Below are 242121 nucleotides of genomic sequence, written 5' to 3' on the forward strand. Positions count from 1 at the left end.
TCTCTACTCGTGAACAAACTAGCCCTGCTCACTGTCTCTCAACTAAATGTTCATTAACTGCCAGTCCCTACTGCTCCACACTCATTTTACCATTACTAGTAATATTTAATAGAATATTAATTCTATCACTCAGTTTTGGGTATCCAGATGCTCCAAAGAGTTTTCTGATGATGTCTTCTGAGGAACTGATTCTTCTTAGGTTATACTAGGCCACATTTTAATGAGAACTGGTTTGAACAAAATAAGAAAAGCAAATGATAATTATTGTGGTGATATTCCTCATAGAAAAAAAATTAATAAATGCCAGCAAAGAGAGCTTTACTCTTTGTTGCTAAAGAAACTAATTTTATCTTGTCATTAAAAGTAGCAAATTATATAAAGGAAGAGTGACCAGAGGTGTGGTATCATTTGCTATGATTCTAACTTCATTGTGACTTTCGTACTTTTTTTCTGTAGACGGAATGACAGGTAGTTTGCAAATCTTCAGTGAGTGGATTCTGAGAGGGTTAAGGTGAAATAGTCATTGATTACCAACATAAGGTCTCTGGAGCCTTAGTGGTGTCTGATCATATGTTGTAAACATATCATGCATACATCACAGAAATTCACACTAGAAGAAAGCCAATAGCCTCCAGCTGGGACTCATAGGCTGCTCTGTGCATCTCTACTGTTTCTGATTACTCAAGGTCTTCAGAGGCTTTGTGGGTAGGAGCTATAATGCTGGTTTCTATTTGATTTTATAAGCTTCATAGCCAAAGAATACTTTTTGTAACATCCATAGATCTACCAAAAGATTCCCAGACTCTGGCCCAATTTTCTTGTTTCCTAGACCGTTATTTCCCAAACAGTGATTGGACGAATACTTCTGTTCTGCTGGACTAATGAAGTACCACTCCACATCCACCAGAATGGCTACAACTTAAAAAGGCTTATCATACTGTTTGTGAGAATCTAGAGCTACAGAAGCTGTCACAGACTTCAGGTAGGAATGTAAACTAGTATAACCACTTAGAAAAATGGTTTGGCATTACCAACTGAACATGAGTCTACTCTGTGAGCCAGCAAGTGCCACTCTTAGGCATATACCTGACAGAAATGTGTGTGTGTACAAGAATGCCTGTGGAAGCATTATTGAAAACAGGTCAAACAAGAAAGAACAGAAATGTCTTGAACAGGAGAATGGATATAAGAATTGTGGTGTATTCTGAATCTGTAGTATATTAACACGAAAACGAAAAACTGCAGCTGCCCACAGAAATATATTGGATTTCACAAATCTGAGGCTGAGGACAAAGAAGGTATGTAAGCAAAACATTATTAAATTTAAAAGCAGGACTGAGCATGGTGGCTCAAACCTATAATCTCAACATTTTTGAAGGCTGAAGCGGGAGGATCACTTGAGCCTCCAGGAGTTCAAGACCAGCCTGGGAAAAATGGCAAGACCCTGTCTCTACAAAAAAAAAATGAAAAAAAAAATTAGTTTGGTGTGGTGGTGTGCACCTGTCCAGCTACCAAGGAGGCAGAGATGGGAGAATCACTTGAGCCAGGGAGTTCCAGGCCACAGTGAGCTATGATCATGCCAGTTCACTGCAGCCTGGACAACAAAGCCAGACTCTTGAAAGAGAAAAATAAAAACAGGTTAAATAAACTCTAATATTGGAAGTAAGAGCACTGGTTTCTCTTGAGATAAGATAGAGCGTTTGGCAAGATTGGTTGAGATAAGGGCTATTCTGGGTACTAGTAAGATCCTATTTCTTAACCTGGGTAGTAGTTATATAGGAATTCACTTCCTATATAGGAATTCACATTTATGCACTTTTTTGCATGTGGATTGTCTTTCAAATTTGAAAATAACAGGAGAGTTTTTTTTGACAGTTGTCACCTCTGAGGAAGGAAAAAGTAATGAAAGGTGAAATAAGTGGAATTTCCAGGATTTGATCTTTATATATCTGTTCTGTTTGAATTTTGTATGCTTATTAGTGTAATAAGAAGTGCATTATTAGTGTAATTTTCAAAAAATAAATTTAAGGCATTCAAAGTACAGTAAAGATGTACCTTCATACTATTTGTACTTATTTACCTCTAAGTTATTCTCTTTTTAAGTTGAGTCTAGGATGGCATTCATCATTATTTTAAATTGAGTCTGTCCTGGAATTCCTCTTATGCCAGAAGGCCTATTCAAGCTGATACTCAGCTTCTATGCTTCTGTCTTCAGTCATCTTAGTAACAAAGTTAACTACCACTGTGTTTGCATGTATGTTAAATAAACAAAATTTACATGTCATCTACAATTTCACACCTCTATAGTCTAGTTTAGATTTGTATCTCCTGATTGTACATACTAAGACTAACTCACTTTTGCCCACTGCCTAATATATTATGCCATAAATTACACAATGAAATAAATGACCTGATAAAAGATAATAAAACACTTTTACCTTCATTACATCTTCTTCCTTTAAAACATCTATACAAGTTGAGAAGGGTAGATAATTTGCACATTTTTCAGGTGAGAAAAATTGGTACAGAAATGTGAAAATTACATGATGGTTAAAAATTGGCCAAATAAAACAGGATAATTGCCAGTTTAAAATATATACATTAGACAATATGATTTTATATCAAGGGCTCATTTCAGATATAATAACTGTCAAATATTATTTAGAAGGTGTGCTTGATTCAGCAATATTAAAAAATTTTAACCTGTATTATAAAAGAACAATAGAGTAAAACATACTTTCCAAATGGCTTCCAGTATAGATTACCTTCTGTGCTGTAGTTGCACAGCTATGTAATAGCAATTTTTCAAAGGTGTTGGGTCACTATGCCTTTTTAGTTGCCATTCCTTTGGTTTGAAATTACTTAGCTTTATTGCCATTCTCACCCCCATTTCCCTCCAACATCTGGAAAACTACTATTTATTCTTGAAAATGCAATTAGGGTAATATACTTGATAGCTTGTCCTGATCTTTCTGAGTGTAAGGTATCAACTTAACTGTACTCCCTGTCATACTGCTATACACGTCATTAATGGAGGAGGTGAAAATGATTCATCCATTAAAATGACTGAATATTCTTAGGTGCTTGTAAACACCCATTATTTACCATGGGGTTTCATCAGAAAAGACAGGTGTGAAGCAGATAAGGGCAGGTACTGGGAGATACACGTCTCTCTGCTTCTCTCAGGAATGATGGCTGGATAATCTGTTTACCCATATGCACACACACTGTCTACCCTAGGGCTTTGTGACTAAGCAACAGGCTTTTTTTCCTATACACACTTTGTTAGTATGACACTGTCAGATCATCTATGCTAAAGGGAAAAATGTGTTTTTTTTCATGAGTTCCTAACACCTTTTGCTAATTATAAGCAAGCACGCAGGCATTTCCCTTATATAATTTCTCATTTTATCTTCTAAAATTTGGTACATGTGAGTAGCCAACTATGTCCAAATCTTTATATGATTAGGTCAATACGAAAAGAATTAAAATTTTAATTTAATATGCTCTCTTTTATTTTGGAAAATATTTACTTGCATCATATTTCCAGCTTACATTATATTTTTACTGGTTGTTTAGCATTCTTTAATACTAAAACAATAAAATAGGAAATCATGCTTAGACCACGTCTTCTAAATCTAGAAATGTAATATATTGAAAAGCTTTATTTGATGTATAATACATTTTTATTTAGTTAATCAATTTTAAGAGATAATTTCAACTAAAAAAATCCCTCACAGTTTATAAGTTCACTTTATTAGTGGAGAAAATCAAGGGTTTTAAAACATCAGAGTAATGGTGATGGAAATTATTGTATGTTCATATTTCAGAAAATAACCACTCTTTTTTTAAGTTTACAAAGGTAAATTGACAAATGCAAGTTTCCCATAAGCTCTGAACAAAAAGAGGGGCTGTTAAGATGAGTATGAACATGGGGGAATCAGGGAAACTGGGAGGTGCTAATGAAGGAAAAGCTAGAAAAGAAGCAAAGAACTACATTATTTAAAAACTTCATCTATTAGGAAGTGGCTAAGAAGAAAAATATGGAGAAAGATGGAATGTTACTGTCATAAACCTGGGAGAAAATGATCTTATGCAAAAGTTAATGTAAGCAGAAATGGATACAAGTGTATGGATTTAGAAGATATTATAGTTTATGTTGTAAATATGAATTTTAATCTATATCTATGTGTGTGAAAAATAATAGATCAACAGTAACTTCAACTTCAGTAATTACTATAGGGCACCTCCACTCAATGTATCAACGTTCCAGAGTCTTGTGTAGGACCCAGGTATAAAGGTAGAGGTGAGGGGCTCAATCTTTTGTCATATATTTGCATAGGTTACAAGGATTCATTTATTTGACAAATATTATTGAGCATCTACTCTTTGCCAGCAACTCTTCTTGGTGCTTGTAATATATCAGTGAACAAAACAAAGATCCCTGCCTTCATGAAGCACATGCTTTGGGAGTGGCACAAATGTGGACAATAAACAATAATATTAATGAAGTAGTAAGTGATATTAAATGTCAGAACATGATTAGTGCTAAGTAAACAAGTAAAAATTAAAATCTGGTTGAAGAGATTAGAATGTTTGATGGAGTGGTGGATTGAGATTTAAGTTAGTTGATCATACGGAAGGCCTTATTAATATGATAACACTTTAAGCCTATGACCAGTGTAGTAAGCCTAGTTCAGAGTCCACAACCTAGGCATATAGGAGATGCTACATTTCCTTATATTCTACAAATATATTTTATTTAGATTTTGGTGCCCCATTAGAATGAAGTGGCAAGAAATCCAAATTATTAATTTTAGAACTTATGACCCCTCTCCCATCACCAGTGATTAAGTTTCCCAAGTCTTACCTAATGACATTAGTCTTCTGTCCAAACAATTTACTTTTCAGGTTTTCATTGATGTGTTTACCTCTCTCAGACATCCGTATAAGATATACCGTGATTCCCCATGAAGTTGGAAACTGGTGGCTAAATCCCTTCTACTTACGCACATCAGGAAGCCGTCCTTTGGTGAGATAGTATTATCTCTCCAGAGATCTTCCAGGAAACAGGCTCTCTGCTACTCAGAGTCCTACAGGCCTATTTCTTTTTTCATTATTTGGAAGATTTTTCTGAACTGGAGCATCCCATCCTGCCTCCAACTACTTCTTCAAGACACACAGCTTCTACCCCCAAAATCCATTTTTTAAAATAGACTTTGAGAGTTCATTAAATCGTTAATTTAAATCTATGGCAACTAAAAAACTATATCCCTTTCATCATTGGCGTGGGTATCTGTATCTTCAAACCCTTACAAGAGCTTGGGGAAATTATTTATCTTCTATTCTCCAAGTATACCAAAGAATAGAACATAATAGTTGTTTTCATACTAAGTATATTTTCATAGTAAAAGAGTGAAAATTCAAATTCCATCACAATATTGAGGAGGTAACATTAAACCTGATTTTGAAACTGGATAGAACAGTGAGAGAGAAGGAGAAATAATGGTGACCCTCAGGCTTTTGACTTGAAGAAAATAGTATCTCTGTATGCTACTCATGAAGATAAGTAAACATTAGCTAGACCAGGTTTGTGTCTTTGAAGATGAGTCACTTAGTTCAGGGATTTCTGTGTTTAAACTACTTGTGGGACATCCAAATAGAAATGATCAGTGACATTTAGACCAATTTGTAGTTTATAAAAGAGATCCCAGGTGAAGAGCTTGCATCAGAGAAGAAGAAATCATTTTTCCATTTCTGTCCTCTCTACCATTGCTCCAGATTCTATTTCCTTCAATTTCTGCTCAAAACTTGTTCTTGCTCTTATTTTATATTATTGTATCTCCTTCCAACCTTCAATCATTATTTCAATCTTCAATTGCGGCATAATGCCTCTGACTATGAGGCGTTATTAAAAAGAAAACAAAATAAGGGAAGGAAGGAGGGTAGGAAGAAAGGAAGGAGGCAGGAAGAGAGGAAGGGCAGGGGAGAGGAAAGGAAGCTCTTCACTAACGTTGACAATTTGCTTCAGCAGCACTCTGTTTAGTTTTGTGCCTTCAGGGATGACTTTTAATATATGATTCCTCAATATTTTTCCAGCCTTAATTTTAATCTTCTGATTGTCAGTAATGGGTCTTCAAATAATAAGCATCTGTCTGGCTGCCATGCCACCACCACCAACTCAACATAATCTTAAGCTGAACTGGTCATCATGCTTGACAAATAATAAATACATGCTTGACACATAATAAAAACACAACCCTGTCTTATTCTTAAGTATTAAATGCATTCCATTGCTCAGGCATGGTTTTATTCACGACTCCCACCAGCCACTTTGGATCATCCATGGTCCATTGCTCATTTCTGCCTCTGTGCCTTTACACCATTGACTTTGCCCAGCCTGAAATCTATCTTTTTGCAAGGTGCAGATCAAGTTTGACATCCTCTCTTACCTTCATTACCTAGAACTAAGAACTTCTGATCGATAACATGTCTGAGAGCCAATGGATTTTTTTCACCATGAACTTAACATAAACTACTTTTATTGATTTATCTGCCCTTTTATACTTTGGGTGTTACCTTAAGAAGGACATTGGAAATTATTCCTATCTAGTGTGATCTTGTTGTATGTCTTTTTTATGTTCACAGTGCCTGAGAGAAATTTTTCTTTCACTAAAGGCTTGATGCTATGAAATGGAGTAACTCACCATTTTTTCTCCAATCCATCAAATTCCTTTCTCTAAGTATGAAACTCGGTAACCACTGACATTCCTATTCCAACTTCACCAGCTATGTGATTTTGGTCAAGTTACTTGACCACTTGAAACCTTAATTTCTGCATCTTTAAAATAAAGACAACACCAATTCTTATAGACTTCTAAGCATTAAATGAAAAAAAAATCCATGTGAAGCATTTAACAGTGACAGTCACAGTGTCCAACAAATATTTAGTCGTAATATTCATATGGTTATATATTTCTAATTTAACTACAGCACTCTAATTATACAACAATGGAAAACTGAGAGATGTCTTCATTTCCTCCTGCTTTCTCATGCTTCTTATCTGATCAATTGGTGATCAAACGAAGTCTCTAATCAGCACCATAGTACTGCTACCACCAGAATGAAGTCTTTATGACCTCTCACTAGAGATACTGCAATCATTTTCTGACCTAGGTGATTCCCCACTGATGTGAAGCCTGCTTCCCAGAGCATCATTTTCAACATCCCATTCTCCTAAACAAAATCTTTAAGAAGCGCCAGTCTCCTGCTGTAGTCAATAAAATCAATATTGAACTCCTGAACCTAATATTCGTGACTTTCCACAAAATATCCACTATCCAATTCTAACAAACCAACTGTAAAAAGGCATTTTTTAGGTAAGAGAGGAATTTTGAATATGGACTAGTTGTTAAATAAAAACAAGGAATTATATTTACTTTGCTATGAGTAATAATGGCATTGTGTTATGTTAAAAATGAGGGTATATTTTGGAAGTGTATCCTGTATAACATAAGGATACAGTGTTATAAAAATCTGTTTTTTGTTTTAAAATAATTCAGAAAGAGAAAAACAAATAGATGAATCAAGTTTGGTAAAATTTTGGTAATGGGTGCATATGGGGATAAGTCCATTATACTGTTCTTTCTGCTTTTGAATATACTTGTTTTTCACAATACAATAAGTAATAAAATATTATAAATTATATAATCCATTGAATATGCTACCTGTTTCCCATACTTCTAAGAGCTGTTTTTCCCTACTCTAAATCCAACCACATTCTTTTATTGCTCTCTTTTGTCATTTATTATCTGTAGATGTGTATTATAATTGTTAAATATTTTAGATCATCTAGTAGATTATAAACTTTATGAAAGCTTTAATATATTACTTGTCCTTGTATCTCGAAATTTTCTAATGTATTTTCTGGTACACAATAGCTTACATAGTAAATAATTGTGTAAACAAATGGGCAAGACCGTAAAATAAATTACAAACATCTCTGAAAGAAAGGATTATTTCTTTGATAACAAAACTGATGCATTTTCTAATGCTGTAGCATTTCTAGCCTGAGACCTAATTAAGCAACTGAAAAAAACGTGGTAAAATTAAGAGCCACTGTCAGCAGGAGTACTCATACCATAAATTTTTAATTGCTGAGTTTTGAGACAAATAGTGACTTTTAAAAAGAGTAGGCAGAGTTTATGAATAATGATTCTCAAAATCTACCCAAATAAAAGGGTAGCAATAACACCATTGTTAAGGGGACAGAAATCCCGTAGGGAAATGTTAATTGCGTTATCATGTTTTAAGCCTGGAGAACAGAAAGACTTAGAAGTAACTTTAAACATACAAAGTTTGTTTCTGTGGAGAAAAACCATAACCTATTATAGACATGCTCAACTGTATGGACAGATTCAAACAATTCTTTTCTCTCCCCTTATAAATAACACTAAGTATTTTGTAACATCTTTTGGAGGGCAACTGTACATTTATTTTTCTTGCAATAGATAAGCAATACAAGTTTTGGGTTTTTTTTTTAATCTCTCTCTGAACAACAACAACAAAAAAATAGCACCTTTACTTTCCTTATAAAATGTTTCTCTAGCTGGAGATATAATTTGCCCCAAATTGGCAACGTGTAGTCTTCCAGAAATATCTTTCCTTCTATCAGCCAGCAAGACAGGTGGCCCTGGCTTTGATCCCCATTGCTCTGTGTCACTGCACACCTGGACCTAATTGTTCAGTCTCAAGTGGAGCAGGTGAGATGAGGGTGGGCTGTTGTGCAGGAAATAAATGGACTTAACACAGTGGTTTGCTTCAGCACCAGGCAGTCTCATTGAGTGGGTGGGTGGGCTTGGGCTATGGGAGGCTTGGGAGGGAGCCAGATAGTAGGACAGATAATGCAAACACAGACTTTAGATTCCAAAATAATTCCTGGCATTAAGGAGGGCCTGGCAGCCTGCTTACATAGTAGTTAAATGCTGGTTAACACCAAGGCAGGTGCTCTGCATGGGCTGGACATTTGCAAGCACTTGGATAAATATTAGTTGTTGATTTATTCTCACTGGTTTAAGAGTGTCGGTTTCCCAGCCTTCAGGTAGATTCTACTAATTTATTCCATCTATCCCCCTATTTAATAATTTATTCAGTTTTAAGAACACAGCAGAGGAAGCAGCCATTGTTAAAGGAAGGTTTCAGGTCACTTGACCTGGGTAGATTTGTAAACATAAATAAATGTGTATTGCCTGTTTAGCTCTATTTCTTAGGAGCGGAAGCGTCCAGGTAAGAATTTGTCATTCACCTATGCTAATTAATTATTATGAAAGATCAAAGAGACATGCTGGATGTGTTTTTTTGTGAAAAAAAATCACATAAAATCAATGTAAGCAGGGGAATTGAGACGGAGCCTCGTCTTTAAACTTCAAGGAAAAATTTGAGGCTATAACTCTGATGTGTAAAAATTATTAAAGCTCAGGTTATTCACTTAGTTAACAAGTATTTACTGAAAGCTTAGGGTGTTCCATGCATTCTTTAGGATGATGGGACATAAGTGAGAATAAAATACAGTCCCTGATCGCAACAAGCTCACAGTCTATAGAAGGGGACTGACAACACAAACAACATGGCAGTTTTAACATGGCTGCTTATCTGAAGCCTGAGGTATGCACAGGTGCTATAGGATACCTGACTGCAATGGCTCTTCAAAGAAAAATTATTTCTTCTCTTGATGTGAAATAGATAAAGCTTCAAAAATGGGACAGAAGGCTTTAAGACATGTAGATGTTCTGAAGTCAGTGACTTTACACAGAATGATATATGTGAAGTGCATTAATCGTTAACTGCTAGAAAGCTAATTTAAAGAAAATCATATGGCTATGTTGACACGATGTGAATTTTAGAGCTCTTTAGATTATAAGTGACAGAACTTCAGTTCAAAAGGATTCAAGACAAGGGGGAAATAAAAGTTTCATGGAGCTAAAAATTGTAGGAGCTAGAGGTACTTTGGGCACGTCTGGGCCCAAGTCTTCAAATGATGGCATCTGGAATCTGTTCCTCTCACTTTTGGCCCAGTTTTCTTCTATGCTTCCTTCCTTGTTGGAGAGGTTATCGGCACATGATATACTCCTGCAAGTCCTGGCTGACATTCAGCAAGATTCAAGAACAGTGAGAATGAATATATTTTATTACCAAATGCTTCATCAGAAATCCCAGAAAAACCTCTAACAGCTTCTGATTGGGTTTGGTGTCCAACCTTGGCTAATCCCAGGGGCCAGGACAATGTGAGCCTCTAAATAACCAAACCTGGGTCACATTACCATCTTTAGAGAACGGAATCAAGTCAGCCCACCCAAATCAGGTTGACTGAGAGCAGAAGAGAGGTAGTTACCTGTAGGAAATTGGAGAGCTCTTACAAAAAGTGAGCATGGTTGCTGGGCTTTTTAATTATATATTTTTTTTTATTTTAAGATAATTGTAGACTTGTGGGTTTTTACTGTTCAACATTTTTCTTAGATATTTAAAAATTAAAATCTATTCACTCAAAATTACTAAGCTATTCTCTCAAAGCCTGTTGTTTTATTTTTTTACATGGGATACATGTGCTGAATGTGCAGGTTTGTTACATAGATATACATGTGCATTGGTGGTTTGTTGCACCTATCAACTCATCATCTAGGTTTTAAGCCCTGCCTGCATTTGTCCTAATGCTCTCCCTCCACTTTCCCCACACTCCCTGACAGGCCCCGGTTTGTGATGTTCCCCTCCCTGTGTCCATGTGTTCTCATTGTTCAACTTCCACTTATGAGTGAGGACATGTGGTGTTTGGTTTTCTGTTTCTGTGTTACTTTGCTGAGGATGATGGTTTCCAGCTTCATCCATGTCCTAGCAAAGGACACAACTCATTCTTTTTTGTGACTGTGTAGTATTCCATGGTGTATATGTGTCACATTTTCTTTATCCAGTCTATCATTGATGGGCATTTGGGTTGGTCCCAAGTCTTTGCTATCGTAAAAAGTTCTGCAATAAACATACGTGTGCATGTGTCTTTAGAGTAGAATGATGTATAATCCTTTGAGTATATACTCAGTAAAGGGATGGCTGGGTCAAATGGTATTTCTGGTTCTAGATCCTTGAGGAATCACCACACTGTCTACCACGATGGTTGAACTGATTTACACTCCCACTAACAGTGTAAAAGCATTCCTATTTCTCCACATCCTCTCCAGCAACTGTTGTTTCAAGACTTTTTAATGATCACCATTCTAACTGGCATGAGATGGTATCTCATTGTGGTTTTAATTTGAATTTCTCTAATGACCAGTGATGATGAGCTTTTTTTCAGATGTTTGTTGGCCGCATAAATGACTTCTTTTGAGAAGTGTCTGTTCATATCCTTTGCCCACTTTTTGATGGGGTTGTGTTTCTTTTTTGTAAATTTGTTTAAGTTCCTTGTAGATTCTAGATATTAGACCTTTGTCATATGGATAGCTTGCAAAAATTTTCTCCCATTCTGTAGGTTGCCTGTACATTCTGATGATAGTTTCTTTTGCTGAACAGAAGTTATTTAGTTTAATTAAGTCCCATTTGTCAATTTTGGCTTTTGTTGCAATTGATTTTGGCATTTTAGTCACGAAGTCTTTGCCCATGCCTATGTCCTGAATGGTATTGCCTAGGTTTTCTTCTAGGTTTTTATGGTTTTAGGTTTTACATTTAAGTCTTTAATCCATCTTGAGGTTATTTTTGTATAAGGTGTTAGAAAGGGGTCCAGTTTCTGTTTTCTGATACTAAAAAGCTATGTGATATTAGGCAAATCACTTGTGTTCTCATCTTTAAATGTAATTTTTCTGGTTCTATTTTATAGGATTGTTCACAAGATTAATACAATGACAATATCTTTTTAAAATGGAAATTACTACTAAAATATTGTATTGTAGCATTTCTTTACAAGCATATATTTTTAAACATGTATTTTTACCCACATTAGTATAAAGTTTTCTTTCTGTTATATTATCTCTACCTCTTATGCACACAGAGAAACACTTGGGTTTAACATCTAATATGATAATTTAGTCTCTTACACTTTCAAGAAAATTAAGATTTGGATTTTCCGCACTCCTTCATTGGTTCTTCATTGCTTATTTGTAGATTAATTAAGCAAGCATTATTTATATTGTTACTGAGAGGCAGCATGATATAAGTGATGATAACTGTCAATCATGCAGCTTACTGGGTTTTTTTTTGTTTTTTTTTTTTGAGTGAGTGGCATGAACATTTCTCTTCACTAATTAGAAATTTATTCTATACAACTCTTCCTTAGGGTTGACCAGTCCTGCCTTTCACTAAGAGACTTCTCACAATGAAAGGGCTGCCTGGGGGGCACTGGAAAGCTTAGTCAGCAGAGGAATGACCTTCTTCCTGAAGGCTGACTGAAGAAGGGAATGTGGCAACGAGCAAGAGGCTTCTTCACAAATGACAACTAGTCATTTGTGCTGGGGGTAGAGTCTTCTTGCCTGCATTATAAGATTGTGGGGATGACAGGAGGTGGGTCTGCATCATCAGCTCAGCACACTGGCATGTAACCAGGAATGGACTGGGAGGCAAGACTTTTGCTTAATGTCTGAGTTTCCTTAAATCTTTTTAGAACAAAGCAGGACAAAAATTTTAGAATAAACTAGTATATGACCTTGAATACATTAAACAAAACTATTCTACAATTTTTCAAGCTTAGAACACTCTTTCAGCCATCATTTTAAGAAACAAATTAAGATTAAGGAAGCAGTTTATATTTCTTAAATTAGTTTATTAATTGTTTTTTCCTGAGTAGTAAAGTCTTAAGCAACAAGTAGACAATTTGGTGAGCAAGTAACAGCTATAATCATAAACCAGAGTTCTCACCTCCTAAGAACCACTGCCAGCCCTCCAGAGTCTGACATAAGCAAACCACACAATCAAGCAAATTTTTGATCACCCCAGTGATCTAGATAGAAAAGCTCCAGTAGAAAGGAAAGTCTATTCTGATTATGATGGATTGGTGACATGGAGAAGGATTAATGATTCAGACTGTAGACAATTTTGACTATATATTTAATAAATATATACACAAAAATATGTATATTTATATATTGAAAGTGAATAATAATAGCTTATATATATAAATATAGAGAGTAACATTTAAATAACATGTAGAAACTTAAGTCGTACAATTCTATGTGTCACTGCACAATAGCAAGCTAACTATTGAAGAATAAAGTATTGACAGACTCCATTCCATAGATTATAAACCTGAAGGAAATAAATGAGGTGCCAAGGCAAGGTTCTCTCCCACGTCTCTTTCATAAGTTGTAGACATTGCCTTTTCATAATACATCTTTGCATCATTTTAAATATGAATGTCAATTGCAGGAAAGATTAAAGGCATTTTCCTAAGAGCTTAATTCACAGGGCGTGTCCTAAGTATTAGCAAAAGCGAAGTCCAGTATGGGTAAGAGCAAATAAAATGAGATTGCTGTTTAATAAGCCATATTTGTAATTGAACACAAGACTTTCAAGTGTTAGAACTAAAACTGCTTTCTGAGAGCTATCATATATCAGATGGTTTCCCTGAGCACTCGCAAATTAAAAGATTTTTAAAAATATAGTGCTATTCCATTTATGTGTTTTACACAGAGTTAGATTGATCACATTAATAATCAATAACATTTGGAAAGAAATTATGTTTGTTAAGCCAGCCTCAAGTTGTGATTTATTTATTTTTATGTCGGGACTTTAGTTGACTGGGAAAACGACTGCTCAGTTCTCTTTTGCCTGCCAAAAAGCAGACATTTTAGAAACAGTGATGTAAAAGTCAGTAAGAATTATGTGGCTTCAAGTGGCAGAATACCTACCTACAACTGGCTTGAGCATAGAGAGAGATTATTGGCTCATGATACTTGAAAGTTCAGAGGCTGGTATGGCTTCAGACAGGTCCGCACCCAGGGAATCAAATGAAATCATTTGGATCCATCCTCTCTTCCAGCTTCACACTATACCCAGATATGAAGAATTTAGAGGCTTTTCTTTCCTCACTCCTTTCCTTTCCTCACTAATGGCTTTAGTCATAGATACACTCTCCTGTTTTGTGCCACAGTGGCCTCCAGGAGCTCCATGTTTACATCCTTACAGTTCTAGTTCAATTGAAAACAGAGTCTGCCTTTCTTTAAACAGTTTCCAAGCTCTGATATTCCAATCCATTGGTTCTGATTGGAACTCACGTCCGATCTTGAACCATGTTTGGTGACCAAAGGACTACAGAGTCTTAACCAAGTCTAACTACATTACGCATTTGTGCCAGAAGCTGAAGGAAGTGTCAGCATCACCTGGGAAATAGGTATTGGATGCTTGAGCAAGAACATTCTCTAGAGAAAAATTGTGGTGCAAGCATAAGGAGATGAGGCGCGTGTGTACAGGGTTTCAAGTATAGCAAGTGTCCAGTATAGATTTTTGTTACTGCTGGTCAATCACAGAAGAGGATAGTAAAGTGAAGGGAGGTCGTCTTATGGTGACATCTAAAAGCCACTAAAATTACATTCCCTGGAAATAGTTTCTTGAAGAATTATGTCTTGTAGGGAATATGTTTGTGGAAGCTGAACACACAAATAAGTGGACGGCCCCTCTCCATGACCCAAATTCAGATACGTCTCTAGCAAAAGCTCTATCACAGATACACTTCCTATTAGTCAATGTCTTCCTATATCTTGCTACACCTCTGATTAAAAACAAATGAACAAAAAAACTTATCTGTATGTAGAACTATCGATTTTTAGGGTGATTTCCCATTTATTTTCTCATCTGAAATGTTCTCTAAGTGCTTTCTATTTTATTAGCTAAACTAATTTTACTTTGTTTAAATTTCAAAGTGATATAGAGAGAGTCAAACGGAATGGCTTCTAAAATATTTTAGTTTGAGACTTACTCTGTCTGAGCAGCCCTAACTACATTTTTCTTTTTAAGATAGTTTTATTAAACCCTATCCACTTCATACTAAATTTAATATTAGATTTTTATATCCAAGGAAAAAAATATTTAACTCTACTAACCATTCTGTTTTATTTTCTTTTTGTAAGATTTGAGTCTTTTTTCCAGCATATTGAGATATTTTGAGGTCAAGTTTATCATCAAATAAACTTCCCTATTCCTCAACCCATCACATTATTATGTAGATTGGGTTAAAGTGAGGCTGCAATGATTTCCTCATCCTATGCAGTAGTTTCCTCTACCTGAAGGTTTCTTAAGCAAAATATCTACTCATTCCCAGAGCCAGACTTGAGAGGCATGTACCTTAGAATTTTTGAAGCCAGGATTTATGATTCAGTTCTAAGCTGAAGATGGTGAGTATTAATTGGGAAAGGATACAGGAAGAAAACCCTCTAGATTCTTAACATCTGGGTACAATGTAACATAAAAGGAGGAGCAAAGGTATTAAATTTGGGTAAGAAGGAAAGAATGTTAAGGGTAGTCTAAAGATTGTGTTTTACCTGTGTATATACACTTTTAGCCAAATTGCCAGAAATAACAAGAGTGATAAATCTCCTGTTTAATCCTGACTACTGCAATTTGACTGCACCCCTACTATTCCTCAGAAACCAGTTTCCCTGGGTTCACTAATGTCCTAAAATTGCCAAATACAAGAACATATTCCTGTCCTTATGTTAGCTGTTATTTCTGTTTTATTTTGTAATCTTGACTCCTAATTCTATGTAATTCCACTCCCTGAGGGCTTTGATGACAACATTCATCTTAATGACTTTTCTCCTATTTCTGTGGTCCTGTTTCGAGTCTCTCATCATCCAAGTCAGAAACTGAGAGTCAGACTAAACTTATCCTTCATACATGTTCCTTCTCCAACACATTCAGTTTGATTTTTAACAACTTACATTAAGACGACTTGCATACTATAAAGCTCACTCATCTAAAGTGTATGATGCAGTAATTTTTAGTATAGTCACAGATTCATGTAACTATCACCACAATTAATTTTAATACACTTTATCACCCCCAACAGGAAGCTCCATATTCATTAGCAGTCACTTTCCGTTTCCCCTCAACTTTCCATCCCTGCATCCCCAGCCCTAGGAAACCACTAATCCACTTTCTGTCTTTATCAATTTGCCTATTCTAAATGTTCCATATGAATGGAATTATATATGATGTGGTCTTTTGTGACTGGCTTCTTTCCCTTAGCATAATAAACTTTGAGGTTCAACCGTAATATAGGATGCATCAGTATTTCATTCATTTTATCAAATAGTATTTCATTATATAGCTATATCAAATTTTATTTATCCATTCATCAGTTGATGGTCACTTAGGTTGTTTTCACTTTTGGGGGATTATCAATAATCCTACTAGTAGCATTCATGTACAAGTTTTTGTATGAATGTGTGTTTTTATTTCTCTTGAGTATATACCTAGGAGTAGAATTGCTGGATTTCTTTTATAAGGGTGCTAATCCCATTTGTGAGGGCTTTGCCCTCATGACCTAACCATCTACCAAAGGCCCTGCCTCCTAATACCATCAGCTTTGAGATTAAGATTTCAAAATGTGAATTTTGAGAAGACACAAATATTCAGTCTATGGCACATAGCATATGTATTAGTTCATTTTCACGTTGCCAAAAAGAAATATATAAGACTGGGTAATCTATTTTTCTTTAAAAAAAGAGGTTTAATTGACTCACAGTTCTACAGGCTGTACAGGAAGCATGGCAGCAACTGCTTCTGGGGAGGCCTTGGGGAGCTTACAATCATGGCAGAAGGCAAAGCCAGAGCTAGCATCTTCACAACATGGCCAGGGTACGAGGAAGAGAGATGGGAGAGGTGCCACATACTTTTAAACAACAAGACCTTGTGATAACTCTGTCACGAGGACAGCACCAAAGGGATAGTGATAAACCAGTAGAAACTGCCCCCCGATCCAATCACCTCCCACCAGGACCACCTCCAACACTGGGGATTACAATTTGACACCAGATTTGGGTGGGAACACAGATCCAAACCGTATCAGCATACCTACTCTTCTTTCCATTTTGTGACCTCTGTCGTAGTTTAGGACCTCATTAGTTTTCTTTTTTTTTTTTTGAGACAGAGTCTCACTATGTCACCCAGGCTGGAGTGCAATGGTGTGATCTCAGCTCACTGCAACCTCCTCCTCCCGAGTTCAAACGATTCTTCTGCCTCAGCTTGCTGAGTAGCTGGTATTATAGGCATGCACCACCATGCCTGGCTAATTTTTGTATTTTTAGTACAGACGGGTTTCACCATGTTTGCCAGGCTGGTCTTGGACTCCTGACCTTAGATGATCCACCCGCCTCAGCCTCCCAAAGTGCTGGGATTACAGGTGTGAGCCACTGTGCCTAGCCTAGGACCTCATTAGTTTTCACTGGGATTGGGGAATATATATTTATAGACACTGTGTGTGTGTGTGTTTTTAGTATATATGTATGTAAGTGTATGTGGGTGTTTGTGTGTAATCTCTTCTGTATATACCCATATATATATATTGCTCTTTGTGTGGTGGTAAACTTCCCTTTTCAAGGAAGGGATTGCTTTATAAAGAGTTAAATGTCTAAAATGAAAATAATCTGAAAAGCAATTCCTCGCTTTCTCACAAACTCTGAGACTGAGTCCTTAGAAATCAGTTTTTTGCTTTGTTCTTTAAGAAGTAAATGATAGGAAGAGGGCTGAGTAATTGAAATGAGGGAAGTGATCTTATTAAATAGATTTTGAATCCCAATTATACTTAAAATGTGTTTCTTTCTGTAGCCAAAAATGTAATAAACATGAATAAATCTTCTTTATCATCATTTATAATATCATCTGTACAGATAATCTAATAACCTCTATGGAATGTCTCCTCTGTTCTAGGCACTCTACATTTCTTTAACTTAATTTCACAACCTTACAAGGTAGTTAAAGACGAGTATCACAGAGGCATTAACCGATACTAGAAAGGTTAAGTGAAGAGCCCAAGGTCACAGAGCTAGTTTGGATCTGTGTTCCCGCCCAAATCTTGTGTCATATTTTAATGAGGATTTCACCCAAGGATTCTCTTGCTCTAAACCCACATTCTTTCTTAGGCCAAGTACACATCAAAGCATTATTCTATTATTTAAGTGTCAGAATAATGAAAAAAAAAAGCATTTCTTAGAGAAGAAAGGTAATGTGGGCTGAGGCTGTCAAGGACGGGATCAGAAAGAGGTGACTTTTAAGCCAGCCCTTAGGAGGAGATGGAGAGAGGGCAGAGATGTTTTGCCATAAAGAATAGCATGGCTATCATTGATAGGAGCTGAATCATGAGAACACATGGACACAATGTGGGGAACAACACACACTGGAGCCTGCTGGAGGTGGGTAGGATGAGGGGAAGGAGAGCATCAGGGAAAATAGCTAGTGGATGGTGAACTTAATACCTAGGTGATGGGATGATCTGTGCAGCAAACCATCATGACACACATTTACCTATGCAACAAACCTGTACATCTTGCACATGTACCCTGAGATTAAAATTAAAGTTGAAGAAAAAAAAAAGAATAGTATGGCATAAGGAAATAAATAGTCTCATAGAACATTCAGTGTGGGCCTCATAAGTGATTGCTTTTTTTTTGCTTCATCTCTTTGGGACAAATATTCCTGCCTGATTTAATAAAAATGGTATATTCTCTGCAGATACCTTTGAGCCATACTCTGAGATGCAGAAATATTTTATGTTGGAACCAGCTCTGTCAGCATGCTTGAATAGGCAGAATTATTCCTCTAAGCTATCTGAAATCGAGCTGAGTTACCAATAAGCAAATCATAACACACAAGAATGGAAAAGACAAACATTTATTCCATCCAACTAGTGCTTATATTAATCTGATTAATTAAAGCATGAATGAAAACTATTTACTTGTGAGTGTTGTGAAAGAGCAGCATTAAATTAGCCCTTCACCCTAGGAGACAAACTGTGATTGTTGGCTCTCATTCTGTTTTTAGCCTCATTGCTTTCTTGTATTTCCTACTAGTGGAAGCTGGGCCAGTGCATAGCCAGTGAAGTCTTTCTCTTATTTCACTGGTGACCAGACTCAAACAAAAGCAAGGTTTTATATTGAAATTCGTCAAGAAACTTGCCATCAGACGAGTACATATGCATGACCACAAGGCCACTACCCAAATGGAGGCAGCAAAATGACAGTCATCTTTTGCCTTTTTGAAGATTTTTCCAGAGGAGTTTAGTTCCCAGTTGGGTTTTATCTAATTAAGTTTCCTCTAAATATTTTTATAAACAGCAAGTTTATTTCCAGTTTTCTATTGCTTGCATTAACTAGGGGGTTTAATAATTTCTCACATTTATCAGTGGAAATAAATTATTTTTATTGAATATATTCTAGCAAAAGATGCTTTGAAGTTTTTTTTGGAAATATTTAAGAACCTAAAGAATGTGACCAAAAATTGCTCATAAAATAGCCTTTTGCTCAGGGTCTTATGCTGGCTTGGATTCTGGCTTTGACCTTGCAATGTCTGTCTATAGTGACCACTTTAAACCTTACTTGGACTTAATAAGATCTTCTGCCTTCAAAGATGAAGCAAAAAGTGTTGATAGTTTTTAAAATAAAGAAATGAAAGCAATAGGGTGTGAGAAGTGTCTTAAAATTGAAATAAACTCAAAATAAAATTGAATTGTAAGTAACTGATTATGACATGGAGTGCCATAAAACTGAAAATATTTGACTGTAGAGATTTCTTGGTAAAGAAGAGCAATATTTGGAGTCATAATTTTAAATATAACGTCAAGTTCTGTTTAAATAAACATAAAGTTTATTTAAAATTTGGTCAAGATAGAAGGCCAGAGAAAGAAAGGGAAGCTTTATTAAGTCAAAATATATGTTATAGCATTTATCAAATTCATAAGATATTTGACCAAGTGATAAATACAAAGCTTATGTTCTGAAAGGGTAGACAAAAAATGCAACCAGCTTTGTGGCAGAAAGTTAAGTATATTGATAATATCCTTTTTAAAATTTGTCCACCTGAAGCCTCTCTTGATCACCTCCTTGCTTCCAACCTTGGAAATTTTGTTAGCTCTGCCCCTAATACTTGGCTCTCTCTATTACATCTCTAATACTTGGCTGTATTATGAAGTATATCCCACTCAGTGGTAATCTTGGTTTTGTTTCCTTCTCATCTATTAGAAGGTGAGCAACTTGAAGCAGAGGCTTCGCCTTGTCTTTGTGTCTCTAGCACCTTGCCAAAGGCCTGCTAATAAATAATTATCATATTGAATGGGTCTACACAATGTTCTCAGTATGCTCAGACATCTGTGATCACCTTTACTTACAGAGACAGGGCAGGTTTGAAATATTTGCCCCTATCTTTTTAAGCTAATACCTGGAGGTGCGAACTAGGTGGAGCAGAGCCCAGGAGCTATTTCTAGGAGGAAAGCATTTCTCTGATCCTTTGCTTCTGCCCACAGTGTTAATAACATTTTGTTCTGCACCCACACTCTCAATTTCATTCCAGCTGGGACTCTTCTGATTAGCATCCTGCTCTTTGCCTTCCCAGAGACAGAATAAAAGGAGAAGGAGCCACAATAACAGAATTAGACAAATTGTGACGGTGTCTTTTGTCAATGTCAAAGGGAGAAAATATAAACAAGTTAAAAACTTGTCTCGGGATAGTTTTTTTTTTTTTTTTTTTTTTTTTTGAGGTGGAGTTTCGCTCTTGTTGCCCAGGCTGGAGTGCAGTGGCATGATCTCGGCTCACTGCAACCTCTGCCTCCCAGGTTCAAGCGATTCTTCTGCTTCAGCCTCCCAAGTAGCTAGGATTACAGGCACCCACCACCATGCCTGGCTAATGTTTGCATTTTCAGTGGAGGCTGGGTTTCACCATGTTGGTTAGGCTGGGTTTTACCATGTTGGGTTTCACCAAGTTGGTTTCACCATGTTGGTTGAGGTAAGTCTCGAACTCCTTACCTCAGGTGATCCTCCTGCCTCGGCCTCCAAAGTGCTGCGATTATAGGCATGAGCCACCGTGCCTGGCCTCAGGAGAGTTATTAAGCACAGCCTGCTGATAACTTCAAAATAACTTTGTATTAGTCTGTGATTTCAGAAACACCTTCACAAACCTTTTTTATAAAATTTGATTGATCCTTATAGCAACACTGTCAGTTTGGGTGAGGAAGGGAGCTATAATGCCGTATCCACATGAAGGAATCTGCTTTAGTTGGTTGGTAAAGTCTTCACAGGACCTGGAATTTACAAGATTGGTAGCTTGATAAACAGATGATATTGGAAAGGGGAAAATGTTACCAATAGAGATAACAATGTGAGAATGAAACAGAGGCATAAAAATGTATGTTATAATTCAGAATACTCAGCAGTACATAAACTAAGGGTGCATGGTGAAGAGGGGATGGAAACTACAAAGGTAAAGCAGACAGGAATCACATCAGAAAGGATCTTGCTTGCCATGCTAAGGGGCTCGGACTTCATCCTTGGACAGTAGTGAGTCACTGAATGCTGTTTAACAGAAGACAGCTATGACTAGTTCTGTGCTTCATAAAAATTATTCAGAAGCATTGTTGCTCATGATTAGAACAGAAGCATGCCCTTTTTTTCTGCTTCAAAATATATTCTATTCACACTTGAAATTCAATTGCATGATCCTACCCAAGGTGAAGGGCAATTACCAAACTGCTCATTGTAAATCTCACTCTTCTCCAAAGAAAGAGTCTCCAGATGAAAGTGAGGGGGACTTTTGCTATTACAGGGATAATCTCAGATACATTTAAATTTTATTAAAAATCATTTGCAACTATTAGCCCATTATCATTATTAGTAAATTAAATATGATATTCTTTATGTTTAAAACACTGTGTCTGATCAGAAAGAAATGGCAGTGGAAGAAGGAAGGCAGAAGAGCAATCAGAGCACTAGGTGGAGAACCAGGAGAGAGACCTGACTTACTGGGGCATGGCAGAGAACCTGAGCTTTGTTGCTGTAACCACAACTGCTACTGAATTTATCCCAACAGCAAAACTCCCACTCTTATATTTTAAGCCTTCTCTGCTGGTACCCTGTTCTAAACTTACAAGGCTGGATGACTCCTAACAAGTGTTAAAAATACTTGACTGTAGCCTAGGGATATATATTTTTTTAATGTGTGGGTAAAGAGTTTTCCTTCTTCAACAAGTTCAATTGAAGAAAGCATTTTATGCCTATTTCAAAACACATGCACAAATTTAGGAGCAGTGAGATGAATTCTCTTGCAGCTATTTTGATTTGTGTTGTTTCCCCCTTAGAATTTGTTGATAGAAACTGTTATATTAGGCTCCACATCATTAGTTATATTTCAACTTGAACTTTAAAAGTAGGGCTGGAGACCTGAGGTAGTGATTACCCCCAAGGATCCTTTTATCCTTTTAAGGGCAGATGAGGTAGATGAGTCCCTACTTTTATAACTAGAAGAACTTGATAGGCTAATGTTTCTGATGATATGTTCTGTTAAAAAAACTAACACCAAGATACTCTTTAAAAAGAGTTCTGTTGTCCAATATTTATTTTAAATTCTTCTTATAAAAAGCTCTCTATTAAAGAATCATAATACACATTAGTGATTTAAATATCTTAAGAAATCCTTCAGTAACAAAATTAATCTGTTTAACATTTTATTGCTTGCCCTCTACTTCCTCTCTTCTTACCATGGGTCAGAATGTGGACATGAATGTCAGCCAATCTCAAATATGAGGCTGAGGAAAATGCCCTAAGAGGGAACACAATAGCAAAATGACTCCCTGTCCACCTCGCAAAGCAAAGCCTGCCTTTCACCCTAGACTTTTGTGGGGAGATCATTTTTTGTCCTGCTTTAGTGAGGGTTTTTAAGTTTCATTTGTTGTAATATCTCAGCTTATACACTCTTATACTCAACATACTTAAACTATTTTGACCACAGAAATTGTCTTAACGGTTTTATTGGAAAATCTGCTATTAATAACATTTTGAAGACTACATTTCTAAAAAAGATATTTTAGGCAACACTGGGCATACAAAGGATTCTTTAATTCTGATTTCTTGATTAACAATCCTTGCTCTGTGCATGGCTTGTTCCATGATTTTCCTCTTCTCTATTTCCTGGTTGGCACTTCTTTAATTGCTGACACAGGACCCATATTTCACCTATCTGGTGGCTCCTGAGAACCCTCCACTGGGTCCGCTGGACCTGGCCAGGATACAGGGGATGAAAAAATATGTCGAAGATTACTTGAGAAGTCTGGGGGACCATTATGCAGCAGGTGAACATCACTGTTGCTTAATACTGTATTGGTTATAAGTCAGTCATATGGTCCTATTAACTGCCAGGGAACTGGGAGATATAGTTTAGTTGTTTGTTAAGGAGGAAGGTGAAATCATTTGATGAACACAGAGAGTTGTCTCTGCTCTCCTTGAAAAACATCAGAGATTCCCATCTTTAATTCAACTCTTCCTAGTTGTATTCTCTTTTGGAAATACATTAATGCTTCTTCACGGAGCCAGGCAAAGCAATGAGATCACTCACTGCAATCCTTATGAGGAAGTGTATATCCTTTTCATGGTCAAGGTTTGTTTAGTGGAAAGAAAGCTGGTTGAAGAATAAGGTGGTCAAGTTCTCTCTCTTGAAGTTGTAGCTTTTTTTTTTTTTTTTTTTTGAGACGGAGTCTCGCTCTGTCACCCAGGCTGGAGTGCAGTGGTGTGATCTCGGCTCACTACAAGCTCTGCCTCCTGAGGAGCTGTGACCACAGGCACCCACCACCATGCCTGACTAGTTTTTTTGTATTTTTTTTAGTAGAGACGGGGTTTCACCATGTTAGCCAGGATGGTCTCAATCTCCTGACCTTGTGATCCGCCTGCCTCGGCCTCCCAAAGTGCTGGGATTATAGGCGTGAGCCACCGTGCCCGGCCCCTACATTATAGCTTTCTTAAGTCTCTATTTTAGTCAGGGTTCTCCAGAGAAACAGAACCAATAAGATAGATAGATAGATAGATAGACAGATAGATAGATAGATAGATAGATAGATAGATAGATAGATAGATAGATAGATAGATAGACAGACTATATGGGATTTGTTAGGGAAATTGGCTTAAGGAGTTATGGAGGTTAAGAAGACCCACAATGGACCATCTGCAAGCTGGAGAACCAGGGAAACTGGTAGCGTGGATCAACCCAAGTCTGAAGGCCTCAGAATCTGGGAAGCCAATGGTGTAATTCTCAGTCTGAAGTCAAAGTCCTGAGAACTCAGGGGGACACTGGTGCAAGTCTAGGACTCCAAAGGCCATAGAACCTGGAGTTCTGATACACAAGGACAGGAGAGGAGGGATGATGACCCAGTTCCAGAAGACCGAGAGAGAGGAAGTGATTATGCCTTTCCTCTGCCTTTTTGTTCTCTCTGAGTCTCAGCCAATTGAATGGTGCTCACCAACACTGGGTGAGGGTGGATCTTGCTTCCTTATTCAGTCCAGCAAGTCCAGTGCTAATCTCCTCCACAAGTGACCTCACAGACACACAAAGAATTAACACTTTGTCGGCTATCTGAGTACTCCTTATGCAGTCAAGTGGACACCTAAAATCAACCATCACTGTCACCTACCTTTTCTGAGGATCAACCTCCTGATTTATAAAATAAGAGAGAAGTTTACATATTCACTCTGATCATGGTATCTTGTTATTTAAGAGCCAAAGTGGATGTAAGAGCCAGCTGTCCCTACATCAGACTCTGTATCAGAAACCATTTGACAACACCTCTGACAGGTGTTCAAATTCTAGTAGAATTCAGAGAAATATCTGTCTGCCAAGGCAGCTCTATTTATTGCCATCAGCTATCATTAAGTCCTTTCTAGTATTGAGCAGAAATGTAATGGTAAAGTCAGCTAGAACATAGAGATTTGAGTCCTCCTTCTTCACCTGGTCACATGTGAGTCAACTGGCAGTCCTCATTATTCACCTTTCCATTAAATTTTACCATCTATCTTCATAATTTGTCAGATATCATCCTGCATTGTTCAGCAATCTAATCTGCAAGTGTTTGTTTCTCTTTCCATTCACTCTTCCAAAAACTCTGTCCCATCATCTTGGGGAACATTGAAAGTCACTGCTGGATATTTGATATCTGGTGACAGCTTTATCTTTCTTCTGTATGGGTGCAACTTGGATTTCAACATCGATATCTTTTATTCTTGGTTCACCATTCCATCTGCTCCACTTGTACATGATAATGTGGCTTCAATCCCTGCTATAAACATGGCTTAGGATGCTACTTCTGCATATTTTGCCCCTTCTTGCTCCATAGCCACATATGAAAACTTGTAGCTTGGCCCCTAGACTCCTTTTATCCAAAAAGGAGATGGGTTAGATTTCCAAATATGCAGGCATTTCCCCACAGGTCTTCTGCATACAGAAAAGATAAAAATAAAGATGGAAACTTAAACCAACCTCTGGCAATTCAATGGGACTCTCTTGTGTACATGATCACAAGCATCTGAAAAATGCTAGATGAGGTATTAGATCTGGGAGATACTGGTTTTATCGAGCATATCTTGTCATTTCCAAGGTTTTCTAGTTACTGACGATGAGTCACTGCTAATTTTTCCATCCTTTTTGTCACAATTACTGACCTCAAGAAGGCAAAGAGTTTCATGTGTTTTTTGAATGGATTTGAAGCCTTGTGCATCCAAAGATTCTGTTGACTTCCACCCTGAAAACTGACTTTGATGTACCGATGACTCCAGCAGGCTGGGAGGATATTACTTCCCCAGGAAAACTCTGCCCCATTTCTGTTTATGCATGTAGCTTTCCTTGCTGAGGTAGTAGGATCAACTAACCAACAAAATCTTCTTTGAGGCCTGAGCACTTTCCTTTGGGGCCACCTTCTTGAGTTCAGCCTGCATCACTCACTAACCTTGGTTGGTCACAAGAACAGTTATGACAGTTCATCTGCACGGATGTTGAAGGCATGACTAGCTTAAGGACCTTCTATGTCCCTTCCTTTACCACTAACATTAGGATAGAGTTTATTTCTGATAGTTCCATCCTGGCGGTGGTATTCTACTCCTTTGTAGAACGCATTTAAGCTACTACTCTAATTTCAATTCTCCTTTCTACTTCAGCATCTCAGTGATGAATTATATTCTTAAAACAATGTTAGTCCACCCAGAGGACTCTGTATTGCTAGTCAATTTTTAGAACAAGGAGATACTCACTGGAGTTGAACCCAAGGGAAGAACAATTAGGCTATATATAGGTATGTGTGTATATATATTGTGTATATATATATGTATTTAATAGATTTATGTTTATTTTTACATACATGTTAAGTACAAATTTGGAAGCATAAGATGACTTCTCTGCAATTATTTTGATATGTGTTGCTTCCCCTTTGGAATCTGTGGATAGAAACAATTATGTTAGGTTCCACATCACTAGTTATATTTCAACTAAAATTTCGTAAGTGGGGCTGGGTATATATGCATCTCTACTTGATATAGCTGCATCATCCAATGATGTGTATATATGCATCATCCAGTGAGGCTGGGTGCTGGAAGATCGCCATTTAGTACCCAGGTGGCAATTAATTTTGTGGTATTATATTTCTGGGTGTTCCCTCCATTCCTGACATTCTTTATCATCTATGATTCAATTAGTTGCCTGGCTCAAGAAAGCACCTTTATGTCCCAGTGAACCACGATGTGATAGAGGTTACTTTAAGTAACTGGTTTATTGTGATCAACTTGGGTCAAAGGAATAGGCGTGCAGCGCCACTCCAGAAACTTACCAGAGAGTACTTACGTCTTCTAGAAAGTGAACCTGGAGGCTCAGTTTCTCCAGAATTCATCTTCCTCTGCCCACTCCACCAACAGAACAGTTGGCATCCTTTAGACCAGGGGTCCCAACCCCCAGGCTGCAGACTAATATGGTCCATGGCTTAGGCTCCATCATTCTAGGGTTTGATTTTTAGTTTACTTTTCTTGTTTGCCATACTGGAATTTGCTAATATAGCTGTGGTCCCTGTACCTTATTATGGTGTAACAAATGCAGTAAGGATAGGGGTTTCTTCTGATAATTAAGACTTCCATCTGCCCTCCCTAGGTTCAACTTTAATACTTCCTACAGATGGGCAACAGGGCTATCTGCTCAGTGCAACCCCCAGAATTCTAGTTGTCTGTGCTGTCTCCACTCCATACCATAACTAAGCCTAGGGAGCTCCTCCTGAAGTTCTTCATTGGGCTGAGTTAAGAACAGGATCATCGTTCTCTATCTGGGTGTTTTCTACCCGACTGAGAGAGGTGAAATTGTCAGAACAAAAATTTAGGAATTTACCAAATGCAGGTTTTTTTTGGCTGATAATTACTATTATTAACAATAATGACAATGATAAGCTTAGAAAAATTAAACACTAAACAACGGCTACCGTAAGAACACTGAAATGACTTTATAGTTTACAATCAGTCTTTCATCTTTCAGGGATATTTTTGTAGACCTCTGGTGACCACATTTTAGTATTGGGTTCAGAGAGTATTCATCATGCTATATTGAGTTATTTACTCTGCAATAAAGGTAGACCTACTGATGAGAAATGTCAGGACAACCTTTGTGTATTTCAGTTACCCTCAGCAAGGTGCTACCAGCCATCATTAGTGTATTTCTGGTGTCGGTAACAGGATCATGTGAGCCTTGTAGATAAGAACTCCTTGTTGCTCAGGGGATCATGGAATGCTGCTCTCTTTCAGACAGCCAGCTTCGGGGAAGAGAAGGGGTCTCTGGAAGAGCTCTATGGGTCCTGCACTTCTCTTTCACCTCTCTGCTTTGTTCTTTCACTCATTAATTTCTTGACAATTTATTTTCCTTAATAACTCTAGTTCCTTCTGTTTATCTTCTTCTGTCAATCCTTGCATCCATTGCAAATTCATCACCTGCTCTGAAATACCACACTGAAGGGAGGTACTCCTAAAGACCTTCATTCTTTTCCACTCTTGTTTTACCCTTGGCTTACACAACTGGTGAACAACTGGAGCTGAGGACAAAAAGCACCTAAATTCCAAAGGTCAATGGAATCACTTCTTCATAGTTTACATCTCCTGTGTCTTAAGTAGAATTCAAATAGAACAGAAGCATTGAGAACAGAGGTCTGAGTTGGAGGTCAAGACATCGTTTACTAGCTGAGGGATTTGGCTTTATTTTTCTCATCTCTAAGAGGGAAAAGATAAAAATCTACTTCACAGACCTGTTGCTAGGAATAATGAGATAATTTATGTACAGCACTTAGCACATTGCTTGGCACATAAAAAGTGCTCAATAAATGTTATATATTTATAACATTATTTGTAACACCTCCTCTTTCAAGGAATTATGGGAATTATTCTGTTTGTCAGACTTTGTTTATGGAAATTATGCCCTTTTGATGGCCCAATTTTTCTTTTCCTTTGTTTCCTCATCTTTTGATAACATACTATTAAATGTCAACAATTCATACTAATTGGAACTAGCGTAATAAGCTGTCCTCCTCATCAGTATTAGCAGTCTTTGAACATGGCATAAAAATATGCCCATTCTGGCTTACAGGTCCTTGATTCTCTAATGATAATAGTGCAGGAAAAACATTAGATATGGAGTTCAACTTTTAAAAACTGTCTTGATGTTGGTGACCAATAATTTAAAAGAGGTTAGCATATTTTAAGGTGACTAAAACTGTACAAATGAAATTTCCATTTAAAAATGTCTGTTCATTTGCTTTTCTGCAATGCAGATATTTTAAATAAGAAGAAGTGATGTAAGAAAAATGTAAACAAATATTAGGTATAAACTAGGAACTTAGTCTTCTTTTATTTTCTGAATCAGGTGGATGATATTTAAAAGTTTGGGTGAATGATAAATGGTAGAAAAAAATTAAATAACAGTCAATATGCACAACTTAATGGAGGTAAAATAAGGCTTACTTACTTTTATCTCTATAAACTAAAATAATTTTGAAAATCAAGCTGCCAAAATAAGTGTGGATTTTATCATTAAAGCAATGCCTGAGAGACATGTTATTGAAAAATTATGTGGCATTGGTTTGTTGTTACTAGCCAAATGAATGCCTAACTCAAGTTGATTTCATAAAGAATTAGTGTGTGTATGTACTTGTGTGTCTGTGTGTGTATATATGTATATATATATTTATATACACACGCACACATATCTACCATGTGACATGTTGCTATTTTTACAACTTATTTTAAAACAGCTAAAATTTTCTAGATGAGATTAAACATTTTCCTTAAAAATAAAATTATAATAGTTACCTCAAAGTTTGTTTATCCTGGAAAAAAAAGTGCTAACACGATGTAAGAGTTGTTCAATAATATTTTACCAAAATTTTGTCAGAACTCCATTAAAAACAATTCAAGACCATAGTGGTCTAATTTCAACACTGGCATCATTAACCTAACATATTTATGGAATATTCACTATATGTTCTGTTTTCTGCTTAAGTATATGAATTAAACATAGTTTAAATAGTTTACTCAAAGAACATGCCATTTGCTTCATTGATTTCACACTCTATGACGTACATATTAATAAGAACATAGGAATCCACACACAGAAATAATAGCATTCCTATTGTGCATTAATAAAAATGTATGAATTTTCTATGTCTAGGACATGTATTCATTATTTGAGTGGGTCTTATATTTCAAGTACTGTTCTGTGAACCACGTTTATGGAAGTGATCAAAACAGGCAAACATCTCTGCCTTCATAGAATTTACATTTTTCTTGGAGGAGGCAGACAATAGACAAAATATATAGTATGTCAGCTAAGTACTAAAGGGAAAAACCAGAGGAGGGGATAGTGTGTGGTATTGAGGGTCAAGGCCAGCCTCAGTAAGAAGGCAGCTGTGAGCTGTGACAAGAAGGAGGGAAGTGAGCCATTCGGAGCCCATGTAAGAGATTTCCAGGCAAAGAGATTAAAAGGCGGACACCTCCTAAGGAATGGACATACCTGCCATGTTTGAGTAATGAGAAAGAAGATAAAATGGCTAAAGTAGAGGGAGTGAGGGCAAGAATAACATCAGAGAAGTAAAGGAGTCCAGATTGTGAGCATTGTGAACACTGGGGAAGGCGTAGACTTTATTCACAAGGAGATGGGTAGCTACTAAAAAGTTTTGAGAAGAAGAGTATGTGATATGACTTAGGGTTGAAAAGGATTGCTCCAGTTTCTGTGCCATATAACCCTATTGTCTTGAAACTGGGATATTGTATCCCTAAGGGGCATGAGGTGGCGTGCCTAGAGGTACACAAAATCCCAGGATCAGTTAGGCACATCTTCCTTAAGGATAAAATTTACCCTCAAGACTATGGGGAGAATGATTACTGTGTTAAGAAAAACATTTAAATTTCATATAAATTATTGTAAAATTCCTATGATTTTAAAAATAAAGTATCAATAATATTTCATATTTGTGGCATCTTAGGCTTTAATCTTACGGGTTTAAGCTTCTTGGCCATCAGGAGTAATTTGTTGAAATTGCAAATTAGTTTGGCAAAATTATCATAATTATGTGCCCTGAGAGTTTGTGTATCTTATGATAGTGCGGAAACTTGTGAGATGAAATAGTTGAGTGTATACGTTAAAATAATTTGATCTAACAAGTCACTTTAATTATTTATTTGTTCAGTGTTAAAAATATATTTTCAAAACCAAACTAATACATCTTAATAATGTTGTAGAAATGGAAGTAAGGTAAAATGTAAGAAACTGGGTTTGTTCTTCTGACTTGGTTATTAATACTGGATAAGTTACTGAAGAGTGGGCTTTGGTTTCCTCGTCTATTTAATAGTGTGGGAACAACCTTATGTAATGCAATCTATTCAGTATAACTTTAGCACATAGAAAATAAAATATTATGAATCCAAAGAAAGTGTAGCTTGCGATCATGTATTTTATTAAATGTATTTATCAGCATTTTGGCTTCTGATGGACATGTGTATATACATATTTTGTGGATAAAAATTACTTAACTATTTTTATATTAGATACTATCAATTATTCTGGCTGATCTGGGGACTGTTAATGGTAAATTTTATATCAAATCTGACAAAGACAGTATTTCAGACCCGTTTAAGACCTAGAACTCAACATGAGTTCTAAAATTGGTTCTCAGCACCATGGACAGCGTTACTGCAATAGGAAATTAAAGATCAATTTGGCCCCAAATTAAAATGGTATTGTAAAACAGTGGGAGAAAAAAAATGCCTATCCTTTTACTTCAAATTTTTAAAAAAATGATCCTGGCCTTCACAACTGTTCATAAAAAGAATAATTAATTAAACAAACATATATTGAGAACATCATATGCTCAGTAAAACTTCGATTCTATAAATGGTGTCATTCACCAAATGGATTTTTTGACAATTTAATTTCCTCTTATCTCTCTAAGAAGGTATAACTACATGCTATAGTATACTGCTACAATTATCAAATTTCATATTGCATGTAACTTGTCATCTGTATTTTTGTATTTAGCTTAGATTACAGATTCTTCAAGTTTGTCTTTAAGTCATATGATTTTCCTGCCTTATCTTTAAACTTTCAACATTCCTCCAAACAATAACAACACAAGTGTTATGTGTTAACTTCTCTAGTGACAAAAACTTATACTTCTCCACAAAGAGATGTGATGTTCATTAACAATAAGCTTGACATCTAAAATCATTTTATAGGAGATACATATTACTTTTTCAGGTGGTATATAAAGTTAAATAAATCTTAAGTTTTCAATGATGGGAAAAGCTTCCATTTAGTTTAAACATAATGTAAATAAATTTAAATCCCCAAAATGGAATTATAATTCTAAAAATTCATACTATAATTCTTCTTAAATGTTTAAATTACAATTAATTAAAGTAGTTGATTTCAAATAGAGTGGAATTATGGGCTGTACATCATTTAATTTTATGTGCTGACTGCTACATAGCCAAAGGAACGTGAATTAAAATGGTTCCACTTTTGACCAGGAGATGGAGCTGTCATGTAAGATGCTGCCTTTATTTATTTATTTTTCTAATTTAGCATGCTGTTTTCTAACAGACATTGGGTACCATCGAATGAGTGTCAGAACAGAAAGCTAAGGCAAAGGAGGGAGGATGCTGTGGTCATCCTTTCTTGTTTTTTTCTTCTTTAATGAGGATAGAACACATGTGAGATTTTACTTTCTACTCCAGTAAAAATTCTGAAGAATTGCATTGGAGACTGTTATATTCAACACATACGTGGATTCTGTGTTATGATTTACATTTTTCTTTATTTCAGGTAAGCCAGCATGATTCTATTTTTGACTTATCCATGGATTGTTAACTATGTTAAGAATGACATTTAATATAAGATGTGTGCTTTGTTAGCTTGTATTCAGATCTAAGAGATTCAAAAGCTCTAATTCTAGCTGTTGTGCAATTTAAAATCTTCCTAGGCTGAAATGAGCTCTGACTATGACATACTGTATTTTATTATTTCTTTGGCTTTCTAGCTGTTGCTGTCTGTCTCCGGCTGTATTTGTTTACCTTTTAAAGGTAAAGCTTTCAAAGTGAAGGATGGGTTTTCCTTTCACAAGGGAAATACTGCTCCTTAATGCAGTGAACAAATTGTAGAGATATAATGAAGCAGATTAACATGGCAGTGGCTCTGCCAAAGCCCAGGGCTGAGCCTTCTGATTGCAGCCTCAGAGGCAAGCCAATATTCTGAGTCCAAAGGCCTTTTGAACGATTTCTGCTGGCTATGATGGTACAGATTGTTTATGTGCTTATTTTTACCTCTTAGAAATAATACGTAAGTCATTTCTCCCACATGAATCAAGATTTATGTAATGTGTTTAATAGACTTGGAATGAGACTATAGACCCTCCCTTCTCCCCCAGTATGGATGTGAGGAGTATGCTGAACACAAATTAATTGCCATGAAAATTGATTTTTTCTGTATTTTATTGGATTTGGGATAATAGAACTGTGGCCATTTTAAATAGTTGATATTATAGAAGGTGCTCACATTTTAAATTATTTTAGGTCATGTGACATTATCTGTGTTAAAGAGTGGAATGACTCAGGAGGTGGAAGTTGCATGCAACAGCCTTGCTTCTCTCTGCTGCTTCTCGTGATTTCCCTTAAATCCTTGCTTGATTATTATCAGAATAACAGGAATAAAGACATATAGAAATCCTACGTTTAAAAACCACTAATTTTCATTTAGAGAAATTTAAAGAGATTTTACAAATATTTTAAAAATAGTTTTGTAAGATTGTTTTTAAATGCCTCACTTCTTTCTCCTGTGGAAAGAGCTGTGTGTGTGTGTGTGTGTGTGTGTGTGTGTATGTGTGTGTGTGACGGTGGAGGTGGCAGGCGGTGGAGGTGCATCAGGATGTTTTTATCTCAGTCATTGTTTTCCTATAAAGAGGTAGTTTTGCCATGTCAGAGGTTGTGAAAGCTATGGGGAATGATTTTATAAAATGGCTTGGACAAACCATGAAAAAAACATGTTTTTTAAATGTCTGGAATCTATAGTTTGTAGTTCCACATGGCTCCATATACATGGAGATTTTTAGAATTACAGATATTTAACCATTTATCGCCATTATCATTTAAAGAAAAGCAGCTGTAATTGAGAGATAAGGTGGATTTCCCAGAGTCACGTTCTAAATTACAATAAGGCAAGGCTAGAACACTGATTGACAGTTCCATATCTTCCATAGCAGTAACACAATTTACCTCTGGTGTGAACATATCAGGATGGCATAAACCAGGTATGATGATATTTACTGTGCATGTGTGTGTGTGTGTGTGCATGTGTGTGTGTGTTTGGTTATATTCTGTAAAATAGAGTTTCTTTCAGTATACTGTTGCTCAATGGCATATTATATGCAGTGCTCAATTTTCTTAGGTTTCTTGTCAAAGCATCCAAGAAAACTGAATGACAACTATGGAAACTCTGTTTCTTAGTATGCCTTTTTCATTATTAGGTGGTGTATACTCTTCTACCCTATGCTCATGAATGATGTGGATGGCCGCATGACTTTCCCTCCTATCTAATAGAAAAGATTGTACATATAGGTTAATCTATTGACAACTATAAGAATATCATCTCATGTCCAAGCCTTTCCTCCTTTGTTCACTTACAAGGCACAGGCTTTGCCCTACTTCTTCAATATCTTGAGAAAAGAAAGGGATTAAAATGTGTCATGTCTACATATATTTGTGGAATACCACGTATCAACCAAGTGTCCATGGTAGAGATAAAGAAATAATTAGTCACGGAGTTTACCTTAGGGAGGTTAACATGCAAATATACATGTGCAGATACCACTGTACCTCAAAATAAGGAATGAAGAAAGATGAGAAAGTGAATGGGACAGGAATATCAGAACCTATCTTGTGCCAGGCACCATGTTACATCCCGGGATTCAGAACAAAACAATAATGTCAATTTCTGTCCATGGGGGGCTCAGAGGAAAAGATTTTAGGAGGATGTGACAGTTAAATTAAATCTTTAAGAGCAAGTTGGATATAAATAAAGAAAAACAGAAAGTTGCTTATTCCAGGTACATAGGTGAGGCAAGTAAGTACAAGAAAATGGAGAACTATAGGCATCGTATAGGAAAACTGTAGAGAAAGGTAAATAACCCAGTCTGTTTGAAGCTTCTGTTGTCGGTGTTGTTGTTGCATTTGTTTTTTTTTTTCCCCCTGGGGCAGTAAAAGTAAGGATAATGAATTTGGCTTTTGGTGTTATGCATTTGACATACTGGCAAATACTCATACACTGGGGTGTTCTTTAAGGAGCTGAACATGTTATATCCATGTATCAGATTAGTGGTTAAGGCTGAATATATAGATCTGCATGCAGTTGTGGGCAAAAATTAGGTCATACATAATTAAACATTAATGGAGAACAAAAGAGAAGTGAAGATGACTGGGGGCATAATCTTAAGATTAGGAGAGTAAAAAAGTGTAGAAAAATATTATTAAATTGTGTGAAAATAATGTGAGAAGTTGACAGAATAACAATATCATAGGAGGCAAAGCAGGTAAATTGAATATCAAAATAGGGATCAGGAACAATAGAAAACCCATAAAGGGGTAGATTCATAAGAGGATAGAGTAAAGATGATGGATTTAGTTATCATTATTAGGTCATAAATGAATTTTAAGAGAAGAGGTTTAGTTGAATGGCAGAGACAGGGGCTCTGAGGACTAAACTGGACTTGAGAAATCTGGGGAGTATATTTAAGTTTTAAGAAGTTTGCCAGGGAAAGGTAGGAGAGATAACATTTTATACCTTGAGGAAGAAGGTACTGTTGAGGGAAATTTAACCTTGGTGAGGATTAGAAAAACCTAAGCCCTTTGTAGAGTAAGATATGAAGTCAATAGAGAGAAAATTGAGGAAAGAAGAAACAAAAATACATCAAGGTCCTGGAAGCGAGAGAAGGAAGGTTTGAAAATGCTTTTCCTTGTCACAGGAAGAAAGGGTGGTTGATGATAATAAGCAAAGCTGGTGTAACTCACTTTGGATGGCCTGTTTTTCGAAATTAAATCCTTGTCTGTAAGGTGAAGTATCTCCTCTGATTAAATCAGTTTGTTCCTCAGTAAAGGCTATTTGTGGCATATGGACTTTCTGGAAGAAATAATTAATCCTCAGTAGCAAAACACCTTCCTGCAGAATACATTTTAGTCGCATTAATTCTTGAATTGGAGACTAATAACACTGTTTCACATGAAGCTTTTACATACTTCAGTTATCAATTTCTTATTCATAACCACCTATTTAAAAACAGGTTCTATTTAAAACTTGTATTGAATTAGACCAACACATATCTATTATACATATCTAGTTGATTACTAAGGGCTGGTTTGCCAGCATCTAAATTAATTATTCAAGTTCTTTCCTTTTTTGAATCCTTCAGTTTCATTAGCACTTTCACCAGGACTTGTGTAGAGAGAAAGTCAATGTCATGGCTGGGCGAAGTGACTCACGCCTTTACTCCCAGCCCTTTGGGAGGCCGAGGTGGGTGGATCGCCTGAGGTCAAGAGTTTGAGACCAGCCTGGACAACATGGTGAAACCCTGTCTCTACTAAAAATAAAAAATTAGCTGGGTGTGGTGGCAGGCACCTGTAGTCCCAGCTACTCGGGAGGATGAGGCAGGAGAATTGCTTGAACCTGGGAGGCGGAGGTTGCAGTGAGCTGAGATTGCGCCACTGCACTCCAGCATGGGTGACAAAGTGAGACTCTGTTAAAAAAAAAAAAAAAAAAAAAAAAGTCAGTATCAGGAAGCTCCTTTCCCTTAGGGAACTAGCTTCTTTATGAAGCTTCCTACCAGAAGTTCCTTTTTTCTCCCTTTCTTCTGGCAGTTACAGAATCCTCTTGTGGCTTTCTTAGAGCCAATCTCCTCTAAGGTGAATGCATTCTCTTGCACTCACCTGTCATGAAATGGCAGTGGGAAGTCTTGAAGAAGGCACAGGCATTGATGAGTTATATATATATTTTGCTGATAATAGTGAATACCATTGGCAATATAATAGTGGCCATTGAGATATTATTTCTATTAGGAAAAGATAACCTGCATCAAGAATATGAGATGAAATTCTGCTAAAAAATGAAAGTAGATGGGCCACGGTGGCTCTTGCCTATAATCCACTTTGGGAGGTCGAGGCAGGCAGATCACCTGAGGTCAGGAGTTCTAGACAAGCCTGGCCAATATGGTGAAAATCTATCTCTAGTAAAAATACAAAAATCAGCCAGGTGTGGTGGCTGACACATGTAATCCCAGCTACTCCAGAGGCTGAGGCAGGAGAATCACTTAAACCCAGGAGGCGGAGGTTGCAGTGGACTGAGATCGTGCCACTGCACTCCAGCTTGGGCGATAGAGAGAAACTCTGGGTCAAAAATAAATGAATAAATAAATAAATAGAAAAGGAAAGGAAAGAAGAAAAATAAAAGCTGACCTCTCTATAACACTCATACATTAGTGTTATCTCCTCTTTATCCATTTGGGTTTAGTGAAATTGGAGGTCGGTGGAAGGAGAGGTAGAGGTGGATTTTGCAAATCAGTAGTATAATTTTTTTTCTGATAATGTTCCATTAAACTTTTCAGTCAAAACCTTTATGTGGAAGAAGACATAATTACTAACTACATTAATAATAATAATAATAAAAAAATTTATCATGTAATATCTTTTTGTTTATTAGTGAAACATTTTAGAGAAATGATTTAAGAATCAAAGGTATTTAAGTATATTTTATTTATTGGAATGTGATAAAATATTTTTGAGGGTAAAAAACTATAATTTCAGTTAACTGTTTGTATTTACTAAAATAACATTTAGGGGGATAAAATGATTTTAGGAAGCACTTGCCCACAAAAAGTGCTTTGAATTGTTTAGATTATTTTTATAGTTTTAAGTTGTTAAGTCTTTTGCTGGTATCCAGGATTAGTTGGGAGTATAATATGCTTTGAACATGAACATGTCTTGGTGTTATTAGCAAATAAGTATACAATTATGTGATTGTGTAATTACTCTGCTACATCTTGTGTTGTGTGATATGTATGGGGAAATGACAACGAAATAACAACAGTTCTCTTAAGCATATATGAAGGGTAGTGGTTGAAATATCATGAAAAAAGCAAGGGAGATTATGATAATATTATGATGAGAAGACTGACACTATCCCTCTTCTCTGAATAACTGATATCAAAATGTGAAATGTCTAAGGCATGAAGCAAGCTGGTCAGGGCAATGGTGATGCTGTTTCTGTATCAGCCCAGCATTTCCAGCTAGGATGTTTTCCTTCTTTTCTGTATGATATGGTTTGGCTCTGTATCCTCACCCAAATCTCACCTTGAATTGTAGTTCCCATAATCTCCACGTGTTGTGGGAGGGACCAGGTGGCAGATAATTTAATCACGGGGATGGTTACCTCATGCTGTTCTTGTGATAGTGAGTGAGTTCTCACTCGATCTGATGGTTTTTTAGGGGTTTTTTCCCCCTTTGCTTGACAATTCTCTGTCCCGATACCTTGAGAAGAAGGATGTGTTTGCTTACCCTTCCGCCATGATTGTAAATTTCCTGAGGCTTTCCCAGCCATGTAGCACTGTGAGTCAATTAAACCTCTTTCCTTTATAAATTACCCATTCTTGGGTATTTCTTCATAGCAGCATGAGAACTGACTAATATGCTGTGTCTCCCCTGGATTGAGCAAATGAGGGAGCCCAGCAATTGTCAGGCAGCTAGGATCTGCGAGAAGTGCTTAGACCTACGCTTACTATTCCTGAATTAACAGTCCTAGAAGACAGGAGCCTAGTTATATAGACAGGGTTACCATAAAATGTGTCGTCTAAACCAGGATGCAGTTTGTTAATAATTTCTCCACAACGACAGGTATAAATCAAGATGGTTCCAGGTAAACTGGGATGCACAGTCACTCCACTTCTAAGGGTCAAGAAACTTCTACAGTTAATCAGTCTATTCAATTAAATTGTTCATGATTTTGTTGCCTAAGTGTTAGAAAGTTAAAATGTGAAATGACCTATCAGTTAGACAAAGGGCATTCAGCTAAGCTGCTCCAATTACTGGCCTCGATAAATCCACCAACTGAAATCTCTAATGACTCTTGTTGAATCCTTAGTTATATCACCAGGAATGATGTCACTCCAATAATGTTAAGCCTGACTTCCCAGGGAATTCAATTGTGTGCAGAAAAAAACTGTTAGTAAATTATGCTGTTATTACAAACCTAGACTCACAGCATCATAAATCTATTCAAATATAAAAGCAAAAGCAGGATAAAATATGGATTCAAATTATTTCCACATTTGGATATGTATCTTTTAAGGAGTTTTCATGAATGTGTAATACTTACAAGATATGAATTTAGCTCCAAGAACGCTGGAATTTTCTCCACTGGCACTTTCTACCTGAATCTCGGTAATGTCAATATGCATATGTATGGCCTCTTAACAGACTATCCTGTAAAGTAGTTAAATTATTTTCCTCCAATAATCATGTTTTTTTTTTTTTTACCCTTCTTCAGACATCCACTCCCATGGTTTTATCTTGAAACTCTTCATGGCTAGTAACTGTGGCCTGCCCATAATCCTTCCTTCATACATCCTACACCACCTTTCTAGCGCATTTCATGTAGAACTCCAATTCAATCCTTTAATCCCACCAGGCTTCTAAATCACTGATCTCGTCATACTTTGATTGTCTCTCAATAAATGTCCTCTTTCCTTTCATTAGATAAATTCCACAGTTATTCATAAAAGTCACTCCTTGTATATACATACATACTTCACAAACTCCCCCGCTCAGTGTTTTTTTGTTTGGTTGGTTTTTTGGTAACTGTCTGGCTAAATCTTCATCCTCATATTCAATTCCCAACTTACTTCATGCCTGCACTTTTGCAGCTGGACACACGCACAAGTGGGTCCTTGATGATGCCCAGCAATCATGCCACATGTCCCTAGATTGATGCCCAGCAATCATGCCACATGTCGCTAGATCACTTACTCTCCCAGGTTCTTGTACTTAGATTTCATACCCTTTCTTTTCTCCTCAAACCACCAATACCTCCTACCTTGACTTCACTCTCAGTTGACAACTTTGTTTCCTAAATCAGTGAGAAAATTGAAACAATCAGAAGAGATTTTTCCCCACAGGTTTCTATCACTACATGTGCCTTCCTACCAGGTTCTGCACCCACATAACCTGACCTCCCACCCATTACCTTAAATCAACTATCCCTGTTTCTATCTAAAATCGTTCCTGCATCTGTGCACTAGATCCTATTCTTTCTTACTTACACAAGGGCATCTCTAGAGCGTTTTATTTCTCTGTCTCTCCTGCATTAGTAATTTTAGCTCTTTATTATATTTGCATACAAGCATTTTATTATTGCTCTTATATTTGAATTTTTTTTACTTCCTTCAACTATCTTTTTTTATTTTTTGTCATCTTTGCAAAAATACTTAATGAAAGTGCTTGCTGTGTTCTCTGTATCTATGTCTCTCTTTCTATTCTCTTTTAAATCTACGTTAGTCAAGTTTTTACTCTTACCATTTTACCAAATCAGCTCCTGATAGAAATCTGATGACCACCCTATTGCCAAATTCAGCAGTCCATCCTCAGCTTTCATCTTACTTGACCATCCAGCAATATTGGAGACAGTTCATTACTGTCCCCCCCCTTGATACACTGCCTTCCGTTGGATTTCAGGATAGCACACAATTTTGACTCTTCCCTTAGCTTATTGTTCACTCCTTCACAGTCACTTTACTCTTTACTCTGCCTTCCCAGACTTCATTATTTGGATGTCCCTGATTCTGTCCCTGATTTTCTTTTCTTCTTTATCTACTTTCTTTTGATCCCATTGAGTTTTATGGCTTTAAATGCCATATAAATCATGATGACATCCAAATATTTACCTCCAGTTTTCTGCCAAACTGAACTTGTGTGTCTAACTGCTTATTTGGCTTGGATATATAGAAGACACTGCAAAGTTAACATCCCTAAACTAAATTTCTGATAGTCCTTCCCAACCAACCTGCTCCAATCCCCGCTTTCCCCACCTTACTTTTTTCAGGAGATAACTCTAGTTTTCCTTATCCTCAGGCTAACAACTCTAGTATCATCCTTGATTATTCTTTTTCTCTTATATCTGACATTCAATCCCTGAGAAATTCCTGTTGATTTCAACTTCAGAATATACCCAGGATCTATGTGCTGCCACCTTCACACTGCTACCCTGCTCAAGCCACCATCAAGTTTCTCATGGATTTCTGCCTTAATTTCCTAATTGGACTTTATTCTTCTACTTCTCCTCACAATCTATTCTCAACACAGCAAGACAGAAGTAAGATTATGCCACATCCCTGCTCAAAATTCTGCAAGTGATATCCAGTTTTCTCAGGGTAAAAGCCACCTGACAATTTCCAAAAAGGCTCTATTTAGCCTGGTCTCCATCCCCTTACAGTATTTCTCTGAATTTGTCTCCCGTTTTTCTTTCCCTCATTCACTTTCACTATTTCTTGAATATTGCAGGAACACTTCAATCCTTTGGGCTGTTTCCTCTGCCTAGAAGCCTTTTGCCTCGGGCATTTGCATGACGAACCTCCTCACCTGTTTAAAACCTGAGCTCAAATGTCGTTTTTAAATAATACCTACTCTTAACTATCCCATTTAAAAATCTCAGCCCCCTTCCTTTAACTTCATTCTTATTATCTCCCATATTCTGCTATACTTTCTTTTCTTTGTTATCATTTGCTTTGCTTTGTTCTTTTTTTCCTTTCCTTTCCTTTCTTTTCTTTCCTTCCCTTCGAACACATCACATTATAGCATACTATATACATTGTATTTCTCCTGTTGGTAATTTAAGCCCCAAATGGGCAGAGATTATTATCTGTTTGGTGCACTGATGTTTCACAAATGCTTAGAACACTTCCTGATCTATAGAAGAGACTAAAAATGTTTGTAGAATAAATTAATGAATCTTAGAAACAAATTTATTCCTTTAAGCATACTAAGGGGCACCATGCTTTCTCTTTCACTTTATTGGGCTGATTTCACATTTAAAAATGACCCAGTGCAATCTGCCTGATTTTTCATTCAGTATTTACACCAATAGAAATAAAATGCATATTAGTGTTATAAAATCAAACCTTAAATGACAGTAAATGTATCATTAATAGTTACTGAAGACCTTTTCCTGATATATATGACATTTAATTTTTTCTCTTGTGACTTCATTGTTCTTTGTTTGCTTGTTCATCTTCTAGATTATGAGCTCCTCTAAGTCAGGAACTTGGTCATCATATCTGTCTCCCAAATACCATACTCAATGTCTGGCATGTAAGAAGTTTTAAAAATATGCTGTTTTAGTCATAGGATGAGCATACACTTAAAATTTAATATTGGTCCTGCATATGCTGTGTCCTGAGCTTTCGCTATGTAGGTTGCTTTAATTCTTACAACCGTGTGGAGCGAAGCATTGATCTCATTTTACAGATGTGATAAAGCTAGTTATTTTGCCCAGGACTTAATCATTGCAGGATTCTCACTGTCTAATCTCTAGTGACCACAGGAAGTTAATTATGCTCTTTTTTAAAAGATAAATTGAAATAATGCTAACAATGCCAGACTTCTTGGAAATGTTTTGTTTTTAGTTTCAGTTAGAAGCACGCCTTAGCTTAGTGAATAAGGGACAATGAATGTTATCTATTTTCCTGATCAATTCAGTTGGGAAAATTGACCTCATCATTTTGTGTTTTCAATCCCTTAAGTGTAATAAAATTATTTACTACCTTAGTTTATATAAATCACCAAGATCTAATGGAAGCCACCCAGTTAACTCTCCTAAAGAGTCTTCAAGCATGTTTTGTTCTAAATCTCAGCTTAGGTATTTTCCATTGTTTACCACCTAATATCTATACCACTTTATTTATAGAAAGTCTTATCTAATATAAATATGCTAATCAGCTATGATAAAATTGATCACTTTCCACATAATCATATACTGAAAAAAAATTCCACTGAATATATTTCTGCCCTCCATAGATTCCAGGATTTCAGTGAATTTTTCTTAATAATCTCCTCTGTTTCAGAAATATATATAAACTTTTGTCCTAATCAAATCTAACTCAAACGTCACTTCCTTTAGGATGTTCTCTCTGTTTTCACATGCAGCATATACTTCCATTATACTCTGCACCTATCTCTACACTTGTAATGTGAAGTAGCCAGAGATATGTCGACCTGGGTCATCTGTCGTATTTAATTGTGTACTATATAAGGACAGGTATTGTTTTGTATGGTTATATCAAGCTACCCAGTATCTACATATACTGCTTTCCATAGGAAGTAATACATATGCTGAGCTCTACTCATTTAAAACTTCAATCAAGGTACTACTGGAATTTCTTAGTTTTACAACATAACTATGTCCTACTTCAAGTGACCTATTAAAACAGCTCTCAATAGTTTGCTTTAATACAACTGCCTTTAACAGCTTTTAAATTTAATGTTTGTTTGAGTAGACTTTATGCTGATTTGTAAAATGATATGGATATAGTATATAGAAAATTTTAACAGAAATGTAAATAATAATTATAATTTAGGGAGACGGTGCCCTCTTGCTCTATTTCACACATACACACACACACACAGGCACACACATACACACACAAAAAATCTCTATTTCCAAATCTTGTTCACAAGGAGCTCTCTAACTCCATGAGTAATTTTTACAACCAATAACAGATTAACCAACAATAGCCACACAAACATATACACACACATATACACAGCCTAACTCCCCCACATCATTATTATCAATCTATCTTCAAGAATGCAGCTTATAAAATACAATGACCTGGCTGCTATAGGAAAGGATAAAATGTAGGTTGCAGTGTTCTGACATTGAGATGGCAAGGAATGTGTTTTTTGCAGGAATTTCAAAACCTGAATTGTAGAGTGATTTGAGATACTGCCTTAACTACCAACAAGTTTGATCCCGTGTTCTTCATCGTTTTTCTGAGATTCTGGTTTCCCAGATTTCTGACCTTAATTGACTCAACCAAAAAAATCTGCTTATTATTAAGGACCATAAAGAGTAATCAACTGAACAAAATATGATTTAATATAATATTAAATATATTTTACAACTCAAAACATTCTAAAAATGTGATGGTTTCTAACTATAATTCAGTATATACTATTTTAGTTTTAGTGACAATGTTTCTAACAAATACAGGAAAATGTTTCAGAACCTAATGTCCTTTACAGCAAGTAGCAAAAACAGACTCAGGAATATGTAAGCAAAATCTAGCCAAACCAAACCAACCAACCAGACAACAACAACAAAGTGTGTTGCTGAGTGGCTCATAGACAAGGGCAAGTATTTGGGATGTTCTAATATAATAGGTGGTAAGAACCAATGGAACACCGAACACCCGTGATTCAAGTGAGAGTGGTGGTGGTAGAAAACAAAACAAAAGAAACGATAATATGAGTAGAAATAATAAAAGAAAAAAGTCAAAGGGTGTATTTTTACATGTACACTTTCAAAAATAGCATGATGATATTTTGTCTCAGGAATTTCACGCAAAGTGCTGCATATATTGATATGTTAGGTCTCTTCCGGCCCAGTGACGATTATCTTGTGTGGTTTAAGTTCTCTATGCCATGAGTGAGATAAGGGCATTTATTCCCCAGATCCTTCCCTGCCAGATTACTGTGGTTGAATGTAAACACCGCAGCTCCTGCCAAGTGGCCCCTACTCCCTCTGATTCTAGTAATTATTTCCTCCTTTTGCCTCCTGCTGCTGCTAGCCTTGGGGTGCACCCTGCTTTGTTTCTTTTCCTTAACCCTAATATACCTTTGTAAATAATCCTTTTTTGTTTTAATCTCTCAATTAAAATCTCCTCTTGGGGTGTGTCATCTGTTTTCTGTTAAGACTTTGGTTAATACAATAGCTAACATTTATGAAGTATTTACTATAATACAGGCACTGTTGAAATAATTCACATGGATCCAATTTTTTTATCCTCATAATGATCATGTGAATTAGGTACTATTATGACTAAATTTAAAATATGAGGCTACTGAAGAACATAGATTTTAAATACCTTCATGTTTATATAGCTAAAAATTGAGACAAAATAAAATCCAGGAGTCTGACTCCAGAGCAGAGCTTAGATGTGATAGTAATTAATATGCTTTTAAAGAAAATCTTATATTGTTGGTGTCTGTATAAATCCCATAGACAAGATCTAAGTATGAAAAAAAAATAAATAGAAGCAAGTCAGGAAAACTTAGTTCACAGGTAATAAAACTAGACACAGATATCCAAATTTAGAAATATCCCATGCACATATTCTGCATATCTGAATGCATCAAGATATTAATAAGCATCTTAATACTTTGGAAAAAATATAGAGGGGAATTTTTTTCAACATTTGAAGAAAACATTTAACTAATATAAATATATCACACAAGTTAACTGAAAAATCTATCTGCTGTCTATCCTCATGTTCAGTTATCAAGTATATATCATTTAAATTTAAGATGAAAAAAACACTACTTAAATCCCAAAGACTCATTAAAGTAAAACTAGTAAATGCATTTTACTTATCAATTACTTCCCTGAAAATGCATATTATTTTTAAATTAATTTTTTATTTAAAAAGGAGCATCATGCCATTAAACAAAAAAAGGAAAATTTTATTTACTGGGAAATTATTGCTGATTTTTACATAGGGTTGTGACAAAAAAAAAGTCAGATTTTTATTTTTATTCACAGTAAGGAGAGATTTTATCTTCAGGGATGATTACAAGGTGGGGAAAGGGCAGGGATCTCAAGAGTTAGGCAAAGATTTCTCTTTTAGAGAGAGGAGTAAACAAGGCTAGAATGAACTGGGTGGGGAGAAGAGGGATTTAAGGGTGGTATGATCTGACAGAGAATGTTCCACTCTGAGACCAGCCTGCTACCTTGAGGGACTATGTAAGGGGTGTGGCGTGCTGCCTCATCTCGAAAGTAAGTCAAAATTCAGGGATTTGGGGAAAGTAGAAAATCTTCACCAAAATTTGGTTAATAGGCATTTTGTTCCCATTGGTCAGTGGGGACGGGCAGTTGAGCTTATCACTTATGAGGTAAAGAATGGGAATTTTGAAGTTCTGTGTTGGGTCTCATCATAGGTGAATGGGGGACATTTGTAAGTTTTGCCCGTGCTATATGGGGAAGGGTCATTCTTTATAGTAATTTCCTAGAACACGAAAGGATGGGGGGTTCTTATTATTTCATCTACATAAACTGGAACAGAAGATGATTTCGCTGGTTTATTAAACTCCTCAGGATCTTCTACCTGCCCTTCTTAACCTTTACATTCCAAATTCACTTCTGTCTCCTTTCTAGAGCTGGTAATCTTTCTTCCATGAAGTTTATGAAATTCTTCATGACATGACATAGACTTTGACAGTTCTGTTTTTGATGTGCATAATAACTACCAGATTGATTTGTGATAATATCATTGAGAGGCCACTGATAGCCTATTTATGATTCAGCAAACCATGGTCTTTTACAGCCTCTTTTAAGAGGGTTTGGAGAGATAAAGAATAATATTTCATGACATGTAAAAATTATAAGTTTAAAGTTTAATGTCCATAAATAAGTTTTATTGGGACACAGCCATGCTTATTTTTATATAAATTTTCCATGACTGTTTTCATCCTACAAGGTGAGAACTGTATACTTGCAACAGAGACAATATGGCCCACAAAGCCAAAAATATTTACTAAATCATCCCTTATAGAAACTAAGTTGCAGACTCTGGTCTATATAGTCACATTACACTACAATTATCAAGTATAGATGTTTGACAGTATTTAAGTTTCTGAATGAATGAACCTACATAGAGAAATGTATAGGTATAACTATATTACTGATATATCCTATTAATTTTACTATTTTTCTGTTGAGTTTTTAGCTTTTCTAGGTACATAATTTCGTCTGTAAATAATTAGGACAGTTATGTCATGCCTTTCTTTGCTAATATTTCTAAGCAATCATTCCTTTACTCATTTCTAACCAATGTTTAACCCCAGTTATATTGTCAGATTTTCCTGGAAAATATTAATAGTGCAAATTTCCTGCTGTTTCCTAACTTTGACATAAATATTTATAGTGGCTCTTCACTAAATTACATTTACATCAATATCCTTAGTGATATATGATGTAAATTTGATTTGAGACAGATCAACTTCATAATGTTAGGATATTTCTCTTTACGAAGAGAATTTATGATAATTTATAAATAAATGTGATATCTATTAAATGACTTTTAAGCATCTAGATGTAGTTCATATTCTGTTTTGGCTCATTAATGTCATGTATTTCATTAATATATTTTTAAGTACCTCACCATTTTTTCATTACTATTTTGAATCTTATTTTGGGGCATTATGTTATTAAGTAGTTGTATGTTTTATTTAAGATGTTTATAACTGTATTCATTAATGATATTGGCTGTAGATTTCATTTTTGAGGGTGTTCTTTTGGAAAAGTTTTACTATCAAATTTATATTTGCTTCAAAAATATTTTTGAGTAATTTTCCTATTTTTCTATCCTTTGAATGTGTTTACAAAATGTGGAAATAAATTGTTTCTAGATAATATCAACATTCATTTGCTAGAAAATAAAAACTCATCTATAAACATGTTTTATTGTTATTTTAAAGCGGTTTTACATATTTCTTTTAACTCATTTCCTTATTAATTTCCTGATCAAGTTTTCACTTCTTACATCATTTGGACAATTTCACTTTCATAGATGTACACGTTTTGTAGAAAAATTCAAAGATTTTAACATAGTTAATAATTTTTTTGCATACTTTTGGTCTCTCAAAAGCTAAGAAAAATGAATTCATGTCTTCTACAATTGTGCTGAATTTCTAACAGCTTTGAATAATAATGTACTACTATTAACTTTATGATTTTATGACCAGTATATATTTACTAGAACATTTACAAGTACAAAATTACCTTACTTATCCATTTAAGTTATTTGCGTTGAGATATGTTTTCTCTCTAATAACATTGTAAAACCTACATTTTTGTTTGTATTTGTTGATATATTTTTGTCCATTTTTTATTTTTAATTTTGGCAATTTGTTCTATGCTTCTTTCAAATAAACAACATCTGTTCAACTTTCGCTTTGTGATCTAATTTGGTACTTTGTGTTGGTTAATTATAAATTAACCAATTCAAAATTTATTATTTTAAATATCAGATAATATTTGATTTTTCTTCTCATAACTTGTTTTGTGGTTTCTACTTTTCTTATATTTGTCTTGATTTTCCCATAGGGGTATATCAACTGCAGTTTTTCCCATCTTTGTTTTTTCTTCTTCTATTTTTTCTAGCTTTTCGGAATGCATGTATTGCCTTATTTCATTCCATTATTTTAAAAGAAACCATCAGCATCATAAATGAAACTGCCTATTAACTACCCTTACATAAGATAAAAATATTGTTTTTTCTTTCCCTTCCAACTATTTTCCAATTTAAAAAAATGTACATGATTTGGTATTCACATTAATTTAAAAATGTTCTCCATAAGCATATTATTTTATAACCTTACTAACCACGATTATTAAAATATGGCTCTATGGTTTAACCCCATATCCTAAGGATATTACCATTATTACCATGTATTACCATTTCTTCTATCATCTTCTGTAGAGCCGAAGCATATCTTAGAGTCACCTCTTCATGAAGGAGATATTGATGATATATTTTCTCAGCTGCTGGTATGTGAAAATATTTCTGTAATGCCCTCATGTAATAATGATAATTTCAGTTTATACACAAATATTTTTCTTAAAAATATATTTTGTTCTTTTATCCTCAGACATCTAATATGGAGAAGACAAGATACAGCCAGATTTTTGCTTGCCCCTCCCGCCGCCCCCCTTGGAAGCAAACCGTTTTCCCCTACCAGAAACTTGATGGATGTTTTTCTTTATCCTTTGACCTTCTGTAGCTCAACAGAAAATGTTTACATTTGGGGTTCTTTTCTTTTTTTTTTTTTTTTTGGTGATGGGGTCTCTCGCTCCATCACCCAGGCTGGAGTGCAGTGGCGCAATCTCAGCTCACTACAACCTCCGCCTCCCGGGTTCAAACAATTCTCCTGTCTTAGCCTCCTGAGTAGCTGGGACTATAGGCACCTGTCCCCATGCCCGACTAATTTTGTATTTTTAGTAGAGATGGGGTTTCACCTTGTTGGTCAGGCTGATCTCAAACTCCTGACCTCAGGTGATCCACCCACCTCGGCCTCCCAAAGTGCTGGGATTACAGGCGTGAGCCACTGCACCTGGCCTATTTTCTTTAATGTAAATGCTATTCCACAATCCTGTTTGATTTACGGACTCTTTTCGTTAAAAGATTTCATTTGTTCTTGAGATTAGAATTTGTTGCAACAACTGTGTTAGCCTTAGTTTTTCCTTTTCAATTTTCTATCTTTAATGATAGCATCCTCAGGGCTTTTGCACCATGTTTATCTTTACATTCTTAATAATTATTTCCATCTAATTAACTTTGTACTCTGAGATATTGGGAAGCTATCACAGACTTCCATTTAACAAACTTAATTTCTGCATTTTCCAATATGCTTGTTACTGTTTATACTGAACTTATGAATTCAACTATTTTTACAAGTATCCACGCTATATCCAACTGGACTCCCTTGCTGTCAGCTTTCCTTTCATAATTAAAGTGTCCTCTTTAATCTTAATCAGAGTATATCCTAACATTAAAATGTTCTCTTCTGCTTCTTATTTTGAACAATGGTATCTTTTCATATGTTTGGCGATTTTTTTTTCCTACTTACTCATCATTACAGAAGATACTCTATGCTGTATAGCATTTGTATTTTAGATGATTCTATCAAATATTGCTCATTTCCTGTAAACATCTAAAAGTCTTTCAGGCTGAGGAGAAGCTATAACTTTGTTTTAACAGTTACTAGTTCAACTTTTAACAAAATTCAAACTTTTTTTTTAACTTTGCTCATTTAAATGTACAGTGGCCTAAGGAAACTAAGAACCAATCACAGCAGAGTTTGTGTAGGTTTGATGGCTAGGACCAACCATGGGAACTGACGCATCATTTCCTGAATTCCGTTGTGTTCAAGGGTAGTGGTATTCCTGTTCTTTGTCTGACATAACTGTCCACACCTAAAAGCTGGGAACAGACTTTCCCATCTGGTGGGAAATATTTCAGAAACGTTAGTGAGACTTGTAGTGTCCTGCTATTGCTGCAAAACTTGCTCTTCCTTCAGCCCTTGCCGTGGAGTTCAGGTGTAATTGTGGTGTTCTATTGGCACATCCTTTATTTACAGACATACCTCAGAGATATTACGGGTTCAGTTCCACACCGCCAGAAAAGCAATCATCACAAAGTGAATCACATGATTTTTTTGACTTCCTAGTCTATAAGAGATTTATCTTTTCTACTTTTTAATCATAGCCATTCTGACTGGTATGTGAGATGGTATCTCACTGTGGTTTTTGTTTTTGTGTTTTTTTTGTTGTTGTTGTTGTTGTCGTTGTTCTTGTTGTTGTTGTTGTTTTTGAGACGGAGTCTTGCTCTGTCACCCATGCTAGAGTGCAGCGGCGCAATCTTGGCTCACTGCAAGCTCCGCCTTCCGGGTTCACGCCATTCTCCTGCCTCAGCCTCCCGAGTAGCTGGGATTACAGGCGCCCTTCACCAGGCCCAGCTAATTTTTGTATTTTTATAGAGATGGGTTTTCACCATGTTGGCCAGGATGGTCTCGAACTCCTGGCTTCAAGTGATCCACCCGCCTCGGCCTTCCAAAGTGCTGGGATAACAGGCGTGAGCCACCACACCCAGCCTCATTGTGGTTTTGATTTGCATTCTCTAATGATCAGTGATGTTGAGTTTTTTCTTCATATGTTTGTCCCATGTATGTCTTCTTGACATGTATGTCACTTGAAAAGTGTCTGCTCATGTCGGTTGCCCACGTTTTAATGGTGTTTTTTTCTTGTTGTTGTTGTTGTTTTTTGTTTGTTTTTTGCTTGTAAATTTGTTTAAATTACTTATAGATTCTGGATAGTAGAACTTTGTCGGATGCATAGTTTGCAAATATTTTCTCCCATTCTGTAGCTTGTCTATTTACTGTTGAATTTCTTTTGCTATGCAGAAATTCTTAAATTTAATTACATTCTATTTGTCAATTTTTGGTTTTGTTGCAATCGCTTTGGCATTTTTGTCATGAAACTTTTGCCAGATCGTATGTCTGAAATGGTATTTATCAGCTTACCTTCTAGGGTTTTTATAGCTTTAAGTTTTGAGTTTAAGTATTTAATCCATCTGGAGTTTATTTTTTGTATGGTATAAGGAAGTGGTCCAGTTTCAATCTTCTGCATATGGCTAGCCAGTTATCCCAGCATTGTTTATTAACAGGAAGTCCTTTGTCCATTGCTTGCTGGAGAGATTGCAGAGAAAAGGGATTGCTTATACACTGTTGGTGGGATTGTAAATTAGTTCAGCAATTATGGAAAACAGTGTGGTGATTCCTCAAAGAACTTAAAGCAGAATAACCATTCAACCCAGCAACCCCATAATTGGGTATGTGCCCAAAGAAATATAAATGGTTCTACCATAAAGATACGTGCACACCTATGTTCACTGCAGCACTGTTCACAATAGCAAAGACATGGCATCAACCTAAATACCCATCAACAGTGGACTGGATAAAGAAGATGTGATACATATATACCATGGAATACTATGCGACCATAAAAGATTATAAGATTATGTCCTCTGCAGGGACATGGATGGAGCTGGGGGCTATTATAGTAGGCAAACTAATTTAGGAACATAAAACCCAATACCACATGTTCTAACTTACAAGTGGGAGCTAGACAATGAGAACTCATGGACACAAAGAGGGGAACAATAGGCACTGGGGCCTACTTGAGGGAGGTGGGTGAGAGGAGGAAGGATCACAGAAAATTGCTTCTTGGGTACTATGCTTATTACCTGGATGGCAAAATAATCTATATCCCTGTTACATGCAGTTTACCTATATAACAAACCTTCACATGTACCTCGGAACCTAAAATAAAAGTTAAAAAAAGACCTATGTTTACACTATACTATAGTTTATTAAGTATGTAATAGAATTACATCTGAAAAAGCAATGTACATACCTTAATTTAAAAATGTTTTCTTGCTTACAAATGCAAATAATCATCTGAGTCTTCAGCAAGTCATAATCTTTATGTGGGTGGAGGATCTTGTCTGGATGTCAATGGCTGCTGACTGATCAAGGTGGTGCTTGCTAAAGGTTGGGTGGCTGTGGCAACTTCTTAAAATAAGACTACAGTGAAGTTTGTTGCATTGATTGACTCATATTTTCATGAAAGATTTCTCTTTGGCATGCAATCCTGTTTGATAGCATTTTACCCACAGTGGAATTCCTTTCAAATTGGAGTCAATCTTCTCAAAACCTGCCACTGCTTTACCAACAAGTTTATGTAATATTCTAAAACCTTTGTTATCATTTCACAATATTCATAGCATCTTCACTGGGAGTAGATTCCATCTCAAGAAATCACTTACTTTGATCATTCATGAGAAGCAATTCCTCATTCATTCAAGTTTTATCATAAGATTACAGCGATTAAGTCACATTTTCAGGCTTCACTTCTATTCTAGTTCTCTTGCTATTTCTACCGCATCTGCAGTTACTTCCTCCACCGAAGTCTTGAACCCCTCAAAATCAAATTGAGGACTGGAATCAACTTCTTCCAAATTCCTGTTAATGTTGATATTTTGACCTCCTCCTATGAATCATTTATGTTCTTAATGACATCCAGAATGGTGAATTCTTTCCAAAAGTTTTCCAATTTACTTTGCCCAGACCCATTCACAGAATCATTATCTATGGCACCCGTAGCCCTACAAAATTTCACAGAATCATTTTCTATGGCACCTGTAGCCCTACAAAATTGATTTCTTTCTTTTTTTTTTTTTTTTTGAGATGGAGTCTCGCTCTGTCACTCAGGCTGGAGTGCAGGGGCATGATCTCGGCTCGGCTCACTGCAGGCTCCGTCTTCGGGGTTCGCGCCATTCTCCTACCTCAACCTCCCCAGTTGCTGGGACAACAGGCACCTGCCACCATGCCCGGCTAATTTTTTGTATTTTTAGTAGAGACAGGGTTTCGCCGTGTTAGCCGGGATGGTCTCTATCTCCTGACCTCGTGATCCGCCTGCCTCGGCCTCCCAAAGTGCCAGGATTATAGCCATGAGCCACCGCGCCCGGCCAAAATGGATTTCTTAATAAGACTTGCAGATCAAAACGACTCCTTGATCATGGAGTGCAGGCATGAAAACGTTAATCTCCTTGCAGATCTCCATCAGAGTTCTTGAGTGACTAGGTGCATTGTCAATGAGCAGTAATATTTTGAGAAGAATAGTTTTTTTCTGAGCAGTAAATCTTAACTGTGAGCTTAAAATATTCAGTAAACCATGCTGTAAACAGATGTGCTGTCATTCAGACTTCATCGTTTCATTCACAGAGCATAGGCTGAATACATTTAGCATAATTCTTAAGGGCCCTAGGATATTTGGAATGGTAAATGAGCACTGGCTTCAACTGAAAGTCACCAGCTGCATACAGTTATCCCTCAGTATGCATGGAGGATTTGTTCCAGGACTCAGATGAATACCAAACTCTGTGGAGTCCCTGATATAAAATGGTGTGGTGGCCAGGCTTGGTGGCTCATGCCTGTAATCTCAGCACTTTGGGAGGCTGAGGCAGGTGCATCGCCTGAGGTTGGGAATTTGAGACCAGCCTGGCCAACATGAAGAAACCCCCCTCTCTACTAAAAATACAAAAAAATGAGTTGGGGGTGGTGGCGGGCACTTGTAATCCCAGCTACTCAGGAGGCTGAGGCAGGAGAATCACCTGAACCCAGGAGGCGGAGGTTGCAGTGAGCTGAGATTGTGCCACTGCACTCCAGCCTGGGTGACAAGAGTGAAACTCCGTCTCAAAAAAAAAAAAAAAAAAATGGTATGTGTGGTATTTGAATATAACCTAGGCACATCCTCCCATATACTTTCAAACATCTCTACATTACTTATGACACCTAATACAATGTAAATGCTATGTAAACAGTTGTCATATTGTAATGTTTAGGGAATAGTGACAAGAAAAAGTTGGCTGTACATGTTTGGTACAGATGCAATTTTTTAAAAATATTTTTGATCCATTGTTGGTTCAACTCACAGATGCAGAATCCACAAATACAGAGAGCTAACTATACTTCTAAATTCCATAATTCTCAATTTTATCTTTTGTAAAAGAACTGGACTAGATTATCTCTAAAGTGTCTTCCACTTCTATATTTCTTCCGGTCCACATTAATAGGACCATTGTTAGGCTGATATCTGTTTCTAAACTACTACAGAGTAAATCAACAAGGAGAAGCAAGGTTGTCTTCTCATTTAGAAGGCCAGAGGTTGCTAAATACTCCAGTTTTGAATTATAAGTGAAACAGAGAAGTTATATACTAGGTTATTGGTGTGCTGTTAAATGTTTTAACCTCGGCTTTGCTCTATTAACTTTATCTGTCTTTTTTTTAAATCATTTTCAGAAATAAAATAAGGTGAATCACCTCAAGCGGGGTACACCAATGAGTTGAGATCAATTTGGGAGGTCCTTCATATTGACCTTTGTTGATACAGATTATCTTTGTCACATAATATTGCTGTGCTTCCATTACCTCCTGTTGTACTTGCCTGAGCTTCCCATTGTTTTAGTCACTCTGCATCGCTGTGTACGATGTCAATTGTGTTTTAGATGGTTAAAAAAAGGGAAAAGAAACATTTCAGTCATACCAAAGTGTTGATTTGCAATAAAGAGTATAATTTACTGTGGCTCTGGGTATTGATTAATCTATACAATGAAAATGGCTTTTGAGTGCTTTGGTTATCTCTCAGTTGAAATGATTTCTATTTTTTAAGCTGATAATTACTGAAAAATGTCTCAAGTGGAAAAAAGGGTGCAATACAAACTAGTGTTTTATCCAGGTATCTATTCTGCCTGGGAAAAGTAAAAGGATACACATTATGGTTGCAATAAGGTCTGGATGTTTTACTTCTGTGTATGTGTATTTCTTGCCCATCTCAAATAATAGGTGGGACTTTTTTTCACTTTTATTTTAAGTGAAGGGGCACATGTGCAGAATGTGCAGGTTTGTTACACAGGTAAACATGTGTCATGAGGGTTTATTTTACCCATTATTTCTTTTTTTAAAACATTTCAATAGGTTTTTGGGGAACTGGTGGTGTTTGGTTACATGGATGAGTTCTTTAGTGGTGATTTCTGAGATTTTGGTGCACCCTGACCCAAGCAGTGTACACTGTACCCAGTGTGTAGTCTTTTATCTCTCACCCCCTCCCACCATTTCCCCTGAGTCCTCAAAGTCCATTGTATCATTCTTATGCCTTTGCGTCCTCATAGCTTAGCTCCCATTTGTGAGTGAGAACTTACAATGTTTGGTTTTCCGTTACTGAGTTACTTCACTTAGAATAATGATCTCCAATTCCATCAAAATTGCAGAGAAAGCCATTATTTCACTCTTTTTAAGACAAAGCAGTATTCATATATATTTGTATATGTATAATATATATGCATATACACATAAAATGATATATATATATTAATCAACAAGTGATTAATGGGCATTTGGGCCGGTGCCATATTTTTGCAATTGTGAATTGTGCTGCTATAAACATGCGTGTGCAATTATCTTTTTTGTATAATGACTTCCTTTCCTCTCGGTAGATACTCAATAGTGGAATTGCTGGATCAAATGGTAAGATCTACTTTTCGTTCTTTAAGAACTCTCCACACTGTTTTCAGTAGTGGTTGTACTAGTTTATATTCCCACCAACAGTGTAAAAGTGTTCCCTTTTTACCACATCCATGCCAATATCTATTATTTTTTGATGGTATCAATTCTTGCAGGAGTAAGGTGATAGCTCCTTGTGGTTTTGATTTGCATTTCCCTGATAATTAGTGATGTTGAGCATTTTTTCATATGTTTGTTGCCCATTTGTACATCTTCTTTTGAGAATTGTCTATTCATGTCCTTAGCCCACTTTTTGATGAGATTTTTTTTTTTTTTCTGGATGATTTGTTTGAGTTCATTGTAGACTCTGGATATTAGTCTTTTGTCGGATGTATAGATTGTGAATATTTTGTCCCACTCTGTGGGTTGTCTGTTTACTCTGCCAAGTATTTATTTTGCTGGTCAGAAGCTTTTTAGTTTAGTAAGTCTCATCTATTTATTGTTGTTTTTGTTGCACTTGCTTTTGGGTTTTTGCTCATGAAGTCTTTGCCCAAGCCAATGTCTAGGAGGGTTTTTCTGATGTTCTGGAAGTTTTATGGCTTCAGGTCTTAATTTAAGTTCTTGATCCATCTTGAATTGAGTTTTGTATACGGTGAAATATGAGGATCCAGTTTCATTCTCCTTCATGTGATTTGCCAATTATCTCAGCACCATTTATTGAATAGGGAGTCCTTTCCCTACTTTATTTTTTTGTTTGCTTTGTCAAAGCTGTAAGCATTTGGCTTTATTTCTGAGTCCTCTATTCTGTTCCATTGGTCTACATGCTGATTTTTATGCCAGTACCTTCTGTTTTGGTGACTATAGCCTTATAGTTTGAATTCAGGTAATGTGATGCCTCCAAATTTGTTCTTTCTGTTTAGTCTTGCTCTGACTATACGGGCTCTTTTTTTTAATATGAATTTTAAGGTTATTTTTTCCAGTCCTGTGAAGAATAATGGCGGTATTTTTATGGGAATTTGATGTGTTTCCATTTGTTTGTGTTGTCTATGATTTCTTTCAGCAGTGTTTGTAGTTTTCCTTGTAGAAGTCTTTCATCTCCTTGGTTAAGTATATTCCTAAATATTCTATTTTTTTTTTTTTTTGCAGCTATTGTAAAAGGAGTTGAGTTCTTGATTTGATTCTCAGCTTGGCCACTGTTGGTAGTATAGCAGAGCTACTGAGTTGGGTACATTAACTTTGTATCGAAACTTTGCTGAATTCATTTACCAGTTGCAGAAGCTTTTTGAATAAGCGTTTAGTGTTTCCCAGGTATACAATTATGTCCTCAGCAAACAGTGACAGTTTGACCTCCTCTTTACCAATTTAGATGCCCTTTATTCCTTTCTCTTGTCTGATTCATCTGGCTAAAACTTCCAATACTATGTTGAATGGAAGTAGTGAAAGTGGGCAAAATCCTGCACTAACCGAATCCCATAGCATATCAAAAAGATAATCCACTATGATCAAGTGGGTTTTGTATCAGGGATGCAGGGGTGGTTAAACATCCACAAGTCAATAAATGTGATACACTGCATAAACAGAATTTTTTAAAAAATCACATGATCATCCAAATAGATCCAGAAAAAACATTTGACAAAATCCAACATCGCTTTATGATTATAACCCTCAACAAAATCAGCATAGAAGGGACATACCTTAAGGTAATAAAAAGCCATCTATGACAGACCCACAGATGACATCATACTGAATGGGGAAGAGTTGAAAGCATTCCCCATGAGAACCGTTGTACAGATGATTTCATCACCTAGGTGTTAAACCTAGTATCCATTAGTTATTTTTCCTGATCCTCTCCTCCTCCCACCCTGTCACATACCCTCTGATAGGCCCCAGTGTGTGTTGGTTTCCTTTATATGTTCATGTGTTCTCATCATTTAGCTCCTACTTATACCTGCAATCATGTCATATTTGGTTTTCTGTTCCTGTGTTACTTTGCTGAGGATAATGGCCTCCTGCTCCATCCATGTCCTTGAAGAGGACATGATCTCATTCTTTTTTTTTTTTTTTTGTGGCTGCATGGTATTCCATGTTGTATATGTACCACATTTTATTTATCCACTCTATCACTGATGGGCATTTAGGTTGATTCCATGTCTTTGCCATTGTGAATAGTGCTGTAATGAACATAGGCATGCGTGTGTCTTTATAATAGCATGATTTATATTCCTTTGGGTATATACCTGGTAAAGGGATTGCTGGATCAAATGGCATTTCAGTCTTTAGTTGTTTGAGGAATCACCACAACGTCTTCCACAATGATTGAACTAAGTTACACTCCCACCAACAGTGTATAAGTAAGTGTTCCTTTTTCTCCACAATCTCTGCAGTATCTGTTATTTTTTTACCTTTTAATAATATCTATTCTGACTGGTGTGAGATGGTATCTCTTTGTGGTTTTGATTGCATTTCTCTAATGATAAGTGATGTAGAGTTTTTTTATATGCTTGTTGGCCGCATGCATTTCTTCTTTTGAGAAGTGTCTGTCCGTGTCCTTTGGCCACTTTTTAATGGTTTTTTTTTTTCTTGTAAATTTTTTTAACTTCCTTATAGATGCTGGATATTAGACCTTTGTCAGATGCATAGTTGGCAAGTATTTTCTCCTATTCTCTAGGTTATGTGTTTACTCTGTTGATCTCTATATATATTTTTTGCTGTGCAGAAGCTCTTTAGTTTAATTAGATCATATTCTTTTATCATATCCCTTAACTCAAAAAAATATTGAACTTTAAAATATTGGTAGCTGTTTTTCCCACTATCAACCTCCATAGTAAAACTATAGTTAGGCTTTCCTTCAAATGAAAATCCATTCATTTTTTATATTGTTTGCCTGAAACAACACAGTATTCTTTCTTAATAGTATTTTCATGTTGAGCTAAACAAACAACATTTAAATAAGGAAAAAATATTATTATTTCTTTTTTATTATACTTTTTTTCCTTCTTCTTTCTTTCTTCTTTTTTTTCTCTTAATATATGGGGTCTAACTCTATCACCCAGGCTGGAGTATAGTGGTGCAATGATAGCTCATTGCAGTCTTGAAATCCTGAGCTCAAGTGATCCTCCCTTCTCACCCTCTGAGTAGCTGGAACCATAGGTATGTGCCACCATACCTGGCTCTTTATTACATTTCATATTATCATAATATTTTCTCTCTTATATTTCATTTTAGTTACTAAAGAATACGATTTTGAACTTCTTTTTTGGAAAGATCATCATTTTACTCTTTGTTGTAGAAAAAAATCTATGATGGTCTAATGAACTATGGAAATACTAACATACTCTTAAGAATAATACACGTATTTGTATTACCAAAGGCTATGCTTATTGGTCACTCAAACTTCAACTAAATTTTTCTTTCATGAAATACTCGGAAGTATCTATTCTCCACCACCACCACTCCCTCCATCATTTAATTTCAAGCTGACTTGGGTTTATTCCTGGAAATGATTTCTTACTAGTGTTCTTAATTTTAGTCTTCTTCTTTCTCCAAATATCTTAAGGCAGAAAAATTTTTCTTAAATGCAACTTTCATTCTTTCTCCATAAATTTGAGGTATCTTCACATGAAATTGAGCTTCAAAGAAGGTGAAGATGAGTAAGGGCCGGGAAAGCCAGAGAAGGTTTCTGTTTCCTGTGTATCAAGTTTCCCAAACAAGAATCTTGGAGTCCTCTTTAGCTTCTGCAACTCCTTCTCTATCAACATGCGGTCAAACTTCAAATTGTATTGATGGAAACTCAGAACTGCTTAGATCATTTTCTTACTCTCAATATTTCTGCCTGGATTTAGACATTCATTGTCTTTTGCCTGGGCTCTTGCAATTGGCTTTTATCTTATCTCCTACTGTAAAAGGCTTCAGATGCTACACATCCTCCATACTACTAAAGTAATAGGTAAAAAATAAATCTGATTGTGTTTGTACAAAAAAACCTGTTAGAACTAATAAATAAATTCAGTAAAATTGCAGGATACAAAGTCAATATACAAAAATCAGTAGTGTTTCTAAACACTAAGAATCAACTATTTGCAAGAGAAGTCAAGAAAACAATATCATTTTAAAGCATTAAAAATATTGAGGAATAAACTTAATCAATGAGGTGAAATATCTGTACACCAAAAACTATAAAACATGGATTAAAGAAATTAAATAAGACACACATAAAAAGAAAGATATCCCGTGTTAACGAGTGGAAAGAATTAATGTTCTTAAAATATCCAGAATACTTAAAGTGATCTATGGTTTCAATGAAATCCGTATCAAAATTCCAATGACATAACAGATATGTTTTTAAATCTTAAAATTCATATGGAATCACAACTTACCCCAAACAGCCAAAGCAATCTTAAGTAAAAATAATGAAGCTTGGTTGCATCACATTGCCTGATCTCAAAATACATTACAAAGTTACAGTGATCAAAACAGCTTGGTACTGGCATAAAAATCAGCATACAAATGGAACAGAACCAAAAGCCCAGAAATAAATCCATGCATTTATGGTCAATAAATCTTTGACAAAAGTACCAAGAACACAAAATGGGAAACGAACAGTCTCTTCAGTAAATGATGTTGGAAAAACTTGGTATCCACATGCAGAAGAATGAAATTGGACCCTTATCTCACACTATATACAAAAATCAACTCAAAATGGATTAACAACTTACAGAACATCTAAAACTGTAAAAGTACTAGAAGAAAATATGGGGGAAAACTCTATGACATTGATCTGGGCAATGATTTTTTGAATCTGACCCCAAAATCACAGACCAAAACAAAAGAAATAATCAACAGAATGAAAAGACAACCTACAGAAAGGAAGAAAATATTTGCAAACCATATGTTCAGTAAGGGGTTAATATCTAAAATATGTAAGAAACTCCAACAACTCAATAGCAAATAATAATAATAATAACCTGATTACAAAATGGGCAAGGGACCTAAATGGACATTTCTCAAAAGAAGACATACAAATGGCCAACAAGTGTATGAAAAAAGTCCCAATATCACTAACCATCAGGAAAACACAAATTACAACTACAGTGAAATAGCACCTCACATTCGTTAAAAATGGCTACTATCAAAAGAACAAAAGATAAGTGTTGGTAAGGATGTGGAGAAAACAAAAGTGTTGTACACTATTGGTGGGACTGTAAATTAGCCATTATGAAAAACAATATGGAAGTTCCTCAAAAAAGTAAATACACAACTATTATAGGATCCAGTAATTCTACTTCTGGGTGTATAACTAGACATTCAAAGAAGAATTGGTACCAACCCTACTGCAACTATTTCACAAGATAGAGAAAGAAGGAATCCATCTTAAATCATTCTATTAAGTCAGTATCACCCAAATACCAAAATCACAAAAGGACACAAGAAAAAAGAAAACTGCAGACCAATATTCCTGATGAACATAGATGAAAAAATTCTCAGCAAAACTCCAGCTAAGCAAATCCAAGGGCATATCAAAAAGATAATACATCATGATCAAGTGGGTTTCATACCCGGGATGCAGGGATGGTTTAACATATGTAAGTCAATAAATGGGATACATCACATAAACAATTAAAAACAAAAATCATATGATCGTCTTAATAGACACAGAAAAAGTGTTTGATAAAATACAGTATCCCTTTGTGGTAAAAAAATCTTCAACAAAATTGGCATAGGAGAAACATACCTCAAAGTAATCAAAGCCATCTGTGACAAACCCAGAACCAATATCATACTGAATGGGGAAAAGTTGAAAGCATTCCCCCTGAGAACCGGAACAAGACAAGGTGACAAAATTAGTGTGATAAAGAGATATTTACACTCTCGTGTTTATTGCAGCATTATTTCCAATAGACAGGATACGGAATCAACCTAAGTCTTATCTGTAGATGAGGAAGGGATAAAGAATTGCACACACACACACACACACACACACACACACACAATGAAGTACTCTTCAGCCTTAACAAAGAAGGATATTCTGTCACTTGTGACAACATGAATGAACCTGGAGGACATTAGGTTGAGTTAAATAAGCCAAGCACAGAATGACAAATATTGCATGATGTAACTTAGGTATGGAATCTAAAAAAGTCAAACTCACAGAAACAGAAAGTAGAATGGTGGTTACCAGGGGCTAGTGGGTAGGGCTGTAGGGGTGGAGGAATGGAAAATGTTGGTCAAAGGGTACAAAAGTTCAGTTAAACAGGAGGAATAAGTTCTGGAGATCTATTGTACAATGTAATGACTGTAGTTAATAATACTGTGTTGCATATTCAAAAATTGCTAAGTGTAGATTTTAAATGTTCTCACCACCAAAATATAAATATCTGAGGTGATGGAGATATTAATTAGTTTGATTTAATCATTTCACAATGCAAATATCAAGTTGCACACCATAAATATATACAATTTTTAATTGTCAATTAAATATAATTAAAAATAGAACATAATAAAATATTGGATTATTAACTCTATCAGGAAATGGAGTTTTGAGTAACATTTTACAGTTCATATTAATGGTTTTAGCTACCAAGCAAACATGGTGGTCAAGAACTTGGACTCAGATTCAGGTTGCCATAGTCCAAATTCAGGCTTCCCTACTCACTAATGTGTTCTTAAGCAAGAAATAAACTAATTTTGGCTTCCTTTGGTAAAATGGGATTAATAATTGTTCCGTCTTACATTTTATTGTGAAGATTGAATTAATGAAATGTACATGTAAAACACTTAAGACAATTCCTGGCCTTAGTAAGATTTCAACAAAAATGGTCATTATCATGATGCTTTATTCTGTTACATTTATGGATTATTAGACAGATAAAATTGGGCCTCATATGTGACCATTCTATTTTCCTTTATTCAAATCGAAAAAGAATGTCAATTCAACATAGGGAGATACTATATATGTATACATTATTACTTAAATTTATGTTTTTACTTAAATATGTTTATTAAAATCAAGTGTTTAAATTTATATATTAACTTTTACGTTTATAACATCTTATTTCTTCTGAAAACAACCAACACAATCCATTTCTTATCAGTGATAATTCAAATGGCCTTTTTATTCTTTCCTGAATTTTTCAATACCAATTCTTCTCTTCTGTTCTTTTTCAGCAGCATCTTGCACAGGGCTTTATTGAAAAGACTGAGGTGCTGAGGTGAATTTAATCTTCTCTGTTGTTTACTTTAATCTCTTCATCCAGTTACTCTGACTTTTCTGCATGCTTAATGTTATCCCTCTTGATTTCACAGCTTAACAATTTCTTCTTTGTTCTTGACCCCATCCTAGCCTTCTTATTTCAAAAGTCCCCTCAAGCAAGTTTCTTTTCACATTCTTAATTTCTTATTCTTAATAACTCCTTTTTTATGCCTTCAAGCAAGTATGGCTCTCTCTCGTACTGAAAAATGTGCTCTTCGGTTCTATTTTGCTACTGTTTTTATTCACTTAACAGTAAATTTCAAACAAGTTTTGTGCACTTAATTCTTTCATTTCTTTACAACCCACCCATTGCTTATCTGCTCTTACAGCTGTACTAGAATTGTAATTTAAATATGTATCATATCAGTTTTTTTGTAACATTGATAATTTATAATATTTAACATATTTTGTAATAGAGTTTTCTTCTTAATATTTTACTTTCCTTTTAAAAAGCTTCTGCAAGTTGCCATTGACTTTTGGCATTGTATTTGATACCTCTGGACTCTGGTTACTGTCGTCCTTTCTGTATAAAATCTGCAACTTGACCAAGGCAAGAACCTCCGCCCCAGTCCAACTAATTTTCTCATCTGCTATTGTCCCAACCTGCTTTGCTTTCTCCTATAGGTCAGAGTCAGGTCCTGCTTGGGTTTGGGCCTTTTCTCATAATTTTCCCTTGCAACTGGAATATTCTCTCACTCCAGCCAGCCTTTAAAGCCTAATGTAAGTACCACCACATCCACGAAGCCTCTGTACATCACTTCAGATCTCAATGCTGTTAACCTTTTATAAACAAAAAGCGATATAGAATAAATCCTTTTTGGGAGCAGGAGTCAAAATACTAGTTGCAGTCTTCCATCTATCGCTTGTTTGCTTGGCCAGTAACATAGCCTGATTGAAAACTCAATTTCTTTATCTAAAAGATGAGGATGTTTATACCTCCCTGATCTACCTTCTAAGATTGTTGTACATGATAAGTAAAATACTGTGCATAAAAACATTTGTAAAATTTTTAAAAATCTGTTCAAGCTTGTCATTGTTACCACAGATAAATAGGGTACTACCTTGCTGTCTTGGATTGCTTTTGTATGTTGTTCTCTTATGTTGTTACTGGACTCGGTGTTATTACTTAAATTTCTCTGTATTTATTTTGACAACCTAATTAGGTTTTGAATTCTTTGGAAGCAGAGAGTATGAATGGTATTATGAGCAAAGACCCAGAAGGAGCCACCTCCTAATTATTTTGGAGAGAATTATCTAAGAGGCATAATTGGACTTGTGCTTCCCATTAAAGTATGATTCATATCAGAGAAGCTTACAATCTTATTGCTGGCCACATGGAGATACTACATAGGAGATACTCGATAGGAATTCTGTCAACTGAAAGAGAGTCAGCAAGACAATGTAAACATTGTTAGCGTGTCTCAGCTTACCCAGCCTGGCTTGGTATAACTAATATAGACTATGGAAAATAGGAAGTAGACAAAAGGTAGTGGAGATTGGGCTCATGTCATTATCTTTCATTGAAATACAATTTCCATAAAATAAAATACAGATATTTTTAAGTGTATATTACTTTGAGTTTTGACAAATATATTCCCCTGTCTGGCAACTGCTCCAATTAAGATGTAGAATATTTCTATCATCCCAGTACCCTTTTCCTGTCAATCCCTCCTTCTCCCAGAGACAACCACTGTTCCAATTTCTATCACTATAGCTTAGTTTTACCAGCTCAAAAACTTCACATAAGTAGAATTATAAAGCATGTTACTTTTTTTCCTGGCTTTTGTCACTTAACACTTTTTTTTTTAGATTTAACCATTTTCTTGCATATGTAAGTATATCATAACTTTTTGTTGTTGAGTAGCACTCTCCTATATAAGTATGTTATAATAATTTTTCATTTACCTATTGATGAGCATTTGAGTTGTTTCTAAGTTTTAACTATTATAAAAAAGTTTACTATGAACATTCTTGCATAGGTCTTTTTGTGGGTGTATATTTTCATTACCCTTAAGATTGTCAGACTGGATAAAGAGCAAAGTTCAGTGGTATGCTGTTTTCAACACATTTTTTAAATATAACACAGACAGGTTGAAAGTAAAAAAATCAGTAAAAGATAGAGCATGCAAACACTAAGCAAAAGAAAGCTGATATGGCTATACGAATATCAAAAAGTAGATTTTAAGAGAAAGGATACTAACACAGATAAAAATGGTCATTTTATTGGGAAAAAAAGGCCAATTTGTAACAAGGCATAACAATCTTAAAAGGGTATAACAAAGTAGAATTTCAAAATCCAAGAAGAAAAAAATGGCAGAATAAAGTAAAAAGCAGAGAAATCCACAATAATTGTTAGAGATTTTATCAATTTTATCTCAGCAGTTGCTAGAACAAGAAGACAAAAAATCAATGATATAGAGAACTTGAATAACATTATCAGGGATCAAACCTGCAGACCTAACTGACATTTATAGAATATTATACCCAGCAACTTCAGAATATACATTCTTTTCAAATACACATGGAACATTCCACAGGTGGTGTTATGCTAGGCCATAAAATAAGTCACAATTCATTTCAAAGAGTATTTGACTACAATGGAATTAAATTAGAAATCAATTACAATTAGATATCTAGAAAAGGCCCCTTTTTACAAAATTAAGCAACAGACTTCTAAATAATCAATCCATGGATCAAAGAAGGAAATCACACACACACACACACACACACACACACAAATGCAATATGCTATACAGAGTGATAATTAGAATACAATATGTTAGGAATCTCCGTGTTCATGCGTTTAACCATTTCATATTATTTCATAATAATCAAGAACTTATTAATCAAATTAGAATTTAATTATCTTCAGATGAAATGAGAAAGAGGGTGGGCAAAATGTAGACTGAAGGCTGAGAATTATAGGAATTATGGTCACAATCAGCCAGTGTTTTAACTCTACTGCAATTGTAACGAAGTCATTGGATCTTGGTTCAACCAATGGGCATAGATCCTTTCAAAATGCCAATAAATAAAATGCTAAATAAACATTTTGGCAATTTTCTCCTGATAAATCTCTTATAGCAATGTGCATAATGCTTCCATTTTCATCCAATGAAGTGCTAGTGAAAATAGTCTAGATAGTGTTAATATTGATAGAAATTATAACTAAGGAATAAGTTAGATGGTGATTAAAGAGTTGAATAAGCACTCAAAGAAAGTTGTGAAATCTCTGTTCTGAGATATGAGACAAAACCATCTGTCTCTGATTTTAGTTTAATCCTTAATGAATATAAGAAGCCTGACTAAATGATCTCTTGGGAGGCCCCCTTCCAAACACAAAACCCATTATTTTAATTTGCATTGGTTATAGTGCCAACACAAAGAAAAAACACACTCAAGATCTTTTTTATGAAGTAGGGATTTAATTCTAAATCTTAGTCATATCTTACAATTTATAAATTCTTTAATGTTGAAAAATATTTTCTTTATAGAACTAAAACCATTCTCTCTCTCTCCCTCTCTCCTTCTCTCTCTTTCTCCCTGTCTCTTTCTTTATAAGAACCCAAAAGAAAATGTAGTTTATAATTTGTGAATATGATTTGAACTTTTCAAAAAATGTATGAGTCATTTCTTGCCCTTTGATAATTTCCAAATGACGATGCTTTGCTTTTGTTTTTAGAGATCAGTCTTTGCTTTTAATTATTTCCATATATTTTGGTTGAGAGTGAGAAAAATAAATGGAAAATGTCACTCATGAGTGTCAGCCTGGTAATGGATATATAGAATGCAAATGGTCACTTTATTGGGGGGAGACGGTAAGTTTTTCTGAGCCTTTTGCCCTTTTTCCTTCTCCAGCCTGCTGTTTTTTCTGTTTTCATTTGGAGATGAAACTGGTGCAGCAATATGGTGGGGTAGAAATCACATGAATCTGACATATGTGGGCTCCTGTATCTGTGCACATGGATAGAGATGCTGGTCAAAATCCAACCATCTTATGAGTTCCAGCCATACTTTTAAAATTCACATGCATGAAGCTATACAAAATATTTTAAAATACAGAATCCAAAATAAAATTTCTTTTTGTATAAAATACTCCTTCTCAATTCACTCCTATAGGCAAAACTTGATATTTAATAATATTAAGAAAAAGAAGAAAATGAATTTGAAATATTTTATTGCTTTACAACACAAAAAAATGGTTTACTTACTCCCAATAATCTGAATTTATTCCAATAGTATATTTATGGATTTAACCAGGAGAAGGATTTTCCTTATTCTAAGTAAGGGAGAAAAAATTAAAAAAAAAAAAAAAAGAAAGAAAGGAAAAAACCCCAGTGGTCAAGAGATTGAGTGAACCGAGGAACAGAGTGGTTATTTTTTCTCTGTAATGTATTAGGAATGACTGGAAGTAATGGAATATGCCAGTGAATATAGCTACCCCTATATTGAATAGAAAAATACATTACCAAAACACTTTTCACACATGAAAACAAACAAAAGAACATTTTGTACAAATACCTGATGTGTAGCTGTATAATTTAGTTGCTACTATTGCCTAGTTTAAAAACTGTACCCTGGTTAAAAAGAGAATCCCTTTTCTAATCTTTTCAGATTTCAACAAATATTTCTAGGCATTAAATACAGGCAATATTTTGCCTCGTCCACTTCTCTGACGTCGAGCTGTTTCTAGTTGCTAAATTTGGCTGCTGTACTTTTCATATCCGTAAAGCTGTTCTTGGGTCCACCCTGCAGGCAGCCATCCAGGTTTGGATTTTTCCGGGCAGCCCAGCCTTGGCTATCCTGCTTTCATCATCCTCCTTCTGTGCTCAAGCCAAGGACATAGAATGGCAGAGAGCTCCCCTTTATTTCTGGTACGATTGTTGCTTCTCCGGGTCTGGCTTGGGCTCTGATCTTGACATTTATGTCACAGGTGTCACTGGTGAAACTGCTGTGAAACCAGATGGCAGGCCTAACTGAGGTTGGCAGCAACTGCTGTTGTCCCCAGTGTCACTGCTACCTGCTCTACTTTCTTATTCCTGTTGATGTGCTACTGCCTTGTTTTATTGCATTCGTTCAGTTTTACCTTCCAACAGGCCTTTCAACTGTGAACACCATTCCATAACTCTTCTGATGCATTAATTCCCCATGGAACCCATTTATCTAGGGAGGCTCATGACTTGGCTAGATTCTCCACTCTCCTTCAGGGCTTTTGTTAAACCTCATTTCTTCAGCAAGCCTCTCCATAACCACCCTATTTAAAATTGCAATACATCCTTCTCCTCCCCAACCCTGATTATTTTTTCTCTCTTTTTCATAAATTTTCTTCCCCTGGAGCAATTAGTACCACATGACAGAATCTATATTTGCCTTACTTGGGCATTATCTGTATCCCTCCACTGGGTTACCTAGAATATAAGCTCCACAAGGGCAAGGTTTTGTCTGTTTGGTTCATTACTGTATCCCAAGCATCTGGAAGAAGACTAGCCCTTAGTAGATATTTCAAAATTTTTGTTAAATGATTAGCTGGATTGTAAATACTGAAAGATTAGGTTTATTGTTTATGATTTGGTTTCATTCATTGTGCTTAGTACAGTGCTATATGTAAGAGCTTGAAAGACAGAGAAAAGAGCATTAGTAGCATCTGTTATGTATACTGGATATTTTACTTAAGTTATACCCTTTTTTTTTTTTTTCCAAGACAGAGTCTTGCTCTGTCGCCCAGGCTGGAGTGCAGTGGTGTGATCTCGGCTCACTGCAACCTCCGCCTCCTGGGTTGAAGCAATTCTCCTGCCTCAGCCTCCCAAGCAGCTGGGATTACAGGCACCCGCCACAACACCTGGCTAATTTTTATATTTTTAGTAGAGATGGGTTTTCCCAATGTTGGCCAGGCTGGTCTTGAACTCCTAACCTCATAATCTGCCCTCCTCGGCCTCCCAAAGTGCTGGGATGGCAGGCGTGAGCCACTGCGCCCAGCCAAGTTATACTCTTTAATCTTCACAATAATCTAGGTATTTTGACCAAAGAACCACAGCTAGAAAGTAGGAGAGTAAGATGTAAACCAGTTTTGTCTGGCTCTAAAATTACTGCCTTTTTTTGTTTGTTTGTTTTGCTCAGAAGAATTGGTCATGCCAAATAGTAGTAAGAGTTCTTCAAAATGAATGATGTCTCATAATAAGGTGTAGCTAGAAACAGGTTGCCAAAAATACTTAGAACAAAAAAAAAGATTTGTAAATTAGCTCCCTAAAAATACAAACGCAACAATTCCAAAAGAAGGAATTGCAAAGTTATTGGGTCATAGTACTTTTGTGTTAAGTGCCTGGCCCTCCAAGGAACTAATTTTAATTAAAAAAAAAATGTCTGGACACATATTTTGACATGTTTTGCTGAAAATATATTTATAATATGAGCCCAACAAAGACAAATAGATTCATTCTTGGTGCTAAAAAGTGACAAGAAAACTTCTACGCCATTGCTCTCGAATGCTTCACTGTAGTCCAAGAAACTGTGATTAGTTGTATTTTAAAAGTAAGCCAGATTTCACTGGTAAGGTCTTTCCTTACTTCATCTTCTCCCTTGACACCTTTGATTTGGTTGTACAAATGCAGGTTAGGCCCCATTATTAATTCAGTACCACATATTTATGAAGACCCCACATGATGCAATCAGCACTAGAGACTGGAAGTTTTTCATCAAGTCCAGTAAGCCCACAGTAAAAAGGGATCGGTCTCAATCACTCATCAGGAAGCTAACATGTTCTGTGACCAGCTTCTGGATGTTGAATTATCTCTTATCTAGAGTTTATGTCAATGATCTTAAAAATTAGTTCAATTCTGGCTGGGCGTGGTGGCTCATGCCTGAATCCCAGTACTTTGGAAGGCTGAGGTGGGCGGATCACGAGGTCAGGAGATGGAGACCATCCTGGCTAACATGGTGAAACCCCATCTCTACTAAAAATACAAAAAATTTGACAGGCGTCGACAGAGCAAGACTCCGTCTCAAAAAAAAAAAATTAGTTTAATTCTGTCTTCATTTTTTCTTACTTAGTAAAAGATAATGTAATGCTTGGTGTTTTTTTAAGGCAATCATAGAATCTGGAGGTTGAAAATATTTGGGGAATTACACATTCTAATTATTCAGACAGGCATCCTTACTGCAGTATCTGCTAGTAATTGACGATTATTTCATATTTAAAAATACTCATATTTTTATGCAAATCTCAGAATTTGAACATTGTTACTTATAATTATTAAAAAGTAAATTGAGAAACAATAAAATGTTAAAGAGCTTATTTGAGCAAATGGTAATTCTTGAATCAGCTCCAAACCAAAAGTGGTTCTGAGGCCACTTGAGAGAACTCAAAGAGAAAGCTTTTATAGGGAGAATGTAGAAATAAAGCAAAGGAAATATTTAATTGGTTACAATTATATAGTTGCCTTATTTGATCTATCTTGCTGAAAAGTTCCTACTTATATTACTACATGAGTTGGCAGCTTCTGATTGATTAGCCTTAAGTTTCATTTCTCTTTAGGCATTTATAAGAAATAGTTCAAGTTGAGTTTTGCATATGTTTGCACATCAAGCAAAGTTTAAGTTATTTCTGAGGGCCACTTGGATTTGTCTGTTCAGAAATTCTTCAAGCCTGGTCTGTTTTAATTTACTTCAACATATTTTATCAACATTTTGCTTTCTATAACATTCATAGTAACCTTAGATCTGCCCTCTAGAATCGACAGAGGCTATTTCACCCCCAGCCTCTTTTCAATATGAAAGTTTGCTCAATGCTGCTTCTATTTGAAATCTTCTGTTATTCAGCTCTTTTACTGAATATCTACTTTCTGCAAGGCATTGCTTTATGTACTGCAAGAGTTACAAAGAGGAGTACATCATAATCTTACTTGAAGGCAATTACTTAAATAGAAAAAATGGTGTGTGAAAAACAAATGTTCTTAAGCTTGAAAAAGTGAAAGGGTGTACCCAGCTGGAAGGATGTGAAAGTGTGCATGGAAAATGTATTTGAGATTTAAACTGCTATTGTCTCCTGGGTTGAATTGGTGTCATGAACTTCAGGTAGTGAAAACAGCTTAAACAATACCCCTGAAGTGGAAACACAGAGATTAGTGTGAAAATTTAGAAGACCGTGAGCACATTATATTTTGTCTGTACCATAAGACACCGGTAGAGTATATTAGTTCATTTTCATGCTGCCATAAAGAACTCTCTGAGACTGGGAAATTTATAAAGGAAAGAGGTTTAATTGATTCAAAGTTTGGCATGACTGGGGAGGCATCAGGAAACTTACTATCATGGCAAAAGGCAAAGAGGAGGCAAGGCACCCTTTTCTTGAGGCGGCAGGAAGAAGTGCTGAGCAAAGAGGGGAGAGCTCCTTATAAAACCATCAGATTTTGTAAGAACTCACTCATTATCACAAGAACAGCATTGGGGAAATCACCCCAATGGTTCAATTACCCCCGCCTGGTCTCCCCCTTGACACATGGGAATTATGGAGATTACGATTCAGGATGAGATTTGGGTGGGGACACAAAGTCTAATCCTATCATAGGGGTTGGTAAGAGGGAGGACTGGAAAGGAAAGCTGGACTAGGCAAGGTGGCTCATGGCCATAATCCCAGCACTTTGTGAGGCCAAGGCAGGGGGATCACTTGAGCCAGGAGACCAGCCCTGGCAACATAGCAAAACTCCATCTCTATAAAATGTTAGAAAATTAGACAAGTACGGTGATGTGCACTATAGTCCCAGCTACTTAGGAGGCTGAGATGGGAGGATCTCTTGAGCCTGGGAGGTCAAGGTTGCAGTGAGTCTTGATCACAACACTGCACTCCAGCATAGGCAACAGAGCAGAACCTTGTGAAAAAGAGAGAAAGAGCAAAAGAAAAAGAAAGAAGGCAAGAAAGAAAGGCAGGCAAGAAGGAAGGAAGGAAAGAGGAAGGAAGGAAGGAAGGAAGGAAAGAAGGAAGGAAGCATTCTTTACATGCCAGGAAGAGGAATCTTAGTGATCAGAAAACTGAGGCTCTGAGAGTTTGAGCCTCACTCAAGGTCACTGAATTACTAAATGGCAGAACTGGATTTCAATCCCAATAATTTGATTCAAAACCCATACTCTTTCCCATATACCACATTATCTAGGAGGTGTCCCAAGAGTTCTGAAGGGGGAGATAGCTTCCAGCTCAGGAGATGAAGAGAGTCTTCTTAGAGCAAATGGTATCTGAGATAATTTTGATAAGTTTGTGTTGAATTCATTGGTTGAGATAGGGAAGACAATTCATTTCAAATGGAAGAAACAGAGCAAAGGTACAAAGGGGAGAAAGTGGAGAGATTGGGAACAGAAAATAATTAACCTTTGGTTGAACATCATCAAAAAGGTATAAAGGATGGAAATGAAAGCTAAGATCAGAGCACAAAAGGATAACATATTTGAACTTTTAATTGGACTTAAATGATAAAGGTTTTAGACAGATTATTATTATAACTACAGCCAAGTTTTTAAAAATATTATATTAGTAATTATATATAAAATAGATGGATGAGAAACAAATGGAAGAATGGAGATTATTATCTGTTTACAGTAACCCAGTTAATTATAATAAAATATTGAATCTGCATGTTGGCAACGGAATGAGAACGGAAGAGATAGATATGTAATTTCAGAAGCACAATTCACAGAACTTGATAGAGATTAGTGGAAGGAGGAGGGAGATAGATGACATTAATTCTGTAATATGGTTTGCCTGTGTCCCACCCAAATCTCATTTTGAATTCCCTCATGTTGTGAGAGGGACTCAGTGGGAGGTAACTGAATCGTGTGGGCAGGTGCTTCCCGTGCTGTTCTTGTGATAGTGAATAAGTCTCATAAGATCTGATGGTTTTATAAGGGGTAGTTTCCCTGCACAAGCCCTTTTTCTTTGCCTGCCGCCATTCATGAAATATGTGACTTGCTCCTTCTTGCCTTCTGCCATGATTGTGAGGCCTCCCCAACCAACAGGTGGAACTGTAAGTCCATTAAACCTCTTTCTTTTGTAAATTGCCCAGTCTCGGGTATGTCTTTATCAGCAACATGAAAACAGACTAATACATTCTGTAAATTTGAATGCAGGAGATAGAACCTTTAAAAGCAATGGTAATTTGTCTTGGAAGGCCTATGTTTATCTCTACTATGTACTCAGGCTATTGTAGAGCCTGGACCATAGAAGGTATGCAATACAATTATTTACCTATGTACTCAATCTCTACTCTGTGCCAGGGATTGTCCTAAGCACTAGCGATAGAGTAAAAAGAAAAGAAAACAGTCTTGTTCTCATTAGTAAAATAAACATCATGTTGCTTCACCCAAACTAGATCACCTCAGTCCCTTTTATTGTTATCTCTGTGTCCCTCTCCTGGCAGGTGAGTGTTTCTGCTTTTAAGAATCTGTACCTGTGTCTTGCTTTAGAGAACTGTCTTCAGATTATTTGAGTCATTTTTTTCCACTTCAGCACAAAGTCTGAAGTGCCGGGGAGTTTATGTGCCCCCACCCATATCCTTAGCCAAGACTGACTATTGCAATCTTATGAAAGTACAGATCCCTTGCTTCATATAGGGACAAACTGAAATATATAATTTGTACTCCAAAGTTGTCCTGTGGGATCATAATAAAGCCACCTTCTGTAGGGCTTTGTTGGGAATTACACCTTAGCTTGGCTCCTTCCCCATCCAGACCTGCAGCTTTACCCACTCCTTTCATGATTGATCCTAGGAGTACTTCCTTAACTAATCACTTTCCCACTAAGCCACATCTCAGTGACTGTCTCTGGGGAACCTGACCTAAGACATGTAGTTTACATTGCAATGTACAGAGACAAATAATAAACAATATAAATAATTATTAATAAGTTTCATACTAGGCCAGGCATGTTGGCTCATGCCTTTAATCCCAGCCAGTTGGGAGGCCAAGGCAGGAGAATTGCTTAAAGCCAGGAGTTAAAGCCAACATAGCAAGACCCTCATCTCTACAAATAAAATAAATTAGCCAGGCAGGGTGGCATGTGCCTGTAATTCTGGCTACTTGGGATGCTGAGGTGGGAGGATCACTGGAGCCCAGGAGGTCGAGGCTGCAGTGAGCTTTGCCACTACACACTAGCCTTGGCAACAGAGCAAGACCCTATCTCTAAAAAAATAGATATTATATTAGGGGAAGTTGAAGTTATAGAGGGAAATAAGGAAGGAGATGTGGTTAGAGTGTGTGAAAGTGTGTGTGTGTGTTCAGTTGTAGGGGATGGTGTTCAATTTTATATAGCATGGTTGGGGAAGGCATCACTGGGAAAGTCCTATTTGAGCAAAGACTAGTAGGTGCTAAGGGAATGAGCCATGCAAATTTCTGGGAGGAAAGCATTTCAAGCAGAGATGAAAGCATTTCAAGCAGAGATGAAAGCAAGTGCAAAGCCATGAGCTGGGAGTGTGTCTGGAGTGCTTGGTGAGAAGTAGCCATGTGAGAAAGTTCAGGTCAGGAGACGACATGCGAGAAGGAAGTAAGGAGGGTGGGCAGACCTTGCAGGCCAACACAAGCCATGGCTCATACTTTGACTTTTCCTCTGAGTCACTGTAGAGTCCTGAGCAGAGTAGTGACTTGACTGTTTTTGCATTTCAAAGGAATCTGGCTACTACACTGAGAATAAACTGAAGGAGGCCAAAAATTAATCATGGAGACCAATTTAGACATTATTATCAGGGCTGGCTTCGTGGGCAGTCAGACAAGGCTCCGTGCTAAGAAGGGCCCCACACATGGAGCCTAATGCTTTGCAGTCACCATCTTGGTAATTTTAATAATTTGTGTTTGAATTTAGGTTTTGTGAGTGAAAGTCATGGGACTGTGGACCATGTTCTGGGTGCTCAGTGTCTGGTACTTCCTGCTGTGGAGAGGTTCAACACTACCTGCACCCCTGCCCCCTGCCCAGGCCACTCAGTGTTCCCTTCTTCACCTTTTCCCAGCAACTATTGCCACCCTCCAAAAGGGAGAATGCTGGGTTGCTGGTGGGAAGATGTCTGTGTTCTGCTGCCCGTAAGCCTGTTGGGGATTTGGTCACAAGCTCAGGTCAAGTTGCAGTTAGGAATGCACCTCAGGCTGGAAGTGCCAAGCCAAGTGAGAGACTCAGTGGAAGAGAGCTTCTCACTCACCTCTAATCCAGGTATGTCAGGTGCAGAGTTCCAATGCTTTGGGGGGTTGACCTTCCACCAGTTTGGGTGGCAGGCTTATGGGAAGGGTAGATTGACTTCTCTGACCCCAACTGAGGGCAGGTTGCTTCAGTCCAGCAACTGGTGGGAAGGGGAATTTGGCAGTGGGGGATGGGGGCAGACATTATCTTCTGCTCTGAATCAGGGACACTCATATGGCTCTATGTTTGCCCTGCAAGTGTTTACCTGCTCCAATGAGTACAACATTAAATAACAAATAAAAACCATCAGATCAGTAGACAGTTTGCATAAATAAGAAAAAAACTATGTTGCATAATCTTTTAATGGCCCCTTTTTCCTGCTACTTAAACAAGTGTCTTCCTCTTTTTTTAGAGGTGGGTCTTGCTATGTTGCTCAGACTGGTTTCCAACTCCTAGCCTCAAGGAATCTTCCAGCTTCAGCCTCTGGAGTAGCTAGGATTGCAGGTGCAAGGCACCACTCACAGCTGGGGCCTCAACATTATCAGTTTTGCACTGTACTTCATAAATTACTGGCCCTAGCAATTGCAGTAATCTAAGTGAATAATGGTGGCAACTTGAACCAGTGTGCTAATGGTAGAGGAGGTGAGAAATGATTGGATCCAAGATATATTTTGAATATAGAACAAAAAGGTCACTAGAGGTTATAACATAGTATATGAGAGAGAGAGAAAGGAATCAAGGATGGCTGTAAGGTTTTTTGCCTGAGGAACTTGACATTATTTGTTGAATACATAAATGATGTGTCCTGTTATGTATCTGTTCCTGAAATACATTGATGGTAATGAAGATGCAGTGGCAGAAGCAAATCATAGAGGTATTTCCTAGAGGTAGAAATATTAAGACTTGGTGACAGAGATCATAAATTAAAGGAAAGGGAGTGAAACAACTAAGTCAGGAAAAAATACTTCTAATTTAGGAAAAAAGAAGAAAAATGAAGGAAATGGAAATATTTAAGAAATGGTATAAATTTCTAAGGAAGATAAGTTCAATTTTGGAAATGTTCACTTGAGGCTCCAAGAACCTACAGCCCAGGAGACCTTAGCTATAGGTTGTTGGGAATATGTGATGGGATCCTGAATGAGCACTCAGGACTAGGGATCTATGTTGAGGGTATCATATAAGTGTAAGCTGGAGTCACAAGAATGGTTAACTCATCAATAAATGAATATGAGGAGAGATGTATACAGTATTGCAGAAGAGAGTTCCTTATAAATGTGTAAGCTTATCCTCCCTGCCTGGGATAAGAGTACATTCATTATGGTGCATGTGAAGGTATTGAGAAAACAACTTCTGCTTCCCGGCAGAGGTTAAGCTAGCCCCATAATAGCAATAGCAAGATTATAAAGAGAAACTATGTTATTTGTACTGGGTCACAAATTTGTCTAATAGCAATGGACCTGTGGGATTCTATAAACATCTTAGGTATAGAAAGGGATCCAGTGACTTTTAGAAAATCAGACTTATATCATATTTCCCTTCTTAACTTGTAGCTCAGTGGTGCATTTCTCACCCTGGGGGAAAAATGGAACATGGACTATATTTAGTATTTGAAATCAGACACATGCAAATTTAAACTCTGGCTCAGTGTGGCAATGGCAAGTTATTCAACATCCATATACCCTGATCACTCCCACAGTTGAAAAGTGACAACAATACTACTTCCTTCACAAATAATGCAAGGATCAATGAGATAACAAATCAAGAAGCTAGTAGTGTGCCACAATTTAGGTAGTGTTGACATTACATGAAGAAATGAACCCATGGTCTCCTATGCTCTCCTTCACTCCTCTCTAGTTCTCTCTCTCTCTCTCTCCCTTTCTCTCTCTCTCTCTCTGTCTGTTTCTCTCTGTCTCTCATACACACAGGCATGCATACATACACTTCAGAATGTAGCTATTTTTTGAGCATTGTTTTATTATTATTTCATTTATTTATTTATTTATTGAGACGGAGTCTCGCTCTGTCGCTCAGGTTGGAGTGCAGTGGCGTGATCTCGGCTCACTGCAAGCTCCGCTTCCTGGGTTCATGCCATTCTCCTGCCTCAGCCACCCTAGTAGCTGGGACTACAGGTGCCTGCCACCACGCCTGGCTAATTGTTTGTATTTTTAGTAGAGATGGGGTTTCACCATGTTAGCAGGATGGTTTCGATCTCCTGACCTCGTGGTCTGCCTGCCTCAGCCTCCCAAAGTGCTGGGTTTACAGGCGTGAGCCACCGCGCCCGGCTTGTTATTACTATTATTATTATTTCAAAGACCTTCTGATCCTGGCTCTACCTGCTCATTCTGACATGGGGAAGATGCCCAGACATTCAGCTCTACTGTTCCACTGAGTTTAGAGGCTGCTTTTTCTCCCCCATAAAAGAGAACAGGGACTGAGGGAAAAATTTTAGGTAGAAGTCTTTGATGAAAAGAAGAAATGAGGAAAACTGAGCTGGAAATATTCAGGTATTTCAAACAAGCGGAAATACCTCATCCTCATAAAGAGAACCATATCCTGGGAAATTTTCTTTCTTACCTGATTATTAAAATCCAGAATTGGAATTCTGTGATTCCAGCATCATCCATCCATCAAAACCAAACTACTATGTAATCAGATTAGAGGTGGCCTTCCTGCTGATGAGCCATTTAGAGACGGTTGAATGAGTTCTTGGAAGTCTGCTACCATGCACTTAATACATCTGAAGATTTTAAAACATTGCAGCAATGTATTGCTAGTCTACCTACAGTAAAATAAAAAATGCTTCCATTAAAATATAGGTATATTTCTTTTATATAGTTAACTTATTTTTCCTAGGAAAGTTAGATGTAAAGTGATTATCTATACACTGAATCATATTTCCCAGAGATCATCATAGTAAGATCGGTATGCATTTCTGTTAAAGAAAAGAAAATGTGTCTTAGAACATAACAATCATTTAATGGAATATCTAAAGAATGTTGGTCAAGCATTTTGAACAAGATGAAGATGGAACCAGGGCTGGGTGTGGGCAGTAGACTGTTCCACCAGAAGCCAAAGATGACAGTGAATATATACTTGACATCAGTCACCAATGACAACCTAATTCTATGTGACATACTGGCCTGGTTCAATGAGTCTCCTGAAGTTGAATTTGACAAAGATGGAACAATTGTGCTCAGGGGCTGCTTATTGTCACTTTACAGTCATTCTGTTCCCTGGCTCCATTGCCTTGAAGAAGGTGAAATTCCATGAATTCATCCATAACTTCAAAATACTACAAGCCGTATTTTTAAGAGGGTAGGTGCTGACAAAGTAATTTCTGTGGATAATTAGTAAAAGGAAAGTTTCAGGACAATTTTAAGTTCATTCAGTACTTTAAGAAGTTTTTTGATGCAAACTACAATGAAAAAGGCTATAACCCTGTGGCTGATGGACAAGGTCAAGAAACGGAAGTGGCTCCCTCCATTGTTGCTCCAGTTCTGAATAAACCGAAGTAACCTCTCAGCTCTAGAAATCCAGCTCCACAGAGGACCATTTCCACAAATAACTGCAGCTTCTAAGGCTGGCTCCAGGGTGGTATTTAAAAAATCCTGGTGTGGGCAGTAGGAGTGCTGCAGGGTCAAATTGATGCTAGCAGGTCAGTGTATTGAAACTTGCCATTGAAGCCTTGGAGAAAGAGATTTCTACTTCAGACAGCTAAGGAACAATGAATTGATTTGCCAGCAGAACGAGGGGCACAATGACCCTGTATTGCAGAGGACTGTAGACATTCTCTATGCCACAGATGAAGACTTCGTGATATCCGATGAAGGGGGCCCACAGGAGGAACAAGAAGAGTTTTAGCAACCTGAACCAGCAGAGCCTTATCTGAATTCTGCACTCCAAATCTTGTGCTTAACTGTTAAATACTCCCTTTTATTATTCTTAGAAGACTCACTAGTTTCTTTTATGAGCATAAAGTATCTCTTTTTAAAGTGCACTTTGCAGAGTTTCACTCCTTTTTTGGTGAGTTTGAGTTAGGAGCTTTTACTGTGCAGCAGAGCAACATTAACATCTAGTTAGTTCACCTGGGAAACAAAGAAGCTGACCATGGGGCTCACCACGTGCATGTAGGTAACACTGATTGCTGGAGAATGTGTTAGGTAATATGCTGAGGTGGAGACCTCGGTACAGAAATGTAAAGACTGAATTGAATTTTAACCAAATGTGAAATCTTGGTAGAGAATTTTGTAATAAGTTAATGCCTAAAGAATATTTAAAATATGCTTCCATATTCAAAATATCAAATGTAACACATCAGGACATCTTATGTGTTTGACATTGTACGTTGGAAGGAAGGGCCAGATATCAGAACCTTTGGAACCTGGTGTCATCACAGGCCTTACAGGGCTACATGCAACCTCACAGGCCTAGACTTTGGCCCCAAAGAAAAGTTCTAAAGGTTGCTCTGTAAAGCCATTTGGTGTCATTGACCAACTGCATTCCGGCTAAAAAGCAAGAGGCATTGTTGCCTGGATGAACACAGGGTGTGTTTCAGCCCTGAGATTTTTGGGTTGAAGAGCTTTATTTTCATTGAGGATTTCTCTGGAAATTTTTCCAATTATCTCTGAAATTTCCATGTATTATGCTTTTTTGGGAAATGAGGTGTGTCCAATTCTTTCATCTAACAACACTTTTGGGGATTTGCTCACATCTCTGAGATTTGAATGGAGGTTGTTTCCCATTTTACCATCCTTTAGTTTTACATTTAACATGTCACCAGTGGTGAATCCATAGAGGTCTGCAGCAAACTTGATCCTTGCCTCGTTGGAGGAAAGAATTTGGCTGAGGGGAAGAAGTAGGTTTAAGGCAGAGGGAGAGACCGAGGCAAGTTTTAGAGTAGGAGTAAGAGTTTATTAAAAAGTTTTAGAGCAGGAACAAAAGGAAATAAAGTATACTTGGGAAAAGGCCAAGCAGGCAACTTGAGAGGTCCAAGTGCCCTGTCTGGCTTTTGACTTGAAGTTTTATACGTTGGCCTGGTTATGGCCTGGTTATGGCGTTTGCATTTCTCTTCCCTTTATTTTCTTTTGGAGTAGGCTGTACACATGTGCAGTGATCTGCCAGCACTTGGGAGGGGCAATATGTGCAGTGTGTTTACTGAAGTTGTGTGCATGCTCACTTGAGGCATTTTTCCTTTACCAGTAGAGTGTTCCTGAGAACGTCATATACCAGTTAAACTCTGCCATTTTGCCTTTTAATGTGCATGCTTGAGCTCACTCACCCAATTCCCGAGATCTTATCAGGAAGCCTCTGATCACCAGCTTCAGGTGTTTTTTTTTAAGCCATTGGGGGACTGTCTTTACCTGGTGCTGGCTAAGACCAATTATTATTTTAGACAGTTTAGTAACCACCTGACCATCATCTGATCGTTGCCTGACATTCCCGAGGGAGGGGCTCTCTACTGCCTTGCTCATGTCTGCCTAACTACCTACTCTAACATTGCTTCTCTTCTCTGCTCCCCTTGCCCACTGGGGACACCTCTTTGGGTTCTTAAAGTTTGCAGCTTGGAGTTGGAAATGCAGCAGGCAGGTGGGCACACTGCAAATTCTTTGTGGACCTCTGGCAAAGGGAGTAATCATGGAAGGCTATGGTTACCTCTGCAAAGCTGCGGTGTTTTTGGTATCTGCTGTCCACAGCTCTCCAGTTCTCTGAATACTTTATCAGTACACTAATCTCTTAAGAGATAAAATTTATTAGTGTGTTACTAAATGTTCATTTTCTTTTACAGAAAATACAGTACCATGTCTGAGTTATTAATATTTAAAATGTGTTATTCCTTAACTCTCCCTCATTTGATTTGTGCACAACCTATTCCATCCTTTTGTTTGGCAGAAGTTTGCAAAATATGTGTCACTCACTGAGATTGTTCAGCCCCTGATGCATTTGTATTGATTTGTGTCTGGTGATAGTTTGTCCTAAAATGTGTGTAAAAAGTAAACATTTTATAACAAAATTTTTGTTTAGTGGATGCTTTGTGTGGAATTCAGAGAAAAATCCAGATTCAGTGATTAACAATGCCAAAAAATGCAAGTAAATAGCCATTGTTCAAATAACAGTGGTGCTATTTCTCTTTTGTGGTTTTTTAGACTTTTGTTACCTAAAATTCTGTTTTATTGGCAACTCATTTTCCACCTGGTGTTTCTTGACAGGCTTTTTTTTTTCTATTTTAAATAGTTTCTAAATAACTTTTTTTTTATTTCAAGAAAGAGAAAAAAGAATATTGCTCAATGTGCCTAATATAAAAATAAAGTATAAAAAATAAGTTAGTTTCATACTGGAACTAAACATAGCATTTAAAAGAAAACAGCTTTTCTGACCAGTAAACACTGAACTTGAGTTCTTCATATTCTACTATTCTCCGTTTCTACTCTACAGCAGAAAAACACATAAGTCTGGTTGTTCGGAACTTTCTCCCCGTTATGGAAATTGTTAGTTACAGAAATGGGCTAGTGGATTCAGGTTAAAAAGAGAAGGATACATATACATATGTGTGTGTGTGTACATATGTGTGTGTATGTGCATATGTGTGTGTGTACATATGTGTGTGTATGTGCATATATACAAATATATACCACAGCAAGTAACAATCAAAAAGTTGATAAGAAAATAGACTTGAACCTATGAAATAAGAAAGCTAGAATATCTGAAAAATAAATATTCATATAATATTTAGCAGATCTTTTGTTGGTTTATGTTTACATTACTGTAATGTACCAAAGAACCCAAAAAACTACAATTGTAGAACAGAACTTAAAAGACCACTTCCAGAAAAAAAGATGTTCCTTAGTGTTTCTCAGCTTTCTTAATTCTTGGGCACAAAATTTTCTGTCTTTGAGCACTTATCCACAACCACTAATTACAATATAAACTAATATAAAATTATGTCCTCATCTACGAAATTTAATAAGCCATTTTCTTAGTATAAATTTATTTCTAGAGCATGTATTATTAATGTGGATCTTTGTAGAAAAAAACTGTGGTACAATGTTTATTACTACATACCCTTTTTTTTAATTGTCTTATCTTTCATATAATTTTTTGCTGATGTCATCATGTGTAATAACATGATTTTTTAAAATTTTAATTTAGAAAAAATATATTCCTCTTGTATAAATGAGAAAACTAAAGGAAGAGAGTATTGAAAGGAAAACATTATAGAAATATCAGAATTTAGAATCCCAATTCTTAACATTTTTTATCTTCTGACTACTTCAAATAATATTGTTTGCCTTTCTCATTATTTATGGGTCTTCCAAATATAGCGTCTGGCCTTAAAAGTTGTAACACAAAATCTTCTGTCTGAAATGTAGTACAACTGAATGAAATTTAAAACCTTCACATAATATATGTCATATAGAGCGCTTATAAAATATCAGTATGATGTGATAACAAAGGTCAGAACAAATGGAAGAAAAACTAATGTATGACTTCTGAAAACCTTATCCTGGGAAATGAGAAACAGACTATAATTCTTTACTTAAATCTACATTACACAAAAGTATCTTTGACGTGAAAAAATACTCATTTGTTGTTCGTTTGATGTTTCATATGTTTTGGTAAAACATTTTGTGTTCACCCTTTTAAATATTCCAAGACACACTCACTGGCTAGAATCAATGGGAGAGAAAGAGGTGACTCTATAACTAATATAATGTTAAGGAAACTTCACATATCTTGGTATGTTTCTGATAGTGCATAATTCCAGAAAATGTCTTAAGTATTGCATAATTGTTAGAAACATGAAATCTGCAGCCAGCAAGCATGAGTTCCACATCTGACCCTACTCTTTCCAGTTGTGAGAACTTATTTGTATTTTAAACTACTGAATTTCGGGATGCCTGTGTTTATTCCTGTTACTTTATTTTTTAAATTGACAGTAGTTGTACATATTCATGGGGTACATAGTGATATTTCAATACATATACCATATACTGATCAGATCAGGGTTATTAGCACACCCATCATCTCAAACATTTAGCATTTCTTTGTACTGGGAACATTCAATATCCTCCTCCTACCTATTTGAAATTCTATAATATTGTTAAGTATAGTCATCCTACAGTGGTATAGAAGCTATAACTTATTTCTGCTGTCTAGCTGTAATTTTGTATCCTTTAACAAATCTCTCCCTATCCTCCCCAGCCTCTAGTATCCTTTGTTCCATTTTTTACTTTTTCCTCATGTTTTAAAGGGAAATGATTACAGTATCTATTTTATTAGGTTGCTATAAGGAATAAATGGTTTCATAGCTCTTAAAATAGTGCTTGACAAAAGTAGGTACTATGTGTAGATTTTTATAAAAAAAAGTAGATACTATGTGTTATTATTATGACTAATCTCCTCCCAAAAATATGTTTGGTAAATCATTTCATAAATTTGTTTATTCTTTATTTATTTTGAATGAGAATCATTTGTATAACAAGTTGGTATATTGCTGAGCACATCTGTAAAGTAAGACCTGAATATGGATTTGATAATTGAAGTTGACTCACCATAGAGATTTATGAAATATTATGTGCTTGATTGCAGTAGGACAACTTACTATGGGGAAGGAATCTTATAAGTATCTTGCCTGGCCAGCATACATGGAAGTTGGTACACATGGAAGATATATCATATGTATATATCCCGATATTGATAATGTTACTTTCCAAAAGTGGAGGCAATGCAAATATGATGAGAATGTGACTACAGCATGCACTTGTTTGTTCTTTCTGTCCAGCATTAATTTCCCCCTTATTCCAGTAATAGTAACTCAACAACTCTGCTCTTTGTCATTTCCTGGTGTGTTTTTTTTTTTTTTTTTTTTGAGACTGAGTTTCACTCTGTTGTCCAGGCTGGAGTGCAGTGGCATGGTCTTGGCTTACTGCAAACTCTGCCTCCTGGGTTCAAGCGATTCTCCTGCCTCAGCCTCCCCAGTAGCTGGGATTGCAGGTGCCCATCACCATGCCCAGCTAATTTTTTGTATTTTTAGCAGAGATGGGGTTTCGTCATGTTGGCCAGGCTGGTCTTGATCTCCTGGCCTCAAGCAATCTGCCTGCTTCGGCCTCCCAAAGTGCTGGGATTACAGGCATGAGCCACCGTGCTTGGGATTACAGGCATGAGCCACCGGGACTTGTCTGTCGTTCCTTCCGTCTTTCCTTCCTTCCTTCCTTCCTCCCTCCCTGTCTTCCTGTCTTTCTTTCTTTCTTTCTTTCTTTCTTCCTTTCCTTCCTTCCTTCTTTCTTTTTCTTCCTTCCTTCCTTTCCTTTCCTTCCTTCCTTCCTTCCTTCCTTTCCTTTCCTTCCTTCCTTCCTTCCTTCCTTCCTTCCTTTCTCTCTCTCTCTGTCTCTCTCTCTCTCTCTTTCTTTCTTTCTTTGTCTTGCTCTATCTCCCAGGCTGGAGTGCAGTGGTGTGATCATAGCTCACTGCAGCCTCAAGCGCCTGGTCTCAAGGGATCCTCCTGCCCTGATCTCCCAAAATGCTGGGATTATAAGCAAAAGCAACCTTCCCAGCTCCAACTCCACTTTTGAGAAATGCTTCTGTACCACAACAATAACCCTGACTACTCATAGGTTTCAAGTGAGGACTCTTCTGTGTTTCAAGGGTAGAGCATGTGGCTTAGGAGAGGCCAATCAAAGACAGCATTACCCTGGACAGAGTAATTACTTCAGGATTGGCATGTGACCCACCAGGTGTCAGTGAGATGCAATGAGTTTTTCTGAGTCTTTCTTCCCACTGAATTGAGGTCTGGAAGGTTGGGAGGCTAGAGCTGCTACAGCATCTAGCTGTAGGGAAGCTAAGGCTAAGGGAAGAATCTTTAGGAAACCTATCACTATGAAAGTCAGAACAAAAGGATACAGCATAACTACGAGCTGGTAACATCAGCTGAGCTCATGAATCATCATATGCCTAAGACTAGCCCTGGACAAACCTGAACCAATAAACTCCTGTCTTTATTTATTTTTCACTTCAACTAGTTTGAGACATCTTTTTCTCTTACAATCAAAAGTTATCTGCTAAAGTGACTAAAATATTATTTTGGGCTACATCTTCCCCTTGCTCATTTCCAACAAACACGTTTTCTTTTTTTCTCCAAATCTTTTGTCTTAGATTCAGGGGGTACCTGTGCAGGTTTGTTATGATGGTATATTGCATGATGCCAAAGTTTGAGGGTATGATTGAACCCGCCACCCAGGTAGCAAGCATAGTACCCAATAGGTAGTTTTTCAACACTTGCTTCCCCCACCCTATACCCCCTTATAGTCCACAGTGTCTCTTGTTCCCATCTTTATGTCCATATGTACCCAATGTTTAGCTCTCACTTATAAGTGAGAAGATGTATTTTGTTTTTTTTCTGCCCAATAAATACATTTTCCAATGAAAATGATGAAGCCAGAAAGTATGAAATATATTGATTTAACAATTAGAACTGTTCTAATTATAATTGATGCCGGTGCCTGTTTTCTTTTTATGATTGAGTTATGATCACGGATTTTTGCTATCAGATTTTGAGTTTGAATCCTGCCTGTATGATCTTAGGAGACTTTTCCTAATCTCAGTGTATGTCCTTACTTCAGTTTGCAAATAAGAATAATGAAAGCATTTATCCAATAGGGTTGTGTGGAGGATGAAATAATACAGTGCAAACATCTTAGCCAAGTGACTGACACTTATTAAGTCCTCAAATCTTCACTATGATATTAATTGAAAGCCTAGCATTTAGAATCTCACTGGTTTATCAATTCCTTTTTCTGGTTGCTTTTTAGTGACTTAAATCAGAGATAAATAAGATTGGTGTCTCATTGGGTTAATATTCTTTCTGGAGAGAGTTAACTTGTGTGTCACAGGCCATCTCTTTATTGAATTAGCAAAGAACTACATTGGATTTCAGATTATCTGGGACTGAGGCTAATATCAAATCCTACTGTATGTTTGTAGTTCCTAGGCTACAAGCCTACATACGGTAATTGCTGTTTAATATGAATTTTTATTTTTAACCTTTACATATAGTAAGGGTTAATTGCTATTTAATAAGAGTTTTTATTTTTAACCCTTCCCTATTTACAGTCATGCTTTGCTTAAGGACCAAGATATATTCTGAGAAATGTGTCATTAGGTGATTTTTGTCGTTGTGTGTACCTCATAGAGTGTACGTAAAACCTAGATGGTAGAGCCTATTACACAACTAGGCTACATGGTATAGCCTATTGTTCCTAGGCTACAAACCTATACTGGATGTTACTGTACTGAATACTACAGGCAATTGTAACACAATGATATTTGTGTATCTAAACACGTCTAAACATAGACAAGGTACAGTAAAAAATATGGTATTATAATCTTATGCGACCACTGTCGTATATGTGATCTGTCATTGACCAAAAATGCCATTAAGCAGTGCACTACTGTACTTTCTCTTTACTTTAAAGTTGAATTCTTTATATTGATTGAATGACTTTCTGACATAGCAAATAAAAAGCATGAGGAGAAGCATTATCGGTTAACAAAATTAACACTTAAAATCAGCAAAGTGTTAATGTTTCGTTCCACAAAAAGCCTGTGGAAGATCGGTTCCACAACTGAGAGCTTTGGGCTGCTTCAGACATATGTCTGTGTGTACGCTGTGAAGGTGTTTCTCTTCACAGTTCCCCGCCCTCTAGTGGTAGTTACAATAATGCCATTTTGTAGTCCCTGTACAGGAAATGCCTCTTCTTACTTCAGTTACCAGAATCCTTTTACAGGAAGTTAGGTGTGGTCTTTGAAGGAGAATTAAAAAAAAAAAAAAAAAAAAAAAAAAAGATTTTTTTTTTTTTTTAAAGCATGATGGAATTTTAGCTGCAGTCTTCTTGGTGCCAGCTTATCAATCCCAAACTCTGGGTGTAAAAGATTCTACAGGGGTAATGTTTTAATATTCTTATTATGCTTATTCTCTGTGATGCTTCTCTACCTTTACAGTAGTCGAATCCTTGGGGAAAACTGCAGAGGGACCACTTTCATTTTGAAGCTGCTGGCTGCATGTTTTAGCATGTCTCTTCTATTAGAGAATCCAGGCATGGCAGTTTCCTCCCCCAGTGTGCAAGGACCATCTTCATGCCTATGTCTGTGGCTAGGCATGAGGGTCTCTAGGGATGGGTGAGAAAAATGAGGGATGTTTTCGAGGCACTATAATACTGGGGAGGGCAGTCTGCTAGCTGGTAGCTGAAAGGTCCTGGTTTACTTCAACATTTTTTTTTAAATAAAACTGTGCAGTAGTTTTTGTTATTTTAGGTTTCCCTCTGTTTTATCTGGTGTATGCTGCAGAAGTGAACTGCATAACACATTTCATTCTTAGAAAATGCATTTCATATATTTAAATGACAACTCTGACTCCTATAGTATGGGGGTGAAATAGATTGATTTTTTGAAAAGATGGAAAAAATAGATTAAGTGGCATTTAGGAGTCAAGATGTTGATTGTATTGTTTCAAATAGCATAGAAACTCCTGCCACTGGTTCAGAGGTAACATTTGGAATGACTGATGTGCTCTTTTGAGTTAACTACTTTTGTCTAGTGAAATATGATTTGAATACCAGTAAAAATCTATTTAGGTTATTGCAAAGACTCATATAATAAGAGTTTGCTTGAAAAGATAAACTATCATAAACTTATTATTTTTTCTCAAGTCCAAATTCTGATATGGACACTAAGACGGTGATGCTACGTTTTTGTGAAATGGGCATAATTTGAGGAAACTGGCTATCTCTACAGTATTTCCTAGGGTACTGCAAATGTGTTAATTTAAGAAGCAATTACACTAGCTAGCAGCAGGTTGCTAAGCCAGGGGGTCCGAGCTACAGACCTCTGATGTGGATGACTTCCTGCCCAGTTTGGCAGGAGCTGGGTCCCTTCCTGTGCAGCTTCCGAGCAGTTCCAAACACAACCAGGCATCTTCTGCTCCTTCCCACTCCCTTTCTTTCAAGCAGGATCTACCTATGTTTCCATAGCCTGGCATTTTAGGATTTCCAGAGCTTTTTACCCAGTGAATTGACTTGGAATAAACTCTTAAATGTGATAAAGTGAGCCAAAGGGCACGTGGAAAGACTTGGAGAGATACGTGCAAGATCCTCAGCCCAGGTTCTACAATTCAGTGTGATGTTTCATCTCTTGTTTTGGATCTCTGCTATTTTTTCAGAAAGAATGCTGAAAAAGATGGCTGCCAAAATATTCACACAAGTGAAACAGCAGGCACAAACCAGTATCCTCCATTTCTGAGCTCTGAATTGCATATTTTCCCACAAGTAGCACAATCACTTAAAACATTTTGGGAGTAGGAGATTAGATTACCTCATAGACACCTACTGAATGTGAAAGATAGATCTCCATGCAAGCAAATGGATGCATATATGAGATTCCCTGAATACCAAATACAGCTTTCTTTGAAAATATTATAGCTATCTGGGTTCTATGCTGTATCTCAGTGCTCAGTGTCATGTAACTGACACAATCACCTTTTATTCTAATGGTCATTGCTTTTTTTCCCTCCCTGTTTCTGTAGCACTTTCTTATGCAAGGAGCTAAACAGTGATTAAAGGAGCAGGATGAAAAGATGGCACAGTCAGTGCTGGTACCGCCAGGACCTGACAGCTTCCGCTTCTTTACCAGGGAATCCCTTGCTGCTATTGAACAACGCATTGCAGAAGAGAAAGCTAAGAGACCCAAACAGGAACGCAAGGATGAGGATGATGAAAATGGCCCAAAGCCAAACAGTGACTTGGAAGCAGGAAAATCTCTTCCATTTATTTATGGAGACATTCCTCCAGAGATGGTGTCAGTGCCCCTGGAGGATCTGGACCCCTACTATATCAATAAGAAAGTGAGTTCTTAGTCAAGTTGCCTTCACTGCCTGTTTACTAGTTGGTTCTGGGCTAGTCCCAGGGATGATGGTGAAGAAGGCTTGCCTCCTTCCCTCTGTCTAAAGTATCACTAAGATGCTGGATGGGCCTGACCGTGTAATGGACCAATGATCCTAGAAGTCTTTTGGAAGCACTCATTCGAACCTGCATTTGTGAGACAGGCAGAGAACTGGTGAGGCATCCTCCAGCGCGGGAATTAAGGAAGGAAAAAAGCCTATTCACCTTCTTGAATACAAATTACATGCTTAAACCAGTGTAAATTGACCCTGATTCCCTAATAATGTTAAGAAGCAAAAACTGTAAACTGGGAGTCTATTTAAATTTTATTTTTTATATTTGCAGGAGTAGTATCTAAATTCCTCTTTATAGTCTCTAGCTCTCCATAAGTCACTTTGATCTTCAGTGGGTTTAATTATTCTTTTATACCATACTTTCTCCTTTCTATTGCTCTCCACAGAAGAAATAATAGCAGGTGACTTGTAGGTGCCAAATAAAATTCTGAGCAAAGAACACACCTGGAAAACCTTGAAGTTCTCATGAGAAAATTTTCTAACCAAAAAAAATCAAAGCCTCAATTTTGTGCTTTATGTGAATTATAAATGCGGTTTTAAAATACTTACATTAAAACTTGATAAAGATGCTAAGAATTCCTATGGCATTGATCACAAATTTTCTTAATAATCCTCATGTCATTTATCAAATTTAGGAAAGTTTATAGTGCTCAGAAAAAAAAGCATGTATCTTCATATCATATGCTGGTAATTATTATGTTATACACTATTTTACAGGGCAATATTTATAAATAATGGTTTTACTTTTCTCTTAAAATATTCTTAATATATATTCTAAGTTTTGTTTTATGTGTTGTGTTTTCTTTTTCAGACGTTTATAGTATTGAATAAAGGGAAAGCAATCTCTCGATTCAGTGCCACCCCTGCCCTTTACATTTTAACTCCCTTCAACCCTATTAGAAAATTAGCTATTAAGATTTTGGTACATTCATATCCTTTTTCAAATCGTTACTTAATATGATTTTCTTCCTTGACCAAGTTATTGAGCTACACATTTTCCAAAATATCTGTGGTTGGCAATGTTATGTGTTCTTTTTCTTTCCTTTTACTCAATAGTTAGCATGTTGCAAAATGAGATCACAGGTAAGTGAATTACTTTTCCCCATCTTCTAAGTGTTTCTTCTCTACCCAACTCACTATTACTTCTTTCTTCTTTTTTCTTCTCCCTTATGAATTGCTTGTCACATCCAAGCCTTTCTCATTAATTTTGACCATATTACCAGGCTTTCCTCCTGTAAGTCTTCAATTTACAATGTTAGGTAAGGGAGTAAACTCCATGAGCTAATTTTCTTTACTGCTTTTACATTTGGAAAATAAATATACCTAATCTGAATTACAATTTTGTATGTTTTTGGTCTGAATTTTATGACTTTCTTCTATTTTAGCATTTAAAAGCTTTGAGTTAGTAAGCGTTTACAATTGTGTCTGTAGGTATAACACCCTTTCAAATACTTTTCCAAATTTGTTTCCCAACAGTCTTCCTATTGATCTTCTACTTATATTCTTTTCGTTTCTTTTTCTTTTTATCACTTGTTCCTATGTTTTATTCAAGTCACAAGTCTTGCTACAATTATCCCTCTCCAAAGGATTAATGTCTGTCTATCCATATACATTCTCATTTTATTTTTTATACTCCTTATTGAAGCACCTACTTTCCAAAAATGAGATTGATGACATCTTGGTGGTAGGTGGCAATTTGATTGATTCCTTGAAATTAAATAGAGTAGTTGGAAATGAGAGGTTTTATTCTAGGCCAGAACCAAGTCTTGTTGACAGCCAGTCTTGGGAATGCCAATGAAGCAAATGCTTGGAAGACTGAAGCTGTGTGGGGCAGGGGCATTTACATGAAGAACACAGAAGTCATGGGAGGAGGAGTGATGTGCTTCAGGAATCAGAGGTAAGGCAGGGGAACTGAAATTAAGCAAAGCCTCAGATTAGGACAGCAAGTTATTTCTTCTTTAGAAAGAATCGTTGCTTGGAATTCCATGATGTGGTTAGCCCAGGGCCTGGTATTAAGGCTTTCATTATAAATATTCTCCACCTTTAGCAGGCCTAGAAAATATTTGAATTAGATAAGGTACGGAATTAAATTAAGTAGGGAATTCAGGAAATGGGATAAGCCTGGTACAGGGTACTTATGTCATTTCTGGGTGGAGGGGATGTAAAGCATGTCCCTAGACTTGCCTCCCAGTATGGCAAATGCTGTCTTTAGAAGTGTAACATTCTGTAAAGTCTCCTTTTAACCTCTAGGTTGTTCCTCTTCCCCAGTTTAGGTGGATATCAACATCTTTTATTCGATGTTTATGTTTCATGTTTTAAGATGTCCTAGTTTCTTGGCATTACCTTAAGCAATAATGTTTTCTTACCTCTCTCTGTTTTCCAAATAAGAGAACCCAGTAGCATGTGGAGAAAAAGATGTCTTTGAGTTAGCATTGGAAATGAATAATAAAGTTGGAATTTATATTTGGGTCTCATGATTATAAATTATGATCTATTGTTATGTTTCAAGCATTTGTAATCTGTGCAGTGAATAAATCTCTGCATAAACTATTCATTATATTTTAAAATAATTATATGTTCCTTATGCAAACGTAATTTATATATAAAATTATGTGAAAAATTCCAGTCTAGAACTAGACTTCTGTTCCTAGTAGACATTGGGAAAATACGCATTACATAAATAAGTGACTAGTAAGTCACTTATTAGAGAATCAGATACAAAACAAGTGAAAAAATAAGTTTGAATGGATCAGAAAAAATCTTTCTTGTCGTGCATCTGAATGATGAGATGGAGTTAACCCAATATATTTGTTTTTTACAAAAGCAGATTTTTGTTTTAAAACTTTTGTAATAGCCCATGGAAAATCTCATGAAAACTATTGTCCCCACTTGAAAAAAGAATCCTAGGAGGTTATGAATCCCCATTTAAAACTCTGTGGAAAAGAGACTCCTGGTGGTAGAGGGTAAGGGCAGTTTAAGAAATTCTGATCAGAGAATCTGAGTACTAAGGACACAGTTTGTGCCAGGACCTCTCTAGATATACAGATACAACTTGAATCTGTGGGCTTGTATTTGCTTCCTGGGAGAAAGAACTCACCCTCCAGAGGCTGAATTCATTGGGAGGCCTGAGGTGATGCAGGTTGAAATGTGAAGCCAGCCAGGCAAATCTATTAAGGTATGCCAAGCTGAGCTGTTGATTCTCTGAGAAGTTTACAGATGGCTTAGAGTCACAAATTTACTCCAATGTAGAAAATTAGATTTTAAAAAGTCTCTAATTTCCTGACTTAAAGTGTTATATTTCAGATGTCTCACTTTGGAGCAGAGGTAAAACAAAAGACAGTGAGGCTAATAGTCTAAGATACATGAATCCTTCCACGTTTTGGTGATGCTGGTGCAATTGATCAAATAGCCTAGTAAACTTAGAGGTATATAGGTGCTGTAGTTAGTAACTGATTTTCACAATAATTTTGTCCTTTATTCCTCATGTTGCAAACCCTAGACTCAAATCCTGATTTTCTGACTTCAAGTACAGTGTCCTTTACTGTAAGTTAAAAATGCTCGGAGAGATGGTCATGGTTGTTTGGCCAGTTGGGAGGTCATTGTGTATTTATTACCACTAGTTTATAAACCAACAAAAAGCCATTCATGTTAAATAAGTTTGTATTTTAAACTTGGACTAATACCTCTATTTCCAACAAAAAGCTTGACTTGTTCCTCAAAGAGCTGTTATCTATTAGGAGCTATTGTGTATCAAATTAGCTTTTTAAAACATTTATTTTGGCTGAATGAGAAATTATGCTTGTGATATTTTTACCAGGGTGCATTTTGAAAACTGAAAATTCTTTTGATGTGCCTAGTGTCTTATTTGATATTTAAATAAAACATGATTTATTTTCTAGATAACAAACAAGTTAAAAATAGTCCATGTTCCTGAAGTTCCCTACCAAGGTTTTAAATGTGTTTCCTGTCAGCTTTTATTATTTTAAGTTAATATATGCACACTCCTCTAATTTATTTTGCATTTGTTACTCATTTGTTCATTTGCAAGTACTTACTGAGTATATACCATGTGGTAGATATTCTTGTAAGCATTGGGATGCAACATTGAACAAAATGAAGTTCCTACTCTCATGTAGTTATATTCATGTGAGTGCGTGTGTGTGTTTGGAAGAAGAAAGACAATAAACAAATTCGTCGATTGGGAGCTAGCGATAAGTGTTACTAAGAAAAAAAAATTAGTGTCAAAGGGAGGAGTGACAAGGTGTTGTTTTAGATTGTATGACCAGTAAAATCCTGTCTGAAAAGGTACCAGTTGAGCAGAGATCCGAAGGAAGCAAAGGAGTGAGACATGGGAATCTAGGGATAAAGTCAGTTCAAGGAGAACAGCAAGTATGAAGGTAAAGTCTGAAGGTGGGGGTGCAACTAGTATGTTTAAGAATCAGCAAGGAGACCTTAGTGGCTGGAGCAGAATGGGAAAGGCAGGAAGCAAGGAGATGACATCAGTGGGAGTGAAGGTCAGGGGCTAAAGTTGTAGGTGAGGTGCAATGGGTCGTTGTGAGGATACCACGTTTACTCTGAATGAGACTCCAGGAGGGTTTTCAGTAGCAGGGTATCATGACCTGACTCACATATTTGAAAGATCACTCTGGCTGCTTCATGGAGAATAGACTTCATAAGGGAAAAGCGTGGAAGCAAGGAGACTGGGACTGACTGTCATTATGGAGGCAAGAGAGCATGTTGGCTTGGACTATGATGGAAACAATAAGGGTGGTAAAATGTCATCAAATTTTGAGGTATTTTGCAGAAGAGCTGACAGGATTTGCTGAGCAATTGTTTGTGGGGTATAGGGGGAAGGGAGGGACTAAGGATGATTCCAAGCATTTAGTCTGGTCAAGAAAGAAAAATGGAGTTGTGTTGACTGAGCTAGGGGCAACTTGAGTGAACCAATTTGGTGGGTAAGATCAAGAGCTTGGTTTTGAACATGTTATGTTTGAGACACCTATTAGACATCATTGGAGAAGTGGAGGAGTTAGGTGGCTGTGCAAATCTGGGGTTCAGAAAAGGGTTGGGCTGGAGGTGTTCAACTTTGGGAGCTGTCAGTGTATGGCTGGTATTTAAAGTCATGACATGGGACTAGGCTGCCAAAGAGCTGAGACTCTCCCTCCAAATCACACTAGTAATGCTGAACTACCTATCATTTGAAAATGGTAGGAAAATGGAAAACATAGGTTTCGGTATCAGAAAACGTAGATTCAAACCCTATCTCTAAAATTTACTTTTTAGCTATATGACCTTGGTCCAAGTTACTGAAATTCTTTTGAATCTCACTTTCTCTATCTGTAAAATTATAATCACAATTTAGACATTAATAATGATAGAATGTACGACAAGTATCTAGCACCAGTAAGTACTCAATAAAGGGTATCTGTGACAGTAATAGCTAAAATTCTAGCAGCAACTGCTGTAAGATTAGCAAAAAGGAAACTCTCATATTGCTTAAGGAATTGCACAAAGAACTTTATAGAAATCCCTACTGTGACTCTGCAAACAAAATCTTTATATAGCGTCAGAGTTTAGACCTGCAAGTGACCCAAACAATGTGGTCTGTCCTGTCTCATTTTGTAGATGAGTTCACTGAAACCCAGAGATATTCAGTTTTTTCTAAGGCTACATTTTCTATCAGTGGCAGAGCTAAAACTTCAGACCAGGTTTTTTTGATTCTCGACTCTTTGCATTTTGCATCCAACAGAAAACAAATGATTTTTAAACCCTCGGATTTAATATACTTGGGACATTGCCAGTGTTCTTGTTTTATGCATTTCAAAGGTGCTTCTTAGTTGCTCCAACTTACTAATTCATTAAATGGTGTCCATACCGAGATATAAAATATCATGGTTTTCCATGAAAAGAAATATACAGGTTTATATGAAAGCAGATGACACAACAATTTCTCTTTCTTTTTTTTTCAATACTCATATGTTACCATTTAGTTATCTACTGGCAAATAGGAGTTTGCTCATATTAAAATTAAACAATCCAATGTTTAACACTGTATATGTGACATTTACTCAATTTTTCTGCTGGCTCAGAAATATGCACTGGTATGTAGAAAGAGACCTATTCTATTTTACTTCAAATTATCTATTTTACATTAGAAAACCTCTAACATCAGGCTATCTTCTACTTCTAGCTTATATATAGGTTAAAAACTCCTCTGCAACTTCTCTGGATATTATACATTATTACAAAGTCTCTGAACAGAGCATAATGTCTTTTCCTTCCTATAGAATAACAAAGAAATGTCCTGTAATTTTATACTCAATAAATGAGTTATTAATGGTAATAAACTAATAATTATTATCTTAGTGGATAATGACTGTATACTGTAAGAAAAGTATTATCCACATTTACATAAGCAAACTGAGCCTCAAAGAATTAAACAAATTGCTGAAGCCCACATGGCTGGTAAGGGATGTATCTGATCCATGGTTCATTGCTCTAAATCTCATGGTGCTTCATCCTCCCTCCACGGAGAGAGGGGTGAGCATACCAGTGTTATGATGATCCAGGCTCCATGTCAAGGGCTACTTAAACAATTTTCAGTAAAAACTTGAAGAAGTGTTTCTCATCATATACACATATGAAATATTTTACATTTTCCAACTCGCAGGTTAGTATCAACCAATAGGTTTACCCACTTTTATTTATACCTGGCATAAAGGAATTAACAGACTAAAAAACATCTTTGTCCCCTGATATTATATAAGGTTTATCTGCCTCTACTTTATTTTATATTGCAATGTTCTTAAAGCAATATTGTTCCAGGATACATTGTTCTTTTGAAAAATGTACTCTACTTTATAACTTGGATTATATATTTAAAAAATAATATAGGATGTATGCATTTTGCTACTAGTTTGAGCCTGTTGAAATCTGCCTTGATGTGGAGTTTCTATACTTTTTTGTTGCATGGCATCACCAATGCAAAATCCATACCTACATTAAATACTTTTGTATTTGAGGGTTTTTTTGTTTGTTTGTTTGTTTTTTTGACGGAGTCTTGCTCTGTCGCCCAGGCTGGAATGCAGTGGCACGATCCCGGCTCACTGCAAGCTCTGCCTCCAGGGTTCACGCCATTCTCCTGCCTCAGCCTCCGGAGTAGCTGGGACTACAGGCACCTACCACTACGCCCGGCTAATTTTTTGTATTTTTAGTAGAGATGGGGTTTCACCGTGTTAGCCAGGATGGTCTGGATCTCCTGACCTTGTGATACGCCCGCCTTGGCCTCACAAAGTGCTGGATTACAGGCGTGAGCCACCACGCCCGGCCATATTTGAGTATTTTTAAGATCATCTGAAACTATTTCAGTCACTCACCAGAATCCAGGAATTTGTAAAGTATGTGACTGATGAAATAAATTAACAATGATTTAGAAACTTAGTGAATTTTAAACCTTTCTATTTAGAGATACCTATCAAATCACAAGCGTAAAAACTTGACCCTAGTTATCTACTATTTTTCTTCCTTTGTGTGTCAGAATTTTTAACTTAAGTGTATACTTTTATTAAAATGATAGCCATGAAATAAGGAAAATGCCTGTTTTTGACTTATTATCAGTGACTAATTAGAAAATAATTATTTCTCTTGTTAATTAATATTGAAATATATATTTTACTTTCTTATATATAACTAAATTATACCACTATAAAGAGTAAGTTTTCAAGTGTCATAAAACCATTGCTGAGTCCATTATGCAGCATAATCGCATAAGGCTGTTAATTTCCACCTTATATTTATCCTATATTTTACCCTCAAAAAATGTAGAAACTTGTGTAAACAATATGTATATATATTTTAGACAGAGTCTCACTCTGTCACCCAGGCTGGAGTGCAATGGTGTGATCTCGGCTCACTGCTACCTCTGCCTCCTGGGTTCAAGTGATTCCCCTGCCTCAGCCTCCTGATTAGCTGGGATTACAGGCATCCGTCACATGCCTGGCTAATTTTTGTATTTTTAGTAGAGACAGAGTTTCACCATTTTACCCAGGCTGGTCTCAAGCTCCTAACCTCAAGTGATCTGCCCGCCTCGGCCTCCCGAAATGCTGAGATTATAAGCGAGAGCCATGGCACCTGGCCAACAATATATTTGAAGACAAACTTTATGCTGTATTTTTAAATAATTTATCAAAAATTATTTTTAAAAACTTCATTTAGTAACAAATGAATTGCAAAATTAATTTCATACAATAGTCAACTGACACTATGTGAAATAGCAAGGCTATAATGGTGAATAATATAGACATGATTCCTGTCCTCATGACGCTCAGAGAGTAGTTGAGAAGATCATCATTAAAATTTGTCATTAGAGGAATAATATAAGGGCTGCAGGGGTATGTAACCGGTAGTAGGTCAATCTGAGTACTAAAGAAAAAGAGAGGTGACATTTCCAAGACCCTAAAGTCAGAAACAGTATATAAAACATTCATAACATTTGACAACCTGAAATAATTACAGTATTATCCAAATGGGGATAATGCAATGAAGAGAAAAGAAAATGAAACTGGAGAAGTAGACAGGGGTCAGACCTCCTAGCATCTTGACTCTATGTTAAGACATTTGATCATCATCCTAAGAGTAATAGAAAGCTACCAAAATGATTCATATTACATTTGCAATGGTCATTTTAGCACAGTATGCAGAATGGATTAAATGGAGCCAAACATGAATTTGGAAAGATCAGTTTAGAGGAGACTACAATAATCTAGATGGACTATTAGACTTCATGCTAGTCTTGACAGACACTTGGACCATGCAGTGTTATGGGGATGGAAAAAAGTAACTGAATCCAGAGACAGCAGACAGAATTGACAATATTTGATGGTTAACTACATGTGAATGTTTAAGGATGTTAAGCACCTAAATTTTAATGTTAAGCAATCTAAAATTTCTCATAGGTCTCTGGCTATATTATGCACATTTTATAAGACACAGAGATGTCAAAGGAGTAAGTAATTAGCAGGAGTGGAGGGGTAGATTAAAAGATACTTTTCAAAAGTTCAGTTTTAGAATTCAAAATCTGAAGTTTTGATAAGATATGTAAGTACAGATGTCATATGGACAATCAAGTATGTGGAATTCAGAAGAGAGGTCTCACTTGGAGAGAAGTATCTGAGAATGGTGGGTACATAACGGTTATGTTTGTTGAGCAACGTTTGTTGATGGACTACACTAGGATGAGGAGAGTAGAAGAGAGGTAGATGGCTTACATACCTTATGTCTTTCTTTTCAAAAAGAAAAATGCCACATTTCAAAGAATACAAAGAAATTGATGCCCTGAGGCATGAAGAAGCCAGGGAATTGGAAACTCCTGAAAGCAGAGGGAAGGTAACTTAATGCTAAGGGGAGGAACCATCCTTGTTGAATGCTGCTCAGAAAGCATGTCAAATATAAACTCAAATTATCCTTTTGTTTTTAGTGACAAAACGTGAAGATGTTGCCATCTTTAGAAAGAAAAGCTGGTAGGCTGAATATGTGATAGATATATAAGAAAAGGAAAGATAAGCAGCTCTTTCGAAAAGTTTGGCCATGATGTGGAAAAGGGAGATAGGGCTGTAAGTAGTTAAGGAGGGTTGTGAGTCATAGAAGAGAAATATCCTTTCCCCTATGCCAGGACAAGGGAGACGTAAGCAAGTTTGTGTTGATGGGAAAAAGCCAGTAAGGTGGGAGCCATTAAAGATAAGAAAAGAGAGAGATAAGAGATTGTTGAAGTCTTCTGTAATGGGGAAGGTGTCCAGAATACCGGTGGAAGGATTGGAAACTTCCCCACTCTAACAGGAAGGAGGAAAGGATTGGTCTCAATGTGGAGAATTTTGTTGATTTGGGGGTGGGAAGTGGAGGCAGGGCATTATGATGCTGTCTCTTCTCTGTAAAGTAGAAAGTAAGTTTTCAGCTTGAAATGGAGCCAGAAGAAAGAAGAGGGTTGGAAGCTGGAGGAAAGTGGAGAATATTTGAAATTTTTCTTTGCAGAGAGTGGGAGATGGAGCCTAGCTGGAAAATACAGGACTGTGTTGAGGACCACTGAGGTTTGTGGCCATAAATTTAGAATGGTGTCAATCTGCCATGGGGTGTTATTTTTCCCCAATAGGGCTCAGCAGACCAACAGGCACAGGGGACCCTCTAGTTTTATATACCAGTAGCAAGTCATTCTTTATTTAGTTTAGTTTTTTGTTTGTTTCAGCAATAAAGAAAAATTAAGTGTTTCTTTGAAATGGTATTTTTTGTGTATGTGTGTGTGTGTGTTCTCTAGATTATAGTGCCCTCACGTGGCTGATGCACATCATTTACTTATGAGTTTTTTCATATGGATGAAAAAACTGAGAATTAAGCATGGGCCTTACAGCACAGCTACTAAAATTAAAAAGTAATAATAATAATTAGTGTTTTGACTAAAACCAGTACTAGATGCAAATGAACTTTCTTTCTAAATCAACACAACATTGTCCAGTTGTAATAGTGTTGATATTTCGTTATGTGTAAGTAATGTGATGATTTATAGTAAAAACATTAGGAGTGAGAAAAGACATGAAGAGCACCTATTTCCTCTCTGGAATTTTTATAATTGTGTCCAGATTCACATTGATAAAGAGTGCCACTTTACATAATGGCAACTAAATCTTTATTGTGCTTTTTATTAAATATGAAAGTCATTACTATTATCTGAGTACGGAGCATTTTCTTAAATAGTTGTTTTGGTTTTTGTCTTTTGCTGTTTTTTAATGTCAAGGGAAGTGAAGGGCATTGGCTATACCTGCAAAGACAAAGTGGGATAGGGTGAAACCAACCCAATATTTGTAATAAACTGTGTTCTGTATGATCCAGGAAGCAATTTATTGAGCATCTATTATGCACTAGGGCCATTAAGTTGAAGGAGACTTACATATTTTAACGAATTTGATCTTCATAGCAATCCTGTTAAATGATTACTTTTTGTTACTTTTATAACCAAGTAAATTGAAATTCAGGGAACTTAATAAGTAATTTTGCCTTAGTTACAAACCCCAGAAATGCCAGTGCTAACATCCGCCATCTTCTCTCATAGTTCAGAATTTTATGAGCGGTTACAGTATAGTATACACTCTGTTTAGAAAGGACCTTGTTATAAGACATTCCACCAGGGTAACTTTTAGAATGATGTTATAACACATTTAATTAATTACTTGAATTGTCTTGTTGAATTTTTGCCAGGGTTTACATACACGCTGAACTTGCAGTTTTAATGTTCAGTTGAGTCTGTCATTAAGAAAATTTAAGTTGATAAATTATTCACTGATGAATTAATTTCTTTGCATTTAATCTTTTTAATTGCTAAAGGTACCTAAAGAGCCTCAAAATAGTTGATGACTTGGCCTGAAGACAAGATCTAAATATGAGGTTGTTGAGTTATAGAAATGGCAAAAAAAAGGTCATTGATAGAATAATAAGCAACGAAATAATAATAAGCACTAAAGATTTAAACTTTGTGGTGGTGAAGGCATGGTAGTGCATGAAAGTAAGATTTTTCCATTGAACTTTGTCTTCCTTGACGATATTCTTCTACTTTATTCAATATGCTCATTATGTGCACGATTCTTACCAACTGTGTATTTATGACCATGAGTAACCCTCCAGACTGGACAAAGAATGTCGAGTAAGTATAAATATTTTTCAATATTGACCTCCCTTTATGTTTCATATTGTGCTTTTAATACCTTGAGACCGCCTCAATTTCTTTAACAAATCATGCTAGCTACTGTTAACCAGACCCTAATTCAAATTCATTTCTATCACTAAATGTCTTCTAGGACAAAGCTTGTAGTGGGCTCACTCAGTTGTGTAAATTACTGCAGTAGTTTGACTGCCATTATCTGTAGCCCTTTATCTTCTTTGTGAGTCTTATGCTCTTTTGAAGATCACCAGTGATTTACTAATATCTACTGATAAAAAGTATACCTAGTTTTTAATGTTCCTTTTTTAATGACTACCACAGTTCTGTGTTACTAGTATATATTTGATGGCTTTTAATGGTGCATATTTTATGAAATACAAATGTTTCACTCATTTTTGGATTAATACCTATTTGTTCAAATCAGACTGAATGCCAGTGTATTTCAGATTATGTCTTCATATAGAGCCACATTATTTGGATCCTTTAAATTAATTAATGTGGAAAATGCAATATTCATTTATTTACAGTCAATGAGAATGTCTTTTGGAATTTAATGTTTCTTTTTTGACTTAAGCCCCATCTAAACTCTATATCATAGGGGGACCAACATGGAAGTGTCTAATTTTTGTTTGCTGTTTATGTCATCTTTAAGATATGTACATGTAAATTAACCACTAGATTTTTAATGTGAGCTTGGCTATTTTCTCTCAGGTATACCTTTACAGGAATTTATACTTTTGAATCACTTATTAAAATACTTGCAAGGGGCTTTTGTTTAGAAGATTTCACATTTTTACGGGATCCATGGAATTGGTTGGATTTCACAGTCATTACTTTTGCGTAAGTATCTTAATACGTTTTCTATCCTGGAAGAGTAAATCACTGGTGGGAGCCTATACTATATTTTCCTTGGTGGCTTGCCTTGACAGACCAAGCATTTTTCTTAGTAGCCATATTTTTCTTCCAATCAAATTATTCAGTTTGGAGAAATTAGGAACTATCATAGCAAATTACATGGCTTTGGTTTCAATTAGCACTGTAAAGTAATAAAGTTTCCCAAATAACAGAGATTATGATGGATGACAATGCCATTTTCCTCTTAATTGGGAAATCTGATGGCGACACTCATGAAATTAAAAAGGTCTTGATGAAAGACCAAGGTAGACGTAGATTTCCCTAAATTCTGAATAACTCTGATTTAATTCTACAGGTATGTAACAGAATTTGTAAACCTAGGCAATGTTTCAGCTCTTCGCACTTTCAGAGTCTTGAGAGCTTTGAAAACTATTTCTGTAATTCCAGGTAAGAAGAAAATGGTATAAGGTGGTAGGCCCCTTATATCTCCAACTGTTTCTTGTGTTCTGTCATTGTGTTTGTGTGTGAACCCCCTATTACAGATATGTGACAGAGTTTGTGGACCTGGGCAATGTCTCAGCGTTGAGAACATTCAGAGTTCTCCGAGCATTGAAAACAATTTCAGTCATTCCAGGTGAGAGCTAGGTTAAACACCGAGGCTGACTTTAGCTACAGTGGTGCTACAATCACAGCTTTTGTGCAGAAGCCTTGTTGCTAGTTGCATATTACAAATAAATATGTAAAAAAGCAAGAATTGGTACATCATTTTTTGGATGGATTTGATTCTTTGCTTTTTACTCATTGCTTTCTTTAAAATTATTCTAAATCAGCCTTTGAGTTTAACAAGTGTTGCATGAGGCATTTGCAGTAACAGGCTACATGGTTTGCATCCTCTAACATCAAGCTTTCCGCATAGAAGCTAAACTATGAGACATTCAGATTGATGCAAATTTGACAATTTAGGCCTAAAACTGGCAATATTTTAAGCTGCAGATAAATGAAAGAGCAAGGGATAGCATGAGTGCTGCATGGGGCTCAGATTTCAGATGTCTTCCTTTTTTTAACCCATACTCAAGCTTGCAGAATTCACAAATATATAACCTCATAATTCATCGACTTCAAGATTTCTTACTACTCTATTCACATAGACTTTTCTAAAACCAATAAGGGGTTAGGGAGTAAGACATCTGCAAATAAAAGCAAAATATTTACACAAGGTTGATGTTTAAGCATGAATAACAAAATCATTCTTTTGCTCTAAGGAGTGTTTGGAAGTACACATTTGGTTCATTTCCATTCACAGTTTTCTAATGAACATACAAGTTCTGCTTTCATTCATTTTCACCAGCTAGCAGGCTTTTCATGAAAATATTATTCAATCACAAACATTTAACTAATATTGTGGGCATTCTGCATGACATTTTTATTTTCCAGGACAAGCTCATGATATTTTTGCTGGTAAAATAGCTGTTGAGTAGTATATTTAAACTCCCCCTTTTGATTTTATTTGTAGGCCTGAAGACCATTGTGGGAGCCCTGATCCAGTCAGTGAAGAAGCTTTCTGATGTCATGATCTTGACTGTGTTCTGTCTAAGCGTGTTTGCGCTAATAGGATTGCAGTTGTTCATGGGCAACCTACGAAATAAATGTTTGCAATGGCCTCCAGATAATTCTTCCTTTGAAATAAATATCACTTCCTTCTTTAACAATTCATTGGATGGGAATGGTACTACTTTCAATAGGACAGTGAGCATATTTAACTGGGATGAATATATTGAGGATAAAAGTAAGATATACTCTATACACCATTAAGTTGTTTTGTTCTCTAAATATTAAATATTATATATAACGGAAATTATCTCAATTTAGATGTGAACCAAGTGACTTAGACTAATTTAAGATGATTTAATACATATAAAAGAGATATCAAATGACACCTTATTCTTTTTTTCTTATCTGTCCATTGATATAGTAAAAGTTCTTATTTGAAAATGTGTTGTCTTATACTCACGTTGAAAGTAATTTCATATTATGCCATATTAAAAAAATGTTTATTTGGTAGGCATTAATCAGGTTTTTCAGTCATTTTAATAAATAAATAAGTAGTTTGAACTATTCAGTGTATTCCACTGAAATGTGTTAAGAAGACTGACGGGAAATAATTTGGCCCTATTTGGTTGATGCAACATATGTATTGAGTACATATGCTATATCTGAAAATAGAGAAACCATTTATCAAGATGAAATAAGAATTTGTGTGCTCCTCAGAAGGTTAAGTAACCCTGATTTAGCCATTCACTTATTCATATTCTAATTAGTCCCTTTAGTGTCATCATTGTATTGTAGTTACCAGTTTAGTTTGATTATATTTAAGGTATGAACATCAGAATAAGTTTATGCCATATACTTCAGCTTGATTTCTTAACATTGAGCCCAGCCCCTCTGTCATTTTTCTTATGCGTGTGCATGTTTGTATGTGAATATAAAAATACGTATGTTTGCATGTGTGTGCATGTTTTCTGAGATCATCTTTGCAACTTACTGAAGTTATATGTCATACCTTAAAAATAAAAACTAGATAGCTCTCCACAGCTTAAAAATAAAAACTAGATATACTCAGACAACATATCTCTCCAAAAAAACAAGTTTATTTTCTTCATTTGAAAGGCAGAAATCAAGCAAAAATTTCAAACAAAACACTTATTTATAGCATCATAAGAGGGAATAAATACCTAAGCCCACTTCTCACAGGAAATTGTTAAAATTGGCGGGAAAAAATGTCTGAATCTATTTTGAGCCCGGGGAAAAAAGTATATGTAAGGTAAAATTTATTTGCATGAAAACACCTAGAAACAACAAGGCTTTCTTCTTTCTTACTTTTTGTGCCCAGCGATAGACTGGCAGCTCTTTCTTAATGTATCCCATGCAATTTGAGCTTATATTTGCAATGAATGCTGATGTAAGAATGTTATCATAGTAATTCCTTCTGAACATTTTTCTTTTTAACATAGATTTGCTAACCATTTGTATAATCAAAAATGTTATATATTGATATTTGTTCAACATTGTGAAAAATCTCTTTAGCCATATATATTTATTAGTTTATCCATCTCATTATGATTGAAAACATTTGTGAGTTTTGCCACCTAAACAGGGTGGCTGAAGTGTTTTACAGGCTTTTAATGATTCTTTCTATTCTTTTCTCTTTAAATAGGTCACTTTTATTTTTTAGAGGGGCAAAATGATGCTCTTCTTTGTGGCAACAGCTCAGATGCAGGGTAAGTGATGCTTCCTACTGAGTTTCAGTCCACACTGCTCCATCAGTGTCAATAACCTGCCACCTCCCACTCATTCAGTCCCACTCACTCCTCACTCAAAACCCTCCATAAATTCTACTTCACAGTGACTCTCAGAATAGCCAGGATAAGTGTAGATTCTCACCTCCTTCACACAGTCATTTACTGCAATTATTTTTCTATGCTAGGTCACATCTAATCTTCCAAATTAGTTCAATGTAAAATAGAGAATAAAGCAGTATAATACGCATCTGAAGCTTAATAGAATTCTAAGCACATACTTTTTATAAGTGTAATATTTTATATATACTAATGTGTTCTCCATAGCTTAAAATGTAAGATCTCTGAAGATAATGTTAATATCTGAGACATGGGGAGTATTTAGCATATTTTAGCAAAGTGGTTAAAAACATAAACTGGAGAGTCTGCATAGAGTCAGACATTGACTCCATCATATAATCTCACTTCTTCTTGCCTTCGTTTCCTCATATGACAAATGGGTATAATAATAGGGTTTTTGTGATGGTTAAGTGGATTAATAAATGTATAGCTATTTAGATTGCTCAATAAGTGCTTGTAATTGTTATTATTGGGATCATGCAAATGTTTGCTATGAAGAAACATGGAGCTAAATCCTAGGAAAATTTAAAAACACAGTTAATTTTCTCTATTTAGCAAGATTTTAGAGCCACATGCAAAAGTCTAATGCACTTTCTTTGGACGATGATACTGTGGAGATTAGTAGCTAATACCTGTAGCAAAATTCCCAGTGATAATAGGCTTTCCATTTGGCTCCTATGATCAGTGCTATGCTGCCTTTATCTTCAGATTCCAATGATAAGTAAATCAATTGATTTTCATTCCTTGTGTGTACTGTACTAAATGCGTTACATACAATATCTTCTTCAATGTTTGCAAATTTGTGAGACAGGTTCTCTTATTAGCCCATTCTCACATGCGAGGTGCCTGAAGATTAGCAAGTTAAGTAACTTGCCCAAGATCATTCAGCTCAGAAGTGTCAGGCAAGACATTGAAGCCAGGTCTGCTTGATCTTCAAGGTCCTCTTATGACATTTTTACCACACATTCACTCCTTGCAGCATGCCCCACCTATCCTTTTCTCACTTCTTTACCCTGTTCCCACACTTACACACATTTCTGCCTCAAGACATCTTCAGTGAAAATCAACTTTTTCCTTACAGACTTTTTTATCTGTCCTTAAGTCCCAGAAGATATTAATCATGATATGATTGCTTTTATATGGAGACATGATAAATATAATAATGACAATTATGAATCACAGAGGAACCCACAAAGTAGACCTAATAGATTCTGTTATTATATAAATCAGTCCACATAGTGCTGAGTTAAGTACTGGGTAAGGTGAGAGAAATTGGCTTTTTTCTAGTGCATGTATAAAACAGACATTGGCATCTATTAAAACAGGAAAACCAATTAGCAGACTTGCAGTTATTGACTTCCTTTCTTTCCTCTAACCTAATTACAGCCAGTGTCCTGAAGGATACATCTGTGTGAAGGCTGGTAGAAACCCCAACTATGGCTACACAAGCTTTGACACCTTCAGTTGGGCCTTTTTGTCCTTATTTCGTCTCATGACTCAAGACTTCTGGGAAAACCTTTATCAACTGGTGAGAACAGATAAAATCATTTTTCTGAGAATCATAAAACACTGAACTCAAGAGAATTGCTGTAGAATACTTTATTACTTAGAGTGTAAGTTTGTAACATCCTACATAAAATTTATTAAAATCTCTCTTCCATTTTGCAGACACTACGTGCTGCTGGGAAAACGTACATGATATTTTTTGTGCTGGTCATTTTCTTGGGCTCATTCTATCTAATAAATTTGATCTTGGCTGTGGTGGCCATGGCCTATGAGGAACAGAATCAGGCCACGTTGGAAGAGGCTGAACAGAAGGAAGCTGAATTTCAGCAGATGCTCGAACAGTTGAAAAAGCAACAAGAAGAAGCTCAGGTATAGTGAACAAGCATATGGTCCTTTGTTTTTCTTTATCTAAATTCTTTGACCTAAATGTTGAGGTCAGTGGCAAGGTAGTTGACATTAGAAATAGGTCATATGTGTTTGGTAAGTGCTAGGAGCCTGTTTGGTTATTAAGAAGTTATTACTTTATTGCGATGAACTCTGTCAATAGTGTCAATAGTAATGGCATCAAAACATGGATAATTATAATTGCTTTACTGACATTTTTTTCTCCCTTGTGACTCCTTGAGGAAATTAACTATTAACAAAGGCCTCATTTACTCAAACTTGCAGAGTAGATAAACCTACATGTCCTCAGTTGAAGTATTTTCTTAGGGGAAGAGGAATTCAGTTACACTTGCTTCTTCATTGCAGTATCACCAGAGGTGGTAAGGGTCAGAAAACCAGAATCAAACCAAGAAAATTATTTCATTGAGTCTGGAAAGGCAAAGGCTTATTCAATATTTGTTATCTTTTATATAAAGTGTACAAATGCAAGATTGTGGGTTACATCGGTAAATCACTAGTGTGTAAACACATTAAAACATTAGCACTCTTTGCCTCCTACTCTACAAATCCTTTAATTTGGACTTGACAAGCCTTCGAAATAAGGCAAGAATTTCTCTAATTATATTTGCTTGACTTAATGGCATTAACTAATCCAATTGCCTATTTTTGTCTTTTCTTGTATGTTGAATACAATTCCCTTTTATTACTGAGTATTCCTAAATATGTAATAAAGGTCAAAGTATATTGCTGTAATAGCAACAATATTAAACACCATCTTTCTGCCAAAGCTACTGCTATACTTTACAAATTCATGCAGATGCCACGATCTGGGATTCTCAAATAAACAATCTGTATTATGTCTTTGCTGTGTATTTCCTAGTGAAATACCCAATTTAAATCATGGAGAAAAATGTCATTAAAATAAAATGCTTGACTGAATTACATTTAATAATTCAGACTAGCACTAAATTTCTTTATTGTGTGAAAATGGAATCAAAAGCAAACGTCTACCAGGTTTAAATAGGAAGCCTTTAATTCTCATATTATTTCCTTCTTAAAATATTGTTTGAATTATAGAACATGTTATTATGATCTTTAAGTGTCTTGCTCATATTATTAGATAATTAGATATCATAGTGTGAGGACAGAGCTTAAAGGTTCTCATAAAAGTCATACGTATCATCTTCCATATGAATGCCCATTTTATTCTTTGATTGGTCTAATAACAATATACTGTTTTCTAAAATACAGAATAAAATGGAGAATTGTTTTTCAAGATTATATTCATGATATTGAAGCTCAATTAAGCAGTAACATGATAATTATTTTTTAAGTTTATATGCAACTTCCACATACTTTGCGCCCTTCTAGGCAGCAGCTGCAGCCGCATCTGCTGAATCAAGAGACTTCAGTGGTGCTGGTGGAATAGGAGTTTTTTCAGAGAGTTCTTCAGTAGCATCTAAGTTGAGCTCCAAAAGTGAAAAAGAGCTGAAAAACAGAAGAAAGAAAAAGAAACAGAAAGAACAGTCTGGAGAAGAAGAGAAAAATGACAGAGTCCGAAAATCGGAATCTGAAGACAGCATAAGAAGAAAAGGTTTCCGTTTTTCTTTGGAAGGAAGTAGGCTGACATATGAAAAGAGATTTTCTTCTCCACACCAGGTAAAAATATTAAATTACATGAATTGTGTTCTCATACATTCTTTTAAAGAATATGCCAGAATTTAATGGAGAGAAAACTGCCTTCCATCTGGATGGCACAATGCTTTCAGAGTAGTGATGATTATCAAGTGTTTTGGCTATCACTTCAGAGAATTTGTGAGTTTTACAACTTTTTGGAATCCCAGGAAGGAAATTTTAGATCCCTCTTGGTTTAGAAAAATTTGTGGTTTTGAGGTTTTCTTAAAGACTGAAAAATCTTGGAGAAATTTTCCACATCAGGAATTATCAGCAGACGGTTCCCATCTCTTCTTAACTATTGTGCGTGGATCTAGTGAACTTTGGGTTTTCTGAGTGACAAATTCCCAGAAGTGGACCAGAGACTCTTTTAGGCCACCTGCGGGGTTGTTCCCATCAGGTGCAAACATGACTTGCCAAGTGCATTCTTCATGCACTTGTTTCAAAGGGGACTGAAACAAAATATCTCTAAAAGTAGCCAAAACTCTCAGATAGGCAGGTACTGAGGGAGATTTATGACACGAAATAAAAAGTGGTGTTTAGTTGTACTTCATTATCTGTGTTTCATGTTAAACATGGGACTTGCATTTGAAGAATACTGTGATTTATAAACTGCAACAAATATTCACTGGATGCCTCTGCCTTTTCTACTCATGCAAGTTGTTGAAATTTTAAAATTTGGAATCTTAATTGTCTTTGAAATTACCAAGAGAATTCACAGGAATACACAGTACCTCAGAAGACATTTTCACCAGGAGTGAAACCTTAATACCTATACAGTAACAATAACAATTACAACAATAACATTGATAATGGCTAATATTTATACATTGTGTTGTTATTTGCAATATTAATTCATTAAGCCTTTCACTACAACCCTAGGTAAGTTCTAATTTAATTAATATCCCCAATTTTTATATGTGAAAAGAAGCGGGGAACTGCATTCTTTGTTGAATACCTATTTTATGCTTGGCATTCTTTCGACACTCTCATAATTAATGCTAACCGTTCTGTAGAATAGTATTATTTTCATTACTATAATGAAAAAGCTATTTTGGATCAGTAAAGTTAAATAGTTGCACAATGTCATATAGCAATAGAAAAAGTTCTTATGATCTTTGAGTGTCTTGTTCATATTAGGGTTGTTGGTATTCAAATTTTGCCTGGTACTAAAAACCTTAAACTTTCCACTTTATCAAGTTGCCTATGAAGAATGCCTTTAAAAACTGATAAGGAAATTTACAATATAACTTTATTTAAAATACACAATGGCATTATACTTTCTCTTTTACCTTTTTATAATATAGACAAGCTCACAGAACCTTACATGTGATATATATAAGTTTTTGTAGGTCAGCCTTATTCATTTCAAATCCAAATAACATCATAAGATTGGATACTTGGGGATTAATTCAAATTTAACATAGGATCTTTAAATATCAAAATTTACATGGTCTCTTTCATTTTGTTGTCACAATCATGATTCCATTAGTAGAAACATTAGTCGATAAATAGGAATCCTTTAAAAGGCAAACCCCCTGTTTACAGCATTAGTCATTGTGAAAAGGAAGGAACAAAAAGAAAGGGAGGGAAGGAAGGGGGAGACAGAGAGAGAGGAAAAAAGGGAGCAAAGGAGGGAGGAAGGTAGAGTATTTTTGCCTACATTTTTACCTAAGTTTGTCTGAATTTTTGCCTAAAGTTGTCTAAGTTTAGAAACTTCATATCAACTTCATATCAAACACATACCACAGAGATTCTCTTCAATTTGCCTTATTTCTAATTGAATAAAACTAATTCTAGGCAAAATAGTGAAGCCTGATAAGGCTAGGCTCTGTCCTTCCTTTTTCTGTACATTTTGCTCATAGATATGATATTCTCCCAGCAGCCTCTTCTTCATACCTCTACATACCTCCATTTCCCAGCTAGTTGGGTATTATAAGCGATCACTGACTTAGAAGACATGGCACGGCTGGCTCAAATTGATATTTGTTTCTTAAACAGTCTCTATATAAAAATAGAGTTAAAGACTTTATTTTGCTTGATAAAGAAATAGTCAAGGAAATGTATAAGAGGATGGAGAGGGAGACAGAAAAAGACAGAGGGAAAGGGAAAGAAAGAGAAAGAGAGAGGGGGGAAAGGAGAAAAGGAAGAAGGGAGGAGAGACAGAAAACCCTGAAATCACACCAACCCCACTTAGCAAGCCCTGAAAGTAATACTGAAAATGTCAAACCAGATAGAAGTACTTAACCTTGGTATAGCAATGGAGGGCCCATCGTGTCTGTTAGATTTTTAAGAGTTTGAGACCCCAAAATATTAGGAATTATTGTTTTGTGATGACATGATTGTGTTGGTAACCATCTCTGTGTTTGTATTGAAAAACTACACAATGCAAGCCTTTACTGCAAGATTATAATTTCTTTAGTAGAGTAAGTGGAAATATGAATTGTTTCTCAGACTCTGATTTGACTTGTTAGTGTGGTAAAGAGGGGAGAAGAAAGTCAAGCATGTAATCTCTAATCAAGTTTCAAGATAATCTGGATTTTTTTGAAATCTTTATGAGGTACAATTGACCTTAAATTATTACTTTATTATTTATTTGTGATAAGCTAGGAGTTTAGGAGTTTTGCTTTTTAAAGATTCGTTTGGTATGGGGAATATTTCTTACTGGCCATCTTTTTTGTGTGTTACAGCATTTGATTACTATGCATTTATGTAATGAATGTCAGCAAAAGAAGTTGATGTTAACGGATGGGGCACAATCATTTCTCATATAGCTGTCACATGTAAACTACGTTTTTGTATAGCCGAATTCATCCATGATCCTTGAGAAACATGCAAACTTATAACTTATTTTCTTCCAGCCCTTCTATGGCTCCAGCTGAATGGGGTACTGGCAGTTAAAATATAAACTCTTACTAAAAGCAATAGAAACATTCTTCATTGCAAAGCATGTATTGTTTGCCTTTCTTTTTTAGCTAATGATAAGCAGTATGTCACACATCCTGCAAATCCCATAACTGTTATGTCCTCATAGCTAATTCGAAGTCCCTTGTTAGAGGAGAGAACGGAGACATGAAAGAAGATGGACAATCTAAGAGAGGCTTTAAAAAATAACTACTTGTATGGAAAACGATAAAAGAAAAGAATGAATCTTACTAATGTAGTTAATAGGATAAAAAAGCATGGGAACAACAAAAGGAGAGATGACTTCTGTTGTGGTAGCAGTAAGTCTTCTTAGAAGTAGTTCTAGGCCGGGTGTGGTGGCTCACGCCTGTAATCCCAGCATTTTGGGAGGCCGATATGGGCGGATCGTGAGGTCAGGAGATGGAGACCATCCTGGCAAACACAGTGAAACCCCATCTCTACTAAAAAATACAAAAAATTAGCTGGGCGTGGTGGCGGGTGCCTGTAGTCCCAGCTACTTGGGAGGCTGAGGCAGGAGAATGGTGTGAACCTGGGAGGCGGAGCTTGCAGTGAGCCGAGATCACGCCACTGCACTCCAGCCTGGGTGACATAGCGAGACTCCGTCTCAAAGAAAAAAAAAAGAAGTGATTCTTACTGTAAATAATGAATAGATTCGCATAAGATAGTGTTTAACATTTACAGACATTTAATAGAAACTAACAGATATTATTGAGAAAAAGCAATTCTTTAGCTGGAAAGAAAATAAAAAGCATACTTATTGGTCAGTGTATTACTCTGTTTTCATGCTGCTGATAAAGGTATACCCAAGACTGGGCAATTTAGCAAAGGAATAGGTTTAATTGGACTTACAGTTCCATGTGGCTGGCAAAGCCTCACAATCATGGCAGAAAGCAAAGAGGAGCAAGCCACATCTTACATGGATGGTGGTAAGCAAAGAGAGAGTGAAAGCCAAGCAAAAGAAGTTCCTCCCCATAAAACCATCAGATCTCATGAGACCCATTCACTACCATGAGAACAGTATGGGGAAAACCCCTACCATGATTTAACTATCTCTGACCAGGTCCCTCCCACAACAGTGGGAATTATGGGAAATATAACTCAAGATGAGATCTCAGTGAGGACACAGCAAAATCATGACATTCCACCCCTGGCCCCTCCCAAATCTCATGTCCTCACATTTCAAAATGAATCATGCCTTCCCAACAGTCCCCCAAAGTCTTAACTCGTTTCAGCATTAATTCAAAAGTCCACAGTCCAAACAAAGCCTCATCGGAGACAAGGCAAGCCCTTTCCATCTATGAGCCTGAAAAATCAAAAGCAAGTTAGTTACTTCCTAGATACAATAGGGATACAGACATTAGCTAAATACAGCCATTCCAAATGGGAGAAATTGGCCAAAACAAAGGGGCTACAGGCCCCAGGCAAGTTCAAAATCCAGCAGGGCAGTCAAATCTTAAAGCTCCAAAATGATCTCCTTTGACTCCATGTCTCACATCCAGGTTATGCTGATGCAAGAGGTGGGTTCCCTTGGTCTTAAGCAGCTCCACCCCTGTCACTTTGCAGGGTACAGCTTCCCTCCTGAGTACTTCCGTGGGCTGGCATTGAATGTCTGTGGCTTTTCCAGGTGCACGGTTCAAGCTGTTGGTGGATCTATTATTCTTGGGTCTGGAGGACAGTGGCTCTCTTCTCACAGCTCCAGCAGGCAGTGCCCCAGTAGTGACCTTGTGTTGGGGCTCTGACCCCACATTTCCCTTCCTCACTGCCTTGGCAGAGGTTCTTCATGAGAGCTCTGCCCCTGCAGCAAACTTCTGCCTGTACATCCACGTGTTTCTATACATCCTCTGAAATCTAGGCTGATGTTCCCAAATCCCAGTTATTGACTTCTGTGCACTGACAGGCTCAACACCATGTGGAAGCTGCCAAGGCTTGAGGCTTGCACCCTCTGAAGCCATGGGCCTAGCTCTACATTTGCCCCTTTCAGCCATGGCTGCAGCCACAGAGATACAGGGCACCAAGTTCCTAGGTTGCACACAGCGTGGGACCCTGGACCTGGCACATGAAACCACTTTTTCTTCCTAGGCCTCTGGGCCTGTGATGGGAGGGGCTGCTGCAAAGATCTCTAACATGCCCTGGAGACATTTTCTCCATTGTCTTGGGGATTAACATTCAGCTCCTCATTACTTATGCAAATTTCTATAGCCTGCTTGAATTTCTCTTCAGAAAATGGGATTTTCTTTTCTGTCACATTGTCAGGCTGCAAATTTTCCAAACTTTTATGTTCTGCTTCCCTTATGAAACTGAATACCTTTAGCAGCACCCAAGTCACCACTTGAATGCTTTGCTGCTTAGAAATTTCTTCTGCCAGATACTCTAAATCATCTCTCCCAAGTTCGAAGTTCCACAAATCTCTAGGACAGAGGCAAAATGCCACCAGTCTCTTTGCTAAAATATATCAAGAGTCACCTTTGCTCCATTTCCCAACAAGTTCCTCATCTCCATCTGAGACCACCTTAGCCTGGACCTTATTGTCCATATTGCTATCAGGCTTTTGGTCAAAGCCATTCAATAAGTCTCTAGAAAGTTCCAAACTTTCTCACATTTTCCTGTGTTCTTCTGAGCCCTCCAAACTGTTCCATCCTCTGCCTGTTATCCAGTTCCAAAGCTGCTTCCACATTTTTGGGTATCTTTTCAGCAGCGCCCCACTCCTGGTATCAATTTACTATATTAATCTGTTTTCATGCTGCTGATAAAGACATACCTGAGACTGGGAAATTTACCAGAGAAAGACATTTAATTGGACTTACAGTTCCATGTGGCTGGGGAAGCCTCACAATCATGGCAGAAGGCAAAGAGGAGCAAATGACATCTTACATGGATGGTGGCAGGCAAAGAGAGAGTGAGAGCCAAGTGAAAGGGATTTCTCCCCACAAAATCCTCAGATCTCATGAGACTTACTCACTACCATGAGAACAGTATGGAGAAAACTGCAGCTATGATTCAACTATTTCCCACCAGGTCCCTCCCCCAACAATGGAAATTATGGGAGATACAACTCAAGATGAGATCTGGGTGGGGACACAGCCAAACCATATTAGTCAGGAATATAAAAACCTAGATATTAGTAGGTATAAAATAATGGTTTTAGTTAGTCTTCAACCTTTGGAGAAGAAAAGATCAAACCAATAATACTTAAATGATGAAGTTAGTATTCTTTCCAATAATTACATAAATCCAATTCAAGCTGGCTGAAGTAAAAAAGAGAATGTATTAGATGATGTAAATTATGTCTGTGAGTAGCTTTAGGCGTGGTTGGATCCAGAAGCTCAAGACATGTTACCGTGACCATGTCTTTCTCCATATCTGAATCCAGGTTCCTCCCACATGGTAGCAAGATGTCATTGCAGCTCCAAACTTAGAGCCAATATTTTTAGCAGCCTCAAGTGAAAAAGCACCATTTCCTCAACAGTTGTAAAAGACAGGGATATCTTTCAATCAACCAAGCAGGATTTCATGACCATCTTTAAATTACGTATCAAATACACTGATTTGCTAGACCTAGGACATTGCCTGGAACACTGGGAGACCCGAGCCTCAATTCCTGCTGCATCCAGGAATTGAAGTTAGTGTCTCCCAGATAACCTGGTCTGAGAGTTGAGGAGCATTTCTCAAGGCTGAACAGGGTACTGATTTAAAAAAAAATAAATAAATGGTTGTGATCAGACTCTTAGTGAAAATTAAGTTTTTGTAAATATTGCCCTCAGATTTCTTGAGACAGAAACAAAGGGGTGAAAATTGGGGAATAAATCATACAGTTATTTCAGCTTGATTTAATTTATTCATGAAGACCATCATAAAATATGCAAAGGGAAGTGGAGAAGCTGCCCCGTGTACTATAATTAAACATCCCTACTAGCAAGATTAATTATATTGCCTCCATGGTAAGATTTGCATCAGGGCGTGGTCACTAGTGAGCTCTTACTGGCTACATTTTTGACTTCAGAGGATCTAAAGGTAGGTTTGTGTTTAATTGTTTTCCATTGGGTTGTTAACTGAAATTAACCTCTAAAGAAGGGTCTATCAAAAGTATCAGTTCTAGATGCCAGTAACAGGACAAAACATTATGGGGACACTTCTGACTATGTTGAGGTATGGGTAAAGTAGAAGAAAAGAGAGCAGAAGATGGAAAATGGAGGAAGGAGAAAAAGCAAGAGTTAAATAGAAAAGGTGAACCTTGTAGAAAGTGCCAAAATGCTACCAGCAGTCATCAGAGGGGCCCTTGGTTCCACATGTCCAATGACTTATCCTTGAGTAAGTCAATGACTATGACACAATGAATCAAATTCTGTTTTTCAGAATGCCAGCTCTTAACTCTCTTCATCTGGTTTTTGTTTCTTCTCTTGTTATTCATAGTCCTTACTGAGCATCCGTGGCTCCCTTTTCTCTCCAAGACGCAACAGTAGGGCGAGCCTTTTCAGCTTCAGAGGTCGAGCAAAGGACATTGGCTCTGAGAATGACTTTGCTGATGATGAGCACAGCACCTTTGAGGACAATGACAGCCGAAGAGACTCTCTGTTCGTGCCGCACAGACATGGAGAAAGGCGCCACAGCAATGTCAGCCAGGCCAGCCGTGCCTCCAGGGTGCTCCCCATCCTGCCCATGAATGGGAAGATGCATAGCGCTGTGGACTGCAATGGTGTGGTCTCCCTGGTCGGGGGCCCTTCGACCCTCACATCTGCTGGGCAACTCCTACCAGAGGTGAGGTCAATTAAAATTGCAGCTGATGTGAAGAGAGTTGTGACTGGTGCAGGCAGGAGTGTTTTTCCATTTCCACATCTAAGAATTTGTTGAGTTTGTTGCCCAAAGCCTGGGAGTTTGTTCAATCAAGCTGTTAACTATCTTGTGAAATTGTTCTATTCAGACTTTTCTACAAAGTAATTAAAAACCTAGGTTGGCTGTCAGAGAATATAATTAGAAGTAATCTTTCATCATTATTACTATGGTGTGAAACTTGCCAAAAAGCAAAGCAACAATTTATCAAGCATAATGTTTGATTAATATAGTTAAATTAAATCCAAGGAAATTAATGCTCACAAATTAAATAAATACTTAAGGATTTTGGAATTGTTGTTCATTTAAAAGGAGATTTGAATACTTCCACTTGCAGTAGATACTATTACTAAATAGATTTAAATCCCATAGTACAACATTGCCTCTCTTTGCAGGTCAGAGTGTTGTAACCTTTTCAGCATCCACTCTAATGATCTCAACCATTATAAATTTGTACATGAAGAGCCACTCGAAAAGTACCTGGTATGGAATCATGGGCTGTCATTTTTAGAGCAGATTCCAATTTTTATATTACTGTCATAAACTCTTATTGTAAACAAAGTGGCCCAAAATCAATCATGGAAAAGGATTTCATCTACATACTAGACACTTCCAGGGCTATATTATTGAAATTTACTTCATAAACCATAAGATGATTTTAATGTTGGTATTAAATAAAATTCCATTAGCTAACAAAACATATTTTGGCAATGTCACTTGATTGTATTTTATAGCATTCAAAATGTTTTCTTATGATTTTTTTTCACATAGCTCTGTTTATTATCATTGGACAAGCTCTTTGAGTCACATTAAAATGATATGGAGTTCGTTTTCAGTTACCTAATGGAGGAGCTTCTTATCTTGGATTATAAAATAGCCATTATCTTCTTCACATTTTTTGCATGGCCTCTCTCCACCTCCTTCTACCAGAGAAGTGTCCAGGTATCCTGGAGTCAGGTTGAACCATGAGAAAAGTAGATCTTTATAGTGGAGGAACCAGGAAGAATGAAGAGAGAACGTCAGCTCTTCTTAAAAAATGATCATAGCTAACCATGTACCAGACACTGTCCAGAACACTGTACATGTGTTAATTCATTTAACCCTCATAACAACCCTTTTTCATAGTAATATTATCCCAGTTTTACAGAGGAGGAAACTGAGGCTTGTGCATGGTGGAGCTAAGATTTGACCCCTGGTATGCTGGTTACTGAACCTACATTCTATCAACACTGCAATATTGCCTCCCATTGAGTTATTTTTAATTTCTTTAAATCTAAAAGAAGAGATGGTTAAGGAAATAAACACATAAACACTTTCATTTTGACCAATGTTTCTCAAAATATACTTCACTTTCATACTACTTATATCAGAATCTCATGGGATGCTTCTTAAAACTAGAGATTCCTGTGCCTACCCAGACCGATTCAGACCAAAACACTGAGGAGAACAAGGTCTGGGAATCTTCTTCCTTAACAAGCATCCCACATAATTCTTATACATAATAAAGTATGTTTATCACTGATCTTGATAAATGTTAATTGGGTAAACAAAAGTACATCTACAATTACGATGCAGGAATACAGAGAGACTGTCAGTCTGTCAGAAATTATTTAGCATTTATCAATAATTATCATAAATCTCCTGTCCTATCAGAGATGATGGGACAAATCTCTGAAGGCAAAGTTGGGGCCAGCTTGAAGCAAAGCTTTGTGTGATCCCTTTATTTCCTGCTTCCTCAACTTCATTCTTTGATCTTACAATCTTAAGTGCTTTGAGGCAGGGCACTGTACTATATTGCAAAGTTGAGCTGAAGGTGCAGACAAATGAAGTAGGCTTTTGGAGAATGCAGAGGAGAAATTACAATAGAAAATAAATAGCTATGGGCAAACGACACCCTTGAAAGCACATCATTTCCTGTACTTTACACATAAATTCAATCGAGTAATGTCATTAGCAGTTTTGGAATCTATTTGAAAATTAGACAAATCTAGGTTTGTACATGTGCTTCTGTGTAGAACAGAAGGGACTAGATGATCTTCATGTGACTATTTTTTTTTCCTTAAATCTTTGCCTCTTTCTGACAAGCTGAAATATTTTAAATTCTAAGAGACACCCTTTGGATTAAGATTTTTATTTTTAGAGATAGGTTATTTCTTTTCTTACTAATTTTACTTGTTTTTTTACCTTAAAATTAATTTTAGAATGACCTATATGAGTATTTATCAACATTAGTGACAATCATATGCAATGAGTGGAAATTTTGGTTTTGAATATGTATGCATTAAAATAATTCAACTTACAAAAGATAAAATACTGCTAATTGTTCACATCATAATATGAAGTGACCAAAATAAATAATATTTTGATCATATTATTATATTTTGATCACATTGTTCTTTTAGAAATAGGGAAAATCCTCAAAGGAATGAAACTTTTTAATTTATTATTAACACTCAGACCTGCATTTGAAATTCTTTAGCTTTACCTTTTTTGTTTCCTGTGATAATTAACATCATTGTTTGATCTCCTGAAGTAGGAATAAATTTTGACCCATGTTGAAATCCTGATGAGTTTATTCTGGAATAGGAGATTATCAGATCATTGTACCATTACTAAAAATCACAGTCCCCCACATTGGTATTATCTCCTTAAATTATAGTCTCAGTGCCAAGGGTGGATTGTTTTGTGGATTAAGTTGTTTTTTAAATATAGGACAAAGTTATAGATTAGTTCTAAAATTTAGTTTTGCAATTAGGAATGTTGGGAAATGTTACCTGTCTCTAATGAATGAAGGCATTTTGCAACTGGAATTCACATTTTAGGGGAACTATTACTGATGCATATGAAGGAGACTTTCAAACCTTTTTGTTCATATATTAAACTACCTGAATATATGTCTATAAAGATCTAAAAACTCAACCTGGGTGAAAACTAAGAAACAATATGTTTCATTGGCTGAAATGCTAAAAGGTTATCTGTCCAGTAGTGGACCTGGTCCCTCCAGCCCAAATCTCTGGGATGGAGGAATAGGAAAGCCCATCTTGACAGACCCAGGCCTCCTCAAAAGCTGAAAATCTGACAGACTTTTAAACACCCCCAAAGAATTATCATTCCAACAATATCTTAGTGAGCTTTTTACATCTGAGAAAGCATGGTGTATATTTAGTTAAATAACACCTGTTGAAGGAATGCTTTGGGCTTTGCTGCTTTCAAAAATAGTGGTTATTTCATCTGAAATTCTACTTTTAGGGCACAACTACTGAAACAGAAATAAGAAAGAGACGGTCCAGTTCTTATCATGTTTCCATGGATTTACTGGAAGATCCTACATCAAGGCAAAGAGCAATGAGTATAGCCAGTATTTTGACCAACACCATGGAAGGTATGTTAAAAGTCCTGCATCACAGTTACTTGGTGCTTTGGTAATGATGAAAAAACACTTGATAAATTTCAATAAAATACTTCCTGACTTGATATTGTATCATTATTATACATTTTACTAAATAAAAGTAAAATCCGTGCACAACTCATGGAGTCTATTATCTTCCATAGATTTTCTTTTTTTATATTTAGCCTCCAGAAAGCTGCTGCAAATATAAGGTATATTTTGAACACCACTTTCATACATTAAATTCTAAACATTGAAACTTGTGTGCATGACGTTGAAAAGAGTGTAATGATAAATGCTTATCCTTATGATGATGCTAAGCCATTTGGACTGTATTAACTGCTTAAGACACAAGTTATAAAATCCTATGACTTAACCAGAAATATAAATTAAAAATGTGAATTAGGGTTTGATATTAACTTCCTTGAAGCAAAGTGTTTAAAATTTTATAGTCCTACTTTTGCCTTTCTCTGACCAGATTCTTACAATAGATCAGCTTTCTCTTTAGTTGCAGATTTTATCTGAATAGTTAACATAATGTTTAGCAGTCTGGATCTCGGAATGCCAAAATAAAGACTTTGGGGACAGCTTAATCTGTGATCAATTTCTGGCTCTGCCATATGTTAAATGTGTTAATTTGTGACTTTGAATTTCAGTCTTCTCATCAGTAAAATGTGGATGATGATGTTTAGGCATAAGGTTGTTGAATGGATTAAATAAGCCTCTTAGATAAAACACTGATGTATTTGGCATGCAGAAGACGGTTAATAAATACTATCATTATTAGTTGTTTTGTTGTTGTCATTTTTGTTAATTCACATGTTTTTGCCTTTCCATACTGTAAGTGAATTCAAACAACTATCAACTTCAGCTACTTGGAAAATATTTTCATGTAAAATGTATTCTATCCCCCTTCCTTGCCCTCCTATTCCCTCCTCTCTTTGTCTCTTTACAAACCTTCTCCCTTGTACCCCTTCCCAGGTATGTGTGTGAGTGTGTGTGTGTGTAGATGTGTCAAAGGAGAAGAGAAAAGGAGAATGAAAGCAAAAGAGAGCAAGCATACACGTCCCTTTCTTATTGATAATTAGATTTTCTCTTGAGATTGGATAGATTCCTGGAATAATTCTTTTCCTGTCTGTATGCAAAGATCCCGTAAATATTACTAATAACCAATACAAAAACCTGAAAATCACAGCCAGAAAAAATTCACAGTGTAGACGACCGTGTACATCACAGACAAGTCAGTATTACAAAATCCAATTTTCATAATGTCCTATTGCAGTATCCTAATGCAATTCACTGATTTCAATGGAATATTAAACTCTAGTACGTTCTTCCCCAACCTCGCCTGCGTTAGCTTGCACTCCCTCTTCCCCCCAGCTGCCAGTAGCTTGCTCCTCCCTGTCCCTCCAGGTAAATCTTTTGAAGATTGTCTGGCCTTCCACTCCTTGCCATAGCAAAACCACTGAGAGGAAGCTGCCAGTGGTTCTGCTACCGATGTCAGCAGCATGTCTGCTCCCTAAAGCAGGAAGTAGAGAAGGAGACAGGGTAAGTCTAAATCAACAGTCATGCTTTGCACTTCTGATAGGATTAAGTTTGAGCTAAATAAGACATTACTTAAAAAACCTCACATATCCACAAGATTGGACTTGCCAACTAATTAAGATTTGGAGTTCAAAATAAATGCACCCACACCTCTCTCCATGGAACTACGTGACATGGAGTTGCTTAGGATGGAAAGGATGTTCTAGGAATAAGTGCAACTTAGGAAGCTGAAGATTGAGAGTGTTTTCGTTTTATTATCTGCAGAGCTTTTGACTTGCGTATTTGTGAGAAATAATGGCCAAGTTTTTGTTCTGTTTTTAATCAGTTATCTAGAATGAAAACTGACTTTTCTTTATTCAATTGTATGTAGACACGTTGAGTGTGGCATTGGTCAAGGTTGGTTGTTAGCAATATCACATACATGCATACTCAAGCTGACTTAAGATAGTCTTTTTTTTTTTTTGGTTTCTGATAATGGTGCAAAGTTTTCTTGGTTGAAATAATCTCTTTACTTGGGGATCCTTTCTTCTATGTCTGATCATTGTTTAGTTCACCTTTCCTTTTTATGAACCAGGCTTGTTGATCCGGTTGGCAATTTTTGTTTTCCTTCTTTTTAACTACAGCCAAGTCTCCGTTGTCCAGGGTAATGGATAGCCTCATGCTTAATGAAGCAGTAGTGGATAAGCAAAAATGAACCATTTGCGTTTCAAATTTTTAAAAGTGCAAAATCACATAGAAATGTTTTCTGGTCACACCTTTGTGAAGGATGGTGGGAGGGTGAGTTAGAAGCACCTGAAGAATCAAGGTGAGCCAGCAAAAGACACAGATTTACTGTAAGTGATTCTATGTGGATAACCCACGCAGGAATAATGGAGATGTGGCTGCAGTTCTCTCCTGAATGCTTTGCTTTGTTTTAAAGTGTGAGATTCCCCTCCTTTTTTTTTTGGAATGAATAATTGAATGGTTTTATTTTAAAACTTAAACAACTTTGCTCCGGTTATTCCTACTGTCAAGATGAGCCACACCTGCTGAATTTTGTTTTTTAAACTTTTCTCCAGTTTACTTTTTTTCTATCCAGTTCCTGTTTGCTTCTCTTTATTTGCTAAATGACAGCTGACATGGAAAGAAAAAGCCATATTATGGCAGTATACAGACAAAATTACATTTTGTAGTTTCTCTTTTGTTATTTACTGTAAATAATAATATCTCCTTTTTACCTTCAATGTAAATATAAGGTTATTTGGGAATTTAGAAGTATTTACAAAATAACTAGTGCATAATAACTATATTTTTTCTCTGAATTATAAATCAAATAGTATATCCTGTTTACAAAGTTATGTATTAAGGGACATGGAAACAAACTGTGCACTTGAAGAATTTCAATATCCAAAGAGACAACTGACAAATCTACTTTTAGTGGAAATTTTAAAAACAATAAACAATAAATTAATTTACTTAGGAAAATAGTATTATAGAATTAATTAGTGGCAAATGTTGATTAGTAGAAGAAACATTATTATCTGTGGTTGTGATTGTCCTTTCATATGCTGGTTCCACCCTTACAAGGTTTAGTTCATAGTAAACTGTGCCAGATGTGGACAGATGTTCCAGTTGCCACAATAGTATTAAAGTGACTGACTAGAGTCAACTATGCCATGGATTTAAAAAGAAGAAACCTTCCCTCTATTTCAGTGCTAAGAGGTGGTGGCCACATTTTGGCAGAACAGGTAATAGGGTGTACAGCAATGATATTGACAGAAAACAACAAATTCTGCATATTTTTCCACTCATAAGTTGATGAAGAGATTATCTTGCCAAAGGAAGATGGTAGACAATTTTTCACTTCCTAATTCCCCAAATTTCTTTGCCAATATTCACCAAATTTCAGTATTTTGGGTATCACTTTAAAGATCTGTGCATTTCTGTCTTCTCTCCCGATATTTGGTTGAAATTCTTCTTGACATCATTGTACATTTTCCTTGAATAAATGCATTTTAATATAAAATTTTATGTCATAAGTTTGATATGAGAGTTATATATTTAAATACATTTAAGTAAATGTATACCATGAAAATGTATGAATTATATGTATGTTTCACCTAAAATCCTTTGTATTTTTCCAGTAATAAATGAGTTCCACTCTGTGAAGTGTTGATTTGTAACAACAGGGAGGACTCCAGTTCCTTAGGCTGGGGTATTTTCTCTTCTTTTATGCCCTCTAGTTAAATGAGAAATGTAGAGAGATGGAACTTTGTTGTGTCTAATATGCAAGGATATAATCTAATAAAATTTAATTTGAGACTTTTAAACTGAGACTGGTGACACTGACAAAATTATCTAATTAGAAGATCACCAAAACATATCTAATCCAAGAAACTGACATTTAGTGTGACTGATTAAGGTTCTTAGGACATCTCCTGAGATATCTCTGATAACATATATACTTCTTGCTCTATCTGGAACATGGATGAGCTTTAAGTGTACTCAATGCAAGTTCTACCCATTAGTTTCTAGCAGCCTTGAAGATAAGTATCAGACAGTTTGCTATTGCCAATAGAATATTGGAAGCTATGTTTAGCCAGGATATATTTGGAAAGCTTACTAGCCTTTCTGTACTGATCCTTTCTATGACAGCAAACCCATTGTGAAATTTTCCGTGTTCCTCCAGCAGATTAACCCATAATATCTTGTAACAACTTTAGATTTTTTAAATTGCTTTTAATTTAAACCAATCTTCTTAATAGAAAGTAAGCGGTTTTCATGAGGATTCTAACTTTTTTTCTTCCAGAACTTGAAGAATCCAGACAGAAATGCCCGCCATGCTGGTATAAATTTGCTAATATGTGTTTGATTTGGGACTGTTGTAAACCATGGTTAAAGGTGAAACACCTTGTCAACCTGGTTGTAATGGACCCATTTGTTGACCTGGCCATCACCATCTGCATTGTCTTAAATACACTCTTCATGGCTATGGAGCACTATCCCATGACGGAGCAGTTCAGCAGTGTACTGTCTGTTGGAAACCTGGTAAGCCTCACTGAGAGTTTCTCTTCCTCTTGAAAGAGTTTATAATTGCCTTAGTGAATTTTACATATTGCTCTCAAATTAAATATCAACTAATTGGCCATGTATACCTTGACATCAAGTGTTTAGCATCCCTTCTAAATAACAAAAAATTTTGCTACCATAGTGCAAAAGAGTCAAAGAATTTATGTACAATTTGATTTAGAATTGCATTAAAATCGCTTATTTATTAGAAGATGATTCTGAATTGTCCTCCAAGGACATTGATCTACAACAAAATTTTGACTTTTTTTAAGATACTTAGAATAGGTTCTTTAGGACATGTCTGCGTTTACTAAACAAATGATAAAATATGCCCAAGTCAGATAATTTTGAAATATCACTTGTAAGTACTTGAAGATGGACTATGTAGGGAGGAAACATCATCTGGGGGATTATTATTTTTTGTTTTTGTTTCTTCTACAGTCTTAGCAATATTAAATTTAGAAATTAATTATATAATTTTGTTAAAATATATATTAGCATTCACTGGATACATATTGATATTATAATATAGTATAGTATAGTCATAGATATTAGAGTGGTCTTATACAGAGAGACAAAATGAAGAAAATCATGCAAAAAAGTATATTTATACAAGTATAAAATGCTTATTAAGTTCCCAGCTTGATAAATGAACATATAAGCAGATTATATGGAGATTGTAAATAATATGGTCTAAAGTATAACATACAATATTTTTAGGCTCTGAAGTAACCCCTATATTTTTGAATTATATTTCAGGTGGGACTTAACTGAATTAAATGATAAAGTTGGCATATGTTGGCCTCTTATTTTGTATAAGATATTGGACTAAATGGTTTACATTAAATCTCTCCCTCTGGATTCCCACAAAATCAGTCTTAAGATATTTACTGTAAATTGTCTGTATCTCGCAGTTGGGAAACTGTATCCATGAGAAATTAACAGAGAAATGGAAGGTCTGAATGCTGTATTAGACTCTGAAAGCTATTTCAGAGGCTGTCATAAGCTATGGGCAAAGATCACAGAAGCTTAGAGTAGGAAAGGATAATAATATTACCTAGTTCAAATTTAGAGCTATGTAAGAATCTCTTCAACATTATTTCTAAAAAAAGTGGGGTGGTGGGGTGGCAATTGAAACAATAAAGCCTTTGGAGGTAATATATTATGATCCAAATTGAATGAGCTTAAGCAAAAATAAAAGGAATTCATTACCTCACTTTACTGAAGCCCATTTGGAACTAGTTCTAGGTTCTAACCTGGCTAGATTCAGGTTCTCAGCCAGCATCACTGGGAATCAGCTTCTTGTCTCTCTTCTTCCCAATATGTGACCTTCCTCTCTGGCTGGGCATTTTCCTACTATTGCCAAGGTTCTATCAACTTTTATTCTACTAATGTAGCTCCATGTACAGAAAGTTTGTGCCTCCTAACTAGTAGCTTTAATTAAGGCCCACAAATTGAATATCATTGACCTGGTTGGAGTTACGTGGCCATTTCTAAACAAGTCAGTTACCCTAGCTCTTGGTTTTAATGCCATATTTGCCTAAATCAGAATCATATCTTATCACTGGAGGCAGAGTAAATGAGTGAAATTATGAAGACAATAATTAGGATACCATTACCAGAAGGAGGATGGATTCTAGAAAGAAATAAACAATAAATAGAGAACTCAAGCTGGGGCTGGTCTTATGTGTTAAGGAATGTAGGATCTGTATCTGAGGTGAATTATGGAATAGTAGAAAATCCATAAGCAGGATACACATTCTTCTCAAATGCCTATGGGACATTCCCTAGGGTAAGTTATAGGTTAGGTCATAAAACACACCTCAATAAACTTAAAAAAATTAAAATAATACAGAATATTTTTCTGATAAAAAAATAAAATGAAATTAGAAACCAATAACAAGTCAATGTGGAAAATCACAAATAACTGGAAATTAAACAACATACTCTTAAATAACCAATGAGTCAATAAGATATCATGAGAGAAATTAGAAAATACTTTAGGATGACTGAAAATCAAAACAAACCAAATTGAAATTAATGAAGGCAGCTAAAACAATATTTAAAGACAAATTTATACTCTAAATGTCTATGGCAAAATAGTAGATTTCCTAAGTTGCTAATTTAAGCTCCTCTTTAAGAAACTAGATAAAGAATAGCAAATTAAACCTGAAGTTAACAGAAAAGACAAATATTAAAGAAGAGAAAAACAACAGAGAAAAATCAATAAACCCAAAAGTTATTTCTTTGAAAAAATCAACAGAATTGACAAATCTTTAGCTAGGCTAACCAAGAAAAAAAGAGGAAAGACACAAACTATTAGAAGTAGGAATGAAGACAGGATATCACTATGGATCTTTTAGAAATAAAAAAGAAGCATAAGGAATAGAATAAAATTAAACACCAACAAACTAGATAACCTAGGTGAAATTGAAAAATTCCTAGGAAGTAACAACCTCCTGAAACTGACTCAAGAAGTAATAGACTATCTCAATATACTTATAATAAGTAAAAATTGAATTCACAATTAAAAAAAAAAACTTCCCACCAAAAAAAGCCTGAGCCCAGACAGTATCACTGGTGAATTTTGCCAAATGTTCAATGGAGCGTTAACATCAATCCTTAATAAACTGTTCCAACACATAGAAGAGAAGGGAATACTTCTCACCTCACTTTATGAAGCTAGAATTACCCTGATATTAATGCCAGACAAAAATATTACAAGAAAAGAACACAGATACAAATATAGACCAGCCATATCCCATATGAACATAGGCACAACAATCCTCAACAAAATACTAGAAGCCAAATCACATAACATATTTAGATTTTTGGATTATGTACTCTGAATAAGTGAAATTTATCCCAGTGATGCAAGGCTGGACCAACATAACAAATTAATGTAATATATCATATTAATTTTAAAAACTATACAATCATCTCTATAGATGCTGTAATCACATGGAAAAAGCCAAAGTGTTTCATGATAAAAACACTCAGCAAACTTGAAATAGAAAAGAACTTCAGCCTGATAAACACCATCTCAAAAGACCCCACACCTATCATCATTCTTAATAGTTACTTTAGATGCTTTTAGCTTCAGGTCAAGCAGGCAAGGATGCTTGCTCTTGCTTCTTCTTTTCAATATTGTACTGAAAGTTCTAACCAGGGAAATAAGACAAGCAAAAGAAATTAATGGCATCTAGATTGGAACACAAGAAGTAAATTCTATTAACGAATACATAATCTTGTATTTAGAAAATCCTATAAAATCCACACACACACACACACACACACACACACACACACACACACAACTGTTAGAACTAATAAATAAGATTGCAGAATACAAGATCAATATACAAAACTCAGTTATATTTCTAAACACTACTAATGAACAATCAGAAAATAAAATTAGGAAAATTCTATTTATAATAACATCAAAAATAATAAAATACTTAGGAATAAATTTAATAAAATAAGTGTGAGACTTGCACACTCAAAGCTATAAAACATTGTTGAAAGAAATTAAAGAACTACTAAATAAATGAAAACACATTTTATATTCATAGATTAGAAGAAAATATTGTTAAGATGGCAATACTCACCAAATTAATCTACAAATTTAACACAATCCATATCAAAATCCCAGCTACCTATTTTGCAGAAAGTGAAAACTGACTATAAATTTTATATGAAAATGCAAGAGACCATATGTCACACAATCTTAACTAGAAAAAAAATAAAGTTGGAGAACTCAAACTTCCAAATTTTAAAACTTACTACAAAGCAAAAGTAAGCAAGATCGTTTGGTACTGGCATAAGGATAGCTATATACATCAATGGAATCAAATTGAAATTCCAACAGTGTCTTCACATTTATGTTAAATTAATTTTCAACAAGACCACTAGACAATTTTATTAAGGAAAGAAGTCTTTTCAACAAATGGTGCTTGGACAAGTGAATATCCACATATGAAAGAATGGAATTGAACCCTTACTTAATAACATATATAAAAATTAAGATAGGTCATAGACCTAAATGTAGAGCTAAAACTATGAACTGTCAGAAGAAAATTTAGAAGTAAACCTTCATGAGCTATTATTAAGCAATGATTTCTTAGATATGACACCAAAAGCACACACAATAACAATAAGAAAAAAAAGGTTCATTGGACTTTATCAAAATTAGAAACTTTCATACTGCAAATAATATCATCAAGTAAAAAGACAACTTAAAGAATGGAAGAAGACTTTTGCAACCCAGATATCTGATCATGATTTGTATCTAATATATATAAAGGATTCTTATAACTCCACAACAAATAAAATAGATAACTCACTAAAAATGATCAAAATATTTGAATAGACATATTGAAAAAGGAGATAGACAAAAGGCCAATAAGCACATAAAAGATTGTCAGCGTCACTGGCTAATTTTAGGGGAAAGGCAAATCAAAACTAAAATGAGATACCACTTCACACACACTAAGATGGCTATAATCAGGAAGAAAGCCAATACCATTTTTTGGCAAGGATGTGGAAAAATTGGAATGGTTATACTTTACTTTGAGAATATAAAATGATGCAGTCACTTTGGATAATTATTTAGCTGTTCCCCAAAAAGTTTAGGGTAGAGTTACCACATGACCTGGCAGTTTTACTAATATATATCTAAGAGAATTAAAAACATATTTCCACATGAATGCTTATAGAATATTATTCATAATACTAAAAATTAAAAACAATTCAAATGTCTATCACCTGATGAATGGATAAACAATATCCATCCAATAAATGTTATTCATCCATAAAAAAGAATGAAGTATTGCTACAATCTACAACATGAATAAACCTTGAAAATATATTAAGTGAACAAAGCCAATCACAAAAGGTTACATATCATATTGCTACATTTATATGAAATGTTCATAACAGACAAATCCATAGAGACAGAAAGTAGATGAGTGGTTGCCAGGCAGTAGGGATTAGGGTAAATGGGAGCGACAACTAACTAATGGGTATGCAGCTTCTTTTTAAGGCAATGAAAATGTTCTAAAATTCAATAATGGTGATGATTTTACAAGTCTGTGAATATATTACAAGCCACTGAATTGCATACTAATATTTCATACTATGCATGTATCACTATTTTTTCTTCCAATCACCTATTGATGGATGTTCAAGTTGATTCCAGATACTTTACCCCCATGTTGCAGTAAATGTTCTTGTATATATCACCTTTCATGATGCTGTATTAACTTCTAGAAGATAGAGTTCCAGGATTGAAGTATTCCCAATATTAAACATATTCATGTCACATAAAAATTAGATGATATGCAAAGAAATAGGGAAATGTGACTCATAGTTAATAGATTAAAGCAGTACATAGAAATAGATCTGGACATGAACAAATTGTTAGAATAAACAAAAAAGGACCTTGGAGGCACTATTGTAAATATGTTGAGCAATTTAAAGGAAAAAAGTGGTCATAAGGAATAAACAGAGAACATGAGCAGAAAAAAATGAAAACTATAAAAAGGGATAATTTAGACATTTTATAATTGAAAAGTACACATTCTAATGGTAGTTTCTTTTGCAGTGCAGAAGCTCTTTACTTTAATTAGATCCCATTTGTCAATTTTGGCTTTTGTTGCCTACAAAATGGGAGAAAATTTTCGCAACCTACTCATCTGACAAAGGGCTAATATCCAGAATCTACAATGAACTCCAACAAATTTACAAGAAAAAAACAAACAACCCCATCAAAAAGTGGGCGAAGGACATGAACAGACACTTCTCAAAAGAAGACATTTATGCAGCCAAAAAACACATGAAAAAATGCTCACCATCACTGGCCATCAGAGAAATGCAAATCAAAACCACAATGAGATACCATCTCACACCAGTTAGAATGGCAATCATTAAAAAGTCAGGAAACAACAGGTGCTGGAGAGGATGTGGAGAAATAGGAACACTTTTACACTGTTGGTGGGACTGTAAACTAGTTCAACCCTTGTGGAAGTCAGTGTGGCGATTCCTCAGGGATCTAGAACTAGAAATTCCATTCGACCCAGCCATCCCATTACTGGGTATATACCCAAAGGACTATAAATCATGCTGCTATAAAGACACATGCACACGTATGTTTATTGCGGCACTATTCACAATAGCAAAGACTTGGAACCAACCCAAATGTCCAACAATGATAGACTGGATTAAGAAAGTGTGGCACATATACACCATGGAATACTACGCGGCCATAAAAAATGATGAGTTCATGTCCTTTGTAGGGACATGGATTAAATTGGAAATCATCATTCTCAGTAAACTATCGCAAGAACAAAAAACCAAACACCACATGTTCTCACTCATAGGTGGGAATTGAACAGTGAGAACACATGGACACAAGAAGGGGAACATCACACTCTGGGGACTGTTGTGGGGTGGGGGGAGGGGGGAGGGATAGCACTGGGAGATATACCTAATGCTAGATGACGAGTTAGGGGTTGCAGCGCACCAGCATGGCACATGTATATATATGTAACTAACCTGCACATTGCGCACATGTACCCTAAAACCTAAAGTATAATAATAATAAATAAATAAATAAATTGAAAAGTACATATTCTAATATGAAAAATTCACTGGATGTGTTTAAAAGAAAATTGCAGATGTCAGAAGAAATAGTTGTTAACTCGAAGCACATTAATAGAAATTATCCGATTTGAACACTAGAGAATTAAAAGAAAAAATGAACTGAGTCTAACTATAATATGGGATAATATCAAGTAGTCTAAATATTTATATAATGGGAGAATCAGAAGGAGAAAATAGAGAGAATGGAACAGAGCAAATATTTGAAGAAACAATAGCCAAAAATTTCCCAAAGTTGGTGAAAACTAGTAACTTACAGACCTTAATGTTACCTTATAAAATGTTAGTGAACATCAACAGGATGAATATAAAGTAAGCCATACTTAGGCACATCTTAGTCATGCTGCTGAAAACAACAACAATAACAAAAAGCTTTGGAAACAACTGGAAGAAAAATATTTACTATATACATGAGACTAATGACTTACCAGAAATAATTCAGGCCAGAAGAAAGTGGCCAGATAAAATAAAGAAATAAAAGCCCATTATTCTACAGAAAGTGAAATTATCCATCAGAAATTAAAATGATATAAAGAATTTTAAGATAAACAAAAACCTAAAAAAGCTGTTACCACCAGAACTACACTACAAGAAATGTTAATGGAAGTTCTTTAGGCCGAATGGGAAAAACATCAGATGGAAATTTGGTCCTGGGAATGATGGTCACTAGATATGAATAAATGTGGGTAAATATGAAAGACTATCTTTTTTTTCCTTAATTTTTTTCACATTTATTTTAGGTTCAGGGGTATATATACAGGTTTGTTGCATAAATAAATTGTAAATCACAGGGGTTTGGCATATACATTATTTCATCATCCAGGTAATAAGCATAGTACCCTATAGGTAGTTCTTCCATCCTCATCCTCCTCCTACCCTCCACCCTCAAGTGTCTGTTGTTCCCTTCTTTGTGTTCCTATGAACTCAATGTTTAGTTCTCACTTATAAGTGAGAACATGCAGTATTTGGTTTTCTGTTGCTGCAGTAAATTTTTTAAAAAGACAACTGATTGTTTGACGTAGAGATTTATAACATAGGTAAGTGTAAAATATATGAAAAAATTTGAACTTTTTTTTTTTTTTTTTTTGAGAGAAGAGTCTTGCTCTGTCACCCAGGCTGGAGTGCAGTGGTGCAATCTCGGCTCACTGCAAGCTCCGCCTCCCCAGTTCACACCGTTCTCCTGCCTCAGCCTCCCGAGTAGCTGGGACTACAGGCACCAGCCACCACGCCTGGCTAATTTTTTTGCATTTTTAGTAGAGATGAGGTTTCATCGTGTTAGCCAGGATGGTCTCGATCTCCTGAACTTGTGATCCGCCCGTCTTGGCCTCCCAAAGTGCTGGGATTACAGGCATGAGCCACCGTGCCCGGCCAGAACATTTTATATAAAGTGTTACACTATTAATTCTACATAGAAAATTACAAGAAAGTATCCCTCATGAACACAGAAGCAAAAAATCATTAGCAAAATATTATCGATAAAGTCCAGCAATAGAGAAAAAAGTAATAAATACTTCTTAAACATGTGGGGATTATCTCAGAAAAGTAAGATTCCTTTAACATTTGAAAAGTGATCAATTAATTGGCCATATTACCTCTGAAAGAATAAAGGAAAGCCTAAGAGCATCTCAATAGATGCAGAAAAGGATCTGACAAAACTCAACAGTCATTTGTGAGAAAAACTGTCAGTAAAATAGGAATAGAAAGTAGCTTTCTCAAGTTGTTAAGGACATTTCAGAAAACCCTACATCTAGGCGGGTGTGGAGGCTCACGCCCATGATCCCAGCACTTTGTGAGGCTGAGGCAGTGGATCACCTGAAGTCAGGAGTTCGAGACCAGCCTGGCCAACATAGTGAAACCCTGTCTGTACTAAAAATACAAAAAATTAGCTGGGCATGGTGGCAGGCGCCTGCAATCCCAGCTAATAAGGAGGCTGAGGCAAGAGAATTGCTTGAACCCGGGAGGCGGAGGTTGCAGTGAGCCGAGATCAAGCCACTGCACTCCACGCTTCAGCCTAGGCAACAAGAGCGAAACTCTGTCTCAAAAAAAAAAAGAAAAGAAAAAGAAAGAAAACCCTACACCTAATATTTTACTTATCAGTGAAATGTTGAGGTAGTGAATTCTTGCCCCTTAGAAAAATTGAGTGCTTTCCCCTTAAAATAGACAAATATGTCTATTTTTACCATTTTTATTTAACCTTGCACTGGAAGTTTTATCAACTGAACTAAAGGAAAAAAAAACACAAATAACATGCATAAATGTTGAAATGTGGTAGAAGTATCTATTTCATCAACATGATCATATTGTAGACAATCCTGGTAAATCTTTAAAACAGTGATTAGAAATAAACAATGATATTAAATATTTTATTTACCATAATATCAAAAAACACAAACAATATAGTAATAAATTTAACAAATCATTTCAAGACACCTATACTAAAAACCTCAAAACATGGCTGAGAATAATTACAGAGATTTAAACAAAGGGAAATATATATGGCATGTTCATGCAATGGAAGATTCAATATTATTAAGAAATTAATTCTACCCAAATGTATCTATCAATTCAACCCAATCCCAGTAAAAATGTCACAGATTTTCTTTGTAGAAATTGATTAACTGACTTTCTATGCAAATACACAGTGCTTAAAATTGCCAAAACAATACTGATAAAAGAATAATGAAAACATTAACATACCTGACTTCAAGGCTCATTATAAAGCTGTACTAATCAAGAATCTACGGTATTGGCATAAACAAAGATATCAATGGAACATAATGCTGAGTTCATAAATAGATCCAAACTATATGTCAATGGATTTTTTGAAATAAACACTACAGAAAGGAAATAGAAGAAAGGAAGTGTTTTCAACAAAATATCAGGAACACGTAAATAAATGTACGGAAAATAAATGAACCTCCACTTCAATCTTATGCCACATGCCAGAATCAATATGGATTGTAGACTAGGCATAAAAGCTAAAACAATAAAACATCTGAAATAAAACACAGGAGAACATCTCTGAGACCTTGGGGTAGGCAAAAATTTCTTGGAAAAGAGACAAAAAGTGCTATCTGTTATTTAAATGTCCATGAAATTTCAAACAATGGAGCCCTACTCAACAAAAAAGAAAAAAGTCTAGTAATATACACATGGTCGTGAATTTCAATTTGAAGTATTCAAGAGATATTTGGAAAAGTCACTAAGACTGTCAGGTCTCTGAAGTAGCCACCTAGGTAGAGAGAGATTCCACTTAGAGTTAGCAAATATCAGAAGAGAAGCAAAACTGTGGAGAAAAAGCAGTAAGGTGAATTTTGGACCTGTTGAATTTGAGATGCCTGGGGGATAGTCTTTCAAATGTAGGTATTGAATAGGCAGGTGGGTATGTATTTCTAGAGACTAGGAGGTATGCTTGAACAGAAAAATAGATTTTGAAATATAAACTATTATAAAAATGTAACTTATTATAAAAGGAAAATTAAAGTAAGAGGGGTCTAGACAGAGAGAGTTCTGAATAAATCCAGTATCAAATGATTTGTTAGAGGAAGAAAATCAGGTGAGTAGCATCCAGGGAGGTGTGGATCACAGAAGCTAAGGACAGAAAATATTTCAATGAACAAGGAACAGAAAACAATGCCCGAAAATTCTAAAAGGGCAAGCAAGCAAGATAATTGTTTAAAAATTTCGTTTGGATTTATTGGTGATGTCGGTCTTGTTGGTGAAGTTTGTTAAAGGCATTTGGTGGGTTGTGGAGTAAGGTGAAGAAATGCAACTGGCAAGTGTAAACAAGTATGCAATCTTCGAAAGAAATCTGGCCATAAGGAAAGGATAGATGGTGGCAGCTGGACGGGGAAATAGAGTGCAAGGAGAGTTTCTCTGATGACAGTGGTGAGATATATATATATATAGATCTATATATATAGATAGATATATAGATCTATATATCTATCTATATATATATATATATATGGGTTTTTTTGTTTTTTTGTTTTGAGACGGGGTCTTGCTCTTTCGCCCAGGCTGGAGTGCAGTGGCGCTATCTCGGCTCACTGCAAGCTCCGCCTCCTGGGTTCACGCCATTCTCCTGCCTCAGCCTCCCAAGTAGCTGGGACTACAGGCGCCCGCCACCGCGCCCGGCTAATTTTTTGTATTTTTAGTAGAGACGGGGTTTCACTGTGTTAGCCAGGGTGGTCTCGATCTCCTGACCTCGTGATCTGCCCCCCTCGGCCTCCCAAAGTGCTGGGATTACAGGCGTGAGCCACCGCGCCCGGCAGACAGTGGTGGTATTTTTAAGGGAGAGAAGGACTCGGGTAACTGTTACTTTCTGTAAAGAAACAGGAAGTAGCCAGTAGTAGAAAGGTTGGTGAATTGAGAATGAATTCCTTGCAAAGTCCAAAGGAAAACACATAACACAATTTGAGAGATTAGCTCAAAACAGGGGCACTTCTTTCATTTTAACAAGAAGAGAAAGGCAAAGCACAGTTATGGATTGTAAGTAGTCTAGTAGATAAAGGGAAACACAAACAGGCTGGCTGACTCATCACCTCTAAGACGCTGAAGTACTGAGACTGGTGCTTCTCAGATGGGAAGGCATAAGGAAAAATGGCTGAGGTTATGTGCAGAAGAGAAAGTTTGAAATAGTTGTAGATAATAGAAATGGAGAAAGGAAAATACTGCTTCCCTTTCGCCAGCAAAAGTAAATTTTTTTTAAGAGTTCTTACTATCTGTAGAGCTAGCCGTGAGCATGTTTATTACAGCTTACATGGCATCTCCTTAGCACCAGTCTCATCTGCAGGGCCAAGGGAGGGGACCAATCCATTTGGCTTGGTGATGGAAGCCCTCACTGCTAGGTGATCATTTGGTAAGTTTTTGGAGTGCTAGAAAGATCAGAGACAGAGCCAAACAGTTGATCACAATGAGCCAGTTGCACCTTTCATATGAAAATAATATTAATTTTATTGACTTAATCCATGTACTCTTTATCATTTGATAAACATTATATATACTGAACAATTATTGATATGAATGCAAAGCATTTGTGGATACCAAGTTGCTGGACCTAAACCAATTTTTTAAAATCAGAATTTAATTTATCTTTGTTGGGAGTAAATTAAGTTGCTCAATAATTATTCGTGTTTCAAGACTATTTGCTCATATAATGAACTACACTTCTCATTTAGGTCTTCACGGGGATCTTCACAGCAGAAATGTTTCTCAAGATAATTGCCATGGATCCATATTATTACTTTCAAGAAGGCTGGAATATTTTTGATGGTTTTATTGTGAGCCTTAGTTTAATGGAACTTGGTTTGGCAAATGTGGAAGGATTGTCAGTTCTCCGATCATTCCGGCTGGTAAATTAACTGGGAGTGTTCATAAAATGTACTTTGTAATTAATTAGTCTTCATTCTCATCTAGTAAAAATGGCAAGATTTCCCATCATTATAATATTATTTGAATACACTTCTAAAACAAATTGGATTGCCGTACCACCAGATGGTTGTTTCTTCTTCATCATAGCTTTAATAAAGTTCACTTAAATAAGTAGTCTACACTTCTCTTCTTAGTTATTGAATGGAAGGCTAATAGAGAGGAGGAAAAAGGGAGTCGCAGATAAACTCGAATCACAATTAAATAACACCATAGTCAACTGTCAGTTATCTGAGGTTTGCATAACTGCGTACAAAGCTTCCTTGGGACCTAGGATGAGCTCCCCTTTCTGCCACGAACTAAAGAATTATGGAATTGTTAATTGCTCACCTTGTCCCCGTAGAGGAAAGAGTTAAGACAGGGGACAGCGTACAAGGGAGAAGGATAAGCAAACAGAGCTCCCCATATGACTGCTGCCACATCAGAAAATCACCAAATCCACTCTTTGAGAGAGTTAACTGTACTATATTTTGTTAATTTTAAAGAAAGTATCTTTCTTTGCTCTTTTACAAAAACTATTAGATTTTAAAATTCAGAGATAAAATATCACTTGACACATTTTCAGTGAAAGTTTGATATGTTTTATTATACTATTACTTTGAGTTGGCTCCAGCTTTAGTGATTTCTTTTCAAATAACAGAAGCTGTACATGGTTACTAAAGACACGTTGCTATAGATGATTTACCTTAATAGTTATTAGGCTGAAGACTTTTTCATGAAATCTGCTTACAATTTCCCTTTCTGCTTTCAATGTTCAAATCTGAATTGTAATCCTTAGAAGTATATTTCCTTCCCTAGTCCTCAAAGATAGTTATGAATCTAATTTGAAACTAGAAGTATGCAAAAAACAGAACAAAAATTTAAAATGATAAAACAAGTAATATGGGCAAGAACTTAAAACATATATTTAGTAAACCTTCATGATAATGTGATGCGGTTAAGGGAAATAGGAAGCATAGTATCATTAGAATCTTACTTAGTGTGTCAGGCTGTTTTGCATAAATTATTCTCTGGAATAAATTAAATACTTTGGTGCATGTACTTACTCCTTTGGGTCACTTTGATGCCATTAAATAATGCACTACTCTCAGCCTGACATTTACTGAAGCATCAGAAATAAAATGTTGCTGCTGTTTAACCATAAATGGTACTTCAGTGAAGTCTAAAGCTAATACAACCAATATGTCAAACACAATGAGAGAGACACTTACACACTACACTGAATTAAGTCTATGAAGACATAAAGGTTAAAAAGAAGCCTAGCGTTTTACTTAAGTTTAAGTACTTTTGTATTTGAATATAATATATGTTTAAAATATAGCCTAAAGTTACATCAAGCTGAAGATATAGCTAGATTAAAACAATCTAAAGACAAAGAAATTAGCTCATTTCTGCTTCCACTTTATGTAATTTAAGTGTTGATATTATTTTCACTTGTGCATTTCAGCATATTTAAAGTACACTGAAAACTATATCTGCTTTGGCCTTTTAAAAATAATGAGAGTTTCTGCTTTTCTGAAACTGGATCTCTGCTAATTAACCACCATTAATCTGAAATATCTTAATTCCTTAAGGAGAAACAAAAGTGTGTATTACATATGCTTATGTAGGATACTTGAAAATTCGGTGTTATCTTATTAAACTGCCAATTTAAAAACCGTATAATTTAATTATTTCATTTACAGTATGGACCATTTCAAAACGAATAAAATAACCCTCTATGGTAGCAAGTCACTGCTATATGCGTTAGTAATTGTTTGACAAATTAATAATTCATCATTCTATAATTGAGACAGTTACCTGTACATTTGCCCTGTTAATAAAATTACAGATTTTTTTTTTTTTAGAAATGCAGGGCATTAACACTATTCTTGCTTTTATTTCCAGCTCCGAGTTTTCAAGTTGGCAAAATCTTGGCCAACTCTGAATATGCTAATTAAGATCATTGGCAATTCTGTGGGGGCTCTAGGAAACCTCACCTTGGTGTTGGCCATCATCGTCTTCATTTTTGCCGTGGTCGGCATGCAGCTCTTTGGTAAGAGCTACAAAGAATGTGTCTGCAAGATTTCCAATGATTGTGAACTCCCACGCTGGCACATGCATGACTTCTTCCACTCCTTCCTGATCGTGTTCCGCGTGCTGTGTGGGGAGTGGATAGAGACCATGTGGGACTGTATGGAGGTCGCTGGTCAAACCATGTGCCTTACTGTCTTCATGATGGTCATGGTGATTGGAAACCTAGTGGTATGTAGCAAAAACATTTTCCTCATTTTCATTAAAAGATAATGTAATCATACAAAGTGTGTTCAACTGAAGAATATTTTGTATTTTTTAAATCAAGGCCACTTCCTATTGTCTATTACTCATGACTGTAAGAGCCATGTATAGTTTAGACCATTGTAATCCACACAAACCCTTAAACTACCTTTTGAACCAAAGTTGTTCTTTCTCTCATTAGCCTTCTTGCTACATGGAGAGAAACATTTCTGTTATTTATCTTTCAGTTCTTGTACTAAAGCATGGAAGTGTTACTTAGAACACTCATTTTATTTATAAGTACTAGCAATAACACCTGAAAACGTTTCAGATTTGGTTTTCTACAAATTTAAAAATTAGCAACAGTCTCAGTTTATTAAAAGCTCATGAGGTTTTTGGTGCCTAGAAACTATAGTATGAGCAAGTAACATTCTCTCTAAAAACATTAATTGTCATTTCTGCATAAAATTAACCACCCCTAACACCATATATATTTAGGATAGTTAGCTCTTCTTGTTGCATTGATCCCTTTTACCATTATGTAATGTCTTTCTTTGTCTTTTTTTAAACTTTGTTGGTTTAAAGTCTGTTTTATCAAAGACTAGGATTGCAAACCCTGCTTTTTTTTTTTTTTTTTGCTTTCCATTTGCTTGGTAAATATTCCTCCATCCGTGTTTTTGTGCCTATGTATGTCTTTGCATGTGAGATGGGTCACAGCACACCGATGGGTCTTGAGTCTTTATCCAATTTGCCAGTCTGTGTCTTTTAATTGGGGCATTTAGCCCATTTACATTTAAGGTTAATATTGTTATGTGTGAATTTGACCCTGTAATTATGATGCTAGCTGGTTATTTTGCTCATTAGTTGCTGCGGTTTCTTCATAATGTTGATGGTCTTAACAATTTGGTATGTTTTTGCAGTGGCTGGTACTGGTTTTTCCTTGCCATATTTAGTGCTTCCTTCAGGAGTTCTTGTAAGGCGGGCCTGGCGGTGGCAAAATCTCTTGGCATTTGCTTGTCTGTAAATGATTTTATTTCTCCTTTGCTTATGAAGCTTAGTTTGGCTGGATATGAAATTCTGGGTTGAAAATTCTTTTCTTTAATAATACTTAATATTGGCCCCCACTCTCTTCTGGCTTGTAGAGTTTCTGCCGAAAGATCTGCTGTTAGTCTGGTGGGCTTCCCTTTGTGGGTAACCCGACCTTTCTCTCTGGCTGCCATTAACATTTTTCCTTCATTTCTACCTTGGTGTATCTGACAATTATGTGTCTTGGGGTTGCTTTTCTCAAGGAGCATCTTTGTAGTGTTCTCTGTGTTTCCTGAATTTGAATGTTGGCCTGTCTTACTAGGTTGGGGAAGTTCTCCTGGTTATCCTGAAGAGTGTTTTCCAACTTGGTTCCATTCTCCCCGTCACTTTCAGGTACACCAATCAAACTTAGGTTTGGTCTTTTCACACAGTCCCATGTTTCTTGGAGACTTTGTTCCTTTTCATTCTTTTTTCTCTAATCTTATCTTCATGCTTTACAAAAGTTAACTCAACATGGATTAAAGACTTAAATGCAAGACCTAAGACTATAAAAACCTTAGAAGAAAACCTAGGCAATACCATTCAGGACATAGGCATGGGCAAAGACTTCATGACTGAAACACCAAAAGCAATGGTAACAAAAGCCAAAATTGACAAATGGGATCTAATTAAACTAAAGAGCTTCTGCACAGCAAAAGAAACTATCATCAGAGTGAACAGGCAACCTATAAAATGGGAGAAAATGTTTGCAATCTATCCATCTAATATTCAGAATCTACAAGAAACTTAAACAAATTTACAAGAAAAAAACAACCCCATCAAAAAGTGGGCAAAGGATATGAACAGACACTTCTCAAAAGAAGACATTTATGTGGCCAACAAACATATGAATAAAAGCTCATCATCACTGATCATTAGAGAAATGCAAATCAAAACCACAATGAGATACCATTTCACGCCAGTTAGAATGGCGATCATTAAAAAGTCAGGAAACCACAGATGCTGGAGAGGATGTGGAGAAATAGGAATACTTTTACATTGTTGGTGAGAGTGTAAACTAGTTCAACCATTGTTGAAAACAGCGTGGCAATTCCTCAAGGATCTAGAGCCAGATATACCATTTGACCCAGGAATCCCATAAGTGGGTATATACCCAAAGGATTATAAATCATTCTGCTATAAAGATGCATGCACACGTATGCTTATTGCAGCACTATTCACAATAGCAAAGATTTGGAACCAACCCAAATACCCATCAATGATAGACTGGATAAAGAAAATGTGGCACATATACACCATGAAATACTATGCAGCCATAAAAAAGAATGAGTTCATGTCCTTTGCAGGGACATGGATGAAGCTGGAAACACCATCATTCTCAGCAAACTAACACAGGAACAGAAAACCAAACACTATATGTTCTCGCTCATAAGTGGGAGTTGAACAATGAGAACATGTGGACACAGGGAGGGGAACAACACACACTGAGGCCTGTCGAGGGGTGGGGGGCTAGGGGAGGGAGAGCTTTAGGAGAAATACCTAATGTAGATTATGGGTTGATGGACGCAGCAAACTACCATGGCAAGTGTATATGTATGTAACAAATCTGCATGTTCTGCACATGTATCCCAAAACTTAAAGTATAATAATAATTAAAAAAAATTAACCATGCCCAACACCAGTGTCCTGAATCTTGAAGGCATGGAGAAGTTGGGAAGGCATGGGAAGATAAATATGACAAAGTGATATAACATGTACTCAAATAGAATTAAGAATAGGAAGTAACTAATATGTGTCCAAAAATATGAAAACAAAGTGCCATATGTCAAGTTTACAAAATGTAAACCTTGCTTTACAATAGGAAGGTTGATCAGGGAAGTCTTTGTCAAAGAGTTTGGACCTAAAATATATTTAACTGAGATGTAAGATTTAGCTTGGTAGGAAGAAAGACCATCCCAAACAAGGAAACAAGGTACCCAGTGACTGAGGGATACAGGACAGTAGACTCTGTGAGAAGTATCAGGCTCTTATGCTTTAAATATGAAGTAATTACACTGAGTTGCTTAATTAGAACCCAAACCAATGGAATAGAAAAATGACTACCATAACAAGTAATTTAATGTATATACTCTTGCCAGGCTCAGTGGCTCACGCCTGTAATCCCAGCATTTTGGGAGACTGAAGTGGGCGATTCACTTGAGGACAGGAGTTCGAGACCAGCCTAGTCAACATGGCAAAACCCCATCTCTACTAGAAATACAAAAATTAGCCAGGCATGATGATGCACACCTGTAATCCCAGCTACTTGGGAAGCTGAGGCACAAGAATTGCTTGAGCCTGGGAGGCAGAGGTTGCAGTGACCCGAGATTGTGCCATTGCATTCCAGCCTGGATGAAAGAGCGAGACTCTGTTGCAAAAAAAAAAAAAGTATATACTCTTTAGACATGATTTCCTCTCATATAAAGGTAACCTCCAAGTCCCCAAAGATAGAGAAAGGGGAAGGCAAAAAGGCAAAGTATTATTTTATTTTTATTCATTGCCAAATTTCAGCCTCTTCAGCATTACTTTTGATAATTCTGATCTATTTTTAAAGTAACAAGAAACATAAACAGTGTACAATCTAGAATTATAAACAGTGGCTTAAAACAATAAACACTGATTACTTCACAGTTTCTGTGGGTCAAGATTTGGGGAATAAGTTAGCTAGGTGGTTCTGGTTTAGGGTCAATCATGAAGTTGCTGTCAAGGTGTTAGCTGAGGTTACAGTTATCCTGACTGGGGCTGGAGGATCAGCTTCTAAGAAGGCTCAATCTCATGGTTATTGGAAGGAGGTTTCAGTTCCTTTTTGGCGGTAAGTTGAAGGTCTCAGTTTTTCTCTGCAGGACCTTTTCCATAGGACTGTTGAGTATCCTTATGATATGGCAGGTGGCTTCTTCCAGGGAAGGTGATGTAAGAGAGAAAGCAAGGAGAAAATCCTCTTTATGTTCTACTCTTGAAAGTCACTCTTCACCACTTCTGCCATATTGTATGCATTAGAAGCTAGTCACTAAGAACTCAAGCTACTATAATCCCCAAGACAACTTTAAAATGTTTGCTTTCAGAAAAGTATAAGATCACATAGAACAGAAAGTGTCATAGGGTTACATAGCACAGAAACAAAGAAAAGATAATATAATTATGTTATAGATTTGATTTCATTTTCTCTATATGTAGAGAAAAATCTATATGTCCCAAAGACAAAATGGCATAACTTCCTTTTAACACACTTGAACTATCAGATGGGGCTCCACCCAAATAGATGTAGTAGTCACAATAGATGGGACTGCCAGCCTAGTCTACAGACAAGACAGAGCTGGGACCACAAACTACTGTTTCTCAGACCAGGATTTTTATGAGCCATTCTTAGTTTCCAGACACGATGGCGAGAGACCCTTTATTGGTTGAAGATAGCCGCTGCAGAAAAAGAATGTGAAAACTGATAGTTCTAGAAGCAGAGAATACAACCTCCTCTCTCCCTAAGTGAAGGTGAGACAATAGCACACAGGAGGGATGTGAAGGTTTTGGCTTCCTGTCACAAGTTGGGAATCAGGATGGAGAAACAATTAAAATATGTAATATATTTCAACCTTGAATTCAAAATGGAAATTATGGTAACATTTCCATTGCAAGAGGCTAATTTAAGACACAAGAAAGAGTTGATTTCATTTAGTGAGCTAGCACATTTGTGAAACAGGATTCAGGATTTCAGTCCCTGAGTGAGCTTGCTGAACTCTGTTTTCTTAAATTGTCATGGATCACACCAAACACCTGTGCCAGCTGTTATGCACATAGCCTTCGGTAACAAAGGAAGTCTAAAAAAAGAGAATAACTTGACTCACACAAATATTTCTAGGGAAATAAAGTCAATAAAAACATAGTGTTGTGGAGGATAAGTTGGATAATAGTAACAGTGATAACAGCTAAACTTTCTCAAAGGTTCACTATGTGCCAGGAACTGTGCTGAAAGCCACATGAATTCTGTCACTGAATCCTTACAACAACGTTGTAAGCTGGAAACTAGAAAAAAGATTACATTTATTTTATAGATGAGGAAACTGAGGCTCAGATTGGTTATGCTACTTAGTAGGTAACAGAAAATCGATTCTTACCTAGCACTCGAATTCTAAAATATGTGCTCCTCTATGTCAAGTAATCTGTAGAACTAAGATAAACATGCTGATGAAAGTTAGTGTCTAGTGGGTATTAATAAACACGGTTTCAACACTGTGTCACCACATGTAGACTGGCTGCTTTAAAAAAAATAAAGACTTCAATGGATTTATGAGAAAGAAAAGTCATATGTTCCAGGGATATTTATTTATTTTCCTGACAGTGGAATAGCATTGAATTGAGTTATCAATTCATAAAAGATCAGAGAAACAATTAGAAAATTAATAGTAAACTTTATTATACTGGCTAAGTATGGTAGCAGTTCAAAGAAAGGAAGTATCAGTAAGAGTAAACATGGAATACTGTTTCCTCATTTATTCTGCAAACATCACAATTAGGAGAAAAGACCTTACAGTTAGACTTTCAAAAAAAAAATGCTTCTCTACTTATTAACTATGATCTTGGACAAGTCACATAAGTTGTGTAGAAGCATTTTCATCTGTAAAATAGTAATAATAATAATTCCTGCCTTATAGAGTTGTGAGAAATAAATCATATATACCTTGAAAATGCTTGGCACAATAACTGGTATTTACTAAGAGCTCAACTAAAAAGCTGGTTTTACTTTTATTGTTACTATGATCTGGTATTAATACTGCTCTAGGACTTGGCTCTAAGGCATGTTTCTGACCAAAAGATCTCCCAATCTATCAGTAAAGCTGTGCTTGTTTTTTTTTAAAAAGAATCCAATATAATGTGGTAGAGATGTGGATGAGAAATTTAACAGGACAGAATGAGAAATGGGAGCAGGCTGTATAAATGTCACAGTAAATGACATTTGTAAATAGAGTATTTGTCCAATGCAGAGGCAATATAGTTGGCTCCCACCCTGGGGGAGGATTGATGAATGTGTATAAAGAAAAATTTCCAAATAGACAAATGACAGAACTTTAATATACTTTAGGAAAATAAATCTAGGAAATAGTATGGCACCAAAATAGATAAAATAAAAATTTTACATGCATTTTTTCTTCCTTTGTTGTTTCTTTAATCCAAATAACAAGTTCCAAAGCAAATTACGAAAAAACATAATGTTATTGGTAAATTCCAGAGGCAAAGGAGCAGGTCTGGTCTTAATGTGATTATCAGGAGTCATAGTATAGAGACTGACAGATTGTCAGTACACTCTCAAAATCAAACGTGGTCTTCACTGGATCTTACATATTTTTACTTTTAAAAAAATCACCATTGGTCAGACTAACTTACAACTAATTAGACAAAGGTGCTCTAAGCCTCATTAGCATGATAGAAAGATGAGAATATAGCAAGAATGTAGAATCCTATTTATTGAAGTTTTACGTAAAAATTTTCCCAAGATTCTACTTTTGTACTACAGATTGAGCATCCCTAATCTGAAAATTTGAAATCCAAAATGTTCCGAAGTTCAAAGCTTTTTAGCACCAACCTGATACTACAAGAGGAAAATTCTACATCTGGCCTCTTGTAATGAATCGCAGTTAAACCACAGTCAAAATGTTGTTTCCTGAACAAAATTATTAAAAATATTGTATAAGATTACCTTCAGGCTATGTGTATAAGATGTGTATGAAACTTAAATGAATTTTATGTTTACATATGTGTCTAATTCTCAAGATGTGTCATTATGTACATGCAAATATTTTAAAATCTAAAATCCAAAACACTTCTGGTCCCAAGCATTTAAAATAAGGGATATGCAACTTGTATTTACTTTGTGCATTTGCCCCCCTTTACTGCTATATCCTTCTTTTGTTCTGTGTGTTCTGTGTGCTTAAATAATCAGGGATTCATTGATATTGTCAATCAAATCCTGAAAAAAAATTATATGACTCGGTCTTGTACCCCTGAGAATGTCTGATTTCTTCGTAAGTTGTCCTTTTTTTTTTTTTTTCCACAATAGTGGGTTTAATGTCATGAATCTTTTCACTCATTCACACTGGTGGAGCCTATTTTTAAAGACCCAATTTGCAGACTGATTATTGTCCTTATTCATGGCAATACTTCAACTCCACAATCTTTAATTCAACAATAACATCATAATTATTGTATAATAACGATTTTATAGTATTTCTCACTATTGTATAGTTATAGTAGCCATAATTAGCTTAATAAAAATTGGGACTTTTCATCCAGCAATAAATACATTTTTGTCTGATTTGTCCAGTTATCTAGGTACAAAAAATGGTACAAAGGCACAAAAATAAAATCATATTTAAATATATTGGGATAATTGTTGATTTTAGGAATAAATTATCAGTGTTTCAGGAAATCCAAATTACATAGTCAAAATAGCATCTGTAAAAGGCCATTCTTGCATTGCTACAGATAAATACCTGAGACTGGGTAATTTATAAAGGAAAGAGATTTAATTAGCTCATGGTTCTGCAGGGAGCTTTGTGCTGGCATCTGCTTGGCTTCTGGTAAAGTTTCAAAGAGCTTTCAATCATGGCAGAAGGCAAAGTGGAGCAAGCATTTCACGTGACGAAAGCAGGAACAAGCAAGAGAGAGTGTGGGGAGGAGGCAGTACAAACTTTTAAACAACAACATCTCATGAGAACTCACTAACACGCGGACAGCACCAAGGCATGAGGGATCTGCCCCCATCATCCAAACACCTACCACCAGGCCCCACGTCTAGTGCAGGGGATTACAATTCCACATGAGATTTGGGAGGGGACAAATGTCCAAAATATATCAGCATCCCAAATAAAAGTTTTTTTTTTTTGTACAGTTGTCTATATTTATCTTTTGGAACTGAGCTTAATAGAAATGTTTCATTTAACAATGATTTCAGTATTTTCTGCAATGACTAAAAAGCAAATAGTGATAATAGTATTATTTTATTGACCAAGCATTTTTTGTGTCATTCACTTTTTTTCAGAATAGTGTATCATGAATTAGCAGAAATGCATATTAGAATAAAATAAGGTGTCAAGAACAATTTTAGAAAACTAATGATGGAAAGCAATTGAAGCAACAGAATGTTTTGATCACCTGTTTTCCTGCTGTGTTTCAGGTTCTGAACCTCTTCTTGGCCTTGCTTTTGAGTTCCTTCAGTTCTGACAATCTTGCTGCCACTGATGATGATAACGAAATGAATAATCTCCAGATTGCTGTGGGAAGGATGCAGAAAGGAATCGATTTTGTTAAAAGAAAAATACGTGAATTTATTCAGAAAGCTTTTGTTAGGAAGCAGAAAGCTTTAGATGAAATTAAACCGCTTGAAGATCTAAATAATAAAAAAGACAGCTGTATTTCCAACCATACCACCATAGAAATAGGCAAAGACCTCAATTATCTCAAAGACGGAAATGGAACTACTAGTGGCATAGGCAGCAGTGTAGAAAAATATGTCGTGGATGAAAGTGATTACATGTCATTTATAAACAACCCTAGCCTCACTGTGACAGTACCAATTGCTGTTGGAGAATCTGACTTTGAAAATTTAAATACTGAAGAATTCAGCAGTGAGTCAGATATGGAGGAAAGCAAAGAGGTAAAAATGTTTAAATAAGGAGATATTTTGGTGTTATATATTTCTGTTGTTTAAAATTATCAGGTATTTTTAAATTGCATATTTCCTTCCTGTTAAGAAAATAGAAAATATCTGTCTAGCAATACATTTTCCATGGAAAAGTTGGTAATAAATAAATTAATGATAGATTAAAATATAGCTAGATAAACAATATGCTGACTCATGTTTCAAATACTCACATTTTGAATCCTTGATAGTATTCTTGATATGAATTTTTTCAGTATTTAAAAATAATTTTAAATTTCTCAAAATGCCTCAATTTCTCCACTTTCTTCCTTGTAATTTGCCCACAGCAGTGTTTTTTGTATGTACTGGAAAAATACCTGATGAGAGGGTGGTTTCAATTCTCATCTTGCTATGTTCTTAGTTCTTAATTCTTATGAAATACGTCATAAAATAGTATTGTACTTTGTTTGCACAGACATATTTACTGAAGGAAGATCTGATTGGGATCTTGGCTTGATATTTCTATATAGTTTATCTTTCCTGAAGTCGGTCATTTTTTTTGAAGAGAAGGTATTGATGAGGAATCACACTAAAAACATATTTAAGCCTACTGAGCTCAGTGTTCGCTGTTTAAAGAAACAAAAATCCTTAATACGTTATAGAATGTAAAATTCTGAATTTACCAACTCAGTAAGTCCTGGTAACTTAATGTATTCTTTGATTTACAAGAAGGGTATGAGCAACAGAATATATTTTTTGTTTTGTTTGCTATTAACCTGTAGCTGAATAAGTACAGAGTTGGAGGTAAAGAGAGGAATTTAAAACCTTAGTATTTAATTGTTTATATAAAAATGAAGACAAGATTTCCAGTAATTAAAGTTTGCACTAACAAACAAAAATAACAAGGAAAAACAAAGATTCGTTCCTTCCTCATACGAATTGTTTGGCGAGGAAGATGAAAGCTTCTATTCCTGATGTCGGGAAAGAAAGAATGACGACATAGGAGAGTTTGGGCACTGAAAGGTAAAATTTAAGTAGCACAACATGGTCATGATAATTAACAATCAGCCAAAATTATGAGGGAAAATATAGTTATAAAAAAAAGAACAAAGGTGGGTGGATCACGAGGTCAGGAGTTCGAGACCAGCATGGCCAACATGGTGAAACTCTGTCTCTACTAAAGATTCAAAAAATTAGCCAGGCGTGGTGGTGCGTGCCTGTAATCCCAGCTACTTGGGAGGCTGAAGCAGGAGAATCACTTGAACCCAGGAAGTAGAGGTTGCAGTGAGCCAAGATCACCCCATTGCACTCCAGCCTGGGCAACAGGATGAAACTCTGTCTCAAAAAAAACAAAAAAACAAAAAAACAAAAAAAAAAACTAGCTATTTCAGACAGTTTTTCTGTATTTATTTGATAGAATTACTAAAGAGTATGTTATTTTCCATTTTTTCTTGTTTGTAAGTTACGTAGTATTGCTGTTAGTGATTAGGTAGAAGTAGATGTTTAATGGGAAATTCAGACAATGTTTGAATATAGGAAGGTAAAAATAACAGGGACATAGGTGTCAGTTTCACAAGAAATAACTGATGAGATTCAAGGGAAAAGTAATAAACCCTTCTGTCCTGGGGCAAAGAATTACTTTAATTAGTTGAACTTAAATTTTTACTAACTAGATTATTGTTTGAAAGTTGAATAGTATCTTAAAATCTTATTAACAAAATTTTGAAAAAGTGTTGTTATAATAGTTGGGTTATGCTGGAAGGGTGGAGTGGCCCAGTTTCTTATATCGTATACTGCTATTATAGAAGCTGAAGTCGGCATTTATAAAATTGAATTGGGTCATTTGAATTTTGATGTATATTCCCTTCTCATTATTTTGAAATTATGCCTAATGGTGAATATTTCCCTAATAGTAAAAAAAGTCAATTTTTATTTTCACACGTTTAGTTTTAGGCTGTCATATAAACTAAGAATGAATTATACAGTATCAAACGTTGAAGCCATTGGCTAGTTTAATCTTTTCGCTAAGTTTGAGTATCTTTTGAGGAATGTTTAACTTGACATCCAGTCTTCTTAACTTTAAGAGATTTTACAGCCCTGGGTTTTCCAAAAGAGCATGTATTTTGCCTTAACTTAAGCCATTATGTTTGAAGTAAGAGGGACGTCCGGTGATGTGGGGTTTAGAGTACGGAAATCTCTTGTTTCTCTTGTTATCATTAAACTTTTTGATTTGTTTTCCAATTAAGTTAGCTCTGAGTTAAATACTCTAAAATAATATTTGTGAATTCAGTATTTCAGAATTGGAGGAAGAGAACTGACCTGCCAGGTGGAAGCAGATAGGATTATTTTATTGCTTGAGTTGCGGAGTCCTTCCAATACCTTCCCAGCATAGAGTCTGTTACTTCAGTGTTAACATTATTTGGAGGGGGTTTTAATTCTGGCTTTATATCAAACTTTCTAGACATAAATTTATAAAATAATAAATGATTAGGATTATAGCCATGAAAGAGGTTGTGTGTAGTTTTTGATCTTTCAGAATTTTACCTGGTAGCTCTACACTAAAAAACTAGAGAATTAAAACAATTATTGAAGAATTTCAGACACTCCCATTTGAAATAGCATTTCTTGTCTGCCTTCTAGTCATTTTTGTCTGGTCATTTTTCTAACTGGGGGAGAGGATTACATTGTTAAATATCACAAAGTAGTAAGAAACATCATGAGGCTTATTACCAATCCTTTCTAAATTAATTTTTTAATTAAAGAAAAAATGAGGCTTTTTTTCTGGAATGTCTAAATGAATTTTTTTATAAGGCAGACTGAGTGGATGGACTCAGAGGTTTTTTAGCTGTTCACAGTAAGTCCTCTGCAATGTCTTTGCTAAATTTGTATGATTCTTCAGTAGTTTTCTGTAGATTCTCTAGAGTAGACCATTTAAAATCATGTCATAATCACGTATGCTTTAATTTTAATGTTATTTCGATTATATTAATGTAATTCCTTTTGTGATTTTGAATGATTGTTTTTTTCTTTTAGAGTATTTAATAATGTGGAAGCCATGCTTGAATGACTATTTTTCGAAGTGAAATTTAGTAGTGTGATATGGTGACCTTCACCGCTTACCATTCTTACTTCTCACAGGAGTAAAATCAAGCTGGAGCCATCAAGAATGCAGCTCTGGTGTTTTTTAACCAGCCAGAGGCTCGTGCCACCACTTTTACCCAGGTTACCCAAGCAAGTTGTACATCTATAAATATAATCAGTTTCTAAATGACTTTTGACTGGCCTGCATGTTACTCAGCTACATTCCTTGCCCTTCCATTGGCAGTAGAATAAAAACATGCACAGCTGCTATTATGCTGAGTCATATAAAGCATGGTCAGGCAAGTCTGACAACCCTAACTTTAAAAAAAATGATTTAGCTGCTAATTTTCTTACATAGATTTTAATAGAAATTATATTCAATGAAAAGTAAAAGTGCATGCCTTTATGGATTATTTAATTTCCTTTTAATGTTACAGAGTTTTGAACATATTTGGAGCCCAAAGGAGAAATGTAGGTGCTCTTTGAAAACTTGCAAAAATGCTTTTTATCCTCTGTCTTTAAAAAAAATATAGCCCAGTTACTGTACTTAAGTCTTGACAATTTTTTATTTAGTGTAATGTTTTTCTGAAGGGTAATCTTCAAATTAAAGCAATCCCTTATTCATGTGCAAACTTCCCAAAGGATGTTTTAATGTGATAATAATGTAAATGAATAGGAATGTCTATGTTTCAGTAGCTAGCAACATGAGTATAATATTTATCTGCTTCATTTTAGGGAAAATGGCATTGCTTTATTTAGGAGTTGACCAACAGTATTTTGCATTTAGAATACAATTTCTTTGGAAAGTCTGTTTATATTTACCCTTAAAACTCTTAGACTGAAAGAAAAGGAAATCACGTCTTTTGTATACCAAATAATAATAATAATAGTGATAATGAAAGACTTATAGATGGTATGCTCCTTCTAAAAATAGATTTAGAGTCCATCTTCTTCATCTTCTTGGCTCCTCCGTGCTTTCTCTCCACTCTATTTTATTGAGACTTGCTGGAAAACTTTCTCCTGAAGAATATTATTTAAATTTATCATGATCCACAAACTCCTGTATAGGAAAAGAATCAGAAACTCTTGCTCCTAGGGTGTTCTTAAAATGAAGAGACCTCTCTATCGTGTGACAATAGCAATAAATGTAACATCATTCTATGGGATCCATTAGTGGACCTTCATTTCTTAATGTTGAAATCACAGTTTTATGCACAAATATTTAACCAAATTGCCTAAACCCAATTTAATCATCTTTAAGAAGTGTTATTTATTTTGTCACTTAGATACAGTTTCCTCTCCTTTTGCCAATAAAACTATAAAACAACACTAATATAAAAGTGTAGTTGGCTGTTTGGAAGAAGCAATAATCATGCCATTCCTGGAGCATTCCTTTATACTTTGAAACAAAATATTCCATCACTGGCTGTCCAGATTCATGAACTATAATGCCTCATATATTGGAGGAATGGTATATAAAATGGGATCCAAGATGCGTAATTGTTTACAGTCAAACACAGATGCGCATATACACAGGGACTACAGATAATTACTTTTTCCTATTATGTATTAATTCTTCAGAAAAGCATGAGATTTAGGCACTTTTGGATAATAGCTTGTTTCTTGGAAAGAGGCAAGGTTAGTTTCCTTATTCTCTGAGTATCCCATTTTGCCAATTTCCTGTTTAGAAAGATAGTTGAGGCATATTATCCATCAATGTATCTAGGGGTTCAGCTGGAGTAAAGGTGGTAGAATAGAAGCTAAGAAGGAACTGGTTCGTTTATTTTCAATCCTCACATTATTGCAATTTTTGATTTCCTTGAAAAAGTCTCTGATTCTCCCTCAGGAAACATTGTCCACTTCCTAAAAAAAATACTAATTTCTAATACAGGGGTTAGGAAAAGGGGCAAAAATGTGTAGGGAAGGTTTGTGTAAGCAATGGTGGAATGGGTTCAACAGGCACCTGTCTATGACTTTATCCTAGAGAATGCGTAGTCCTCATGGGAAGGTTTTCAAGTGGGATAGTGATTAAGATGGAAAAAAATGCCCAAAATATCTTTAATATAAGAACAAAATGGGCCAAACACGTGTGTCTTTGGGTCACTGGTAATCTACTGAGCAGTAGGACATCAATGACATAAGATTTCCTTTTGCCATCTGAAGAAAAATATTTAAAATCCTACTATTTGTGGTTTAAAAAATGTTATAATGTATTCATTATAAACACTAAAATGACTTTCTGGATAATGTAGTATACTGCGAGTAATTATTTTGATTTTACTATATTCTTTTTTTGTTCTCGGAAACCAAAATTGTCAGATATAGGATACTTGATTTAATCTGTATTTGAAGTTTTCTCTTTTTTAAGTGCAAATTTTTAAATTAAATTAAATTAAAATATCTCTCTTTTCCCAAATTATATACAATATCTACTAATTATGTTTTCTTCGAAATGTATCCTAGCTTCATAATGAAAAACGAGTGTGCCCATGAAAAATTTAATAGGAAGTCATGTTTTCTCTTCCATTTTCTGTTGTGATTCATTATTTTTGAAAATAATTTACTTTCATTTGCTCACATTTGCTGTCTAAAGAAAAACTATTCATTTGGCACATTGATATTTAGTAGTAATTTATTATTAAAGCAGAAAGCATAAGTTGGAAGTATAATATCTAAAAGTACAAAATGAAATATTGTATCTGGATGTTTATTAGATCATTAAGCAAAATATGATTCTGCCCTGCTTAGATCATTTGATTATAATTATCCAGCATATAAAAGAATCACAGTAGATTTTCAATAGGAAGAGTCCTATAATATTAGGTATCCACCAAAAACATTGTTCAAGTAATATTTCCACCTGAAAATAAATGATTGCCAATGCCTTTTTTCAGAGCTTATAAAATTGGCTATTCCTATTTGATCTCTTTATTGTCCTGGCATCCTTATTTTGTTAAATTTTAACTAGGCAAGGGCTATGCTAACAACATCAGTTAGTCCGCTAGTTTCCTGATAAATAAGTACAGGTAATAAAAAGTGAACCTAAATATCCAAATTATACCAAAGGGACATATATAGAACTTTTTAAACTGGATCTGCTTCTAGCCAGTTCATATTTTGGTCACTTACTTATGCAGTATTTCACCATGAATTATGCCTAGATTGGAGCATTTACAGGCACTCTTTATCTGAAAATTCTTAAGTGCATGAGTTGTAACAGTTTCACATAGTGATCATCTCACAGTTCTAATTGGTGACTATGTACTGCAGTTAGGTTGATCGTAATTATGACCTTAAATGAAGCTAAATATTTTTATATTCCTAATTTGATTAATTTTATTTTATGGGCTTTTACACATTTTAACTGCTTTAGTCAACATATTTTATAATATTATGATATTTGCCTCGAATGTAATTTTAAGGAAGTCATTTAATTGATGTTATCAAAAGGGTTTTATAAATCAGAATTTCCTGCCTATGTTTCAGGATCATTGCTTAAATAAAACTTTTTGTTCATGTAATATTCCAATGTTTATTTAGCTCTACTTACATTAAAATACATTAACAACTATGAATATAACTTGAATTAATACTAAAGTTCATGGTTTTGAAACATGGAAATCAACAATATCATAAGCACTACCTTGAACCTACAATATTTGATTACATATCTAGTCTACTAAATGTTTTAAACTGATAAACATTGGGTTTACTTTTGAATCATCAAAAGATTCTTTAGAGAAGCAAGGCAGAATGGGGTGTAGAAGATCTGGAATCCAACCACTGATTCGCTATAACTTTTCACAAGACGATAAAACTCACATTTCCTTCTCTAAATAAATACTGGATTGGCTGACGTTAAGGATCAATGTGCTGCTTAGATTCTTTGTAAATCAAGTACCACAAGTGGAAAAGTATTCAAGTAACACGTGTGACAGATCCTGTGCTATTGCGCTTCAGAAGACAGTGGGGAAGGATGAGATTGCATTCTTAAAGAGGCTCCATTCATCACTGCAGCTATAGATCCTTGTACACAGAGTGAAAAGAGGGAAAACACTGTCAAAATGATTTAGTAATAGTTTTCCTGACTCCACAGTTAAACTACAGTTCACCTCATACACTCACGTTAGGTCTGAATAATTGGCAGACTGGTTTTAAGACAGTACTCCTAGTTCTAAGAGTTGTTCGTCATTGCCCACACAATTCAGAATCTTAAAAGATTTGTGTTACTCTGCAATTAAGAGAAAATATTATGTGTATTCTTTTAAATGTGAAAGTAAATATCAGATAGGAAGTGTTAGTAGTTAGTGGTTGGATAAAAAAGTCCTAGCACTGGTCATTCATTCATTTACCCAAAATTTATTAAACACAAACATTGGTGCTAGAGACACGAGGGTGACAAAAACATGATCTTTCCTCCAAAAAATTAAGTCTGATGAGATGCATTTTCTAGAAACACAAAATACTTTTGAATTGAACCTTGGAAAATGTAAAAATTTGACCTTTCAATAGATAAATATTTGGCTTTAGGAAAAAGATGTCTATTAATTCTACATCAAAACTAAGGTAGTGCCCTAAAATGAAAGGGAGAAATGTTAATTCTTCTACTTTTAATGTGATTTAAATAAGAGAAAATACCGGAATGTCTCTTATAATTTGAAATTCCAGAGAAAATGAATAAAAAAGCAATTAAAAAAACACCTCAACATGCTTCACATTTTCAGACAAGTACAGCAAACTCTGTTTGATATTCTCTGATTTTAACCTTGGATCAAACTACTTGGCAAATTGCTAATTTGAACAGGCTATTGAAAACAGACAGTGTATCTAGCAATTCATTCATTCGTTCAATACTTAATGAACAGCATTTTGGCAATTCAAAGTCTGTTCCTTGTTTTGAACTATATTGGTGTATTATCCATACGGCCTAGAGTAAATGTGTATTATTCATATTCTCCATATTGGTGTACTATCCATAGGGCCTAGAGTACATGGCTTCTGCCCCCAAATGTCTTACAAGCATGCTAAAGTACCCAGAATCCATCCGACTGAAATAATTTGGCCCATACGTTATCAAGGTTCAAGATGTATGATAAGCCATGAAAAGGTTGGTGAATAGCCTAGGGTGCATGTGGTGAGTGAAGATGGATGGAAGAAATTAGGAGTCCAGACTTATTGGGGAGACTTTATGAAAGCAAGGAATCATGATTGTTGCAAAATAGACAGTGAAGAAAAAAATGGTGTGGTGGTGAAAGTCTTCCCAAAGTCATTTAAAGTATTGGCAACCCAGATACTTGGCAGCAGGAGTGATAATTGATGTTACAGGAATCCTATGTAAACTTTTGCACGTTTTAATGAAGAGCTTCTATAATATGCTGTCTGGTGACTTCTCCCAATCACTGTCAAGGGCTAGACTTCATTATGTTATGATGTCTTTCATTCATTTATTCACTCACTCATTCATTTTTTTAAGCAAAATTTATTAAGACCTGTAACACACTTAGCACTGATGTAAGCTCTGATACAGTCATTCAGCAATGTCAGCCTGAGCATTTGCAGAACCCTGAATATGGATCCTCATTTTTCCCTTGGGGTCACCCCAAGTCTTATCCCGTTCTGTGTTTACAGTGTGAACCTTATTCTTAAAAGGAATATTTTTTGTTTCTTATTGTGGATTGTCTGTACTTCCATCAGATGTGACTAAGCTTCAGCTTTTCTGATTACCTGTGTTATTTTCCAACATGCTGCAAGTGATAAGATCAGTATTATCAGGTCTCTAATAGCATAACAGCTTCGTGTGAATTAGATATATTAAAATGAGAAGATTTTAAAGTCATTTTTTAGTCAATTACATGTATAGAAACATAGTTATACTTATCTCGAAAGATTCCAATTCAAAGGATAAGAAATTAGAAAAACATGTAATGTTTCTTCTGAGAACAAATATATTCAAATTTTAATGACAAAGATATTAGGATTATTTTTCTAGTAATTTGATATACCTGATAAATTAAAATAAGAAACCATCAACCTTCAAGCACCTTATAATATATAATCTTTGATTTAACTTTTTTGGACAAATTAAAAAATAATTCTCTAACTCAAAGCAGGCAGAAGTATCTAATATTTATGCTTCTATCATTAGTATTTTTAAAGTACAAGAGACAAAAGCATTTTTAATCTCATGTATATCATACATCAATGTTTTTTAAGTCATCAGCATCACTATGCTAAAGAAATATTTTATATAAAGAAAATTATTTTCATAAAATAAACCATCTTTCTAGAGAAAATCCACATAATCCTATGCCCAAATATAAATATAACATTTCCAGTACTGACTACAGCATCCATCTTATTCTAGTTTAACATACTTCAGTGTGCATTTGATCATGTGCTTACCTCATCCTTTTTATAAAGTAGCTCTTATCAGCTCAACCATTTCCTAATGTTATGCACTAATGGTAATAACATTGTAACAGGTCCGAGAATGCTGTGGCCCAAACTACTCTGATTCCTGTGTGGCACTCACACCTGGCCCTGCATCATTTCTGGAGCATTTTAAGACCAGGTTAAAGACTGGGATCCCTTCATGCATGCTGATCCCAAGAATGGACTGACCTGGCTAAAGTTTATTGCATTTCAAGATATAAAACAACTTCTATTACATTTTTCTTTTGGTGATATTTGATTTAACCTAAAGGAAAACAAAAGAACAACTAAATATTCATTTCTGCCTGTACTAACAGGGCAGGTAAGAGTGCCAGAGTAACAAGTAGTTTCCAAATGCACAATGAAACACAGGAGTGCATTGGCCAAAGAGAATGCAAAATATCAGCTCTTGCTATATAGCTAACAATGTGCTGCTCTTTTTGGAATTAGAAAATTATAGAATATATTTAATAACAATCTGGTATATGTTTTCATGTCAATGAAAAGTGGATAAATTTAGATGGTTGCTGTTTATGTGCATTTGATCAAATCTTTTCTGAATTTGACATGAAAATACACTTGTGCAGCTTTCATTGGTTGGGTCACAATTTTAGAATAAAACAAACTATTTGAAAACCATTTGCAAACTAATGTACAAAAGCAAGATCACAGATGATTTTATGACTCTGGCAGCTTACATAAGCTTTCTGCAGGATTTTCTTTCAGAATCTCTATACATAGGCTCAAACAGAAGTTATTTCAGTTGTTAGCACCATATTTTAAAGAAAAAAAATACTATGGTGTTGTATCTAATCTTGTGACCCGTGACCTTTACCAAAGCGGATTGGCATTATGTTTAAGTTCTTAAATTACAGATCAAGAAAATGCATACAGAAGATGGGGGGGCACACCTAATTAACTTTTGTATTTAGATTAAAGAAAATAATTAAATATGTTTTTTTGTGGGATTGATTTTCAGAAGCTAAACGCAACTAGTTCATCTGAAGGCAGCACGGTTGATATTGGAGCTCCTGCTGAGGGAGAACAGCCTGAGGTTGAACCTGAGGAATCCCTTGAACCTGAAGCTTGTTTTACAGAAGGTAAGCAAAACAATAACATATGTGGTCTTGAGTATCCTCTTTTCTATCAATTTTTTTCCTATTTATTTAAATGTCTGTTATCTGTCTACCATCTATTATCTATCTATTATCTGTATCTATCTATCTATCTATCTATCTTATCTATCTATCTATCTAGTAATCATCTATACCTATCCAACAACTGTACATTTATTTGGTTTTCTTGCATTTGCTGTTTGAAAAAAAATGCAACTTTTTAAAACGCAAAGTTTAATTTATGTAATTAGATATTTTCATTTTTATGAATCATTTTTAACTCTAAGAAATTACTAACTGGCTTTCCTGTGGCCTTCTAAAATATCTTACAGGAGAGAAAGCCAAATCACACACATCTCTCTTTAGGTTTAAAAATTAAATAAATTAGAAAGTGAGAGAAGTAATTTATCATGTACTATTTTGTGATACTATAATGGGTACTAATTGATAAGTGTACATTTAAATTTGTCCTTGATTGAAACAGCTCCTATTTCAGTCAAGGTCAAATATTTTTTATTATTTCTGAAAAAAGATAGATCATAAAAATGCCAAAATATACTATGAGTCATATGATATGGGGCAACATGTCACTGGAGTAATCGCAAAAGTATTTTCTGAAGAAAGCTAAAATTATGTTATTTGAGGTATGGATCAGTTATACATTGTAATAGCAATGCTGTGTATCAAACCACCAAAAACCCTGGGCTCTAAGCTGCTTTTCTAGTTTTGACTCCTATTTCCTTCTGTGTAACTCACAGACTTTCTTGTCACTAAGTTTTACTTGTATCGTTTCTGCATTCTTACAGCTTCATTTTCTACATATGGCTCTTATATATCCTTCAAGATCTAGTCTCAAATCCGTTTCCTCCATAAAGCTTGGAAATTAAAGTTTACCAGAAAACTCTCATAATACTTTGTTTTGTGATAGTTGTTGCTTTCCATAACTATAGAATTGTAGACAAATTGCCCCAACTTAAAATGTACATTCTTTGAGGACAAGGCTATGTTTTACATGTTATAGTATTATAATTTGTTCTATGCAATTTTTTGACAATAGTAGATACTAAGTAAGTATTTGTTGAAGAGCCTTTGATCTAGCAATCCAGAAATTATACAAAGGTGTTTATTGGATTGCTATTGATCATGGCCAGATTTAAAGCATTATTTAAAGTATTCAATAATGGTGGAATTGGGCTGGGCACGGTGGCTCACGCCTGTAATCCCAGCAATTTGGGAGGCCGAGGCAGGTGGATCACTTGAGGTCAGGAGTTCAAGACCAACCAGGCAAACATGGTGAGACCCCATCTCTACCGGGCATAGTGGTATGCACCTGTAATACCAGCTACTCGAAGGCTGAGGCAGGAGAATCTCTTGAACCTAGGAGACGGAGGCTGCAGTGCGTGAGCCGAGGTCAGGCCACTGCACTCCAGCCTGGACAATAGAGTGAGACTCCCTCTCAAAAAAAAAAGTGGAATAGTTATATTAATTCTAGTAATCATATTTAGAGAAATATTATGAAATCTTTCACAAATTTATTTACTTATAATAAAGATGGGAAATAGTTATACCATTAAGTGAACTAATCAGAATTCAAATATGTAAAATGTCCATATAGAGTGGAATTACACTCATAGGATAAGGACACGATGGAAATATCAACTTTTGGTAAGTTTATTTTCTTTTTGGTTCTTCTATTTTTTATATATTGTGTTTTTATAATGTAATGTAATCCATTATAGTAGTGCCATCAACGTAAAAATACGTATTTATTAAACAAATGATTAAAAAGCCATATAGATGATTTTAAGATAGCTTCTGTAAGTGGAAGCTATCTTAAAAATTAATGTTATTTACACTATATATCAGGTAATAATGTAGATGAATCTCCCACCAACACAAATATACCTAATCAAAGAGTAATTTTTTTTCTTCATTTTTTTTCCACATATTTTAGACTGTGTACGGAAGTTCAAGTGTTGTCAGATAAGCATAGAAGAAGGCAAAGGGAAACTCTGGTGGAATTTGAGGAAAACATGCTATAAGATAGTGGAGCACAATTGGTTCGAAACCTTCATTGTCTTCATGATTCTGCTGAGTAGTGGGGCTCTGGTAGGTGATGCATGATCCACTCCTTCACCTTTCACCTGAAATCTTTTCCCTTTCCCTTCAATCAACTCATATTACCCACTTTTAAATTAAGGTGTTTGTAAGAATGAGAAGAAATATGTGTGATATGTTTAGCACAGTATGAGAGGCTCAGTAAATAGCAATTTTTATCATTCTGTCTGGAGTAGCCCTCAGGTGGAACCAAACTCAGATCGTTATGGTTTCTTGTAATGTTTAAAGAAGGATCTTTCTGACTTTTAGTCATCAGAGACAGTTCTTATTAAGACTAGTTATGTAGACATGATGTAGGATTATCAGCTAAATATCAAACTGAAGCACGATATTTCCCTGACCCCTTTGCAGGTGAGAACTAGAGTGCATGGGTGCCGGTAGGAGCGAACTCCACTCACTCACTGCTCCACCCCTCACAGGAGGGGGAGCGCAGGTGAGTGGGTGCAGTAGCCAAGGTGAGCGCATTTGGGCACCGCAAGAGTGAACTCCATACCAGCCCCACGGGAGCGTCTAGGGGAGGGTGCCTGCAATCCTTGAAGCCCCAGAGGAAGTGTTACAGTGCCCTTTTAGCTTTGCCATCCATGGATAGCTTAAATGTTAACAGTTCAGTGGAGGGTCAGTGTGACAGCCTTTTGCACCCACACTTATGGTACCCAAGTTCATGTCTGGCATCCAGGAGGAATGAGTTTGTACAAACGACTTGAAGATGGTAAATGTAGGGGATTTTATTGCCAGTGAAAGTGGCTCTCAGAGGGAAGGGGAGCTGAAAGGAGATGGAGCAGGAAGGTAATCTTCCCCTGGAGTCTGGCCATCCCCAACCAGACTCCTCTCCGAAGTTATGCTGTCAAGCTGTCCCTCTGATGTCAAGCTACTTCTCTCTGATGTCCAACTGTGGTCTCTGATGTCCAACTGTTCTTCCTGTCTGCCTGCTGAGTTCTGGGCTTTATATAGGCACAGGATCGGGGCAGGGTGCACCATGGGTGGTTTTGGAAAAGGCAACATTTAAGTGGGAAAACAGGGATTATATTCTCACTTTGGGCCATGGTTCCAGGCTCGAGGGTGGATCCCTCGCCAGGTACCCGTCCTCTTCTGCCCAGAATTTCTCTGCCTCCTGTTCCCGTCAAAATTGCTTAACATAAACTCCGTGCTGCAGGGGACTCCTCTGTCTTCTTCATACTGATTTGCTATTGCCAACCACAGTGAATGATAAGAAGTAGACTAACTTAATTACTGACTAGCAGAAAAATCATGGCATTACAAACTTATGTCTGATTTCATTCAATGAAATGATCAACTGGATCAAAATATTAATATAATGAAAATGATATGACCTATTTTCTTAATTGGTGATACAAATGTGGTTGCATTCCTTTTACTGTTTCAATTTCATTAATAACTAGAGTGTTTGGTGAGTTGATTTCATTAGAAGAATTACTGCATTGGATCTGGAGGCCTCTAAGCCGAATTCTGATTTGACTAAGAATCCTGTGTCCTGCCATATACTCAGTTTAAAGAGGATCAGCCATGCTTTATTTTCTTTACCTTTTTTATTATTTTTTTTTAGACAGAGTCTCGCTGTTGCCCAGGCTGGAGTGCAGTGGTGTGATCTCGACTCACTGCAGCCTCCACCTCTTGGGTTCATGCCATTCTTGTGCCTTAAACTCCCAAGTAGCTGGGATTACAGGTGTGAGCTACCACACCCGGCTAATTTTTGTATTTTTAGTAATAGAGACTGGGTTTTGCCATCTTGGCCAGGCTGGTCTCGAACTCCTGGCCTCAAGAGATCTGCCCGTCTTGGCCTCTTAAAGAGCTGGGACTACAGGCGTGAGCCACCGCACCTTGCCAGACGTGCTTTCTAAAGCCAAGTAGAGAGAGAACTATGAAGTCTCACTAGTGACTAGTACCTTTGCTGTAGGAGCTGTTTGTTCTCAGTTACACCCAGTCAGTGCTCACCAAATTGCACAAGGTGCTGGCACAGTGGCTGGCTCTTCAGGGGTTTACAGCTTCAGCTATAAGCAAAGCCCAGAAACATTTAGGTCCTTGTATGGAGCTCTGGTTACAAGCCCTGATTCTTGTTATCTAAAAAAGAAAATGTTCCTTTGTCTTTAATCCAGGCTGCCAGGTTTTCCTGATAATTTTTCCGATAAGAAGATTAAGTTAGATAAATAGTCTTTTCATTCCGGAAGCCTCAGGAGTTCCTGCAAATGAGTTATCCACTCTTTCCCAAGGGCTCTGCAAAATTCTGTCAAAGGGAATTTCCAAACATACACCCACCCCCCGCCCACACACACACACACAGAGAGGGAGGGAGAGAGACAAGAAAGTGAGCAATGACAATCCTTTCCTTTTTCCGTAGGCTGAGGGACCTCCCTGCTTTGTATCTGCATTACTAGAGGATGCATTCCATTGAGTCTGCACTGAATGAGACCAATCTACTCCCAGGCGTTCCACTGCCTCCTGATCTAGAGAGAAGCAGCTGGCAGTCTGTCAAAAATTTTAAGCTCTTTGGGGGTACACTGAGACCAAAATTTAAAAATTACTGAAACCCTTGGTTGACTGAAATGCCCAGTCAGCAGTCATTTATGATCAGATAATGATAAAGTAAAATTCAGCCATGGGAAACATTAAACCTTCCAGCCTTAGGCACCTGATAAGAGCTTGCATCATTTCCCTTTTTAAGAAATCATCAATTAGAAACTGTTTCTGATCATAAAATTTAATAGAATTTTTGACTTACAGGCCTTTGAAGATATATACATTGAGCAGCGAAAAACCATTAAGACCATGTTAGAATATGCTGACAAGGTTTTCACTTACATATTCATCCTGGAAATGCTGCTAAAGTGGGTTGCATATGGTTTTCAAGTGTATTTTACCAATGCCTGGTGCTGGCTAGACTTCCTGATTGTTGATGTGAGTATGCTGCACTTTGCTGCTTTATTTGTTAGCATATATGTATTAGTTCTAGCAATGGTGCCTGACACAGTGTAGGCGCTCAGTAACACTGTATCAGCCCAAATATAAATTATGTTTCTCATTTCACAGTGAGAGGATGCCCCAAAACGTTTTTTACCAATTTAAATACATATACATTCATAGATAAAAATCAAATGCCATCATACTATACTTATTTATTTAATTTCAAATTAATATTTAAAATCTAAAGTTATGCAAAATAAAATATGAATTTAGAAATTTTGCTTTTTGCATGCTTACATTTCACAAAATAACTTGTATTTACATTTTTCACAGGCATCTTTGACATTAGTATCTTTGTCATCACTAGAGCCTGTTGAGTTTAGGTCACACAGATGAATCATTAATTACAAAGAAATTTGAAAGTCCAAAAAGCAAGAGACATCACTTTATTTGTATGATATAGAAGCAAATTGGCTATTGACCAAGTAGCCAAAGGTTTTATTAAATTACGTTGGTGTTGAAATAAAATAAGATAGAGTACTAAAATATGAGGGTTTTTATATAATTGAATCTGAGGCAAATCTACCATTAAATGTACTACTACTATTAAATGTATAAAGGTTACATGCAGAATTACATTAACAGTCTCTGGCAATAAAGGAAGACAATAAATAATATTTAGAACTACATAAGTGTGGACATCACAAACAACAGAAAATGCACCAAAACTATAACCATTCTTTTATTTGTATAATGGGATTATGCATGATACTATTTCTTTATTTTCTGTATGTACTTATCATAGGTTGGTAAATCCATAATAAAAATATCTGATACTTGATATATCTATGTTAGGATAAAAATATTAAGTCAACACTACTTGAATATAAGGAAACTCTTAAGAGAAATCTAGTTGTCCTGCAGCTAATGATCATATTACCCAAAGTACTCTGATATTTACCTTTTTAGATTTAAGAAAAGTATTATGATAGTATATGAAACTGATCAACACTTTGCCTTAAATCAAATATGCTTATTGCTCATCTATTTCATTATGAAAGATACAAATATAAATAAGTCATTTTTCTAGTCCTGCAGTAGCTTACAGTTGAAAAGTGAGGACAGCTGCGTACACAGTAAGTCGACACCTGTATTACAAGTGCCACCTCTTTACTTGAGGAAGGAGGAAAGGCTTCAAGAGGGAAGTGGAGTGTGAGCTGGAGCTTGAGAGATGTGAATGCCAGCAGGCACAGCTGAGGGAGGAACACGGATTCGTTAAAACGTTGGTGCATGACATGCAGGGCGGGTTCCAGAAACAAGTAGATAGGGTGAGGTAAGCCTTTGTAATGGGATGATAAGGTAAGAAAGATAAGTTAGAAAAGAGTCTGAAGAACCTGAAGTGCCATCCAAGGAAATTTGGACTTATGATTTAATAAAGAGGAAGCTATTGAAGAATTACGTATAGGGACATGACAAGACCAGCTTGTTCTTTCAGGGAGGGAAGTTAGGTGGGGGTGTGAATGACGGAATAGAAAGGAGATTATTTAGAGATCAAAACACCAATTAGGAGATTGCTGCAATGTCCCAGAAAGAGAAGGCCTATATGTATCTCCTTTTTCACAGTTAGCTACACGAGTCACATAAAATTGAATATTTTACAACCTCTTTTCAGCCAGTAAATACTACCCCGTTCAAAATATTTTCCTCTGTCTAACTTTTATCTTTCATCCTTTAACTTATGCTTATCTCTTTTTGGTTCTGTCTTCAGAGAAGGTAAAGTACTACAGGTCCTCATATCTTAAATACAGAAAAGCTTCACAACTCATAATTCAGTAACTATTTTTCAATTATCTGTTAAAAAGGGACTTACAAAGCCTAAGAGTTTGGATTTTAAGGGAACTATATGAACTATGTAAGACATAATTTTATGACTCATTGTTTTCTGTATTCAAGAGGCTTCACTTTCAAATTGCATGTGCAAAATTATTTTGAATAAGTTGTTTTTTGTAACAACTTTCAATGCGCTTCACTTATTTTCCTTAAAAAATACATTTTTCAAATATATATTAACACCATACTCTTAAAAACTGTATTGCATATTTATTTTTATTTATCTGCTTTTGAAATTCAGGTGTACTTTAGAACAAAATATCTTTACTTAGCTTATATAATTTTAATAATTTTTCTACATGTTTTCAAGGAAATTGGACATGTGTATGTCCCCCTGACCATTTTTCTTTTTCTTTTCAGCTAGACTTTATAATTTTTATCAACTACATTAGTCATCTGTATGAATAACTAAAGACAACATTGTTCTTGCAATTTCTAATTTATTATAAAATCTCAACTTTTTTTATTCACTAATTTTGTCTGACCTAATTAATGATATTATGCCCTTCACAATGAAATTTACAAGAAGTCAAAGCTGCTTTTTAGAGGCCTATTCCTTTTTGAATGTGTTCATGCTCATATTCACCAGTGGTTTGTATAGTTTACTTGTGTATCAAATGTTACTTTCCATTTCAGATCTGCTCAATATTATTAGAAATGATACAGAAATAAGTTTTACAGATCTGTAGAGGAAGATCACGTTTCTCTCTCTTTTTTTTCTTTATTTTTAATTTTTTAAAAACATTTCCTACCAAGAATCTTGAAAAAAGAGCACATATATGGGCTTCTTTTTTATAAGTGTTCACAGACTAGTATCACTAACTTCACCCTGGGAACCTGTAGAAATGCAAATTCTTAGGCCTTTCCCCAAACTTACTAAATCAGACTCTGCTATTGGTGTTTTTAACAAGACCCCCGGGTGATTTTGAAATTCATGAAAGTTCGAGAATTACTGATTCATTGCATAGAGCACGGCTGAACTGTGTAGACATTTTTGTATGTAAATAAGAAAATTGTGTTGCTTTTTCTGTATAGGTCTCACTGGTTAGCTTAACTGCAAATGCCTTGGGTTACTCAGAACTTGGTGCCATCAAATCCCTCAGAACACTAAGAGCTCTGAGGCCACTGAGAGCTTTGTCCCGGTTTGAAGGAATGAGGGTAAGACTGAATGCCTTAGAGTTTGTCAGAATTATTATTGAAAGCAGACTGACACTTTGTACCACGGAAATGTCAAATTTGTGGAGAATTTGTGTCTTACACATTCATACTGACATAGCTAATCAATCAAAAATAATGTTTACCAGATGTCCATAATACTTGGCACTGCTGGAGTCACTCGGAGTATGTTGCCAGAGGGATTGTTTCTAATTAGCTAGATTTTCACTTCGTGGAAAATCTCTATAGTTATGCTGCTGATTTGAATCAAGATTATTTATGTTCACTTCATTTATAAATGTGCAGGAAATCCTACTGGCTGTAGTTTAAGCCTACCAAATCATTACTCATCATTTCTTCACTACTCCGCTGTGATACACTTTGAGCCTTTTGATGTTTGAATCAGGCCTTTTAGCTCTTAAACACAGGCTGAAATGGCTAAAAAGTAGGTCAACTGGAAATCTAACGCTCATTTAGAAGGGTGGTACAAAAGAACAGAGGGGTTTGTGCTGACATTTGTCGTCCCCTGAGGCACAAAACCTGAGACCACATACCCTCACCACCTAGAAAATGATGATGCCTTGTCTCGGTGGTTTCAGCTGTTTCAAAGGGGATTTTTAAAAAATGATACTTTTTGTGATATTTGAAAATAGTTACTTAGACTTTATCTGCATGTTACAATCACAACTAGAGATGAATGGTGTGTGTACATGTGTGTCTGTATATGCATGGTTACATAGAAAAGTGTTATTAGCGGTTAAATTCTTTTTACTTTACAAATTAGAAAGAACAGTTTTTGCAGTGGAAGGCTTAATAAACAAAAGGTATCAAACTTTCAGTACCAGAATACTGTTTATATTTTCTGTGTGGAATTTGATCCCCAAGTGGTCTCTTTTACTCTCAAATTTTGGACAGCAAATTGTATGGTTTGTATGATTTTTTGAAAGTGTTGCTCGCTTCTATATTCATGCCACTGTTTATACTCTTAATTATTTTTGGCATTTACTGTTAGTTCCATCCTTTGAGGTAAATTTGCTACATGTATATTATTACCTCTTGAGAAAACATTCTCCAATATAAAATTCGTTGTATACTCTTCTGATTTATAATTTTAAAATTCTTAGTTGGAGCTACCAGAGTCTAGTTTCTACCCAATACTCAACTTTGAAACAGATTTTTTTTAATCATTTGGCTTTTTTTTAATAATGTTTAAAAATAAGTAAATATTTGTTGTTGGCTTTTCACTTATTTTTCCTTCTCATCTTGTGCCAGGTTGTTGTCAATGCTCTTTTAGGAGCCATTCCATCTATCATGAATGTACTTCTGGTTTGTCTGATCTTTTGGCTAATATTCAGTATCATGGGAGTGAATCTTTTTGCTGGCAAGTTTTACCATTGTATTAACTACACCACTGGAGAGATGTTTGATGTAAGCGTGGTCAACAACTATAGTGAGTGCAAAGCTCTCATTGAAAGCAATCAAACTGCCAGGTGGAAAAATGTGAAAGTAAACTTTGATAACGTAGGACTTGGATATCTCTCTCTACTTCAAGTAGTAAGTAATTACTTTATTATTTTCCATGATGTGTAATTAAAATGAGTCTAAAGTTCTTCCTCATAATGAGATATCCACCTGTTAGAATGGCTATTATCAAACAGATAAATGACAATAAACATTGGCAAGAATGTGAAGAAAAGGGAATCCTTGTACATTGTTGGCAGGGATGTAAATTAGTATAGCTTTTATAGAAAACAGTATGGAGGTTTCTCAAAAAACTAAAAATAGAACTACCATATGATCCAGCAATTCCATTACTGGGTATATATCCAAAGGAAATTAAATCAACATGTCAAAGAGATGTCTGCACTCTCACACTCACTGCAGCACTATTCACAATCGCCAAAATATGGAAACAACCTAATTGTCCATCAACAGATATGTGGATAAAGAAAATTGTGTGCGTGTATATAGATATATGTGTGTGTATATATATGTATTTGTATATATATAAACACACATGTATTTCTATTTACACATGTATATACACTGTATATGTATATATCTATATGCACATATATAGACATATACAGAAACAGTGTTTGTCTATGTGTGTGTGTATATAGAAGTAGTCAGGGAAGGGGCAGAGCCTGTGGCACTAAGAAACTGAGAAAATGTACAAGACTTTTGTTTTCAGAATTACTATGTTCACACAACAGAAAAAGTATTTCAAAAAGTAAATGCACTTGAACGTATTTGTTTTCAGTTTAGGAAAATGCTTCTTTTTATAGAGTGCCTTAAAATAGTATGTTCAACAATATTAAAAAGATTTTCAAAAATAAGCCCTCATGACTGGTGATTGGTAATAATCATTTAAAAACTTATTGGATGTATATAGATGTGTGTGTATACACACACACACACACACCCCTATAGACACACACAATTAAATACTATTCAGCCTTTAAAGAAGAAGGAAATCCTGTCCTTTTATACAACATGGATTCACCTGGAAGAAATTAAGTGAAATAAGTCAGGCACAGAAAGACAAATGACACATGATGTCACTTATATATGGAATCTAAAAAACACAAACTCATAGAAACAGAAAGCAGAATGACAATCACCAGGGGCTGGGGGATGATGGAAGATGTTGGTCAAAGGATACAAAATTCAGTTCGACAGGAAGAATACATTCTGTAGAGCTATTGTACAGCATGGTGACTGTAGTTAATATATTATATACTTGAAAATAGCTAAGTGAGTAGATATGTTTTCTCATCAGAAAAAATAAGTATATGAAGCGATATATATATTACTTAGCTTGAGTTAGCCTTTCCACAATATACGTATATTTGAAAACATCATTTCGTACAACATAAATATATTCATTTTTAATTTGTCAATTTAAAAATGAATATATTTTTGAAAAGCAATTAAAATAAAAATGCATATACATTTTAGGAACCCTATATAGATGCACTAAAACTATATAAAAATGATACAATACTATAGAATAATAAAATAAAATTCTTCTTCCTCAGTGTTTACAAATACTTCCTTAGGCCCATCTGCCTAGATTGTTCTTACCATGATTGAACTATCTTTTCTGCCCCATGCTGGAAACACGATGGTTCTAAAAACTTTATTGTCTCCCCAACTATGCATTTGGTAGCATAGCCAAGTCCTTTGTTACTGGGAGTTTAATCTAGGCACTCATTGTTTTCCTCCCTTCCTACTCTGAGGAAAGAAGTGCTGGCCCCAAGGGGGGTTGAAAATGGATATGTGTGTGTGTGTGTGTGTGTGTGTGTGTGTGTGTGTCCGCGCGCTTGTGTGTAGACAGAGAAAGAGAGAGAATTTCAGATAGGAAAATTGTTCTCTTGCAAATGAAAACTTTCCAATTAAGACTATTGTGTCTGCTATGCACTCATAATAATTCATTCAGCTATTCAACTGACTGCAGTATTAAATATCCACTAGCTCCTGGACACAATCCACTTACACAATCCTCAAGACTATTAAAATAGTCAGGAAAGGGGAAGAGCCTGTGGCACTAAGGAACTGAAAAAAAATGTACAAGAGTTTTATTTTCAAGATCATTATGTCAACGGAGCAGAAAACAAATATTTTAAAAAGGAAATGCAGTAGAATATGTTGTTTTCAGATTAGGAAACTGCTTCCTCTTATAGAGTAATCACCTCAAAATAGTATGTTCAACAATATCAAGAAGATTTTCAAGAATAAGCTGTCATGATTGGTGATTGGTAATAATCATTTAGAAAAGAATAAGTAGAAAAGAAAGCATTAAGATAAATAATGCAGCATACTTTTGAACTTGTCTCATGCTGCTACTATATACATGAAATCTTTTCATCAAAGTTCATGATATATTTTTATATAAACACATCAGAGTCAAAGATTGTTGATATTGTTTTTATGACAGCATATTGTTACAGTAGATCATTATTTAATTATATATGCTAAATATCCACATAAGATGTTATAGAGGAATATAAATTTGAAGTATTTTCAATGCATATCACAAAACATTGCCCCAAAAGTGAATACAAATTTCAAGCTTATTTATATCCCTGTATTGAATACATGTCAAATAGAATTTTGATCAATTATTCTTATTCAATTTATTTTCTGAAGTTATAATTTTGGGAAAAAAAATGATATGACTTTTCTTACAGGCCACGTTTAAGGGATGGATGGATATTATGTATGCAGCTGTTGACTCGCGAAATGTAAGTCTAGTTAGAGGGAAATTGTTTAATTTGATTAAATGTATATTTCTACAATATTGTAATTTAGTGATATTATCAATAAAATAAGATTATGTGCTCAATTTATAAAACACATCTATATTATAAGGATAAAATATTTAATCATACTATTTCTTTCAAAATTATCATAGGATGATTTTCTGTAATCACTATGTATCTTTTAACGTATCTTTTCTAGTATTTAGCAAGGCACCTGACACAAAACTTTATTGGATGTATTTTCAAAATGAGACATTTTATTTTTGGCTCTGACAGTCCTGGTCATTTGTGCATTAGAAGTTCTCACAGGCAATATTTTTCATCTGTAATATATTTCCTCCAGCTTTTGATCTTCCTTATAATAGGAAGGATATGACTAATAATGGGGACAAAAATAAACAATTTAGTGTTTCTCTTGGGAAAGTGAGATTAAGTGGTAAAAGGAAGGGACTTTCCTAATCTACCTTATACATACCAGTACTTTGAATTATTTTCTATAATTTTCATTAATTTCCTACTACTTAATGAGGAATGAAATCACATTCTGCAAAAAAAAAAAAAAAGAGATTGATTTCTGGTATGCCAGAGCATGATAATAAAGCTCCAAATGCTATTTCCCTAGCACCAGCAGCTAGCTTTCTGAGTGAAGAATTCCTGAGGTTTTTTTTATTTTTTCCACTTCATAAAAACAGAGAGGGAGGAAGAAAGCATGAAAAGCCCTGCATTGTATCTCTATAAGTGCCATCAAGAATTCCAGTTATGAGATTTTTCTGAATAGTAATAATAATTTATTGTTTATCACTATTCACTATGCCAAGGACTTTCTCACATTATCCCATTTAATCCTAAATGACAACTTTATTGTATAGGTGATACTAGCTCTATTTTACCACTGAAGCAAAGAGGCTTAATGCACTAAATGGGAAAACAAGCTTTTGAACCCTGACCACAAATGGCTCATACCCACTTTCCACAGTAGTTTCTAACCTTTTTGATTAATTAATTCAACGCTCTCTCCACCTTCCTTATCAATAGGTTATATGGCATGAAACATTTTCAGTTTCTTCTTTAATAACTTAGCAGAACTTTTCTGCTGCAAAACTCCTGGAATTTCAAGCACATTACAAAAGATGAAAGCCAGTTGAGCACTACATTTATGAAAAGTTGCTGGATCTTACTTTAATTAGTAAATTGCATCAGATAAATGCAAATCTAAACCAAAATAAAACATTATCTACACACCTACCAGATTGGCAATACCAAAAAGTCCGACAATACCAAGTTTTACCAAGGATAAACAGCAATAAGAATGCTCATACAATCTGATAGGAAAAAAAATAGTTAAATAATCCTTTAAAAACAGTTGGGTATGATCACATTATTTGAGAAAGTTAAAGATTTTTTTAATCCTGCAATTCTAGTTTGAATAATGTATCCTAAAGAAACTTATGCACATGTTTAGGATAATCTATGTACAAAAATGAATATAACTTCTTTTTGCGCTTGCAAAAAACTGGGAGCAACTCAAAAATAGTAGAAATAGGCAAATAATTGCGTATTTCTATATACTATATAGTGATGAAAATGAATGAATACAGCCATATACAACCACATGGATGTATACTATATAGTGATGAAAATGAATACTATATACTATACTATGTAGTGATGAAAATACTATATAGTGATGAAAATGAATGAATACAGCCATATACAACCACATGGATGAGCCTTAAAAATACAACATTCAGTTAAAGAAACTAGACACATACTATAATTCTACTTATATAAAGTTCTAAATTGAGAAAACTAAGCTTATTGTTCAAAAATGCATACTGAGGTGTTAACTCAAAAGAAAAAGCAGGGACATAATTACCATAAAAGTCAGGATAATGATTACCTCCAGCAGGGATGATGGAGTTTATGTTTGAGAAGGGTACACCAAGGGTTTCTGAAGTCGTAGCAATGACCTGGGTTATGGATTTCACTTATAAAAACATATTATATTTTGCATTTATGTATTATGCACTTTCTTGTATGTATATTTTCTTTTAAAAATTTTAAAAATATAATTTTACATCACTGTTAACTGAACTCACCATACACAAATAAAATCTCATCGAAGAATAGGTAGTTTTACAATATTTCTGATATTTTCCATTTTGCTCTATTTCCTTAGAAAAAAAATTATGCTGGTCATAATCCTCTAAATTGATTTCATAACACAGTGGGTTATAACTTGCATCTATTATCATCATCAGGGATTTGTTAACTGAGTTGGTTAGAACAATGTCCTATTAGACCTGTGAAAGCTTACAGCTAAGGCTCAAACCTACTATCACACAGTTTTCTAATCAAAAGTGGATTAGACAAGAGATAGTATCATTGTTACAGAAACAGTCCCTACTGAATAGGATAAAGCAATAGATTCATTTTCAGAAAGGAAAGATCAACCTATATACCTACATGCAGACATACTACAATTATTCTTGCCTATAAAGAAATGTATTATACCAAACCCTTACACTTAGCAATTACTACTGGCCGCCACTGTTCTAAGCATATTTATATGTTAATATAGTTAATCTTCACAATCACACTATGAGGTTTAAGTTTGATTATTTTCATTTAATAGATGAGAAAACTGAGGCAGAGAAAGTAAATCTTAAAAGTTTTGACATAGAATAATGTGATGCTGACATCGCTTTTGTAAGAAGAGGAAATCTTTAATTTGCATGCTGTGTTTGGAACTTTGCTTAGAAAGGAAAGTGCATTCATAATCTGGGCATTTGTTGGATGAAATTGTCTATAATCATTCAGACTTCTATATGAGTTATTTCATTTTCCCAGGTAATGAATAGTCTTGCAGAACTCTTCAATAAGCATGTGAGATTTGAAGGTTCATAAAATCTGTTTAATATTTGGTTTATTTTCATTCCAGGGATTTAAACATGCTTAGATAATTAAAAACTCACCGATGTATTTTTTGTGAAACAAGTACTAGATATAATGGTTACAATTCTTCATATTTTTTAGGTAGAATTACAACCCAAGTATGAAGACAACCTGTACATGTATCTTTATTTCGTCATCTTTATTATTTTTGGTTCGTTCTTTACCTTGAATCTTTTCATTGGTGTCATCATAGATAACTTCAACCAACAGAAAAAGAAGATAAGTATATTAAAACTTCATCTTTGCTCTGAAATATGAACTAAATATTTCATACTGTTTCATTCAGCCTCCAAAATGCAATCACCAAAAAAAGAATATAAAATTCAGAAATTATTTTCAGACATTTGATAATCGATAAGCTTTTAAGCAATTAATAATTCAGATAGCATATTTTTGATATTTTTAGTCTAGAAATATGACTAATATTGCATAATTTATGTATTGAATAAAGGCATCTCTATAAATACAGATATTAGCAACAATAGAATGAAATGTGGGAGCCAATTTTCACATGATTACTAAGGTGGATTTTATAGCCAGCAAAGAACACAATTTTAACAAGTGTTGCTTTCATTTCTTTACTTTGGAGGTCAAGACATTTTTATGACAGAAGAACAGAAGAAATACTACAATGCAATGAAAAAACTGGGTTCAAAGAAACCACAAAAACCCATACCTCGACCTGCTGTAAGAATAGCATATTTTCATTGCCTGTTAAAACTATATTACCTAACACTTTCACAGCCAGAATTTCCAGAAACTAGTTATTTTTGTGGATTTGTAACACAAAGTTTTTTACCTTAACAATGGGACTAGCTAGCCTAAATAGCTTGAAAAATGTACTTTACATATATAATATGTATAAATTATATAATGCATAACATATTTTATATGTAAACATATGAAATACATAGAAATAAAATTCGCTATACTTAAGTGCCAGTGGTATCGTACAAGCTGATGTCATTAAGACGCTTCTAATAACATCAAAAATAAAATATATACATACATACATACATAATGTGAAAATATTAAATGTTCTCAGAGTACAGAGGAGACAGATTGGAATAATTGGTATGTCACAGATTGACCTCAGTTTTTGTCCAACTCTGCAGATTGAATGGAATCATTAATGAAACAGGCCACAGGTTTTGCTTTTTTCTGGTTAAACAAAAAAAAAGGCAAACCTCATATTTTCCCCTACTATCCCACCCTTAAATGAGATGATATCATTCTTTTTAGGGCTTTTTATTGGATATTTCAGGTGTATATTTGCCAGTGATACTGTTCTTTCAGTTTGGCTGCTGCGGGGAGTTGCTGCCAGGAGAATCGCTAAGTTTTTCTGTCACTCCTGAAGGACTAGCTCATATATTAAGTCTCAGAAAATCTTCCCCAACGTATACATGGTATAAAACACTTCAGTGTTTCTCAGAAATCTTGACTCTATAAATCTATTGGTGACAATATAAAACAGACCATAATTAAGTGTTCAGTTGGTAAGCCGGCCAATAACTCAAAGAAAATGGATAGCTATATTGGGTCAAACACAAAGGGTGTACAATTTGAGCCTAGTCTTTAGGAAATAATACAATTTGAATGAATAGAGAGAGAAGCAGAGGACATTTACTATATGAGAAAATGTATACTTCATAGCCATATAGACAAATATATCAGTGCAGAATAGTGATGCATTTGAATTAGCGAGTAGTAGACACTGGTTTTCCGAGTTAAATGAGTCAAGGTTACCATACGAGTCTGAAGAAATTTGTTCTAATTAAGCAATACAAATGCAATATAGTTAACAGAACAGCCTAGTAATGTGAAAAGAAAGATTTTAGAGAGTTTAACCTAGAGACTGGTGTGGAACAATGTTAGAGGCAAAATAACCCTGGGCCATAGACAAGAAGATAAATCCTTACATACAAGAAGATAGTCCCTAATCTGTGTCACACCAGCAGGACTGGAACTACTCCAGGAGTGAAGTCAGCCAATAAGAAGACTCATTTGGGATGAAACACAGGAAAAGAGGGAGAATGCAATGAAAAAACTGGGTTCAAAGAAACCACAAAAACCCATACCCTTGACCTGCTGTAAGAATAGTATATTTTCATTGCCTGTTATGAAACACAGGAAAAGAGGGAGGATATGTAGATAACAGAGAATCTAAAATATAAACTAGTTGATATTTTGTGAAACTGTTGGTTCCACTATCATATACTGAAGTCATATGAAGGCACTGGGAAAAATAGTGTTAGAGCCTATGAAATGTCCAGACTGAGATAAGGATTTTAGCGTTGTCAGAACAAAATTCAGTTGAGCTCTGAAACACAGATTCATTTTTGAAAAATAATTAGAATAGAGAAAAAAACAAAATTTTCAGAATGAGGACTTGCATACTTCCTCAAGATATAGGAAGAAATAAATCAATGAAGAAATGAGCTTGAGTTTGTTTCCATCAAATGACATGGATTTACCTGTAGTGGTAGGGGTTTGTGGAAAAAGTTCAACACATTCAGCTAGAATATTATCAGTGACAATTTGGCAATTTAGGGAGTAACTAGTAAAATCCATTTATTCCTTCATTGACAATATGTACTATGTAGTATGCTAAGCATTTGAACTTAAATATCGAACAGTATGGAGTCTAGTTAATGCAACGGATAGTAATCAAATAGTCATGCCAAAAAATGGAAGTATCCCAGAAAAAAAGGGATACTTTCAGCTGTCAGAGCTGATTAGGGGGAAGGGGCTGATTAATCAGGGAAGTTAGGGAAGGCTTTATTAAAAAAATATACTAGCTGAGGATGGAAAAATAATAGAAAGCATCAATAGCCGGAGAGGGATGAGAAGAGCCCTGTAGAAGGGGAATGAATATGTGAAGGTCCTTATGTAGGAGGGCTGGTGAGACTGGAATGCAGAAAGTCAAGGTTCATTTGGGACACATTGAGAATAAAGAGGTTAGGATAAGCCCAAACTTTTCTGGGCCTTGGAGGCCATGTTAAGGAGTTGTTTTCATCCTAAGAGCAGTAAGAAACCATGAAAGTGGACCCAGTCAGTCTGGGCTTTGTGGTGATCACTCAATCAGTTTCACAGGGGTCGTGTGAATACATTGTAGACTTGTTTTGGAGCTATTTCAGAGATGGTAGGTAGCCTGAACCGTAGCGATGTGGAGATTAATAAAAGTGGATGGATTTGTGAGCTATCACCAGAGTGAAATTTAAAAGTTTGTCTATTAATTGAATATTGGAACTAAAGAAGGAACCAACAAGAATGACTGGTGTCTTTCTGCTTTGCACAACTGGATAAATACTGATGTCATGCAGGAAATGAGGAAGGGACAGAAGTGGTGAGAAAATTGGAGATGCTAGTTTGCAGAATCTGGCAACCAAGTCAGAGTGAGAGAGTGAGAGGAAGGAGGAAGGGAGAGAAATGGTGAATATTTAGAAGTAGCAAGATAAAGGTTTCTTAAGATTCAGAGATTAGGTTTAAAGGAAAGCAAAAGGAATTTTAGAGAGGAAAAGATCGAAGAGAGAGGGAATAATTATGGCATAAAAATGCACAAGATGTGGAACAAGAACATAGTGGTCTAGGGTAGCTTTAGAAAGAAAAAGGGGCTGAGTCCTCTAATGAATTTGGAGTAATATATGAAAAGAACATGGAAATTAAAATAATATGAAATGCAGAAGAAAACAGAGGAGTTTATTTAAACTGTTTAAATTTAATGTTCTAAAAAAAGTAAAAATAAAGGGCAAGAGAATGGAAATTTATGAGAAGTTTGGAATTATCTTTGGAGCAAATGAAGGACAAAGGATTGCTAATTGTTAAACCTGAAAGGCCAAGATGAAGTTAGAGAACATAAATTTTTGGTGACTAAGATCTTCAGAATTTTACATCTTGTTCCAGCATATTTGACACCCTAGGATTTAAATGGGAGAACAGAACACAGAGACTCGAGATTGGAGTTGTACATTGAGATGTCTGTCCCATTGGACAACTCTATGAACAGGGAATCTAAGGAGTTTTTTATTAGTCATGGTGATATTAAAATTAAGACCAAATTTCTGCTTTTAAGATATTTTGAATTTACTATACTCTAGGAGCCATATCTGAGAGAAAAATGGTACTGCTCCTGCTTTTGAGGGGCCTCAAAACAAGTGGAAGGGAAAGAAAACTAAAACTGAATAAGAGCAAACCATTTGCAATACAATGCCATACATTTTATGATCCATGAAAGAACTCAGTTTTCTGAGAGCACTAAGTGCTTTAAACTCAAAACTGAGGTAGAATTCACGAGACAGAGAAGGGGTGGGGGACGTCTGTTTTAGACAGAATAGTAGACAGATAAACTATGTAAAATGATACAGTAGAACCTGCATAAGCTTCTAAGAGTGGTAGGCAGAAAATATCAGAGGGTGGAAGTAAGGGGAACATGCCAGACTTGGAAAGTTAAACTACAGTAAATTAATAATTAATAAGGAAGGGTTTGAACTAAAAGTAGACACATTTATTGGTTTGAAAGAGGCCCTGAGAGGATGGATCCAGCTAGAGTAATAGAAATCTAGTTCAGCAGGCCAAATATGCATTCAGAGAAAAGAGCAAAACAAAATAGAACAAGTAGTGCTTGATGTCCAAAAATCACCATTGGAAGTAATAGAAGCCTCCCTATAGAAAGAGGGCAGAATACTAGGATGTAGAATAAAGGCCACTAGAAGTGTCAGGATCTGGGAAAGCAAGCCATTAGGTGTATATGTAGCAGAGTATCAGTCATTCTAGTTGAGAAGGTAGAGAAAGGCAGCCCAACAGAGGTAAGTCAAGACCAGATCCCTAGATTACCTGAGAAACAAAGCAGAAACGTGCAAAATGGAACAATACAGAAACCAATGATCAGAACTGGTTTACAAGTTGGGGACTTAATTTCATAAGCAAGACATAAGGCAGTTAGTACTTGGAAATAAGGTCCAAATAGACTAGGGCAAAGGCTGAATATTTCCATTGTGACTTTTTAAAAGACAATTTTATTCTTACAGAAGAGTTACTCATAATGAATACTCTAATGAATTTATACACAGTGTCCTCTTATTTTAACATCTTATGCAACCATAGATCAGTTCTCACAACTAAGAAATTAATCTTGGTATAATACCATTAAATAAAATACAGAACTGAGTCAGAGTTCACCAATTTTTCCACTGAAGCCTTTTCTCTAGAATGATGATTTTTAAAATATCTTAGCTGAACTTTAAAATGAAATTTAAGATGCTGTAGCTTTAGTGAGAGAATATGAAGTCAGAAATCAGACGGAAAATTTAAAAAGAAAGAGGAAAACTTGGAGAAGTATTTATTTATTAGTTACTTAAAGTAAAATTAATACCCTTCCAACACATGGGATAAAAAATTTTATTACATGACAAATATTTACTGTCCGTCATAACATGATGGCGTTCTGTGCACTGAGAACACAATAGGTGAGTTTGTAAAACCTGGTATCATTGTTAGTATAAATAAAACAAATACATTTGAATAGAGTTGAATATACAATATACAAAATTTTCTTCCAAGTATAAAACAAAAATAAAATACACTACTTTGTTTAATAGAATAGAACATTGTAGTAATGTTCCATTGCATTTGATCCTCACATAAGTGCTATGAGGTAGAATTAAGAGATAAGATTTGAGGCCGGGCATGGTGGCTCATGCCTGTAATTCCAGCACTTTGGGAGGTCGAGGTAGGCAGATCATGAGGTCAGGAGTTTGAGACCAGCCTGACCAATACGGTGAAATCCCATCTCTACTAAAATTACAAAAAGTAGTCGGGCGTGGTGGCGTGTACCTGTAATCCCAGCTACTCAGGAAGCTGAGGCAGGAGTATCGCTTGAACCCGGGAGGCAGAGGTTGCAGTGAGCCGAGATTGTGCCACTGCACTCCAACCTGTGCAACAGAGCGAGACTCCATCTCAAAAAAAAAAAAAAAAAAAAAGAGAGAGAGAGAGATAAGATTTGAGATCTGACCTGGAGCTTCCCTATTTACACTACTTACCTGCTTTGTGACCTAAGGCAAGTTACCTCAGCTCTCCAATCACTGGTTTTGCAAGGAATTTTTTTTTGTAAAATGTTGTGAGGATTAAAGGTGTGTTTTTATAAAAGCTACATTTTTTGTTGCTTTCTTAAAATCAGAAGAATTGAATTCGATTTTTTTTAAAGTTTCTAATGGAACTTTTACATATTATTTGTTCCAGAACAAATTTCAAGGAATGGTCTTTGATTTTGTAACCAAACAAGTCTTTGATATCAGCATCATGATCCTCATCTGCCTTAACATGGTCACCATGATGGTGGAAACCGATGACCAGAGTCAAGAAATGACAAACATTCTGTACTGGATTAATCTGGTGTTTATTGTTCTGTTCACTGGAGAATGTGTGCTGAAACTGATCTCTCTTCGTTACTACTATTTCACTATTGGATGGAATATTTTTGATTTTGTGGTGGTCATTCTCTCCATTGTAGGTAAGAAGAGGTGCTTTTATTCAATTAAGGAATATGGTGGTAAAAATGTGTGTTTTAAAACTTTAGAGGTGTTTTTCACTAATCTTTCTCATTCATCCCAAACTCCCAAATAAAAATCTATAATCCATTGTTTTAGTTTTAGTTTGCCATTTCTCTAATTGCATGCTGTGCTTGAAATGATGAGTGGAATACAAGGAATTTATATTTTCAGCTTTCATTTATTCTCATTTAATATTTTCATCTATTCTCATCTCAGAAGACAATAACTGCAAGTTTGGTAGAATACTCTTGTACCTGGTCATACTCCTGTGGTATTGACAGTTACTGCTTTGAATAAACAATCAATCCACACACATATATATATAAATCATTTGAAGTAGTCACATAATTGATAAATATGACCTCTTAAATAATTGGAATACTGTATATATGCAGAATAGTATATATAATTGCATATATATATATAACTGCATATATACACTATCATATTTATAACTGCATATATATATAACATATATATAACATATATATGCAGTTATATAACATATATATATAACATATATATATTTATATATATATATAAATATATATATATATATTTATAACTGCATATATATATAACATATATATATAACATATATATGCAGTTATAAATATGATAGTGTATATATGCAGTTATATATATAATTATATATATATATAATTACACATATAAGTTTCATGTTATCTTTGGGTGCAGACAGTTTTCTGTGGTTTGCAATATTTCTTTTTGGAAGCAGATATTTTGTTTGAAAATCCAAAACAGATTTGTTATCATCAATGATACATTAATGTTAGGACACATACATACATTAAGTGCTAGGAATGCAAAAGGTTTATTGGAAAAAATATATATATACAGTGTTTATGTATAAGATATTAAATGAGGTACTGTAAGTAAATATAAGAAGATTTAAGAGAAGGTTCTGTCTACTTGGGGAAAGAGAACATTCACATGGAGGGAAAAATTATATAGCACTCTTTAAACTACTTTCTTTGTTCGAATAAAACATTGTAACAATGTTCCATTGCATTTGATTCTCACATAAGTGCTGTGAGGTAGCATTAAGAGGTAAGATTTGAGATCTGACCTGGAGCTTCCCTGTTTACACTACTTACCTGCTCAGTGACCTAAGAGAAGTTACCTCAGCTCTCCAATCCCTGGTTTTGCAAGGAATTTTTCTGTAAAATGTTGTTGTGAGGATTAAATCAGATTATGTATATATATGCACTTAGCACTGTGCCTAGCATGAAGAAAAGACTCAGTAAATGTTCAGTTTGACCACAAGAAGAAATTGATATTATCACCATTTACTCATGCATGAAAGCAAGTGCCAGGATTCAGTCCCAAGTATGTCTGTCTCCAAAGCCTATGTTTTCTTCTGTACATCATGCTGCCTATTCCCAAATAAAAGAGGATCACAACCGTCTCAGGAAGTAAAGAACTCTCATATTCCTCACCCAAAATCATATGCCTTTAGTTCTTATGCAAATACTAGAACTAGTATTTTGGATATATAAATTAATTTCTGTACTTGGCCACTGTATGCTTCATGATGTCTTTAGACCTTCCAGGGTTGAGTCATTTTTTTTGATAGATGCTTTCCTTGAACTAGGAAAAATGAAGCTTACTGTCTTCAAATATAAAGATGTAAATGTTATAACACCAAACATACCAGTTTCATTTTGCTGAGCAAATATTGCAGATTATTTGCATATATACATGTACCTAACTGTCCTGTTCACATTTTGTAAAACTAATGTAATTATGTAAACTTTCATTTGCTGCCATTAAGTGTAACACTATTTTTGTTATTTGTTGATTTTCTACAGGAATGTTTCTGGCTGAACTGATAGAAAAGTATTTTGTGTCCCCTACCCTGTTCCGAGTGATCCGTCTTGCCAGGATTGGCCGAATCCTACGTCTGATCAAAGGAGCAAAGGGGATCCGCACGCTGCTCTTTGCTTTGATGATGTCCCTTCCTGCGTTGTTTAACATTGGCCTCCTGCTCTTCCTAGTCATGTTCATCTATGCCATCTTTGGGATGTCCAACTTTGCCTATGTTAAGAGGGAAGTTGGGATCGATGACATGTTCAACTTTGAGACCTTTGGCAACAGCATGATCTGCCTGTTCCAAATTACAACCTCTGCTGGCTGGGATGGATTGCTAGCACCTATTCTTAATAGTGGACCTCCAGACTGTGACCCTGAAAAAGATCACCCTGGAAGCTCAGTTAAGGGAGACTGTGGGAACCCATCTGTTGGGATTTTCTTTTTTGTCAGTTATATCATCATATCCTTCCTGGTTGTGGTGAACATGTACATCGCGGTCATCCTGGAGAACTTCAGTGTTGCTACTGAAGAAAGTGCAGAGCCCCTGAGTGAGGATGACTTTGAGATGTTCTATGAGGTTTGGGAGAAGTTTGATCCCGATGCGACCCAGTTTATAGAGTTTGCCAAACTCTCTGATTTTGCAGATGCCCTGGATCCTCCTCTTCTCATAGCAAAACCCAACAAAGTCCAGCTCATTGCCATGGATCTGCCCATGGTCAGCGGTGACCGGATCCACTGTCTTGACATCTTATTTGCTTTTACAAAGCGTGTTTTGGGTGAGAGTGGAGAGATGGATGCCCTTCGAATACAGATGGAAGAGCGATTCATGGCATCAAACCCCTCCAAAGTCTCCTATGAGCCCATTACGACCACGTTGAAACGCAAACAAGAGGAGGTGTCTGCTATTATTATCCAGAGGGCTTACAGACGCTACCTCTTGAAGCAAAAAGTTAAAAAGGTATCAAGTATATACAAGAAAGACAAAGGCAAAGAATGTGATGGAACACCCATCAAAGAAGATACTCTCATTGATAAACTGAATGAGAATTCAACTCCAGAGAAAACCGATATGACGCCTTCCACCACATCTCCACCCTCATATGATAGTGTGACCAAACCAGAAAAAGAAAAATTTGAAAAAGACAAATCAGAAAAGGAAGACAAAGGGAAAGATATCAGGGAAAGTAAAAAGTAAAAAGAAACCAAGAATTTTCCATTTTGTGATCAATTGTTTACAGCCCGTGATGGTGATGTGTTTGTGTCAACAGGACTCCCACAGGAGGTCTATGCCAAACTGACTGTTTTTACAAATGTATACTTAAGGTCAGTGCCTATAACAAGACAGAGACCTCTGGTCAGCAAACTGGAACTCAGTAAACTGGAGAAATAGTATCGATAGGAGGTTTCTATTTTCACAACCAGCTGACACTGCTGAAGAGCAGAGGTGTAATGGCTACTCAGACGATAGGAACCAATTTAAAGGGGGGAGGGAAGTTAAATTTTTATGTAAATTCAACATGTGACACTTGATAATAGTAATTGTCACCACTGTTTATGTTTTAACTGCCACACCTGCCATATTTTTACAAAACGTGTGCTGTGAATTTATCACTTTTCTTTTTAATTCACAGGTTGTTTACTATTATATGTGACTATTTTTGTAAATGGGTTTGTGTTTGGGGAGAGGGATTAAAGGGAGGGAATTCTACATTTCTCTATTGTATTGTATAACTGGATATATTTTAAATGGAGGCATGCTGCAATTCTCATTCACACATGAAAAAAATCGCATCACAAAAGGAAAGAGTTTACTTCTTGTTTCAGGATGTTTTTAGATTTTTGAGGTGCTTAAATAGCTATTCGTATTTTTAAGGTGTCTCATCCAGAAAAAATTTAATGTGCCTGTAAATGTTCCATAGAATCACAAGCATTAAAGAGTTGTTTTATTTTTACATAACCCATTAAATGTACATGTATATATGTATATATGTATATGTGCGTGTATATACATATATATGTATACACACCTGCACACACAGAGATATACACATACCATTACATTGTCATTCACAGTCCCAGCAGCATGACTATCACATTTTTGATAAGTGTCCTTTGGCATAAAATAAAAATATCCTATCAGTCCTTTCTAAGAAGTCTGAATTGACCAAAAAACATCCCCACCACCACTTTATAAAGTTGATTCTGCTTTATCCTGCAGTATTGTTTAGCCATCTTCTGCTCTTGGTAAGGTTGACATAGTAATGTCAATTTAAAAAATAAAAGTCTGCTTTGTAAATAGTAATTTTACCCAGTGGTGCATGTTTGAGCAAACAAAAATGATGATTTAAGCACACTACTTATTGCATCAAATATGTACCACAGTAAGTATAGTTTGCAAGCTTTCAACAGGTAATATGATGTAATTGGTTCCATTATAGTTTGAAGCTGTCACTGCTGCATGTTTATCTTGCCTATGCTGCTGTATCTTATTCCTTCCACTGTTCAGAAGTCTAATATGGGAAGCCATATGTCAGTGGTAAAGTGAAGCAAATTGTTCTACCAAGACCTCATTCTTCATGTCATTAAGCAATAGGTTGCAGCAAACAAGGAAGAGCTTCTTGCTTTTTATTCTTCCAACCTTAATTGAACACTCAATGATGAAAAGCCTGACTGTACAAACATGTTGCAAGCTGCTTAAATCTGTTTAAAATATATGGTTAGAGTTTTCTAAGAAAATATAAATACTGTAAAAAGTTCATTTTATTTTATTTTTCAGCCTTTTGTACATAAAATGAGAAATTAAAAGTATCTTCAGGTGGATGTCACAGTCACTATTGTTAGTTTCTGTTCCTAGCACTTTTAAATTGAAGCACTTCACAAAATAAGAAGCAAGGACTAGGATGCAGTGTAGGTTTCTGCTTTTTTATTAGTACTGTAAACTTGCACACATTTCAATGTGAAACAAATCTCAAACTGAGTTCAATGTTTATTTGCTTTCAATAGTAATGCCTTATAATTGAAAGAGGCTTAAAGAAAAAAATCAGCTGATATTCTTGGCATTGCTTGAATCCAATGTTTCCACCTAGTCTTTTTATTCAGTAATCATCAGTCTTTTCCAATGTTTGTTTACACAGATAGATCTTATTGACCTATATGGCACTAGAACTGTATCAGATATAATATGGGATCCCAGCTTTGTTTCCTCCCCCACAAAACCAGGTAGTGAAGTTATATTACCAGTTACAGCAAAATACTTTGTGTTTCACAAGCAACAATAAATGTAGATTCTTTATACTAAAGCTATTGACTTGTAGTGTGTTGGTGAAATGCATGCAGGAAAATGCTGTTACCATAAAGAACGGTAAACCACATTACAATCAAGCCAAAAGAATAAAGGTTTCGCTTTTGTTTTTGTATTTAATTGTTGTCTTTGTTTCTATCTTTGAAATGCCATTTAAAGGTAGATTTCTATCATGTAAAAATAATCTATCTGAAAAACAAATGTAAAGAACACACATTAATTATGATAATTCATCTTTCAATTTTTTCATGGAATGAAAGTTAATTAAGAAGAGCGTATTGGACAACTACTTTAATATTGGCCAAAAACCTAGATATGGCATCAGGTAGAGTAGTGGAAAGTTATAAAAATTAATAAAAAATTGACTAACATTTTAAGTTGTGCATCTTTTCTCCTTCCTGTCCACCTATTGTTCTTTTTTTCACTTTTCCATTTCAATTTCTTCCTTATGTATTCTTGATCTACTTTTCTTTATATCCTTCTATCCTTTCCTTGCGCTCTCAGTATTTTTCATTTAGGATATTCTCCTTGTTTCTTTTCTATTCACCAAATGTCTTGTTTATTACAGCCTATAGATCACTTAGATTTAGATCCCTAAAATTTGCTGTCACTCTGTAAAGTACACATAGTATCTGCATATTTATTTTTACAATTTTCTTTACAAAAATTCTAAGAAAGCTTAGACTGCAACTTTTCATAATATATAAACAAAATTCCCAAATGGCACAGATTTGACTTTCTCATTTAATTATGAACAGTTTGGGAAATGTTTCTCGATTCTGAATGCATATTAGAACTACCCGAGAAGCAAAAAAACAAACAAACAAACAAACAAAAAGCCAGTGCATGGGCCAAGACCAAGACCAGACCAATTGAACTCGTATCTCTGGGTGAGACTTAAGCATTTAATTTTTTGAAGGCTCATCATTGATACTGATTCATACTAAGGACTGAGAACTAGCAAATTTGGGTCTCCTTTGCCCAATAGGAAAAACATATTCTCCAGAAAGTGCAAACTGTCCTTCGTTAAGTAACTTATCATGTACAGAATAAAGTTCCTAAGAGGATGGCTTTCGGAGTATTTATCTTACAGACTGAGGGATTGACATTGATCTAATCATAATAGAGGTTCTTCTTTAGGGCTCTAAAGTTGGTATAAAGGGAATTCTATTAGAATAGTTTAGGGAGACTTTGTTCAGGTAACACATGCACACACACACACCCCATATGGCACCTTAACTATCCCTAGTGTATACTGGGTAGAGTGAATGTGGGATGGTCTAGGAAACAGTATAAACTTATAAAATAGTTCCCTCCAGTGAATGCTACATGTCCTGTTGAATGAGAACCTTTAATCTGGACCAATAGAAGGCAGCTTATGGTGGCCAGTCAGAAAGCTATTCAATTTGTCATTACCAACTCACAAATCTAGACAGGAAAGATTCTCATTCTCATCTTCTCCATTCTTGGGGCATCTCACACAATCCCTTGTTTTCCTGAGCTCTGTAAAATACAGACCTATTTACAAACAGAAGGGAGGAGACAAGAGAGGTAAGGGGAAGTAAAGAAAGGAGAAAGGAGGAGAGGAAACGATAGGGGAAAGTAGGAGAAAGGAGGGGAGTGTAAGAAATGAGATGTTTCATGAATTATAATTCTGAAAAAAGTCTGGTGTGGATACCTCCAGCAATGGTGAGGGAAGGAGGAAGAAATGTTGCTTAGTTGTCAATATGTTAGATCTAAAATATAAATATGTTTCTTCTCTTATTTATTTTTATTTGTATTTATTTATTTATTTATTTATTTTTTTGAGATAAGGTCTTGCTCTGTCACCCAGGCTGGAGAGCAGTGGTGTGATCACGGCTCACTGCATCCTTAACCTTCTGGACTCAAGTGATCTTCCCACCTCAGCCTCCCGAGTATCTGGGACTACAGGCATGTGCCCCCACACCCAGCTCATTTTTTCTTTTTTGTATTTTTTGTAGAGACAAGATTTCCCCATGTTGCCTGGGTTGGTCTCAAATTTCTGGACTCAAGCAATCATCCTGCCTCAGCTTTCCAAAGTGCTAGAATTACAGGCATGAGCCATTGCACCTGCCCCTCTCATTTTTTTAAAGAAAAGATACCTGTGAAAAAAGTGAAGATGACATTATGCAAGAAAATGTTACAATGATTCCATGGATTCAGGAATAATTTTTTTCTTTTACCTGAACTAAATACATATTTGAGTGTCTACTATATATCAGCTTTGCAATAGCAGCTAAGAGATCAAAGAGGAATATAACTATCCAAAGAAAGGCTATAACCAGAGGTGAAGAACCTGGAAAGCCACGCTAGAGTTTGGAATTGATTCTATGGCAAAAAGGAGTGATTACTCCTGAGAAGTAGAAGGAACAGTGAAATATGATACATCTGTAGCTGCTGAATCTGGTAGCAATAAGGCTACGCTGCCCATTTTTTCTAGTATTTTACAGCAATCTCATATTCCCAATTATTTAAGTGGGTTCTTATCTCTTGGTATAGTATATAGATTTATTAAGTAAAAGAATATAACTAGATTTTTAAGTCATCCAATGTGACACTTCCTGCTAATAGCCTATTTTAATCAAGTTACATTTTTTATATTTACAGATACATCTAAATTTATTCCTACCACTTTATTTCACACTTTCTACTTTTTGAGGTTTTTCCTATTTTTCTCCTCTTCCTTCTTGTCCTCTTTTGCTTTGTGTTTTCTGTTTTTCTCTCCCCCGTCTCTGATGGAAAGTTACACATCATCTCCCTCCATTCATCCCTACCTCCCTCCTTTCCTTCCTTTATTCTTTTTTCTTTCTCTTTTATAAGTGATTACTCTTAAATTTTAACATGCATACTTAATTAAGGTGAACTTTAATCAATATTTGTATCCTGATCTGGAAAAATGAATTTTCCTAGACTGACTACATATCATTGCTCTCCTCTAATACGTTATTTTTGTCTAGTATCTTAACTCTACCTTAATTTGAGATAAAACAAATTAAACAGTATTATTACATGAATTTGTAGGCAGTGCTTATTTAGACTTACATACTAATTATTAGTAATTTTTTCCCTCAAATTTGTTTCTTCAGCCAACTTTTTCATTTTTTGTTCTATTTCTTTCTTGAAATGTATCCTTTAGGAATTCTGTCAGATCTGCTAGCAGCAAAATGATCCCGTTTTTCTTTTTCTGAAAAATGGCTTAATTTTGGCCACATTTTTAATTATAATTATTTTATGTTTATATCTACTTATATTAATATAATATATAATTATATGTAATATAAATATTTATATATAAATAATAAATATTATATTAAATAAATATATATTATATACGTACATAATATGTGTTTATATAAAAATAATATAAGTAAAAATTATATATAGATATTAATGTAAATTATATTTATATTAAAATATGTATATAAATATTTAATTATACTAATTTTGTTTTTTATTTCTATGAGCCTATGAAATTATTTTTATTAATCTGACTCAGAATTTATGCTAATATAAGTTGAGGATTCACATGTTAATATCTTTAATTCAGAGAATTCCAAGGAAATTATCAGCTTTTAACACTACAAATAGGTTCTCATTCCATATTTTTTTATTCTCTTTATCTGGAACTCCTTAAGAATATATGTTAAATGTCTAAATCATTTCTCCACATCCCTTATCATTTCTTTTTTATTTTTTAGTTGTCTCTCTGGATAATTTGTCAGGTTTTGGTATGAAAATAATACTGGCTTCATAAAACAAGTTGGGAGGTATTTATTCTTGAAAGAGAGTAAGAGAGATTATTTCTCCCTTAAATATTGATAGAATTCACCAGCAAAGCCATCAGAAACCTGAGTCTTTTCTGTGGGAAAGTTTTTAATTAAAGATATCAATTTCTTAAACAGGTATGTAGGACGACTAAGTTTTTTTTTTATATTTGACAAATTGCATTTTTCTGAGAATTCATTTATCTAAGTTATTGTTATTTGAGTTTACTGTATAAATTGTTCACATTATTCCCTTATTGTGCTTTTAATATCTGTGACATCTCTAATCATTTTTCCTTTAATTTCTGATTCTGAAAATTTGTAATGATCTGTTTTCCTTGATTAGCCCATATAGGAGTCCTTCAATTTTATGAATATATTTTTAAAATTCAACTTTTGGTTTGTTGATTTTCTCTATAGTTCTTCTGCTTTCTATTTTAATTATTTCTGCTCTTTCCATCCCTGCTACTATAATTTTCATTTGCTTTCCTCCCTGCACTGGCTGAACATTAGTTGTAACATTGAGGAGGTGAGGTGATAGTGGTAAGCTTTGTTTTGTTTCTAATATGAGTAAGGAAGGTTTTAATAATTAACTATTAAAAATGCCAGTTGGTATAGATTTTTTTAAAATAGCTATCCATTATCATCTTAAAGAGACTCTTTCAGTTCTTAATTTTCTAAGTTTCTAAACGTCATTAATAAATGCAAAATTTTATTAAGTTTTTCTGCATCTTATTTACAAAATCATATATTATTTTTCTTTTGTATTTTGATATTGTGGTACACAGTGACTGATTTTAGGATATTAATCCTAACTATGCTCCTAGAATTTAATCAAATTTGGTCATTTGAATTATCAATTTCATATATTGCTTCAATTTTCTAATATTTTGTTTTATATTCCTACATCTATATTTGTGAAAGAGTTTGGCTTGTAATCTTTTTACTTTAATGTGCTTGTTAGGTTTTGAAATCAAGATTATGCTCACCTCTTAAAACAAGTAGGCAAAGGACTTTTCTTGTTCTTGTTCTCTGGTAGAGAATAAGTAAGACTGGTGTTAATATTTTTCTTAATTCTTTGGATAATTAATTAGTAAAATCTCAGCATGAATTGTTTTTATGTACAGGTTTTTAATTATGTATTTATTTTCTCTGATAGAGGACCATTCAGATTTGCTGTTTCTTCTTGTTTCACTTTCTGTAATTTGATAAAATTTCAAGTTTATTCACGTAAAATTGTTTATGATGATATTGTTTTTTAAAACTCTGTAGGATCTTTAGTGGTGACCCATTTTGATTCCTGTTATTGGTATTTTGTGATTTCTCTTTTTTACTTATTTAGTCTTTTAAGGAACCAACTTTTGCCTTTTAAAATATTCTGTACTGTATGTTCTTTCCTATTTCTTTTTATTTGCTTTTATATTTATAATTTTCTTTCTTTTATTTCTTCAGTTTTAATTTACTATTGTTTTCTAAATTCTGAAAATCTCTATTTAATCATTGATTTCAACCTTTGTTCTTTTTTTAATAAATGCACTGAAGACTATAAATTTCCCTCTAAGCATGGCTGTGATAGCATCCCATAAATTTTGGTATATTTTATTTTGTTAACATTCAGTTTAAAATATTTTCTCATTTCTATTTTGGTTTTTAAAAATCTTACTAGAAACTTAGAAGAGAACTGCTTAATTTCCAAATACTTGAAAAAGTTTCTAGATCTATTTATTTAGATTTCTAATTTAATTTCCTACCTTCAGATAATATAGATAATATACTTTGTATAATCTTAATTATTTAACTTTTGGGGGAAAATGCTTTGTAGCTCAGCATCTATCAAATGTGTCATATATTTCATGTGTAGTTGAAAATAAAGTACATTTCAGTTGTTAAGTACAAAATTCTATACATTTTATTCATGAATTTGAAAGAAATCTTCATTTCTTTTGGCTGTTTTTATTATCCTTTAGCAGAAGGGTGTGTAAAAATTTTCCAATATGATTATACATTTATTTATTTTAGTTCTGTTAACTTTTGCTATATATTTTAATTTTTAGTTATTTGATATTTATTAGGTGCCTAAAATTTAAAATTGCTACATTTTTTTCCCAGTAGATTGACCCCACTGTCATTATGGACTAGTCCTGTTAACTAGTAAGATTGCCCTAAGTTCATTTTGTCTGATTATTATTATACCTACAGTGGCTTTGGCTGGATTGGTGGTTGCATGGTACATACCCTTTCATTGTTTTACCTTAAATGTTTCTGTAACCTCCTATTCAATATTGAATATTCATGATTACATTTTATATCCAGTCTAACAATATTTCTCACACACACACACACACACACATCTCACATTTGGATTTAAATTTTATGACTTCTTTTGGATTATTTGTATAATTCAGTTTTATACATTTTGTTACTATATTGTTTATAGTTACCCAAACAATTGCCACATTAACTTTTTAAATTCCAAAATGAATTAGTATTTCGCTACTTTATGGACATTGCTAGGACATGAGAACACTTTTATTCTATTTCCCCCATTTCATCTTTTGTACTATTATTATATATTTTCATTTTACATGTAGTCTAACTCTGGAAGACATTATTACTTTTATGAAGTCAACACTTACTTAGTGTATTAGTATGTTTTCACACTGCTATAAAGATACTACCCGAGACTGGGTAATTATAAAGGAAAGAAGTTTTTGTTGTTTGTTTGTTTTTGCAGACAGAGTCTTGCCCTTTGCCCAGGCTGGAGTGCAGTGGTCCAGTCTCGGCTCACTGCAACCTCTGCCTCCCAGGCTCAAGTGTTTCTACTGCTTCAGCCTCCCAAGCAGCTGGGACTACAGACTCTTACCACCACACCCGGCTAATTTTTGTATTTTTAGTAAAGGTGGGATTTCACCATGTTGCCCAGGCTGGCCTCGAACTCCTGATCTCAAGTGATCCACCCACCTCAGCCTCCCAAAGTGCTGGGATTACAGGTGTGAGCCACCATGCCCAGCCAGAAAGAAGTTTAATTGACTCACTATTCCCAGTGGGTAGGGAGGGCTCAGGAAACTTATAATCATGGTAGAAGGCAAAAGGGAAGCAAGGCACACCTTATATGGCGGCAGCAGAGGGAGAGAGTGTGAGGAAGTGCCACACTTCAAAACCATCAGCTCTCGTGAGAACTCACTCACTTACACTAGGACAGCATGGGGGAATCATCCCCATGATCCAGTCCAGTCACCTCCCACCAGGTCCCTCCCTTGAACATAGGGTTTACAATTCAAGATGAAATTTGCGGTGGGATACAGAGCCAAACCATATCACTTAGTTTTCCCAAAATATTTAGTTTTTTATTCTTTCCTATATTTTCTACTAATCTACGGATTATTTCCCTTCTGCCTGAAAAAAATTCTTTTTAATATTTCCTTTACTATGGGTCTGCTCTTACTGACTCTCTCAAGTTGAATTTGTCCCCTAATTTTTTAATTTTCACTTTTGAAAGATATTTTCACCAGATATGAGTACCAAGATACTTTTTCTATTTTAGCATTTTGAGGTGACAGTCATTGTCTTCCGTAAAAAGAATTTCAAGAAACCACTGAAACCATAATTTTCATGAAAATGAACTCATGACCACGTCAAAGATTTCATTTAACTCATTAACTAATGAGAAAATCCATAAGAACTAAACAACAGGATTAAAGGAGGATTTGACTTATAGAGATCCGTGAACTCTGCTTGACAACATTTATTTGCTTTGCCATGAACAGGAATCATTTCCTGGCTACAGGTAAAATTATCAGAAACAGAGGCTCTGTGGTCTCTTGATGGAAATCCCTTCTCTAAATGTGGCTTCCAGATGTCTCTTGTCTATCGGTCTTTTGGGCAGTTTCATACACTGCTTCCTACCCCTCCACATGCCAAAACTCCAAAGAAATTCTGAATCCTCTTTTGTGCTAGGTGCAGACCATGTGGCATTGTAGCCATGCCCTTAGCCTCCTGTACCTGCACGATGGCACCAAGGCTCTCCAGAGCTATGCTAAATGTGGATCATTCCTGAGTATCTTGCAATTTTCATGGTCTATGTTCTGTAAAGGGCAGAACATGCTCTCTGCTTGTGAGTCCCTTAAATGTTTCTATCTTTGAATGTCTACCACCAACACCAGTTCTAGTTTTAATCATGAGGGAGGAAAATCAGATCACTCATATATAATCCTTTACTCTTAATTTTTTTCTCTTACTTTCCAGCGTCTAGCAACAGTTATTTTCCTTCTCTTTGAGGCAGGAATTTTCTTTACATAATATACTATTCTTTGTATTCTGGGATCCATACTTTGTTCAATTCTTTGAACTCTGGGTCTTAATATGCAAAAATCTGACATTACTATGGATTTATAAATATCAAATTAGAAGGTGAGTGATGTTTTTATATTGTTGATATAATTTTTATCTGAATTCCTATTCTTTGAAAGAAAAGGCTTCATGGTCTTCATGATGGACAGGATTCAAGAAAAGGAGAGAAATTTACCAGAAAAGTAAAATGCAATAGCAGACAACTCAAACACTACCTTAATATACATAAATACATGCACATATATTTTTAATTTGATAAATCTTATAGCTTACTATTGGAGCCAATCTTCAGGATGTTAAGAGGGATTATCACCTCATTCCCATTTCTAGAAAGGCTTTCTATAAAGAATTGACATAGAAAGAACCATAGTTGTGTTTACTAACTATTGTCATTTTTTTCCATACTAACCAGCACCTTTTGACAAACCTGCCAATATTTTAGAAAACCATATTTTGATGTATCTGATTGGCATTTTTTGGCAGTTCCTCAAAAAGTTTAACACAGAATTATCCTATGACCCAGGAATTCTACTCCTAGGTATACACCCAAGAAAAATGGAAACATATGTCTAATATAATCCTGTACACAAATGTTTATAACAACATTACTCATAATAGAAAAAAAGATGGGAATAACCAAGTGCCCATCAATGGATGAATAAACAATTGTGGTATATGCATATAATGAATTATTATTCAATCATAAAAGAAATGAAGTACTGATACATGCTACAATTTGGATGAATCTCAAAAACATTATGAGAGGTGTAAAAAGCCACACACAAGAAATCACATATTATGTGATTACTCTTATATACCCAGAATGGGCAAATCAGTAGAGATAGAAAGTAGGTTAGGCTGGGCGCGGTGGCTCACACCTGTAATCCTAGCCCTTTTGGAAGGCCAAGTGGGGAGGGTTGCCTGAGCTCAAGAGTTCCAGACAAGTCTGGGCAACATGGCAAAACTCCATCTCTACAAAAATTAGCCAGTTATAGTGGTGGGGGCCTGTGGTTCCAGCTACTTGGGAGGCTGTGGCGGGAGGATTCCTTGAGCCCAGGAGGTTGAGGCTTCAATGAGCCTTGTTCCTGCCACTACACTCCAGCCTGGGCAACAGACCAAGACCCTGTCTCAAAAAATAAATAAATAAAATAAAAATAGATTAAAGGTTACTGGGGATGGAAGGACAGCAGAATAGGAAGTGCTTACTTAATGGTTATGGGATGTTTTTATGGAGTAACAAAAATGTGAAACTACAGAAAGCTTGTACTTGCACATGTGGCTACAATAAATACTAATGAATTGTACACTTTAAAATGGTTATGTTATTTGAATTTCACACAAAGGTAGTTATGTGGGAAAAGTAAGTTAACATTATTGCAACCCTATCCACTAGAGGGCGATGCTTCCATTAAGAAACATGACTCGTAAATTTTTTGGGCTGGTGGAAGGGCAGTTAGCCTTGCAAATACATTTTCTGCTTATTTTGCAACTATTTTAGGTGTAAAACAATTAAAGCAAATATCCACTTTGGAAACATTGGTGGAAAAATAATGTTTACATTTGAATGTGTCTCTTCAAGAAAAAACAGTTTGTGAAGCATTTGTATTGAGAAAAGATTTCTTTCCTTGGGCATAGATCTCATAGTGCAAAAATTAAACAAACATGAGCAAATTAGGAAACTAAAGACATGGTTAATGGAAAACATCTCAGCGACTAACATAAAACTGAATGAGTAAAGTGCTGAAGTATTCATATCAATAGAGAGTTTCAAGTAACTTTATCACTGTAAGTACTTGAGAGTCTTGAAAGCGTTTATCCACATTTTCATGAGCTCGGCAAAATTTGGTTGTCTAACTCAGCACGTGTCTTAAATTCTGTCTCTAATTCAGAAAATAATTCAGCACTTAGTAAAGCTACATTTCTTGAAGCTGCATCAGGAATAAAATAATTAGCTCATCATATACAAGAGATCCTATGGCCAAGGGTTTTAAGAGAGTAACACAGGAAGTGTTGTTCACGCTCATGTGTGGAACACTTATTTTCAGCTCCAAATTCACACAATAAGTTATTCTTCCTACAAAGAGAATGTCTTTCTGCCACTGTTCACAACAAAATTGCAAATGTAACAGAAAAATTAGCCAAGGAAAACAGAGTCCCTAAAGTAAATCTGATCCAAAACAATCTGATTAAATCCATATAATTATAGCATTGTAAAGTCATTCTTGGGTTATTTATAAAGTCAGCAGTCAGCGTTTTCCAAGGCATACTAATAAGAAGCAAATCCTTGCTCAGGAGCCAGCTGATAAAGACTATAAAGCTTATCCTCGGAGCAAAACCAGAATGATGTCACTACTAAGTCCTCCATAAAATAAAAAGCAGGCGTTTTAGTGCAGGTAGTTTGGGGCAAGAATCAATATGTGGCTTGGGAAGAGAGTCCAAAAATCCAGAAACATAAGCTTAATCCTAGGCTTTTCTTTAGAAAGGTTTGGATGTATACCAGAACCTACTTTGTAGTCAATATAATAAATCATATACTGTATATATTTTCCTAAGGTGCCTCAGTTTATTCATTTTAAAAACAAACAAATGGATATCCTTTTGTCATCTTTATGAAATAATCTTCAGATATTGTTATTTATTATAGCATATTGGTTTTCAATTGTTAAATAACCACACATGTAGAGGCCCAAACAACACATCCAGTATTTATTATCCTACAGTTTCTTTGGGTCAAGAATCTGGGTACAGCTTACCTGGGTCCTCTTCTCAGTCTCACAAGGCTGCAATCACAATGTCAGCCAGGACTTGAAGCTCACCTGAAGCTCAGAGTTCTCTTCCAAGTTTAAGCAGATGATGGTAAAATTCAGTTCCTATCAGCTGTAGAACCCATGGCAGTTAATTTATTCAAGACCCAGGAGAGTTTCACTGCATCAAGTCTTTGAGCTCAGGGAAGACCTAAACTCTCTTTTAAAAGGCTTATTTGATTTGGTCAGGCTACCCAGTATAATCTCCTTTAGACTGACTCAAAATCAAACTGTTTCAGCACCTTAATTACATTTGCAAAATACCTTCACTTTTGTCATATTCTATCAGCTGGAAGCAAGTCGCACATTCCGCCCTCATTCAAGTGGAGGGGAGTATAAGAGGGTGGTGGTCTAAGGTGAGTCGGCCACATGTAAAGATAGCTGGATTAGATGAACCCTGACTATCCTAATCAAAATTCTAATGGCTACACAGGACAAGCCAGGAAGAAAGCATCTTCTGCAACCCTCCCCTCATTATAGAGCAACAAGGCTTCTTTCTGTCCAGTGGCTACAAATATCACCCAAGCAACGAGTATTACCAGTCATCACACTTTATGCCTTCACACTAGCATACTCATTCATGTGTACTACAAATAAACTTATCTTTCCCCATCAGACAATGCCCTAAGCATTGAAAGTTAAAATGGTTTTTATCCGTTTATGTATTCATTATTTGTGCCAGTACAGGGAACGTTTGGGTTAGAAGCATGCAGCCTGATTTTAAAAATTGAAATTAAATTTCTACCAGTACCTTAGTAGGAAAATCAACTCGAAGTTATCTAGTCATGATTTTGGCATGTGTCTTTTATTCAGGATATGAGGAATTGTTGGAGCTTTTTTCTTTTTTGCAGTTTATCCTATTAAATACACACACACACACACACACACACACACACACAGCACAGTAAGTTCATTCCTACATCACTTAACTTTGCACATAACTGTTTTCTCAAGAAGGCACTGAAGTGAGCTGGCAACCACATATTAGTTACTGCATTAGTGAAGAAAAGTGGCTACTCCATACAAACCCAACCACGAAAAATCAGAACTTTGAAGAAAAAAAATCAAAAGGCAAAATATAAAATTGAATTAAATTTAAGCCACAAAGCAATAAGGAAAATAAACAAGTAAAAGAATGTTCTTAAAAGCAACTTTAAGCTTAAAGGGCCTTATGTGAGGCAGTAAAGATATTGCAGATATGGACATTGGAGAGAGCGGGCAAAAGTAACATTGCTGGAGATTGGTTTTAAATCCTGCCTGCATGGTATTGCATAATTTGTTAGTCCTGGGAGTGATGCACAACATTTGGAATAATCATTTGAAATGAATTTAACTCTTACTTGAGGATCATTTGTAATAATGATTTAATGTGTTACCAGAAATGATAAAATGACCAAGTCAATCAATCTGTAAGTGTTTGCTTAAGGCCAGTTACATGTTGGGTGTAATGCTAGATTACAAAATATGGAGAAAGTGGCCCTTTCTCAATATTGAATGCTAGACTTTCTGCCAGAGACAAAAATTTGGTATGAACTAGTAATGAAGGTGTCAGAATATTGAAGAAGTCTTATCATCAAACACAAGTCAATGAACATTTAAGTGTCCCATGGCACAATGACTTGTCACAAATGCTTTGTTGTATATTAAAACTTGAGTTTTTGTCTTTACACAAGTAAGAGAGCATCTGGGAATCTAAACAGGTCACCTTGGGGATGGTCACTAACCAGAGAAACATCATTGCTTCTTGGCTCCTTTGGAAGCCTTCAATGACAGTTACTCAAGAAGGATCAGCCATTTGTGTCAAAATAGGGAGGGTACCAATGTATTGTTCCACCATGCCCATGCGTAGAATAGTACCAAACATATAGCATGTATTCATTAAATATTGCTGCAAAGTTGAGGGAGTGAAAATCTGTTTATGAACTTTCTGAAGTGTTTGGGACAACCTGGACTTTGTAGCAGTTTGTGCAGCCCTCAGCCCTCATGCCTTTCCCATTAGAACTTTTCTCTACCCCAAATCCCATAGCAAGGGCAGTCAGCAGACATCCTTCCACTATGTGACTGCACCCTACGGCTCACAGTTGATTGCAGCAGGGATGAAGACTGGACCGTCAATCAGATTCTCTTCCTTAACTGTTTGAACTAAAGACACAGAGACTGGGAATTGCAAGTTTAACTATGTAATAGCGGAGTTGAAAACGCCTCTGTTCTTCCTGAGTCCTGGTTCTTCAACGTTTCTTTGGATTCTGTGAAGTATCTCTTCTAGAAATCCTTTTTTTCACTCTTTTTTTTTTTTTTTTTGCTTGAGTTTCTTTGAAAATTTTATTAGTTTTCACCAAAGATGCCTCAAATAAGACCACTGACATGCTTTTGGAAAGTGCTGGAGACTGAAGAAAGAAATGTGAGACATCTGTGCATGAATCAGCTTGTTTCTGTATTTTTCTCGCTTCAAGCATAAAAATCTCTCAAACTTTAGGCTTTCAAGACATTGCAGTCTCCCCAGGAGGAAGCAATTTTAAACTCAGATAAATTTATTTTCTGAGAACTGGTTTTGTATAAATTCATTCAACCACTTACAATAGTGCCCCACCTGAAAATGAAAAGACCACAACATAAAATTTTCCATAAAAATAGGTTAAGATAAAAGAAAGTGATGAGTGTATTGCAAGGCTCATGAAGAGATTTAGTAGCACTGATCATTTTGTTGAGCATTCAATATGTTTTCTATATATGTCATAATTTATAAACTCATTCTAGTTTGTTCAAAGATACAACAAAGATACATAACATTAAATGAACATATACATAGATTTTAAAAAATATGTTTGCCCTCTAACATTGTACCATTTTTTGATTTTTCACAATACTTAAACCCTGAGGACCACAAATAAGAAAGGGTTGCAAAATATCATTTTTTAAACTTTTTATTGAACAGCATCATTTGTAAATTTCTATAACACCTTTTAAAAATGATATCTGAGACTACTGTTTACTTTTATTTTCTTAGATATTTTTCATTTTAGTTTTAAACATACTTAAAATATAAAAGACATATTTTAAAGTATAAAAGACATATATTTAAAGTATAACCTATGATAAAATTCACCTGTTTAGAGAGTATATAATTGAATTGATTATATATGGCTAATTTTTGTTCTTCCTTGCTGGAAAAAAATGCAACTTGCAACAGGCTGGAGAGGATAATTTAAAACTAACTGTTTGTTTTGAGTTATTACTATATTTGGTATTTAGCCATTGGGATAACAATTAATAATATAACAGAAGCACATCCAGCCCACTGTGTTGCTGTGGGTCACAGGGGTCTCTCTCTGTTATTGCTTTGCTCTCAATGTTAACAGCACTCCCTGTAGTTAGGGCTCAGCCTAACCCTACAAGTCTTTTTCTGACTGCTTGTAGCTCAACACAGAGGAGTGATTAAAATCTCCGCTTGTCACTCATCTCTTATGCCAAATTCAGTAGCGAAAGGTGGCAGCATATACTTAAACTGGCAATGAGCCCAAACTTCAGAGTCTGAGATCTTGTCACTCTTAGGTCATCATCTGGGTATGCAGATGGTGATCACTGCAGCTTAAAGGCTGAGGAGGCAGAGTCCTGTGGTGAAGCTTGACTTCTGGCTATGAATAGGTAAGGGGAGCTCTGTCAATTAGATTATGTGAAACATGGTGGGAAAACACTGTTCCTTAAACAATCTAGGTCTGACATCATGTCTTCTGTGTGGCCTTCCTGGTGTCTCGTTTCCCAAAACCTCAGTTAATGACATCCATTTCTTGCATTCCTGATGCTGCCCTTTGGCCAGAATGTTTAGCCCACATGGTCCTCTTGCTATATGCATCTTACTTGAGATGTGAAGGAAAAACATTGTGGATGGTGGATGGCGAAAAGGAGAAAGAGAGAGGCCTTTGATGGGGAAAAACTTAACCTGGTGAGAAGAAAAAAGTTTTGAGAAGAGGAAGAAACACAGAGTGACTTTTACCACCAAAGGAAAAAAAGCTTGAATATCAGTCTGTAATCTTTTATCTTTCTGAGGAGAATCACTGGTTACCACTGTAAGCTTTCATAGAAGAAGTCTCCTATGAGCTCTCTCTCCACTATATTCTTTGAGATTCTTCTTTCACAATTATCTCTACCCCTTACCTAGAAATAATAGTATTATTATTACATATTAAATTATATTCTACTATATAACAATACTTTTGTTATATTTATTATTATTATTGCAGTCTTTAATTTCACTGTCAGACACTCTTCCAAGTAATTTGCCTCATTTACGTCTCCCATAAAAAAATAGGTATAATAATTTCTACATTTCTGTTGGAGAAACTGAGGCACATGAGATTGGGTAATTTGCTTAACTGCACAGAATCGAGTGGCAGAGCCAGGATTTGAACCTATGCACTGTGACTCAAGTGTCTGCCCACTGAAATGTGCCGCACATGTGAGTCTGACTCAACTCCTTTTTATTCTAGCAATTTCTTTACTCACTCAATGGTTTTGACCAAGCAGCAGGTCAAAGTACTCCTGAAGCTTTTTCCCTCTCCAAAAATGTGAACAGCCAACATTTCCACTCAGGTTAAACTATCCTAGGGAAAAAAAAATTGTCATTTTTGCCAAGTGTCTTTACAACTGTTTGAACTTTTTTGAGGATTTGGGAACAAGAAATAAGACGGGTTGAATGAATGTAACAATAGAGGCTTGTTTCTGGATTTATTCAATGATTAGTTCAGCAAGTATTTGGATAAGCACTTGTTTTGTATCCTAGAAACTGAGGATTACCCAAGAACAAGTTGCTCCTTCATTTGGGCTTGTCTGCTCCCAAATCCAGACTGTTTCCTGGAGGCTGTCTATTAAAAATAATTTTTGAAGAAAATCTGTCAGAGCAAATTGTAAATAAAAACTAAAATATCTGGCTGCCTATGGTGGCTCACACTCATAATCCCAACACTTTGGGAGGCCAAGGAGGGATGATTGCTTGAGCTTAGTAGTTCAGGACAGCTTGGACAACATGGCAGAACCCCTATCTCTACACAAAATACAAAAAATTAGCCAGGGGTCGAGGGGTCGTGCACACCTATAGTCTCATCTACTCAGGAGGCTGAAGTGGGAGAATCGACTAAGCCTGGGAAGTGGAGGTTACAGTAAGAAGAGATCGTGCCACTGCACTCCAGCCTAGGCCACAAAAACAAACAAAAACCCCTAAAACATCCATGTATCTCAGTTCCGTGAACCACTGGATATAATAAATAGTGCTTTAGGATTCCTCAAACATATTATATCTCCACTTTCCCTTCCAGCCACTTCATCACTTCACTGTTGCCTGACTTTGGTTTCGGGAGGGCATCTCTGGAGCCACGTGGTGGAACATGCTTGTGGACAGGAGTAGCTTCAGAGACTGGGGGCCCTGCCAGAGCAATGTGGACACAACAAACAGTACTGGGAGCATGAAAAGAGAGGATGTGAGCATCGAGTATGCTACACTTGACTGCCAAATCCCCAGCTGCCTTCCTGTCCTTTTCCTGTCCTGCTCATAAAAAGCATAGACAAACAGGAAGGGGGATATGACCTTGTAACAACCATCTGGAGGTTGTATGTAAGAGAAGCTAGTAAAATCCACATTTTATAATGACCTTTAATTGATCCAACCTGGATATTTCTTATCCAAAAGTATGGGCCCTGTGGGTGGGGCTGATGAGTGTATTTTACACAGTGTTATGAACTGGGGTTTTAGAATTCAAAGTAGCATTGGCCAGCTTTCATCACTTTGGACCCTGTGACATACGAACAGAATGAGTAAGTGTAGACCCCCAGAAATAGGGTCTAAACAATTTTTTTCCAGCATACATCTCAAGAAGGAAGGTTGTCTTAGATTGGCTTTATTGACTCTACTGCACTGCAGACCAAGCAGAAATAAGCAGGAAACGATATTTATATGGAAATATTTCAGCCATTAGTATTAGGTGAAATGTTTTTTATAGCTTTTAGAATGTTGTCCTGAGGCTACTACTAATACTTCTCCAAGGGGAGTGGGAGATTAAAGGAAGGGAAGACAGTAAAGGGAGCGTCCCTGGGCAGAATACAAAGAACAGTATATTATGTTAAGAAAATTCCTGCCTCAAAGGGAAGGAAAATAACTGTTGCTAGCCATTGGAAATTAAAAGAAAAAAAGTAAGAGTAAAGGATTATGGAGAACTTCTGCTAGGGCAGTGTGGAAGGGAAATGTTGGGTTGGAGCCCCCACACAGATTCCCCATTGGGGCACTGCCTAGTGGGGCCATGAGAAGAGGGCCACTGTCCTCCAGACTCCAGAATGGCAGATTCACTGACAGCCTTCACTGTGTGCCTGGAAATGTCGCAGACTCTCAGTGCCAGCCCATGAAAGTAGCCAGGAGGAAAGCTGTACCCTGCAAGGCCACAGGGGTGGAGCTGCCCAAGAACATGGGAATCCACCTCTTGCATCAGCATGACCCAGATGGCTTGGCTCTGTGTCCCCACCCAAATCTCACCTTGTAGCTCTCATAATTCCCATGTGTTGTTGGAGGTACCCACCGGGAGATGATTGAATTATTGGAGTGGGTCTTTCCCATGCTGTTCTCGTGATAGTGAGGTCTTTCTATTCTTTCCCATGCTGTCCTTGTGATAGTGAATGGGTGTCATGAGATGTGATGATTTTTAAAATGGGAAATGCCCCACACAATCTCTCTCTTTGCCTGCTGCCATCCATGGAAGATGTGATTTCCTCCTCCTTGCTTTCCACCGTGATTGTGAGGCTTCGCCAGCCATGTGGATCTGTAAGTACAATTAAACCTCTTTCTTTTGTAAATTGCCCATTCTCGGATATGTCTCTATCGGCAGCATGAAAATGGACTAATGCAATGGTGAAACCACGTCTCTACTAAAAATACAAGAAAATTAGCCACATGTGGTGGCAGGCATCTGTAATTCCAGCTACTTGGGAGGCTGAGGCATGAGAGTTGCTTGATCCCAGGAGACAGAGGTTGCAGTGAGCTGAGATCGTGCCACTGCATTGCAACCTGGGTGACAGAGCAAGACTCTGTTTCAAAAAGAAAAAAAAAAATGATGGAGGAGGAAGAGAGAAAGGAATGGACATGGAAATGGGTACACTAAACTTCTTCAAAGGATTAGCTAAAGGAAAGAGTATGGATAGATATAGGATTTAGAGTTATGAAAGCTGGATGTCTTTACTTGTTGCGTTTAAAATTTTAATAATAAGCAATTCTGTTTAAAACAATATTAACTTTACATTTTTTTCTTGTAAGTGAAAACAAAAGAATACAGATGAACAAACAGACAAAAACTCTCTACATTAAGGTTCTGATTTTGTACAAAAGTACTGAAAGATGAATGGATTAAAATTCAATATTCAAGAAATTTTGGAGTTTAAAAAATGATGTTCTTTTTGGAAAGTTATCTACTTAGGTAATTGTTAAAACTACTTAAGTGGAAACAGAAAGCTGCATCATTGTAATTGCAAAAGATCCTCTCCTTTTATGACTTAAATATCAGTGTTTGTGAATATTACATGCATATGTCTAGTCAGGCAATATGATCTCTGTTAGCAGGCTGCAGCTATAAATTCACCAATGAAAATTTGCAAACTCCAGCAGAATGCTCACATTAATGAGTCCTTTGGATAACATTTGCTTGAACTATGTTTATCTAAACCAAAGTGTTAAAATCAATTAACTTATAAATAATAATGAATTAATTTTCCTATTTCAGCCACAGTTATTCTCTATTGGCTGATATGCTCCTTTTCTCTCTCTCTCTCTCTCTTTCTCTGTCTCTCTCTGTCTTTCCCTCTCTTATTAGATTTCTACATATAACTTTTCCTGTTTCAGAGGGAATTAATTTTTTTTCCCAGTATACATCCCTTCATTGGAGAAGGAAGATTGTTTAAGATTGGCTTTATTGACTCTACTGCACTGGAGACAAAACAGAAATAAGTAGGCAAAGGTATTTATGTGGAAATGTTTTAACCATTAGTATTACGTGAAAGTTCTTTATAGCTTTTAGAATATTGTCCTGAGGCTACTACCCCTTCAAGGGGCTTAAAAGCTCCAGACCCAGCTTTTAGTGAAAGTTCTGAACAGCCAAGTTGGAAAGTTATTTTTTTAAGCTGAAAGTAAAAGGTAGAAAAACGGACAGTATAATAGAACTAGAAAATTTTCACTTCTTATTTCAGGGGTTGTTTTTTACCTGATTACCCTACTTGATCTTATAAAAATGTGGTCATAGTTTGTGTTGTTGTATTATTATTGTTGTAATAATTGTAATAATATTTTTTGAAGATCTGAACTTCAATATTTGATAATAATATAATAATAATATTTGAAGAGCTCATCTCTATAGAGTAATTCATTACTTCAAAGTACAAAATCAGAGGAAGCTGCATGGTTTATTGAAACTTCCATGTTTATCTGCACTAATCACTTCCTGGTACTGTTGTGCTCAATGTTACATGAAATACTCTGACATAAAAACAAAAATGTACTTGTAATAATAAACGTATTTGCAAAATTATAATAAAAATGTACTGCAACCCACCTGTGTTTTTGTCCTTTGCAATTTGAGTTTTATCAACCCTATAAAAGGCCCCATGAACACTCTACTATTGTTATATTATAATGTCATATACATGTCTCAAATGGCTATTAGTTTGTTATTCAGGTATATTCTCTAAGACCTCTAAATAATTGATGTTGAGTTAAAGGTTTGTCAAAAATTCTTCAGTCTCCTAGATTTCTTTGTCACTGGTTTAGTGCAAACTGCTTAATTATCTCCAAAAGCAAACAGCAAGGCCAGGGAGTGCTTTGCCTATTTTTTGCCACTGTTGCTTTTTGTGCGACTTATACTTCTGCATCTGGTGCTTCTGAAAAACAGTCTCTGTGCTTTCTTGCTCCAGCAGATGATTAATCTATTTCTTACATACATGGGTATATTATCTCAGGCTAGGGATAGAGTCAAAAGATGCCACCTGAAATATCCTGATATTGGCACATATAACTGCCTTAGAAGACAAAAGAGAAGAGTCTTTGAGTAGGGAAAATGGAAAATAGCATTTATTATAGTTTTAGTTTTTATTTTTTTAATCATGAAAGGAAATTATCAGGAGTGTAACTTTTTCAGTGTAAAAAAACACAGACAACAAAAAAATCGCAATGGCAAAAATTCCACTGACTCCATTGGAATAATATGTACATAGGGTCAAATATTAGTGACTTTAGTTAAGACCTTGAGTCCTAAAATTGCCATCCCTTGGAGAGAAGTTGAAATATCTTTCTTTAGACACACAGAACTTATTATTCCGATGATGCTGGGCAGGAAACATCATCCTAACCAATAAACATGGAGCGGATTCCAGACCATATCTAATAAAGATGGAACAAAATCAAGAAGGAACAAGGAGGAAAGAAGAAAAGCACAAATATCACACTGCTTCCATGGATACCCTAAGTCTGTGTTTTGTAAGTGAATCATATTAGTCTCTCATGGTCTAAAATGAAATAACTAGCACATTGTAAACATTCTTTCATGGTAAACATCAATAATATCTAAAGCTTTGTTCAGTAGGGTAACTTGAGGAGATGGTTTGGTACAAGAGTGAATAGCATATACTATCAAGTTTGGTGGCAAGGAACCCACACAAACACACACATTAACAAGTTCTTATATTGGAATTGGATTTTATGCCAATAAATGGAAAGTATTAGTATAAGTGGATGGTTTTAAGGAGCATTCAGTCACTATGGCAATGGGAGTTATTTGCTGGTGTCACCTGTGCCCCAATTATATCTACAGGAACCCTCTTAACTCAGAATGTTGCCATTTGTACTATTTTCACTAAATCACACGATGGAATCTTGAGAGGATGGGTGGCCCCAAATCTCAGGTCACAACAAATGCACCATGATCATGTGCGTCAAGGATCCCGACAACCCCCAGGTTTCACAGGACTATAGATGAAAAGGTTCGCAGGACTCAGCATATGGTTGCACAAAATTTTAGACTCTCAAAGGGAAACCACAATGTAAACAACATTATTTGTACAAACACTTTACGCACAATAAGTTACAGTGACCGTTTGGGAAAAGTTACATATAGTTGTAGGGAATTGTTTTCCAGCCAAGTTCTCCTGTGTCAGCCAGGGGCAAACCGAGCATGCAGATCCTTCTAAGGAGAGCAGTCACCGGTCTACTGTGAGAATTGCTTTCTGTATAGCTTGAAACCTACATTTATTGTCAAACACAATAATAATTTTTTTTAAAAAAAAAGAGAAATAGAGAGAGGTTCGTCTGGAGAGATTCTTAGTGGCAAATAATGACTAAATGAGATTCTATCTATCATCTCTCTGTCTATCTATCTATCTATCTATCTATCTATCTATCTGTCAATGAATTGATATGTAAATCAGCATCATTATTGTTGTTGGAATTACAAATAAATGGAATAACTTGTTCCATTGTAATTCTAAGACAGCCTTAAAATCATTGGAATACTAAAATAATAAAGGTAATTTTAATTTTATTAAAAGTAGCTCAAATATACTTACGAATTTCTTTTTAAATTATTATTATTTCAATAGTTTTGGGGGAACAGGTGGTATTTGATTACATAGATAGGTTCTTTAGTGGTGATTTCTGAGATTTTGGTACACTCATCACCCAAGCAGTGTACCCTGCACCCAATATATAATATTTTATCCCTCACCTACCTCCCACCCTTCGCCTCAAGTCCCCAGAGTCCATTATGACATTCTTACATCTTTGCATCTTCGTAACTTAGCTCCCACTAATAAGTGAGAACATACGATGTTAAGTTTTCCATTCCTGAGTTACTTCACTTAGAATAGTGGTCTCCAACTCTATCCAGTTGCTGCGAATGCCATTATTTCCTTCCTTTCTATGTCTAAGTGTATTCCATGGTGTGTGTGTGTGTGTATATACACACATATATATGCATACACACACACACACAAACACAGACACACACACACATATACTCAGCCATAGAAAGGTAAGCCATAGAAAGGTAGTTACAACTATATGTCACTTTCCCAAAATGATCACAATGACTCATTGTGCCTAAAATGTTTGTATAAATAATGTTGTTTACACTGTGGTTTCCCTCTGAGAGTCTACAGTTTTGTACAACCATATGCTAAGTGTATATATATATATATATATATCTCACATTTTCTTTATCCACTCATTGGTTGGTGGACATTTTAAGCTGGTTCCATATTTTTGAAATTGTGAATTTTGCTGCTGTAAACAGGTGTAGACAAGTGTCTTTTTCATATGACTTCTTTTCCTGTGGGTAGATTCCCAGCAGTGGGATTACTAGATCAAATGGTAGTTTTACTTTTAGTTCTTTAAGGAATCTCCACACTGCATTCCATAGTGGCTGTGCTAGTTTACATTCCCACCAGCAGTGTAAAACTGTTTCCTTTTCACCACATTCACACTAACACTTATTATTTTTTTTGTTTTTTTTTAAAATTATAGCCATTCTTGCAGGAGTAAGGTGGTATCTCACTGTGGCTTTGAATTGCATTTCCCTGATCATTAGTGACACTGAACATTTTTCCTTATGTTTGTTAGCCATTTTTATATCTTCTTTCGAGAATTGTCTATCCATGTCCTTAGTCCACCTTTTGATGGGATTGTTTCATTTCTTTCTTGCTGATTTGATTGAGTTCCTTGTAAAGTCTGGATATTAGTACTCTGTTGGATGCATAGTTTGAGAAGATTTTCTCCCACTCTGTGGGTTGTCTATTTACTCTGCTGATTATTTCTTTTGCTGCACAGAAGCTTTTTCATTTAATTAAGTCCCATCTATTCGTATTTGTTTTCATTGCATTTGCTTTTTGGTTCTTGGTCATAAAGTCTTTGCCTAAGCCAATGTATAGAAGGTTTTCTTCTGATGTTATCTTCTAGGATTTATATGGTCTCAGTCTCAGATTTAAGTCTTTGATCCATTTTGAGTTGATTTTTGTATAACGTGAGAGATGAAGGTCCACTAATTCTACATGTGGCTTGCCAATTATCTCAGCACTATTTGTTGAATAGGATGTCCTTTCCCCACTTTATGTTTTTGTTTGCTTTGTTGAAGATCAGTTGGCTGTAAGTATTTGGCTTTATTTCTAGGTTCTCTATTCTGTTCCATCAGTCTATGTGCTTTTTTTTTTTTTTTTTTTTTTTTTTTTTTTTTTTTTTTTTTTTTTTTTACCAGTACTATGCTGTTTGGTGACTCTATCCTTATAGTATAGTTTTAAGTCAGGCAATGCGATGCCTCCAGATTTGTTCTTTTTGCTTAATCTTGCTTTGCCTATGTGGGCTCTTTTTTGCTCCCATATAAATTTTAGGATTGTTTTTTCTAGTTCTGTGAAGAATGATGGTGGTATTTTGATGGGAGTTGCATTGAATTTGTAGATTGCTTTTGGTGATATGGTCATTTTTACAATATTGATTCTACCCATTTATGAGCATGGGATGCATTTCCATTTGTTTGTGTCATCTGTGATTTCTTTCACTAGTGTTTTGTAGTTTTCCTTGTAGAGGTCTTTCACCTCCTTGTTTAGGTATATTCCTAAGTATTTTATTTCTTTTTTTGCAGCTATTGTAAAAGTGGTTGAGTTCTTGATTTGATTCTCAGCTTGGTCGCTGTTGATGTGTAGCAGTGCTACTGATTTGTGTACATTGAGTTTGTATCCTAAAACTTTACTGAACTCATTTATCAGATCTAGGAGCTTTTTGGGTGAGTCTTCAGGGTTTTCTAGGTATACAATCATATCATCAGTGAACAGCAACCATTTGACTTCCTCTTTACTGATTTGGATGCCCTTTATTTCTTTCTCTTGTCTGAGTTTTCTTCTTCCTCAGGAGTACTAATTATTCTTATGTTTGGTCACTTAACATAATCCCAAATTATTTAGAGGCTCAGTTCATTTTTTTATTCTTTTTTCTTTGTATTTGTTGGAATGGGTTAATTCAAAAGCCTTGTCTTTGAATTCTGAAGTTCTTTCTTCTATTTGTTCAAACTTCTATTGTTAAAACTATCTAGTGTATTTTGCTTTTCTCTAAGTGTGTCTTTCATTTCCAGAAGTTGTAATTGTCTTTTCTTTATGATATCTGTTTCTCTGGAGACTTCTTCATCCATATGCTGTATTTTTAAAAATTTCTTTAAGACAATTTTCATCTTTTTCTGGTGTCTCTTTAAGTAGCTTAATAATCAACCTTCCGAATTCTTTTTCTGGCAATTCAGAGATTTCTTCTTGGTTGGATCCTTTGCTGGAGAGCTACAGTGAGTCTTGCAGAACCTTGGGTGTCTTACAGAATCTTACTTTGCTACATGACCAGAATTACTTTTCTGGTTCCTTCTCATTTGGGTATACTCTTTCAGTGGAAAGATCTGGAACTCAAGGGTTGCTGTTCAAGTTCTTTTGTACCATGAGGTGATGCCTTGATGCTGTGCTCTTCCCCTTCCTCTAGGGATAGGGCTTCCTGAGAGCCAGAATGAAGTGATTTTTATTTCTCTTCTGGGCCTAGCCACCCAGTGGGGCGGCTGGGTTCCAGGCTGGTGCTGGAGAATGTCTGCAAAGAGTCCTGTGATGTGATCTGTCTTCAGGTCTCCCAGCTGTGGATACCAGCATCTGTACCATTAAAAGTGGCAGGGGAACTAAGTGGACTCTGATAGTCTTTGGTTGTAGTTTTGTTTAGTGCACTGGTTTTCTCAAATGCTGGTTATGCTAGCAGTAAAGTCATGTGGACAGACACAGGTCCTCTGGTGAGGCAGGGTATTTCAAGCGGTGGAATTAGCTCTTATTTTCTCCTTCTTTGAAGCAGGATTGTTCTGTTCTGAGTTTCTGTAATGGCTTGAGTTGGTTGACCTCCAGCCAGGAGGTGGCGCTTTCAAGAGAGCTCCAGCTACTGTAGTAGAAGTGGGGTATAATCTTGCCTTGTGTTGGCCAGGATGAGTACTGGGGCCTCTTGGGTGATGATGGGCAGGGCCATAGAGTGGTGAGCCAGGCTGAAATCTTGTCCCAGGAGAAAAGCTTCACTGCTGAGAAAGCAAGCAGGTGTCTCAGGCCTCACCTCTGCCTGCCTGCACCTTAGGTTGCAGCCTCTGCACTCATATCTGCACTTCCCTTTCACAACCCAACCTCCCAACCCCCTGCCCTGGAGTCTACTTAGGAGAGTTCGTGCTTGGTCAAAATTATCACAAAGTTCAGCAGGAATTTCCTTCACCCTGTGGACCCTCCCCATTTCTGCTGGCTGCCTTCCCTTCCCTGTACACCTGTGTGAGATAAAGCCATGAATGGTCCCTGGGGCTCAAGCTGAGGACCAGGAGCGCCTACAGAGTTCTTCCTGCTGCTTCTACTTTTATAGTTTACTCAGTTCTCTAAATCCGTTTCAGCTCTAGATAAGGTTAAATGCTTCTCCGGTGATCTGGATTTTCAGGTTCCCCAGTGGGAATGTGTACTTGGAGGCCAACTTTTTCCCCTCTCACACTTCCGGAACTCACAGTTATTTGGCTGTCTCATGGCGTTTGCAGTGGCAAGCCACTTCTTTCCAAGGGTCTGTGAATTCTTTTGGTTTTCCTGGTATGCTTCTTTGGTGGTTCTTGTAGCAAAACTTCACAATGTGAGTCCCAGTGGGACTGTCCATCCAGCGGGAGGTGGATGTTAGTCCTGTCTCCTAGCCACCATTTTTTTTTCACTTATGAATTTCTAATATTTTCTTTTCTTCACCTCGCTCCACACACAAAAAGATTTATGCCAGTTAAACTATGTAAATCCTCCAACATAACTTTGGCCAATACCCAACCTACCAATCACAAATGGTAGATAAAAGTAGGATAAAAAGCACTATTCTGTTATTTATGGATTCCAGTAGGTAAATATTACATATGACTTGATTACCAGCTCCCCCAAGTAGCTGCATAAAGGTTAACCTCCCCGCTGCTGTTTTGTCTCTGCTCCAAGAACATCTAGCTTTCTCCTAATATTGAATATATAGAAAGATGAGGGGTAGCAACCTCAAGATAAGCATTTGGGAATTCACTGATATAAGCAGAGAAGGCAATATAACATGAATGTACTGTCAACCATGTGGTGACCAGGCAGACCCTTGAAAACTCCTTTTAGGAGGGAAGGCTCGAGGAGTCATTACACAGACAAGCACAAGCAAATGATGAATTGAGATTTGGGAGGATCAGAGAACCACTCTAGCAGCTCCCCATCAATGTGGTCTCTGTATCTTTCATACAAAGAAGGCACAGACTATTCTCAGGATTGGAAGTCTGGCAGTTTATCTCTTGGAGGCTCAGTGCTTGGTTATAGAGTGGCAGACATGTGCAACAGCAGTAAAGTCAGAGTGACTGGAGTCACACAGCTTTAGAGATTTCTTAACACCAGATAGGTGATACTATACCAAGCAGAGAGGCAGTGATGCGCACTCTACCCAAAAACGTAGGAAAGTCTGACAACAAAGTAGCACACGATAGAGAGTAGCATCTATTGGGAATTCCTATGCAGGTGGAACAATAGCAGTGTCAGCAGGAATAGAGATGAATATATATGTGTGCTCATGTGAAACACACACGTGTGAGCACAGATGAAACTTAGGAATCTCCCAGAAATATTTATAGAGAGGAATGTTTCTGAAGCTAGAGAACATGTAGGAACAGAAGGAACAAGAACCAAAAATATTTGGGTAGCTGGGGTCACCAACCATTCAGTTTAACTTGAGGATTTCCTGGGTTTTAGCACTGAAAGACCCAGGGAAACTCTCCCATTCTCAAGCAAATGACTCCTTACTCTAGTTATAACTCTAACTGTGATCCAATTTGTGCTATGTCCTGATTGGTCCTGGGGAAATTTGAATTATATATCGTTCAATTATACATACTTTTAAAATTTTCTTAGTTAAAAATTTCAGAAATGGAATTGCTGGGTCAAAGATTACACTTAATTTTATTATTTTTTTTACACTTACTTTCAAATTGCCCTAGGAAACAGATATAACTCCCACCAGATATTAAGGCATTTTCAAAGCTATAGGAATTTAAATCGCTTGTACTGGCACAGGAGTAGGTATATCAGCACAATCATATTCACTCAGATCAGAAATAGATCCAAATATATATAGGGATATAGGACGTGAAAGATATGATATTTCATACTGATTAGAAAAGATAGTTTTGTAATGCATGTTGTTGGGAGTCTGTATGGTTTTCCTGGAAAAGAAATGGATCCCAATATCCCCCCTTAGAAGAATAAATTCCAGACATCCCAAAATTTAAATATTAAAAATAAAATCATTAAAGAAGGACACACAAGCTATATTTTTTGGTGTTATTTTTTAGTGTGAAATGACTTTCTAACAAAAATCCCCAAAGTCAAAGGCAAATGACTAGTACTATTGAATATATATAAATATTTTTTGAAATATATGTATACGCAGGAAAACATACTATAAGTTAATCACAAAAAAAAAAAAAAAGTAAGAAAAAGAAAACATTTTTTGAGATAGAGTCTCGCTCTGTTGCCCAGGCTGGAGTGCAGTGGTGTGATCTTGGCTCATTGCAGCCTCTGCTTCCTGAGTTCGAGAAATTCTCCCACCTCAGACTCCCAAGTAGCTGGGACTACAGGCGCCCACAACCATGACCGGCTAATTTTTATATTTTTAGTAGAGATGCCGTTTCGCCATGATCACCACGCTGGTTCTCAAACTCCTGGCCTCTCAAAAGTGCTGGGATTGCAGGTGTGAGCCACTGTGCCCGGCCATGAATACAGTAGTTTTTAAACCCATAATATTGGCAAAACTAAAAAGATTTTATTATATCTAGTCTAATATAGTTGTGAGAAAATCACTTTTTTTTTAAACATGGTTCCTGTAAATTGAAACAACAAACTGGGATGGCAATTTCACAATATTTATGGCATTTTAAATCAACATATCCCCTTTACTCAGCAAATCCATTTCTAGGAGTTTATCCAATAAATATATTCATGCAAATACACAAAGATACATGTAAAAGAATGTTCACTGCTGCATTATTTATAAGAACAGAGAACTGGAAATAACCTACTTGCCCATCAGTAGAGTTCTGGTTAAATAAATGATGTGACAACTACCAAATACAATGCACTGCAGCTGTTAATAGAATGAGGCAGATTTGTATTAATAGAAATAGATAGCTGCTGCAAGCAAGAAAAGAAAGAGAAGAGTATGTTTAGTACAAGTTCATTTATATAAAAAGATGTGTATTTAAAAATAAATACTCTGGAAGGCTATGCCTGAAACTGTTAAGAATCATTACCTCTGGTAAATAGAAATGGGAACTAGATGTTGGGGCTGAAGACTTTGACTTTTTATTTAATACTCTTCCATATGATTTTGTTCTTGCTACAGAACAAAATGGATTTTAAAACAATATTATTCATAGGTTCTGTAAAAGGGTGTACCTAACTATTCTACTTGTTTGCTATTTTCAAGATATTCCCAACAACCGTGGGTATTTCTTGAATGACTTCATTCAGTTTGATTGAGTTGAGCTTCAGAAAGAGGAAGAAGAACATCAGCCTCTTGCCAGGGGTGATGTTTGCTCTGTTTGCCCTGCTCCTATGAATTCTCTCCAAACTGGTGCAAATAAAAAGGCACTGAATATATCCCCTAACCTGGATATACTGGAAAAAAGCTCTTAAACTCATAGCAAACAAAAAAGACCCCTTCTACCCCAACATCTGTATCTTTTTTTTTGTTTTTTGGCTTTTTACTATTCAGTAATCAAATATTTAAAAAGTGACCCCAGATGGGTGGTATTGTTTATTGCTCAGTAACAGAAACTCATTTAGGCTACTTTAAATTGTTTGAGTTTATTAAAAAGATATATGTGGCAAACAAGGGAGGCAAGACCCGATAGGAACCCAGGAACTGATGAACAAATGTTTGATGCTCGTGGAAATGGAACATAAGTAGTGGAATTGTCCACACAGTATTGGGGTTCCATTGATTTGGTTGTCTTCTCGACTGAGTACATCATTCTTGGGCAATTATGAAACTCATCTCTTGATCTTGCCCTCCCCCAATCAGCTCATTCATCTCCCTTGCAGCTTCAGCTTCTTCGTATCTTTACCTCCCTCATGGCTTCCACAAGTCTCACCACCACATGCCTCCTGGAGGTCCTCTCAGCTTCTGCTACCACATGCCCCGCTCTTGCAAATTCTGTTTCCCAGTTTAAATTCTAGAGAAGGAATCTGGCTGACATAGCTACTTACTTGTGTTTAGAGCACTTGCTGTCAGAACACTTTGGGTGGTTGCCCTTGAGATAGGTACCCATCTTGCATGCCTAAGGGATCAAGAAATAGAGAACTTACCCTGGTTTGGGACCAATGTCTTAAAGACGTTTTACATTAAAATGAGAGAGATAGTCTGGATTCTTTATCTAAGTGGCTTAAAAAGATCCCTGCAAGGGACTGTGAAATTTACCTAACAACGAGAAAAAAAATCACACTTTGACTATTACTGGTTAGATCTCTCTTTCACCCAGATAATCAGGTAAAAGCAATGAAAATCTAATCATATTATATTAGTCTGTTTGCACACTGCTATAAAGAAATACCTGAGACAGAGTAATTTATAAAGAAAAGAGGTTTAATTGGCTCATGATTTTGCAGACTATACAGCAAGTATGGCAGTATCTATTTGGCTTCTGGTGAGGCGTCAGGAAACTTAAAATCATTGTGGAAGGCAAAGGGAGAAGTAGGCACATCTCCCACGGCCACAGCAGGAGAAAAAGAGAAAGAGCGGGAGGTGCTACACACTTTTAAACAACCAGATCTCACAAAAACTCACTCACTCACTATCACAAGAACAGCCCCAAGGGCATGGTACTAATTCATTCATGGGAACTCCACCCTTATGATTCAATCACCTCCCACCAGGCCCCACCTCCAACACTGGGGATTACAATTTGACATGAGATTTGGTAGGGACACAGATGCAAACCATATCATTTTGCTGATGGCCCCTCCAAATCTCATGTTCTTCTCATATTGCAAAATACAATCATGCCTTCCCAGCAGTCCCCCCAAATCTTAACTAATTCCAGTGTTAACTAGAAAGTCCAAATTTCAAAGTCTCATCTGAGACAAGGCTAATCCCTTCTACCTATGAGCCTGTAAAATGAAAAAGAAGTTAGTTACCTACAAGATACAATAAACGTATTAGCATTGGGTAAGTACTTCTGCTCCAAAAAAGAGAAATCAACCAAAACAAAGGGGATCCAGGCCCCATGCAAGTCTGAAACCCAGCAGAGCAGTCATTAAATCTAAAAGCTCCAAAATAATCTCCTTTGAGTCCATGTCTCACATCCAGGCCACACTGATGCAAGGGGTGGGTTCCCAAGGCCTTGGGAAGCCCTGCCCCTGTGGCTTTGCAGGGTTTAGCTGCCACAGCTGCTCTCATTGGCTGGCATTGAGTGTCTGTGGCTTTTTCAGGCGTGTAGTGAAAGTTGTTGGTGGCTGTGTCATTCTGGGGCCTGGAGGACAGTGGCCCTCTTCTCACAGCTACATTAGGCAATGTTCCAGTGAGGACTCTGTGTGTGCACTCCAACCCCACATTTTCCCTCCACATTGCCCTAGTAGAAGTTCTCCCTGAGGGCTCTCCCCTTGTAGCAGCCTTCTACCTGGACATCCAGGTGTTTTCATACATCTTCTGATATCTAGGCAGAGGCTCTGAAGCCTCAACTCCTGCACTCTGCACACCTGCAGGCTTAACGCTGCATGGAAGCCACCAAGCTTATGGTTTGCATCTTGTAGAGCAGTGGCCCAAGCTGTATCTGGGCCTTTGTGAGCCACAGCTGGAATTGGAGCTAGAGCAGCTGGGATGCAGTGAGCAGTGTCCTCAGACTGTTCAGGGCATCAGGACCCTGGGCCTGTCCCACAAAACCATTCTTCTCTTCTAGACCTCCAGGCTAATGATGGGAGGGGCTGCCAGGAAGGCCTCTGAAATGCCCTGGAGGCCATTTCCTTCCTGTTGTCTTAGCTATCAGTACTTGCCTTCCTTTTAGTTATGCAAATTTCTGCAGCCTGCTTGAATTTCTCCACAGAAAATCGGCTTTTCTTTTCTTTTCTACCGCATGGCCGGGCTGCAAATTTTCCAAACTTTTATTCTCTGCTTCTTTTTTAAGTATAAGTTGCCAGTTTCAGGACATTTCTTTGTGAGATAAGGCTGTTAGAAGCAGGCAGGCTACATCTTGAACACTTTACTGCTTACAAATTTCTTCCACCACATACCCTAAATCACCATTCTCAAGTTTAAAGTTCCACAGATCCCTAGAACAGGGACACCATGCACCCAACCTCTTTGCTAATGCATAACAAAAGTGACCTTTGCTCCAATTCCCAGTAAGTTTCTCATTTCCATCCGAGACCTCCTCAGCCTGGACTTCATTGTACATACCACTATAAGCATTTTGGTCACAATAATTTAACAAGCCTCTAGGAAGTTCCAAATTTTCCCTCATCTTCCTATCTTCTGAGCCCTCCACACTGTTCCAACCTCTGCCTGTTACACAAGTCCAAAACTGCTTCCACCTTTTCAAGTATCTTTGAAGCAATGTCCCACTTCTTGGTAGCAATTTTCTGTATTACTGCATTCTTGTATTGCTATAAAGAAACAACAGAAGCTGAGTAATTTTTAAAGAAAAGAGGTTTAGTTGGCGTATGATTATACAGGCTGTACAGGAAGTATGATAGCATCTACTTGGCTTCTGAGGAGGCCTCAGGAGACCTATAATCATAGTGGAAGGTGAAGGGAGAAGCAGGAATGTCTTACATGGCTGAAGCAGGAAAGAGAGCATGGGGGTTGTGGGGGGAGGTGCTACACACTTTTGAACAACCAGATCTCTCAAGAACTCACTCACTCACTATCACAAGAACAGCACTAAGGGCATGGTGCTAACCCATTCATGAGAACTGCATCTCTGTGATCCAATCACTTCCCACTAGGCCTCACATCCAACACTGGGGATTACAATTCAACATGAGATTTGGTGGGGACACAGATCCAAACCATATTATAAATCTAATAAGAAGTTAGCCAAAAACAGTAGAAATTTTGAAGAATATACAAGTATTATTTAATTTATCCTTTTTATTTTCTGGTTTATATATGCTTTATAATATACACAATATAGTAGTATATTAGTAGACTATAATTAAGTAGATATGTGTAATATGGATGTGTTTAGTAGTTAATTGATATTGTTTACAATGAAGCAAGTTCTAAGCCATTAGTCTATAAGTTTTATGAGCTTGTTTGTTCATATTTATCACTCACTACCTAGCAATTAAGTCATATACAGAATCTCTTAAAGCCAGGCCAGATGCTGTTTTCTTTATTGTATACCACAATTCTAAAGATCCCTGTTTTTTGGAATACAGTAGATTAGTATAATAGTCAATTCAGCAGAAGTAGTTAGTATGGAGATATTGTGATAGAGTTAGTGTGCTCATTGTATACAATGCATCATGCCATGGCCAAGCAGTGTGCCAGGGCAGAAATAACACTATGTGACTAAGAGCTGAGAGCTGTAAGGGAGTGAAAGGGCAGGCATATAAGAAAAATGCAAGCATGCAGAAAGTAATGCATTATTATGGAACTGGTTATTTCTTGTCCTTCATGGCCAACTTGATAATAGGAGGATATAATTAGGCAGCTGGTTATGATGGAATTGTGAGAGGTCACCCATAGGCAAGCTGAAGGGTCAGAATGAACATTGATAAGTTGAGGTGCAAAAAACTATTTTAGGGAGGATCCATAAAGCTGAAATCCTAAAGAAAGAATTGAGTCAGAAAACAAAATGGGTAACTAACAGAGACAAAAGCAGATGTAGAATCCAGGGTTGGAGCTTAATAGGTAATCAGAACTAAGAAGTCAGATACTGACTTGTATGGAAGCATGAGGGCAGCTCTTGTTATTTTTGTTAAGCTGTTAGTCTCAGAGAATTTTCACTGGCCCAATTGCAAATAATACATAAGTTAGATTTTTCAGAAACATGGTTAAACCACATTCTTCTTCCTGACATCTTTTGAATTGCCACAATCTGACTATAATAGAATTCAGGTTAAAACAGTATGATAACAAATATATACAGTTACAGGTAAAGATTTGCTGTCATTAAAAGAGTAAAATATTTAGGCTATTTTCAAAGATCTCCCATAAAATGTTCCCAAACTGCTTTTCTGGACTTATTATTTATTTTATGTTTCAAAATACCTTGGAGTCAAGCCACTCCTGACTAGAAGTATTTATTCATGCAAAACATGCATATTCAGGTGTCTATATTTCAGTGCCTATGCGTTTGATCTCTGTAGTATAATAAAGAATTTGGCTGGTCTCCGTCCCCAGTTTATGAGAAGTGGCCTCAAAATCTTTGGAATTTCCTGAGTGATAGGAGTGTTTATGGTATTCATGGTGGACCCTGTTTATACTAATGAGGTAACTCATGGTGGGCTCTACATGTTTTATACTAATGAGATGACTCAGGATAGGTACTGGCAACACCAGAAAGACCAACCATGTGATGAGAGGATTGGGACTTTCATATTAGCTCAATATCTGGGGAGCATAAAGGGGTCAGAGATTTGGTTTAATCACATGGACAGTGATTCAATCAATCTTGCCTATGTGATGATACTCCAATAAAAACTCTGGACAAACCTCAGGTGAGTCCCCTGGTTAGCAAGTCTCTATGCAGTGTCATACATCAATATGCTGGAAGGGTGACTCATCCTGACTCCATGGGGAACAAAATGGAAGCTTTGCTTTTGAGACCCTTCCAAACCTCATTCTATGCCTCATTCCCTTTGGCTAATTCTATTTTTGTATCCTTTTGATATAATAAAGCTATAATCATAAGTATAGCACTTTCCTGAGTTGTGTGAGCTGTTCTAGTAAATAATTAAGCCTGAGGGGTTAGGGGGAATCCAGTAATTATAGCCAGCTGGTCAGAGTATAAGTGGCCTGGGGACCTCTGAATTTACAGCTGTTATATAAGGTAGGGGCAATCTTGTGCCCTCAATCTATGAAATGTGGCTACTATGGTTAGTTGGCACCAGCAGTCACTGAAGTCTCTGTTTTCAAATGGCCCTTCCTTCACTTATTTACACAAAGCAGTGGTTCTCAAAGTGTGGTCCCTGGACCAATAGCATTAGTATTTCCTAGAAACTTGTTAGAAGTAAAACTTATCTGGTTCCACCTCAGGCCTACTAAATCAGAAGCTCCAAAGTTGGGCCAGGAAATCTGTTTTATTAAGCACTTAAGTGATTCTGATAAATATTGTATTTAAGAACCATTGAAATAAAGAAACTTTACTCAATCTTCTGATGGGAGTTGAGGCCCATCTGGAGTGGCCGCTACCAAGATGCCAGCTGCAGCAGGGGAGGCATGGCTAAGGCTGCATGCTCCACAGAGCTGTCAGGGGCTAGGAACTGGGTGCAGCTGCAGCCACCCAGCTGTGGCTTTGGACTCGGGCATCCCTGTGCCCTCAGGGGGGCCTGACAACCCCCACCCCCACTCCTGCAGGCTCAGCAGTGCCTGCTTCTGCTCCCTGGCCTCGCCCATCTCCTGGCACATGGTCCAATGCAGAGCAAAGTTGTGGTTGAACCTGGGCACTGTCATGACCCGGCTGGGTGTGCACATGCTTGGGGCAGCACAGACATACCAGCCCCCTGCTGCCTTGTCCCCCTCTAGACTTTGGGTGCCAATAATCCTGGGAAGGAGGTGGGGGATGGTGAGGGCAGCTCAGTGCATGCCTGCAGGTACCCCTCAGCATGAACAGCCTGGTGCCATAGATGGCATGTTGATGGCAAAAGGCAGATGGGCTCCTGGGCAGAAAGGGGTGGGTCCCTGGTGAAACCCCACCTTTAAGCCAGAAACAGCTTGAAGCCTGGGGCCTGGGCTGCCATTTCCAGATTAAGTCCTTGGCCTGGGATGAGAACTTATGGTGCTCTTTCTGGGCCTGTCCATAGCTGCCCATGGACCAGTAAGCACACATTTACTCCCTCTGACCCCATAAAAACCCAGACTCAACCAAACTCAGACAGACATCAGGACTACCAGCTGCAGGAAGGAGCTACCCATTTCAGGTCTCCTGAGAGCTGTTCCGTTGCTCAGTGATGCCCCTCTCCACCTTGCTTAACCTCCAGTTGTCCATGTACCTCATTCTTCCTGGATGTGGGACAACAACCCGGGATCTGCCAGATGGTGGGACTGAAAGACCTGTAATGCAAACAGAGCTGAAACATGCCCCCTACTCACCACATTGCTGATGATGAGGAGAAAAGAGCTGCAGCCCTTAAAGGAGCCCAGACCTAGGAGCTCCCTGAGCCAGGGCTGTGACACCCTCTTTGGGGCTCTGTGATTCCTGGTGTCTACCAGCTTCTGGGAGCCACCATGTTCCCCAGTACCCATAGTGGAAGCTGCTTGTGGTACACCTGGTCCATCCACAGCCTCGCATGGTGCTGGCGCCTGTGGCAGCACCTGGAGCTGCCCACCCCACTGCAGTCAGCAAATGCCTGCTCGGGTACAGTGGCTGGACCCCACACATGCCCACACACCCCTCGCTGCTCTCTGTGCCTGTCTCACCCTTGGCAGGTGTGGGATCCAGGCCGGTAGCATGAGCTGAGCACAGCCTGTCAGGACAAGTGGGCTGAAAGAGCCCAGCAGGCCTGAGCAAAACTTGGGCAAAGGTGCCACCAGCCACAGAGGTTTCTAGCTGGAAAAATGACACCCTAAGGATCCCATGACACTTCCATGACAATCACATTTCCCTTCCTGCAATGAAAACTTCCCAGACTTACAAAGCTGGAATTTGTAAGTCCCCCCATGAGCTCCCTGATCTAATAAATGTATTCTAATACAGCAGTTCCCAAATTTTGTTTCCAAGACAATCTTAAACTTCTGGAAAACCCCAAAGAGCCTTTGTTTACATGGACTATATTTACTGTATCAGAAATTAAAACTAAGATAATTGTAAAATATTTATTTTAAAATCTATTTAAAATAACAACAATAAACTGAATACATGTTGGTATAAATAATTTTCTGTGTGTAAAAAGTCACTGTTTTTCAAAACAAGTGAGAAGAATGGCATTGGTTTTTATTTTTGCAAATCTCTTTAATGTCGGCCTTAATAGAAGACAGTTGGATTCTCATACCAGTTTCTGGATTTAAAGTGTTGAAATATGTTGTTTTCGTTGAATTATATTAATAAAAAATTGTCTCACGTTGATATGTAGTTGAAAAAGTGAGAAATATGTTAATAGCCTTTGTAGATTATTGTGCATATTATTTTAGTACTATTACAAAAATTGACAAGGGTAGTTTTTTTAAAGGTTAGCTGCAATGTGAAATTTAAAATTATATCAATGAAATCTTTGTACTCTGCTACATTGAAATCTTTTGGTCTCTCTTACACTTTGAACATATATTTTACAATGCATTGTTTTGTAACATCATGCTTCCGTCATTTAGAAAATATTCATTCATTGAGTTAAATAAATGTCCTTGATGTTGACACATTTTATTAGACAATATCAAAATCACAGTTGTTAATGTTACCATTGATCTCAGAAAAAACTTTAAGTGTTGGGAAGCTCTCAAGTAAATGGTGGCAGAAACAAATTTCCAAAATTCTAATTTTTTGCTTGAAAGCTCAGATTTTATCTTTGGCAACAAACCCTGAGTTTTCTTTGAAATGACAGACTCACTTCCTTCATATCCAAGAAACAGCCTGCCAAATACCCAAATCTAAAACACCAGTCTGCCAGTCATTCTTTCAAGTAAAAATTGCTTTTCATGGGAAAAAAAAAAGACAGCTTGTTTAGCTCCTGACTCAATCACACATGTGCTTTTCCTTGAGACAACTATCATACTTTGGTATGAAGCAGAAGTGGTTTATTCATACTTTCCATTTAATCACAGAGAACATTTAAAAAATATGTACTCAAGGGTTAAGATTTTTTTTAGAAGCAGGGTCTCACTTTATTGCCCAGGCTGGAATGCAGTAGCACAACCATAGTTCACTGTAACTTAGAACTCCTGGGCTCAAACAAACCTCCCACCTTAGCCTCCTGAGTAGCTGGGACTATAGGCGTGGTGTGGGGCCACTATGCCTCGCTAATTTTTAAAATTTTTGTAGAGATGAGATCTCACTATATTGCCCAGGCTAGACTTAAACTACTGGCATTAAACAATCCTCTTGTCTTAGCCTCCCAAAGCACTGGGATTACAGGTCAGGATTTAATAAAACTAGTTATTTTTACATTTTATTTTATTTTAAGTTCTGGGGTACATGTGCAGGATGTGCAGGTTTATTACGTAGGTATCCAGGACATTCTTAAGAGAAATTTCTCTCTCTTTCTCTTTCTTTCTTTCTCTCTCTCTCTCTATCTCTCTCTCTCCATCTCTCTCTCTCTCCTTTCTCCTGCAAGTGTGTGGCAGTAAGAATACAATAATCAAAGGTACAGAACAATTTGGTGTCACAGATGATATTAGTGCTAAAGCACCAGCAGTTTCACACACCATGGCTTCTGAATCATCTATGCAAATGTCAACATAGCGAAAAGAAGTAGATAACATCTCAGTGTAATTATGAACAGTATTTTGACCTCATGGTGCCTCTGAAAGGGTTTCAGGAACCCCCAAGGCTCTGTGGACTCACTTTGAGAACCACTGACCAAATAGAAACCCCTATTGCTTAGTTGTGCTTACACTAGAATAGAGCTTTTTGGGGTCAGGGATTTTATCTTTTCGTCATTTTATTTTAAAAGCCTAGAAAGGTGTTCAGTTCAAAAAGTGCAATATAAATATGTAACAAACAAATCAATGTAATGCTCACTATATTTGAAGCTTGTTCCGTACTGTTTTGCTTTTAGTCTTCCCCTAGTGTCTATCAGCCAAAGTGGCTGATAGAAAAAACAAAAAACAACTGAAAAAAACCCAGACTATATAAAGTTTGCCTCTTAGAAGGCTTCCCTCTGCATGTGGAGATATCCTAAAAAATACGTAGTCATAATAAATTGTCTCTAATTCCACAGGGACACTAATCTTCAGAAATTAGGATATGTTTCTGAAGCACACTCTACTAATTTCACCATCAGTGAGCTCTAAATTGAGATTCAGCTTTTCCATGGAAACCTCTTTAACAAGTGATGAAAACACATTCTTTCCCTTTTTCTTTCTTTCACAAAAGCTTTCTTTAAAAAGGTAGTGTGGAGAGTAATTATAAAACATTTAATGTCCACTTATGCTTTCAAGTACTGTTTATCTTTTTTCAAAATTACCTGCTTCTTATTTCAAGTATTAGTCACTGTGAATAGCATAATAGTATTTCTTACAGTAACTCTATTTATTTCTCCTGTAATGAACTTGTCAATGGTGAGCATAACACCTACCTCAAAAACTGCTACCCAAGAGCAAATGCCTCCACACCTTTGAACATGTAGTTTTCTCTGCATAGAGTATTCTCTCTCCTTTTTCTGATAGGCAAAACCTTACCATTCCATTTAAGCCCCAGCTAAAAATTTACCTCCTCTCTGTGGCCTTTCACTCTTCCCCATACGCAAGTTAAATTATGCCTCTGTTCTCCCCTGTGATTTATACATACCCTACTACAGTATCTGACAACACTTATCACAACAAATTTTAGATCTTAATTTATTAGCAGGAATTCTGTAATTTTCAGCTTTGGATCCCCAGGACCATATATGGTACCTGGAACAGAGTAGCTGTTTAGAAAATAGCTTTTGGGGTTATTAGTTTTAAAAAAGGAAACATAATTATCTTGTTGAGAGAATTACAGCAATGTTGTTTTATCTTCTCATTATCACTGATCTATCATGACACATGCCCTAGTACAACATTCATGCCTAAGAGAAACCGTAGATTTCACAAATGCTGTATAAATCTTGCCTGGAGTAAATGCAGACAAATAAAGCAGCAAGAAAAAATAATGAAAATCAATTAAAATCTTCAGCGTTTTTCAGAAACTTCAAGGAAAGGGTGCATTCCTAAAGAGAAAAGGAAGAACAGAAAGGAAGCCCAACTTTCTTCAAGGAAGGAGTGCATTCCTAAAGAAACAGTCCTACCCTGCTACTCAAAGTGTGGTTCCTATCACTGGCAGCTTGGTAGAAATGCAAAATATCAGATTCCACTTCCAAACTCTGCATTTTAACAAAATCTCCAGGAGATTTGTATGTTCATTAATGATCAAAAAGCACCAGTCTAACATCTTAAAAATCTCCTGCATTCATATCTCTCATTTTAAAGGCAACTTAATAGCAGCTATCATATTACTGATCTTTTAGTACTTTGTGATTCTGAATTTCTGTCAATGAGCAACAGATAAATTTCTGAAAAGGAAAACAAATCCTCAACTACCCCTATTCTCCTAAAAGGGAAGAAAGGACAGTGAAGATGAGAACAAAAGTGTCCTGAGGGGGATAAGGAAGCATAAAAGCAGCAGAGGGAAGATGCTTATAGAAGGCAGGAGTCTGGAATGTCTATGATTTGTATGGCCAGTGAAAGAAGAGCACAAACCTTATTTTTTTTTAACTGTGCACTCTTGAAGAAAACTACTTAATTTGTTAGAATCCAAATTACACATGTTCAAGTTTTTGGAAATAATATTAATTAAAATTACTATTGCTGTTGGTAAAAATAAGATCACATATTAGAAAAAACACTTCAAGGTCTCTGATCTTTAAAGACTGTATTAATGAACTATATATTTATTACAGTTGTTTTATTTCACCTTGCCTGTATATGATGTGATCTAGCAACTCAGAGGGGTCTTAAAAAAAGGTGTTTTTCTCTAAATGTATTAAACTGTTATTTGTGGCTCTAACTCACTATGTGAAATGGTGTAGATGTTGGAGGAAGGGCCTGGTGGGAGGGGAATGGATCATGGGGGCGGATTTCTCCCTTGCTGTTCTCATGATACTGAGTGAGTTCTCACGAGATCTGGTTGTTTAAAAGTGGGTGGAACCTCCCCCTTCACTCCCTTCCTCCTTCTCAAGCCATGTAAGACATACCTCCTTTCTCTTACCCTTTTTCCATGATTGTAAGTTTCCTGAGGCCTCCCCAGCCATGCTTCCTGTACAGCTTGTGGAACCATGAGCCAATTAAACCTCTTTTCTTTATAAATTACCCAGTCTCAGGTAGTCCTTCACAGCAACAGAAGAATGGGCTAATACACTATGCTTAGCAAGCGACATGAACTTCAAGAAAAGTTAAGTACAGATGACCTAAGATGCCTCATATGTTACTTTTTCACAATTGAAGCAGGGTTTTTTGGTTTTTTTTTTGTGCATATATTTGTAGTGTCAGCTGAAGAATGACAGGGGTTGTAAATTTGGAAAAGAGAGCTCTATTTCTCATACATGTTGCAGCCCGCAGGGTGGCCACTCTGACAGGCTGGGAAGTGCGGCCTCTGGTCAGAAGCCAGAAACTGGCCCTTACAATCACAAGCCCACCCCTTTGGTGATAGTCTCTGGGAGCATACTTGGATAGTTTTAGCAGCACAGCATTGGCAATGAAAAGCAGATTGGGTCCAGTGGGATTTCCAGTTAGGGAGATATACAGGCCTTAGGTGAATCATCTTTAGTCTTCAGGATATCATGATTCCAGTTTATTTGGAAGAAGTAAAACAAGAGATTAAGAGCCATTAATAATTTGAACACTAGAAGAGAATTTGTGTGTCAGAATAGAAAATGGAACCTATTTTATTAGGTAGCTAAGTCATGAAAATCTTAACCTGTTTCAGCTTTAAAGACTTATCGTAGCAAATAGTAAGAACTCAAAAACAAAGGTTCGGCTGGAATCTAGTATCAGGTGTGTTACAGTTTTCCTTTGAAACAAAAGTCTCTCTTCCTATAATCTTTCTCAACCAAGGAGAAATAATAATAAGACCAATTTATGTACAAAATAAGTTTTAGGCTTATTATATTAGACCTCAGTATTTGCATAATGTGCAGCACGAATAGTCATTGGCCACATAGGCTCTTTTTAAAGTTAGTTTTGCTGGAAATTTGCCTGAAAATATGTTGTTCTGGTCAAAGCCTTGGTAAAATAACCAGCATCTCCAATTGTGAGCTGTTTCAAAAGAAAACACATTCTTACTGAATTTATGCAAATAACTATATTGCCATAAAATAAGAATACTCACAAGTAATTCCCAAATTTTGGAGAACTCAATTAGAGAGAAAGGTAAATTCTGTTCACAAAAGTACACTTCACAATCAGAGTAGCAGCCTTCTGAACAGGATGTTGTCCATTCACCTTGGAACTGCCATCCACAAACCAAGCAACTCTTTGTCAGTCAGGTGAGAGCTGCTTATCAGGCACGGTAGGAGCCAGCAGCTCCTCCCCAAGTTCCAGAGCCAGTCCTAGAGAAAAAGAGGCTCCCTGCTCATGAGTATCTCCTTTTGAATTCCCCAGGCAGGATGATCCTATATAAACTATTCCCATTTTATGATGGAACCCTCTGGACACTGCTATCCCTCTTACAGTGTTTCTCTGACATCATCCCAGACAGCATGGGTATTTCAGATGTCAGATCATTTTATGTCCTCCAGTGACAGGGATGGGTTCAGTTAATGTCCCATAGCAAGGCAGTAAATGTTTCTCAAGCGGAAATTCTCTAGTCCAAAGTCCCAATAGTTGTCTCTGGGAAGCACTCACAGGGTTTTGCCATAAGCCCCAGTAAACATTCCTCAAAGGGCTATTAAGTGGAGAATTTGTCCCTACTAGCACTTCAGCTTCTACTCTACACCCTGTGAGCTTGGAAAATTTTACTGGTTCTCATTTAGCATGTCTAATTATTATTGCTTGAAGGGCAGATTTATATACCTTCTGTTTTATCGTATCAGGTAAGTGAAACATCCTCCAGTCAAATGCAATGTCTATTTTCCTAAAACCTTTAGGTAGAGGAGTCACAACTACTTTTTATAAAGCTTGTTTAAACATTCCAACTTCGATAATCCTATCAGCCCTTACATTTTTATGTTCTGTTCTGGTCCCAAGAAACTTTTTCTTTTCACCCCCAGACCATTTTATCCTCTCTGGTGAAAAAGGATTTGGGTTCCCAGCAGGGGGTTGAGCTGAGACTTTGGCCATTTTGTCAATCTTTATCTGGATTAACCTGCCTCAATATTGCCTCAGGCAATTTTTGGTCAGCTTTCTCATTGCAATCTTTGCCTTCTGATTTTTTTAAAAATAACATCTACCTGGGATAAAGACAGAAAACTGGTTTGGAGCCCTTTAATGTTGAGAGACCAGCAGGGGCTCTCTTTGGGCCACCCAACCTTCAATGGTGTTATACTAAAAGCTTTGTTTTAACCTCATAAATTTCCATTTTATTTATGTCATTTCTTAATATCCCTCTAAAGATTTTCACTGCCCTGGGACAAGTCCCATGACTTTCCTCCTTCTTTTCCTTTTTCGTGTTAACTACCCTAATGTTTTATTAGCATCTGTAAGACCTATGAGGGGAAGCTGAGACAGCAAATTTGATAAGGCTGCCCAAACTGTTGTGCCATGTAGAAGGGGCCCCTCAACCACAGCATTTATCAGCTGGGTAAGAGGCATATTTAATGGGCTAATATCCCAGTCATTATACAGCCAGTCCCCCATGGTTTGTATATGAAACGTATCAGCTGCCTCATCTGGGGTGCTCCACTTGGCATTTTATAAGGGAGTTGGTAGTCCCCCTTCTCGGGATAAATAGATATTACAGTGTCTTTTATCCAGTTCACCCAGCTGGCTGCCCCCTCAGGATTAACCTCCTGTGTGTCTCAATTACACATACCGGTCCATGATTGTTCAATAGTGAGCTGTGGGTTCTGCATCAACTCAAACATGTTTTTCCACTCTGTAGCATTTAAAACCAAAGATATTGCCCCTAAGTTAGCTACACTCACAGTCCATTTTAGTAAAGGTTCCTTAGCAAGCCAGTGATAAACCGGTGATCTGTAACATAAAATGGGACAGTTTGTTAACATTACACCCTTTGGTTTCAATACTGTTTTGCCCTTTCCCCACACTGACTACATTCTTGGTAACCACAGGTCTCAGAGGTACTTTCTGTTGCCCTGGCATAATTTTCCTTTTTGTGGGTAGCTTTGAGGCTACTGACCTGAGCTCAGGCAGATTCACATCTGAGCTTGGTCCATTCTCAAGGCCCAACCCAGTACTCTTTTTTACTTTAATTTTAGCTATTATAGATAATAATAACCAAGGGATTAAATATTTTGCCTTTTCCTTGTTAGTCCACATTTCCTTATGCATCCAGTGAACCAACTCCCCAGGAGTTGGACCCATCTCTAAATTTTTCTGGTGCCCTTTATCTTTTGTAACTGAATGCAGCCCAGCTGCAGCTCCATACCATGGGTGACCACGTGGCCACCCAGGAATCAAATGTTCCTAATTCCCCACACTTTTATCCTTTCTCTTTCTAGCCATTTAGTTTTATTTATATTATTTTTCCCTTTATTTTGAGGCAACCTTTAAATAGCTTCTCAACTAGACAAAATTACTTTTCCTTCAGCAAAAACCACATCCTCATGTTTTTTTTAAATTAAACTTCACCAAAAACACATCTTACTTTCTTTAGACACTCTGTATGTAGAACAGTTTCTTATATTGAGTAGCTTTAATTACATATAGTAATTATTAGTAACTCTTAGTAACTTTTATTTCCCATGAAAAAACAAGGATTTCTTAATTAAACATAAAATAACTTTAAGTTTTGTTTTGTTTTGTTTTGTTTTGTTTTTTGAGACGGAGTCTCCCTCTGTCACCCAGGCTGGAGTGCAGTGGCACGATCTAGGCTCACTGAAAACTCCACCTCCAGGGTTCATGCCATCATGCCATTCTCCTGCCTTAGCCTCCTGAGTAGCTGGGACTACAGGCACCTGCCACCACCCCCGGCTAATTTTTTGTATTTTTAGTAGAGACGGGGTTTCACCGTGTTAGCCAGGATGGTCTTGATCTCCTGACCTTGTGATCCACCTGCCTCAGCCTCCTAAAGTGCTGGGATTACAGGCGTGAGTCACCGCACCCGGCCGACTTTAAAATTTTAAATTACTAGAGCGAATTTAGAAACCATTGTATTTACCAAAGATTATTAAAGTCACATGAACTAAAAAGCATTTAAGCTAGATTCTATTACATAAAATACTTGGTTTAAGCACTTACTTTTATTTAAGCCAATTGATTAGAGTTTTTTTCATGTAATTTGGTAGTAAAATATTGCATATACGTGACACATATAAGCACACAGACATACAGACACACAGGGAGAGGCAGATATTATAGATTCATAATATTTTTCATTTGCCAGTTTTTAAATTATTTCTCTAACTTTAGAATATTAATCTCCTGGTTATCTGTTCCATGCCCCAAACAATTGTTAGCAAGGCAACTCAATTTGCATCTCCAATGACATGCTCTTAGGTGAAACAAGGTAGAAAATGTATAACTCAGAGGCATAGAACTTGAATCTAAACAAAGTATGTTATATAAACGTAAAGCCATTGTATTCCTCATAAAGTACCATACCAGACATACCAGACAAGAATTAGCATGATTTAACCATTATATACTTATTTACTCAATAAAATTTTAGCAAATGTGAGATGAAATCACTTTGTATAATCTGTAAAACCATATTAAATACTTACTGGTATGATAAACAGTCTTCTACTCAGTTCAAGCTGCTGTAACAGAATACCATAGACTGGGTGGCTTCAGCAACAGAAATTAGTTACAGGGGCTGGGAAGTCCAACATCAAAGGCACAGGCAGGCTGGGCATGGTGGCTCACGCCTGTAATCCCAGCACTTTGGGACACTGAGGTGGAGGATCACTTGAGGCCAGGAGTTCAAGACCCACCTGGCCATCATGCAAAAACCCCATCTCTACCAAAAATACAAAAATTGGCTGGGTGTGGTGGCACACACCTGTAGCTCCAGCCACTCAAGAGGCTGAGGCACAAGAATTGCTTGAACCTGGGAGGCAGAGGTTGCAGTGAGCCAAGATTGCACCACTACACTTTAGCCTGGGCAACACAGCAAGACTCTCTCTCTCAAAAAAAAAAGAAAAAGAAAAAAAAAGGCACATGCAGATCCAGTGTCTAGTTTTTGTTGAAATTCAAGCAAATCTTAATCTTCCCCAGTGTTCATCAGTTTTTCTTGTAAACTAATCAGGTGTTAATTAGCTTTAAACAATGCTTCAGAACCTAAGGAAAGCCTTTTGAAGACTTTTTATCAAGGCAGAAAATTTGGTTTCCATGTTTTTAAGTTTTTAGACTTTCAGCAACAAAATTATATAATGATGAAAACATCCATTTTCAAAATGCTCTTTCCACAGCCTGGGTTTCTTTCAGGAAATAATTATTTTCTTTTTATTGTTCAACTTCTTGTAAGATCTTAGTAGATTATTTCTCTTAATAAGGTTGAGAAAGAGTTTGTACTGAGAGTAAAACAATTTGTCAGCTCTTCATTTTCAGGTAGCTCACTTGTGGTTGCATTATTTGTAATATTTTTATTTAATCGACGTTCTTTTTAAGCCACTAGTTCATTTTTGAAGGCTTAGGTAAGTGGAATCTCGGAAAAAAAATCCATAAGCCCACCTAAATGAGTCCAACGAACTCCTGTGTGTTCTAGTAATACTGAAATGAAAGCTTTACTGTCAACCCTTTCTCCAAGTTGAAGGCCCATCCTTCCCTTCCATGTGGACTCAATGTGAGAGCCAGTGTATGAGTAAATCTTAATGCCTTTCTTAGTTTTCAGATAAAAAAACTTTAAAAAGATTTCTAGAAATTTCTTCCTCCAACTTCAGTAGATATCTTGAACATCTCACTTTGATGACTGTTTGTGATCATGTTCACCAAGTCCTGGTGATATTTTATAAACTTTCCAACTACTGGGTCATCCAGACCTACTGATTCTCAGTAGCTGGGGCAATGATAAGAATTGTCAAACAAACTTCACAGGTGATTTTTGTACACCACAAAGTCATAATATGCTTCAAATTAGTGGTTCTCAAACAAAGTAGAGGAACATGCTTGCATCTGAATCAACTTGGGATGCTGGTTAAAAATATCCAGGCACTGAGTTCCATCCAAGATCAGCTAAAACCAAATCTCTAGAGATGAAACCTGGAATTTGGTATTATACAAGTGCTTTCTCAGGCGGGGCCAGGTATAGAAACCACTGTAGTCTCTATCTTTGAAATGAGCTTTGTAATAAGACCTGACATTTTTCTTACTCCTTGCAAGATTTTATTGCTAGCAAGCTTTTAGAATTCTTTGAGGTTCTTGGTATAAATCTGTGGCTCTCATAATGTGGTTAATGGACTGGCAGCAATCTGAGAACTTTAGAAATACAAATTCTCAGACCCCACTCCAACCTACTTTGGAGGTAGGGCCCAGGAATCTGTGTTTTAACAAACGCTGACATAAGCTTCAGTTTGAGACAATTGGTTTGGGTCAAATAGTGAAAATAATTGCTCTGCTTTGGGGGGGGGGGTGCCGAGAGAGTTTATAATAAATAATTTCATGTTTAAGAACTAAATTCCTCAATAGATGCAATATTGGCAATGAAAAAAGTCACCTTTTCTCTCTGTGTTTTCCTTTATGTTGTGTGCTACAGATGTTGGCAAGAATAGCAACATTTTACATGTTTGCAGTAAGAGAGTCTGAGATCAAAACTGAGGAAATCTTTTAAGGTTAAATTCTCTCAAATACTTCCTTCCAAAGACCTTGTGCCAGCTTGTGATTTCCAGGCAGATGTTTTCCATTATACTGCTACTGGGTCATGACAGAATCTCCACAGTTTGCAGTTGCCATGACAACCCCATTTTTTTTTTTTTGTCTGCAGAGAATAATACACAGCTCAGAGGTATACATTTTCTCTTAGTAATGGAAATGTTGATCCATCAAAGGAATTGATTAGGTTGACAACTGTACATTTGATATATCAGCAGTAAATTTGAAGGATTACATTTATTATCCATGTTTTATCTCGTGGACAGTGTCTTATTTCCACTAAATTTTCTGGACAAATAAAGATCCTGTGGTAATCATATCAGTCTTTAAAACCATAAAAAGCTAGGAAAAATGTTTTATTAGTAGTATAAGTTGTATTTTTCAAGTACGAGAAAAAGATTCTAGGGAAAAATAGCCATAAATTTTAGTGATTTGTATTTACTGTTCGACATTCATTTTGAGCCTATTTTCCTCTTGGTCACTTACAAAAATGAAAGCAAGTATTAATTTGCAAGGCAATCATAATTTAATAACATTGTAGACTTGCAAACAGAATACATGGCATCTAATTGTAATCTCATTTGGGAACTTATCAAGGCCATCATTAGGTTTTACATATACAAATATGCTATAGCAAAACATTTTCAGAATTAAGGTCCTTTGAAAAATGAACCAATTATCATTTTTAAATTAAATCAGGAGAATTCTTTTTCCCTTGCAAGTATGTATTTAGACATGATAATTTTTATGTCAGGTGAGGTGCGGAGGCTCACGCCTGTAATCCCAGCACTTTTCGAGTACAAGGCGGGAGGATTGTTTGAGCCCAGAAGTTTGAGACCAGTTTGGGAAACATGTGAGACCCCACCTTTACCAAAAGTTTTTTTAAAAAAAATAATGGGGTATGGTGGCATGCACCTGTTGTCCTAGCTACTTGGAAGTCTTAGGCAGGAGGATTGTTTGAGCTCAGGAGTTTGAGGCTACAGTGAACTATGATCCCACCACTGTACTCCAGCCTGGATGACAGAGCAAGATCCTGTCTCTAAAAAAGGTGGGAGGATCACCTGAGACCAGAAGTTCGAGACCAGCTTGGGCAACATAATGAGACCACATCGCTATTAAAAAAGTAAATTTTAAAAATAAAAAAATAAAATTTAGTAACTCTTTCTGCTTTGGTAGTATTTTCGATTCCACATCGTCTGGTAAATACTGTGGTGGTGTTTGTATGTTTTCTCACCTTCCACCCCTCTGAAATTACGGATCAAAACAAATTATGGATCAAAAACAAAAACAAAAAAATTCTTTCAAGTATTATTCATAACATACTGAAATCATGTTCTGGTTGGTTTATGGTCTATGGAGAATAAACATCTTTCAAACAGAGGTATTTTAAATTATGGTAACTACTTTCAGTGCTAGGCCCCATGAAGCCTGGGAGAAAGCACAATGTTCATCCAGTAAGCTATGAAACCTCGTTTCATTTCTTTACACAAACAGTGAGTAGGCAGGGGCTCTATTTTCTACTTATCTTCACAATACTTAATTTTTTATCTTAGAATAATTTTGATTAATTATAATCATATACATGCATTTCAATAATAGGCATTTTTTTTCATTTTAGTCAATATTTTTATTTTTTGAATTGTGCTATTTGGCATAATGGTGAAAATTTGAATTTCTTTAAAACTGTTTGGAAAATAATTTTTTTTACATTATTTCATTGGCAAGCTTCTCTGAATTACAGACCAAATAATTATTGTATTTGGTAATTTTCTTTTTGCCTCCTTTTGCTTTGCATTAGTGGTATGTGTACTTGTATTATTTTCCCATCATAGATTTTGTGCCTCCAGAAGCCCAATATTATTTTCTTGGTTTGTCTTTGTATCCCTTCTAGTACCTTGTAAATGTGTATTAATGCTTGTTATAATCAATTGAATAAAACCACTTTATCTCCTGTAAATTCAAACTATAGTACCACAATTTGTAAGCCTAATGCTTAAACCATAGCTTGCAGGTTTAAGCTATACATATTATATATATACACACACATAAATATGATATACATATATATTATCCTTAGGATTTGAATTGAATGGATGCTAACCTGGTACTATTTTATACATTTTTGAATTTTCAAATATTCTAAAATTAATATGGATGAGTTTTTCTAATTTGAAAGAGAACAAATCTAAATTTTAAAAATAACTGGACGTGGTGGCTCATGCCTGTAACCCCAGCACTTTGGGAGGCTGAGGTGGGAAGATCGCTTGAGCCCAGGAGTTTGAGACCAGCCTGGGCAACATAGTGAGACTACATCTCTATTAAAAAATAAGTAAATAAATTTTAAGAATAACAAAAATAAAATTTAGTAGCTATTTTTCTGCTTCGGTGTTATTTTCAATTCCACATCATCTGGTAAATATGACGGTAGTGTTTGTATGTTTTCTCACCCTCCACCCCCTCTGAAATTATGGATCAAATTTTGAAAGGATTAAGTCTGCTTATTCAAGAGAGATTTTACATCCATACCCTGTCAGAGAGTCAGAGAGGAAGCCTAGAATTCTCCTCTTTCTTTATTCTGTTCTGTCCCTTTACATCCTCCTCTGCTTATCTCAGCAGTATGTGTTAGGCTTTTAGGAAAAAGAGCATCATAGGATTTCAGAACTGGAAGAGATAGAAGAGGTTATTAGATTATAGATTACAATTTCTAGTGCTTCTGGGGCCAGGCAACACTACAATTCATGGACTTGTTGTGGCTTCTGATGTCTTAGAGAACACAATCCCTGTCTAAAGAGGATGAGCAGTTAAGACTCAGCTCCAGCTAATTCTTGCCAAGGGAGAATGTAGGCCAGATCTACCAATGTTTAAAAGAGAATCCAGAAATGAGCTTTTACGTAAACATTCTAATTTTTAAATGTTGGCCACAGATGCATCCAAAAAAGCACTGCCGGTCAAATAAAACATATCCGCAGGACAGAATTAGCCAATGAGATGACAGTTTTCAAAGAATGGTTAGACCAAACTCTTATTTCACAGATAAAGGAACTAAAGTTCAAACTGACATAAAAGCTTGCCTAAAATCATCCTGGATATCAAACAAACATTTCAGTGCTCTTCAATCTTAGATGTTTGTGATTTGATGTAGCTGTTTCTTTAACAAGTCAGGAGGGAAGTTTGAAAGCACATCCTGTGTGAGGATGAAGTGTCTGGGAGTTGTTTCACACCTTTGATCATGTAATGAAAGCATTTGTGTTTATGGGTCAGGAAGTGACAAGAAGGTTTTGTCTGAGTAGGTCGTAAGGTCTGACACCTGAGAGGCAGGTAGTGTAATAATATCTAATTGCAATACAATATTCAGCTTTCAGGGAAGGTTTTGCTAATGGAAAAGAATTAGTATATTCCGTATTTCTTCTACCAGATTATTATCTGATGAATGCCTTAGAGACTACCCGTGATTCAGAGAGAGAGAAAATTACATAAGCAAATTGCAAGAACAATCTATTTCCTTGTGCTTATATTATTACATTGCATTTTACTTTCTGCATTTAAAACACCCTTTTTCTGAAGACTCAAGAAACTTTTAATAGACCTTTGTTAGTATAAACCAGATCATTCTTATGAGAAGTAAACTTTCTATAGGCATACTTCATTTTATTGTGCTTCATTTCTATTGCATTTTTTAACAAATTGAAGGTTTGTGGTAACAAATAGCATATGCTCACTTCCGGTCTCTGTGTCACATTTTGGTGTTTCTGGCAATATTTAGGCTCTTTCATTATTACTATATCTGTTATGGTGATCTGTGGCCGTTGATCTATGAAGTTACTATTGTAATTGTTTTGGACACCACAAACCATGCCCATGGAAGACAGCAAAGTGAATCCAGAAATGTGTGTGGTTTTTACTGCTCCACTGACTGGCCCTTCTCCCATCTCTCTTCCTCTCCTCAGCCTCCCTGTTGTCTGAGACACAATAATGTTGAAATGAGGCCACAATGGCTTATAAGTGTTCAAGTGAAAGGAAGAGTTGCATGTCTCTTACTTTAAATCAAAAACTAGAAATGATGAAGCTTAGTGAGGATAGCAGTGAGGAAAGCCAATATAGGCCAAAAGCTAGGCCTTTTGTGCCAAGCAGTTAGCCAAGTTGTGAATGCAAAGGAAAAGTTCTTGAAGGTAATTAAAAGTCCTACTCCAGTGAACACATGAATAATAACAAAGCGAATAAATAAATACAAAGCGAAACAGCTTTATTGCTGATACGGAGGAAGTTGCAGTGGTCTAGATAGAAGATAAACCAGCCACAACATTCCCTTAAGCCAAAGCCTAAACTGGAACGAGGCCCTAAGTCTCTTCAATGCTGTGAAGGCTGAGAGAGGTGAGGAAGCTGCAGAAGAAAAGTTGGAAGCTAGCAGAAGTGGATTCATGAGGTTTAAGGAAAGAAGCTGTCTCTATAACATAGAAATGCAAGGGGAAGCAGCAAGTGTTGATGGAGGAGCTTCAGCAAGTTATCCAGAAGATCTAGCTAAGACCATTGATGAAGGTGGCTACGCTAAACAACAGATTTTCAATGTAGATGAAACAGCCTTCTGTTGGAAGAAGACGCCATCTAGGACTTTCATAGCCAGAGAGAAGAAGTCAATGTGTGGCTTCAAAGCTTCAAAGGACAGGTTGACTCTCTTACTAGGAGTTAGTATAGCTGGTGACTTTAAGATGAAATTAGTACTCATTTGTCATTCCCCAAACCTAGGGCCCTTAATAATTATGCTAAATTTACTCTACCCGGACTCTATAATTGGGACAACAAAGCCTGAATGACAACACATCTGTTTACACATATTTTACTGAATATTTTAGGCTCATATTGAGACCTACTGCTCAGACAAAAAAGATCTCTTTCAAATATTACTGCTCATTAACAATGCACATAGTCACTCAAGAGCTCTGATGGAGATGAGCAAGATTAATGTTGTTTCATGCCTGCTAACACAACATCCCTTCTGCAGCTCATGACTCAAGAAGTAATTTTGACATTCAAGTGTTACTATTAAGGAAACACAGTTTGTAAGTCTACAGCTGCCATTTCCTCTAATGGAACTGGGGTAAACAAATTGAAAGTCTTCAGGAAAAAATTTCACCATTCTACAGACCATTAAGAACATTTGTGACTCACGGGAGGAGGTCAAAATATCAACATTAATGGGAGTCTGGAAAAGGTGATTCCAAACTTTGAGAGGCGACTTTAGATCAATAGATGACTTTAAGGGGTTCAAGACTTCAGTGGAGGAAGTAACTGCAGATGTACTGGAGATAGGAAAAGAACTAGATTTAGAGGTGGAGCCTAAAGTGTGACTAAATTGTTGCAATCTCATGATATAACTTGAACGGATGAGGAGCTGCTTCTTATGGATGAGCAAAGAAAGTGGTTTTCTGAGATGGAGACTACTCCTGGTGCAGATGCTGTGAATACTGTTGAAATGACAACAAATGACTTGAAATATTACAGAAACTTAGTTTGTAAAGCGGCGGCAAATTTGAGATGATTGACTCCAAATTTGAGAGAAGTTCCACTGTGGGCAATGCCATAAAATAGTATCACATTTGATAGCATTGCAGAGAAGAGAATAGCTTATCAAGCTGGCAAACTTCAATGTTTTCTTATCATAAGAAATTGCCACAGCCACCAAAACCTTCCCCCACCACTACCCTCATCAGTCAGCAGTCACCAACATTGAAGCAAGACCTTCTACCAGCAAAAAGTTTAAGACTTGCTGAAGGCTTAGATAATCATAGGCATTTTTTTTTTAGCAAGAAAGTATTTTCAATTAAGATATGTACATTGATTTTTTAGACATAATGCTATTGCATATTTAATAGACTACAGTGAGGTATAGATGTAGCTTTTATATGCATTGAGAAACAAATTCATGTGACTTGCCTTATTGTGATATTTGCTTTATAGCAGCAGTCTGGAACAGAACACACAATATCTCTGAAGTGTCTGTATTTCCTCAGTTAATGTTTCGGCCACTGATGAGATTTTATATTCCGATGATCCAGCAGGCATTGCTCCTTGTTTCAGAAACTACACAAGATTGGAAACAGAATCAACCAGGCAAAAGATGACTAAAATCTGCAGAGGGAAGTATGGCTGGTAAGATTAGAGAGGACCTAAACCATACAATATATCACAAGGCACACTTCAAGGGTGTGATTAAGATGACTCTCTACATAGGTGATTCTTAGCCCAGATCATCTAGGAAACTGAAACAAATACCAGTGCTCAATCAATGGCCAGAGATTTCTACTGAATTACTCTGGGAGGTGGGCACACAGACATCTTAGCCAGTTTATCTCCACATAGTGGTAATAACACATGACGAAAATATGGTGGAAATAGTATCAGGTCCAGAAGTGGACTAAGTCCTCCTCTAAATCCCCACACCAGGCCCTGTAATGCATTCCAGGATATCCAGAACCAAGATCTCATGAAGAATAACCAATCCATCTCAGTCCCATATTGCCATGCTGACAACTGAAGAGGGAATCTATAAAGCCTTAGCTAATTGCATTCTAAGTGCCAAAGATGGTTTAGTTCATAACCACCATTCAGGTGTCAATTTTCCTTGTTCTGTGGCAGGGCTGCTAGATAAAGTGGCCTGGGTCTCTAAAACTAAAGATTCTTCAATTTTCTCAAAGCTCAGATGTGTGAAGGAGAGGAGATAGGAGCATTGATGGAACCAGGCACAACTTGCTGGACATGCTGAAAAAGATGGTCAGAGTAGAGCCCAATATAAGATCATTCCAGAGACAACACCAGAATTTGTACATGGTGGGAATGGGAATAGTCCTTCAAAAACTGTCTTAATGTTATAATTGCATAGCAAAAAACACTACCTAGACAAAGCTTTTTTTGCAATACAAGAAATTATGGAGGCATGAGAGGCTGATACAGATTATGGGGTAAACCACACATCCGAGCCCTCTATTTGTGATGCCGTGTGATGGCTTCAGAATTGGCTTTCTGTAAATGCAATGCTTGAACCCAAAGGTCAGGAACAGAGGGAAAGGATGGATCCTCTAGTATGGTCACTGCCACAGGCCTTGAAGTGATGCTTTTGGGAAAAACAGCAGTCCTCTAACCAGAGGGTTATAGTTCTTAGAGTTTATTTCTTTAAGTTTACCAACACAACCACCCCTCAAGGTGTTGGGTTAGTATTGGTTTCAGAAAATGCCACCTCATGGACTCAGAATCCTCATCCTCTACTTTTTCCTCATTGTCTAATTTGATAGCTAATTTTTTGACCCTGAAAGTATCAAAATTTTTATTATCCTTATCTACAGGACAACATGCCATGTACTTGCTCCTCCAAGGGAGACTAACTCCAGGGATTCCATGGTAATTTTCTGTCTTAATATTTAGAGTTGCCATTTATCACTCTAAAGTTAAAAGAAAATACGGATATATAGATTTATTTACATTTGAATTCTGAGCAATTCCATAATTTGCATTTAATCCTCTGAGCACCTTCAGATACATGTTAGGGATAATTAACTTTTATAAATGTAGATGCTTTAATATTTAAACTTAAAAGAATATATCTAATGAGAACAACACTTTAAATCAGTGTTTCCCAAACTGTTCTGCAGAACTGGGAACAAACAGTATGCCACACACACATAACAAACAGTTAACACACACACGCACACAGGATTTACTGGTTTGGGAAATGCTGTCTTAAACAAATGTAAACTGGCTTATTTACTCTAAGACTGCAAAAGTTTGTGCCAATTAACATTAGGAGGATATATTTTAACACACTTTTCAAATGTATTCAACCAATCAATCCATTTTGAATGATCATGAGATGAGACTAGTGTTTTTTAAAAAGAACTTCAGAAAATGTGTTCAACATAACGAACTGGGAAGCCATGAACTTCTGAATCCCAGACACAGTTCTCATTCCATCTCCATCACTTTCCCAGCTGCGTGACCATAGTCAAACTACTTGATTTCTTGAGTAGAAACAGGATAAATAAAATCTGTCTCACAAAGTTGCTCAGAGATTAAAAGAGATGAATTATGTAAAGACCTTGGAACACAGAGGTCCTCAAGATATTAATAAATCTGTATTCCCTCCCTCCCTTCACTACCTAGTCTCGTCATGCACATGCATGTGTATTTATTACTCTAATCAGGTTTCCCATATGGATCTTGTTTTTATTTCACTTGATAATTTACTGTGAATATGAATCTGTATTGACAAAGTCCATATGACTTAATAAACCAGCTAGTATCCCAAGGTATCAAACATGAGTTTCACTGGACAATCGCTTATTATTGGATATTTGAGTTCTTTTCAAATTTTCCTTTTTTAAACGGCTTTGTGTGAACAGCTTGGAACAAATTACTTGTTTGCTTTAAGATTATTTTCTGGGAATACATTCCCCAAAGTGAAATTACTAGGTCAAAGGAAAAAAAACATTATATAGCTTTTTGTCACAAATAGCTTTGCAGAAAATTTGAATCAATTTACAATGGCATTTAAAATATATGCCTACCTTTTTACCGTAACCTGTCACCAATGGATTCTTATAGCTTTTGCTTATTTAATGGATATGTAATGATATCTTAACTTTTTCTTAAGGCAATTTTATTAATGCCGTGGATTTTTTAGTATGCTACTTTAATATCTTATTTTTGTATGTTCAACCTGTTTCTTTTACTCCTTTGATATTTATTGACTAGAATCTGAATTTTATGACTATGGAAACTACAGACAACCTTATGTTTTAGGGCAAATATTGTAACATATAATAACTGCTTCTTTAGGACAACTAGCAAGCTTTGTCATGTGACTCCCATCCTTCTCTGTCCCACCACTTCCCCTTGCCCATCCCACTCTCTGAGGTTGATAGAGCTTCATGGATCTTACATTTTTTTAGTACAAGAAAGATACTACAGAATATCCGGTGCTTAAATCTCTGTTATGGCTGGCCAAGAGTGTTTGTGATGTCAAAATTTCTTTTAAAATCCAGAAGAGTCATGATCCCCAAACTTACATCAATAATTCATAACTATGGGCATGCTGTTAAATGAAACTCTGATAATTTAAACATTAATGTGGAGAAGGACTAGACTAAATTCTGTAAGATAATTCCAAAGGACTATCTACTTCCATATATTGTCAAGCTCTGCCTATGGTATGTTTTCCCCATTTCCAAGGCAACTTGACTTCTACCTGCCCTATTCTTTAGGAGCAATCCTGACTATAGACAACAGGTTCCATTTCATAGCTAAGTCACTGGTCTTACTCATCCAGTCTTAATCTGTAATTTCAGTATTGATTATTAGTCTATCTGCCTGAAACCAAAGGATTAAGGGCCCCTATTTGCCCCTCTCAGGAATAGTTGACTATTCCTCAAAACTGAAGCGTATTAGTGGGGATAGTGTTGGTCTTTAACCTGTTGGCTGACTATAGATACTGACTTCCTATCTGTCTTAAGCCTTAGCAACTATGATGTTACCTTATTATTTACTAACAAATGAAAAGCTAGGTGAATCATAATCCAAAATTTGAGGCTCTACCATTGTTTTCCAGAGAAAAGAGTGTGTGTTATTTACATGGCACACAGAAAAGCTCTCTCTTGCCAAGGTGCACAAAATAAGGACTCTCTTATATGCATATGCACAGCTCAAATATTGCCTTCTTTAGGTTGGGGAAACATGCATGCTTTGTAAAGGAACAGGCACGTTAAGGACTGTATACTGAAAGAAAAGAGGCAAGAGAAAGAACAATGATGGTAATAACCAGCAATCATCTGCAGAAACACTTCACTAGATGTCACCCCACACTGAAGTCAAGATTAATGTTTTTCTGACAGAACACTAGCAGGAAGGTGCTGTCTGTTTCCTGCCAAAGACTCTTACTTCTCTCTGAGCTTAAATTGGTGGAATATCTGTGTGCAGAAAATGATTCCAAGTCATAAAGCTAAACTTTTGGCTTTAAGAAAAGGATTTTAATGTTCATGAAGTTTTGACATTTGAGCAATGATGTATTATGCTAAATTATTAAGTAATTTTATATAGTGCATACTTATTATATAAAACTTTGAAAATGCAAATAGGCAAAGGGAAATTTTTAAAAATTACATTATCTCCAGAAATAAAATTTTCAACATTTCGATATATTCTTCTAGAACTTTCTCTCCGTACACACATACACACACACCCACAAATGTTAACTTATATGTACTCTTTCAATGTCAACAAATAGATTTTTATTGTGAATATACAATGCCATTTACATGGCACAATAGTGTTCTAGTATTTGTTCACCAGTTTCATACAATCATTGATCCTAGAAGCTTGAGATTCTACTGTGTTGAAAAAAGATGTAAGCCTTAATGCACTTTACTCATGTGTTTTATATTGATATGTATGGCATCATCAAGTCTTACTTCAACCATTTTAGCATTTTTCTTTGAAGTTATCACACAGTTCTTAAAAACAATCTGATAGGAAGCCGTCTATATCCACGTACTTAATTTAAAAAA

At 36.1% G+C, this 242121-nt stretch overlaps 1 protein-coding gene and 1 pseudogene across 4 annotated transcripts; both read left to right on the forward strand.

Annotated features, from left to right (window-relative positions):
- The first annotated feature begins 32135 nt into the window (after positions 1-32135).
- Positions 32136-184875, forward strand: SCN2A (sodium voltage-gated channel alpha subunit 2). Of its 4 annotated transcripts, XM_054549422.2 has the most exons (27): positions 32136-32340; positions 88410-88727; positions 89650-89768; positions 100435-100524; positions 101254-101382; positions 101753-101844; positions 102911-103183; positions 104612-104675; positions 106200-106341; positions 106482-106688; positions 108075-108362; positions 115713-116057; positions 119379-119511; positions 123851-124089; positions 135948-136121; positions 138085-138441; positions 146684-147163; positions 157641-157761; positions 159731-159885; positions 162634-162807; positions 165739-165861; positions 167131-167412; positions 170052-170105; positions 173160-173297; positions 173661-173765; positions 179316-179586; positions 181459-184875. In XM_054549422.2, the coding sequence occupies exons 2-27, from the start codon at positions 88461-88463 to the stop codon at positions 182652-182654; spliced, it is 6018 nt and encodes a 2005-aa protein (XP_054405397.2). In that variant the 5' UTR covers positions 32136-32340; positions 88410-88460; the 3' UTR covers positions 182655-184875. The 4 variants fall into 4 exon arrangements, with proteins under 4 accessions (XP_054405397.2, XP_054405395.2, XP_024099513.3 ...); XM_054549420.2 differs by lacking the exons at positions 32136-32340; positions 88410-88727; positions 89650-89768 and having other exon boundaries at positions 100172-100524; XM_024243745.3 differs by lacking the exons at positions 32136-32340; positions 88410-88727; positions 89650-89768; positions 101753-101844 and adding an exon at positions 101940-102031 and having other exon boundaries at positions 100172-100524.
- Positions 77820-78909, forward strand: LOC100441262 (microtubule-associated protein RP/EB family member 1-like; annotated as a pseudogene).
- Positions 184876-242121: the final 57246 nt, after the last annotated feature.

The sequence above is a fragment of the Pongo abelii genome, chromosome 11, assembly GCF_028885655.2.
Source record: "Pongo abelii isolate AG06213 chromosome 11, NHGRI_mPonAbe1-v2.0_pri, whole genome shotgun sequence".
NCBI lineage: Eukaryota > Metazoa > Chordata > Mammalia > Primates > Hominidae > Pongo > Pongo abelii.

Coding starts and splice junctions, on each gene's coding strand:
- SCN2A (XM_054549422.2), top strand. CDS start 88,461: ATGGCACAGTCAGTGCTGGTACCGCCAGGACCTGACAGCTTCCGCTTC. Junction 119,512..123,850: donor TTTGACCAACACCATGGAAG/GTATGTTAAAAG, acceptor TTTTTCTTCCAG/AACTTGAAGAATCCAGACAG. Junction 159,886..162,633: donor TGCTGAGTAGTGGGGCTCTG/GTAGGTGATGCA, acceptor TTTGACTTACAG/GCCTTTGAAGATATATACAT.